The sequence below is a fragment of the Neolamprologus multifasciatus genome, chromosome 3 (genome assembly GCF_963576455.1).
Source record: "Neolamprologus multifasciatus chromosome 3, fNeoMul1.2, whole genome shotgun sequence".
Lineage (NCBI taxonomy): Eukaryota > Metazoa > Chordata > Actinopteri > Cichliformes > Cichlidae > Neolamprologus > Neolamprologus multifasciatus.
In genome coordinates, this window is record NC_140441.1 from 1,870,411 (window position 1) to 2,158,768 (window position 288,358).

The 288,358-nt window shown below is 40.3% G+C and overlaps 10 protein-coding genes and 2 long non-coding RNA genes across 30 annotated transcripts in view; 6 read left to right on the plus strand and 6 right to left on the minus strand.

Moving 5' to 3' along the window:
* Positions 1-3,320: 3,320 nt before the first annotated feature.
* On the minus strand, positions 3,321-14,315 carry LOC146521012 (uncharacterized). The gene is made up of 5 exons (XM_085154405.1): positions 13,449-14,315; positions 12,366-12,539; positions 9,598-9,771; positions 5,522-5,568; positions 3,321-5,346 (listed from the first exon to the last, which is right to left on the minus strand). The coding sequence occupies exons 1-5, from the start codon at positions 14,207-14,209 to the stop codon at positions 4,805-4,807; spliced, it is 1,698 nt and encodes a 565-aa protein (XP_085010531.1). The 5' UTR covers positions 14,210-14,315; the 3' UTR covers positions 3,321-4,804.
* Positions 14,211-21,429, minus strand: LOC146521013 (uncharacterized). 3 transcript variants are annotated; one of them, XM_085154471.1, is made up of 7 exons: positions 21,321-21,429; positions 20,167-20,286; positions 19,981-20,082; positions 19,503-19,619; positions 16,329-16,407; positions 15,015-15,240; positions 14,211-14,878 (listed from the first exon to the last, which is right to left on the minus strand). In XM_085154471.1, the coding sequence occupies exons 2-7, from the start codon at positions 20,241-20,243 to the stop codon at positions 14,256-14,258; spliced, it is 1,224 nt and encodes a 407-aa protein (XP_085010597.1). In that variant the 5' UTR covers positions 20,244-20,286; positions 21,321-21,429; the 3' UTR covers positions 14,211-14,255. The 3 variants fall into 3 exon arrangements, with proteins under 3 accessions (XP_085010597.1, XP_085010598.1, XP_085010596.1); XM_085154472.1 differs by lacking the exon at positions 21,321-21,429 and having other exon boundaries at positions 19,981-19,997; positions 20,055-20,082; positions 20,167-20,379; XM_085154470.1 differs by lacking the exon at positions 21,321-21,429 and having other exon boundaries at positions 20,167-20,381.
* Positions 21,430-25,130: 3,701 nt separating this feature from the next.
* LOC146521014 (uncharacterized) lies at positions 25,131-25,758 on the minus strand. Its single transcript, XR_014873252.1, has 3 exons — positions 25,650-25,758; positions 25,335-25,405; positions 25,131-25,211 (listed from the first exon to the last, which is right to left on the minus strand). It is a non-coding gene; the product is annotated as an uncharacterized LOC146521014 (long non-coding RNA).
* A 7,981-nt stretch (positions 25,759-33,739) lies between these two features.
* On the plus strand, positions 33,740-35,827 carry LOC146521015 (paraneoplastic antigen Ma3 homolog). Its single transcript, XM_085154415.1, has one exon. It carries the CDS (start codon positions 34,205-34,207, stop codon positions 35,825-35,827), a length of 1,623 nt encoding a protein of 540 aa, XP_085010541.1. The 5' UTR covers positions 33,740-34,204.
* A 6,848-nt stretch (positions 35,828-42,675) lies between these two features.
* Positions 42,676-76,977, plus strand: LOC146521016 (protein NLRC3-like). Of its 4 annotated transcripts, none has more exons than XM_085154259.1 (10): positions 42,676-43,197; positions 48,287-48,418; positions 48,503-48,604; positions 51,295-51,373; positions 60,672-60,900; positions 61,041-62,841; positions 63,438-63,611; positions 69,240-69,413; positions 70,108-70,154; positions 70,330-71,753. In XM_085154259.1, the coding sequence occupies exons 2-10, from the start codon at positions 48,330-48,332 to the stop codon at positions 70,854-70,856; spliced, it is 3,222 nt and encodes a 1,073-aa protein (XP_085010385.1). In that variant the 5' UTR covers positions 42,676-43,197; positions 48,287-48,329; the 3' UTR covers positions 70,857-71,753. The 4 variants fall into 4 exon arrangements, 3 of the variants coding, with proteins under 3 accessions (XP_085010385.1, XP_085010384.1, XP_085010386.1); XM_085154258.1 differs by having other exon boundaries at positions 42,677-43,193; XR_014873130.1 differs by lacking the exons at positions 42,676-43,197; positions 70,108-70,154; positions 70,330-71,753 and adding exons at positions 75,392-75,939; positions 76,490-76,977 and having other exon boundaries at positions 43,205-48,418.
* Positions 76,978-94,548: 17,571 nt separating this feature from the next.
* Positions 94,549-149,838, plus strand: LOC146521017 (NACHT, LRR and PYD domains-containing protein 3-like). Its single transcript, XM_085154228.1, has 27 exons — positions 94,549-94,682; positions 96,961-97,058; positions 99,587-99,712; positions 99,797-99,916; positions 100,655-100,774; positions 103,566-103,685; positions 106,105-106,224; positions 109,018-109,137; positions 109,897-109,975; positions 110,139-110,343; positions 111,792-113,595; positions 117,184-117,357; positions 117,717-117,890; positions 120,207-120,380; positions 120,605-120,778; positions 120,994-121,164; positions 121,421-121,594; positions 123,643-123,816; positions 126,074-126,120; positions 126,296-134,143; positions 134,897-135,002; positions 136,329-147,545; positions 147,651-147,680; positions 147,806-147,835; positions 147,923-148,182; positions 148,466-148,507; positions 149,709-149,838. The coding sequence occupies exons 3-20, from the start codon at positions 99,636-99,638 to the stop codon at positions 126,856-126,858; spliced, it is 4,590 nt and encodes a 1,529-aa protein (XP_085010354.1). The 5' UTR covers positions 94,549-94,682; positions 96,961-97,058; positions 99,587-99,635; the 3' UTR covers positions 126,859-134,143; positions 134,897-135,002; positions 136,329-147,545; positions 147,651-147,680; positions 147,806-147,835; positions 147,923-148,182; positions 148,466-148,507; positions 149,709-149,838.
* LOC146521018 (NLR family CARD domain-containing protein 3-like) lies at positions 148,485-217,991 on the plus strand. 2 transcript variants are annotated; one of them, XM_085154240.1, is made up of 13 exons: positions 148,485-148,542; positions 205,906-206,037; positions 206,808-206,921; positions 207,623-207,727; positions 208,024-208,149; positions 208,596-208,721; positions 210,135-210,213; positions 210,376-210,595; positions 210,761-212,558; positions 212,660-212,833; positions 213,003-213,176; positions 214,016-214,062; positions 214,238-217,991. In XM_085154240.1, exons 2-13 carry the CDS (start codon positions 205,949-205,951, stop codon positions 214,774-214,776), a joined length of 3,591 nt encoding a protein of 1,196 aa, XP_085010366.1. In that variant the 5' UTR covers positions 148,485-148,542; positions 205,906-205,948; the 3' UTR covers positions 214,777-217,991. The 2 variants fall into 2 exon arrangements, with proteins under 2 accessions (XP_085010366.1, XP_085010367.1); XM_085154241.1 differs by lacking the exons at positions 148,485-148,542; positions 205,906-206,037; positions 206,808-206,921; ... (1 more) ...; positions 208,024-208,149; positions 210,135-210,213 and having other exon boundaries at positions 208,604-208,721.
* On the plus strand, positions 149,736-174,307 carry LOC146521019 (protein NLRC3-like). 2 transcript variants are annotated; one of them, XM_085154245.1, is made up of 11 exons: positions 149,736-149,837; positions 149,922-150,039; positions 153,344-153,465; positions 161,261-161,339; positions 161,548-161,749; positions 161,906-163,697; positions 165,597-165,770; positions 166,014-166,187; positions 166,840-167,013; positions 171,679-171,725; positions 171,850-174,307. In XM_085154245.1, exons 1-11 carry the CDS (start codon positions 149,749-149,751, stop codon positions 172,374-172,376), a joined length of 3,498 nt encoding a protein of 1,165 aa, XP_085010371.1. In that variant the 5' UTR covers positions 149,736-149,748; the 3' UTR covers positions 172,377-174,307. The 2 variants fall into 2 exon arrangements, with proteins under 2 accessions (XP_085010371.1, XP_085010372.1); XM_085154246.1 differs by lacking the exons at positions 171,679-171,725; positions 171,850-174,307 and adding an exon at positions 168,382-168,484.
* On the minus strand, positions 168,345-202,575 carry LOC146521020 (uncharacterized). 8 transcript variants are annotated; one of them, XM_085154218.1, is made up of 20 exons: positions 202,376-202,575; positions 201,708-201,816; positions 198,471-198,883; positions 196,726-198,349; positions 192,776-193,033; positions 192,091-192,525; positions 191,074-191,475; positions 188,514-188,948; positions 186,003-186,449; positions 183,017-183,460; positions 180,884-181,348; positions 180,019-180,465; positions 179,680-179,943; positions 179,317-179,571; positions 178,986-179,234; positions 178,605-178,862; positions 176,578-176,889; positions 176,213-176,482; positions 176,008-176,091; positions 168,345-175,865 (listed from the first exon to the last, which is right to left on the minus strand). In XM_085154218.1, exons 3-20 carry the CDS (start codon positions 198,853-198,855, stop codon positions 175,799-175,801), a joined length of 7,101 nt encoding a protein of 2,366 aa, XP_085010344.1. In that variant the 5' UTR covers positions 198,856-198,883; positions 201,708-201,816; positions 202,376-202,575; the 3' UTR covers positions 168,345-175,798. The 8 variants fall into 8 exon arrangements, with proteins under 8 accessions (XP_085010344.1, XP_085010343.1, XP_085010346.1 ...); XM_085154217.1 differs by having other exon boundaries at positions 201,708-201,839; XM_085154220.1 differs by lacking the exon at positions 201,708-201,816 and having other exon boundaries at positions 191,074-191,278; positions 192,299-192,525.
* A 13,197-nt stretch (positions 217,992-231,188) lies between the features above and the next one.
* Positions 231,189-252,284, minus strand: LOC146521021 (protein NLRC3-like). Of its 4 annotated transcripts, XM_085154266.1 has the most exons (10): positions 251,781-252,281; positions 250,879-250,933; positions 247,610-247,731; positions 243,696-243,774; positions 243,332-243,533; positions 241,353-243,174; positions 238,896-239,069; positions 236,575-236,748; positions 234,554-234,600; positions 231,191-234,405 (listed from the first exon to the last, which is right to left on the minus strand). In XM_085154266.1, the coding sequence occupies exons 3-10, from the start codon at positions 247,696-247,698 to the stop codon at positions 233,864-233,866; spliced, it is 3,129 nt and encodes a 1,042-aa protein (XP_085010392.1). In that variant the 5' UTR covers positions 247,699-247,731; positions 250,879-250,933; positions 251,781-252,281; the 3' UTR covers positions 231,191-233,863. The 4 variants fall into 4 exon arrangements, with proteins under 4 accessions (XP_085010393.1, XP_085010392.1, XP_085010390.1 ...); XM_085154267.1 differs by having other exon boundaries at positions 231,189-234,017; positions 234,197-234,405; positions 247,610-252,284; XM_085154264.1 differs by having other exon boundaries at positions 247,610-250,963.
* A 7,762-nt stretch (positions 252,285-260,046) lies between these two features.
* LOC146521022 (caspase recruitment domain-containing protein 18-like) lies at positions 260,047-265,996 on the plus strand. Its single transcript, XM_085154569.1, has 3 exons — positions 260,047-260,353; positions 264,700-264,904; positions 265,205-265,996. The coding sequence occupies exons 2-3, from the start codon at positions 264,709-264,711 to the stop codon at positions 265,510-265,512; spliced, it is 504 nt and encodes a 167-aa protein (XP_085010695.1). The 5' UTR covers positions 260,047-260,353; positions 264,700-264,708; the 3' UTR covers positions 265,513-265,996.
* A 20,691-nt stretch (positions 265,997-286,687) lies between these two features.
* The window catches only part of LOC146521023 (uncharacterized), a 5,137-nt gene continuing 3,466 nt past the window's right edge, over positions 286,688-288,358 (minus strand). Inside the window, exons 2-3 of one of the 2 annotated variants that reach the window (XR_014873245.1) lie at positions 288,209-288,358; positions 286,688-288,019 (exon numbers count right to left, since the gene is read on the minus strand). The exon at positions 288,209-288,358 is cut by the window's right edge and continues 3,332 nt beyond it. This is a non-coding gene — a long non-coding RNA (uncharacterized LOC146521023). The other variant, XR_014873244.1, reaches the window with a different exon arrangement.

The following is a 288,358-nucleotide window of genomic DNA, read 5'->3' on the forward strand; positions in this document are numbered from 1 at the left end:
TATTTACAGTATTACAGAGTCTGGCAGTCTTTGCATGATGTCCACGTCACTGTAAGTTTCTAGCTGACTCTCAGGTGTGACAGGTGTGCCAGCAGGAAAGAGTAATAATAACCTGCATCCTGAGGTGTGTCATGCAGGATTAAAGGAGCCAGGCTTTGTTCACCCAGCTAGGATTGTATTTTACACTGACCCTGGGTCAGTATAAGTATCATACAGTTTAAACGAAGCACTGAAACTTATTACAGATGCACTGAAGCTAATCGAGATATTTGCTGTCAATCTGTGGCTGCGATTAAACACTTTACTGGAAACTTTATTAACTAGTAACTTCATCAGTCATGACAGAAGCTAATATTTCTGTGCTAACATCGTTTAAACAGTAACAGCTTTACTCCAATATAAGCTAACGTTTACACCGTAACTTTAATATAAGCTAACCGTAACACCGTAACTTTAATATAAGCTAACCGTAACACCGTAACTTTAAGCTAGCACCATAAAGACGGTAAAACACGTAATAATATCTACAAATGCATCTTAAAGCTGTTATATTAGCACTCGGTGTGTTACTAACATAACCACATTAACATTATTGACACTCGCTGACTTTTAATAGTCATTCTATAAATGCTGTCCGTTTAAACGGTCTTACCTGTAAACACTGCTGTATCCACCGGATTCCTGCCAGAGTGGATTCTGGAGTCTTCCACGCTCCTGTTAGTGATCCTCCATCTGGATGGATGATAACAACCTTCTGAACAATCTAGCAGGAGATGGCCCATATCTATGGGACTGATTTGTGCTAATAACGCCCATTGTATGGACTGATAACAGCCGAAGTGGGTGAATAAAGTCACCCAGTTGATAGCTGTGCCATTACCCAGCATACACCACTCCCTCCATAAATGCAATTAACGATACAAAAGTAATAGCCTATAATTAATGTATCTGCTGTATCTGCTGTTTCTCAGGTAGTTGCTTACATTGTATAATTTATTGTGTTCTGTATACGTCACTACAATGTATTTTGGAAATATACAAATATACGGACAACAGGCTCTTCCGCAGCAGTCTCTTGTCGTCAACAAATAACGTTTAGGGAGCTCTATAGTATTCAATGAGAGGGCCCTGCACGTCAGTTCTCGACGCGAGGGGGTACCCTGAGCGTCAATAAGTGAGGCAGAGGGAGCCTGACCATGCGTCACACATTTGACGAGTTGGGAGTGAGAACGTGTTGGATATTTACTATTGGTTCTTATAGCTGCTTTATTGAACATGGAGTTTCCTCTCAGTGCGTCACATTTTTATTGGACTTGAAACTCATTCTGAATATTTTGCCTCATGGATGTCTTTTTGCTCTCTACATAATTTGGACTGTTTGAAGCTCGAGCAGCTCATTAAATTGAAGTGTTTTTAATTTGATGAAGAGTGAGTCAGACGCTTGATTGAAGCTGGTGTTATTAATAATTCTTATTACTATTTGTTGGAATATATATTTTGGTTGGAAATGCTCTACATTAAGGACGGCACCTGTCACTGGTTTAATATCATGCAGTTCATCACTGTGACCACCTGAGGGCAGTAAGCTGTCATCAGAAAGTATCTCTCTGCTGACAGTGTCAGTGTTGCTATCTGTTTAATAATATCTGTGTTCACATATAGAGCGTCATTATCACACTAATGAACACTAGTGCTGAAACGCTGCAGTGAATGGGTCCTAATGTCAGTATTATTGTATGTGGACAGTTGTAGTTACTGACAGTGACCACTGGAGGGCAGTGACCCTGATAGTTTCTCTGGAACAGTCCAGAAGCCTGTCAGTGAAGCAGGATTAGATGTTCAGTGACGGAACATCAGCAGCAGGAAGTGTATTTTCTCTGTGAAGACAAAACAAGTGTAAATGTGTGTGTTGGTAACTCACTGTCAGTGTTGTTCTCCTCTTTTCTCTCCGTGGCCTCAGAAATGCTGACTCTGTTTGTACATCACTTATTTTCAAATGATAACGCTGTTAAACTGCTTTCATTGAAAATATTAATTTAAATGGAGATAAAATGACATCATGAGGGATTTTTTACCACCCTGTCAATCAAAAAGACGATAAGGAGAAAATGTGAGGCGACCTCTCAGTAAAAGTGAGTGCAGCAGTGAAAAAGTGAATGAAAAGGTGAAAGCAGCTCAAACATTACAGACTGCTTTCAACAGCTTCACATGGAGGATCACACAGATGATGATCGGGAAACACCAAGTTCAGAAAAGAGGAACTTTGAGAAGTCACAAATGGTTTATTTTGCGTCTTTATTGTGATTTTTGTGTTGTAAATATAAAGTCAGTTTTCTGCAGGCCAGATTTATTCCTGCTTTCCAGCCGTCAGAGGAGGCTTGGACTTCCCTCTCTCCCCCTTTGCATGTGTGCTGAGACACACTCACACACACACGAGACATCGGATGGCAGCCTGACCAACGAGACTGACCTCAGCAGGATTGTGGATTTGAACTGATCACAATGACACAGAACTGAACTGAAGATGTGATTATTTGGACTGTTGACTGATGTTATGTGCTGATGATATTTTCTTGTTTTGAGCCAAACTGGATTTCTCTGTAGGAACTCCGTGTTAAAGGGCCAATGCACCAAACTGGCTTTGAGAACAATTTATTGCTCATGCAAGGAAAGACAGAAACGCTCAGAGTAATTAGTATTGGCTCAAGTTCACTGAGCTCATAGCATTAAGTTGGCTTTATTAGGCCTGCATGGCAGACTGGTCTGAGACCCTCAGACTCTCAGATTGCCTTAAATAAGACCATTGTTAAACTGAAGGTTTTACATCAAATCTGTGTGGCGGAGGTCCCGGGCGCGGCTGCAGGGGAGGACTGGTGCAGTGAGCTCAACGGGGCGGTGCTGGAGAGGCAGGTGAGAACACAGCTGATGGAGTTTGGGCTGATGATGGTTTCCTTCCCCTTTTTAGTGAGATGGGAGAGGAGCGGAGGGAAGGCTGTGATCAGCTGAGACGGAAGCTGACCAGATGGTGGACTGTCAAAACTAATAAAAACTCAGAACAAACGTGGCATCTGGCAATAACAAACTGTGTGTGTGTGCGTGTGTACGTGGGTGAAGTGCATTTCAAAATCTAATTCCTAAATCAAGAACTAAAGCTTAACGAATAACCTGTCTTACAGTTACCTGTTATATCTGTCTTACAGTACTGCAGGTACTCCCAGCATGCACACGCGCACGCACATAATCTTGAAAGTAGAGATAGTGTCTGTCTCCTGAATCCAAACTAGAAGCTGGTTCCACAGAAGAGGGGCCTGAAAACTGAAGGCTCTGCCTCCCATTCTACTTTTAGAATAGAATAGAATTCAATTTTATTGTCATTGCACATGTCACAGGGCAACGAAATGCAGTTTGAATCCATCCAGAAGTGCTTTAGCCATGATATAGATATATTACAATATATATTAGCAATAGTATAGATATGTAAGTATATTACATAATGGGTCTATTATGATATGTAATATGTACACGGTATGAAGTATGTTATGAATATGCTATAAGTATGTACAGGCTATGAACAGGATATAAATATGGAAAAAAAAACTATACAGAATATGAAATAAAGAACTTTACAGAAATATGAGATATACAGCTATAGAGAAATATTCTAGAAACAACAAGTAGGCCTGCAGAGCGAGAGCGAAGTGCTCTAATAGGGTGATATGGTACTACAAGGTCATTAAGATAAGATGGGGCCTGATTATTTAAGACCTTGTATGTGAGGAGCAGGATTTTGAATTCAATCCGGGATTTAACAGGATTTAACCTGGTCATTGTGTCCTTGGGCAAGACACTTTACCCTACTGCCTACTGGTGTTGGCCAGAGGGGCCGATGGCACGATATGGCAGCCTCGCTTCTGTCAGTCTGCTGCTGTGGCTACAACCGTAGCTTGCCATTATTATTATTATTTGTCAGTACTCTTGCTGCAGCATTTTTGGATTAACTGAAGACTAACTATTTCTAAGTCACTGTGGAAACTCTGATCAAAGTTAAAGTCCTGATGAAATTCTGATTAACTACATGGGCTCACATGAAAAACTACAGGCTGACATTAATGTACAGTTAGAGCTTAATGCATTCCACTCAGTTTTCCCGAAGTCCACATCTCACAGTGCACTTTTTACAGCCTGGAACAAGCATTTCAACAATTTGACTTTAAATCTGACATTTCAAACACATTTGATTGTTTTGAAATATTGTAATATTATAAGATGATGAAACAAAAAAGGTTCATTTCCTAAAAATCACTTTGTACTTTACTACAATATCTACATGTTAATGTTTGTTTGCTCCCAATTGTTCATTTTTCCTCTTTCACACTGAAAAACACAGAGACTGAAAACATCTGGAACATCTGTACTTTGACTCAAATCAAATCTGTTTTGTACAGTCACAAGTCAACAGCTTTGATTTAGTATTATAATCATAATCATATATATATCATAAATGACTGTACAAATCACTCATTATATATATTATTATTTAAAAGTGATCTTCATAAGATTCAGAGAAACACAACATAGTGATATTCACTGTGAAGCTTTGAGTGGAAAAAGACAAAAACAACATGTGAATAATGGGAGCTTCCATCTTTAAAGGACTGAAGAGGAAGAAGTTTACAAGGAATCGTTTAGAACAGTTTAAAACATCAACTGACTGAATCCATGAATCTGAAAACGTGTTTGAAAGAGACATGTACAGACTGAATCTGTTCAACAGTCAGAGTGTTTCTCTAACAGGATGAAACACTTATGCCTCAACTACACACACTTTCAAAGAACAACCAGGATAGACTCTAAACCCCGGATAAAGAGTTTCAGTGAATGTGGTGTTGAAGGTGTGGAGGTGGATAAGAGTGTCAGAGGAGACTCTGTAGAAGGACAGAGTGCCAGCAGGACAGTCCACATACACTGCTACTCTGTTAGAGACAGAGGAGGAGGAGGCGATGATGGATGTTCCTTTGTTATTGTGCCTGACGGAATCAGGACCATCATCAGAGCAGTAGAGACACCAGGACTGATCATTCCACCCAAACACAACATCTTTACTGTTTCCTTTCCTTCTGATTCCTCTGTAACTCACTGATATGAGAACCCCTCCTCTCCACTCAACCTCCCAGTAACAGCGACCAGTCAGACCATTTCTGCACAGCAGCTGTGGAAGTTGATCAAATCTGCCTGGATGATCAGGATATGACTGAATCTCGTCCACATGTGTCAGAGTTCTGTTGTTGTCAGATAGTTTGAGGTTTGTGTGAACTGTGTTTGTGTCGATTGTGAGTTGACAGGAATCTGATGGAGAGAACAAACACAATCCAGCTGCAGTTATTGATCCATCATCTGTTCATTGATGGACACACTGATGATTACTCCTGACATCAGAGATGTGAATGAGTGATGTGACAGTTTGAAGATGGTTGAATGTGTGCTGCTTTGTTTTCATGAATCACATTAAAAACACACTTACACTTCCTCAGACTTGGTTCTAACCATCGGACTCCAGCAGGCTCCACCCTGAAAGGAGGAGGGGGGTCAGACCAGCACAGTCTCTTTCAGCATGCACACATGGACATTACATGGCTCTCATACACATACTGTTAGACACTGATAAAGGAACAGTCCAACATTTTCACAAATACACTTCAATCCATACGTGGATCAAACTGCTGATGATTTGGACTGATCCTGGATCTGTCAGTTCTTTGAATAGTTATTGCGTGGTCATCATTATCTTTTATGTCCTCTTACAGATTACCTACAGAAAGATGCTGCTTTAGTCAGCAAGGAATAGTCTACATTATTTATGAGCACCGCATAATTGACAAATGTGGGATTTTGGATAATTTCATGCTGCCAACATTGTAAGAAAAGTTTAGGGGAAGCCCCCTTCTCGTTCCAACATGACTGTGCACTAGTGCACAAAGGAAAGGTCCAGTAGCCTGGGCTATGATAGTCACCTATCACCCCACTTTCAGCCACACTCCCGCTGGAGATAGACAGGGCTCACCACATCTACTCTCCTAGATCCTCCAAAGCCAGTACGATGATCCTTCGACTCCTCAAGTACACAGATCGACAGGCCATTCTACAAGGAGCCAGAAAAGCTAAACCATCTCATTCTGATGGCCCTTGGCTGGACTTTTTTGCAGACTACAGTATAGGTACCACGCAGTAGAGGAGCACCTACAAAGATTATGGGTGCAACGATACACAAAATTCACGGTTCGGTTCAATACTTTGGTGTCACGGTTCAATATTTTTTTGATACAAAAAAAGTTCATGCATTTTTAATTTGTCATTTATTAAAATTATTTATTAAAATTAGAAATATATATTTTAACTCAAAAGTACAGTTTTTAAATTTAATGTTGCTGAAACAACAAATAATAATAATAAAAAAATCTATCCGATCGAGGAATCACTCATCTTTGGAAAAGAGAGTTTATTACAGAGAAATGTCTCTTTCCAAAATAAAAGCTCTACTATACGCTTCTTCTGGGCTATATTCTCAGCAGCATATTAAACATATCAGGTCCCCATAAGGAGAATCATGTGCTAACGGCTGTCTAAATGACTCGGGTAAAGTTTGTAGCATGCGTGCTTTTTGTTTTTGTCTGCTTCCACTTGTCTTTGCACTAGGATGATGTCGGAGTAAATGTGCAGTCATATTCGTTGTGTTCCCACTAGTGCTGTCAGAGTTAATCCCGTTAAAATGACATTAACGCCATAACGCAGCAAATCTCCATTAATGAGTTACCGCGGATCGCCCCGTGTGTGGGGCTGGACGGTGTCAACACATTAACGAGCTAACTGCGCTAACGCACTAGTTCCCACCAATTGAACATTGCGTGGCACATCCGACATACTGTTTTACTTTTGTCCATCAGGGTCATACTTCACATGAAAACCAAATTAGTTCCAAACGCCAGATCTGAATGAGGGTGGGGGAGGTTCAATTTCGGCTAGCGTTGAGGCAGTTGCCATGTTGCAATGAGCTTAGCTTCTGTCTCGCTAGCTTGCGCTGCGCTCAGTGGATCTGTGCTCGACAGTGCAGCCTAGGCACAGTAGTCAAACGCAGATCCACTGAGCGCTCAACACAAAGAGCATCGTCAGAAGAAAAATTGATCAAATAAATTTAAAAAATTGTATTGTTCGATACATATGCGTACCAAACTGAAAGTACTGTATCGAACGGTTCAATACCAATACGAGTATTGTTGCACCCCTAACAAAGATGTAAGAGCCTGCTTTTGACAGAAAGGAATCCTCAACTTCTTGATTTACCCTAAAAAAATGCAGAAACTGCAATTCTTAATGCATATAACTTAACACAAATATTACTCAGAAGGTTGCAAGCCTGGGGCAGGGATAGCTTAGTAGGTAGAGTGTTTGCTCCATGATTGGAAGGTCAGGGGTTTAAATTCACCAAAACGGCTACCCTGAGGTACCCCTGAGTAAGGTAACATCTCTACACTGTTCCCCGGGTGCTGGAATGGCGGCTGCCCACTGCTTCACATGCTTCATACGAATCATTTCCTACGGGACTAATTCCCATAGGAAATTAACAGGATTAATAAAGTGTACCAAAAAAAGCCAAGCAGACTTTTAACTATCACAAGAAAATTATTGCAACATCCCTGCTTTTTAAGGAGCACAGAAAAAATACTGACCTCATCCACAGAGATCACAGATACCTTTAGAACTTTCTCGGCCCGACTATATTCGTCTGAATGCTCACCATCTGAGGAAGAACTAGGAGATTTCCTTGACTACATTCACCTGCCTACTCTCCCTCTAGAAGAAGCACTTGATGCTCTCAAACTTACTAACAAAGGCCGCTCACCAGGTATCGATGGTATACCCTCCAGGATGTATGTTATTCATTTTGGGAAACACTGGGACCACTCTAGCTAGAGGCAGGGAATTATGGTATTGATAAGGATGCATTTTTAATTAATAACCCTTAATACAGCCCTAAAAACAGTCTTGCTAAAGCCAGGTAAGGATCCCCTGGAGTGTGGTAACTATCGGCCCATTTCCTTAATAAATGCAGATATTAAATTACATGCCAAGATACTAGCTGCACGCCTTAAGAAATAGGTGACTTCTTGATGTTATTGATGAATCCAGTTGGTCCCAATCTCAGACTGGACTTTCTTTGTGGATACGGAAAATGCGTTTGACTGAGTGGAGGATTTTATGGGAAGTATTACAAAATTTAACTTTGGGCCAAAGTTGATAAATTTCCTCATCTACATCTACACCTCATACTCCACAGAACAAGACAGGGAACAAGACACTCCTCTTTAACCTTTCCATAGAACTCTTAGCATAGTCTATATGTCAAAACTGTTGACCCACTACTACATCTTCTACTTCAGTGGTTCCCAAACTTTTTTTTGCTAGGCCCACCCTCCCCGGCACAAACACATCCTCCAACCACACATACATATTTTGTTTTCAAACTCCACTGCAGTTTATTTCACACCTTAAACCTTTTGTAAACAATTAAACAAATAAATTGCAATAAATTACAGGTTGCAATAAAATAAATTATTACCTCTTTTAAATAACAGAAAAACAAACCATCTTTATGGTATAATTATTTTATCTGTAGTTGTTTTTTCCCTGTGTAAGAATATAGAACATTCTTATCGATACATTTTTCAAAAAAAATGCCTCTCTGTGCAAAATGTGTTTAAAAACATAAACAACTCCCTGAGAGGAAAAATAAAAATAATAAATTAAAGGTTTGTTGTGCAAAAATAACACATTTAATTCTCACATCTTTTCAGTGACTGGTGTGAGCCTGTTTGTTGCTGCAGATCGTCTCAAACCTGGGTTGCAGTTTCGAGACTGCCACTTTGACTTCATTTTCAAATGTCCAGCTTTGATCTGTATTTTGTCTTGATTTTGTCTCAAGTTTTCTGACAAGTGATGTGAGTTTATCTGCCAGATGTGGGAAGTGAGTGTTTGTGCCCTGAACTAGTCTCACCATTCTCCTAGAACTATTGTCAGCTAGAGTTAATCATGCAAAACCCTCAGAGACTTGTAGGGTTTGGATTTGGGGTAATGTTCTTGTTAACCTACAGGTTAAATTTCTCTACATTTATGTCATATATTATACTACTTATGTATAAATATCTGTTAAAGCACAGCTCTTGTTTTGCACTCTAATAATTTATACTAATAGGTAGTTCTGACTATTTTATGTTCCATTTTTACATCTTTATGGCCGGTGATGTGTAGAATGCAACAAGTTTGCAACTTTGCACCTTGTAATCGTTCTAAATTATGGAAAGGAATAGTAATGGAGATGGAAGATAAGATCTGGGAAGGATACCCAGAAAGTTATGCAAGTCATGGGTTGTACTTCATCGACGAGGGGTTGTTACAGGCTCCTAACTCAATAAAAGTTTTTGGTGTCTCAATTTATAAGTATCTTTCACTTTTCTTGATAAACTGGACTAATGTTTCTTCTGTGAGCACAGGAACAATTGAAAGAAATGTTTCCAGCTCTTCTATCAGACATTCTCTCCATACCTGAGAGTGTCTAGTCTCCAGGATGGATCCATCAATCCTGCCGACAGCAGTTTTAGTCCCAAGGCCCCGGGTTGATTGTAGCTGAGGTCCAGCTCTTTCAGATGAGAGGGATTGGAACTCAGAGCTGAAGCCAGAAAAGTACAGCCTTCCTCTGTGATCAGACAGCCTGACAGACTGCAAACACACCACACAACAATTCATCTATAAACAGTTGACTTATATTTTCTTCATTTTTTCAGTTTAATTCTGCTTTATTTATAGTAGTTCAATTTTCTTTTGTTTTCTTTTGTAATAGTCCACATCTATTTTCGAAAATTCTGGGAACTAGATGTAGGGTGTGCAAAATTGTAAATTTTGGTATCGATCTGATATGAAGTAAACAAAGGGCTTGTGTTCCCTGAACCGATACCAATAACAATACATATACTTTTAACTTGATTTATAAGTGCACCTTATATGTCGATCAGGCACAATATTAGGACCACCTGCCTAACATTGGGTTGTTTCAAGCATACTGCTTGATGTCATCCACGTAGAAGAGGTGGTTAATAATTGCGTCTACGATGACCTGGATGACTGAGAACCTTCACAGACATATTTAAACTGAGGGTATTGTCAAGTGTCATGGTCCTGGGTTATTCTACCCAGTGTTTTTTAGTTTTATTGTATTTTCTGTCATTTTGTATTATATTTAAGTCATGTTGTTATTCTATGGGTTTATTCTATTGTCCCTAGGTTATTCTGCTTAGTTTGGTTTATTAGATTCCCCCTTGTGTCTTTGCCCTCAGTGTCTCCCCCTGGGTGTCTGTGTTTATACAGTGGTGTGAGTCCTTGTGCCTTTTTTCTCTCCTTGTGTTTTATTCCATGTTGTTTCTCCAGCCCATCATGTCTGCCTCTCTCCTTCGTTCCCTCTCATCTGTCTCTCCTCCACTCGTATCTCGTTACCTGTTTTATTGTGAAGGTCTTGTGTTTCCATGTACGTTCTGTCTCGCTATGATTATCCATGTCAGCTGTGTTCCCCGTGTGCTCCCACATCCCCTTTTATCTTTCTGTGTATTTATGTCAGCGTCTCCCTCAGTTCCGTGTCACAGTCTCCCTCATACCAATCTGTCTGTTCTGCCTGCTAAGCCTGCCAAGTTTATTTTGCATATTCAAGTTTAGTTTTTTCTCGTGTCCAGCAATAAAGCTGCCTTTTTGAGTTTAAGTTTCATCGCCGCGAATAAGTCAGAATTTTGAGTCCTTTCCTGCCTGCCTGCACAGCAGAATATTGGAAAGAAGACTTCGAGGACCTCCTTAATCCCACTGACATGTCTTTCATAGAGGAAGCAGAGTCTGGGGATAAGGGGGACGACTCCTCCATCACGAGGTGTTAGGTCACTGAGGCAGTTAAACAAATCTTTGATGGCCAAGCCCCTGTACTGGATGAGATTTGCCCTCTACAATTTGCTTCTACAATGTTGCATGCAGATCAGGGTTGGTACCTTTGGATTGGCAGCCTGGGGTACTGAACAAGTGGGACCGGAGGGTGTGCTCCAATTATAGAGGGATCACACTCCTCAGTCTCACTGGAAAAATCTATGCCAAGGGGCTGGAAAGGAGAGTCCATCTGGTAGTCGATTTCGAATACTGGAGTAACAATGTGGTTTTCTTCCTAGTTACGGAACACTGGATCAGCTTTTTACCCTTTTAAGGATACTTGATGATGGATGGGAAAAGCATGGCTGTTTATCTATCTGTCTATCTATCATGATGATGATCAAGCAGGCAGGTATGAACAAAAGATTAAAGTTCATAAAGATAAGTAGCAAACTAAATCGACAAAGCATAAACTAGCATACATACTGTAAATGTGGCACCAGGGGACATGGATGAAACGGGAAGGAGAATAGAAGAATACAATCACCTAGGATGACATCTGTTATGCAGAACCTCAGGGCATGCAGTTCGTGCTCCAAGCTATGTATGACATGCTACCCTGTCCAGCAAGCCTGCCTCTCTGTGACAAGAGAAAGCATCCAACATGCCTCCTCCAAACCAGGTGAGGGTACACTGCATATCTACAACAGCTACCCAAAAGCCCTTAGGGACAGTAAACAGGTCTGCAGTCAAAGAAAAATCTCATTTTAATGGCTTACTGATGCCAGATATTCCTCTCTAAGACCTACAACTCTCTTGGCATCAGAGGAGCTGCAAAGAGGAAGGCCATCAAATCTGTCACTGAGGCTGCAAAAAGAGCCTTCAGGTGGATTTGCATTAATAGGTCCAAATCGTGGGCCAGTGCAGCTGGGACATAAGTCAAGGTCTCCTCAGGCCTGACTGAGTCACCTAATCAAGGCTGTCTTAATGTTGCAAGGCCCAAAACATGTGATGACCTCAAGAAAAATCAATGACAATATATCTCAGCATATCTATGGATGTCTGTACAATATACTTTTTTTGGTATTCTAACTAAATGCAAAATGTAGCTTTTCTCTTAATTTTTCTGTAGTCCTAAATCTAACTCCTAATGCTACAGTTCATAACAATGAAAGGAAATTGGTATGCTATGAACATAGATCTCTAAATGATCATTGCATAAATTTGATTCATTCAAACAAATCTAAAACAAAATTCGCATATCAAACATTTTTAGATAGCAAGTCAGAATCTGATAATACATGTAAAAGGTTAATAAAAGGTCGTTTTAAATTTCTATAAGGGTTAGCTGTCTATGCAAAAATAATTATTCAGAAATTCAGATTTTTTTTAAAGTGAAAAAGTTTACTTACCGGAGAGTTTCCAGTGTACAACACAAACTCTTCAGTCCAGTAGAGAGAATCTTCACTCCTGAGTCCTGTAGGTTGTTGTTACTCAGATCCAGCTCTCTCAGATTAGAGGACTGAGAGCTGAGAACTGAGGACAGAGCTTTACAACTTCTTTCTGAGAGGTTACAGCCACTCAGTCTGAAACACAATGACATTTGTGATTAAAAAAAACAAAGCACTGTATGGTATACCTATGACCTATTGTCTGTGTGTTCAACTTGGCTATATGCAATGTATTAAGATTTATGGCTCAAAACACTTTGGATATCAAGGAGAAGGTGAGATATGCTACTATTGAAGATAAAACAATGGTCTCATATCATGTTGCATCACCATTTACCTGCCCTTACCTTCAGTTACCTCCAGTAACTTAAGTAGTGAAGGTAGTTTGAAAGAGATTACAGGATGACTCCACCTTAACAACAGGAACACTCTAACAGTAGCCTGCTGAGTGTGTCTGCTCTTGTAGCGATCTTCGGGTCACATATTATGCATACCATGTGTGACTGCAACCATTCCCCAACTTTCTGTGAATTGTACTAATTACTTATTGATAAATGGTCATGAAAATTTCTATATTAATGGTCACGAAATTGACCTCATAACCCATTGTTAGTCCACTGTGATCATTTTGCTCATGATGGAAAAGTACTGTTTATAAAATTGTGGAAACGTGTCAACTGAAACTGAGGTGGTCACTTGACTGACAAAACGTCCCTTCCATGGAGAATTTTACATTCAAATGAACAGAATCAGCTTGACAAGATTATAAGTTTAATTCAATTGTTCTTTTTTCCATTGTGCATACATGCTTTCCATGTGAGTGTGAATGGTTGTCTGTCTCTCTGTGCTAGCCCTGTGTTAGATTGGTGAAAACCAAAGGGTGTACCCTGCCTCTCGCACTAAGCTAGATAGGGTAGGCCTAGAACATACCCCCCCATGACCCCAGTAAGGATAAGCAGAAGAAAATGGATGGATGGATGAATGGTTTTCTATTAAGTGGAATCAACATTTTAAAATTAAAGGGATGGTCACATATTTACTTACAGAGCTTGGTTGGAGGCTTTGACCACTGGCAGCAGCCTCAGAAGAGCCTCCTCTGAAGCAGAGTATTTCTTCAGGTCAAACACATCCAGATCTTCTTCTGATGACAGTAAGATGAAGACCAGAGCTGACCACTGAGCAGGAGACAGTTTATTTGTGGAGAGGCGTTCTGCTTTCAAGGACTGTTGGATCTCCTCCACTAGAGAACAATCATTCAGTTCATTCAGACAGTGGAACAGATTGATGCTCTTTTCTGCAGGCAGATTCTCACTGAGCTTCTCCTTGATGTACTGGACTGTTTTCTTATTGGTCTGTGAGCTACTTCCTGTCAGAGTCAGCAGGCCTCGAAGGAGACTCTGATTGATCTGCACTGACAGACCCAGGAGGAAGCGGAGGAACAAGTCCAAATGTCCATTTGGACTCTGTAAGGCCTTGTCCACTGCACTCTGGTAGAAGAATGTAGGATCTCTTGTTCCAGACTTCTGGGAGTCTGTCTGTTGTTCTTCCAGCAGATTGAGTCCAGAGTTGATGAAGGTCAGATGGACATGGAGAGCAGCCAGAAACTCCTGAACACTCAGATGGATGAAGCAGAACACCTTGTCCTGGTACAGTCCTCTCTCCTCTTTAAAGATCTGTGTGAACACTCCTGAGTACACTGAGGCTGCTCTGATATCGATGCCACACTCTGTCAGGTCTGATTCATAGAAGATCAGGTTTCCTTTCTGCAGATGATCAAAAGCCAGTTTTCCCAGAGACTCAATCATCTTCCTGCTCTCTGGACTCCAGTGTGGATCTGTCTCAGCTCCCCCATCATACTTGACCTTCTTCACTTTGGCCTGAACCACCAGGAAGTGGATGTATAGTTTTGTGGAAGTTCAGAGGAAGTCGACACTCATCCAGACCATCAAAGATGAACACAACCTGGAAGTCTTCAAAGCTGCAGATTCCTGCTTCTTTGGTTTCAGTAAAGAAGTGATGAACAAGTCCCACCAAGCTGAACTTTTCCTCTTTCAGCACATTCAGCTCTCTGAAAGTGAATGGAAATATGAACTGGATGTCCTGGTTGGCTTTGTCTTCAGCCCAGTCCAGGGTGTATTTCTGTGTTAAGACTGTTTTCCCAATGCCAGCCACTCCCTTTGTCAGCACTGTTCTGATTGGTTCATCTCTTCCAGGTGAGGCTTTAAAGATGTCTTCATGTCTGACTGTACACTCTAGATTGTCTGGCTTCTTGGATGCTGTTTCAATCTGTCTGACCTCATGTTCATCATTGACCTCTGCAGTCCCTCCCTCTGTGATGTAGAGCTCTGTGTAGATCTGATTCAGAAGGGTTGGGTTTCCTGCTTTAGCGATGCCCTCAAACACACACTGGAACTTCTTCTTTAGAATAGACTTAAGTTCATGCTGACTCCATTCAACGTCCCTAATTAAAGTTCCTAAAAGAGTCAATAGACAAAAGCATCACTATGGATTATTAAATGCACATATTTTGAATATATATGTGCATTCATTGAAACAATAGTAAAGGTTCTATTCATCCAGCAGCTTAAATTTTTGAAGAAATCCTCTTACTGCTCTGTAATTCGTCAGCCAGCTCCTCCTGCTTTATTCTCCTCAGGAAATGCAGTGTGATCTTCACAAATGATTCTCTGATGCTATTCGGCTCTTCATCCTCACCCGCTAATGCACAATTATTGTCCGTCTGACTCGCTAAGCATTCTGGGTAATCTGGACACAGAACCTTCTGGATCTTCTTAAGTTCTTTCTTCACAAAAGTCACCATTTTGTCCTCCAAGAGCTGCAATGGAATACTTTATGAATGAGGGCGGAGTGGGAGGGTGAGGTTGCTGTACCATAGATACTGAGAAAAAACAGAACAAAATGCAAGCAACAAGAGAGAGGAAACAGAGACATGCAATATTGTATGTGTCCATAACAGAAGAGAACTTTAGAGCATATCATCAGAAGTCTCACCCCTGACCCTAACAACAAGTAAAAAGGAAAGTTGGAAGCCTAGTCTTAAAAGTCAGTCATCTTGCTATTAAAAACTGGTATCTGATTTTAGAGGAGACGATCTTGACAGCTATTCCTCCCATTCTACGGTTAGAAACTTGAGGAACCACAAGTAAACCTGCAGTTTGACAGCGAAGTAACTGGTTGATATAATAAGGCAGTATGACCTCTGTAACAAAAGATATGATTTTCAGCTAATGTCAAGGGTATATGACATCTCATCTCTGCAGCATTTTAATAACTCCCCAGTGCAAACACTGTGTTGAACATTTTTACATCACTAAAATTGTCCGCAGTAAACGGTTAATTCATAGAAATCAATTCAGTGATGTGCAATACCAAGAGTCCTAATGAAATCCAAACCCTGACCTGTCTTTAACAAAAAAAAAAAAAAAAAAGAATCAGACGTATTTTCGATCAGACCTGCACTGTTCAAAATGCCATAGATGCCATATTTCATGACAAGACCAAGTTTTTTCTATAATGTTTTCCAATTATCTATCTAGGCAGATAGTTTACCGGACACTACCATTAGAGCCAGCAGTTGAAGGATGACATGTAACTGTTCAGGTCAAATTAGTCAGTGGTCAACAACACCACAGTTTTACATTGTTTAGGTTTTCCCAGCTTCCAGTGTTTATGCTTTCATTTAAAGAGTGTTGAGTTGTGCTTCTAATACACTGCCTTGCCTCCAGTAATTAGAAAAAAGTATGTTATATGGACAATTATAGCTAAGAGGGAAGAGGAATAACTACAGATCTCAAAAATTATGTCATGCAGTTTAAAGGAGGCAGAGGTCTGTCAAGGACAATTGGATCTACCTTCTGAACTAAAACCCTTGCATGTAAAAGTAGTTGTTGTACATATACAGACCGTAAATATGGAGTCCAGGTGTCTTTGATGCTGCTGGGAAGACTGACCACTGGGAACCTCTGAGCTCTCCTGGTCCACTCTGTGGAGGAATCATGAAGATCAAGAATAATACAAAAGATAACCAAGTAATTAAGATGCTGGTGCTTCCCATCCCTAATAATAATAATAATAATAATAATAATAATAATAATACTTTTGTCTGATACCTTGTTAGTATCTTGCTCTTGACTACTCTTATTGTCTTTTGCTTGTATTTCTTCTTTTTCTCTTATTTATTGCTGCTCTTTTTGGTAAACTACAAGCACAGTCTATCTCAAAATTAATATGTTTGTATATTATTATTAAATTTACTCAGGTATTTTCTTGTGATGTAGCTGAAGCTGCTGGACCTGCAGGGGTGTTGATGTGATCAGATCTAGTGTATGACTGGCTCAGGTCGACTGCACAAAGCTGAGTGTCAAACTTTGTCTTCTTCCTGTAGCTCTTCTACACTATTACATGTGACACAGTGACAGGAAGTTCATTCATACATGAGTGGATCGAGATCTGGCAGGAAAACGTGGAACCTCCTCTGCAGAACAGCTGTCTGAAGATTATACACATCAGCCAGCTGGATCATTGCTTCATGTTTTAAAGGAGGTTTCTTTATCAGTCAGTTCAATATTCGAACAAGAACCTCATCAGATCATGTCACTGTTACACTGAAGGTGAAATTACATTAAAACTGAAAAATGATGGAGACGAGTTTCAGAGAAAATCAAAGTCCAAACGTCTTTCTTCTGGCTTCAGATGGAAAGTTCAGTGTTCACAGTTCATGCTCTTCATTTTATCACTGTGAGAATCCAAAAAACCTCCATGAAGACAAACTTCTCAGCCAGAAATCAAAGCAGCGCTTACATGGAGTCACACTCATTAAACTATTCGTCCCCCTCCATCCAGCAACACCTAAAACACCCGAGTGGAAGTTCCTCCCTACACTGTTGTTTGTGGAAACACTCCAACACACACCGCTTCACATATAAACATAGAAATGTGTGTGAAACAGAGCTGAGCTGACATTCAACATGATGGAGGATTTATTCACAAACACTGAGTCATAACATCATTTAGACACACATTACCTCTGCAGGAGGACACACGTCTGATTTAAATGTTATAATAAAATCTTTCGATTGGTCACTCTTGAAGGACACACAGCTGGTGCAAGGTTCATGGGAATCAAATAATAATAATAATAATGGATTGCATTTATATAGCGCTTTTCGGGACCCCTCAAAGCGCTTTACAATGCCACTATTCATTCACTCTCACTCTCACACACTGGTGGAGGCAGCTACAGTTGTAGCCACAGCTGCCCTGGGGCAGACTGACAGAAGCGAGGCTGCCATATCACGCCATCGCCATCTCTGGCCAACACCAGTAGGCGGTAGGTGAAGTGTCTTGCCCAAGGACACACGACCGAGATTGTCCGAGCCGGGGCTCGAACCAGCAACCTTCCGATTACAAGACGAACGCCCAACTCTTGAGCCACGATCGCCCCAAATATCTGATTGATCCTGATAGGAAAATAAAATAAATAAAATAAAATAAAATAAAAAAAATACTTGAAATTCATTATCTTGATTTTAAAATGCAAATCCATCCATCCATTCTCTTCAGCTTATCATTGCCAGGGTTGTGGGGGGACTGTAACCTATCCCAGCGGGAGAAACACTGGACAGGTTGCCAGTCATTCGCAGAGTTTAAAATGCAAATGGTTTAATAATTTTAATAATGTTTTAATAATAGTATAATATTTATTTATAAAATTAATAATAGTTTTAATAATGGTTTAATAAAATCTATAAATATCTTTTTAAAATCACAAACAAACAAACCAAATTAAATTAGAATAACATTTCCCCATCAAAAATTATTCAACTAACAATAAATTAGTTTATAAAATCTAGCCTAACCCTGATTAATTTTTGAGTATTACTCTATGTTAGATAAGTTATTTGATTCTACAGTATATTAAATATTTTGTGTTCCTATTCTGCACATGTTACAGGTCAGCTGTAATATTAATATTAATTATTCCTTGGATGAACAGATGTCCAAAGTAGGGATACCTGAACAGGCAATGAAGTACAATACTGAAATTCAGAAAATGTAACAATGTTATCAACATCTTTTTCAGCACTGTTGGTATAGGGCCAGACAAGAAAAAAAAAGACAATCTTATACTGAAATAACTTTTCCAATGCAATATGAGACATGATCAATATAAAGCTGATATGCCTAATTCTGTCCATGTTTTGACAGACAACATAGGAGAACATCAGAAAAGAGCTTCTCCGAACCAGTCATGGTTGGAACAGAGTTAAAGCCATGTCAGTTTACGCTGACTCACTCAGCATAGGAGGAACAGCCCGCAGCCACACATCTGCTAACCTCTGGGCTGCTCCAGCCACATACAGCACTATGTTATGAGTAACATACTGAGCAACAGCATCACCGAATGTGACACCAAAATGCACAAGCCTAAGGCTCAAATAATGAGATAACATAAACAGTAGTATAAAATAAAGTTGTTTGTTTGAAACGTTTTTTTTGATTTTGTTCATATTCATCTGCAACACCTCAAGCTTTTTTATAGTCAGCATTAAAATGGACAGGAAACAGTGCATAAATAAAGGCCAATTTATACCATGGAGCCCTAATACTGTCTGTGAAGCTGGATTTAAGAAATAAGCCTTTAAAGTCAAAGTATATATAGCATGTTTAGCACTATCTTGCGCCGGTACAGAACATGATGTCACCTGTTTTTTGGTTCCTGCTAATAGACTCATCTTACTTTATATTTGCTGACAGTTAGGTGTGGGGGTGAGTGGTGGTGTACCCAGTACCCGCTGTCATCAAGACAAGAAGTTCCTTACCCTGCATTGAGTGTTGCACCTTAAATCCAGCACCCTCAGAGTGTACACTAAACATAAGGAAGGTGGCCGAGGACTAGTGAGTGTCAGAACTATTGGAGGAAAACATGAGCACGAGCATGACTTCCTGTTTGCTGAAGTGGATTTTCAGTAAACCAAAAGGTTGTTTTTAAAAGACAGTTTAAATGGGATTGAGGGAATGACGTGTTTGCACTGCAGTTTATATCCAACAACATCAAACAGTTAAATCAAAGCTCACCTCTCTGCAGCAGACAGAGGCTGGGATTTAAAATCAATGGGACGATCTGCAGAACGGTCACTCTTTAAGGACACACAGCTGGGTTCAGGTTCAGGTCCAGCAGCTCTCTCATAAATCCTGTTAGAAGAAAAATGTGTTTTTAATTTACAACCACAGAAGCTGATGAAGACTAAGAATATCTTCATCATCCCAAAAGAGAAACAGGTTTTCAGGATGAGCATGAGCAGAAGGAAACTCCAAACTAGTGTTGGCAGTGTGAGAACAGAGCGCCACTCAGAGGTAAACACAGTCATTTACAGTGTGCAGGACTATTGATGGTCCTACTGTGAGCAGCAGGAGTTTAAATGTACATGTTGGACATGTTTTACAGAATAAAGGAACTCCTCACTCAGTGACTTCCTTTGACCAGGAAACAACATCAAGAAGTTTATTTAAATCAAACTGACATCAGAGAAATCAAATGTTACTAACAGCTCACCTCTCTGCAGCAGACAACTGCTGGCTTTTAAAATCAATGAGACGATCTGCAGACCCGTCACTCTGTAAGGACACAGAGCTGGGTGGAGGTCCAGGCTGGTTCCTGTGAATAATGATGGAGCAGTGATGTGAGTGCTGAGCTGTGACATGGAGAAGAGTCATGTACAGTTAGAGATGGTCATCTCACCTCTCAGCTTTGGTCTGGCTCTCTCTGGCTCTTTTAGAGGGAGGGACTCCCTCCTCTCTGTCCTCACACTGATCCATGCTGCTCAATTCACATCAGCTCACACACACTTTCTACCTTCACCTGCAGAGGAAACACAAATCATTCATGTGCACATCAACTGAGAGCTGCAGAGGTCATATCTGATGTGTTGGACTAACATCCACTCCATCTGAAACACAGCTTTCATCATTCAGCCCTGTGTATAGATGTGAATTTTTTTTTATTCAGAAAGATGAAGTTTGTGTTTCAGTCATGTAGTGACTCTTGCTGCTTAACTGTACGAGGTTAGTTAAACACTGTGAAACAGATCATACAGACCCCGCCATCTTAGAAGAAATTATTAAAGACAGGGGGGCATCCTTTACAGCAATTGCTACAGTTATTGATTGTTCCATGTTTATTTCAGTATAGTAGTGTTCAATTCTTTACAGTTTTTAATGTCCTCTTAAAAGTATTCTGGTGTAAATCAATGAACAAATCAGTCCATGCAATCTTTCTGAATGATTTCACAATGATGGTTCTTTTATACCCAAGCATTTTGCTAAAACACTTGAAAATACTTTTTTACTAATATTTTTTTTAAAGAACTCGAGTAATTGGGCATATCATGAACAAATTCCATCATAAATGTTAATCATTGCAATTAACGGGAGATGGTAACAAAAACACTGGAGCTGAGCTTAGCTGTGACGCCATCCCGTACACCGCCTTTACTGCTGAACTACCGCGTTGTGTCCGCGGAAGTCTGCACTCCCGAGCGAACTTGTAAGAACTAGAATTAGGGAAGTATGAACTTCTGTGTTGAGATTAGACTTGGTCAAACGTTCCGCACCAGCTGTAAACATAAATAATGTCATGTAAGTTATGACGCCTCTCTGCATTTTTACACGGTGCTGAGCTACCAGCCAGGCTAAAGTCAGACCATTTGTCACAGGTCTCCTTACTGCAGTCAGCCGCCATCGCTATGCAAGAGATAACATCATCAGTCTGAGTCAGTCTCACACATTAAATGGTCCAGCTGTGAATCTGTTACTATTGAGCGGCAGATTTGTGCTGGAACTAAGCTGCACACCGTTGTTGTTAGCAAGGAAAACATTACAAACTGCTAACACTACCTTCACAACGAAACGACCAGCATCATTCACAAACACAAAGTCAAGGAAGGAGGAGCCGTAGAAAGAAGGAAACACGCAGAGAAGTTAGCGTCATCTCGGGCCAGCTGGAGCCCCGCCCCTTCTAATGACGTTAGTCAGCCTATGCAGAGACTACACATGAAAAACCATTATCACTCTGAATTTACAGCTCATTTTCACAGGTTTGATTTTTTCAAACTGTAGTTATGATACGGGATATTTAATTTTAGTTTTTGAAAGTTCAAATGCTTAGAAAAAACTACAAAGTGACAATTTTGATTGTATATTATATTTAAATTAAATAATAATATTAAAAATAGACGCAATACAGTCATTGCAGGACTGTGACTTTGTTTTTTTTAAAGAGCAGACATTATATTTTAAGGATCTGAATGTTTTTTGTTTTGTTTTTTAGTTACAGGAAAAGGACTCCAAGGCAGCCAGGAATAATACAAGGTGTGTCTTTTTAATGCCAAGTCCACAACTGTAAAATATTCCAACAAGCCACAAACCAGGCAGGAACACATGAGAGAAGGTTACCAGACAGTGACAGACATGACAGGTGACAAAGGGAACAAACCCAAAGCTTTATTTACAAAAAGGATAATTAAGGAAATATTGAACAGCTGGTTGGGACTATTCAGGGATACCAAAATGCAAGGTCCATACATAATTCCAGAAAAGTTGGGATGTTCTTTAAATTTGAACAAAATGAAAACTAAGACTTTCATATCATAAGAGCCAATATTTTATTCAGCCGTACTTTGGTCAAAACTTGTTGTTTTTTTAAAAAGTGCTATATAAATAAACAGGAACTTGGTGTAGCATTGGTGTTTCTGGAGTTTTGGTGTTGGAATTAAGTCCCATTTATTTTGCCTGGTTTCCAGGTTTCCGGTTGCTGAACAGTTTGCTGCCGTCTTTGACATATTTTTCTTTTAATGATGCGCCAAATAGGAGAAGATCTGGACTGCAGACTGACCAGTTCAGCACCTGGACTCTCCTCCGATGAAGCCATGCTGTTGTAATAGATGCAGTATGTGGTTTTGCATTGTCCTGCTGAAATATGCAGGGACTTCCCTGAAATAGACATTGCATATGTTGTACATATATGTTGCTCTAAAGCATAAGTGTCAAACTCTGGCCCGTGGGCCAAATTTGGCCCGCAGCCTAATTACATTTGGCCCGCGAAGCCATACCAAATTACTATCAGAGCTGGCCTACTGGTATTATACAGCTAATATATATTGTTTAGTATTAAGCTTTGCTTGTTCCATATTCAGTTTTTCAGCAAAACATGTTTGAGTCCATAAGAAGAGATTCCTTCTTATATCTGGAGGAATAAATATATTTCAATAAATATTAACGTTAGCCCGAGACTTTGTTCCAGTTTTGAATTTTGGCCCACTGTGTATTTGAGTTTGACACCCCTGCTCTAAAGCCTGTATATGCCTTATCATAGTTCTTTTCAAAACATTTTTGATATATAGTTGTTTATTAATAAGCATTCAAATCTCTCAGTTAATACAGAAGAAAAAAAACATGATATAAGGCTAATCAAAAGGTATTGGCGAAAGCACATGCTTGTTATGCTTATGTTGTTACCCTTTGAACAAAAGATCAATGCCCGTTCAGCAAACAGCTCATTTACAAGGCTTGGAACAAAATAGCAAAACAAAATAAGAAATAAACACCTTCCATCTTAGATAAGTAAATACATTTCATAAATTTTATAACAATAATCTAAGCCAAACAACCACGAGTTTCAGTATTGTCATTATTACTATTCTTCATTTTTTATTTATATATTTTTTTAAATGAGGGAAATGAACTGGACCTTTTTAAATCACTGTCATAACTATTCCACAAAGCATATATAATGATTTCTTATTTTTTTATTTCTTATTTAAGACATCATTTGTTTTAGGGAGAATAGCAATAGTTCTTAACATTTTTGTTTACAAATCAAATCAAATCACTTTTATAGTCACATCACATGTGCAGGTACACTGGTACAGTACATGTGAGTGAAATTCTTGTGTGCGAGCTTCACAAGCAACAGAGGTGTGCAAAAATACATTAACGTAAAACAAGCAAAATATAAGAATGGCTAAATCTGAGACTACTAAATGTATGTACAATATCTAATAGTATATGCGTTTCTGGATGTGTGTACTAGATATGTTTTTCTACGTGTGTGTATGTGTGTGTGTGTACATATTTTACAAACTAAATAGAGTAAGCAATAAAATAAAATAAATATATAAAATATACAGAGGTTGGTAGTTGGACATGTGCAAAACAGTGGCATTAATGTACAGTCTGTAGTGCATAATGTTGAAGTTCCAGTAGTGGAGGTGAGGTGTCTATGACGTGTTCAGCAGTCTGATGGCCTGGTGGAAAAAGCTTCTCTCAGTCTGCTGGTTCAGGACCGGATGCTGCAGAACCTCCTTCCTGATGGAAGCAGTCTGAACAGTTTATGGCTGGGGTGACTGGAGTCCTTGATGATGCTTCCTGCTTTCCTCAGGCACCGCTTCCTGTAGATGTCCTGGAGGGAGGGAAGCTCACCTCCAATTATCCATTCAGAGCACCACACTACTCTCTGGAGAGCTTTTTGGTTGTAAGCGGTGCTGTTGCCGTACCAGGTGGTGATGCATCCAGTGAGGATGCTCTCAATGGCACAGCGATAGAAGGTCCTGAGGATGCGGGGGCTCATGCCGAATCTGTTCAGTCTCCTGAGAAAGAAGAGGCACCACTGCGCCTTCTTCACTGTTTTGTTTATGTGTCCTGACCACGTAAGATCCTCAGCCAGATGTACACCAAGGAAGCGGAAGCTGCTCACTCTCTCCACAACAGCGCCGTTGATGGTGATGGGGGTGTGTACTTCTCTGCACCTCCGGAAGTCCACTATCAACTCCTTTGTCTTTGCGACGTTGAGGGTGAGATGGTTGTCTTGACACCAGCGGGTCAGGGCGCTGACCTCCTCCCTGTAGGCCGTCTCATCACTGTTGGTGATAAGACCCACCACTGTAGTGTCGTCCGCAAACTTCACAATGATGTTGGAGTTGTTAGTGGCCGTGCAGTCGTAGGTGTAGAGTGAGTACAGGAGAGGGCTCAGTACACACCCCTGTGGAGCACCAGTGTTCAGTGTGATGGGGGATGAGGTGATGCTGCCCAGTCTGACCACTTGGCGTCTGTCAGACAGGAACTATCACAGTATCAGCTTAAAGCACTTGTTGCAGCTGCTGAGTTTGCATCTTTTGCTGTGAAGTACAGCAAGACTTTTGACCGCTTTGCCTTGGGCATTTTTAATCTGTAGCTCTGCTCTAAAAGAACGTACGTACCTGGACCCGCCTACTATCCTCGGAAACATAAAATGATTGGCTAGAATTCAAAGTGTGTGACATCTCAGGAAAAAAAAGCACCGAAATAAAGCACCGAAATGTGCGCTGCTTTTCGGTCTGGTTACTACCGTTTATGTCAGATACCGGTACCCATCCCTACTCGTTACTGAAAAAAGTAACAGTTACTTGTAACGCTGTCATTCCCATCACTGATGATCACTGAAGAAATAAAAAAATTGAACAAACAGCGAATCACAGGCCAAATCACACTATTAAAACGTGCTTCCTGCTGGGATTTATTTAGGTAACATGTTCAGATGGCCAAATCACACTATTAAAACGTGCTTCCTGCACACAATCATCTAATGTTGACAAAGAATGCAAAGAGACATGGAGGGGGAAAGACAGCTGTTTATATTTGAAGTTGTTATGTGTTATTTTCCTTACATTTCTTGCATTTATATTCTTGGTTGCTCTCTTTATATTTTGCACATGCAAAATGTGCCCATCTTTGGCAAGATTCACACTGCACCTGGAAAGGAAAAATAAATAGCTCATATTATGTTTGGTGAATACTATTATTCAACATTTTAAACATGATTAGCAAGTAATGATACTAAGACTTATGTGTTTCTTTTGTTTTGTTTTGTTTTACCATTTCAATCATGCTGCGGTCAGCGTCAGCATCTAACATAGAGCAAACAATGCAGTAGTCCTCAGTGTTCCCTGAAACACATTCATCGTTAGGTTTTAATCAAACATTATTTATTGATTAATTAAAAAATAATAGTACATTTTTTCCCACAAATACTTCATGGCAAATTAGTCCCCTGAATTTTTTTTAATTAGACTTAAAGAAGGGTCTTATCTGAAAGTGTTTGAAAAGCACTATTTGTACTGTGCTGTTTAAAAAGCACTATTTAAATTGGAAGTACGCACTCTAACGTGATAAGGACTTTACTGGACTTACCTTGATGTTCAAGTAGGGTGCAAGCTATCTGCATTCGCTCCAGCACAACTGCTTCTGTAGTGGTTAATTCTTCACTGACCTCTCCAAAAGCAAGATAGTGTTCTGCAAACTGTGAGATTTCTCATTATGATAATGTAAAGTCCTAATTGTAGCTAACAATAAATGGAATTATTTGAATAAGAGTTACCTTTGACAGCAAAACTCTTCAACTGCTGGAATCCTGTTGCTTGTTGTGTTGCATAGTCTGTAACTGCCACTCCATGGTGTCTTCATGCCCTCTCATCCTCAGAAAATTCCTAGTTGAACAAAAATGTTTGTAATGAAACAAGAAATGTTTTAACTAAGAATAATACCTCAGTATCATGCATAACTCCAGTTGCGCAGAATTTTCCTTTCATAAACACCTTCATTCCCCATGGGGTCTATGAGCAGTATTTTCTGTGCAGAAATGTTGACAATCTAAAGAAAAAGTTAATCAATTAAAAATTACAATAGTTTTTGCCACTGAAAACCTATTTAAGAATAACAGTTTGAGCAAGAAACTGCTTCACAACAAATTACACAAATTAATAACTAAATGAACACATACCACAAGAATCCAGTGTGTACCAAAGTTCACAGGGCACAGCCACGTCTTCAACTGGGAACTTCATCTGTGGGATTGGAAGTGCAGAGTAATTTCGATTTACTTAGGTACCATGCGTCTCAGGGTGTTTTCAAATATAGTGTTGTTTAAAGGAACTGAACTCTGTCCTCAGAAATAGAAATGAGTCAACTTTTTGGACCACTTCTTAACTTTCAACTTACCTTGGTGAGGCATCTGAACTGCCCAGAAAACAACGAGCTTGCAACTACTGAACAGAGCAGGTGTGCAGCATTCTGTATAAGTATACAAAAATGTTATAGAACAGTAAATACATTTTTTTTACTTCAAAATAAGTGGGCAAAGGACATTTCTTACTTACCTTTTGTCTCTCAATGACACGGTGCAGGTATGCATCAATGACCTGTTTTGAAAAGTCAGAGATTTCAGAGTCAGAGTCAGACACCAGCAGCAACAAGTTCTGAAGTAACTGCTTGAGTGCTGTATAGAAAATCTTGGAAAGGAATATAATTGCTGATAAAGGTTCTCTCTGCATGTACTGGAACAGATGCTTCAGAAGGAGCAGCACTTCAAAATCAGAATTAATAATGATAAGTTCTCTTACCTCATCAGAAAGCCACCGTGACCCCTGCAGTGTTCAAAAAGAGGAATCAAATAACTTGTATGGTCCAACAGCTGCCTCCAAGCGCCCAGTATCCTTTGCACGCCATAGCCTCTTTACTAAAAGAAAAATATGATAAGTTATGATAAGTTTAGTGGAAAAGCCGGGTAAAGGCCAATGGGCCACAACAGGAAAAAAGTCAACACAATAAACATGCATTTACACGCAGAGAAATAGGAAAGGTACAGCGGGTGGGCAAAAGAGAAAATTACTGACAGGCAGATCCATTTCCAGACTTCCACAAGCTCAGTGCACGTTGCATGTTTCTTTACATCCAATATGAGTTGAAGACTGCAAAATGCAAACAAAGTCATGCAATGATCAATCATGTTGCAACGCCAAACTGGCAACAAATGACCAACGGGCCAAAAAGAGTTGTTCACTATGCCACCTTCATTTTCTAAGCTTTGTTTCTGGGATGGAAGTTCTCGTTCACGCGTTTCTGGTCCTGGAACACAATTAAACTCCTTGTGGGAGCAACAACTTTTGTCAGCCATTTTGGGTGCAAAATGAATAATAGAGGGTCTGGTATCCTCTGGACTTTGCTGGCACTGAGGGTTAGCAGTAGGGTGGCAGGGGGGCATCTTCAGGTCTGTGCTGTTGTTCACTGTCTGAGTGTGAGTTGGGTATTTTTCATTGTTTCATTTCATTTTTCATTTACATGGTGGCTTCTTCTGTACGGCTTGATATGGTCAATGCTGTAGTGATTTTTTAAAGTTGCTCCTTCCGTGTTTTTTAATCTCACACATTTGCCAGCGATGTCTTGAATGGTGTAGGGTCCTGAAAAATCTGGATCAAGTCTTCCTCCCTTCCTTCCACGTTTCCTCATGTTCAAGAGAAGAACTTCATCTCCAAAGTTTCTGTACTTCTTCTGGACTCGTCTGGCATAGGCTTCCTTTTGTAAGTCTTGGGACTTGCTATGCCATATTTTCCTCTACAGTTTTTTTAACTTGCTCTTGTGCGTCTCTTGTAGAAGATACAAAGTCATCGTAACTCAACTCCTCAGGGAGAATGATGGAGGACAGCTAAAATTTTAAAATTTTAAATTACAATTAAAATCATAAAGACAAATAATGCATGTGAAACATGAACTGAAAATTCTAACTATAATAACTAATGTTTAAAAGTAAATATACTATTATAAAGCTTTGAGCACAGAAAGCCACAAAGATAGACTCATATCATTTTTTGTATAGTCATTTCCCCCCTTGATACACTTCCATAGGTGAACACATTATACTTAAAGGGCTCCTCAACATTTATTACTTTACATAAAGATACAAACATAAAGAAGTAACTAGTCACTTACTTTATCTTTTAAATGTATCTTGCATATAGAAGTTAAGCAGAGAAGATTAAAGCTGCAGCCAATATCAATATGCACAATTTCCAATTAAGATTACATTTAATTCATGCATTATCATAGTTGTTGCATAAATAGAATTCCTTAATAACACTTACTGGGACTTCAACAGGAACTTCAGAAGGATATGTAGCTTCTACATTAAATGGAATGTTGTGTATTTGGTTGTGGTGTGGACCTTGGACCTCAAAGAAAACAGTGTAGCATCCAGATACACATCCCAGTCATTCTGTTGACTGTTGACTAATTTTCTCAGGGCTCTAAATGTGGACATAAAAAAAAACACAATAGTGACAGTGTCTTAAAAGCAAATGAAATGTTACATACAAATAAAACATATCTTTTTATGTTGTCATTTGTCTTTTCGTCTAGGCCATTTGTCTGAGGGTGATACGCTGCTGTGACACTTCTTTCTATTTTCCTTAAGCTGCAAAGTCTTGAGTTGAGCTTCAAAGAAAAAAGAAAATTGTTTTTTTTTTAAAACAATCACACAAAACCTTTGCCCTGGCAGCTACTTGGCACACTGTGGCCAAGTATTTACCTAAAGAGGTATGGAAAGTAAACTTAACACTTACCTCATTAACAAATTCTCTTCCTTGGTCAGATAAAATTTGTTTTGGGCAGCCATGTCTATATATGATTGAGCACAACTGATGAGCTACCTCAGCAGCACTTTTGCTTTTTAATGGAAAAGCCTCGACCCATTTTGAAAAATAGTCTGTTGCAGTCATAATGTACTGGAAGCTACTAGACGTTTTTGGAAGAGGTCCAGTTAGATCTATTCTGATTAGCTCCCAGACATGTGACACCTGTCAATGATAAAAGAATCACATTAATACATAATGTACATGATAACATTACTATTTTCTACTAAAATGCTACTGATATTTACCTTTATACATTGCAGTGGTTGCACAGCAGCCAATGGTTCTTGGTTTGGTTCTTGAGCTGGTAAACCATAGTCTGATGTCAGGCGTTGTCCCTAAAGATTTTAAACATGCAGTAGTCAAACCCCTGATTAAAAAACCTGCTCTTGATCCTACGGTTCTTGCAAATTACAGGCCTATCTCCAAACTACCTTTTCTTTCCAAAATTCTGGAAAAGGTAGTTTACAGCCAAATAATGGCCTTCCTGGAAAAGCAAAATGTTTTAGAGGTTTTCCAATCTGGTTTTAAACCCTTTCATAGCACTGAATCGGCCCTTTTAAAAGTTTTTAATGACATATTTTTAGCGACTGATGCTGGGGACTGTGTTGTTCTTGTGCTTTTAGATTTGACAGCTGCGTTTGATGCCGTGGATTATGCTATTTTATTCTCTCGTTTGGAGCACTGGGTGGGCATTAGGGGAACAGCACTGGAGTGGTTCAGGACCTACTTGGCGGGGCGAACTTTTTGTGTCAGCCTTGGTGACTATGTGTCATCCTCCGCTCCCCTCTTGTGTGGTGTCCCACAGGGCTCAGTTCTAGGCCCCCTCCTCTTCTCTTTATATCTGCTTCCTCTTGGTTCTGTACTGAGAAAGCACCGTATTCCTTTCCACTTTTATGCTGATGACTGTCAGATCTATGTCCCTCTAAAGAAAAAAGGCAGATACCTCACACAGCCATTACTTCAGTGTCTCGATGACATTAAGGCTTGGATGTCTGTTAACTTTTTAAGATTCAATGATAAAAAGACAGAGGTGATGGTTTTTGGTAGCCCCACTGAGACCCCCAATGTGTATGTAGATTCCCTGGCACAGTATGTTAAGCCAACTGTCACAAACCTGGGGGTCAAAGTGGACTGTGATCTGAAGTTTGATAATCAGATAAAAGCAGTGGTAAAATCTAGCTTCTTTCACCTCAGGCAGCTGCAAAAATAAAGCCAATTCTTTCACGGCAGCACTTTGAGACAGTGATCCACGTCTTTGTTAGCACTCGGCTGGATTACTGTAATGCACTTTATATTGGGGTCAGCGCGTCATATATTAGTCATCTACAGAGGGTGCAAAATGCCGCAGCTCGTCTTTTAACTGGCACTCGAAAGTTTGAGCACATTTCCCCTGTTTTAGCTTCACTGGCTGCCCATTTCTTTTAGGATTCATTTTAAAATTATTTTATTTGCTTTTAAAGCTCTCCATGGCCTCGCTCCATCTCATCTCTCTGAGCTGCTGCAGCCTTATACACCCACCCGCTCTCTCAGGTCAGCTGATCAGCTGCTCCTGCATGTACCCAGGACTGGGCGTAAACTTTGTGATCGTGCTTTTGCTGTAGCAGCTCCAAAACTGTGGAACGAGCTTCCTTTAGAGATCAGACAGGCCAGTTCTTTATCTGTTTTTAAGTCACTCTTGAAAACCCACCTCTTTACCCTGGCCTTTGACACCATGTGAGATGTTGGTTTTTATTTTTATTTTTTATTTTAGTTGTTTTTAGGTGATTCGATGCTGTTTTATCTTGTTTTTGTTTTAATATAGGGTTGTTTTAATTTTATGTTATATGTGTTTTATTTATTTATTTTGCTGTTTTCTGTTATTCTATTGTTTTAACTTATTTTCTGTACAGCACTTTGTTCCTGTGCTGGGTATTTTAAAGTGCTTTATAAATAAAATTGGATTGGGATTGTAATGGTTTTCCCATTTTTTGACACTGATCACAAGCCAGGACCTTAAACATATTGAATGATCTTTATGTTATCCAACAATCGCAATTAATTAAACAACAAAATTGCAAATGTTCTATAAAAAATACTCAATCAAGTGGCGTGTTAATTACTGTACATCATCCTGAAATCTGGTATGGGTCTGCAGGATAACTATGCATTCTATTGGAGCACTGTTAACATACTATACATAAATGACAACTTTAAAAATACCTACCCAATTCCCACTGTCAACCGACATGCCATACCAGTAAAATCTGGAACAAATTGCAGTTCGAGTTTTGAGTAAACCAGTGTGTCCACCGATGGGACTTGAATGAAACTATTGGAATAGTCCCATGCCTTCTTCTTTTGTTTTTATCACTCTCCTGTTTCCAAACAAGACGTTTTGTCAGAACACTGGACTCCGCAATACAACTACCGGTGTTCTGACAAAACGTCCTACCCATCAAGCTGCCCTACTTGTTGTTACTGCGCATGCGCACAATTCAAAACGGCCATGTTTCCAGTGTAAATAGTACATGCCTATGGAGTTATAAGGTTAATGGGCATCCAGTCAGTTAGCTAATTAGTATCCATTTAAAACAGGACAATGGTAACAACAGCAGGCTACGGACAATTTTAAGTTTTAGATTTTAAATAGGCTGTATAAATTTCAATGGGAGCAACAGGACAGTCAAATGTCGCTGAATTTACAACAGAACAGGACAGATTGTAGGATAGCAAACATCATCGGAAAACACGTTTTCAACACTGCAGGTTAGCTGGGTGTAATGTTTTTCATGGTCTGACTCCTACCTAACTATATAAAGAGTAACTGAAGGTTAAATGTAGCTAATATGTCCTGTTTTAAGCCAGGCACTTACACCAGCCACCATTGCTCTGGCAGAAAGGGCGCTAGAGTCAGAGTAGGGGCGAGGCGAGCTGAAACAAACCATTTTGGGAGGGGTATCTATACTTTTGTTGTTAAAATGTTACATCTCAACCAAGTACTGTATGTTTTTTATATATTTAGTAGTGTGTCACACAAACAGCAAATATTGTCAAAAAAGTAAGAAATCTTTAGGAGTGCTTTCATTCATTTTGGGGGTGCTTCAGCACCCCCAAAAATGGGCTAAAATCTCCCCTGATATATATATATATATATATATATATATATATATATATATATATCTATATATATATATATATTTTTTTTTTTAATAATCTGACAATAAATATAATATTGACCATATTATATGTACATTACCAAAGTGAGATGACTTTAGTCTCATAAACAACATTCGCTAATTGTTATTTACTAACTAATCTTGAAATGACTGTTCAGTACAAAAATGAAGCCCAACAATCATGTTTTTACAGTCCTGTGGTCTCAGCCTCAGATACTCAACTAATTAAAGTGATGTCATAAAAAAATGAATGAACAAAAAACATTTTTCTCCTTCATTTCTGTCAAACAAAGCTGTATGAAACGTTTCTCGCAGTTAGTATCATGGTTGCTAGGTAACCTGAGCAGCACGACGAAGACTAGACCGTCCCATTTCACAAGCCTTCCGCACTTCTTGTACTTCCAGTACACGCCACATGTACTGCCAAGCGTGCTGACGCGGTAGTGATGGGATTTCTGGCTCTTTTTAGAGATCCAACTCTTTCAGCCCACCTCACTAAAGAGAGTCGGCTCTTTCGACTCCCAACTTGTTTTGTTGCTTTAATTAATGTATTATTAACAACAATATAAAATTATGCACAAAAGGAATTACTAATGTAAAAAAAGTGTTTTTATTTATATAAATTTATATATAAATATATATGGTGGCCCCTAGAGACGAAGCACGTACAAACTCCAAAGCATGTACAAACTCCAGAACACATTTCTAGCGTCAACTGAACTTCCAAAACAGAGCTATGTAACCACGGTGACTTCTGTTCCCACTTCCGCTAGTCCCTTTATTGTGGCGGGAATGAACCCCATATAACTTCCGGGTCAATCAGCTGCATCTTCCCTGCTTCCCCGGCTGCTGTTGTCCCTGTGGTTGGCGTACTTGTCAGATATTGACAAAGTTTACATTGCATACTAGTTGACAGCGTGCAATAACCCGGCCGATTCATTCATCTTTACACTACCTCACAATCGACTCAACGGTGAGTTATTTGTTTGTTTTGTTCGGTCGCAATCACTGTAAATGCGGAGCGGCGGTCGCACATCCTAAAATGCCGGTAAGCTGATGCTAGGCTAGCGACAGTAAGTTGACTTACTGGTTTTATTCATTGAATATTGTTGTCTTTGTTTATTCTACTATGGCCGAATTTTGAATTAACGAATCTAGAGCTGAACGAGTGATTTGATTTCTGTAGTTTTGTCCGTTTTGGATGTTTTTTGTTACTTTTCTGATGAAATGCCAAAACGGCCTATGAGATTTTACATTGAGTTAAAATCCATTCAGATTATTGAATCTGTTGCGCAACATCTGTGAGTAAATGAGTTTTGTAAAGATATTTGATAATGTTATGTTAATATTGGATAGTGTTTATTAGCTTTATTGCTGATATACTTTGATGGGACCCATGATAATGTTTTTCTATAATAATATTTTGAATGAGATTCATCATAAGAGAAGATGGTTTATTGATTGTTGTATGACACATGGCATTAATTACTTGACTTTGTTATTTATGGAGTTATGTATTTATTTTGTCACAGCAGTAGAATGCTGTTTCATTTTCTTCTGTGAATGATAATTTATGTTTTTGACCTTGTTTAGGTCAGGGTTTTTTTCCCCGCGATCAGCCCTGATCAGCGCGGGATGGCGAGCCACCCGACCACCGCTATGTTGCGGTAGGAATCATAATCCTATGGACTGAATTACAAAAACTGTTGTCACGTGACCTATCACAGGTCCATGGAACTGAACCAAATCTCATGCTGGACTAAACCTCGTCCCACCTCCTTGTGGAACATGATAAGCTGTTTTGTATTGTCAGCATTATTTTGTTTGTGATATATTATACATATATATATTTTTTGTATATCTGTCTCTATATTTATCATAACAAACACAATATATATATTTTTGAGCTCTACTTTTGGTTTCCTGTGTTTTCTTCACACACTCAGGCTCCATAGTCGAGACTACTTCTGAGAGCTCATTGGCTATGTAGCTGCAGTCAGGCGCCCTGGTCCTTCAACCGCGTTACAAGTGGCGAGCCAGCCAGGAGCCTTTGTGTGTGAATATTTTGGGGTCACGAACACAACTTTTCTTTACTTAATTGCTTCGTTTTAGTTGACGATCAGAAATGGATTCAGTTGCACTTTCCGGCATAAATATATCACAGTCTGTGATGATCTCCGGTGTGTCTAACACAAAAGCTGATACCGAAATACTTGATTACTTGCGTACTTATGGTAATCTTAAGCGTCATTTTTACGTAAGTGATCCTGCGAGTACTTTCTTTAAAAACCTGATCGCTGAGTTTGTGGATACCTCTGCTTTTACAACTCTAGAGCCGTTTCTGCCTTACACCCACTGTTCTAAAATTGTTGCCGACCTTGTCTTCCGCGTCACAGCTTTGGCCTGTGAGTACGCCGCCACAGAGGACAGCAGCAGTCCCCCTCCCAATTACCTCAAGGAGCTCAAGCATATTGCTGATCGCAGCGGGGACCGGTTTGAAGATGTCTTGAAGACAGTAATGGGGCAGATCGGTCAACATTTGCATGAAGCAGGAGCAGGTGATGATGGAAAAAGTGAATATGATGAGGAAAATGGAGCAGACGAGGACATTGGCGTAGAGGAAGAAGAAAGGGAACTGGAGCGGCAGAAACTGTCTTCACCTCCTGCCAGACAGGTTTCCACTGACCAGCAGGGGGCACGACCTCGTCAGAGCCAGACTGGACCAGCTCCAAGAGTATCACTCACAGCACATGATCTCAACCCACCACAAATACAAAGGGTTGTTGTTGAGCATGTGGTCCGAAACCCAGACATAAGCGCCACAACTTCACTACGTCTCCGTGCTTTTTCAGGAAGGATTCCTAAGCCAAGTAGTGAAGCAGATTTTGAATCATGGCGTTCCCAAATTGATCTACTGCTCGCCGACCCCAGTTTGTCAGCTCTATACGTCACCAGACGTATCATAGAGAGCCTGTTGTCACCTGCTGCTGATTTGGTTAAGGGTCTAAGTCCCAACACATTGCCTGCAGTCATACTCAGTGTACTTGACTCAGCTTTTGGAACAGTGCAAGATGGTGAAGAATTGTATGCTCAATATTTAAATATTCTCCAAAATCCAGGTGAACGACCATCCGCTTACCTCCAAAGACTGCAGCTAACCCTCAGCACTGTTGTAAAGCAAGGTGGACTAGCAGCTGCTGACATGGATAAACATCTGCTGAAGCAGTTTTGTCGTGGGTGTTGGGATAACACTATACTAACCAAATTACAATTAGAACAGCAAAAGGACAACCCACCACCTTTCTCTGACTTATTGTTGTCGTTACGGACAGAAGAAGACAGACAAATTGCTAAGGAGTCACTTATGAAAAAATACATCGGTTCATCAAAACAAAAAGCAAACATCCAATCCCAAAGTACCTGTTCTTGTGGGCACTCTACAGCCAATGAAGAGCTAAAAGAAATGAAAAAACAACTCCAAACCCTCCAACAGCAAATGTCCCAACTTTTGTCCCGAAAAAGTCCAACCGAGTCAAAGTTTAAGCCACAACAAAACAAGACCTGTCATTCTTCACCTCAGTCAAATACCAAACCCAAGCCATGGTACTGTTTTAACTGTGGAGAAGATGGCCATGTTTCTTCCACCTGCAACAACAGAGCAAACCCCAGTCTCGTTGAACAGAAAAAGAAACAATTAAGGAAAAAACAGCAAGAATGGGATGCTAGAAATACTTCATCTTTAAACTAGAAGGAGCTTCTGCGGTGGGACACACAGGAGCTGCGTGCACTAACAGTCCCAGAAACCACAAGAAAGTTCCATTGCTGCCAAAAGGGCTTGTGGGGACCAAAAGCACAGGACAAATTCAAATCAAGGGCGACCATTTCAGCTGTCTTCTTGATTCTGGCTCTCAGGTTACTACCATTCCTTATTCCTTCTATAATGCTCATCTTTCAGACCATCCAATCAAACCATTAAATGATCTGTTGGAAGTAGAAGGAGCAAATGGACAAGCCGTACCTTACCTGGGATACATTGAGATTAACATGACGTTCCCAGCTGATTTTCTTGGTTCATCCATTAATGTTGATACACTTGCTCTTGTCGTGCCTGACGTCCAGCAATCACACCCAATGATACTTGTTGGTACCAACACTCTTGACGTTGCGTACAGCAAACACTGTGATACCCACTCTGAGCAGTCATTCCTGCCAACTGGTTCCGGTTACATTGCAGTTTATAAAATCCTCCAGTGTCGCCATGTCCAGAATTCAAATGACCAGTATGCTCCTGTGATCTTGAAGTCAGACCAACCACATACCATTACTGCCGGCCAAACCACTGTCCTTGAGGGATCCCTGGTCACAAGGCTATTCCAAGGCGAGAAAGCGGTTATTCTGGAATACCCCACCTCCAGTTCTCTGCCTGGTGGACTCCTAGTAAAAACCTGCCTTGTGGACTTACCTAAATGTCGGCCATGTTTTCTGCCTGTTGTAGTAAGTAATGAGTCTGACCATGAAATCCATATTCCAGCTCGAGCTATTATTGCAGAAATCAGCGCCCTCCAGGAAGTCATCTCCAAAGAGCAACACGTGCATTATTCAGATCCATCTACAGAGTCATTACCTCCATCTCAACCAAAGTACAACTTTGGAGATTCCCCTTTAACGCCAGACTGGAAAGAACGCATTGTTCATAAACTCAACAGTATTCCTGAAGTATTTGCCAAACACGATCTGGATTTCGGCAGGACCGACAAAGTTAAACACCAAATCAAATTGTCTGACCCAACTCCTTTCAAGCAAAGACCACGACCAATTCACCCTCAAGATCTTGATGCCGTAAGGAAACACCTGCAGGAACTTCTTGACTCTGGCGTTATCAGAGAATCAGACTCCCCATTTGCCTCTCCAATTGTGGTTGCACGTAAAAAGAACGGCAGTGTACGTCTTTGTATTGACTACCGCAAACTCAATCTGCAAACAATCAAAGATGCTTATGCTCTGCCCAAATTGGAAGACACCTTCTCCGCACTTGCAGGATCAAAGTGGTTCACGGTGCTAGACCTCAAGTCGGGATACTACCAAATTGAAATGGAGGAGAAGGATAAAGCAAAGACTGCCTTTGTCTGCCCATTAGGATTTTGGGAATTTAATCGGATGCCACAGGGGATTACTAATGCACCAAGCACATTCCAACGGCTAATGGAAAAATGCATGGGAGAATTGAATCTAAAAGAAGTCCTGGTTTTCATTGACGATCTCATTGTTTTTGCACCAACTCTTGAGGAACATGAAGCTCGCCTGATGAACGTTCTCACCAGACTGAAAGATTTTGGCTTGAAGCTTTCACTTGAGAAATGCATGTTTTTCCAGACATCTGTGAAGTATCTGGGCCATGTAGTGTCCCAGGCTGGTGTTGAAACTGATCCGGACAAGATTTCCACACTCACTTCTTGGCCAGTGCCGAAAAACTTGAAGGAATTAAGATCTTTCCTTGGTTTTGCTGGGTACTACAGACGTTTTGTCCAGGGGTATTCAGCCATTGTCAAGCCGTTGCATGATCTCACTGCTGGTTATCCACCTTCCCAGAGGAAACTGAGACGAACAGTAAAGCCAGAGAATTACCTCAACCCCAAAGAGCCATTTGGGGGACGATGGACGCAAATGTGTCAACAAGCTTTTGAGTCCATTATTGACAACCTAACTTCTGCCCCAGTTCTGGCATTTGCTGATCCCAGAAAACCATACACACTCCACACTGATGCCAGTGCCACAGGTCTTGGTGCGGTGCTGTATCAAGAGCAGGATGGAAAAAACAGAGTTGTAGCATATGCCAGCAGAGGTCTTTCCCAGAGTGAGTCAAAGTATCCCGCCCACAAATTGGAGTTTCTTGCTTTGAAATGGGCGGTGACTGAAAAATTCCACGACTATCTTTATGGTGCTCAGTTTACAGTTGTGACCGACAGCAACCCATTAACATACCTCTTATCATCAGCAAAACTTGACGCTACCGGTTACAGATGGCTTTCAGCTTTGTCCACTTTCACCTTCAAATTAATCTACAGAGCAGGAAAGCAGAACTCGGATGCTGATGGGCTGTCTCGCCGACCTCATGGTGGATTGTCTGATGATCCTCTGTCACAGAAAGAACGTGAGCGAATCTGGAGATTCGCATGGCAATATCTCAGTGAACCAGATCATGTCTCTATTGACCAGCATACCATCAACGCAGTTTGTGACCGTCATCTGGTGTACAGTTCAAGCACTAATCCTGGTCTTGGTCTGGTGTTATCCATGTCTGTCGATGTCAACAGTCTGCCTGACAGTTTCACGGACGACATCCAGTTCACCTCCATGGTACTCCCCCAAATCTCAACAGCTGACCTTGCAGCCAAACAACGCCTTGACCCTGTCATTCGGCATGTCATAGCTCAGGTTGAGCGAGGAGAGTCACCACCGCCATTCCTGAGGGAAGAACTTCCCGAACTACCTCTATTACTGCGAGAAGTAAAGAAACTGGAGCTCCATAACACCCTTCTCGTCAGGAAGAGACAAGTGGGAAGTGACTTCACATACCAGCTAGTGCTACCCGAGGAATATCGACCAGTTGTACTACACCACCTACATGATCAAATGGGTCACATGGGAATTGACAGAACGCTGGACTTGGTCCGTTCCCGATTTTATTGGCCTAAGATGACTAGTGATGTGGTCAATAAAATAAGACACTGCGAAAGATGCGTGAGACGCAAATCCCCATCTGAACGAGCCGCACCTCTGGTCAATATCAAAACCTCTCATCCCATGGAACTGGTGTGTATGGATTTTCTCTCTGTGGAACCAGATCGTGGAGTCAAAGACATACTTGTCATAACTGACCATTTCACAAAATATGCCATTGCTGTGCCAACACCAAACCAGAAAGCCAGGACTGTTGCCAAATGTTTATGGGACAACTTTCTTGTGCATTATGGTATCCCAGAACGCTTGCACAGTGACCAAGGCCCTGACTTTGAATCCAGAATCATCCGAGAGCTTTGTGAAATGGCTGGGATCCACAAAATAAGAACCACTCCATACCATCCAAGAAGCAATCCTGTTGAACGGTTTAACCGAACATTACTGGATATGCTAGGAACACTGACAGCTCAACAGAAATCTCATTGGAAATATTTCGTAAAACCCCTGGTGCATGCATACAATTGCACAAGAAATGATGTTACAGGTTTCTCACCATATGAGCTTATGTTTGGCCGCCAACCTCGCTTACCGGTGGACTTGGCCTTTGGACTACCCCATGCCAAAGAAGGAACAACATCCCACACACAATATGTGGAAAAACTAAAGTCCCACCTGGAAGAAAGTTACAAGCTGGCCATCGAAAACTCCGAAAAGGTGATGAAACGTAACAAAAACAGATTTGATAAAAATGTCACTGCGTCACAGCTGAATGTTGGAGACAGAGTTCTTGTAAGGAATGTGCGGCTAAGAGGCAAACACAAGCTTGCAGATAAATGGGAGTCATCTGTGTACATTGTAGTGAAGAAAGCCGGCACTCTTCCTGTGTATACAGTTCGACCCGAAGGCCAAGACAAGCCCCTGCGAACTTTACATCGAGACCTCCTACTGCCCTGTGGGTATTTACCACCTTCTGAAAAGGACATGCTTACTAAGCAGAAGAGAAAATTGCCTGCCTTACCTGTGTCTCCTGTACATGCTGATGATGACAATGACGAAGAAGAACCCATCTCATACCTACCTGTTCCTGTCTGTGCTGAACCTGTTACCTTCACAACAACCATTGACTTACCCAATACTCCGCAACCTGTTCCAGTTATCAACCAGCCAGACGTCCCTGTAGTATTGGCTACAGAGGAAGAGAACGCTATTCTCTCAGAGGAACCTATACTTGTACCTGGAGAGGAACAAGTCATTGATAACGAAACATTGGAAGCTGGCTCTGTGCCAGTTACTCTTGCTGAAACTTCTCCCGATGAAGAAAGTCTGTCTGCCGATTCAGAAGCATCCAGAAATAACTTGTCACAACACTCACCTACTGAATCAGAACCTCTCAGTCCTGAGGCAGAACCACCCTTGAGGCACTCAACCCGCGCCAGGAATCCTCCTGATCGGCTGCAGTACATCAAGCCTGGTAAGCCTCTGTTAAAGAGCGTTCAGACCTTTCTGCATGGGTTAAGTTCTGTCTTCTCCTTCGCTCTTCAAGACGATGAAGAAGAGGAGACGATGCCTTCGCACCCCAGCCAACCAGTCATTCGCTGCCAGCCTAGTCCATGTACGAGGACGTCCATGAGATTAGGAGGGGAGAGTGTAACCACGGTGACTTCTGTTCCCACTTCCGCTAGTCCCTTTATTGTGGCGGGAATGAACCCCATATAACTTCCGGGTCAATCAGCTGCATCTTCCCTGCTTCCCCGGCTGCTGTTGTCCCTGTGGTTGGCGTACTTGTCAGATATTGACAAAGTTTACATTGCATACTAGTTGACAGCGTGCAATAACCCGGCCGATTCATTCATCTTTACACTACCTCACAATCGACTCAACGGTGAGTTATTTGTTTGTTTTGTTCGGTCGCAATCACTGTAAATGCGGAGCGGCGGTCGCACATCCTAAAATGCCGGTAAGCTGATGCTAGGCTAGCGACAGTAAGTTGACTTACTGGTTTTATTCATTGAATATTGTTGTCTTTGTTTATTCTACTATGGCCGAATTTTGAATTAATGAATCTAGAGCTGAACGAGTGATTTGATTTCTGTAGTTTTGTCCGTTTTGGATGTTTTTTGTTACTTTTCTGATGAAATGCCAAAACGGCCTATGAGATTTTGCATTGAGTTAAAATCCATTCAGATTATTGAATCTGTTGCGCAACATCTGTGAGTAAATGAGTTTTGTAAAGATATTTGATAATGTTATGTTAATATTGGATAGTGTTTATTAGCTTTATTGCTGATATACTTTGATGGGACCCATGATAATGTTTTTCTATAATAATATTTTGAATGAGATTCATCATAAGAGAAGATGGTTTATTGATTGTTGTATGACACATGGCATTAATTACTTGACTTTGTTATTTATGGAGTTATGTATTTATTTTGTCACAGCAGTAGAATGCTGTTTCATTTTCTTCTGTGAATGATAATTTATGTTTTTGACCTTGTTTAGGTCAGGTTTTTTTTCCCCGCGATCAGCCCTGATCAGCGCGGGATGGCGAGCCACCCGACCACCGCTATGTTGCGGTAGGAATCATAATCCTATGGACTGAATTACAAAAACTGTTGTCACGTGACCTATCACAGGTCCATGGAACTGAACCAAATCTCATGCTGGACTAAACCTCGTCCCACCTCCTTGTGGAACATGATAAGCTGTTTTGTATTGTCAGCATTATTTTGTTTGTGATATATTATACATATATATATTTTTTGTATATCTGTCTCTATATTTATCATAACAAACACAATATATATATTTTTGAGCTCTACTTTTGGTTTCCTGTGTTTTCTTCACACACTCAGGCTCCATAGTCGAGACTACTTCTGAGAGCTCATTGGCTATGTAGCTGCAGTCAGGCGCCCTGGTCCTTCAACCGCGTTACAGCTACCTAATTCACTTAAATTACACAATTGAAATCATACGTGTATTGTTTGTGTTTTTATACACAGGCACTCATATATATTCAAATAATTCAAAAAATTTTAATTTACCTGTTACTACCACACACCAAATCCGGTCCTTGGTACTTCCTGGCATGTGTAGCCATTAGGTAACAAAAGCTCAACACTGCGCGTTTTGGAGTTTGTATGTGCTTCGGAGTTTTTATGTGTTTTGGGGTTTGTACGTGCTTCGGAGTTTGTACGTGCTATGGAGTTTTTGCGTGTTTTTCTTCTATTTAATCTCAAAAAGCTCCTAAAACCAGTCAGTGATCACTGTTGGCCTCCCTCTCCCGCTAATCATTTATTTAAGCTCAGTTTTTAAAACCTTACTATGTAACAACAGTCCAGCCCATGCAGCAGTATATGAATAACTAACCTCGTATTGTGGATGGATTATCTCAGTTGTTCTCCTGGCTGAAGTTTGGTCCATTTACAGCATCCTGCCATGCGATTACATTTGTTCCTGACCACCGAGAACACTCACGTTAACTTTTATAGAGTGGAAAAAAGTTAGCTTGTTTATATTATGCTCACATAGTGGTGTCGCTAGTGGTCACGTAGCACATCATTATATACCAGCTAGCCAAACTTCAGTAACCCTACAAACGTCACTGCTGTTTAGTTTTCTGTCTTCATTTATATCAGAAGTGATAACAGAGCTGTACGTTTTAATTTGTTTCCAAAACCCCGCAGTCAGGAAATTATATATTGTAATTAGATGGAAGCTAGTGAGCTAACTTCCTGCTAATTTCTAACTTCGTAAGATGTTATAAATTCTGTTTTCATGGATGCCTGGATGTTAAGCTCAACTGTTACACCTGGTAGAGCAGAACGCTGATCATTTTATTACAAATGAAAGACTTTAGACAGTTTTTCAACTCTCAGTGATGCCACAGTAATTGTTTGATTTATGGACCTGCAGTAGAGTTTGAGCCCAGACACGGCTAGTGACGTCAGACTTAAATACCGAATTCTCTGTCATATGGGCTTGCGTGAATAAACTTTCTGAATCCTTTATCATCCGCAACTGAGAGCCGTTTCGTTCGCGACCGATACATCACTAGTCGCTTGTTTGGGATACAGCCCAGCTGACTGGATCTATAGACTGGAAACAGAGAAACATGCTGAACATTTGAAGCTTTGCAGCAGAAATGTTCATGTTACAAACACAGCAGAGCTGATCTGGGATCAGTGTGTTCACACCTGCAGCTACAACAAGGTTTTCACACGTCAGCATGTGAACTTTACTCTGACTCAGTCTGAGCAGTCAGACGCATATTTTTAAAGTTAACACATCAGCACACACAGAGCTGAGCCCCTCCCACCTGTGCTGAGTTTCAGGTGAAGTCCCGCCTCCTTCCAGGAAGCAGCTCACCTGTGTGTCCGTGTTTAGTGTCCAGGTGTGGAGTGGAGCTTGTTGTTGGTGTATTTGAAGAAACTGTAAGTTTGCTTTGTTTCCTTCTTTAACAGTTTGTCTTTAGGAACTTTACTTTTTGTTCAGCTCATGTTTTATTTCTTCATACAACAAACTGTGTGTGTTTGTATTTCCGGTCTCTCCTTTAAAGTCAGTCTGTAGTGTTTTCTGACGAGGCCGAGCGTGTCCACCATTTTCTGTTACTGTGTTACTTTGGTAATCAGACAAAACACACAGAATGTGTTCTGAGCTCGACTGGAGACACTCCTGTTTATATTCACAGGAACAGCAGGAGACGGAGAGCGGACTTTGTAAATGAATATTTTGTATAAATTTGTGTTAGATGCAGATTCAACATGTCGGTCTTAAAAAAAACTGCGCCACAAACTGTTGGCTCCTCTCCAACAGGAAGAACACACAAAAGTTATTGTAGTTCACTAAAACTGAAATCACAACTGAAACTAGATCCAAAGAAAGCTAAAATAGAAGTTAAAAACTACACGAAAGAATTACAACTACATTATTTATCAGGGCTGTAGACTAACTTTATGTCATGGTTGCACCGGTGGACTTAAATTTTTCAACCGCATCGCTTTACACGCAGTTTTACATGTGCACTTTTTGGGGGGGATAACAGTCCAAATAGACAATATTCATTTCTAAATGATCACGTGAGACTTCATCAGAATTGTGAACATCACAGCAGATGTAAGTAACTGAGAATAAAACACAAAAAAACATGAAGGAGATTTTTCTGGTCTGGCTTTTTATAGCAGATAACCTTAAAAATATTCTGCAATTTTGCATAATTTTTATAAGTTTAAATTTCTTTAGTATTGAACAGCAGAAATTAGGTGTTCTTGTCCGAGGTCATTTAAGTGACAAAAAAGAAAGAAAAAGACAGCGGCTGACAGCACTGCAAACAACGGTACACTGGTTGGAAATAAGCAAATGAATAATGCAAAAAACAGAGATTTGCGACAGGAAACTGTTCTTCAAGTACACAGAAAGAGAGCGAGAGTTGTGCATGAAGTGTGATTTATTTATTTTTTATTGTGGTGGAAGCAAAACAGCAAAAGTCATTGTTCATGTTAGTATCTTAAGAATTGATGGAGAAAGCACTGATTCATGGGAACAAGTGGAGTATTTCTGGCAGTAGCTCAGGTGGCAGAGCATGTCAGCCACTAATCAGAATGTCGGTGGTTCGATCCCAGGCTGCATGCCAAATATCCTAAAATACTAATCCCATGTTTGCCTACTGGTGGCGCCAGTGTCAGTCTGTCTGTCAGTGCGCCCCAGAGCAGCTGTGGCTACAATGTAGCTTGCCATCACCAGTGTGTGAATGTGACTGAATGTAGTGTAAAGCGCTTTGGGGTCTAAGTAAAGCGCTATACAAATGCAGGCCGTTTCCCAAACAGATATATCCTGCTGTGATCTTTGTTCTGTGGGTTAAATGAGAGGATAGAGAGGCTTGTTTTAAAATTATAAAATGATTCCTGTAGTCCCAGAATAAAAATAGGTTTTTAACATTTGGATGTCACAACATATCTGAATTGAAAAACTCAACTCAAAGTTTGTTTCTCTAGCATATTTAAAACAGCTCAATCGACCAACGATATCCTGCTCAACTAAAGCCAATAAGCAGATTTTTAGAGTGTTTAACAAGATCAGGCCGCTCTTCCGTTATTAAGATGTTAATATATTTTTATTATAGGTTCAAAATTAGGAGCCACCACTGAAAATGCTTTATCACCTCTGCTCTCCTGCTCACTAACAGCAGCTTGAGCTTGGCCACTGTTTCACAGTAACTGCTGTCAAATTGAAACATCTGTTTGACCATAAGCCAGTGGTTCTTAAACTTGTTGGAGGTACCGAACACCACCAGTTCCATATGCGCATTCACCGAATCCCTCTTTAGTGAAAAATAAAATACATAGATGTGTTTTTTACTGGTGTACGAAATGACCCGTGCATGAACATCACCTTGTTCAAAGAACAAAACCAACACAATGCAGGAACTTAAAACACATTACATACAAATCGTGTGACTTTTGCTGTTGCTTTTGAAAGACCAGTTCAGATGTGGCTTCACCTTGGCAAGTGACAGTCTCATGTCATTTTCACAGCAAAGTCTGTTGCTTTTCTTTGTTTTTATGTCCAGCATCGTCGGAAAGGATTGCTCGCAAAGATATGTTGTAACAAATTGTATAAAAAAAATCCACGGCTTTCTTAGCAATAATGGAATACTTGTCCATTTGTCGACAGCAAAACGTTGAGAGCGTTGTTGTTCTGAAGAGTTGCTGTTGAACCTGGCTCTGACATCTGCTGTGTTAACAGCAAATGTGAACGGCTGTCTCACCCATGCTGGATATGACTCTCTTGTAGGAAAATATCTGTGGAGACTTTGCAAGCTCATCTAAGTGCGTTGCAATTGTTTGCTTCACTTCCGTGGATATAAATATCTCAGATTCCAGACACATCTTCGACCTTACTTACACAGTTGTCCAGAAGGGGGAAGTTTGCGAAGTTGTTGTTCTCTGTTCATCGTTTCCATAACGTTAGGTTTTTTTGAAAAGCCTTCAGATGTTCTTCCGCTTCTATGATATTGACTCCACCACCCTGCATCTGCTGATTGAGAGCTGTGAATATATCAGCCATGTACGCTAAAATGAGAATGAACTCGGGATTTTTGAAGGTTTTTGTTGCCAATGCATGCCTGTGCAAAATACAATGCGTCACCATGATGTGTGGTGCATCGGCTTTTACTAGCGCACCAAAACCAGAGTTTCTTCCCAGCATGACTGGAGCTCCATCTGTACAAACTGCAACCATATCCAATGAAAGATTGTGGTCTCTGAAGAAGTCATCCAAAAGCTTCTTCACATCGGCTGCCTTAGTTGTTGTTGTAAGAGGCTTACAAAATAAAAAATCTTCTTTTATCATGTCATCTTTCACATAGCGCACAAAAACAGTAAGCTGGCTTAGATTAGCAACGTCTGTGCTCTCATCGAGCTGAAGGCTGAATTTTGCCGGGCTTGAAATCAGATCCGCAACTACTTGAGCCAAGATATTTTTACTCATGTCTTCTATTCTGTCGCTGACAGTCTCATTTGAAAGAGGAATTTGGGATAATTTACCTTCGGCGACTGTTCCGAGTGTCAGATTCGCCATCTTTAACGCAGCTGGTTTCACGAGTGTTTCACCAATGGTGTGTGGCTTGCCTTGCTTTGCGATCAGGTAAGCAACTTCATACGATGCTGTGAGGATCGGTTTGTTAACGGGTAAAAATCCAAGAGCAGGCAGAGTGGGCCTTTCATCGAATCTGGCTCTCTCCACCTTGAATTCAGCAAGTGTTGAGTTCTTGTATTCCCCGTCTCCATGCAGCTTCAAGAAGTGTTCCTTTAGTTTTGCCGGTGCGAGACTAGAGTTGCTCAAGTTGGCATTGCAAATCATGCAGATAGGACGCTCACTCCCATCACGTTCCGTGATACATGTGAATCCATATTGTACATATTCGTCCAACCACTTTCTTCCTTTGCCCGAGATACTTAGTATGGATTAAAATATTAACAAAAAAATCACACAAAGTACTACCACGACATTCACACTTTGACTACTGCGTGCGCTACATTCCCTGCAGCACTGATTGGCCAAGCAGAGTAGCATGATCATCTGCAGCCAGTGATGGCCAAAAGGGGGCGTGTCATCACAAATTTACACGATGATTTGGGTATGTCTGAACCTCCGTGACCTCCGCGGTGGAGGCTCTGCCAAACCCCTGAGACCGACTCACCGAACCCCTAGGGTTCGATCGAACCCAGGTTAAGAACCACTGCCATAAGCAGGTATAGTGTAAACAACTGTTAGAGGTCAGAGGCCTTTATAATTACAGTGGAGGTGGATGTATAGATGTGGTAAAGAATTGAATTAAACCCAATGGCTTCTGTCTGTTTAAAAATCCTTTGTTACAAATATTGAATCTACTTCAACAGGAAGTAATTACAACAACAACAACACAAAAGCTTTTGCATTGTTTATTCACCGTGACTTCATTAGACCAAATAAAATTATTATATTAAATTAGTGAAAACATTAACAGATAATTAGACATTAGTTATCAGGTATGTCCCAGGCAAAGTGAGATGTTGAGACAGAAGAATCGTGTTCGAAATAAATAAAACATTGATGAATGTAGTATTTATTTTCATTATGTTTTAATCAGATTTAATATAAATAGTCATAATTACTTGTACTGTAAAATGCTATGTTCCTATAAAATAATACCAAGTAATAGTTATCAATTTCTGTTTGTACACAGACATGATTTAACTCAAAGAGCATATGTCAGTCTCACTGTCTGTGCCCAAAGTGTTTGACCTCAGCTGTCCCAGTAATATACTCATTTCTAATGGTGTCCCTGTTGGTCATTCTTAATAAGAATCTTAGGATTTTTAACCGTGTTACCGCCAGCTTTTAGGGCAGAGATTACTTAACACAGAGCTGTAACTCTTAAAATGCTCCTCCTTTTTAAATTAAACTTCACAGTTAGGAAAGAAATAACAAACAACAGAAAATCAAAACAAACTTCTTGTGTTGTTAAAATCTGCCTCGTCCACCTTCCTTTTGTTTTCTGTCCACATTAACTCACTTAGAGAGACAAACTCTCACTTCTTATTTTTCTTATCACAGTGTGTGTCAGTGAATCCATCGTGTGTGCTTCACGGCTCCATCTAGTGGACTGATGGTAGATGGTAAATGGCCTGTATTTGTATAGCGCTTTACTCAGTCCTTAAGGACCCCAAAGCGTTTTACACTACATTCAGTCATTCACCCATTCACACACCCATTCACACACGCATTCACACACGCATTCACACACTGGCAATGGCAAGCTACGTTGTAGCCACAGCTGCCCTGGGGTGCACTGACAGAGGCGCTGACTGAAAGAGGATGGTAGAGCAGCTGATGGCAGTGTCCTCTGCCTCACACTGCTGTCTGACTGCATTCAGCTGACACTGAGATGAAGCAGGAAAGAAGCAGCTGATATTTGGACAGCACACATGATGGAAAGGAGGATTTCAGTTGATGTGCACATGAATGATTTGTGTTTCCTCTGCAGGTGAAGGTAGAAAGTGTGTGTGAGCTGATGTGAATTGAGCAGCATGGATCAGTGTGAGGACAGAGAGGAGGGAGTCCCTCCCTCTAAAAGCACTCTGTGTGGGGAACATGAGAGCCAGACCAAAGCTCAGAGGTGAGATGACCATCTCTAACTGTCCATGACTCTTCTCCATGTCACAGCTCAGCAATCACATCACTGCTCCATCATTATTCACAGGAACCAACCTGGACCTCCACCCAGCTCTGTGTCCTTACAGAGTGATGAGTCTAAACATTTCATCATTGATTTTAAATCCCAGAGTCTGTCTGCTGCAGAGAGGTGAGCTGTTAGTAACATGAACTCTTTCTTTTAACTGTTTGATTTTGTTGATTATAAACTGCAGTGCAAACACGTCATTCCCTCAATCCATTTAAACTGTGTCTTTAAAACAAGCCCTTGGTTTCTAAAAAACTGAAAATCCACTTCAGCAAACAGTTACAATAACTTGTACTGCGTGCTAGCTATGACAGCATGACAGAGTTTCTATACAGCTGAGTGGGTGCTATGATGTTACTGGTAGCAAACTTTATTTTATTCATAAGGTTAATTATTAGAGTTGCCAACCGTCCCGTAAAAAATGGAATCGCCTCATATTCAGAGAAAATATTATGCCTTTTGTATTGAGGCGAAAAGGAACACAGTTTGTCCCGTACTTCAGCTAGAATGGAAAAAGACACAAAGCTGGAGTTATTCTGTCGTTATGCAGCGCAGCTGTTTCTTCTTCTCTCATTCTCTCCCCTCCCTCTTCTGTTGCTACTTCAATCATGAAACTGATCAATGATCAGCTGATCGGCTTTTCTCTTGTTTGTTTATCGCCCACAAAGAAGAAACCAGCGGATGTCGCGCTAAACAACAGCAGCACGTTTAAGCTTGATCAGCTATTGTTAGAATTTATTTAACATTAATTTCTAGTATCAGCTGATGTTTGCTGGAGCCACAGCTGTAAAGCTGCTGGTCATGATGTTGGTTTGGATATGTGGTGAGAGGGAAACATGAAGATGAAACCAGGAGATGTCCTTACTGAATCATCAGAGCTGAACAGGTGATGGAGAAACAGGTTTACCTTTTAGGTGACATGAATGAGCTGAAGTTATGAACTGTTTCTGAGAGACAAATAACACCAGGATCCTTTTCTAAGTAGCTGACAGCTGGTAACTGTGCAGGGGCGGGTCTAGCAAAGTGTTGCCAGGGGGGCAGGTAGGGCATTAACAGGGAGAGGGGGGCACAAAGAAGTACTTTTCTTTATTATTCTCATTTAAAATGTCTCGCTTTCAACAAATAATTATCCATATCTTACAACCAAAGTTTTCATCTGATGTCAAATGTATAGAAATCATACATATACCAACAAGACTGTCCATCACTGTCACAACAGCATTTGTTTTCATTCAAAGGCTTTATGGCTTTTCCTATAATACCTGGTGGGCCGGTCTCTAGTCAAAATGCCCGGGCCCATTTTTTTTGTCCCAGTCCAGCCCTGGTGGAGGGGGTGATTATAAATGTCAAGAGTGATTTGTGACAGGATTGCAGGAAGAGTGAAAGGGAAACTTTACAATATGATAGTGAGACCATGTTATAGGGCTTGGATGTGGTGGCACTGAGTTGACGATGGACAAGATTTCAAATGAGTATATCAGGAGGACAGCTGAAAGAGCAGCCAAAAAGGGAAGAAGCAGGATTTTTTGTTCTCAAGAACTCCCCAGTATTTAAAAACTCTCTCATCTATTACAGCTTCATTATCCAACAAATATCCCTAAACTAAATACGTCCATCCCTTCATTCATCCATCCATTCTTTTTTACTTGTCTGCTCTTCCAATTCAGGGTCACTTTATCAAGCCTACCCTGATATGGATTTCTGCTTTCAGTTTCCACGTAATAAAAATTAAGTTTACAAGATCTTCTCTAGGAGTAAACTCCTAGAGAAAATAAATAATTGCAAAACAGTCATCAGAATAAAATAGAATAGAATAGCTTTTTATTGTCGCTGTTACAAGAACAATGAAAGGCAGTTTGGCATTTCTCCATGTGTGTGAAGTACACAATAGCGTAAATATTCACACAATAACACAGACAAATTTACACTTACACAAGAAAGATATGTACATAAGCTGCTGCTTTACAGAATTCAGTGTATAATAAAAGTCTTGGATCAAGTTTTGATCATTTTAGTACTTAGCCCACTATAATAAAAAAAACAAAAACCTAATCAAAACTTAGTCAGTGTGTGCTCTCACACAACTGCAGTACAGCTCTGAGAATACATGCTGAGGTTTATTTGATTAAGGGGACCTGGAGGACTGTCCACTTTTATACGTGCTGTGCAGACTATGTTACAACTGATAAGTCAATTCAAACATTTGCACCCGTCCTGGTTGACAATCAAGGTTCAAAGATTCCGTAATATTTGTAATATCTTCATTGGATTCACAGATGACACAAGGAGAGGCATTAAGAAGAAAAAGTAAATTTAAAAAAAATCTAGGGCCATCTGACAGGAAATGATCAATCTTCATGCTGGGCTGTAAAAAACAGTTTGTTCACAGAGAGCAGCAGGGACCAAAATCCCTGTTTCTTGGAAGTGCACACAATGTCTCAGCTCTCTTTCATTAAGAGGTCTGTGTTTATTTTTTTTTTTTTACTCCTGCACAGTTGTGCTCCACTTAAACAGGTATGGAGCACAATAATTTTGTTGTATATTTATAATAACAAAAAAGGATTATTCTATATCCTTTGTTAAAAGTATTTTTAACGAAGATAAATATTGCTAGTGAACTATGTTCTGGAGTTGTATATTGTTAATGTTCAAATAGTGTCAGCTCCCACTTATTAACAAGTGGGAGCTGGGTTTTTTGTTGTTGTCTTGTTTGTTTGTTTGTTTTTTGTATAATGTGGAGGACCACCAGCATCTTAGGTTGCGTTTCGATTACAATATTTTGTTGTATTGTTCTGACTCCAATTCCTCCACAGAGTGGACCAGGAGAGCTCAGAGGTTCCCAGTGGTCAGTCTGCCCAGCAGCATCAAACACACCTGGACTCCTTATTTAAGGTACATATACAACAACTACATTTACATCTATTCTATTCACAGTTATTTCCATGTTGTGAGGTGAATACATCATAAAATTATAAATATTAAGCACAAATCAGAATACGCAGGTTTAAAAAAAAATGTTTTAAGGCTGGCTTTAGAGCTGGGGTGAGAATGCATGTTGTGAATGTGGTGCAGCAGATAGTTCTAAACACAAGTGTCCACTCAGCTGAAGGCGCCAAAACCCATGATGTGAGCAAATGGTAACAGTAGCAGTGAAGTAGGATCTTAGAGTAAAATTAATGTCATACTTTACAGGAATCCAGTGAAGTGGTTGAAGGACAGGAGCAATTAGCTAAATAGAAGGTATTCTGGCAATGACACAGGTAGCTGCGTTTTGCACTGGGTGAAGTCTATGGAGAAGTTTGAGTGGTAATCTAGAAAGGATAGAATTACATTAATTAACATAGGAGAATGAACCAGAGAATGAACAAGAATAGTCGTATTGTTAGCTCTAGAAGGGTTGTTATGAAAGTTTTCAATGAACTGTAAACACTTGGTGAGCGCCTTTTTAAAGTGGAGTTTATTATATACATTGCAGTGGAGAGAGCATTCAGGTCCGATGCCAAAATGCTGTGTCACGATGGCTACCGCCCTTATATCTTATACACACACAGAAAAACAGAGACAAAAGGCATTTGACAGCACATCATGTGGTTTTATACCTTCAACTCAAAGTATCCTTGAAACCTTTCCTTCGAGAGAGAGAGAGAGACACCTTTGTTTTTCACTTATCCATCACCTGGAGATTTACCTCTCGAATCCTTGCTACGGCCTGATAAGGGAGGCACCTTCGTTTTTCACCATCTGTTTAACATCTCCCATGAACTTACACACACACAGTAGGGCATTATATGGTATAATAGAGCATAAAGACATATTTGTGGTGCTATCTGACATGTATATAACTAAGTGACAAAGTGATGTTATAATTATTACTAATGTGATCAATACATAAAATAAAGAAATTTCCATTACAGGGTGTACCCAGCTGCTGTTGTGTAGGTGGCCTTGCCGCATTGGTCAATTTGATCGACCTTTGTTGTTATTTTTTATTTTATTTTATTTTCAGTTGTTACAGACGGGAAAGACATGACTGGGGGATAGGAAAGGGAGAAAGAAAGATGAAGGAAAAGAAAAACAGAAGGGGAGAGGGACAGTGAGAAAGGGCACTTAAAAAGAAAAAATTCTCCTGGATCACCTGTTGAGAGAAAAAGAAGAGAAAACAAGCAAACAGTAAATACTAAATATTGAATGTTGTGGTGCAGCACGCAGGACCAACAGCGCACAATGTGTTTGGAAGTAGCAGCCAATAAAGGTGTAGTTTATGTCTATGAATAGTGAACACCCGTGTGCACACCCGTGTGCACACCTGTGTGGATCAGCGCGCTTGTATTCAAAATTTTTCCCCATGTAATGGTCTGCTAGAAGATGTAGAGAGCCATAGCCCCGTCCCCCAGGGTATGAAGCAGGCATGGAGGAGATCCAGGCTCCAGACATTCAGAGGCCCCAGAGTGCAAGAGCCCAAAGAGGAGCACCGGAGGGGCATCTGTGCCACCCTCCTGGGAAGAGCTGAGGAGAGCCCCAGATGAGGGGTCACCCAGTAGCCACGGAGAAGAAGCCAGAGGGGTCAGCCAGCTGTGCCAGAGTGAACCGAGCCGCAGGCCCGGAGGCCCGAGGGTCCCCCAACGCCCTGGAAGAGGTCTGACCGAGCAACAGGAGCCATCCCCCGCCAACTAGCCACCGGGAGTGAGCTGGTATATACCTGAGCACCCAGCCCCGGACACCAAGAACCACCAACGCACCGACCCCTGAGGGCATTAGTCAGGGTATTAGTAGGGGAGATAGGCCTCCATACTTTGGAGGGCCTGGGAGTTGCCTGGGAGGCACACACAGACACAAACATGCATTCCCACCCTCATGCAAACATATACTCAGCACTCACCCAACGTAAGGATAGACACAAATGGACATTGTACGCACAATCACACTCCCCAAACATACTCTATAACCCGGGTCCAGGTACCCTCGCGCCCAGAGGGGGAAACTGCACCTAGACCCAGGAGATGTTACCCTTTCCACTGGGGTGGAGGCAAGCAGACTGCCCGTGCTCTCGTCCACTCCCCGCAAAAAAATTAGCAGCTGTGCGGTGTCTGTGGCATTGGTGCTCTCATCGCATGCGATGGAGTAAAAATCAAAAGCACAGCTTTATCAGACAGTTGCAGTTTAATGTTGGCAAGACAAGTCAGAAAGTTTTAAGCCTAATCTTAAAAGTAGAGATAGTGTCTGTCTCCTGAATCCAAACTGGAAGCTGGTTCTACAGAAGAGGGGCCTGAAAACTGAAGGCTCTGCCTCCAATTCTACTTTTAAATACTCTAGGAACAACAAGTAGGCCTGCAGTGTGAGAGCAAAGTGCTCTAATAGGGTGATATGGCACTACAAGGTCATTAAGATAAGATGGGGCCTGATTATTTAAGACCTTGTATGTGAGGAGCAGGATTTTGAATTCAATTCTGGATTTAAGAGGAAGCCAATTAAAGGAAGCCAAAATAGGAGAAATCTGCTCTCTCTTTCTAGTCCCTGTCAGGACTCTTGCTGCAACATTTTGGATTAACTGAAGACTTTTCAGCGAGTTTTTAGGACATCCTGATAATAATGAATTACAGTTGTCCAGCCTGGAAGTAATAAATGCATGAACTAGTTTTTCAGCGTCACTCTGAGACAGGATATTTCTAATTTTAGAGATGTTGCGCAAATGGAAGAACGCAGTCTTACATATTTGTTTAACATGTGCGTTGAAGGACATATCCTGGTCAAAAATGACTCCAAGGTTCCTCACAGTGTTACTGGAGGCCAAGGTAATGCCATCCAGAGTAAGAATCTGGTTAGATACCATATTTCTAAGCTTTTCAGCGCCGAGTACAATAACCTCAGTTTGATCTTAATTAACAAGCAGAAAGTTAGCGGCCATCCAGGTCTTTATGCCTTTAAGACATTCCTGCAGTTTAACTAATTGGTGTGTGTTATCTGGCTACATGGATAGATAGAGTTGGGTGTCATCTGCATAGCAGTGTAAATGTATGCTATGTCTTCTAATGATGCTGCCTAAGGGAAGCATGTATAATGTAAACAGAATTGGTCCTAGCACTGAACCCTGTGAAACTCCATAATTAACCTCAGTGTATGAACAGGACTCTCCATTTACATGCACAAATTGGAGTCTATTAGATAGATATGATACAAACCACTGCAGCACAGTACCTGTAATACCTACAGCATGTTCTATTCGCTCTAATAGGATATTATGGTCAACAGTATCGAACGCTGCACTAAGGTCTAGCAGGACAAGCACAGAGATGAGTCCACTGTCAGAGGCCATAAGAAGATAATTTGTAACCTTCACTAAAGCTGTTTCTGTGCTGTGATGAGCTCTGAAACCTGACTGAAACTCTTCAAATAAGCCATTCTTCTGCAGATGATCTGTTAGCTGTTTGACAACTACTCTTTCAAGGATTTTTGATATGAAAGGAAGGTTGGAGATTGGCCTATAATTAGCTAAGACTGCTGGGTCTAGAGATGCTTTTTAAGTAAAGGTTTAACTACAGCCAGCTTGAAGGCTTGTGGTACATAGCTGATTATTAGAGATAGGTTGATCATATTTAAGATCAAAGAATTAATTAATGGCAGGACTTCTTTGAGCAGTTTTGTAGGAATGGGGTCTAAAAGACATGTTGATGGTTTGGAGGAAGTAATTATTGAAGTTAACTCAGAAAGATCAATTGGAGAAAAAGAGTCTAACTTAACATCAATGTTACTAAGAGTAGCTGTAGATAATATTACATCTGTGGGATGAATATTGGTAATTTTTTCTCTAATGATTAAAATTTTATTTGTGAAGAAGTTCACGAAGTCATTACTAGTTAACGTTAAAGGGATGGTTGGCTCAAAAGAGCTCTGACTTTTTGTCAGCCTGGCTACAGTGCTGAAGAGAAACCTGGGGTTGTTCTTATTTTCTTCAATCAGTGACGAAAGATGTTCTGGCTTTGCGGAGGGCTTTCTTATAAAGCAGCAAACAATTTCTCCAGGCTAAATGATGATCTTCTAAATTTGTGACACGCCATTTCCTCTCCAGCTTACGAGTCATCTGCTTTAGGCTACATGTTTGAGAATTATACCACGGAGTCAGGTACTTCTGATTTGAGACCTTAGTTTTCACAGGAGCTACAGTATCCAGAGTCGTACGTAGTGAGGAGGTAAAATTATTAACAAGATAATCGACCTCTGTTGGGGTAACGTTCAGATAGCTGCTCTGCTCTGTGTTGGTACAGGGCATTGACGATGATAACAGTGGGTGGATTATATTCTTAAACTTAGTTACATCACTTTCAGAAAGACATCTACTTTGATAAAGTCCACTCTCCACTGCTGCGTAATCAATTATTGTAAATGTAAATGTTATCAAGAAATGATCAGACAGGAGAGGGTTTTCAGGAAACACAGTTAAATGTTCAGTTTCTATGCCATATGTTAAAACAAGATCTAGAGTGTGATTAAAGTGGTGGGTGGGTTCTTTTACATTTTGAGAGAAACCAATTGAGTCTAATGACAGATTTAATGCTATGTTGAGGCTGTCATTTTTAGCATCTACATGGATGTTAAAATCACCCACAATAATTATTTTATCTGAGCTCAGAACTAAATCAGATAAAAAGTCTGAGAAATCAGACAGAAACTCTGTGTAAGGCCCAGGTGGACGATACACGATAACAAGTCAGACTGGTTTCTGAGTTTCACAGCTGGGGTGGACAATGTTAAGCATCAGGCTTTCAAATGAATTAAAAGTCTGTCTTGGTCTTTCATTAATTAATAGACTGGTGTGAAAAATTGCTGCCACACTGCCCCCTCGGCCTGTGCTTCGGGATTTCTGGTAGTTAGAATGACTCGGGGGTCTTGATTCATTTAAACTAACATAATCCTCCTGCTTCAACCAGGTTTCTGTAAGGCAGAGTAAATTGATTTGTTGATCAATTATTAAGTCATGTACTAACAGAGACTTGGAGAGAGACCTAATATTTAATAATCCACATTTCACTGTTTTACTCTGTGGTTCAGATGTGGATACTGTATTGTTCTTTCTTTGTGATTTTTATATGTTTAAGTTGTTTATTGCTGGTTTTTAGTTTGTTTTTTGTCTGTTTGGGAGCTGACACAGTCTCTATGGAGATGGGTTTTTGGGGGGGTAGCAGGAAGAGAGAAGCTGCAGAGAGGCGTGTAAGACTGCAACTCTGCTTCCTGGTCGCAACTCTGGATAGTCATATTTTGGGGGGTTTAATAAATTTGTCCATATTTCTAGAAATGAGAGCTGCTCCATCCAAAGTGGGATGGATGCCGTCTCTCCTAACAAGACAAGGTTTCCTCCAGAAGGTTTGCCAATTATCTATGAAGCCCACATCGTTTCTGGGACACCACTCAGACAGCCAGCAATTTAAGGAGAACATGCGGCTAAACATGCCACTCCTGGTCTGATTGGGGAGGGGACCAGAGAAAACTACAGTCCGACATTGTTTTGGCAAAGTTAGACACCGATTTGATATTGATTTTAGTGACCTCCGATTGGCGTAACCGGGTGTCATTACTGCCGACGTGAATTATGATTTTACTGAATTTACGTTTACCCTTAGCCAGCAGTTTTAAATTTCCTTCAATGTTGCCTGCCCTGGAAGACAATTGATTATGGTTGCCGGTGTCTCTAGCTTCACGTCTGAGAACAGAATCACCAATTACCAGAGTTTGACCCCCGGCGGGTCTGTCGCCGAGTGGGGAAAAATGGTTAGACACATGAACGGGTTGGTGGTGTACCTGGGGCTTCTGTTTAGGACTATGCTTCCTCCTCACCGTCACCCAGCCGCCCTCTTTCCCCAGCTGCTTGGGGTCTGCCGGGAAACAGCTAGCGGGGCCTATGCTATCTTCGGCTGCACCAGCTACAGGGGCCTGGCTAGCTACAGGTGAATGAAGGGTGCGAAGCCGAGTCTCCAATTCAGTAATCCTGGCCTCCAGAGCTTCAAATATGTTATATTTCTTACAGATATCATTACTGCTAAAGGAGGCCGAGGAGTAGCTAAACATCTGACACAATGAGCAGGAAAGTGCAGGAGGGACAGGTGAAGTAGCCATGGTGCTAACGAGTCGGCTACGAGCTAACCTAAGCTAGCAAAACAGTACAGAGACAGTGAGTGAATACTTTGGCTATAAATTAGGTAGTCAGTACACAGAAAGTTTGCTTCGGATGAAGCACGTGAAGATTATACTATGAAAAAAATAATGTATTTAAAAGTTTTTAATTAAATTGCTAAGCAGATGAGCTACTCAGAAACACCACTGTGTTTGAGCAGGAACAGGAAGCGATTAGGGCTGGGCGATATGACCCAAAATTCATATCTCAATATTTTTTAGCTGGATGGCGATATAAGATATATATCTCAATATTTTTTTAAAGCCATAAAGTAAGAACAAAAAGAGTTCTTAGTCAAAGCTGTGTCCCAGATGTCACACAGGCACTTTTGTTAACATACAGCATAGATGTACATGAAAAAAACTACTCAAAAATAAATTATCAGCATTTATTAAATACTAATGTGCCATAAATAAAACTATGTTGTTTTTGTGCATAACAAAGAGCTCACAATTGTGCAGTCAAAATATAAACTAAAAGACGCCGAGCATAATAACAAAGACAGATTTCACAGCTGCTCTGTTCCCAAGCTCTACTGCGTGACTGACAGCCTGGAGTTTGAAATCCCCCTATGTAACCGTGTCTCTTAAAATGTGCCATTTATGGTCCTTATACACACACAATACGATAATATTACGTTGAAGCAAAGTACGTATTACTACGCGAAACTCCTCGGTAGCCGTAATGCTCCGACAATCCATCAAGCGGTGCAACTCCGTAACTTACCAAAGTCGTACTAAAAATTTTTTTGACAGATTGCTGAGCGCAGTGTACCACATAAAATCGTTTCGCAGTCATCGAGCACAACCAGAATTCATACAAAAGGCACGCTGTCAACTTTTGAAAGAATGAAAGGATTTTAGGCTGTGCAGGCCCTGTGGGCTGCATGGCGTTACCGTGGTTAGCATAGTTAGCTCATTAACACGTTGATGCCGTCCAGCCCCACCACGGGGCGATGCGCAGTACCTCGTTAACAGAGATTTGCCGTGTCAATCTTGTCGCTGCCTGCAGGTGAAGCAATGGGGGAGGAGGGGGAGTTGTGTTCAGTTAAGGAGAGGCGAGGCCGAGTAATGTTGCGTAAAGACAAAAGTGGACGAAAGAGAGGCAAACTTGTGGCTCCACAACTATAATTATAACGTAACATAGACTATATCGATATAAACGATATTGTCACATCGTATATCTTGTATAAAAATATATAGATATTTTTTATATCGATATATCGCCCAGCCCTAGAAGCGATACTCTACCACAGAGTGAGCGAACACCAAGTGACAGCGCCATCAAGAGTCAGGCAAATATTCACTCTCCCACCGTATCTGAAATTTTCTGCACTCACTTTCTACCTTTCGCTTCTTTGGTTCTGCCATGTTTAGTAACTTTGGGTAAATTTCTTCTGTGATTGTCCTTTTTGGTGGCGCAACTGCCTTGATCAACAGTAGCTCCCCCTGGTGTTAAAACTAAGAAGTGCAATACACTCAAGCAAAAGTTGAAGTGCGGCCCATATGCTATTCTATTTATAAAATTACTTGCGGGCCAGTGAAAATGGGCCTGCGGGCCAGAGTTTGGACACCCCTGTACTAAACCTACTTGATGTTTTTAATGTTTTGCAGTCTGTCACTGGTCCCACACATAAACGTTGACATACTCTAGATCTGTTTGTTTTTTCACATGGTTTGCCTGTTTATAACCTTAAAATTTATGATGACGTCTTTTCTGATCATATACCTGTTTTGTTTGAAACTTCTTTTCCCTGTATTATCGCTACGTGTGGTTTTATCTCTTTTTGTTTTACATGCATTTGTGACAGGGGCACACAAACATGAGCACATTACCCCTGTCCTTACCTCTTTACGCTGGTTGCCTGTCCATCTTAGAATTCAGTTTACATTTTTATTGTTTGCTTTTAAAGTTTTAAATGGCCTGGCTCCTTCTTACCTGTCAGACCTTCTACACCGATACACTCCACAAAGGTCTCTCAGAACAACTGACAAGTCACTCTTTCCTGTTCCCATGTCAAGATTGAAACACTGGGGAGACTGGGCGTTCACTGTTGTGGCCCCAAATTATGGAATAAGATACCCCCCCCCATATTAGGCTGGCCCCAAAACTTGAAATCTTCAAATCACTTTTAGAAACACGCCTTTTTTCCAAGGATTTTTAGAAGTAGTATCAGAGTCAGTTTTACTCAGTTTCTGGTTGCTCTTAATCTTTTTTACTTGTTTTTTTTTTAATATGCTTTTTAACTTTTACTTTTTACTTTTAATATTTAATAGTTACTGATTTTTTTTCCCCATTTATGTATTTATTTTATTATTGTTGTTGTTGTTGTTGTTGTTGTTGTTGTTATTATTATTATTATTATTATTATTATTATTATTATTATTGTTGTTGTTGTTGTTGTTGTTGTTGTTATCTTTGTCTGTTTAATGTATGGTTTTTAACTTTTATCTCTGTATTTTTTTTTTTTTATTGGAAAGCACTTTAGTCAACCATGTTGTTCTTAAAGTGCTCTGTGTTTGTGCGACCCAATTTTTATTCTTTTATTCAATGATTCAGCATATCATTGATATAAATTGAGCAGATTTAGACTGATTGGCTGACATAGAAAAACACAGAACACTCCATGCTCTCTGTGTGTTTCTTTGTATGTCCGTGTGTGTGTATTTTTGTATGTCTGTGTTTATGTTTTGGTGTGTGTCTGTCTTTTTATGTCCTTGTGTGTGTATTTTTGTATATCTGTGTTTGTTTTCTTCACCTCTTTTTAGCAGAAGTTTCAGCTTCTTCACCTGTATTAAACTCAAAAATTAGCTTTCTTTACACATTCAAGTACTATGAAAGACACTTAATCTATAGTGTCACATCATATTTTAGAAGGATCTCATGTGTTTCTATCATTTCTGCTTTGTTTGACCCATTTAGCAGAAGTCAGCCTGTTATCTACTTTGTGTGACTTAAAGCTTTTGTGATACAACTGCCTTTGTTGTGGTGTGATTTGGTCATTCCTTAAGTATTCTCTTCCAGCTGCTGGAGGATAACATCGTCACGTTTGTGAAGAGTGAGTTGAAGAAGATCCAGGAGGTTCTGACTCCAGATGACCTAAAAGGCTTAATGAGTCAATGCAAGGATGGCAATTTATTGCAGGGTGAACATGAGGAGCCTAGTGAAAGCAGCAGAGAAGCATTTGTGAAGATCACATTGGATTTCCTGAAGATAATGAAGCAGAAGGAGTTTGCTGAGTGTCTGCTGAGAAGTGAGAATATTTCTCTAAATATTTATGGTGCTCCGTAAAGGAAAATTTTATTCTGTCTGAAGGAACAGACAAAATTACATTTACAGTATGTGCAATTAATAAATCCTTGATTGTGGTATTTTGTCTATTGGTTCATTTAGGAACCTCGCCTAGAAACTTCCAATGGTGTCAACGTGAATTTAAATCTACACTGAAGAAGAAGTGCCAGTGTGTGTTTGAGGGCATTGCTAAAGCAGGAAATCCAACCCTTCTGAATCAGATCTACACAGAGCTCTACATGACAGAGGGAGGGACTGCAGAGTTCGTCAGTGAACATGAGGTTAGACAGATTGAAACGGCATCCAAGAAACTAGATAGTCTAGAAGCAATAATCACAAAAGAAGACATCTTTAAAGCCTCACCTGGAAGAGATGAACCAATCAGAACAGTGCTGACAAAGGGAGTGGCTGGCATTGGAAAAACAGTCTTAACACAGAAATACACCCTGGACTGGGTTGAAGACAAAGCCAACCAGGACATCCAGTTCATATTTCCATTCACTTTCAGAGAGCTGAATGTGCTGAAAGAGGAAAAGTTCAGCTTGGTGGAACTGGTTCATCGCTTCTTTACTGAAGCCAAAGAAGCAGGAATCTGCAGATTTGAAGACTTCCAGGTTGTGTTCATCTTTGATGGTCTGGATGAGTGTCGACTTCCTCTGGACTTCCACAAAACTACAATCCTGACTGACCCTAGAAGGTCCACCTCAGTGGATGTGCTGCTGATAAACCTCATCAGGGGGAAACTGCTTCCCTCTGCTCGCCTCTGGATAACCACACGACCTGCAGCAGCCAATCAGATCCCTCGTGACTGTGTTGGCAGGGTGACAGAGATCAGAGGGTTCACTGACCCACAGAAGGAGGAGTACTTCAGGAAGAGATTCAGAGATAAGAAGGAGATCAGCAGGATCATCTCCCACATCAAGACATCACGAAGCCTCCACATCATGTGCCACATCCCAGTCTTCTGCTGGATCACTGCTACAGTTCTGGAGGATGTGCTGAAAACCAGAGAGGGAGGACAGCTGCCCAAGACCCTGACTGAGATGTACATCCACTTCCTGGTGGTTCAGGCCAAAGTGAAGAAGGTCAAGTATGATGGGGGAGCTGAGACAGATCCACACTGGAGTCCAGAGAGCAGGAAGATGATTGAGTCTCTGGGAAAACTGGCTTTTGATCATCTGCAGAAAGGAAACCTGATCTTCTATGAATCAGACCTGACAGAGTGTGGCATCGATATCAGAGCAGCCTCAGTGTACTCAGGAGTGTTCACACAGATGTTTAAAGAGGTGAGAGGACTGTACCAGGACAAGGTGTTCTGCTTCATCCATCTGAGTGTTCAGGAGTTTCTGGCTGCTCTTCATGTCCATCTGACCTTCATCAACTTTGGACTCAATCTCCTGGAAGAACTACAAACAACCTCCCAGAAGTCTGAAACAAGAGATCCTACATTCTTCTACCAGAGTGCTGTGGACAAGGCCTTACAGAGTCCAAATGGACACCTGGACTTGTTCCTCGGCTTCCTCCTGGGTCTTTTACTGCAGACCAATCAGACTCTCTTACAAGGCCTGCTGACACAGACACCAAGTAGTTACCAGACCAATCAGGAAACAGTCCAGTACATCAAGATGAAGCTCAGTGAGAATCTGTCTGCAGAGAAAAGCATCAATCTGTTCCACTGTCTGAGTGAACTGAAGGATCATTCTCTAGAGGAGGAGATCCAACAGTCACTGAGATCAGGAAGTCTCTCCACAGATGAACTGTCTCCTGCTCAGTGGTCAGCTCTGGTCTTCATCTTACTGTCATCAGAAAAAGATGTGGATGTGTTTGACCTGAAAAAATACTCTGCTTCTGAGGAAGCTCTTTTGAAGCTGCTGCCAGTGGTCAAAGCCTCCAACAAAGCTCTGTAAGTAAATATTTACTCATATTTTTTTTGTTATCAGCGCAATGTATTGTTTATAGTAGCATAAATTGTTAGCGATTCTGAAACTTTTTTGAGTGTAGTCTTTATAAAAGTACTTTCCAGACCTGTTCTACAGTGGACCTTCAGCTTTTCATTAACTACTCAAAAATGAATACAAACCAGAGCTAAAACAACCTGTTTCAAACAGAAGATGAATGTGGGGTCTTATCAAGGTTGAGAATGGGATAAGTAAGGATTATTTTTGAAGTCTATCTGGCAACAACAATCATATATATATATATATATATATATATATATATATATATATATATATATATATATATATTTATATTGTAATTTGAAAATTATGTATACCTGTGGCAGAGGATACTGGTCTTTTACTAAATGTTGCACATCTAGATATAGAGGTATAATTGTTTTGTTAAGCAAATTAAAAAATGTCATCTATATATTATTTCCAGACTTGAATTTGAAGGTGTATTTATATTAATTACGTCCACATGGAAATATTTGTTTATCCCGTAGTAGGTTGAAACAAAAGGTAATTTATTTTAATCACAAATATAATTGATTTTCAGATTGTCTGGCTGTAATCTCTCAGAGAGAAGCTGTGATGCTCTGTGCCCTTTTCTCATCTCCCATACCTCTACTGTGATGGAACTGGACCTAAGTAACAATGACCTGCACGATGCAGGAGTACAACTTCTGTCTGCTGGATTAAAGAGTCCAGATTGTCCTGTCAAAAAACTGAGGTCAGGATTCAGCCTTTTTCATGGATGTAAATTTAAAATCTGTATTATATCATGGCATAAACAAAAACCTTATTGAATTCTAAATTCTAAATTTTTCAATTTATTCTTGCATATTGGTGACTCTGTTTTTAAAAATGCGAATTTGGACACTCCAGCAATCATAGTTTATTATATTCCTGGGTCAAGATCAGGTGACAATGAAACAAATTTGAAACTGCTACAGGGGCCGCAGGTGCACATTCGCTGTCAAAATAAAAGACGCGCACCAGATAAGAAGTTGCAACGTGCATTTGCGTACATATACCGCTTCTTTTGCATTTCAGACTCCTTCTGACATTTCTTTAGAGTTGGAGGAACACCAAAGTAATTTCTTAAAGGAGCTTGCTTTTTCGACATCTTTAAAAGTTCTAAACAAATGTCTGTCCTCCTCCATAAAATTGTATGTACACAAACAGCGTTGCAACTTCTTATCTGGTGCGCGTCTTTTATTTTGACAGCGAATGCGCACCTGTGGACCACTTATGTGCAGCCCTGTTAATAGATATTTGATAGAGTTTCTGGGAAACCTGGTCTCGTTACGAGACCAGGTTTCCACCCCACCTTGAAGCTCTTAGTTCAAGAAATATGGTTGAATTCATTAACACTCCAATATATGACTATGCAGAGTTGGGATGCAGAAGCAGAGTTGTAATATTATACCTCTCTGCAGTTTTTGTCCTCCTGTTACACTCGCCTCCAATTAAATGTGGAGTGTTATACACTGTCTCTCTTCTACGTCTCTTTTAATAAATTATTTTATATTTAATCAACACACTTATTCTGGCTTCAGTTCATCTTCAGTTAATTCTGTATCAAATCTACCATTAATGAGGCGTCCTTAAAGTGACCACTTTTTAAAATAATATTTTAGTGTTACTATCCATACAGGTGAAGAGAGAGGCAGAAACATGCTGGGATTTGTAGATATTTAATAATTAGTTCTGCACAGTAACTGATAAAGAGTCCGACTGGTTGCTCTTACAGTATAAAACCCATAATAAAAATAAAGTAGTAGTAGATGTTATATGCTTTTCTGTCGTATCTGAGTATCGGTGCCCCTGGGCGAGGTTTATTGAATTGCTTTGAAGCACTCCTGTTTCAAAAGACCTGCTCATCAAAGGATTTTTATACCCATCGTTTTTACATCAGTAAGACAAAGAAATTCTTCATCCCCATTCTATGAAGAAGTAGAATGTATTTTTTATGCATTTTGTTATTTTTTTTTCTTAATTTTTAAATAACACAGGACACTAAGAATTATCTTTTACTGCATGTCAAACATGTTAATATTATGTAAGCCGAGGCAATAAAACACGCAGCATGCTGAACTGTAGACTGTAAACCTTTCCCATATCCATGAAAAAAACTATAACTTTGTGTTTACTGTGTTAGTGGTGTAACTTGATAGTATGTGGCATAAGTTAATAACTACAAGAGACATGATCCTAAATATAACTTTAGGAATAAAAAAAAAGATTTTACTTACCTTACAGTTATTAAATCCAGATTCTGCTCTGTTCCCAAGTTCTACTGCTTGACTGACAGCCTGGAGTTTGAAATCTGCTTCGTAACCGTGTCTCTTAACATGTGCTATTTATGGTCCTTATACACACAATACGGTAATATTATGTTGAAGCACAGTACGTATTACTCCGTGAGGCTCCTGACTATGGTAGCCGTAATGCTCCGACAATCCATCAAGCGGTGCAGCTTTACATCCATCGTATACATCCATCCATCCATTCGCTTCCGCTTATCCTTTTCAGGGTCGCGGGGGGCGCTGGAGCCTATCCCAGCTGTCATAGGGCGAGAGGCAGGGTACACCCTGGACAGGTCGCCAGTCTGTCGCAGGGCCAACACACAGAGACAGACAACCATTCGCACTCACTTTCACTCGCACATTCACACCTAGTGACAATTTGGATTATCCAATTGACCTCTCCCCACAAGCTGCATGTCTTTGGACGGTGGGAGGAAGCCGGAGTACCCGGAGGGAACCCACGCAAACACGGGGAGAACATGCAAACTCCACACAGAAAGACCCCGGCCTGATAGTGGAATTGAATTCAGGACCTTCTTGCTGTGCAGCAACAGTGCTAACCACTGTGCCACCGTGCTGCCCTCCATAGTCCATCGTATACAATGCACTAATAAAAAAACAAATAGCAAAATACCCTGTGGGCTGCTTGTCATTAAAAGAAGTTCATCATCAATATCTACATTACATTTTTTTATTATATTTATTTACATTACATTTACATCACCTTAGTTTGCACTAGTTTCAGACATTGAAAGCTTTCAACTTTGAATACAACATATCAGAGCACTACGGGAGACAAAATTTAACTCATTACAAATCAACCAGTTTGCAACATATAAAATAAATAAATAAATAACATTTTATTTATATAGCACCTTTCTAGACAGAATCACAAAGTGCTGCACATAAGATAAAAAATAATAAAAGGGTAAAACCAGCAGAAATTTAACCAAAGACAGTTTTAGAAAGGTGAGTTTAGAGTTGTTTTTTAAAAACAACTACCGAGTCTTAATGTATTCTTAATGTATGAGAGTTCCACAGTCTCGGGGCCACAGTGGCAAAAGCTCTGTCACCCTTACTTCTTATCTTAGTCTTTTTTATAGCAAGTAAGCCCTGATCAGATGACCTCAGGGACCTGCTGTAGCAGATCGGAGATGTAGGGTGGTGCCAGTCCATGCAAGGCTCTTAATGTCAAGACCAGGATCTTAAAATGTACTCTAAATTCAACAGGAAGCATTTGTGGATATTGATCATTAAATACTGTCACTAGTTTATGAGTAGCAGAAATGCAAATAATCGTGTCATTATGAGTGATGGAAATAACGGCCGTTACTTTTTTCAGTAACTAGTGATCTCAATAATCTCTATTTCTATAGTTACATCGCCGTTACTAACAAGGAAATGTGGTGTGGACTCATTGCCCTTTTTCAAATCACAGATGGTTGAAGCTGCCTTCAGCTTAACGGGAGCTGGGGGGTCGGGCGCAATCACACAAGTGTTCCTGATTGGCTGAGGAAGAATAAAGTAAACCAATTTCATGACCAATTTAAGATGACATAAAAACAAGATGTTATGTCAACCCAAGACAACCTGAGTCTCCCTTTTTATGTTAAAAGTGTGGACTTCAAACTATATAGCAGTTTTTAAATTTTGTTGATAGGCTACGTAAACCCAGAGTTATGATTAAAAAAAATATATGTGGTGCTTTTTCCTGAGACATTTTTATGTTTACCATGGGCAGAGATGGTAAATGTGGCGTTTTATAAGGAAAGCGCTCCAAAGCACTCTCCACTCAGGATTTTGTCAACATCCTAGCTGCAGCGTTTTGCACAACCTGCAGACGATCCAGAGAACCTTTGCTTAGACACATAAACAGCGAGTTATAATAATCCAAGCGCGACGAAATAAATGCATGTATAGCAATCTCCAGTTCAGAGCGAGATAAAATAGGGCTTAACTTAGCCACATTTCTTAAATGATAAAAACAAGACCAAACCAGCGATTTCTCATGCCCATCCAATGTGAGAGTCAAGTCAAAAGTGACACCTAAATTCCTGATAGAGGATTTAACATGCAAAGAAAGAGGACCAAGGGCTTTCACTATCTGAGATACAAATCTGTCCGGAGCGCACATGAGGACTTCAGTTTTCCCCTCGTTGAGTTGGAGGAAATTTACAGCCATCCAACATTTGATGAAATCCAAGCAGTCATTTAAAAGCTGAAGCTTAGATGAATCCTGGGGCTTAAAAGAGATGTACAACTGAATATCATCAGCATAACAGTGATAAGAAATGTCCTCAAAAGAGCCCATTATATGCTGGAGGGGGAGAAGATATATTAAAAACAATAAAGGCCCCAAAAACAAACCCTCAGGGACACCACAAGTAAGGGAGGTAGAGGATGACCTAAAATCGGAGACCACCACAGAAAAAGATCAGTTATGTAGAGAAAATGAGAACCACTCCAAGGCAGTACCCGATACACCAACCCAATGTTTAGGACTTTCAAGGAGGATGTGATGGTCAACAGTGTCAAAAGCCGATGTGAGGTCCAACATAAGTAGGACCGAGCATTTTCCTGCATCATTATTCATCAAAATGTCACTTGAGACCCTAAGAAGGGCTGTATCTGTGGAGTGAGGTCTGCAAAAGCCAGACTGAAACTTATCACAAATTCTATGTTTGTCTAGAGATGCTATAAGTTGCTTAGCCACAACCTTTTCTAGAAGCTTAGCAATTAACAGTAATTTAGAGATAGGTCTGTAGCTGCTCCAGTGCATCACATAAAAGCATAAAATGCTTCACATTGTTAGTTAACCCTGCCTCAATGCTTAAAGTGGAAAAAGAAAAAAGAATAATAAATTTAGTGCTGTGAATTTATAGTTTGTTTTATAAATATGGAAAAGGTTTACAGTTGACAGTTTAGCTGGCTCTGTGTTTTATTGCCTGTCTTATATATAATTAACATGTTTGACTTGTAGTAAAAGACCATGCCCTCTGTCATTTAAAACTTGTGATTTAATTTAAGGAAAAGATAGAAAAATTATGAAAAATACACATTCCTGCTTTCTTTGGCCTCAGAGTCGTGGCTTTCATCCTGAAAGTTTTGTTCAAACTGTAAAGTTCATCTAATTCACAGAATGTAAAAAATAAAAAGACCAATTAAAGTATTAAGACTAATGATAAGCAGGTCTTTTGAAACAGGAGTGCTGCATCGCAGCTCATTACTCACTTGCCCTGGGGAACTGATACACAGAGAGATGTTTCAGGCTATCTGGAGAGCAGTGTGATGGAGGTTGTGGACTAATGCTGACCATATTCTCTAGCTATTCAGCCCATAAAACAAAAACACACAGCCATTCATTCATTTACACTTAAAAGTCTGTAATTTAAGTATTTTAAAGCAGTTTACCCTCTGATACTCTGATTAAAAATCTTTATTTCAGCAGCTCTTCCACCTGAATCTTCAGGTTTGATTCCTGACTGTATTCTGAAGGGTTTTTTCCAGAGCTGTTTGTTTGATTTATAAATCATTTTACGAGCTTAATATGTACAAATGCACTGTCTCTAGCTGAAAATATGAAATAACCATTTTGACTTCATTTAACTGGTTCAGTGAATTTGAGACCATAGGAGAGTGACAAAACCTGCAGAATCTGTGAGATGTCAACTTTCAGCACCCAAAAGCATGTAGGTGTATGTCCCGTTAGGTGAACAGGGGAGATCATTGCTTTGTGTTTACATCTTTTTGTGGAATCTTTGCTTTTTGATAAAGCTTATAGTTAGAGCTGGATCAGGTGACCCTGGACCATCCCTTAGTTATGCTCCCCTCTTTTCACTCCTGATGCGTTTATGTGCCATGCTTTCTCTCTAATATTGTAGGCTGTTACCTTACATTGTTAAACAGCTTGAGATGACTGTTGTTGTCTGTTGGGAATTGTCCTTAATAAATAAAGTTAAATTGAATGGATGTAAATGGATAGATGTTATTATATGTGACAAAGAGAAGATGATTGTTGACAGATGGATTGTTGTTTTGTGTGTCTGCAGTCTGTCAGGCTGTCTGATCACAGAGGAAGGCTGTACTTCTCTGGCCTCAGCTCTGAGCTCCAACCCTTCCCATCTGAGAGAGCTGGACCTGCGATACAATCATCCAGGAGACTCAGGAATTAAGCTGCTGTCGGCTGGACTGAAGGATCCAGGCTGGAGACTGGACACTCTCAGGTATGGAGATTATGTCTGATAGAGGAGGGAGAGCTGGAAACATTTCCTGTGTCCTTCACTCACTATCTGTTGATTCATGTGACATGATTCATGTTTAAGGTCTCTAGGGAGAACATCTCCAGGTAAAATTTAGTTATCTTAGCACTGTTCCCTCTACGCTGCGAGCCTGCGCAAATACGTACTGCTGGCACAGAAAAGCTGCTGAAATTTAAATATATACATAAGGATTCATTTGGTGTTATTTTGCAGTGTGAGTCAAAGAGTGACTGGTGACTGGCTGCTCCAGTGTATATATGTGTGTGTATATATATATATATATATATATATATATATATATATATATATATATATATATATATATATATATATATATATATATATATATATATATATATATATATATATGAAAGCTGGCAGGGAGGTGTCCTTTCCAGCTTAACAGAAGAGGAATATATAGATAATGAATGTGACAGTTTGAATCAGTCACGTTTCATTCATCACAGTGGTGTACCGATAGATCCAGGATCAGTCCAAATCATCAGCAGTTTGACCCACGTAGGGATTGAAGTGTATATGTGAAAATGTTGGAATGTTCCTTTATCAGTGTCTAACAGTACGTGTATGAGAGCCATGTAATGTCCATGTATGCCTGCTGAAGGAGACTGTGCTGGTCTGACCCCCCTCCTCCTTTCAGGGTGGAGCCTGCTGGAGACCGATGGATGACACCAGGTCTGAGGAAGTGTAAGTGTGTTTTTAATGTGATTCATGAAAACAAAGCAGCACACATTCAACCATCTTCAAACTGTCACATCACTCATTCACATCTCTGATGTCAGGAGTCATCATCAAGGTGTCAATCAATGAACAGATGATGGATCAATAACTGCAGCTGGTTTGTTTTTGTTCTCTCCATCAGATTCCTGTCAACTCACAATCGACACAAACACAGTTCACACAAACCTCCAACTGTCTCACAACAACAGGAAGGTGACACGTGCGGACGTTCAGTCATATCCTGATCATCCAGACAGATTTGATGCTCATCCTCAGCTGCTGTGTAGAAATGGTCTGACTGGTCGCTGTTACTGGGAGGTTGAGTGGAGTGGAAAGGTTTATATATCAGTGAGTTACAGAAGAATCAGAAGGAAAGGAGACAGTGATGACTGTATGTTTGGATGGAATGATCAGTCCTGGAGTGTGAGGTGCTGCAATGGTGGTGCTCATTCTGTCTGGCACAATAGTAAAAAACAATCCATCTCCTCCTCTGTCTCTAACAGAATAGCAGTGTATGTGGACTGTCCTGCTGGCACTCTGTCCTTCTACAGAGTCTCCTCTGACACTCTGATCCACCTCCACACCTTCAACACCACATTCACTCAAACTCTTTATCCTGGGTTTTCAATATGGTCTGATCCTCCTGGATCCTCAGTGTCCCTGTGCTGAGTGGGGTGTAAAGAGTGTCTCCTGTTAGAGAAACACTCTGACTGTTGAACAGAGTTCAGTCTGTTCATGTCTGTCTCTTTCACTCACAAACACATTTTCAGATTCATGGATTCAATCAGTAGATGTTTTAAACTATTCTAAATGATTCCTTGTAAACTTCTTCCTCTTCAGTCCTTTAAAGATGTAAACTCCCATTATTCCAGGATCCACGTGTTGTTTTTCTGTCTTGTTCCACTCAAAGCTTCACAGTGAATATCAGTATGTTGTGTTTCTCTCAAGCTCAGTTCACAACCAGCTCTTCTGCATTTTCAACAAGTCTGAGCTCATTAAAATAAATCCAAATATTTCATTTCTCTTTCTTAATGGGATGTTTCCATCATGGCTGAATAAATGGACATCCAATAGTACTCAGTTTATCAAATATTAAAAACATTTAGAGCCATACAGAGGTAAAGGGATGGGGGGATGGTGGGAGGGATTCATATGACGTGTTCTGTGTTTTGTTTTGCTCACTTTTTTGAGTTTTTGGTTTGTTTGTTTTTGTTTTTTTGTTGTTTTTTGGGGGGTTTTCCTTGTCCAAATTCTTTCTGTAATTACCAATGTCATTATGTTGTTGTTGTTGCTGTTGTTGTTATTATTATTATTATTATTATTATTATTATTATTATTATGTTATTACTTTGTGTGTTTGGTTTTTGGATGTCTGAGGTTATCCTTGAAAGGCATGGATACAAGAGTGTGCACCTGGGAGTGCTTCTGTGGTCACAATGGCCTGCCATGTCATCGTTAGTTGTAGATGTTTGCTCTGTGCCATGGTTGTAAGTTTTTTGTTTGTTTTGTCTGTTTCCCAATTTAAATGAAAATGAAATGAAATGAAAATAAAGCTTATAAAAAAGACATTCAGCATCTCTCATGTTTCTGTTATTATATAAAAACAGCTGGTGTTAAAAGTTGATCCAATTAAAGAAACATGAACTTCCATATTGATCAGATCAATACGTACAGCTCTGATGTCACTAACATCTCCTTGAACTCTTCATTGATGGTGATTTGTGGTCCTCTGCTGGTGAGAAGATGAACTGCATTATGTCGGTTTAAAACACCTCCAGTCCCAGAGAGCAGCCATTTGGCTTTTCTATCTTTAAAACCTGCCTTCCAGCCAAATGGCTTGTAGGCTTTTAGCTAATATCCTTAATCACCTGTGAACTGCTGCTTTTGTTATGTAAATAAGGTGGGGCCATGCTGAGCCACTTGGAGTGGTTAGTTTCATGGGCCACAAGGAAACTTTCAGTTTGCCATCTTAGGGAGAAATCAACACACATAGGTGTATTTCCTTTGTTGCTGAGATTTTTTGATAAAAACAGTACATAAAAAACAACAACAGCAACCATTTGTACACATATTTACAAATAATAATAAAAAGTGAGTGAGTACATTTCAACATTTTCAGCAATCACTCACAATCCTGGCACTGCCATGGTATCTGTAGTCTGCATGTACCACATGTGTATCTGTAGCAGTGAACACATCGCACAGTGGCATGATTGTTCTTGCATTTGTGTTTGACCTGACACATGGCTCTTTTTCCAGGGCTAGGTGTGGAGGGTTGTGTCCAAAGCAACTGTTCTTTTCTTGCCTTCTTCCCAGCCATATGAGAGTTAGCTAACTCTCTTGCAAGCTCCACCAGGAAGTCCACCCGTCTTTCCTTCGTCCCGGTGCATGCTTGATACAGCACATGTGCATTCAGTGCTGCCATGTCAATCATGTTATAGAACACGGCAACTGGCCAGCGTCGTGTTCCTCTGCGGACAGTGTACTCCCGCACCATCTGGTCCATCACATCCACGCCACACTTTGTGGTGTTGTAAAGGGTGACAGTGTTCGGCTTCCTTTTGGTTGTGTTATCAGTCTGAACCATGCTGTGCATGCTGCTAAGAATATAGACTGTCTTGTTCCGTTTGGTCGCATTCGCCGTCAGCGTGGCAGATATGTTGACTGTGCCGAGGATGGTGGTTTTCCGTCTAAGAAATTTTTGCGCAAGTGAAAGCGATGTGAAGAAATTGTCCGTGGTAACATTTCTGCCCTTGTCTAGGAATGGTTCCATCAGCCTCATCACTACATTTTCAGACAGTCTCTCCCCACTGGGACGATTGGGGTCCTTGCCAAGATATGGGAAGACATTGCAAATGTACTTGGATTTTAGTTCGCAAGCCACCCAAAACTTGATCCCAAACTTGTCAGGTTTACTTGCAATATACTGAAGGAAACAGCACCGAGTCTTTGATGGGAAAAGCTTTTCATCAACGGTGATATGTAGACCAGGGTTGTAGCACGTGATGCAGTTGGTGACAAATGATCCCCACACACTGGAAATTGCAGCGAACTTATCAGTCTTTGTACGATCACTGCGGGTGGACCTGTCATCAAAGCGTAGGTGTTGCATGATGTCTTGGAAGCGGTTTCGCAGCATAGTTCCAATAATCTGTGGGTTTCCCAGGTTTGCTGACCAGCAGTCATGTAGTGATGGAACCCTAGTAATCCCCCGCAAGATGACAATTGCATCCACCTCAACACAAAAAGAAGTTCACAGCTTATAGCAGCTCCCCCCCCCCCCACACACACACACACACACACAAACAAAGAGGCAGTTGGCAGTTAGAAATCAGCAATCATTCACACACCCCCACTCCCCCACTTCTCAGGTAACAACCTAATTTACATATGAATTGATGCTAAAAGACTAGCCAATTTAGCTTCCACTTGGCTCACAGAGGGTTAGAAAAGCCTGGGACTTCGAGCACAGATGAGATGAAGTGTTTTAAAATCTGCTTTTTCTAATTGTTCAGGGTCCTGCTCCAGGAAACAGCTTCAACAAACTCTGGCTTTCAAAATAAGACCTCAGTCTCAGTTTTTAAAAAAGCTCTTATTTTGGAGGGAGCTGAAATTTAATATTCATGTTATCAGTCCATCAATGGGCTTTATTAGCAGTTATCAGCCCCATAACTGTGGCTCAGATTGGCCCTCCTGCACCTGCTAGCAGGCTCAGTAGGTCGTTTTCTCCAATCGGTGAGCAGGATCGCTGCGTCTCTGTTGGAGGGATGATGATGAATCCAGATCCAGTACAGACAGACTCCAGTTCACTTCACAATGAGATGGGCGCATAGCAGCTAAATACTGAAAAATGTCTATTTAATCAGTTTTAATATGATTTCTTCATGAACAGAAACAGGTTTCATAATGAAAAGGCTTCTGAAAGTTACTCTTTTGCCACGAGCATCATCTGTATGATGGAAGCCTTGAAATAGTTTTTTGCTAGTATATTACTTTAGCTGACACTATCTTCAAAGCACGCCATGAGAGTGTTAATAACGTTATTAATGTTCAGTTACACTTTACTAGGTCACATCTGTGACACACATCACTTAAATAAAGAAGGAAATATTGGCTCTGTTTTATCTGCTGGGCCCAAAAGTGACTCCCTGTATTTAAACTGCTATTAATAACTTGTTGGTCTATAATATGTGAAACATGTGTCAAATGTATCCATCATGAAAGATATCAGGTCATCTTGAGCCACAAAAACATTCCTATCATGAGGTAGAAGCTGGAATCAGTTTGTTGCAGACGTTTATATATCTGATATTTATCCAGTTAAAAGTTGAAATTCAAAAATGTCTTTTCAAGAATCGTCTGTCCAAGAGGAGTAGAAACTGCAACAAATATAACAACAGTTATTTAAGGCTGTTTTAAATGGCCACAAAGGAGCAGATTGGTTATAATGCAGCTGCTTCAGAGGAATAAAGATATTTGAAAAACTGTTTTTATTTTATGTATAACACCTTTCAATAATGTGTTGACTAAAGTCTATTGACCAGTATAAGTAAAGACATCACACACACAAACACATGGAAACACTGAAACCTGTTTTTGGTGCAGCAGCGGTCCCAAGTTTTGTTCTCAGTGTTTGTGTGTTGCTTCGTATAGGATCTCCCAGCATCATCACTGTGCTGTCCAATCATTGTGTGCTAGGTTACCCTTATAGTGCAATGTGTTTTTGCACAAAGAGAAGCATGTGTGTCAAATATAAATAAGCACAGAACAGAAAAAGCTGCTCGTTTCTTCTATTTAGAGTCAAGTTAGTGTTTTGTGTCTTTGTTTGAGGCCTAATGTCAAGCAGAGGTGTGTGTAACTGGACTGGTCTGTTATATGTGTGAAATGTGTGCTTCTCTTCAGCATCATCTTTGTCACTGCTGACTCCTTTGTGTCATCATTTGTTGAGAAGAGAGAACAGTTATAACGGAGGAGCAAAAGGAAGCCCTGAAATCTGCATCCAACAAGGAAGTGTTGGCTCACCAGTGATCCCAGCAGAGGCCACTGGTTTGGCTCCAGTTGTTATAGATTCAGTGATGTTGTTGCTACAGATACATGTTAGCATCTTTATTGTAGTAAAGTCTTGTAATGTGAAGATAGAAACAAGGCAGCAAACAGCCCCATGATCTGATCTTAATGATGTTGTTTTTATTTCTGTCTTTCAGAACTGGATTGGAAACTATCAAAGGTCTAAAAACAGCCTCAACCCTCCCAAAGAGCAAACTTTACACACGTCATCTTTCAGCTACAATCTTTGTTGCAGGGATCTTCTGCCAAACAAGGCTGAGAGAAGATTTCTTACAGCTGTCATGTTGATGCTGTTTCAATCTTTGGGCAAACACACTCATATATTAGGGCTGATATCAGGGCTGCACAAGTTCTTTGTGTTTGTGATCATGAATAATAGAAGTGTGCCTGTTGAAGATCATGTTTGCTACATGATTATATGTCCTGTTATTGTTCTGTATTATATTCAGCTTTCAGCATCCTTTCCCAGCCCCCTGTTACACCATCCATACAAAGCCAATCTGACTGTGAGCCAATGTGTTTGATAGTTTGTGTTGGATCAATAGATTTGACAGACTTGGTTCTCATCCAGAGGGAAAAAGTCCAAATTCAGATCTAATGAAATGATGGAGGCTGTTTCCTACCACGGTGCTAATGTGTGACTAACAAGGCTCATGGTCTCCAGCAGACAAGCGCCTGGAATGAGGTGAGCTGAGTGTTGCTTTGGTGGGTCTATGCCCACGTCATGCATCAGGATTCATATTGGCAATAGTTCATATCTCTGTTCTTTAGCCTTCATCACAAAGCTGTGAAGGAAAAACAATCCAGACATCTAACAGGATTTGATGGATGCAAAGTCCACTGAGCTCTTTGTCATTTAGAAACTTGTCCAACCAACAAGAGCACAGATGAAAAACACAGTGACAGTTAAAGGATTTTGCCATATATGAGCATAGATTACTTTCATATAGATTTTCAATGCAGGCTTTCATCTCAACATTTTACAATAAAATAGCTCTTTATTAGCTCTTCATTTATTGTTATTGGACATGAAACAAGGAAGCTGTGTTTCTCATTGGATGTTAGTTTCATGTTCATCGTGATCATTTTCTAAAGAGCTGATATTTAGACCATTTACTGCACTGGCTGCACATCCTGTCTACATTTCTCTGTATGTACTGTGTTTGTCTTTTCATATTTATCCATATTTACACAAACAGTGAACAGCAGTAGATCTACTCTTAATCTGTTTGTAGGCCCAGTGAAAGATATGAAGCAGAAATGGTGTCATTAGGAGAAGAAGAACAAGTCCGGCGAGGAGGCAGCAGCTCTTAAAGATGAAACACAGCAACTTAGCCCTGAGCTCAGAGAGCTTCACATGAAAAAGTTCCTCAAGCAGATCATGTCAGAGGTTTGTCATCAACAGGAGGAACTGTTAATATCATAGGATGAAGGATGCTGTCAGCTGGATGAAGAAGGTTATTTAATGGCAAACGTTCACATTGAAGTCAAATTGTTGTCGTGTTGAACAGATTCATGTACTGATCGTCTCCAGAATGTTAGAAGAGCTTCAATGAATCATTAGAAACAACTTACAGCTGCACAGTTGTGTCAAAACAATCTTTGTGTCATTGTGGGATTTTTGTGTTTCTACATGTGACACACGTCTAAAACATGCACACAATTTGAACACAAACAGAGACTCATTTGTTCCCACAGCCAGATGCTGAGAGCCATTTCCTTGTAGTGCTGTGTCTATATATATGTACCATTAGATGTTATTGGAATGATTGTCAGCTTTGATAGTTTAATGTGTGTTTAGCTGGACGGCTGTTTGATCCTCGACATGTTTAAAGGTGTCCAGTCCTGAGACACTGGGGGTGGAAACAGCTGTGATGTCATTGGACTGTCACAAAGACAGAAGTGCATGAAGTGAGCAGCCAAGGAGCCGCTGATGTTTTGGATTCAACAGCATTTGAAAGGTTGACACAGACACATTTGCACACAGAAAGCTGAATTTGTCATATGCCACAGTGAACTCACTGTTCAGTGTTTTTCAGGAAGCTTCTTAACTGCCTCTGCTGCCAAACAAGCAGCTCATGTCCTTGAGAAGAAGCTGAAGAAGTCTTCAACAACAAATACAGGAAGTGGACTTTCAAACACTAGATTCACTTTAGACTCACACAAGAAATGACTCAACTAGCTGTGTTTGATTGACTCCTTTGACTATATGAAAGGTCAGTGTGTGTCTGTACACAGACTGTTGTGTTGGACTATTATTCAATTGTCTGTTGTGTGCTGAATGTTTTCAAATGTCTGCATCTCAGCGTAGATGAGGCTGGGGGTCATGGGAGGCCACCATAGCAGTCTCTTCAAAATCATGACATCATCATAAATGCTGCTGGACTGTCTGATGGGCTGACGGTGAAAAAGCCGTCGGGAAGGAAACAGAAGACATTTCAGAGGCTGCAGGCAGATTTCTTTGATTTGGGGCCTTTTTCAGCTTTATTGGACAGAGCAGTGAAGATAAGTGACAGCAAAGCAGAGGGAGAGAGAAAGGGGACGTGGTCAGAATCAGACCCAGGCCAGCTGCTCTCCACCTCGTGGCACATGGTCACCTGCTCATCCTAGTGAGCTCCACCAGCAGCCCTTTCACACAGTTTACACTGTCAAACACTGTGTGTGGACCTCAGCTAACAATAGGCTACATTTAAGTCTGGACTACATGCTTTTATATTGAGGAGATTTTTCACTGTTTTTATTCCATCAGCAGCTCAACATCATGAGCAGCTTTGACATAAAGACATCAAACTCAAGCTGACTTTAAACTGGATCTACTTTTAATACAGGGGCTCAAAAACAACTAACATCTTTATTATATATCAGTAGAGAAAGTCATTTCATCTCAAATGAAAAACAGCTTCATTTGAAATAACTGCTGATCAGCACTATCAACTGATTTGGGATCTACACCAGTTTCATATTTTTACAGCTTCTCCAACAAAGTTCCTGCAAAATCAGCATTTTTGTCTTTATTGGTTTGATAGTGATTGATTATTCAGTCCCAATCTGCTGTCATCTAAAGAACAAAATGATGTTTATATAGCCCAAATTTTAATAATATGTCTGCATTAAGCGCATAGTAATTACATAAATTGCAAAAAAGTGCAATAAACTACAAAAAAAATTGAAAATCGTTTTTTTTGTTTTATACATATATTTCTAGTTAGAGAAATGTCCCTCCCTCAAAACTGTAAATACAAAAAAGTTGCACAAAATAGTTTCCCACCACAGGGAATTTATTTTGAGTGTCTTCATAGTTTTATTTTTGAAATACACCAATTTTTATATACTGCAGGAAAAACGAAAATAAATATTATAATGTAAATTTGCAAAAAAAAACAAAACAGCATATGCATCAAAATAAACTATTTCCAGCAGTGCAATTTGAGTTCTAAGCATCCCAGAGACGACACAGAAAGTCAAACATAACTTTTAAAAACACCAGTATAGGCTGATGAGGCCCTGAAGGTTAAAAAAAACTACATTTCTGCGAAATGACGTCACTTCCGGTTTCGGGCAGGTAATGGCGGACATGCGATAGTTTGCGCTGATGATCTATTCCAACATAGGAAGTGTTATGAACAGCTGATCGGATCGGCAAAGCAGGTTTATATATTATTTGTCCCTGCAAGTGCTTTTTATGCAATTTTTGCAAAGCTATATGTGGAAGGAAGCCGTGACCGAGGACAAGCTGATGGCATAACATGTAAGTACTTCTCCTCCGGTTTCATATGCAAAAAAAATTATTGCGCTAGCTTACGTGGTTGCAGAACTACCGGAATTTAAAAATAGTTACGCAAAATAGCGTTTCCGCTACGACCAGCTTTAAAGGGTTAACCAAACTTTAAGAATGCCAAAAGTTTTAAATAGGCAGGTTTTAAAGGGTTAAGATTCTCTGGCCACACTGTAGGATTTCCCTTTGATTCACAGCGGGGGCATTTTGGAGTCGGTCACTGAAACTCTTCATATTTGTGTTTGACACCATTTTATAGAAACAGAGAAATGTGTCATGCTTTTGTTCGGCCTCCACAAATACACAAATTTGTTCATTGGTTGAACTTTTTGTAAGGAGACACATTGAAAACCATGCTAATAAGATCTTGTTGTTTCCTGTGGATCCGACACAGAGAGTGGACTTCAGACAGAAACCGTGGAAGAGATTTTAGAGGCCGTGTGTGGCAACAGGAAGTTTCTGTATGTTTGCTGATCTTACATGTGGAAAACAACACGTGATGTTTCTGAAGTCCTACAATGATCATTGTTCTCACAGCATTTTGAGTGGGAACAGTTCAAAATGAGAGTAGTGGGAGTTATTTACTGATTGAAACAAGCTGAATGTTTCTGTGCACGATGAAGATCAGCAGCAGCAGCTCAGCTGATCAATGAATTGACATCTATCAGTCATTTCATGAGATGAAGTCATCAGTAGACATTTGTTCTAACTGTGTGATAAATGTCAGAACGTCAGGGCTCTGCTTTATTCACTACTTGATGATCATTGGCTCATTGTTGAATACAGTGGCCCAGGTGGAGTCTGACCTCTGACCCTTTGCTGCATGTCTTGTGTGTTTCACTTTCATGTCTGATCTTCTGCTGTATCGTCCAAAATAAACATCTGAATCATTTCCAACACTTCAGCAGATCTTTAGTTTGGGCAGTACAGTACAAAATAACACATATTGTACTATACTGCCCACTTCCTGATCTTATTGGATCTGTGTGTGAGGTTGGTGAAGGAAACACATGTTTACTGAGTGAATCGCTGCCTTTAGGAACTAGTTCTTCATATCACAGCCTAGAAATCACACAGGACCATTTCTGCAAGTGAAAAGTCCTAATTGGAGGAAAATAATAGTATAGTTTGTGCGACTGTTGTTTGTTAATGAAGAATTGTCCCAACTACATGTGCTGCTGACCTTTGACCTTTTCTTTAGGTGCACAGAGCCCAGAGGAGTCTGTGGAAACATCCAGAACAGAAAGAAAAGAAAATTAAGAAAATGTTCTACCAGGATGTTACTTTCCTAAACGTGTTCTCCAAATGTTCCCAAAGACTTTGTTCTAAGTAGTTCTACATGATGAAACATTCACACTGAGTTTAAGAAGGACACACAAACACCATCTGTCCTTTCATCATGTGTACAAATGTGTTCAGATGTCAAATGTACCAGGAATGGATGCAAATGTGGATCGTTCCAATAAAATGAGACAGTTTTGTGAGTGGATCACAGTTTGAAGTTCATTGAAACCTATAAGAACATGTTCCAAACCAACTTTATCCAACAGGAAGAAGCATCAGGGGAACAGGAAACATTCAAACATGTTTACTGTATGAACTGCACAAAGGAAGGAAACACAATCCTACACACGAGCACTTTAAAATGGACATTTAGCTTTTCAAACATCAGGGAGCTGCAATAACAACTCTGTGCCCATTCTGATCAGACTGAAAGATTTATAGAGATTTATCCATGTGCTGGAAAAGGATTTGATATCAACATATATGCAGATTAGTAGGAGCATTTTCTTCATATTGATTTAGAGTTCAGTACCAGGAATATGTAGAATTAACATCTGTGTACATGACGAGTGATGAAAATTCAAAGTCAGGCTTTCAAAGGACGTCAGAATTGGTGTCTCTATCTGTGACTGTCCCAGAGGAACCTACCTGAGGGATTATTAAAGATCTGTCTATCTAGAAAGACTTGCATTGATTCACAGTGTACAATTCTTTCTAATCTATTAACATCTTCCTCCAAATCCTGTTTCTGCTGCATCAGAAGGGCTCAAACCTCCTGCTGTTTCTACTGGACCATCAATTCTACTTTATGATGATCTTCAAAGATAAAAACGTGAGTTTATTTGTGAACTCTGTGAAATGCGTCTGAAACAATCCTGTGTCAGCTTCAGCCACATCATTGTCACACATACAAATGGGTGCGTTCCATTTCTGTTTAGACCTGCTGGCTGTCAATGGGCTTCATTCCATTTCAGACTGCTGGTGGTCGGCTGTGATCTAAACTCAACATGGCTCCTGTGTTAGAAGAGCCTCTGATTTTAAACTATGGATTTGCACATTTAATAGTTTCTTTCCAACACTATGGAGCTACCAGCCCAGTATATGTAGCCACAGTAGATGGAGTTATCAAGCTGACTGACAGACATTTCTCATGGCTCATGTCCACAAATGTTTGGCTGCATATTTGTATCATCTATGTTTTCCAGTCTTCATTCAGCCTATATTTCATGTAAACTCCAATCTGCCAGCTGCCATCACGTTTTCAGGGTTCATTCAGTGTTGAAAATGTAGGACAAACAGCAGCACATGTTCTCTAAATGTTTGCAGTCATTTTAAATGAAGCTGATACTACATGAGACATTTTCCACATTTACTGTCTTTGAACAGAGAATAATGAAGCCATCAAACATATACAGGCTTGTGCAAATACAAACTTCTGTAGTGCATTTGATGACCTGCAGAGGAGAACAAGTCGGGCTTTTCAGCCCTAACACAACCTCTTTGTTCTCAATACTCAAAAGGCTGATATGCAAGTTTGCATGAATCACCAACACAGTTGTGTTTGTTTCTAGTATAGTTATAAATAAGGTGATCAAATATCTGCTGACTGATTAAATCCAGTATCTATTACAGATGAACTGGATATCACAGCATGTTGTTAATCTGTCATATCAAACTAAACAGTGTTGCTGGTGTAAATATCCTCCAATAAAGTCAGATGAGGGCTTCTGTTGCCAGGTAACGATGATGTCACACTGGATCTTCTGATCTTTACCATCGTAGCGCTCAGAGTCTGATGTTGGCTCATGTGTTGTCACCAACATGACGTTCTACTAGTCAAGGCCTCACCTTAACCCACTGATGCTGATCACACAGACCCACTAATAGAACTGTTTTATCAGGTTTATGCAGCATCACCATTAATGTCACATTTAATCAGACCACATTTACATTACAAGCCCACTACAACCATTATCAACATTTAAATTACATTATACATCTTCAGTCATTTAAAGTACCACTATTTTAACCTGATTCATTTTTCCACCTTAACAGTTCATTCCTCAAATCAAGCTTAAAGATATTTGACCCTCAAAAAATGTACCAACAATTAATTTTGCAATAAAATAATTATTTTTTAACTTTTCCAAGTGAAACCAAACAAGTGTGTTTAACAGTGAAACCAGAGTGGAAGCTGTTCATATAGAGTCCAACCCAGGCTAAAAGTAAGTTGAGTAGACCAGCATCATCATCATCAAAGTGTCAGCTCTCTGAACATGGTGCAAGATCGCCATCTGCAGGACAAAACTAGTTTTTCTCGCCCTCCTCGTCAACGTTATGATGATGTCATCGTACAGCAAAATATGCAGATCAGGTGACACGACTGTCTGAGAGGTGGAGTTAAACTCTGGCAGATAAGCATGTGGAGGAGGAGCAACAACTGCAACATGACGCTCGAACATTGTTATTGCATTATACAGTTTCCTCTCTAACTGGATAATGCTGTGAAGAAGAACAGCTGTGGAACCAGGGTCCTGAGTGTCATCTATTGATGAATGCAGGTCAGTGTGTTGCTGGTGATGAATCACAGCGTCCATCTCACGTTGAAGTCAGAGCTTTTCTTCAGTTGCTCTGGTCTTCAAATTTAAGGCATCGACGGCTCTCCTTTACAGGTCCGTTGGAATATCAACTTCTTCTGTCTGAGAAATATTCATGAAACAAACCTGAGAAAACAAAAACAGCAGCAGTAACAGTAAATTGCACTTATAAATTCACTGAAAAGCCACATTTGAACTCTACCTACTTGTTCATCAAGGCATGAGTACAAGGGCAAGGAGACTTCACAGACATGTTGAAATTGTCCTTGTGATGTGAAGACGGTGGACTGTGGTGGCCACTGCAGACTGTTGGACTCCGTTACAATCTTCTTCAGTCTCTGTTACAGTCGTGGATTTGCTTGGACAGCCTGATAGTGACTCCATGTCTGTCTGGAACAAAGCATTTATATTAAAAATACATTTACAGAAAATACAAACAACAACAACACATGTCAACATCACATTTGATCATTTATTATATTATATATTATTATCATTTATTCATATTTATTTTTCAATGAAGATGACAACCAACTGTGGCTTGAATCACTGAATTTACACCAAGCACTGCAGATATACAGTGGGGCAAAAAAGTATTTAGTCAGCCACCGATTGTGCAAGTTCCCCCACTTAAAATGATGACAGAGGTCAGTAATTTGCACCAGAGGTACACTTCAACTGTGAGAGACAGAATGTGAAAAAAAAATCCATGAATTCACATGGTAGGATTTGTAAAGAATTTATTCGTAAATCAGGGTGGAAAATAAGTATTTGGTCAATAACAAAAATACAACTCAATACTTTGTAACATAACCTTTGTTGGCAATAACAGAGGTCAAACGTTTACTATAGGTCTTTACCAGGTTTGCACACACAGTAGCTGGTATTTTGGCCCATTCCTCCATGCAGATCTTCTCAAGAGCAGTGATGTTTTGGGGCTGTCGCCGAGCAACACGGACTTTCAACTCCCGCCACAGATTTTCTATGGGTTTGAGGTCTGGAGACTGGCTAGGCCACTCCAGGACTTTCAAATGCTTCTTACGGAGCCACTCCTTTGTTGCCCGGGCGGTGTGTTTTGGATCATTGTCATGTTGGAAGACCCAGCCTCGTTTCATCTTCAAAGTTCTCACTGATGGAAGGAGGTTTTGGCTCAAAATCTCACGATACTTGGCCCCATTCATTCTGTCCTTAACACGGATCAGTCGTCCTGTCCCCTTGGCAGAAAAACAGCCCCATAGCATGATGTTTCCACCCCCATGCTTCACAGTAGGTATGGTGTTCTTGGGATGCAACTCAGTATTCTTCTTCCTCCAAACACGACGAGTTGAGTTTATACCAAAAAGTTCTACTTTGGTTTCATCTGACCACATGACATTCTCCCAATCCTCTGCTGTATCATCCATGTGCTCTCTGGCAAACTTCAGACGGGCCTGGACATGCACTGGCTTCAGCAGCGGAACACGTCTGGCACTGCGGGATTTGATTCCCTGCCGTTGTAGTGTGTTACTGATGGTGACCTTTGTTACTTTGGTCCCAGCTCTCTGCAGGTCATTCACCAGGTCCCCCCGTGTGGTTCTGGGATCTTTGCTCACCGTTCTCATGATCATTTTGACCCCACGGGATGAGATCTTGCGTGGAGCCCCAGATCGAGGGAGATTATCAGTGGTCTTGTATGTCTTCCATTTTCTGATGATTGCTCCCACAGTTGATTTTTTCACACCAAGCTGCTTGCCTATTGTAGATTCACTCTTCCCAGTCTGGTGCAGGTCTACAATTCTTTTCCTGGTGTCCTTCGAAAGCTCTTTGGTCTTGGCCATGGCGGAGTTTGGAGTCTGACTGGTTGAGGCTGTGGACAGGTGTCTTTTATACAGATGATGAGGTCAAACAGGTGCCATTCATACATGTAACGAGTGGGGGACAGAAAAGCTTCTTACAGAAGACGTTACAGGTCTGTGAGAGCCAGGGATTTTCCTTGTTTGAGGTGACCAAATACTTATTTTCCACCCTGATTTACGAATAAATTCTTTACAAATCCTACCATGTGAATTCATGGATTTTTTTTTCACATTCTGTCTCTCACAGTTGAAGTGTACCTCTGGTGCAAATTACTGACCTCTGTCATCATTTTAAGTGGGGGAACTTGCACAATCGGTGGCTGACTAAATACTTTTTTGCCCCACTGTATTTTAAGACTTCTATGTTTTATAAATAATGAAATAATGAAAATGCTTTGGGTTGTCAATAGAGACACATTAAACCAAACTTTGCTAGATGACAATAAGCACAGTTAAATCAGTACAATAAGTGTGGAGCCCTTCCTTCAGAACGTGTCTGTGTAGGTTCTCAGTCATCCAGATCATGGTAGTCTAAGAAGCAACCACACCATCATCAGTTTTTCAGCAGTTATGATATCAGGGGAAATCTAGACACGTGTGACAAAACTGAACATGTCACATGACACACCTTAATAAGCATGTGATCCACTTTCAATCTGCACTTTCATTCATTACTTCAACATGTTAAATGAGCTTTGAAGAAATGTTCAGTGAAATAAAGCTTTCATCACAGGATTCATGTGAGCACCAGATGAACTGTACAAAGATTCAGTGGATTTATCTTCTGTTTCAGATCAACTTTGATCACTTAGCGCCATCTAAAGTCCATTTTGTTTTTCTAACTTCTCACTCACTAACATCTCATATGATTTCAGATCCCTGCTGTTCCCCACCTGAAAACCTGAGGTGGCCTCAGTGTGCCTCAAACCATTTACAGATGATTACGTGTCATTCACAGTTCATATTTAAATAGAAGACGTGGGACGTTGATGTTGAAGCAGTTTAAACACGTCCATCCATCCATGAACATGTAAGAAATCCAAATAAAGGTTTGCTTCATGTCTGAAATATGTAGAAAGTATTCTGGCTATAACAGTTTGGGTCAAAGTGCAGATGTTCCAGATGTTCTGCAGTCTCTCTGTATTTCATGTTAACATGTAGATGTTGCACCAAAGTGAAGTTTTTTGATGTGACTGCAGGAATGTGAAGTGTAACTTCACAGCTTTAGAAAATGAAGCTTTAGAAAATGAAACTAAACTGACTTTCTCTCCTTAATTTATAGGAAAGTGTAGGAGAGCAACAGATGAACAAGTGTTACTGTAACAGGAAACACAAACATGTCATCAGAGGATCTTTATGTTCATCATTATCACTGTTTCCTTGTTCTGTCCATCACAAACACACAACACTTCCTGCTCTCTCTCTGATGGCTCTGATTGGCTGTTTCATTCACAGGGGGTCAGGGCATCGCACAAACAGCTTTAACTGCACAACGACACACTTTAAATCATCTACAGACAAACTTGTGTGTTTGATTTATGAAGAAATAATAAAGAAGTGTCTACAGCTGTCCATAAAGCAGCTTCTCACACAAACTCTGACACTTCAGTCACTTTAATTCCTGCAAAGCTGCGTAATAAAAAGCTGTGACTGCTATGAACTGCTTATGATGACTGCATTTAGATTGGTTATTTATGGTTGGTTCACACAGCTTGAGTATGTTTGTGTATGTATGTGTATGCATGTATAGCAGTATATATCCACATGCATGTGTGTGTGTGTGTGGGTGAATTGGGTTGCTTACATTGTTGAGATGTACATTGCTGTGCTTGAGAGTCACCATCTACAGGAACCAAATTCCTTGTATGTGTCTGTGCATATACATGGCCAATAAACGTGATTCCGATTCTGATTAAGCTCTCAGCTGAAGTTTCATTCATTTATTTTAATGTTAATGTCACCTTTTTAAGTCTGTGTGACGATTTTAATGAGAGACACTAAAGGAGGTTCTTTGATGATAACCAAATTCATGTTGATTTTCAGCCTGAAATGATAAAAACATTAATAATTTTGTTTATAATCATCAACCTGGAGACTAATGAAAAGTATAATAGTAATAAAAATCCTTTATTATTTGAGTAATGCCTGAATCTGCTCAGAGACAGAGACAACAAAGAGCTGTTGATGACAGTTTGATATTAACTAAATTAAAAACAAAGTGCTCTTATTGTGAAAATCTCCCTCCTACTTGCTTAAAATCATTTTTATTTATTTTTTAATGTCACAGTGAAACATTGAGACATTAATCTGACAGAGTTTCATCAGCAGCTGTGTTTTCACAGACATTTCACTTTGATTTGTTCAGATTGAGCAGAGAGAAGTGGCTCTCTGTGTGCGCACTGCTGATAAAAAGAAGCTCATTTCTGCTCTGTTTCATGAAAACAGTGTGATGGAGGAACAAGAAGTTCAGCCTCTAAACTCTCAGCGTGAGGACTGAGTGAAGAGTTTCAGAGCAGAGAGTTTTGGCTCACAGCTTTTAGCGTCACACAAAGAGACGATTACGCACTTGATCTGAGAACATCTCCATCTCCTAAAAACAAACTAGCAGCTTTCACAACCACAACAGGCAGAAGACTGGATTTTGTCAGGTCAGATTTCATGCAATTTGCAGCAAATTGTGTGTCACAGACTTTGTAGTTCACATTTGTGTGACTCTTTTAAATCTTCTCCTCCTGAAAGTGAAACTCTTAAAAACACATAAGGCCACAACCTGCTTCAGGTGATTGATCTAAAGACAGCTGACCTTTAAAGCAGTTTGCCTTTAATTCCTGAAGCACAGATAAATGAACACCATTGGACTTTATCAGAAATGAATGAAATTTACTGGGATCCAGTGTAAAATGACACGTGGAAGAATGGGTTTGTTTTATAATATTTAAAACACGGTTATCAAATGGAAACACAGCAGAAGCCCAAATGTTGCACTTGAATACAGAGAGTACAGAAATGATGTCGGAATCATTTAGTTCCACTCAGAAATATGAGTTTAAGTTAGTCAGACAGAAACTATTTTCATATAGAAACACTGTTTGTTCTTCTTAATCATTCACTCAAAAAAGAGAAACTGGATGCTTATTACATTTACAAGAGTTTGAACAATAATGTTTCTAACGTGAACATCATTAAATCATATACGATCTGCAGGAAATTCAACTACTTAACACATCTCAGTTCTTGTTGAGATGATGTGACACAATGTAGTAACAGTGGTTAGTTGCCTTAAAAGCTGATACACTCGCAATATCACAAGACCAGGTGAGACTTCAGACCAAGGGAAAATCACTGGGGTTATCTGTGAAGAGGCAGAAAAGCATAGGCGTGGTGTCACAGTTTGAAAAGGTAAGAATAATGTCTTTTGATTCACCTACGTGGAAATATAGAACCAAAAACCAAACAAATAATACAACCAAATCACTCCCAGTTTATTTACAACATTTGAAACATACAGTGTAGCTCAGTCAAAACACCCCAAGGCCACGTGAATGTGCAGAGAGGGAAAAGATCATGATTAATGATGTATTTAAACTCATAACTGGGTGCAGCGGCTGAGCTTTAACCTGTGAGCTGCAGCTTAAAACTCTTTTATAGTTCTGTGTTTAATGTTTAAACTGTTTATGGTTGCAGAGATGCCCACAGTCAGGCTGTATACTGTTGAAATATTATATACAGTGTGGCAGCTGACCTTTGACCTTTAACCTGCGAGCTTCAGACTCATTGCTGGTGTGAGGTGTTTAATACTATTGAAGCTTGCAGACACACCCACATCATCTGATTTGTTCTCAGCGTTGTTCAGAGTGTTGGAGGTTGCTGCAGGTTAATTAATGATCAAATTAATATCACACAAGGTGTAGCAGCTGACCTTTGACCTGTGAGCTTCAGACTCTTTGCTGGTGTGAAGTGTTTAATGTGACACAGCCTGCAGACACAGAGGACTGATGACGGAGGAGAAGCAGAGGATTTTCTCTGTTTCTACACAGACCTGGTCCAGGCAGCAGAGAGCTGCAGAGTGAAGACGTTCATGGGAAGAAGAAGCTGAGTAAGTGCAACGTCCTCTTTTATTCCTGGATCAAGAAGTGACGCCGGTGAATATTTGCTGTTTAAATAAGGTTTCTGTCTTTGACTCAGTCTGCTGTCACTTTGTTTCAGAGAGAGAAAGAGATTTCAGATTTACTGAACAGATTCCTCCTGCTGCAGCACTAAAGGACAGTATAGGTGACCGCGCTGATGCCTGTTCATAATTTACCAAAGTTAATAAACTGTTGGCTAAATGTTCTTGTTGTCAGAGGTAAACAGAGGTGACAGGAGCAGATAATAAGGATTAAATATATGCTGAGTAACTAAATGCTGCTAGTCTGTAACCTCATTTCTTTACTCTGACCTGTACCGTGAGCTAACTTAGCTAGCAGAGCAGCTAGCAGTTAGAGTATGAACTCTGTGTAAGCAGTCAGCTTGGTCCTGGTGGTCACCTGGTTTCATGTTTGCTGATGCTCCAGATAGTGATGGCGCTCTTGAAGCTGACGCTGTGGTGCGTGTGTCAAAATAATGAACACACGCTTCAGAAGCACTGTGTCGAAGCTTGATTCGTTTAGCCAAAGTCACGTAATCAGTGACGTCCAAAGCTTCATTTAGAACATAGGTATCAAACTCTGGCCCGCGGGCAAAATTTGGCCCACAGCCTAATTACATTTGGCCCGCGAAGCCACACCAAATTACTATTAGAGCTGGCCTACTGGTATTATACAGCTAATATATATATTATTTAGTATTAAGCTTTGCTTGTTCCATATTCAGTTTTTCAGCAAAACGTGTTTGAGTCCATAAGAAAAGATTCATTCTTATATCTGGAGGAAGATTTTTTTTTTCAATAGATATTAACGTTAGCCCACGACTTTGTTCCAGTTTTGAATTTTGGCCCACTTTGTATTTGAGTTTGACGCCCCTGATTTAGAACCTAACTGCTTCGGTATCTGATTCCATGGTTTATAAGGAAGCGAATCATTCGCGGGATTTGTGGAGTGTTTTGATCGTGACAGATAGCGAACCACTTATCATTCTATTGAGAGATTTAGAGCCAGCGAGGAATAGAGGAGTTTCTGTTGTGTGGGAGTATTTTGAGTTGATTTTGGTCAATCGGGTGGGTTTTCCAGCTTTGTGTTCTTGCTGTTTGCTTTTGTTTTGTGCGTTTATTTTATCTGACAACGGGAAAAACTTAAAATGTCAAAAATCTGCTTTTCATAATATAAATATCATTAAATAACTTTAGAAAGACTTCTATTTGACTCTTTACATTTAATGTTATAAAAAGATATATTTTATTTTTTAAATAATCTTAAACTGTTATTTAATTTATTTATTCTCTTTAGCTGATAGTTTGTGGGGCCCAGGTAGATTGTATAACTGCATCTCTACCAGTTTCTGTGCACTCCAGCCTCCTCTGTGCCATGTGAAGGGATTTTTCTTAAGGCAGGAGAAATTATCTCCACGAAAAGGAACAGGTTCAGCCATCACAGAGTGGAACAAATTCTCTTCTTAAATACAAATGGAAAAGGGTTACCTTAAATGCATCATGTTTTTCATTTGCAAGTTCACAAGCATTTTCCTTTTCCATTTAACAATCAATTCTACCCCCAGGTCAAAAATATGTATAGGAAAATTTCTCTAATGTAATATTATTTATAAAAATACCCGTCTAGCGATTAACTGCACAAGTGCATGGAGGCGGGACCTCACAGCAGAAACATACTCTATAATGTTTTGTACATTATCATATGTATATTATATGTAACGTGGTATTTTTCAATTATTGTATTTACCAACATCAAGAAGTCACAAGCAAAGAAAGACCACACAATGGTGCATGTTTAAACAAGGAGAGTTTACTGGTCAAAATTATTTATTAAAGTAATAAACAACATTTTTGTCACCCCAAAAAATACACGTTTAAAGCAACACAACAGCAGCCCAATATCAGACAGAATTCCACTCTGCAATCATTATGAAGCATTTGGTTTTATTTTGTGGATTCAAGCTGCTCTTCATATTTTTGACCACCAGATGTCACCAGAGAGGACGGTATTGAAAAGCTTCCAGTAATGAACCATTTTTCAATACAAGCTTCAGAAAGCTTCCTTTGGCCATCACTAGCTCCAGATGTGTCCACATAATTATTAATGTGTGTAAGTTAGAGATAAAGACTTTACAGATAAACAACAGCAGCCCCCTGGCTGGACTCTAACTTGTGAGTTTCCTGTGATTTAAATCACAAGCTGACATTTTCCTTCTGAAGCACCGAGCAGCTGAATGGATGTTTGAGTTTACCTGCACACCTGGCGCCAATAAACCCGCTTTGGATGGTTTGGAGGCGGAGCCAAAAGCAAGACAGGATTCTAATGTGATTGGTCACTTTGATGAGGCGGCTGTAGCTCAGGTGGTTGAGCAGATCACCTGCTAACCAGAAAGTTGGTGGTTCAATGCCCGTCTGCATGAAGCAAGATGCTAACCCAAGGGCGTAGATTTGGTTTTGGCATTGGTGGGGACGGATGATTCAACCACCGAACCCTGCCCTGTTTCTTTTTTTTCCTTTTCGTCTTTGGACGAGGAGGAGAAATATACTTGCCTACATATGCTACTCTACATGCTTTTAAACCATTTAAAATTACAATTCATAGTTTTATATGTGAATTATATAATGTTAAATTACTATTAAACAAATGACTGACTAAGTATTTTAGACTTTAGTTTACTTCAGCCATATTCCATATAAATCAGATATACAAAAATAAAAAATAGCTTCAAATACAGTCATGACAATATAAGAATATGACTTTAAGGACTTAACATTACTTCAGTTACACCAACATCTCTGACACATTAGCACTAAGGGAACACTGAATGACCTGGTGGTTTTTGCCCATAAAACTACTCGTCTAAGATTACCACAAAGTAAAAGATCTCTTAGCAAAATTATGCAACATTTTAGGCACTACTGCCCCGATCAAGTCAGTGAGCTGGGATGTTTTACTCTAAACATGAACTACTGTTACAGCAACAGACATGGACTACTGGTGCCCCACACAACAACTCAATGTCCACTATGTGAAGCAGCCAAACACATGCCTGCTCCTCTCGTTAACTGAGATAAACTGCTGACATATTTGTTTTACATCTATACTGTCCAGTCTCTCCTGGTGGACATACAGCAGTACGTCATTCATGGTTACGTACAATTTTAGACTAATGTGGGCCAAAGCCTAAAACGATGTGGCGGGAGTTTGCTGTTCTCCCCAGTTCAGATATTTGAAGTTTGCACAGCTACATTCTCGCCTGAATTTTTAAAAAAAAGTTTATTTTGCAACCCAGAAAGAGTAATAAGAGGGGCACTGAAATTTGGGATTGTCCGAGAAAAAACGGGAAGGTTGGCATGTATTGCCTTGCATAGCCTGTAACGTTATTATGATGGACAGGTTTTATGAGTGAACTTGACTTTAAGTTCTTTCTTATATCCAGGTTCTTTTTTGCTGCCGTCCTCCTCTCCTCCTCGCAGCGCAGGTTTGCCGCTCCTAAAACTAAACAGAGCTCTCTGAAAGGCTCAGCCAATCACATTGGCCATATTTGTCACGTGATATAGGACTCCAGTAGAGAACGTAATTTAACTCTTTCTGCACCGCTGGGTGAATGAGACGTTGACAGGTCGCTTTTTTTTTCCATCGGTTTTGTTTTTCTTTACTCGCAGAGATCAAATTATTGGTGGGGACGATTCAATAATTGCTGGATATTGGTGGGGACACGTCCCTTCCGTCCATGCCAAATCTACGCCCTTGTGCTAACCCCATGTTGATCCCCGATGCATGCATCAGAGTGTGAATGTTCTACAGGAAGCACTTAGAAACAAGACGGAAAAAGTGCTTGTGTGAATGTGCAAGTTGTGTAAAGCTCGTGTTTGACAAATAACATTTATTATTAATTTTATAATAAAGTTATTTGCTGTGCAGCAGTTGAAATACCGACAACTATAGCTGGATTATTTCTTTTAACTATTTTAAACCAGAGGCTTCAGAGGCAGGTTCAGCAGCCTCTGCACTGCTGTGCCATCAGTCTGTTGGACAGTATTTGATAGATTTCATCAGGGAAAAATGAAGGAATGTCAACAACTGGTCAGAAACACTTATACTTTGTACAGCATGCTTTTCTTATGCAATATCCTCAAATGAATCATGAAACTTGGACAACATTTAAAGTATCGTAGCTCTGTTGCTACATTTACTGACTGTTGTTTTAATGGTAATAGTCAATGTGTGATTGGTGATTTGTGAACAGCAGAAAGGAGGAAAGCACTAATGCTGCCACAGGGGGGCCACATGCCAGTGTACTCCAAGTGCCAGCCTGGGTAAATCAGACTGAAGATGGACTCGTGGGATACTTACTGAATATGATTTTGAAATATCATAGAATCACTACAGAATAATTACCAAACTCAACAAAATATTTGTATGTATGCAGCAGCAGCAGCTATTGACTTGTTAATAAACCTTACTACCCCGTTGGGTAGGAAATAGATATTCTGGAGTGTCGTGAATGAGACCAGAATATAACACCTGCTGGCTCTTATCATTCTTGACTGAGTCCTTGACACATTTACTGCCACTTTATTAGGTACAGCTTGCTAACACAGGCTCAGACCTGCTTTGCCTTCAGCTGCCTTAAATCTTCATGGCTCAGATTCAGCAAGGTGCTGGAAACATCCCTGATCCCATGACTCCCCTGAGTCATGGGATCAGTGACATGTGCTTCAGCACTGACAGATAGAAAACTGCCTCCACATAAACAGTATATATAATAATAATAATCAAATGCTGATTTTCAGCTTTCAGCCCTTTGTCTGGGTGCTAATCCAGCTGTGTGTGTTTGTGATGACAGTAAATAAATGTCAGACTTACAGCTCCTTTTTACTGCATTAAAGTGATAAGATGATTTCAGCACTTTGACATGGATGGCAGTGAAAGCAGGAAATGACAAATGTAGCACAGCAGCAGCGTTTAACACGTCTGAGCTGGAAACAGAAACTCTGGTATGAACATCATTCATAGAACAGCTTCCAGCGTCTTTTGCTCTGCTATAGTTTAGATGGATTTGCATTAAAGAGGCAAAGAGACTAAAATCGTTAGGGTTAGGAGGTCAAAAGTAAGAACTGATGTGGGTCTGAGGGCAGCTTCATGCTGGAGAAGGATGAAGGAGTCTGACCTGAGCCATTGTTTGACATTAACACATCAGCATTGCTATCAGTGAGCCCAACGACAGCCGTTAGCATCATTTCAGTGTTTCAGTCATTTAAAAACACTTCCTGTCTCTGTGGTGGTTACACTGACATCATGCAGTTTGTGCTTTGACCTCCAGAGGGCGACAAATCAGCACAGACAGAGAGCTCCATTCAAACTTTGCTGCCATCAGTAATAATTCTTCAAATATAATCATCAGTGTTTGAGCAGTTATGATATCAGGGACAATCTAGACATGTGTGACAATACTGAACATGTCACATGACACACCTTAAACTGCACTTTCATTCATGACTTCAACATGTTGAAATGAGCTTGAAGAAACGTCAGTTTGCTGCTGAAATATTAAACCGCTGCAGGAAAAAGAACAACAAAGTCATGACAGATGTTTGTGTTTCAAACAGGAAAACCAAAAGAAAAAAAATCACAACCTGTCAGAGATTTGGGAGTTTCCGAGGTTCACCTGAACGCAGCATACAGGGGTTCGTTGGACCCGAGTGTCCTCAAACGCCTCTTTGGGTGTTTCTCCCTCTTCCCAAGATTCGTCTTTCCTGAAATTCGTGGAGTGGAGCTTGTTGTTGGTGTGTGTGTTTGAAGAAACTGTAAGTTTGCTTTGTTTCCTCCTTTAACAGTTTATCTTTAGGAACTTTACTGTTTGTTCAGCTCACGTTTGGTTTCTTCACACAACAAACTGTGTGTGTTTTTATTTCTGTTATCTCCATTAAAGTCAGTGTGTAACGGTTTCCTGGCTAACGGGGACACACCAGACGAGCAACAGCTAACGGAGAGTCTGAGCTCCGCTTTTTTATATTCACAGAGACAGCGGGAGATAGTGAACTTATTATTATTATTATTATTTTATATCGTTATAGCTTATATTTAGATCACTGACCTTAAAAAAAAAAAAAAAAGATCACTGACCTTACTCACTCACTGGCTACTGCGTCATAAACTGTTGGCTCTGTTCCAACAGTCTATTCACTCCAAAGCAAAGACAGGACTGTGGAACAGGTTTTACATTTCAAATGTGACTGACTGGACTATGCTGGGTTCACACTGGGCGATTTTTGACTCCTTTTGAGCCGATTTTTTAGTCGTGCGACCGTTTTGGTGATCGGCCCGAGTTTCGCCTCCATCGTGTGTCGTGCATCGTGTAGTATACATGGGGTAGCGAGAAGATGAGATTAACACCTCACGACCAGCTCCCGATCATCAATCGCTTGGTCGTAAAAAATTAAACCTGTTTAAAATCCTGTCGGCCGTGATGAGGGTGTCACCGCAGCATCTCACACTGCGCACGCGCAAAAACAGAAATGAAAGTGAAAAGACGGAGCAGCACGGCAGGTGCAGCGTGTGATCTGGACACAAGCGATGGAGGCACTTGTAGAACTTTGGCTCATCCGAGCCTTTTCGATGTGGCCTCACAAAATGATCACGACCACAACAACCGTGAAAATAATTTGATGGACATCGCTGCTCAATCACAGCTGCCTGATCATGTTTTTCATTAGTAATTTAGCAAAGTTGATGGTGGTGGTGTGTGTCTGTGTGAGTGAAAGACAGAGAGGGAGAGCGAGCGACAGAATTTCTGTTATAACCTTCATGTTATGGACGCACAGTGTGAGCACTCGGGTCGCATCAGAGCATCGGGTCGTATAATGTGACACCCTGCATCGTGACCTATGAACTTCTAACCCCTGCGAGTCAATCGTACAGTTCGAGCAGAAGCTGAATACTGAAAAAATCGCACAGTGTTTGCCCAGCTTTAGACAAAACAAAAGTTGCTATATTTGACTTAATGTGTTTGGTTAATCACTCAAACTATTTAGAAATGATATGCATATCAGTAATCAATTTTAATTTTAATAGACGTCACAATAAAATTTAGCATTTTTTCTTAAGGAGAATTGTATTTAGAAAATATTTTTACTTTTAAAGATTACATTGTAGGGATGTAAAAGCATTGACTTGTAGAATAACGTTGTGGCATCTATTTGAATAGTAAGACTCACCAATAAAAGACACTTATATCTGTACAAATTAGATATAATTTGGGCCAAATTACAGATGTTATTCAGTCTGTGTATTTCAGTGTAAAATAACATTTGTTAACATGTAGATTTTTTTGTAAGTTTTTCTTTATTAAAATTTGGGGAATTAAACTGAATTGAGTTCTGTCCTTTTTTCATAGGACAGATATATTTTTGTTGAAACAGATTAACAACAGTTACTGTAACCGAAAAATAAAAGAAATGCAAACAATTGATTTGGGGATTATATTTTGTTTTTTTCACCTCTTATGGTCTTGCATTTACTTAATTCAGAATAGATCCATTGTTTCTAATGAATGTTAAAAAATACCAACGCAAGCTCTGTTTGCATGGCGGAGTGACTCAGATGGTTGGATCAAGTTGTGCTGAACGTTCTTTATCCACTGCGTGATAATGCTGACAGTATGGACAAACATGTATATCTCTGTATTTTTACAATTATTAATTATAATTATTATTAAATATTAAGCTCTAAGCTGCATTTCAATGTTAATATCACCCAGTAGTTTCCCATGTGAGTACATGTAGTTAATAGTAGTTTAAAATAAGGACTTGACTTAAAAAGACTTTGATCAGTGTTTCTACAGCAGCTCTGAGAACCTTTTTTTTCTAAATCCTCTAAATTCCAGATCTCAATCATCTTTATGTAGGCCTGTTGTACCGTTCATGGTCTCAGTAAAGTTTATTTGAAAATAAAAGAGACTGAAGTCATGCAGAAAACTGAAGAGGCGAAAGTCCCTCTGTGTGCTGTATTCAGGAGCAACACTCCTAGATTCATTCAGAAATGAATCTAATCTAAAATCTCCTCCTCCCACCTGTCCTGCTTCAGGTGGAGTCCCGCCTCCTTCCAGGAAGCCGCTCACCTGTGTGTCCGTGTTTAGTGTCCAGGAGTGGAGCTTGTTGTTGGTGTGCGTGTTTGAAGAAACTGTAAGTTTGTGTTGTTTCCTCCTTTAACAGTTTTACTGTTTGTCTCTGCTCTGTGATGTTTGGACCAAATGTTCAGCTCTTTTTTCAGGACAAACTTTGATCACTCTTGTGTTTGAAGACAAATCCACATGATTATAGATTATTGATTGATGGAATCAGACAATTTGATGAACAGCTTGTGTGTGGGGCTGTTCAGCAATATACACAATCTCACCGTAAGAGCAGGTCCTCAGTCTTGGTGGAGACACCCAGTGGTTGATAGTCTCTTGGGGTCTCTGGGCAGAGCAACAGTGTCTTGGAAAGCAAGCACAGGTCTACAACTTGCAGTCTGTGAGTCAGCTGGCTCAGGAACACAACAAGAGGTTTCTGGGACCCAACCAAAAGACAAAACGTTATGCAGGCCCAGACACAGGATCTAGCTGCAGTGTGTAAAACCGACAACACGAGCCCCACTTTCACCTGGAAGAGATAGCTTGGGGCCCAGTGGTGGCAGGCTCTATATTCTCAGTCCACATCTCCACCAAAAACTAAGCTGTTGAGGAGCACACTGGGGAGCTGGAGAGTTGGACATCTAAGGCTGGTGAAGAGCCAGCAGGCTAAGGGAATGAAGGAGGGGAGTGGCTAGTGAAAAGCTTAGCAAACCCACACAATCATGGAGGGCTCAGATGAAGACAATCAGGCTCACAGGAGGAAAAAAGGGTCCTAGTAAACTTCAAATCAAATCTGCTGAAAATAAGTCAACATTTATTCAATACGTGGGAAGTTACAAAATGTTTTTTAACACGTCTGTGCTTGTGTTATTTTATAAACAATTTTCCAAATGCTTTGTGGGACAAAAAAACAAAACAAAAAACATAAACACCCCCAAAGTGTTTTTGGAGGTAGAAAAACACACGCCAAGGCAGAAACCCTCTGTTGTGGATTGTGGATGTGTGGCAGACAGAGAGTGGACCCAGAATGCAGGACTCACAGATAAAAGTAAACCCAAAATCAAAGTTTTGTTGGCTGGCAAAAGGTAGAACAAACAAAACCTTAATAATAACAAGGCGAGGCAGTGCATGTCAAAACTAACTTGCAAACAGATGGATGGATGCTCTCACACCATAAAGGAGGACGAAACAAAACACAGAGGGAGACGCAGACCTTATATAAAGGGGGGGGGGGACTTGGCACACTTGGGGAAACATAGAGACGTGACTGACTGTGGAAACAAGATGAACTATAGAGGCGGGCACAAAAGTAACCAGACAAACCATGTAGGTAGGTAACAACACATGGAGGAAAGGTTGACGTCCACAGGAGACTGACAACAAGTCACAACGATACGATGAGGACAAACTAGACACAAAAGGGAACCAAGACCATAAGAGCATGGAGAACAAAACTCAGAAGTAGCAGGGAACAATATAAACTTTGTGTGTGATCAGAGTCCGGGACTGAGAGCAGCAGCAGAGTTAGTTGATGGTGAGCAGTTGAACTCTGTGGATTACTGTGGATCCACTTCCTGATGACTAAAGGCAGCTTTTCCTGCCTCCATCAGTCTGTGGAGGAGGCGGAGTGGAGCTGCTGCTCTCCCCTCACTGACACAACAACAGCCGCTCGAGAGACTCAGAGGTCCACTTGTGTTAAGGAGAAAGCAGGAGATATTATTATTATTGTTATTGTTATTATTAATGTTATTATAGATGTAGCTTAGATATAGATTAAACATGTAGGCCTGGTTTAAAATACTGCGTCACAAACTAACTTAGTCTAAATAGAAACTCGTGTCAGAAAACACGGTTGTTGCTACACTTGTTGCATGTTGTTAATAAAACTGACTGGATAACACTGGTTTTAAAACAGTTTGTTTTGTGAAATGTTATATGATAAACCACATTGCTTGGCTGAATGTTTCGGTGTGGAGCAGACAGGATGATTTGCGTTTACATGGGACTTTATGAAGTAATATTTAAAACAGATGTAGCACTGATTGAGCATGCATCAAAAAGCCATTGCCTGTGCTCCAACAAAGGGTTTTCACAAGGAAAGGTGGCTGGTGCATTAGGTGTTGCATTTCTTATGTAATATTCACTGCATGAGACTGAAGAAAACTTATGTTCAGCCTCTAATCCTTAAACCTTTTAAAAATGGCTACATATCACAAACAACTGAATTAAAATAAGTCAGATGTTAAACTGCAACATGCAAAAACTAATTTTTCAGCTTTTTTTGATGACCAGGTACTTTGAAAATACTATTTGTATTAAAATAATACTGATGATGTTGATGCACAATAAAGTATTTATACAATAATATGCAGCATCAATTTCTATCTGATAAAAAAAGAAATTCACTTCAGTCAAACTGTAGATTTTATAGATGTTTTTTAGCTCTCAGTATTTCAGTTTGAAAAAAGGAAAAATTGGGGAAAATGCACCGAAATACAAATTACAAATTAAGCTCACAAAGAAATAAAGTTGCTGATATTTGAAGAAAATGAGGATTTCAGTTGATGTGCACATGAATGATTTGTGTTTCCTCTGCAGGTGAAGGTAGAAAGTGTGTGTAAGCTGATGTGGGTGTGAATTAAGCATCATGGATCAGTGTGAGGACAGAGAGGAGGGAGCCCCTCCCTCTAAAAGAGCCAGAGAGAGCCAGACCAAAGCTCAGAGGTGAGATGACCATCTCTAACTGTCCATGACTCTTCTCCATGTCACAGCTCAGCACTCACATCACTGCTCCATCATTATTCACAGGAAGAAACAAGGAAGTAAACGCAAACATGAACCTGAACCCAGCTGTGGGTCCGTAAAGAGTGACGGTTCTATGAAGGCAGTAGTTGATTTTAAAGTCCAGCCTCTGTCTGCTGCAGAGAGGTGAGCTGTTAATAACATGAACTCTTTGAAGCTGATTTAACTGCTTGATGGTGTTTGGTTGTTAAACAAAAAGGAAAAAAAGTGGGAGTGGTTTTAAGCAGGAATAAGATTTCATTATTCATCCAAAAATGTGTTACTTGTTAGAAGGACAAAATGTTTTTCCCACTCAAAATGTAACTGTGACTTTAATTGTGAGATGAGTTTTTTTTTACATGGAATAAATCCATTACTGTTTTTAAGAAATCCCTCAAATAGCTGCTACTCATCAAACTGTTTAATTTCAGTTAAACCTTTAGTGATAGGGTTTAAATAGTTTAAATAGTTTCTTGGGAAAGGCTGATGAGCTCTACTCTTAAAGGCCAGTCCCACCAAATCGTAGAGCCAGATTGAGGCAGGATTTGTATATATAGACTGAGGTCCAGAGGGGGAGTCTATGAGATGTGTCCCACTCCTGAAATGCAGATCAATTATCTCCACTCAAAGGAAGTCACTGAGAGAGGAATTTATTTATTCTATAAAACATATCCAACATGTACATTCATCAATAGTCCTGCACAGTGTAAATGACTGTGTTTACCTCTGGGTGGCGCTCTGTTCTTACACTGCCAACACTAGTTTGGAGTTTCCTTCTGCTCATGCTCATCCTGAAAACCTGTTTCTCTTTGGGATGATGAAGATATTCTAATTCTTCATCAGCTTCTCTGGCTGCAAATGAAAAACACAATTTTTCCTCTCCAGCAGGATCAAGGAGAGACCTGCTGGACTTGAACCTGGACCCAGCTGTGTGTCCTTAAAGAGTAACCAGTCTAAATATGACCCTATTGATTTCAAAGGACTGCAGTCGTCTGCTACAGAGAGGTGAGCTGTTAGTAACATAAACAATTTGAGAGGTGATTAACTGCTTGATGTAGTTGGAAATGTTGGATGTTGTCTTTGCTGGAGAGACTTTCCTATTTCTGATGTAAGTATAAGATGCCAAGTTTTCAGCTAATAACCCTTTGGGATCACCTTGTTGGCACGAAAATACCATTTTATATGTTTTTGTGTTTTATGTGTATTTAAATCAGGGTGCTAGTAACAAAATTCTCAGAGATACAAGTTAAAATTGGTTCTTTGTGTAGGCACAACACTTGTTCATCCATTGAGTTTGGTGCCTTTTTTAATAGGTCAGTGTTAAGTAGCTTAACCACCCCAGATGGTTCAAGGACTGAACAGAAACTTAAAAAGAAAAGTCAGAAAGGCCTTCTAAAAGCCAAAGTTATAATAAAGAAGAAAAATAAAAGCTTCCATATCTACTTCCATATCAAGCATCTTGTTACACACATGTACCTACACTGACTGTGAGCTGTGCTAAAACACAGGTGACCTACACTAAATGGTGCACTTGAATGCATTCTTTGTGAACCACAGTTCTGCACTGCCCAGTACAGAGCTACTAATGTAGAGCTTTGTGTTAATTGATAGTTTTATGAATATTTCCAGATTCGGCAAAGAAAACAAACTAAACAAAAAAAACAATTGACATGGCTCTTTCTCACTCACAGTTCCTTGTAAAAGTAGTCATACCCTTGAACCTTTCCATATTGTACAAACACAAACTTAAGTATATTTTCACTGGGATTTTATGTTGTAGATCAACAGAAATGAATGCGTAAATTAAAATCCATTTTTATACAAATACAAATCTAAAAAGTGTAGAATGCATACAGGATGTCTGTGAAGGTTCTCAGTCATCCAGGACATCGTAGTCAAAGGAGCTTGCAAAGAAAAGCGTCTGGACTTCTTTAAGTTACTTGAAGTAACTTAAAGAAGTTTCACCTCGTTTCACCTTCATCTGAGAAGCTTCTTCAGTTCTAAGGTCAAATGGTGGAGAGTCCCAGATATAAACCTAGTGGGAGTTTCCCCCCACAGAGGGACAAAAGGAGGATCATCAGGGGGTCCTTTTGTCCCTCTGTGGGGGGAAACTCCCACTAGGTTTATATCTGGGACTCTCCGTCATTTGACCTTAGAACTGAAGAAGCTTCTCAGATGAAGGTGAAACGTCTTCAAGTAACTTAAAGAAGTCCAGATGCTTTTCTTTGCAAGCTCCAATGCATACAGGATGTATGCAGCCCCCCATCCCCGAATCAGTACTTTTATTGAACCACCCTTGATTTGCAGTTAAAGCAAATCAAAGCTACAAAAGTTGTTGTGATAAATCTCTACAAGCTTTGCACACCTGGAGACCATCCATTCTCTCCCGCTTAATCTTATCAGAGCCTTATCCTTTTTAATGTGTTTTTGTTGTCTGTCAATAACACTAAAAAGTTTGAGCATACTTTTTACTGTTATTGACAGAAACTGATACTAGGTTGTTTTAATTTCACATTTAGGATGTTAAGTTTTACTGACATCCCTGGTGTAGTTTATGAGGTAACTTATTTAATTAAAGGTAATATCCCATAAGGAGGAGAAACACCTGGCTCATACCTGAGGAGAAAGGATTTACTTCAATACACTTTAAATACCCAAACAAACCATCACAACAGTGCAAACTGACAAAACAAGAACTGAAAACTATGAGAGCATAAAAAATTTTAAGCAAGCACTGACAGTTCTTAATTGTCAGTACAGTTTCGCTGCAGGTAACTGAAAGTGACAAAATAAAAGGGCTTCTTCAGTTAGTGAGTTAAAATTACAAACTTATTTTGATGCAAAAAATCATGGGTACAAGATTAGCCTGATAACAAAATGTACGTAAAAATGACACTTGAGATATCTTCTAACCTGTTTTGAGCATCAACTTGTCCCACGTAGTGGTATGGCCAGTTTTAAAGTTTACCCAGAATGCATTTCATGAAGTTTTTTTTCAGTTAATTATCAGAAAAACAGGTCAAACATCCAGGATACCAATGCATGTTTCTGCTCCTCTTCATCTTAGACATTAAATTGGTGGAGTTTATTGGAACTGTAGTATACTACTGAATACTAATACTGGATAAAAATAAGTGTTCAGTCCAGGTTTAAATAATTCTTTGACAATGTTTTATTAGATATATGGCTAGTACGTTGAATGTTTTAGTGACTATTGTATACAATGCAGGTTGGAAAGTGACTTTAATTGTGAGATGAGTTATTTCTTACATGGAATAAATCCATTACTGTTTTTAAGAAATCCCTCAAATAGCTGCTACTCATGAAACTGTTTAATTTCAGTTAAACCTTTAGTGATAGGGTTTAAATAGTTTAAATAGTTTCTTGGGAAAGGCTGATGAGCTCTACTCTTAAAGGCCAGTCCCACCAAATCGTAGAGCCAGATTGAGGCAGGATTTGTATATATAGACTGAGGACCAGAGGGGGAGTCTATGAGATGTGTCCCACTCCTGAAATGCAGATCAATTATCTCCACTCAAAGGAAGTCACTGAGAGAGGAATTTATTTAGTCTATAAAACGTATCCAACATGTACATTCATCAGTAGTCCTGCACAGTGTAAATGACTGTGTTTACCTCTGGGTGGCGCTCTGTTCTTACACTGCCAACACTAGTTTGGAGTTTCCTTCTGCTCATGCTCATCCTGAAAACCTGTTTCTCTTTGGGATGATGAAGATATTCTAATTCTTCATCAGCTTCTCTGGCTGCAAATGAAAAACACAATTTTTCCTCTCCAGCAGGATCAAGGAGAGACCTGCTGGACTTGAACCTGGACCCAGCTGTGTGTCCTTAAAGAGTAACCAGTCTAAATATGACCCTATTGATTTCAAAGGACTGCAGTCGTCTGCTACAGAGAGGTGAGCTGTTAGTAACATAAACAATTTGAGAGGTGATTAACTGCTTGATGTAGTTGGAAATGTTGGATGTTGTCTTTGCTGGAGAGACTTTCCTATTTCTGATGTAAGTATAAGATGCCAAGTTTTCAGCTAATAACCCTTTGGGATCACCTTGTTGGCACGAAAATACCATTTTATATGTTTTTGTGTTTTATGTGTATTTAAATCAGGGTGCTAGTAACAAAATTCTCAGAGATACAAGTTAAAATTGGTTCTTTGTGTAGGCACAACACTTGTTCATCCATTGAGTTTGGCGCCTTTTTTAATAGGTCAGTGTTAAGTAGCTTAACCACCCCAGAGGGCTCAAGGACTGAACAGAAACTTAAAAAGAAAAGTCAGAAAGGCCTTCTAAAAGCCAAAGTTATAATAAAGAAGAAAAATAAAAGCTTCCATATCTACTTCCATATCAAGCATCTTGTTACACACATGTACCTACACTGACTGTGAGCTGTGCTAAAACACAGGTGACCTACACTAAATGGTGCACTTTAATGTGTTCTTTGTGAACTACAGTTCTGCACTGCCCAGTACACAGCTACTAATGTAGAGCTTTGTGTTAATTGATAGTTTTATGAATATTTCCAGATTAGACAAAGGAAAACAAACTAAACAAAAAAAACAATTGTCCTGGCTCTTTCTCACTCACAGTTCCTTGTAAAAGTAGTCATACCCTTGAACCTTTCCATATTGTACAAACACAAACTTAAGTATATTTTCACTGGGATTTTATGTTGTAGATCAACAGAAATGAATGCGTAAATTAAAATCCATTTTTATACAAATACAAATCTAATAAGTGTAGAATGCATACAGGATGTATGCAGCCCCCCATCCCTGAATCAGTACTTTCATTGAACCACCCTTGATTTGCAGTTAAAGCAAATCAAAGCTACAAAAGTTGTTGCGATAAATCTCTACAAGCTTTGCACACCTGGAGACCATCCATTCTCTCCCGCTTAACCTTCTCAGAGCCTTATCCTTTTTAATGTGTTTTTGTTGTCTGTCAATAACACTAAAAATTTTGAGCATACTTTTTAGTGTTATTGACAGAAACTGATACTAGGTTGTTTTAATTTCACATTTAGGATGTTAAGTTTTACTTCCATCCCTGGTGTAGTTTATGAGGTAACTTGTTTAATTAAAGGTAATATCCCATAAGGAGGAGAAACACCTGGCTCATACCTGAGGAGAAAGGATTTACTTTAATAAACTTTAAATACCCAAACAAACCATCACAACAGTGCAAACTGACAAAACAAGAACTGAAAACTATGAGAGCATAAAAATTCTTAAGCAAGCACTGACAGTTCTTAATTGTCAGTCCAATTTCGCTGCAGGTAACTGCAAGTGACAAAATAAAAGGGCTTCTTCAATTAGTGAGTTAAAATTACAAACTTATTTTGATGCAAAAAATCATGGGTACAAGATGAGCCTGATATCAAAATGTATGTAAAAATGACACTTGAGATATCTTCTAACCTGTTTTGAGCATCAACTTGTCCCACGTAGTGGTATGGCCAGTTTTAAAGTTTACCCAGAATGCATTTCATGAAGGGTTTTTTTTTTTTTCAGTTAATTATCAGAAAAACAGGTCAAACATCCAGGATACCAATGCATGTTTCTGCTCCTCTTCATCTTAGACATTAAATTGGTGGAGTTTATTGGAACTGTAGTATACTACTAATGTTGTATAGTATACTAATACTGGATAAAAATAAGTGTTCAGTCCAGGTTTAAATAATTCTTTGACAATGTTTTATCACATATATGGCTAGTACGTTGAATGTTTTAGTGACTATTGTTTACAATGCAGGTTGGAAAGTGACTTTAATTGTTAGATGAGTTATTTCTTACATGGAATAAATCCATTATTGTTTTTAAGAAATCCCTCAAATAGCTGCTACTCATGAAACTGTTTAATTTCAGTTAAACCTTTAGTGATAGGGTTTAAATAGTTTAAATAGTTTCTTGGGAAAGGCTGATGAGCTCTACTCTTAAAGGCCAGTCCCACCAAATCGTAGAGCCAGATTGAGGCAGGATTTGTATATATAGACTGAGGTCCAGAGGGGGAGTCTATGAGATGTGTCCCACTCCTGAAATGCAGATCAATTATCTCCACTCAAAGGAAGTCACTGAGAGAGGAATTTATTTATTCTATAAAACGTATCCAACATGTACATTCATCAATAGTCCTGCACAGTGTAAATGACTGTGTTTACCTCTGGGTGGCGCTCTGTTCTTACACTGCCAACACTAGTTTGGAGTTTCCTTCTGCTCATGCTCATCCTGAAAACCTGTTTCTCTTTGGGATGATGAAGATATTCTAATTCTTCATCAGCTTCTCTGGCTGCAAATGAAAAACACAATTTTTCCTCTCCAGCAGGATCAAGGAGAGACCTGCTGGACTTGAACCTGGACCCAGCTGTGTGTCCTTAAAGAGTGACCAGTCTAAATATGACCCTATTGATTTCAAAGGACTGCAGTCGTCTGCTACAGAGAGGTGAGCTGTTAGTAACATAAACAATTTGAGAGGTGATTAACTGCTTGATATAGTTGGAAATGTTGGATGTTGTCTTTGCTGGAGAGACTTTCCTATTTCTGATGTAAGTATAAGATGCCAAGTTTTCAGCTAATAACCCTTTGGGATCACCTTGTTGGCACGAAAATACCATTTTATATGTTTTTGTGTTTTATGTGTATTTAAATCAGGGTGCTAGTAACAAAATTCTCAGAGATACAAGTTAAAATTGGTTCTTTGTGTAGGCACAACACTTGTTCATCCATTGAGTTTGGCGCCTTTTTTAATAGGTCAGTGTTAAGTAGCTTAACCACCCCAGATGGTTCAAGGACTGAACAGAAACTTAAAAAGAAAAGTCAGAAAGGCCTTCTAAAAGCCAAAGTTATAATAAAGAAGAAAAATAAAAGCTTCCATATCTACTTCCATATCAAGCATCTTGTTACACACATGTACCTACACTGACTGTGAGCTGTGCTAAAACACAGGTGACCTACACTAAATGGTGCACTTGAATGCATTCTTTGTGAACCACAGTTCTGCACTGCCCAGTACAGAGCTACTAATGTAGAGCTTTGTGTTAATTGATAGTTTTATGAATATTTCCAGATTCGGCAAAGAAAACAAACTAAACAAAAAAAAACAATTGACATGGCTCTTTCTCACTCACAGTTCCTTGTAAAAGTAGTCATACCCTTGAACCTTTCCATATTCTACAAACACAAACTTAAGTATATTTTCACTGGGAGTTTATGTTGTAGATCAACAGAAATGAATGCGTAAATTAAAATCCATTTTATACAAATACAAATCTAAAAAGTGTAGAATGCATACAGGATGTCTGTGAAGGTTCTCAGTCATCCAGGACATCGTAGTCAAAGGAGCTTGCAAAGAAAAGCGTCTGGACTTCTTTAAGTTACTTGAAGTAACTTAAAGAAGTTTCACCTCGTTTCACCTTCATCTGAGAAGCTTCTTCAGTTCTAAGGTCAAATGGTGGAGTTTCACAGATATAAACCTAGTGGGAGTTTCCCCCCACAGAGGGACAAAAGGAGGATAATCAGGGGGTCCTTTTGTCCCTCTGTGGGGGGAAACTCCCACTAGGTTTATATCTGGGACTCTCCATCATTTGACCTTAGAACTGAAGAAGCTTCTCAGATGAAGGTGAAACGTCTTCAAGTAACTTAAAGAAGTCCAGATGCTTTTCTTTGCAAGCTCCTATGCATACAGAATGTATGCAGCCCCCCATCCCCGAATCAGTACTTTTATTGAACCACCCTTGATTTGCAGTTAAAGCAAATCAAAGCTACAAAAGTTGTTGCGATAAATCTCTACAAGCTTTGCACACCTGGAGACCATCCATTCTCTCCCGCTTAATCTTATCAGAGCCTTATCCTTTTTAATGTGTTTTTGTTGTCTGTCAATAACACTAAAAAGTTTGAGCATACTTTTTAGTGTTATTGACAGAAACTGATACTAGGTTGTTTTAATTTCACATTTAGGATGTTAAGTTTTACTTACATCCCTAGTGTAGTTTATGAGGTAACTTATTTAATTAAAGGTAATATCCCATAAGGAGGAGAAACACCTGGCTCATACCTGAGGAGAAAGGATTTACTTCAATAAACTTTAAATACCCAAACAAACCATCACAACAGTGCAAACTGACAAAACAAGAACTGAAAACTATGAGAGCATAAAAAATTTTAAGCAAGCACTGACAGTTCTTAATTGTCAGTCCAATTTCACTGCAGGTAACTGAAAGTGACAAAATAAGAGGGCTTCTTCAATTAGTGAGTTAAAATTACAAACTTATTTTGATGCAAAAAATCATGGGTACAAGATTAGCCTGATATCAAAATGTACGTAAAAATGACACTTGAGATATCTTCTAACCTGTTTTGAGCATCAACTTGTCCCACGTAGTGGTATGGCCAGTTTTAAAGTTTACCCAGAATGCATTTCATGAAGTTTTTTTTTCCAGTTAATTATCAGAAAAACAGGTCAAACATCCAGGATACCAATGCATGTTTCTGCTCCTCTTCATCTTAGACATTAAATTGGTGGAGTTTATTGGAACTGTAGTATACTACTGAATACTAATACTGGATAAAAATAAGTGTTCAGTCCAGGTTTAAATAATTCTTTGACAATGTTTTATCAGATATATGGCTAGTACCTTGAATGTTTTAGTGACTGTTGTATACAATGCAGGTTTTAAAGTGACTTTAATTGTGAGATTAGTTACTCCTTACGTAAAATAAATCCATTATTGTTTTTAAGAAATCCCTCAAATAGCTGCTACTCATCAAACTGTTTAATTTCAGTTAAACCTTTAGTGATAGGGTTTAAATAGTTTAAATAGTTTCTTGGGAAAGGCTGATGAGCTCTACTCTTAAAGGCCAGTCCCACCAAATCGTAGAGCCAGATTGAGGCAGGATTTGTATATATAGACTGAGGTCCAGAGGGGGAGTCTATGAGATGTGTCCCACTCCTGAAATGCAGATCAATTATCTCCACTCAAAGGAAGTCACTGAGCGAGGAATTTATTTATTCTATAAAACATATCCAACATGTACATTCATCAATAGTCCTGCACAGTGTAAATGACTGTGTTTACCTCTGGGTGGCGCTCTGTTCTTACACTGCCAACACTAGTTTGGAGTTTCCTTCTGCTCATGCTCATCCTGAAAACCTGTTTCTCTTTGGGATGATGAAGATATTCTAATTTTTCATCAGCTTCTCTGGCTGCAAATGAAAAACACAATTTTTCCTCTCCAGCAGGATCAAGGAGAGACCTGCTGGACTTGAACCTGGACCCAGCTGTGTGTCCTTAAAGAGTGACCAGTCTAAATATGACCCTATTGATTTCAAAGGACTGCAGTCGTCTGCTACAGAGAGGTGAGCTGTTAGTTAGCTAATAACCCTTTGGGATCACCTTGTTGGCTTGAAAATACAATTTTATATGTTTTTGTGTATTATGTGTATTTAAATCAGGGTGCTAGTAACAAAATTCTCAGAGATACAAGTTAAAATTGGTTCTTTGTGTAGGCACAACACTTGTTCATCCATTGAGTTTGGTGCCTTTTTTAATAGGTCAGTGTTAAGTAGCTTAACCACCCCAGAGGGCTCAAGGACTGAACTGAAACTTAAAAAGAAAAGTCAGAAAGGCCTTCTAAAAGCAAAAGTTATAATAAAGAAGAAAAATAAAAGCTTCCATATCTACTTCTATATCAAGCATCTTGTTACACACATGTGAATGTTTTAGTGACTACTGTATACAATGCAGGTTGGTTAGTGAAAGCTGGAAACCTAAAACACTCCTGGAATCCATTTTTGTCCGTGAACACTGACCAGACAGGAAAATATACTTTCCATTCAAGGAAGTGTCAGCCTATTGGACATAAGTAAGGAATTCAAACACCCTGAATAAAGCTATCTGATTTTTTAAAAGTGAGATTCAGTTTAAATCCTAAAATACTTCCACTGACTTAGATTAATTTCTCCGAGTTCTGACCCTAAAACTCAAAACTGCAGCCATTCAGTCTCACAGAAAAACACTAAGTTGAGCTGTTAATTCAGTTAATTGGCAGGACCATTAAATTTTGCCATCTCCAGGGAAATTCAGGCTTGACCTAATTCTTCATGATTCCTCCACAGAGTGGACCAGCAGAGCTCAGAGGTTCCCAGTGGTCTGTCTGCCCAGCAGCATCAAACACATCTGGACTCCATATTTATGGTCTGTACATTTACAACAACTACTTTTTACATCTATTCTGTTCATAGTCATCTCCATGCGGCTCTTTGTAGACCAGTGGATTGTCAGTGTGTCCAACATGATTCTGATGTTTGGCTCCATGATTTTAGTCTGTTTGGGTCATTCACAAAGCATTCTGTTCCAGCTGCTGGAGGACAACATCATCACTTTTGTGAAGAACGAGCTGAAGAAGATCCAGAAGGTTCTGAGTCCAGATTACCCAGAATGGTTACAGAGTCAGACAGAGGATGATGAGCAGAGGAAGAGCAACAGAGAGGCATTTGTGAAGATCACACTTAACTTCCTGAGGAGAATGAAGCAGGAGGAGCTGGCTGATCGTCTTCAGAGCAGTAAGAAGATTGCTCTAAAGATTTGGTGCCAGATTTGCTAAATGGGGCAAAATAGTACATGAGTGCAGTCCCCAAACAGTGATGGTGTAGTTAGTTTTGCAGTATAGTGTCTAGTGACATTCTGATGGCAGCAGACACTGAAGAGTACACCGTTCTGGTTATGTTGGATTTCAGCTCTGCTTTTGATACTGTTGATCACAGCATCATGATAAATAGGCTGAAGGACTTGTTTGGTGTTGTTTTAAAATGGTTTATGTCGTATCTATCTGAGAGATCCTTTACTGTCTGTATGAATCATGTGTCTGTCTGTAACATCAGTTCTGCCTTCTGAGGTACCTCAAGGATCTGTTTTAGGTCCTATTCTCTTTTTGCTGTATATACTCCCTCTAGGTCAAATTATCAGACGTTACAATAATATTTCTTATCATCTCTATGCTGATGACATTCAGTTATACTGTTCTTTCAAAGCTTCTGAGTTTTATAAATTGTCTTGTTTAAATAATTGTCTGTCATAAATCAAACAATGGTTAAATGACAATTTCCTTCAGTTAAATGCAGATAAAATAGAAATTTTGATTATTGCGCCTGATCACATGCTCTCAGAAATTAGGCAGCATATCAGTTTTTTAGACCCTTCATTTCAGTCGAGTCTCAGAAACTTAGGTGTTATATTTGACAGTTCAATGTCTCTTGAGAAACACTCTAAACAACTTGTCCGGAACTGTTTTTATCATTTAAGAAACATTTCTAAACTCAGACTACTGGTGTCAAAGGCAGAACTTGAGATGATTCTTCATGCTTTTATCTCTTCTCGTTTGGATTATTATAACGGTCGTTTTACGTGTCTCAACAAATCAGCTCTGGATCGCCTTCAGTCTGTGTAGAATGCAGCGACAAGACTTTTAACTGGTACAAACAAGAGGTCACACATTACTCCAGTTTTGGCTTCTCTTCATTGGTTGCCAGTAAATTTTAGGGTTCATTTTAAAATTTTGGTTGTAACTTTTAGAGCTCTGCACGGTGAAGCTCCCCAGTATATCTCTGACCTGTTGAAACCTTGTGCTTCATCCCGAGCACTTAGGTCTTCAGGTCAGAGGCTACTGGTGGTCCCACGTACTAGGTTCAAAACACGTGGGGATCGGGCTTTTCAGGCACTGGCACCGAGGCTGTGGAACTCTCTGCCGTTGTCTTTACGCTGTCTAGACTCTACTGACTTCTATAAAAAGCAGCTGAACACATTTTTATACAAACGGGCTTTTAATTAATTTTAACTTGTATGTCTGATCTTATTGTGAAGCACTTTGTGATTTTTATCTGTGAAAATGTGCTATATAAATAAATTTTACTTACTTGCTTACTTAGATGACCAAGATGTATTCAGTCTTTCTTGACAGAAATCAAATTATCATGTGCACTTCATTGATATTTTTATTTCTTTATTCTTTTAGGAACTTTGAGTGGAATTTGTCAATCTACACTTAAATCTAATCTGAAGAAGAAGTTCCAGTGTGTGTTTGAGGGGATCGCTAAAGCAGGAAACTCAACCCTTCTGAATCAGATCTACACAGAGCTCTACATGACAGAGGGAGGGACTGTAGAAATCAATGATGAACATGAGGTCAGACAGATTGAAAAAGCATTCAGGAAACCACACAGACCAGAAACAACAATCAGACAAGAAGACATCTTTAAATCCTCACCTGGAAGAGATGAACCAATCAGAACAGTGCTGACAAAGGGAGTGGCTGGCATTGGGAAAACAGTCTTAACACAGAAATACACCCTGGACTGGGCTGAAGACAAAGCCAATGGGCACATCCAGTTCATATTTCCATTCACTTTCAGAGAGCTGAATGTGCTGAAAGAGGAAAAGTTCAGCTTGGTGGAACTTGTTCATCACTTCTTTACTGAAACCAAAGAAGCAGGAATCTGCAGCTTTGAAGACTTCCAGGTTGTGTTCATCTTTGATGGTCTGGATGAGTGTCGACTTCCTCTGGACTTCCACAAAACTACAATCCTAACTGACCCTAGAAAGTCCACATCAGTGGATTTGCTGCTGATAAACATCATCAGGGGGAACCTGCTTCCCTCTGCTCGTCTCTGGATAACCACACGACCTGCAGCAGCCAATCAGATCCCTCTTGCATATATTGACAGAGTAACAGAGGTCAGAGGGTTCACTGACCCACAGATGGAGGAGTACTTCCTGAAGAGATTCAGCAATGAGATGAAGGCCAGCAGAGTCATCTCCCACATCAAGACATCACGAAGCCTCCACATCATGTGTCGAATCCCAGTCTTCTGCTGGATCACGGCTACAGTTCTGGAGGATGTGCTGAAAACCAAAGAGGGTGGAAATTTTACCCTGACCTTGACTGACATGTACAGCCACTTCCTGGCGGTTCAGGCCAAAGTGAAGAAGGTCAAGTATGATGGAGGCGCTGAGACAGATCCACACTGGAGTCCAGAGAGCAGGAAGATGATTGAGTCACTGGGAAAACTGGCTTTTGATCAGCTGCAGAAAGGAAACCTGATCTTCTATGAATCAGACCTGACAGAGTGTGGCATCGATATCAGAGCAGCCTCAATGTACTCAGGAGTGTTCACACAGATCTTTAAAGAGGAGAGAGGATTGTATCAGGACAAGGTGTTCTGCTTCATCCATTTGAGTGTTCAGGAGTTTCTGGCTGCTCTTCATGTCCATCTGACCTTCATCAACTCTGGCCTCAATCTGCTGGAAGAGAAACAACAAACAACGTCCAAGAAGTTCAAAAGAAATAAATCTTTCGAAATGCTATTTTTTTTCCAGAGTGCTGTGAACAAGGCCTTACAGAGCCCAAATGGACACCTGGACTTGTTCCTCCGCTTCCTCCTGGGTCTTTCACTGCAGACCAATCAGACTCTCCTACAAGGCCTGCTGATACAGACAGGAAGTAGCTCACAGACCAATCAGGAAACAGTCCAGTACATCAAGAATAAGCTCAGTGAGAATCTGTCCGCAGAGAAAAGCATCAATTTGTTCCACTGCCTGAATGAACTGAATGATCATTCTCTAGTGGAGGAGATCCAACAGTCCCTAAGATCAGGAAGTCTCTCCACAGATGAACTGTCTCCTGCTCAATGGTCAGCTCTGGTCTTCATATTACTGTCATCAGAAAAAGATCTGGATGAGTTTGACCTGAAGAAATACTCTGCTTCCGAGGAGGCTCTTCTGAGGCTGCTGCCAGTGGTCAAAGCCTCCAACAAAGCTCTGTAATTAAATGTGTACCTATACCTTTCTATATATATAAATAAGGATTTAACTGGCAATTGAACTTGGAGAGATCCATTGATTAATTGAATCAGCGATTTTATTCAGCCATAGGGCTATATCTTCACACATTAATCCATTTTGATTTGTCAGGTGATATAAAATGTAACCAGTATGCACAATTTTGGTATGATTTTATCTCGGTCATTGTCAACCACCCTTGGGTGCAATTTGGATTTCAGCCTTGGAAATTCTAGGCTCTATTCCCGACAGGTTTTCCTGTATACTATGCTGGCCACTTGGTTATGGCTTCCCATGTATGGTAAACACTTATGTTTTTGTCACTTTATACGGAATCAAACTCAAAGTAAAGTCAGTATTTCGACTCTTTAAACACTGCACAGTCATATGCTCTCCTGCACTTGATATATTATCCATTGTTGATCTGCACACAGCTTTTGCCACAAACGTCGCACTCGCTTACGTCATTGTCATGAGAAGTAACAGTAATCACCTTTATTGCAATAGTAATCCCTTACTTTACTCGTTACTTGAAAAAAGTAATTGGGTTACAGTAACACGTTACATGTAACGTTACTTGTAACACGTTACTTGTAATGTTACTTGTAATGCGTTACTTCCCATCTCTGGTCAGTAGGGATGGGTATCGTTTAGGTTTTATCCGATACCAGTACCAAACCAGTACTTTTGAAACGGTGCCGGTGCTTAAACGGTGCTTGAACCGGTGCTTAAAGAATGAAGAACAAGAACTTTGTCCAAAAACCTCTCATGTTTAGCTGTTTTTTAAAAAAAAGATAACAATGTTAGCCTTTTCTGCAGCTATAGGGAATTTCTGATATCACTCTTGGCTGGAAGCAGTGCTTAAGCAATGAAAAAAACACAAACTTTATCCAAAAACCTCTCATGTTTAGCTGTTTCCCACTTTTTCTTTGGTCATTTTAGCGTTTTAGCCAGGGTGAAGGGAGTATCTGCCATCAAACAAGAAGACAGCCGCATGTAACTACGAAGGTGTTTGCTAATTCACCTTATATACATTCATTTAATAACGTGGTTAGCCCACTCAGCGATAAATTACACACGAACAACATTAAGCTACTGATCCAGAGAAGAACAGCTGCTGCCATCATCATCCGTCATCATTTCTGCTACACTGGCAGGGCTAGGGGCCAGGACTCTGCTCTTCAGGTTTTTGGGGGATGTTGCTAACTCCGGGACCGATAACAGGCACCACCTGTTATCGGTCCCGCAGTAGATGTGCTCGATGTGAGGTCTCACAGCAAGCTATCAAGTACGGTGCATTTCTCGGCTTTTAAAAAAATGCTATGCGTCGCCAGGTGTTTCATTAGATTCGAGGTGTTACCTCCTTTGCACAGTATCACCTTAAAGCACTTGTTGCAGGTTGCTGAGTTTGCATCTTTTGCTGTGAAGTACAGCCAGACTTTTGACCGCTTTGCCTTGGGTGTGTTTAATCTGTATTTCTGCTCTAAAAGAACGTATGTACCTGGGCCCGCCTACTACGCTTGCAAACTTAAAATGATTGGCTAGAATCCAAAGTGTATGATATCTCAGTAAAAAAAAAAGCACCAAAATGAAGCACCAAAATGAAGCACCGAAATGTGCGCTGCTTTTCGGTCTGGTTACTACCATTTATGTCAGAACTGGTGCCATAATGGCACCAGATACTGGTACCCATCCCTACTGGTCAGGATGATCATTTTTGTTGTAGTATACAACTGCTGGTTGGTTTCAGTGATGGTCACTGTAGGGATTGTCCCTGATGCTGCATTCACATCTTCTAGTAGACTTTAAGATGATATTTCACACATTGTCCTTTTTCATTAGTATGTACTCGGCTCGACTCAATGCAACTTGACTTGACACAGTTTTAGTTGTTTTCCATTACAAATAAGTATTACTTCATGTGCTTGGGTTGATATAGCAACGCGGCTGAAAGTCCTGTACCATTATTGGTATCAGACACAAATAATACAACAAAGGAGGATGTTGAGGGCATGGTGTGCCTGCTACTCGATTTTTGCCATTTCGTCAGACTCTAGGATCACGATGTTAGTTTTTTTTGCAAACATTTCACTTGTTATCAGGTTTCAAAAATGTCGGTTTTGATTTTTGTGAAGGAGACACTCTTATGACTCATCGAGTGATGCCACTCACTGGCCACTGTGTGGCATGCAGTCTGTTCCATCCAGCCGTGGTTCGGGCATCCTTGTCAGATGCCTGAACCACTTCAACTGGCTCCTCTCGATGTGGAGGAGCAGCGGCTCTACTTTGAGCCCCTCCCGGATGGTTGAACTTCTCACTCTATCTCTAAGGGAGAGGCCAGCCACCATTCGGTGGAAGTTCATTTCCGCCACTTGTATGCGCGATCTCGTTCCTTCCGTCACTACCCACAGCTCAAGACCATAGGTGAGGGTAGGAACATAGATTGACCGGTAAATTGAGAACTTCACTTTTACACTCAGCTCTCTCTATACCACGATGGACCGGTACAGCGTCCGCATCACAGCAGCCACAGCACCAATCCGTCTGTCGATCTCTGGCTCCCTTCTCCCGTCACTCGTGAACAAGACCCCAAGATTCTTAAACTTCTCCACTTGGGGAAGGAACTCCTCCCCGACCCCGAGTGGGCACTCCACCCTTTTCCGGCTGAGAACCATGGCTTCAGATTTGGAGGTGCTGATCCTCATTCCCGCCGCTTTACACTCGGCTGTGAATCATTCCAGTGCAAGCTGGAGGCCATCACCCGATGAAGCCAACAGATCCCCATCATCCGCAAAAAGCAGAGATGAGATTCTGAGACCACCCAAGTTAAAGCCCTCCGCCACTTGGCTATGCTTAGAAATCCTGTCCATAAAAGTTATGAACAGAATCAGTGACAAAGGGCAGTCCTGGCGGAGCCCATTACCCACCGAGAACGAGTTTGACTTATGTGTACCAAGCTCTTGCAATGGTTGTATAGGGATCGAATGGCCCGTAGCAATAGGCCAGAAACCCTATACTCCCGCAGCACTTCCCACAGGACACTCCGAGGGACACGGTCGAATGCCTTCTCCAAGTCCACAAAACACATGTAGACTGGATGGGAAAACTCCCATGTGCCCTCAAGTATCCTTGAGAGGATAAAGAGCTGGTCCAGTGTTCCACAACAGGACGAAAACCGCATTGTTCCTCCTGTATCTAAGGTTTGACTAGCGGATGGACTCTCCTCTCCAGCACCCTGGCATAGACTTTCCTAGGGAGGCTGAGGAGTGTGAGCCGCCTGTAGTTGGAACACACCCTCCAGTCCCCCTTCTTAAAAATGGGGACCACCACCCCGGTCTGCCAGTCCAGGGGTACTGCCCCTGATCTCCACGAAACATTGCAGAGGCGTGTCAGCCAGGACAGCCCTACCACATCCAGAGCCTTCAGGAACTCAGGGCAGACCTCATGCACACCTGGGAATATCTTCCAGTCTATATTTATATTTAACCTATGATTACTGTTGACTAGTAACAGAATAAGTAAGTGACCAGTAGTAATATCGTTGTTTTGTTTTGGGGTTTCTTTTTCAGATTGAGTGGCTGTAACCTTTCCGAGAGAAGCTGTGAAGCTCTGTCCTCAGTTCTCAGATCCCAGTCCTCTAATGTGAGAGAGCTGAACCTGAACAATAATAACCTGCAAGATTCAGGAGTGAAGTTTCTGTCTCTTGGAGTGGAGATTCCACATTGTAAACTGGAATCTCTCAGGTCAGATCAAGTCTTTTTTTTTTTTTCAACAAGCAACAACAATAAACAGTAATAATTGTTGCTAATTAAATGTGCTAATTAAATTGACTTCTTCCACAAAATGCTACCTTTGAATTTTCAACAATTGCAGTGTTTGTGTTTTCTAACTCAGGTGTCTTAGCTGAAGAACTACGGGGTGATTTAAAGAAATCCCCTGTCAGTAATGGAGTAAAAGTCACTTTTTAATATTATATCTGTAAGAATTCCAGCCAGTATTGCTATTAGAAATACTGGCTAATCTCAGATCTTGTCTCATGAATATACTTTATCACCAGGTGTTTTTTTTGTCTTCTTGTTTATGTTTGTTTGTTTTTCCTTAGACTTAGAGGTTGTAACCTTTCAGAACGAAGTTGTGAAGCTTTGTCCCCAGTTCTCATATCCGACTGCTACAGTCTCAAAGAACTGGACCTGAGTGACAACAATCTGCAGGACACAGGTGTGAAGCTTCTGTCGCTTGCAGCAAAGAGTCCACACTGTAAACTACAGACTCTAAGGTCAGATCAAGTGTTTTTTTCTCTCTTAAAAAAGTAAAAAGATATAACCAATAAGAACTGCCAATAGTTAAGTGAACATCACCCACATGTTGTTTTGTCTTTGAATTCTTATATTTTAGTATAAATTACAGTAAACTACTACATTTGTCATGTTGTGAGGTCTAGGTATGAGCCACCAATGTACACTCAGAAGGTGATTTGCACAAAGAAATATTAGTTTTTTTTTAGGTTGGATAAACAATCTAAGAAAATCTAAGATCAGTCAAAATCTAAAACATTAAACTCTAGCCCATCTATCCATAGGGAAAATAGCAAAAGTCTAACATACTGTAGAAAGGGTAGAGCTAAAAAAACAAAGTAAGATATTCAACAGTGGTGAACACATGAGTCTAAAAAGACAGCTGAAACCAAGGATAAATACTAAATGCAAGACACGGGAAATGAAGTAATTGAGCTGTAGCGGTCTGGAAAACTCTATAAAGTCATTTTTAAAGCTGTGCGACTCCTGCGAACCACAGTGAGAACCATTATCCACAAATGGGAAAAACATGGAAAAGTTCACCACTGTTCCATGCAATGACTCATCCAAGAGGTCACAAAGGACCCCAGAATAACATCCAAAGAACTACAGGCCTCACTTGCCTCAGTTAATGCCCATGTTCATGACTCCACCATAAGAAACAGACTGGGCAAAAATGGCTTACATGGCAGAGTTCCAAGCTGCAAACCATAAAGGAACATAAAAGCTTGTCTCCGTTATGCCAGCATGCAGTTTGATGATCCCCAATACTGTGAAAATACTCTGTGGACTGATGAGACAAAAGTTGAACTTTTTGGACAGTGTGTATTCCATTACATCTGGTGTAAAAGTAACACAGCATTTCATAAAAGAAACATCACACCAGCAGTTAAATAGGGTGGTGGTAGTGTGATGATCTGAGGCTGCTTTGCTGCCACAGGACCTGGAAGACTTGCTGTGGTAAATGGAACCATGAATTCTGCTGTGTACCAAAACATCTTGAAGGAGAAGGTCCAGCCATCTGTTAGTGATCTCTTGCTGAAGCGCTTTTGAGTTCTGTAACAGGACAATAATCCAAAACGCAGCAACTCCGCCTTTAAATGGCTTAAGAAAAACAAAATGAAGACTTTGGAGTGACCTAGTCCAAGTCCTGACCTGAATCTGTTTGAGATGCTGTGGCATGACCTTAAAAAGGTAGTTCATGTTTGGAAGCCTACCAATATTGTTTAATTAAAACAATTGAGGAAAGATGAGTGGGCCACAGTTCCTCCACAGTGCTGTTAAGGACTCATTGCCAGTTTTTGCAAATGTTTGATTGCATTTGTTGCTGCTAAGGGTGGTAAAACCTGCATTTAGAAACTGCTTTTTGTGTTTACTTATGTCATCTTTTTCTAATATTTAAATTTGTTTGACGATCTGAAACATTTAAGTACAAATGTACAAAAAATCTCTAATCTTTGGATTTCTTTAGGTCCTGTTTTATTTTAGTGCTCTTTTGTCTCCTGTGTCTTGCATTTAGTCATTACCCTCCAGCTTTACATTAAAGGAAACGACAAGGACTGCAAAAGCATTCATGACACCACTTTATATCTTTATTTTTATGATATAAACCATAGTACAAGACAGAGTGGCAGGTTCTGTACAATCTTGCATTGTGTGTGCTTTGCACAGGTTATCACTTCCGATGATGCAAAACGATTGGTATTACCTGGAACATGCTTTTTACACAGTTGAAGTTTGTTATTATGCTTCTTTGTTGGGTTTTAATTCCTCAGATGACTCCTTTCAACAATGTCCTTTTCTTTTAAAGCCATAGAATATATACATTGGCATGTCGTCTTAGGTAACGCCGCTTGACATATCCATTTTTGAATTTGTCTTTTGTCTTGCTCATAGTCCTAACATGCTGGTCCGTATAGCTACAGTAGCTAAAAAATGTTGATATCTGCTGCCCACTGCTACTCCTGCTTGTTTTTCAACCCTAATATGATATTGCTCTAGCACTATTCAAACCACATGATTCATTTGCTGCTGGGCTCTTCTAAATGTGACAGTTTTTGTTTTAGTCTGTCAAAACATTGATGGAATGAGTTCTATGAATGGTAAAGCTTTAAGGTCTCCAGTCGGTCGTAAAATAGAATAAATATTGCCAAAACTAACTAACAAAAGTAACTCTTCAATGAAGCATAAAAACTCTTGAACTCTAGTGTTTTTTGTTTTCTTAAAAATTTCGAGTGCAGCTGTTGTGGTATTAAAAAGATGGAATTTAACTGAATTATTGTTTATAATTTTTTTAGAGTGAGTCATGGTAATCTCACAGAGAGAAGTTGTGAAGCTCTGTCCTCTGTTCTCAACTGCCAGTCCTCTAGTCTGAGAGTGTTGAACCTGAGTAACAACAACCTGCAGGATTCAGGCGTAAAGCTTCTGTCTGCTGGACTGAAGAGTCCACACTGTAAACTAGAAGTTCTTGTGTGAGTTGAAGTGGTAATGTGTTTATATGTTTACATAAATATTTATGTCCTATATTTAATATTTTAATGTTTTACACATTAAACATTTTTTTTGATGAGTTTAAGACAATGGTGAGCTCTATTTCTAAATTTATATTTAATTAAATATTGCAAAATCTAGTAGCTCCCTTAGTAAGCATGATTTAGCTTTAACACCTGTGTTATTTGTCTTCCTAATTTTTCAGACTGAGTGACTGTGACCTCTCAGAAAGAAGTTGTGAAGATCTGTCCACACTTTTCAGTTTGGACTCATCTAGTCTGACTGAGCTGGACATGAGTAGCAATAACTTTCAAGATACAGGAGTGAAGCATCTCTGTATTGCACTGCACAGTCCACACTGTACACTCAAAATTCTCAGGTCAGACGAACTGATATTGCTTATTTATTTATTTTTGTTTTTGTGTTTCTATCAATTGAAAAAAAAAATACATTACAAAATATTGCTAAGTTGATTTCATTCACACTTTGTTTTATATTTGTATTTTAAGCATTTGAATTTAATTTTTGATTTGTTTAACATAAAATAGAGGATTCAGTCAGTAATTAAACAAGATTACTTATTTACAAATCTAGATTAAGGAGCTGTAATCTCTCAGAGAGAAGCTGTGAAGATTTTTCCTCAGTTTTTAGCTCCCGGTCCTCTAGTCTGAGAGAGGTAGATCTCAGTAACAACAACCTACAGGATTCAGGAGTGAAGCTTCTTTCTGTTGGCGTGAAGAGTTCAAATGAGATGAAAACTCTCAGGTAAGATAAAGTGATATACTTTTGATAAAATTACAAAAATATATTTTAACTATTTTAGTTAATTTTATAAACTATACGAATGCTATTATTGTTTCTCTGTATTTCTTTCTAAGTCAAAGTAAACGGCACCATTTCTGACTTATTTAACACAAGGGACTGCTTTTGTTATTTCCAAATCAAGTAATCTCTCACTTAGGTAGGAATACTCATTAACACCAGTATTTCTTTTTCCTTTCTTCTTCCTAATAAAATTTAGACTAAGTGGCTGTAAACTCTCTGAGATAAGCTGTGAAGCTCTGTCCTCAGTTCTCACCTCCCAGCCCTCTAGTCTGAGAGAGCTGGACCTAAGTGACAATGACCTGCGGGATTCAGGAGTTAAGCTGCTGTCTTCCGGAGTGGAGAGTACACTCTGTAAACTGGAAATTCTCACGTAAGGATTTAACTTTTCAATAAAGATAATTTATTGCATGAATAAATGGTCATTTAGATTATAACTCATTTAGAATTGAATCTGTAAATATGTATTGGCACGTTACCATTTCTCTAAATCTTCCAAATTCTACCCATTTAAAACATATTAATGCTAGTGGCTAGTATCATACGTTAATAATAACTGGTCCACAAAGTCTAGTGTGCACCAAATCTACTGCTGCACACTGAACTTGGCAGTGAAACTCTGCAGTAATGACTTGGAATTTGTCTGTGAGTTCAGTTATAGGGGGAAATGCTTATGCAGTTCTAGGATACCCAAAACTTGGCACTGAAGCTGTGACAACTGTCAAGAGAGGTTGGACTGAAAGAGATTAAGTCCGTCACTTCACATTACAGCTAAACAATGGTGCAAGGTCTCAAAATCCAGCCTTTTGTTTTTAAAATGTTAGAGTTTGATTAGTGAACTTGTTCCAATATCTGACTTGTGACTGATTCAGTTTGTATGTGTGTGCCTCTGTACTGGGATTCTTAAATAAGCAGAAATATAAGCATGGCACACAGCCAAGAGCTTGTCTGCCTTGTCTATAGTGCTTGGACAGAGTGACTAAATATACATTTATAGAACATTTTATCTAACCATTACATACTTAATAAAATAAACTATCCTGAAGTATATTGTGATTGGTGAGCTAAGAGTCTCTAGAGGAAAAATTGAGAGAAAATATTCCTATGTTTTTGAATTAAACATGGATGTATGATGATGATAGCTGGATAACAGGTGATTACGCCAGAGTAGCAAACACTACCCAAAATCTTTGGACCCAAAAATTGTTTAGTTTTTTTCTGTTCATCTTTGCTAGATTATAAATTCAGGAAAATTTGTCACAAGTGAGTCACTGTGGTTGTGTTGGTTATTCTGTCACAAACAACATGCTGATCCCACAAGTGTTCAACAGGGTTGAGGTCTGGAGTGCAGCCAAGCTATTCCATCCCCCCCACTCAGAAATTCTGAAAGTAGTCTCTAGAGAGACTACCTCCTTGTTTTTCCAGTGACTGCGAGGCCCCTCAACACAAGTCACATTACCTCTACCAAATGCAATTACTCTATCAGAGCACCAATCAGGATAGTGTTCCCCATAGCTTCTTCACAGTTTATCCTATGATCAAATTGGCTTAGGAAAAATCTGAACTTCTTACTCAGTAGCACTAATCTGGTGCCAATCAGGCATCTGAATGTCAGCACCTAGTGTACCAGAAGCTCAAAACAAGAGTGAAAAGGAGAATAAGCATTTTGGAACTGGCAGAAATGATTTGAGAAGTTTGGTTTGTTTGGTTGGTTGTTTTTTTTGTTTTTGTTTTTTAAATTATGGGCAGCACTGTGGCACGGTGGTTAGCACTGTTGCCGCACAGCAAGAAGGTCCTGAGTTCAATTCCACCATCAGGCCGGGGTCTTTCTGTGTGGAGTTTGCATGTTCTCCCCGTGTTAAGTTTAATTGGTTAATCCAAATTGCCCATAGGTGTGAATGCGAGAGTGAATGTGAGTGCGAATGGTTGTCTGTCCCTGTGTGTTAACCCTGAGACAGACTGGCGACCTGTCCTGTGTGTACCCCGCCTCTCGCCCTATGGCAGCTGGGATAGGCTCCAGCATCCCCCGTGACCATAAAAAGGATAAGCTGAAGCGAATGGATGGATGGATTATGGGCACAACCGACTCTGATGCTCAATCCAAAGAAGTATTCTCCTTAGCACTATTTAGTGATTCAAAACTCCCTAGATCCACCAGCAGAGAACATTTCGACGCTGTCCTGAAAAGTAGAACAGTCAAAGTTTATCACATTCACATCTGCCTCTGATCATCCAACACCCACCGTGTCTGCAGCTTCACCTCCTCGGCTCTCCTGGTCAGGCCTGAAACCTGTCCAATTAAACTCTGGATTCTCTTTATTTGCTCTGCTTAATTCTCCACACTCTGGAATCTCTGTTCAATTCAGTTACTATTCCCATGCTGCTCTAAACCAGTTGGATTGCTATTTTGTGTGTCTGCAGACTGTCAGGATGTCTGATCACAGATCAGGGCTGTGATTCTCTGGCTTCAGCTCTGGAGTCCAACCCCTCCCATCTTAGAGAGCTGGACCTGAGCTACAATCATCCAGGAGACCCGGGAATGAAGCTGTTCTTGGCTGGACTGAAGGATCCAGGCTGGAGACTGGACACTCTCAGGTATGGAGAGAATGGCTGATAGAGGAGGAAGAGCTGAGCCCTCTACTACAAAGCGAGGGCAATATAAATGAATTTTCTTTTACTGACCTGGTTACATTCACATTAACATCAGAAATGGGGACAAGCAGTCTCACGAAGCTAGTTATCAAACTGATAAGTAAGCCTATTAGTGTACTAGTGTACCTATAAGTGTACTAGTAGCAGAGCAAAGATTTTACAAAAGATTAAAAATATATATAAACACTATGGGAAACTTGGAAGAAGTTGAACATAGACTGCAAAGGCCCTTTCACATAGAAGGTGGTGGTATACTCTGTGCTGACAGCTAACTAGAACACAGGACACAACATTTGTGCTGCGCTGGCCACTCTGTTGTGCTTGTACATAATGTTTTTGTTTTGTTTTGTTTTCTGTTTTTTGTTTTTCTTTGGGGGGGGGGTTACGATACTGACAGACTATATGCGCCTGCTCCTTGTCATTTCAAAATTTTTCTCTCTGACTTTGTATCCTCTACGAGAGTTTGTGTTGTATTATGTTCACAGCTTATGTTTTTCGTTTTCTATTATAGAAATCTTTTTTTTTAAATTACTAGTTAAAGAAACTAACAAATAACCACGACAACAACAACAACAAATAAAAAGACAGTCTGGGCCATAAGCTACCAGAACTACGGGAACTACACATTTATTTCTTACAATTTAATTCCAAAGAGTCATGCTGACAGATCTTTCTTTGTTACAGCAGCTTTATCTTTAACATGCAGAAAAAGAGTTAAATATTTGACTTCTCTACACTGACAGAAAGGGGAGTTTCAGTGGTTTAGCCTGCTTAAGATCAAAGTGGGCTGTATGTGGCCCACAGTGTAAAATGAGTTTGATAACCCTGGTCTAGATTAACGGATGAATAGAATACATTTTCTGGGATTTCCTTTTCTGCATGAGTGATGATGCATTAAGACATATTTATATGGAACTGAGACTGGTATGAAACAAGATTTTACCTCTTTATACATACAACTATACTGTACCTATGTTATTGATTTAATTTCATAATGTTTTTCAGTGCTTTTTAACCCTTTAGTACCTACCATAGAACCAAGTCCGCCAGAGCTTACTTTATATTTTTACATGCTGTAGTGCCATTTGTGGGAGCATTTCAAGTTGCTATACATCATTACAACTGTTATAGCCCAAATTATAATAATATGTATGCATTAAGTCCATAGTAACTACATAAATTGCAAAAAAGTGCAATAAATTACAAAAAAATTGAAAATCGTTTTTGGGTTTTTTAACATATATTTCTACTTAGAGAAATTTAAGAGGTTTATCCCTCAAAACTTTAAAAACAAAAAAGTTGCAAAAAATAGTTGACGACAACCGGAAATTTATTTTGAGTGTCTTCAAAATTTTATTTTTGAGATAAACCAATTTTATATACTGCAGAAAAAACGAAAATAAATATTATAATGCAAATTTGCAAAGAAAACCGCATGTGCATCAAAATAAACTATTTAAAGCTGTGCAATTTGAGTTCTAAGCATCCCAGAAACAATTCAGAAAAGCATGAAGTCAAACGTGATTTTTAAAAACACCAGTATAGGCTTGTAAGGCCTATATGTAAAAAAAAAAACTACAATCCCGCGAAAATGACATCACTTCCGGTTTCGAAGCGGTAATGGCGGACATAAGATAGTTCGCACTGACGTATATTCCAACATAGGAAGTATTACGAACAGCTGATTTTATCTGCAAAGCATATTTCTGGAATATTACGTTTTTGTTCCTGCAAGTGGTTTTTATGCAAGTTTTGCAAAGCTATATGTGGAAGGAAACCGTGACCTAGGACAGGCTGATGGCATAAGTTTTAAGTACAACTCCTCTGGTTTCATATGCAGAAAAAATTATTGCACAAGCTTACGTGGTTCCAGTTCTACAGGGATTTAAAAATAGTTACGCAAAACGGAGCGTGCCTGCTCCGACCGGCTTTAAAGGGTTAAATTCAACATCTATCTTACCATCTCACTCAGCAAAAAAAAGGAACCATTTAAATATGACAGAAATACTAATTTTATTTATATAAAATTGTATTTAAAATATACAAATATGTTCCCATATTGCCCAGCTTGAAGTGTATTTGTGAAAATGTTGGACTGTTCCTTTATCAGTGTCTAACAGTATGTGTATGAAAAGCCAGTAATGTCCATGTGTGCCTGCTGAAAGAGACTGTGCTGGTCTGACCCCCATCCTCCTTTCAGGATGGAGCCTAATGGAGTCCGATGGTTGACACCAGGTCTGAGGAAGTGTAAGTGTGTTTTTAATGTGATTCATGAAAACAAAGCAGCACACATTCAACCATCTTCAAACTGTCACATCACTCATTCACATCTCTGATGTCAGGAGTCATCATCAAAGTGTCAATCAATGAACAGATGATGGATCAATAACTGCCGCTGGATTGTGTTTGTTCTCTCCATCAGATTCCTGTCAACTCACAATTGACACAAACACGGTGAACAGAGAACTCAAACTGTCTGACGACAACAGGAAGGTGACACGTGCGGAGGAGTATCAGTCATATCCTGATCATCCAGACAGATTTGATTGGTATCAGCTACTGTGTAGAAATGGTCTGACTGGTCGCTGTTACTGGGAGGTCGAGTGGAGAGGAAAAGTTGATATATCAGTGAGTTACAAAAGAATCAGAAGGAAAGGAGAGCTACTAGATATTAATTACTGTTTGTTTGGGTGTAATGATCAGTCCTGGAGTCTGGAATGCTCTGCTGGTGGTCCTCATTGTGTCTGGCACAATAACAAGCAAATTCTTATTCCCATCTCCTCCTCATCCTCTGTCTCTAACAGAGTAGCAGTGTATGTGGACTGTCCTGCTGGCACTCTGTCCTTCTACAGTGTCTCCTCTGACACTCTGATCCACCTCCACACCTTCAACACCACATTCACTGAACCTCTTTATCCTGGGTTTCGATTAGGGTACAGCTACACTGGTTACCTCTTTTCTGGTTCGTCAGTGTCCCTGTGCTGAGTTGAGTGTAAAGAGTGTCCTCCTGTTAGAGAAACAGTGTGACTGTTGAACAGATAGTTCAGTCTGTTCATGTCTGTCTCTTTCACTCAGAAACACGTTTTCAGATTCATGAATTCAATCAGTTGATGTTTTAAACTGTTCTAAATGATTACTTGTAAACTTCTTCCTCTTCAGTCCTTTAAAGATTGAAGCTAACATTATTCCAGGATCCACATGTTGTTTTTCTGTCTTTTTCCACTCAAAGCTTCACAGTGAATATCAGTATGTTGTGTTTCACTGAAGCTCAGTTCACAACCCTGCATTTTCAACAAGTCTAAGCTCACTATCATGTAATGATTTTTCTTGATTATACTAGGTATGGGTTAATTGGCTTTAAGACATGCTGCTTTATTCAATTTATACACATATCAACGTTTTAACTGAAAGTAGGTCTGAGAGGGTTGATTTTCTGCATGTCAAAGTTGCCCATCAGTTTTGGTCAAGTTACTTGAAAAATGTAATTAGTTACTAATTACTTGTCCAAGAAAGAGAAACAGTCTGACTGTTGACTGTTGAACTGACTGTTGACTGTTAATCACAGAAGAAATTTGCTTAACATTTAAATCTATTTTCTGCATATTCCAGCATATAAAATAAAATAATGTTTTGTTTTTACACTCACTGCTTCAAATAGATGTAAGTAAAACACAGCAAAAAATAAATAAAATCAAAGATTCAGCTGCACTAAGTCCTGTTGCTCTTAAATCTATTTTCACATGTTTAGCAGGAGTGGGGCTGGTGGAGGGCTGGTGGGCCCGGTGCTGCAGCAGTCATTTCAGTGGGGGGATCCAGGGGTTTCTCTGTGAATTTCATATTCCTGTAGCAGCGTGCTAGCGTGCTTGCTCAGATTTGAAGTTAAATTTTTTGCTGTAGAAAAAACAGTGTACAGCAGATGCTAATGTGGAAGCCACCCGTAGGTAATTGTGTTATGAGACTTTGAGATATTTGTAGGCATGTGAAAGCCGAAGGTGTGGTTTAGAAATAAAAATAAAAGACCAACAACGTCTGGAGGACGTCTGTCAGGTGTGCACCTGTAAAGAGTCGATTCACTCTAATCAGCCCAAGGTGGACTCTTGGTTGTTTGTTAGTCCAGAAGGCTGCTGCAAGGCTCTTCACTAAGACACGAAAAAGAGAGCAGATTACACCAGTGTTACGTTCATTACACTGGCTTCCAGTACATTTTAGAATTCATTTTAAAAACTTGGTACTGACTTTTAAAGCTTTGGATTGTGATGCCACTGCCTACATTTCTGATCTTCTAGAACCCCACGCTCCCTCTTGCAGCCTGAGATCATCTAATCAAAGGCTGTTGGTAGTTCCATGAACTCGTTTTAAGACCAGAGGACATAGATCTTTTAGAGCGGCGGCCCCCAGGTTGTGGAATGCTCTCCCTCCATCATTACGTTGCCTGGATTGTATTTATTCTTTTAAAAAGCAGCTTAAGACTCATTTTAGTTAGATTGGCTTTTAATTAGATTTGTGCTGTATGTTTAATTATTAATGTATTTTATGCATTTCTGTTTTTATATTACTGTGAAGCACTTTGTGGTTTTTATCCTGTGAAAAGTGCTATATAAATAAATTGATTTGATTTGATCTTTAGAAAGTGACTGCTGTTTGAATGGTCATGTCGCATTAAATCTGTCTTCTACATCACTTACACAAGACAGACGCCAATTATCAGCACCGGAGAAGTGCCCGATAAGACATCGCGAACGCTTCCTGGCCATCGAGTGAAACTGTTTGGAAGACAACGTTGGAGAAACATGAACATTTTATTTGTACTGTATAATCTGCAGATTCTGACAGAAATCTGCAACTATCCTTTGAAGCACCACTCCTCTCTAAATCAGCAAATAAGGATAATTATTAGGCCATATGTAAATAACAAAATAACTTTATAACTTAAAGCAAAATTGGGAAACGTAAAGTCCGAAACAAGTCTTTATATTAACGGCCATCAGTCAAACAATACTGTTTGGTCTGGGTCTAAACAGAGCGCGTTGTGTGTGACGTCTTCTTTTGCACATGCGGCCGCTTTGAGGGTTCACACTAGAGCACGTTTGCTGTCACATTTTATTTGTAGTGTGAACAAGCAGACAAAAAAAAAATCAGATTTGACAGAAAAATCTGTATTGAGCATTAAGACCTGCAGTGTAAATGTAGCCTTAGTGGCTTGATTCTACTCGTGACATGCAAAATTTCTGATTAAATGACTTGTATAAATACAAAAAATAACAGGGAAAACTTGGAATCAGGGTTTGAAATGCCTTTGTGTAACCTGCTCTAACTCTTATATTTGTACATAATACATTATCATGGGGTCACAAGACAGCAAATTACGGGGGGGGTGAAGAACAAAAGAAAGAACTCTAAAGAGTTCTCTTTCACACAATCGCAATCACTCAGACAGATGCACATAGAAGTGGCCACATGCCTATGTACTCATGCAGACTGCTGTTTATGTACATGTATTATTGTCTTGTTTCTATTTCTAATGATAGTTCATTTTTGACAAGGGATGCCAGGAGTGAACAAATGTTAAGTAAAGCACGAAAAAAAATGTATGCAAATTAATACAATTTTATATGTTGAAATCCTCTTTGTGGATAAAGTCATGGAATCATTTTGTCAGAGATCAAACTTGTAAACGGGTCAAAATTTGACCAGAACACAACATGAGGGTGAAAATGAATCAAAATGTTTGACACAATACAAACACATTTGACAGAGTGAATACTTCATGCGTGAAGAAGTGGATATCCAAGAGTACTCATGGTATAAAATATTAAAAACATTGAGCATCATGAAGTGTTTTTAAATCTGATTTTTTTTTCTCTAATTATTCAAGGTCATGCTCCAAGAAACAGTTTTAACAAACTGAGTTTCTAAATGAAATAATGTTATCTCAATTGGAGTTTTTGAAAAAGCTCTTATTTTGGAGGGAGCTGACATTTAATAATCACATATGAGTGTGGACACAGTATCTGAGCAGTGATAGGAATACATTTACAGAGCTATAAATTCCTCAAATGATTCAGCAGCAGCAGAAATGTTCAGCTTGAACAACCCTGCTTGTTTTACCAGTCTATCAATAATTCTGATCAACACGTTTTGGAGAAATTCCCGTAAAAACCAGGGAAGAAAAATGTTGAGTCTGTTAAAGACAGTGAGCTGTGTTTTTGTAGTAAAGGGTCCAGTGCGTTCTCAGTGCTGCTGTTTATTTCTAAGGTGATGGCTGTTACATCCCCTGGCTAGCCTAGGGGATAGGAGGGACTAACATAAAGTTAAAATAGTGAATGAGGAGTCAAGATGGCAGTTTTTAAAGGTGTATTTCTTGCTAGTTTTAAAGCTCAGAATTAAGCATTCTGGCACTCTGGTAGCTGACATCAGAGTTTGGGCCCATCTTCATCTAAACCCAGCCTCAGTCCTGAAGAAGAGCTTAACAAGAGAGATTCTGGAGATGAAATTTGTTCTGATGAAGATGCAGCAGACTTATCTGCAGGGCCACAGAGAGAATCAGTTCTAGAATTAAAAGATTTGAGCATATTGAGATGGCACAAGCGTAATCTATGCTTCCTGTCTGGTGTTTTAATCACATAGTCAGTGTCATTTACCCTCTTATCCACCAGGTATGGTCCACAGAAACGGGCAAACAATGCTAGCAGTTGGCAGAAGAATAAAATCTTTGTCACCTGGATTGAAAGATCGAGGAACAGCTTTCTTATTTCTTAACTCTTCATTTTCTCCTGAGCAGAGGAGAGGGCTTCTGCTGCTGCCAATCAGGCCTTATGGAAGCGCTCGCTGAAATGTGAAACATAATCCAGAACATTAGTTTCACTACATTGTCTGTTGACAGGAACTGTTCTTTAAGCAACTTCAAAGGTCCCCAAACACAATGACCAAACACTAGTTCATTTGAGCTGAACCCAAATGATTCTTGCTTAGCTTCACGAATAGCAAACACCACCAGTGGTACTCCGTCACCCCACTCTTTTCCAGTATCTAAGTAGTATTTCTGCAACATTGCCTTGAATGTCTGGTGCCAGCGCTTTAATTCTCCTTGAGATTCAGGATGGTATGTACTTGACACAACATGCTTAATCCCAAGAGTCTGCATGACCTGTTTGAAAAGTTTAGACAGAAAGTTGGTTCCTTGGTCTGTCTGAACTACTTTTGGCAAACCAAAAGTGGTGAAAAACTTTTTAACACTTTAATCACCAGAGGTGCAGATATTCTTCTGAGTGGAACAGCTTCTAGAAAACAAATCGAAGTGCACATTGCAGTCAGCAAAATCCGATTACCATTTTTTGTCTTGAGCAATGGACCAACACAGTCCACAACGACATGCTCAAAAGGCTCACCAAGTGCTGCTATAGGATGGAGAGGGGCTTTAGGAACAATCTGGTTTGGCTTCCCTGCAATCTGACATGCTTTACAAGTATGACAAAACTTCACCACATCAGCCTTTAATGGCCAAAAGAAATGGTTGAGTATCTTATGGTACACTTTTGTAACTCCCAAATGACCGGACAGGGGGTGCTCATGTGCAAGGGACACTACATAGTGACAATAGCCAAGAGCCATAACAATCAAAGTAGTCATCAGTCACAGTCATCAGATCACTGTCCTTCTACATCTGATTGAAATCTTGGGTGTGCAGTCCATTTGCGCATCCTCCAAAAAAAATAAGCCTTATCTCATGTTTCAGAAAGAGAAGCAAAGCATTGATTCAATGAGGGATCAGCTTTCTGAGCTGCAATAAGGCTTTCACGTGTGACTGGCAAGTCCAACAGAGAGATGGAGATCCTTCCACTTCTCAGTAGTATCCTTTGAGTTGCCTTTAAGTTCAGTCAGGGTTTGCAAGTCATCTGCAGCCAAAGTCTGAGCCAACAAGGAATCTGCCAGATCAATCTCTGCAGCTCTACGCTGTGTTTGAGCCCTGGTGAGAACACAAGTAGGAAGTGCCACCCCAGTTTTCCATATTACAGTGTTGTTTATTACAATGAGATAGCATTAACAGTTTGAGCGTAGTTACAGTCAACAGTGAATAGAAATGCTAAAACTGAATATATTGCATAGTGTCCCCCCCCCCCTCCACCATTAACAAATGGCTCAGCCCATTGCAGGACCAGCTTTTTTCTTGTTTTCAGTAGCAAGCGATGTTTATGATTGTGCCAGAGCACACTTTCAACAACACCATGGGAAATTTGCTTTTTACACAGGTGGTTGGATGTTACACTCTGGAAATGGAAGGAAGGTGAGTGTTATTAACCCTCTGTGGTCCACGGACATGCTGCACCTCCAAATCACATGACTGATGTAAGATGACATAGAAATAAGCTGTAGCCACGCCAAGTCTCTATTTCAGCCCACATTTAAAGTTTGGACTTCAAAGCTTTTAAATTTTAATTCCAGGCCAGTAAATCCAGAGTTATGATATATAAGCCACACTTTTTTCTAAGTACTGTCGTCACGTTTGTGTGTGTGTTTTAAGCATTTTCTAAGGAAAGCGCGAAAACAGTAAAGAAAGGAAAAAAGCCACGTTTCCTATCGGTGGAAAAAGGTACCATGTCGACCAATTACTGTTGTGTAGTTGTTTTGTTTTGTGTGTCAGTGAGGGCACTAATGAATGTCACAGAGGCACATTTGCAACATAAACACTGTCACTAAGTAGAAAACCAGCGGAGTGATACACCTCCTGTTGTCAGGCCTGCAGGTTTATCCCTGTGCTGTTCTCATCTGTCTTTTGGTGTACAAGCTTTTTTTTTTTTTTTTACTGGCACACATCATTTGTTGGGCATCTTATTGTGACACCTGCTTGTTCTCTCATTTTAGTTTTAGTAATATTTTTTAATTCTTATACAAATGAAAAAAATACAACAGGAGTATTGGCTGCATTTTTAGATAAATAGTTGTTGTTTACAAAATGTACATTTTATATTTGCATTTCAAGTTATAAAAATTTACTCAACATGTCCGTGTTTTTTTTACAGTAATAAAATTCAACTAGGATTTTAAGTTCTTTGTGTGATTTCAGATCAGTAATACTAATGCAGTATGTCAGTGAAAAACAACTAAATTCAGTTGAGCTGAAAAGATACCAAACAAGGCAAGGGGAAAAAAACTAAATGAAACAATTTGAGGGTGAAATACAAACGTGAACTCAAAAGGAATCAAAAATGTCCGGTTGTATTTCAGACCTCAGTGGTCAGAACTCCAACAAATCATGAAAAATTAGGTTTCAATTTTTGTTTATGACAGTGCAGATTTCTAACATTTTGTGTAATTTAAGCTGTAACAATGTGATTGTTTTCTAACAAAAAACAGTCTGAAACTTAAGTTAGACTTGTGTTTGTAAATAAAGTGCCCCATGTTGTGTAGCTTTCTGGATTTTATAGTTATTGGGCTACATATTTATTTATTATACAGGCTATACAGTACATAAGATCAAAACTCACATGTTCTATGTAACTAAAGTATGTAATTATGTGGGCTACAGACAATAATTAAGTTATAGACTATATTTATATGAAAACGTGTATACTTACTGCATTTGAATTATTTTAACCATATGTAACCACCTGCATATGTGTTTGAAAAAAAAAGGCTTTGATTTTGCCACCCCATTTGATTTCTCTGCCACCCTCATGCCACCTTAAGAAAATTTCTCTAGATCCGCCCCTGCCTCTGTGTTCTCTCTCCCCCTCCAGTCTGCGTCTCTGTTTACTACCTGTTTTACTTTGATAGTCTCTCGTAAGTGTAGCTCATGTTGTGTTTGCGCCTGCCCTGTCTCGTTATGATTATTGGTGTCAGCTGTGTTCCCCGTGTGCTCCCACGTCCCTTGTTATCTTTCTGTGTATTTATGTCGGCGTCTCCCTCAGTTCTGTGCCCCGTCCTCCCTCATGGTTGTGTACCTCTCCGTGTTTCCCAGAGTTGATTATTATTAGGATTTTTTCCAGTTTAGTTTTTGTACCGCCTTCTCTCAGCCAATAAATCTGTATTTTGAGTTTACGTCTTCACATCTGTGAGTTTGCATTTGGGTCCTCTCCTGCCTGCACACAGCCAATTTATGACAGAGGAGGTGTGAAGATACACACAGAGAGAAGGTGGAGACCAAACTCCAGCTGAATGACATCAGAGATGTGTGGAGAGAGATGGAGCTCATCACTGGCCTCCATCAGAGACTTCAGCAGGAGGAGGAGGAGGAGGGCAGCCTGGACGGAGACGATGAGCTGATGAGCAGGTTTAACACTGAACCATCACAGCACCAACCTTACACCTCATCAGCCATCCAACAACCTTCCTGAAGTTTCACATCACTGAGCCTTTGTTATAAATGTTAGATCTGTGTTCAGTTTTTTTAAACTCACTGCCTGATTATAACACACGTGGGTCAGTACTTCACCCATAGACTCACCCATAAACTTTAATGTTTATGGGTGAGTCTCTTTGTGGAGCAACATTTCATGTCCACATATTTTACTTACCCTCACTTTTTCAACAAAATAATTAAATCACGTGTTTAAGTGTTTGCCATTATTTAAACATAAAATAATGCATTTCAAATATATATATATTTTATTTTACACATGGGGACAAACGCTTAATTTTCATTGTGTGTCATTGTGTCCCACAGTGCCGTAATCAACCCCCTCCAGAAGTATATGTCATAACATTTTATGACATATGACATATAAATTACATATTTATGATATATATAATTTATAGTTTATATATATATATATATATGTATATTGTGTGTCATTGTGTCCCACAGTGCCGTAATCAACCCCCACCAGAAGTATACGTCATAAAACTATATATATATATATATATATGTATATATATATATATATATATATATATGTATGTATGTATGTATGTATATATGCATGTATATATATATGTCTTTTAATTTTCACATATTCATTAAGGATATTCATTCTTTTAGAATAAATCATGTTGAAAAAAATAATTAGTCATGTTTTATCCTCAGGCTCCGCCCCCTGGAAAGGTTCTGGAGGAAAAATCTGCTGCACTGTCCGCCATTTTTGTCTTTCGCTTTGGAAAATCTACTACCATCTGGAGTTTTACACTTGAAGGTAAATAAGATTTTAAAGCTAAAACACCAGTGAGAAAGAGTGTAGACCCTTTATATATGTGGACTTTTACTGGGGTGTTGTTATTTTACAGGTATGTGGGCTATTTATTGAAAAACATGAAAGGCCAATGTTAGGCTCCAGTTAGCTAATGGTAACTGAAATGATGTGATAAGCAAATTAGTAATTAACATATATAATGTGAGTTAATATTGTTTGTATATTCTTTCAGTCTAAATTAACAGACTATTACAAACCTGCATCGGTGTCTATAGTAAGTAGTGGTACCTGCAGTGTCTTAACCATTAAGCTGGAAGACTCAACACAGACCCTAGATTCAGTGTAACAGTTATCTAAATGTTGTGTGTCCTGTTTGTGAGCCCAGAAAAAGAAATTAAATAAAATGACGACCTTGAGCTTCAAGCTAATATAAGTGTATAAGTGTAATGCTATTGCATTAAGCTAATGCAGTGGTGAGGTTGTTAAATTAGTAAAAATGCAGTACATATATCCTACATGAATAATTTATATTTTTGGTCTAAACATAATTAAGTCTCACAGCTTTTACTTGTTTTAGAAGCATGTTCAGTCTCTAATTAGTCATATCAAAATAATAGAAATTAGTTGTTTTTTGTCGAAACTCCACACCTATGAAGGGCCTGCAGTACTCATTAGGAGAGAAAGTGCATGAGGTGGGGTTTTATTTCATTTTCTGGGGCAGTGAATGTAATGTAACATAAATTATGACAACTTCTTGCAGAGACGTTCAACAGCTTACACTATGTTAAACACACACAAAAACCTAACAAATTAGAGATTTATAGAGAGACTGAGAGGGTAAAGAGATAAAAACATGACAACATAAATATGTAAAATGTATTTTTTCTGTATCGATATATGTTGCTTATACCTGCTGAAGGGCAGATCGGTGTTGCTTCAGAGCAATTCTCTAGTGCTGTTATGTAGAGGTGTTACAGTTAAGGTTTTAATCACATTATTTAATTTATTAGTGAAGATTTGCATATGTTATCTCACATTCTGTAAATTACATTTTCTGGAAAGGTCAAATTAACTAATGTAACTAAGTATTAATGAAAGACCTTGATGTGTATATGACTATAATAGATTTACTTTCTGGAGGCAGCAACTCCTGTGGTTGCAAACAGGCTTTGGGTGGTATGGAAGTCCGGGCAACTGTGGAACTGCTCAGCAACATGGGATCCATAGCTATTAAATAGTAATATGAGAAAAAATAACAACTTTGTGTGAATATAACCTTGTGAGATTTGAGATTTTGACAGCATTTTTTATGACAACTTCTCTTTTTAGATAAATGCATAGTTTAAGTGCGTTACCACCATGCCACTGCAGTCCAGATTACTCTCGCAGATAGATGTGCTATCAGACAAACTAATAAAGGTCTTCAAAAAGTGAGGACAGATAGGAAGAAGACTGCAGAATATTCTGGAGCCCATCATCCAGGTAAGAAAGAATTTTAATTTTTTGTATACGCTTTGGGGAAAATAATAATTTTAACAAAATGCTGCTTGTTACTCTATGCCAGGAGTATGGTGAAAATCACCTGGGATTTTCAAAATTTACCATTGGTGCGTTTTGTTTTTTTTTTTCTTTTAGATGCATTAGGACTTTTAGATGCAACTATGATGAGTTCATAGTTGAACACCTCTCCATGCTCTGACAGTATTCTGCTTCTTTGCCTGGAGATCTCACTTCAAAAATTCATTACCTTTTTGAGCATTCAGAGGACTCAAATCACATGCTGTAATGAATCCATTTTTGTTCACCTAATGTAATGTAAACATTTTTTGGAATAGTGACACAGATTAAAAGAAAATTTGGTATAATGTTCTTTGACCAGTGTTCTGTTTAATTAAATTTTGAAATTCTGCATTTTCCAGGCCACAGATGAAGCCATTATCCAACGATTTATTAAGGAAACAACCATGGGAATCTACATCATAAAGTCAAGAGATGCCAGGGGCAGCACTGAGGACATCCGGATAGTCCTTGAAGGTCAGAGAGTCTTGCAGGATTTGGATAACTATACCCTAGCAGCTGCAATGCTGTTTGGACTAATGTACACTGATGAACCTGACCTACCCACTGGAACTGAAGTATACCTTCGAGGTATTACAGAAACTGGTTATGGAGCTCGAAAGGAACAACCTTTCAGAGAAGGCCCAGGTTCTCAGGAACAGACTGTACGATTGAACAGTCTTCCAGTTGTGATGTGGGAACAACATGTTTACCTCTTCGAATATGTACAATCCTTTCTTTTAAGTCAGCACTGGTAAAGTTGCAGTACATAGTGAAAATTATTTTTCTGGCACTTTTCAACTTGGGGCCTTTATTACTGCAGTATTCAGTGTTCACTTTTCAAGCCATGGCTCTTCTGAAAAAAAAAAAATTCAAACTTTGAATGTCCATTTTTCTCAACGGAACTGGTGCCTTGGACCAATTTCACAAGTTTGCATTTTTTTTCCCAAGGTGCACCACTACAAACAGATTGCATGGTCTAGTATTAGTTATTGTGATGTTTAGTGATAGAAGCAAACCAATACTAATCAGTTTAGGTCTCTTGGTTTTGTGGCTGTGGGTTAAAATGTTATTTTAAGGCTCTTCTTTGTGTCATTTTAATAATTACACCCCTGTTGCCATTGTACCGTATGGCTCTTACATTTAAAAAACAATTTTTTACATAAGCATGATGTCATAAGGCCCTGAATTCAGGTTCCAGCAGATAATTTTCAGGAATGTTGTAGAATGTTTTCAAGAGATGCATTGTAAAAAGATGACTTGTGTATATTTTGGAAGCCTGAATTGAAAGTCCATTGTTACAACTGTGTAGTATTTTCAAAAAATAAAGGTCATTGTTCAAAAATGTTTTGCTTATTGCTTTGATTGAAGAGAAAGTGTACAGTACATACAGTAAGATCAACCTTAATTTAGTTTTATTTATTAAACACTAAATTATAAATTATATTATATATTATATATTTGAAATTTGTTTTAAAATAAAACAAGCTTACCATAAAATAACCTTGTCAATATAACACATAGTAGTCAAATACAATTAACATAAAAAGTTAACGTCTGATAAACAAGTGGTTTCTATAAATATTTGACAGGAATAAAAAACATAACAACAACATAAAAAGTCATGTTTATGTTACCAAAAAATGTGTGCAGTTATAACATAAAAAACTAAGGTTGACCAAACATAACTTAATTTTGTGCAACCGATGTACATATTTTTTTTATGTTTATCCCACTGATTATTTTTTCAGTGTGGGTTGGGTGGAAGCTGGAAACAGATTTTGAGGGCTCACCCTGACCCCCTGCTGTCTAACATTGGACTGTTAAACTGACAGATCACAGTCATTTAACTTGTACAGATTCTGACATTAGAATGTTTGTGATTTAAACCTTTTGCTGTGTTTTGGTTTCACCTTGAACACCAACACTATAGAAGTTTAACTGGTTATAAATGAAGAAAACACTGCAGAAGATGTTTGAGTAACCAAGACTGAGCCTGAACCAACAACACATTACAGACTCTCTAAGGTTAACCAGACATGTGGGGGCAGTTTTCAACTAAAACTGAAAGAGGTCCAGTCAGAGAAAATTTACTGAAGCAAAGATCAGAATGATCATGATAATATCTAATCATTCAGTGATCATTCTAAGTGCTGCACTTAATAAAAATTGAAACAAAGGGAGTTAAATCTTGAATTTCTCCTCTTCTGTTTCTCATCCTGACTGAAAGTCTGAACCAACTCCACAGATAATAAATTTCATCACAGCCTGACAGTTTCAGGAGCTCTCTGTGTCCCTCTTTTACTTATGGAGAGAAATGTGTCTCCAAAGAGCTGCTGATGTGTCCGATATGATCCACAAGCATAAACTAGGATTTATAAATGTGTGCAGTGATGTGTGTGAAATCTTTGAGGACTCACATGTGTGTGCTTCAGCCCACACACACGTATGAAGCACTATGACCTCACACAGAACTATTGTACACATGTGTACATCCAACCTGAATACATCCTGATCATTTATACACAGTTTATTAAGTTCAGTTTCACCTGAACATCAGCGATGAAGTTGCTCTGACTCCATCACAGCTGTTGGAATGACTGAAACAAAAAAGAAGGTTCAGAGGTTCACAGTTCAAGTCCACTGAGGACGACTGAGTGACGACCCCTCAGGTGACCTTTGTGTGCTCGTTTCACTCAAATCTGACTAATACTGTGGGCGGGGTCACTGCTGTGGGCGGGCTGAAACTTCCTGTAGTTATTAGTGATGTGTCGGTTGCAAACGAAACGGCTCTTAGAGCTGGATCTTTGATGTGAACGACGCGAGCCGGCTCCTTATCGCGAGCTGTGGTTTTTTTTTCTTTCTCTCACCCTCTCTCTCGCTCTTTTTTTCCGCTTCACTCCACATACGAGCCTTGTGCTTTGCGCTGGGAAGAGGGGGGAGGGGCGGTAGTTACACGCAGTAGCACAGGAACAGAGCAGGAGTGAGAAAGAGAGCCAGGGACAACAACGTCACATTAGAAAGGTATAGTAATCATCCACAACTATTTTCAGTTGCGGATGATAAAGGATTGAGAAAGTTTATTAATGCAGGCTTATATGACAGAGATTATGCATGTTGTTTTTGTTTTCATATTTTAATTTATATTTAATTGTGTTGTTTTGTGTTTGTTTAAAAGGAAAAAGCTGAAAATTTAAATAGTTAAAAGTTGAAACGTGAATAGTTGGTTTTTGTATTATATGATTTATTTATTACATTTTATGTGGAGGGAATAAATAAAAGTATATTTACGGTGGCCCCTAGAGACAAAGCATGTACAAACCCCGAAGCACGTAAAAACTCCAAAACACGTACAAAAGACAACAGAAGTGCTCCAGAATGCTAGGGTGCAGTGTTGAGCTTTGGTTACCTAGTGGCTACACAAGCCAGGAAGTACCAATGACCGGATTTGGTGTGTGGCAGTAACAGGTAAATGAACATTTGTTTTTTTAAATTATTTGAATATATATGAGTGCTTGTGTATAAATACACAAACAATACACACATGCTTTCATGCTTTCAATTGTGTAATTTAAGTGATCTAAGTTCAGTTAACGCTAGAAATGTGTTTTGGAGTTTGTACGTGCTTTGGAGTTTGTATGTGCTTTTTGGAGTTTGTACGTGCTTTTTCTCTAGGGGCCACCGCATATATTTATATATAAACATATATAAATAAAACCACTTTTTTTTTACATTAGTAATTCCTTTTGTGCATAATTTTATATTATTGTTAATAATAAATTAATTAAAGCAACAAAACAACCTGAAGAGCTGGTTGGGAGCCAAAAGAGCCGGCTCTTTTTAGTGAGCTGAGCCGAAAGAGCCAGTTCTCTAAAAAGAGCCAGTTCTCTAAAAAGAGCCGGTTCTCTAAAAAGAGCCGGAAATCCCATCACTAGTAGAGACGAGCTGTTAACATTTTTACATGAACTCTACCGTCATTAACCAGACTAGCTGTTAGCTTATAGCTCACGCTAGCTAGCCAGCGAGCAGTTAAAAGGACAGCCAAAGCTGCACAAAACACCCACAAACTTATCTCACTACAACGTAGCGCCGAAAATATGACTCGCAGCTCGAGCGCGACAAAGGTGCTGTAACATAAGACTGACATCCAGCTAACCACAGCTAAAAAGATATTTGGAGAAAACGTACCATTTCCTCAGGTTACACGAGCTTTTTCATGCTGAAAAGTTGGTTTGTTTTGGCTCACACTGAAGACACCGACACTGAAGACATAGCGGTTCTTTTGTACTGCTTTTAAGCGAAACATCCTTCGGTCCTCGTCGGTGTGTCGCCGAGGTTGTGGGCGGGTGGGTGCACGGGGGCTCAGTCCTGGCGCAGGGGGCCTCTTGTGCATCGGCCTAACTGGGGGGCTCTTCAACTGGCAGGGAGGTTGTTCCATCCTTGCAGGAGTCCACTCTGCAGGTGGGGGAGAGACATAGGAGAGGTGGAGAATATACTTAACCTGGGTGTCTGTTGTCTTGTGTAGTCTGGGAGAAGATTGAATGTTGGGGTGGGTACAGTTTCCTCTGCGGTGGGGTAGGGTGGGCTGCCCCGGGTCCTGTGGGGCTTGGCGGTGCTGCTGCCGTAGGCTGGATGGGCCTGGGCTCCCTTGCCTTGGTGGGTACCAGAGGACAGGGGTGCCTACTGGGGTCAGCGGGGGGCCCTAGGGAGGGGCATCCTCCCCATCCCCAGCTACCTCCCTCTTCCTGCTCCACCACACCCACCCACACAGGTAGGGCCTTGGGGTGCGGGTGTGTCACCAGGGTGCAGGGGAGACATCCCCCCGTCCCCGTCCCCTTCTGGCCACCTGTGCCTCAATTTTATCTCACAACTTAGACATCCACATTACTTGCACTCTCATAACACACACATATATATAGGGCCTTGAGGGTGGGCACGTTAACGACGGTCTGTGTATTCAAACCTACCTCTGGCGCCGGTGCCCACCTCTCAATTTTAAATCCATGTAGACATTGAGGGTTCTCGGGAGGGGCCGTGCTAACACCTGCTGCTCTCTGGCAGCAGCACTATGCTCTCCCTTGTTTTAAATGCACTTTAGAGCAACACGCAGCAACACTACACATGAGCGGGAGGAAGGAGGTAAGGGGTCTTCACACCCCACAAATGTAGTGGAGTAAAAGTACCGTTTCTTCTTCACAAATGTACTCAAGTAAAAGTAAAAAGTATCGTGCAAAAAAGGTACTTTAAAAGTACATTTTTTTTCAAAAACTTACTCAAGTAAATGTAACGGAGTAAATGTAACTCGTTACTACCCACCTCTGTCAGTGAGTTACTACAACCATACGTAATATCTGGCTCTCTGAGGTCAGCTGATCAGTGCTTGTTGGCTGTCAAAGCTGTGGATCTCACTTCAATTAGACCCACGATCTGTGGTTTGAATGAATAATATACTGATGATGGGATTTCTATTTGTTATAAAGTGATAAAGCTTTATTACATTTAGTAAACACATGTGAAGAGTGAAAGGATGGTATCAATATGTATCAATATGGATATATTAATAGGGTCATTTTATCCTTTTAACCCTTAAAAACCGGTCGGAGCGGGCACACTCTGTTTTGCATAACTATTTTTAAATCTCTGTAGAACTGGAACCACGTGAGCTAGCGCAATAATTTTTTTGGCATATGAAACCAGAGGAGTTGTATTGACATCTTATTCATTCAGCTTGTCTTAGGCCACGGTTTCCTTCCACATATAGCTTTGCAAAAATTGCATAAATAGCACTTGCAGCAACAAAAACATAATATTCCAGAAACACGCTTTGCCGATCTGATCAGCTGTTCATAACACTTCCTACGTTGGAATATATGTCAGCACGAACTATTGCATGTCCGCCATTACCTGCCCGAAATCGGAAGTGACGTCATTTCGCAGAAAATGTAGGGTTTTTTTTACATATGGGCCTTATAAGCTTTATAAGCCTATACTGGTGTTTTTAAAACTCATGTTTGACTTCATGCTTTTCTGAATCGTTTCTGGGATGCTTAGAACTCAAATTGCATGAGAAGCTCATCTGTAACCGAAAGGTTGCCGGTTCGATCCCCAGCTCTCTCTGTCCTGGTGGTTGTGTCCTTGGGCAAGACACTTTACCCTACCGCATACTGGTGTTGGCCAGAGGGGCCGATGGCTCGTTATTGCAGCCTCGCTTCTGTTAGTCTGCCCCAGGGCAGCTGTGGCTGCAACTGTGGTTTGCCTGCACCAGTGTGTGAATGTGAGAGTGAATGAATAGTGAAATTGTAATTGCAATCCATTATTATTTTGATGCACATGCTGTTTTTTTTTTGTTTCAAATTTTGCATTGTGCTATTTATTTTCTTTTTTCCTGCTGTATATAAAAATTGGTGTACCTCAAAATTAAAACTATGAAGACACTCAAAACAAATTTCCTGTTGTTGGAAAATATTTTGTGCAATTTTTTTGTATTTACAGTTTTGAGGGATAAACCTCTTACATTTCTCTAACTATAAATATATGTAAAAAAAAACCGATTTTTTATTTTTTTTGTAGTTTATTGCACTTTTTTGCAATTTATGTAGTTATTAGAGCAGGGCGATATGAACAAAAGTATTTATCACGATATACATTTGAAAATTTGCGATAACGGATGATATAATTGACACTAGACAAAATATTTTACAACTTTATTAGTGTAAAACAAAAAAAAACGATCAATATATTTTCACTTAAACAAGCAGCTGTTTTTTTTAATGTGCATTAAAAGTTATATAATATATAATAATATAATAAAAATTTAACAGTGCAAATGCAAATTCCTTGCTGACAGTTTAACCAAAAGGCATTTCCAGTGGAAACTGGCCGACAGATCCTGAGCATAATCATGTATAATATCTACAAAACTTAAAAAGAGGTTATACACACACAATACGGTAATATTATGTTGAAGCACAGTACGTATCACTCCGCGGCGCTCCTGCGTACGACAGCCGTAATGCTCTGACAATCCATCAAGCTGTGCAGGTTCGTAGCTTAGCAAAGTCGTACTAAAACACTTGACAGATTTTCGAGCTGAATGCATGCATATTATTAAAATTTGAGCTATAACGGTTGTATTGATATATAGGAACTTAAAATGCTCCCAAAAGTGGCACTACAGCATGCAAAAATATAAAGATAAGTCAGCGCCCTGACCCACTGGTGTCAAGACAACCATCTTACTCTTATATATATATATATACACACACACACAAACACGTAGATATGCATATTTAGTATACACATTCAGTAATGCACATTCACTCTTATGTTGTATATTTATTCATATATTTCTCAGATTTACCCATTCTTATATTTTTCTTCTTCTTATGTTATTGTATTTTTACACACCTTTGTTGCTTGTGCAGTTTACACACAAGAATTTCACTCGCAATTTCACAGTGTACCTGCACACGTGATGTGACAATAAAAGTGATTTGATTTTGATTCGATTTGATAAGCTCTGGTGGACTTGGTTCTATGGCAGGCCTTAAAGGGTTAAATAAAATATCTGGTTGTTGCAAACGACATCAAATTAAAACTCATTTGACCTTTTTTCTTTGCAACTGTTACATTTTTTTCAAACAGGGGCGTACCTACAGGGGGACTGTCTCCCTGCTGTACAGCCCGCAAAGGGGGGGGGGGGGGTCATAAAATTACTAAACAGCTGATACATGAACAAAATGACTCACAAACTTTTTGATTTGGACTTGAAATCAGTTCAGTCAGTGTTTTCTTCAAACAGGACACCTGACAAACAGCAAATGTGATATTGAACAATATTGTCACTTTTAACAATGTCCAGAGTAACTAAAGTTAGAATCAGTGCTGTGCTCAGCCAAACAGTTAAATGTGCTTCACATCCACGATACAGTACACACATGTAGTCAGTTAGAGCTAAAAAGCCACCTCTGATTACTGAATGACATTCACTTCATCAATGAATCCCAGTGAGAACTCTTTGGGCTCTTTACCTTACAATATAACGAGCTTTGAGACTAAACATGTTTGTTAACTGGTGCTGTATGAATAAAGCTGAACACATCTAAAGAAGGTGTTCCTGAAATGTATCTTTATTAGAACAGGATGGATGGATTAGCACAGCACTTTCAGCACAGGGCTGACAGGATGTTTTTACACCAAACTTCAAGATCAAAGTACATTCACTGGATTTGTTGCTTTTCAAAGACTGTTAAGAGCAAAGTCAAAGTTCCACTAATGTAACCTTATTGTTTTATTGACATATTGGATTTGTATATGGTGTGTTTGGATAAATGATGTATCACACTGTGAGATGTCCTGCAAAACAAACTAACACACTAACTTTGTGTTCTTCAAATACTGAGGAGTTTTTATTGGGTTACCAGGTTAGCTTGTGTTGGCTTTTTTATATGAGAGAGAAGACAAATATGCTCCAATGATGTGTTTTCACACTTTATGATCAAACAGAATTTCAGATGAGTTGTCCACGGCTCCACTGACCTCCATCTCTCTGGCTCAGAGACAAAGGCTGCCTCACCCAGGCAGGAAACACTTTTATTGCATGTGGTAAAAACTGATCGTTAATGTGATCGCTCAACAGCTGGAGGAAAGCCTTTAGACCCATGTACGGCTCACGTGTCATCTCCTGCACCTTTCCCACATCTCCCTACATGGAGATGTTGCTTCTCACATCACCATGGCAACCGTCTCTGGTTCTCTGGTCAGGCCTGTAGTGTTAGAGAAGGGGCCGTGTCCTAACAACAAAATTTATAGGCCTGTTTTTCTCTGGGAGAGTCAGTCTCAAAGGTTTGGACCTTCAGGTGTCATCACGAATCCAGGCAGACCATCTTCAGAGAAGACAGCTTCTCTTTGTTTCTGTCTGTTAGTAAACTTGTAGTCAAGACCGCCTAAACCAAGACCAGAGGGTATCGATACCAAGACAAGACCAAGACAAAGTCGAAAAAAGACCGAGACCGAGACAAAAAAGCCATTAAACTGCAGCCGGACGCTGCTTTGTTTACGGATGTCAGGCATATTTATGTGTTTTTGCAATGTACTCACACAGCCTTCTCACTGCTGTCTACTGTCTCACTCACTTACTGAAAGGAGAGACGCACGCTCCACTTGACTGTTGCGTCTCTCACCCTCTGTTTTTCACATAATTATATTATCCTATATCCTCGCATGAGATTGGCCACCATATTGAGGGATAGGAGCATAGCTCAGCCACTGTGTGAGAGCTGAGCAGCGAAAGGAAATTAAGTGAGGAGCCAGCTCTCACTCAATGGGAGTTGACTCTTCTGATTCACTACAAAGCGCTCTCTAAGCACGGCTCTTAGAGCTGATGCTTTCGCGCATGACACATTACTGCGCGAAAGCACAGTATCCATAGTGTGTCGTGGATACTGTTGACTCCAAATCTCCCGACCACTACGTCGATTTGAGACCGCAAGACCAAGGGATCTGAGACTAAGACAAGACCAAGACCACGTAAAAGTGAGACCAAGACTGGTCTCGACACATCCAACTCTATCTGTTCGTATCTGAGTGTAGCAGTCGAAATCCGAAACTATACTACGATGCACATCTGTGGGCAACAAAACACAAATATGTGACACAAACCACAAGGCAGCTGTGCAATATAAAATAATGGGGCTACATGAGCCTTAAAGTGTTTAGTAAAGCTCTGTGTTGGACTGGTGCTCATGGCCAGAGTTAAGTTACATCAAGTGTGGCAGAAATTTGTTGCATTTCAGCTGATAATGCTTAGATTGTAAGAGGTGTATTTTCTTGTACAAAAGGCATTCAGCCCCGGTATTTACACTCTCCAACATGGATATATGAAGAATGTGAAGGAGGAATGGAGAGCTGAACATCCGAGTGTGTGCGTGTGGACAGCCCGACCACCCAACTGTAAATGATTGCTGTAATAGGTGTAGGCTGCTGGGGGATTCCCATGATACACTGGGAGTTTCTTCTTCATCAATATGTGTTAATAGACCTCTCTACACTGAATCATACTTGTTATTAATCTCTGTCTCTCTTCCACAACATGTCTTTATCCCGTCTTCCTTTTCTCACCCGAACCGGTCGCAGCAGATGGCCTCGCCCCTCCGTGGTTCTGCCGGAGGTTTCTTCCTGTTAAAAGGGAGTTTTTCCTTCCCACTGTCACCAAAGTGTTTGTTCACAGGGGTCATATGATTGTTGGGTTTTTCTCTGTATGTATTATTGTAGGGTCTACCTTAAAATAAAGCGCCTTGAAGCGACTATTGTGATTTGGTGCTATATAAATAAAAGTGAATTGAATTGTTGAAAGTAATGTGCTAACAATGGTAGCATTACTGCGTGTAGCCCCAACCAGCACTCATTAAAGATCATGTTAGTGTATGAAAATATTACGTCCCATGACAATATTTAGTCTCTATAATTGTGGAGACAAAATTTGAGGAAGAAAAATGAGAAGGCAAAAGATCCTTTCTTATTTTGATATCTGATAGTTTGAGATTCACTAACATAGACATCTACCTGGGTGTAGGCAGCCATTAACATTCAGTTTTATTGAGCTGACATGTTACAGAACAATACGCACAAACAAACACAGAAATCGTGTTCGAATGAAAACATGAAGCGGAGGACACAACACAGTGAAATACATGTATTAAGGTGAATCTAGTTCTTGTTTTTGCTGCCATGCACATGCTGCTAACAACAAGAGCTGTCTCACAAATACTGCACTTAACATGACCTGTAATAACTCTGCCTGTTTGGCTGTTTTTGACCAGCAGGGGGATTTGTGTAGACATGAAGCCTCCACATATGAACCTCTGTGAGGCAGTTAGCTGGAAGGCTTCAAAGCCTGATGAAACTTTATCTCACCATCACAGGTGGAAACACAAACTCACACACAATGAACACAGTGTTTCCAGACCCATGTAATCTGATTACTTTTCTGTGAGTATTATTATTATTATTATTATTATTATTATTATTATTTATTTTTTTCCCCCTTTTTATTTATGCAAGTTTAATTTTTTTTTTTCACACGGTCACAAACAGCAGGACAGAGGAACACAGACAATAAAGACAGTGAGTATTATTATTATTATTATTATTATTATTATTATTATTATTATTATTATTATTATTATTTATTTTTTCCCCCTTTTTATTTATGCAAGTTTAATTTTTTTTTTTCACATGGTCACAAACAGCAGGACAGAGGAACACAGACAATAAAGACAGTGAGTATTATTATTATTATTATTTTATTTTATTTTATTTTTTTCCCTTTTTATTTATGCAAGTTTCAATTTTTTTTTTTTACACAGTCACAAACAGCAGGACAGAGGAACACAGAAAATAAAGACAGTATTATTATTTTTGAGTCTGCTAAATGTCTTTAATAAAATCTCCTGCAGTTAAATTGTGGACGTTCCCTTTTGAACCCTTTGTGAAACAGTAAAGGGATGAATGTGAGTATTAATGAGTTTTAGTGTAAATGGCTCTTACAGGTGACTCCAGCCTTTCAAAGTAAGAGTCCATCGGGGCGACTGTCCAGGCCTCTAAAACCATCCCAGGTAACAAGTTGGTAAGTCCATTTAAAGCTTTGAATGACAGCCATTAAAAGGAGCTTCTTTGATCATCACCAGATCCTGTTGATTTTCAGAATAAAATGATAAATCCTTTAATACGATGGTTGATAATTACCAGTTTGATTATTTCAGTCAAAGCTGAATCTGCTCAGAGAAACAGGAAAGAAGACCCCAAGTTACTTTAATTCTGTCAACACAAAGTTAAACAGTCACAAACCGTCAGTGTGACGTTACATTAGTGATAGAGTGCTCTTATTGTGAAAATCTGCCTCCGCTCAGATGAAGCCCTGGCTTTCCAGGAAGCAGATGAACTATAATGAAGTAAGTGGAGCTCGTTGTTGGTGTGTGAAGAAACTGTAAGTTTGCTTTGTTTCCTCCTTTAACAGTTTGTCTTTAGGAACTTTACTGTTTGTTCAGCTCATGTTTGATTTCCTCACACACAAACTGTGTTTTCATTTCCGTTCTCGCCATTAAAGTCAGTGTGTAATGTTTTCCTGGCTAACATCAGCTGTGTGCAGCTTAGTTCCAGCACAAACAAATCAGCCGCTCCATAGTTCACGGTAACGGACTCACAGCTGGAACAACGAGGCCGAGTGTGTCCGCCACTCTGAGCTACGTTCGTGTTTGTGTATAGTTTGTACTTTGTGAGTTCACTCAGAGTCCACAGAGGACGCAGCATCCGTGATAACGTTATAGGCCTTTACCTCCTTTACTGTCACAGTAATTAACGATTAATTAATCACCTGCCAGAGCTCTAACGCTAAGCTAGCCACACGGCATGCTAACGCTAACGCTAAGACACAAGTTAAAAATGTGTTTGAGCACTCCGTGAATGAGAGCAGCAGCAGCACAGAGTTAGTTGATGGTCATATGGTTACAGAGAGAGCAGCAGACTTTGCAAATGATTATTTATTCTAACTGTAACTTCAGGAACAGTTCAGGAAATTTAGTTGCAGCTGTGAAATCAGGCCAACTGTGAGGAGGAAGTGTAATATGAAACAGGAACAGTGTAAAAGCTGAAGTCACACTGTCAACATGTCAGCAGAAAATCTCACCCATAACTGCTTCATCAGCATAGACAGTGTGAGTGTTTTTTAAAGGATCATTTTGTGAAAGACGCTCTAACACAGCTGACTGCAGCCTTTAGCTGTGAGCACACAGTGTCTCATGTTCACATTCACTTTACTGTCAAACACACTCAGTAACTTTAAACAGCTGCTGTTATCAAGTGAAAACAGCAAAGATTTCAGGGCTGAGCCCCAGTGTTTCTACATCCTAGTAACACCTCAGAGAGTCACAACTCATCAAAGCTTCTCATTATCATCAGGACAGATTTAGGTCAATACCATTTCACATTTCTGTGTCATCATCCATCAAATGTTGACACATAGTGGGTTTGTCATTCTCTCAGCTGACACTGAGATGAAGCAGGAAAGAAGCAGCTGATATTTGGAAAGTACAAGTGATGGAAAGGAGGATTTCAGTTGATGTGCACATGAATGATTTGTGTTTCCTTTTGCAGGTGAAGGTGTGTGTGTGTGAGCTGATGTGAATTGAGCAGCATGGATCAGTGTGAGGACAGAGAGGAGGGAGTCCCTCCCTCTAAAATCACTCTGTGTGGGGAACATGAGAGCCAGACCAAAGCTCAGAGGTGAGATGACCATCTCTAACTGGCCATGACTCTTCTCCATGTCACAGCTCAGCACTCACATCACTGCTCCATCATTATTCACAGGAATAAACGAGGAACAAAACGTAAATATGAACCTAAATCCAGCTGTGTGTCCTTGAAGAGTGATTGGTCTGCAGATCGTCCCATTAATTTTAAAGTCCAGCCTGTGTCTGCTGCAGAGAGTAGTGATGGGTCGTTCGCGAACGAAATGGCTCTTAGAGCCGGCTCTTTGAAGTGAACGATGCGAGCCGGCTCCTTATTGGGAGCCGTGAGGTTTTTTGTTTTTTTTCTCACCCTCTCTCTCGCCCTTTTTTCCGCTAAACTCCGCATGCGCGGCCTGTACTTTGCGCTGGGCAGAGGGGGGAGGGGCGTTAGTTACACTGGCAGTAGCACAGGAACAGAGCCAGAGAGAAAGAGAGCGAGGGACAACAATGTCACATTAGAAAGGTATAGTAATCATCCACTATTTTCAGTTGCAGATGATAAAGGATTCAGAAATCATGCAGGCCCATATGACAGAGAATGTGCATCTTCTTTTTGTTTTAATATTTTAATCTATATTTAATTGTGTTGTGGTTTGCAGTGTTTTGTGTTGTTTCACGTTAAATTTGTTTAAAAGGAAAAAGCTGAAAATTGAAATAGTTAAAAGTTTAAAATGTAAATTGTTGTTTTTTGTATTATATGATTTATTTATTACATTTTATGTGGAGTGAATAAATAAACTATATTTATGGTGGACCTTAGAGATAAAGCATGTACAAACTCCAAAACGCGTAAAAACTCCAAAACACGTAAAAACTCAGAAGCACGTACAAACTCCAAAACACGTAAAAACTCAGAAGCACGTACAAACTCCAAAACACGTACAAAAGACAACAGAAGTGCTCCAGGTTTCTAGGGCGCAGTGTTGAGCTTTTGTTACCTAGTGGCTACACAAGCCAGGAAGTATCAACAACCGGATTTGGTGTGTGGTAGTAACAGGTAAATGAACTTTTTTTTTAAATTATTTGAATAAATATGAGTGCTTGTCTATAAATACACAAACAATACACACATGTTTTCAATTGTGTAATTTAAGTGATCTGGGTAGCTCTGTTTTGGAAGTTCAGTAAACGCTAGAAATGTGTTTTGGAGTTTGTACGTGCTTTTTGGAGTTTGTATATGCTTTAGAGTTTGTACGTGCTTTGTCTCTAGGGGCCATATATAAACACATAAATAAAACCACTTTTTTTACATTAGTAATTCCTTTTCTGCATAATTTTATATTATTGTTAATGATTAAATAATTAAAGCAACAAACAACCTGAAGACCCGGTTCGGAGCCGAAAGAGCCGGCTCTTTTTAGTGAGCCGAGCCGAAAGAGCCGGATCTCTAAAAAGAGCCGGAAATCCCATCACTAGCAGAGAGGTGAGCTGTTAGTAACATGAACTCTTTGATTTAACTGCTTGATGTTTTTGGATACAATTTGCAATGCAAACACGTCATTCCCTCAATTCCATTTAAACTCTCTTAAAAACAATCTTTTGGTTTCTAAACAACTGAAAATCCACTTCAGCAAACAGGAAGTGATGCTTGTGCTCATGTTTTCTTCCATCAGTCATGTTGTGCTGTATGTTGTAGGAAGGTAGAGGAGGTAACACTAAGTTTGCTGCACAGATTTCACTTTCACTCATAAAACTCATCCATCCATCCATCCATCCATCCATCCATCCATCTATCCATCTTCTTCTGCTTATCTGGGGCCGGGTCTTGGGGTCAGCAGCCTATGCAGAGAAGCCCAGACCTCCCTCTCCCCAGCCACCTCCTCCAGCTTGTCCGGGGGAATACCAAGGCTTGGGTTTTCTCCCGGTGGGACATGCCCGGAACACCACACCCAGGAGGCATCCTTGAAATGTCAGTTAAATATATCATATAGGAGACACACACACAGTGATATCTGAGAAGTGAAATGAAGTTTATTGAATTTACAGAAAGTGTGCAATAATTGTTTAAACAAAATCAGGCAGGTGCATAAATTTGGGCACCACAAAAAAAGAAATGAAATCAATATTTAGTATATCCGCCTTTTGCAGAAATTACAGCCTCTAAATGCTTCCTGTAGGTTCCAATGAGAGTCTGGATCGTGGTTGAAGGTATTTTGGACCATTCCTCTTTAAAAAAAACAAAAACATCTTTAGTTCATTCAGGTTTGATGGCTTCTGAGCATGGACAGCTCTCTTTAACTCACACCACAGATTTTCAATAACATTCAGGTCTGGGGACTGAGATGGCCGTTCCAGAACGTTGTACTTGTTAAGGCATTCACACAGCCCCACAGCATGATAGAACCACCACCATATATAACTGTAGGTAGTAGGTGTTTTTCTTGGACTGCTGTGTTCTTTTTCCTCCATGACATAGCGCTCCTTGTTATGCCCAAATAACTCAATTTTAGTTTCATTAGTCCACAGCACCTTATTCCAGAATGAAGCTGGCTTGTCCAAATCTGCTTTAGCAAATCTCAAGCGTCTCTGTTTGTTCTGTGGACGGAGAAATGGCTTCCTCTGCATCACTCTCGCATACAGCATCTCCTCGTGTAAAGTGCGCCGAATGGTTGAACGATGCACAGCGACTCCATCTGCTGCAAGATGATGTTGTAGGTCTTTGGTGCTGGTCTGTGGGTTGACTCTGACTGTTCTCACTATTCGTCTGTCTCTCCGAGATTTTTCTTGGTCTGCCACTTCGAGCCTTAACTTGAACTGAGCCTGTGGTCTTCCATTTTCTCAATATGTTCCTAACTTTGGAAACAGACAGCTTAAATCTCTGAGACAGCTTTCTGCATCCTTCCCCTAAACCATGATGGTGAACAATCTTTGCCTTCAGGTCATTTGAGAGTAGTTTTGAGGCCCCGATGTTGCTACTCTAAAGAGAAAATTAAAAGAGGAGGGAAACTTACAATGAACCCCCTTAAATACTCTTTCTCATTATTGTATTCACTTCACTGAGGTTACCAAGCCAATTTGAGTTCCAATAATTAGTTCTAAAGGTTTTGGAATCAATAAAATGAAACAGATTTATGCACCTGCCTGATTTTGTTTAAACAACAACAGCACACTTTTTGTAAATCCAATAAACTTCATTTCACTTCTCAAATATCACTGTGTGTGTGTCTCCTATATGATATATTTAACTGACATTTTTTTATTGGAACAACCAACAATTTATACAGGAAAATAATGACTATTAACAAGGTTGCCCAGACTTTAGCATCCCACTGTAATATAGTTTCATACTGAAGTTGGACTTTGCAGTGAGCTGACATGATATGACATGATCATACTCACAGGTGTTCCTATTATTTTGTCCTGTTTCAAACATGAGAGTCTTTCTTGCTTTTTTTGTTTTTATTATTGAAAGGTCTTAAATTTCAGAGTCAGCAACTAAGATCAGGTTTTCCTTGAATCCCCGATGTGGATCGCTCACTGAGTGTTTGTGGTTTACCTCTCAGAATGACTGAAGTCCACAACAAGATGATGATCGAGGAAGAGGAAGTCAGGTCTAGATTCCCATCTGTGAGGAGTGACTGGTCCAAAGATAGCAATCCAAACTTCAGTAATGAACCAGTGAGGTAAGAGAACCATTATGAGCTGTTTTAATTTAATTCAATTCAATTCAATTCATACAACAACGGTCGCCTCAAGGTGCTTTATATTGTACAGTAGATACAGAGAAAAACCCAACAATCATATGACCCCCTATGAGCAAGCACTTTGGCAACAGTGGGAAGGAAAAACTCCCTTTTAACAGGAAGAAACCTCCGGCAGAACCAGGCTCAGGGAGGGGCGGGGTCATCTGCTGTGATTGGTTGGGGTGAGAGAAGGAAGACAGGACAAAGACATGCTGTGGAAGAGAGACAGAGGTTAATAACAGATATGATTCAATACAGAGAGGTCTGTTAATACATAGTGAGTGAGAAAGGTGACTGGAAAGGAAAAACTCAATGCATCATGGGAATCCCCCGGCAGCCTACATCTATTGCAGCATAACTAAGGGAGGATTCAGGGTCACCTGGTCCAGCCCTAACTATATGCTTTAGCAAAAAGGAAAGTTTGAAGCCTAATCTTAAAAGTAGAGATAGTGTCTGTCTCCTGAATCCAAACTGGAAGCTGGTTCCACAGAAGAGGGGCCTGAAAACTGAAGGCTCTGCCTCCCATTCTACTTTTAAATACTCTAGTATTTCAGCGTCACTCTGAGACACGATATTTCTAACTTTAGAGATGTTGCGCAAATGGAAGAAAGCAGTGTTACATCCCCCCCACCATGGTGGAGGCAAAGGCAGGAAGGAGACAGCAGCACTGGACAATCACAATCAATTGTTAGGTTGAAATAGTTAAATGTTGTCATTGTGTTATTAATTAATTAATTAATTATTAAATTTGTAATAATTAGTTCAAACTGTAGGATCAAAGACATTCTTCTGTTTCTGTTCCCCTCCCCAGCCTGTTGAGGGGGGGAAATAGTGTAACTGTAGGCACATCCTGTGTGAGGGTTCTGCTTCTTTTTTAGTGAGAAAGTTTTACTTGCCATTTTCGACCTCATCTGTGTTTGTGTATGGTGAGACCGTTAGAGGGGTTAAGCCATATACAGGATGGGGGAGATGACCCTTTTGTGATCAGCAGGAAGTCACACAAACTCACACACACTCACTCACGTGCAACTACACACACACACACACACACACACACACACACACACACACACACACACACACACACAGTGTTTTAACCTTTTGTGACCATGGGGGTGGTTTACAATGGGTGTTGGTGTAAACTGTGTGTCACAGAATAAAAAGGCTGCAAGCGGGGGCTGGTCTTTGGTGTGGTCTGAGATCCTTCCCTTGCTAGCAAGTAAAACCGATCGATCGGTGGTCTGGCTTGTTTTAGAGATGGGAATAAGTCTCTAAACCAGCGCAAACCCAACACAAATGTTTGTCATAAGACAGAAGCCAGCAGCCACCAGCTGGCCAGGGGGCTGCTCATTTGTAGTGATCCCCAGAGAGTGATTGGCCAACTGTGCCCAGACCAGCCAATAGACACATGCCAATCAACTTTGAACTGGCCACTGGTGGAGGCTTGTAAATAGTAAATGGACTGGTTCTTATATAGCGCTTTTCTACTCTTCTGAGCACTCAAAGCGCTTTATACTTGGCTTTCAGGCTTGACACCTGAAAGATAAAAAGTTAAAAAGAACACAAAAGCAAAGCCACATCTCTTGGCACGTAACAGCAGTCTTACATATTTGTTTAATATGTGCATTGAAGGACATGTCCTGGTCCAAAATGACTCCAAGGTTCCTCACAGTGTTACTGGAGGCCAAGGTAATGCCATCCAGAGTAAGAATCTGCTTAGATACCATATTTCTAAGCTTTTCAGGGCATAATATATAGTATATATATAGTATAATATATAGAGTATAATAACCTCAGTTTGATCTGAATTAAGAAGCAGAAAGTTAGCAGCCATCGAGGTCTTTATGTCTTTAAGACATTCCTGCAATTTAACTAATTTTCTTCAATCAGTGATGAGTAGTAAGCTGTTCTGGCTTTGCGGAGGGCTTTCTTATAAAACAACAAACTATTTCTCAAGGCTAAATGATGATCTTCTAAACTTGTGACAAGCCATTTACTATCCAGCTTACGAGTTATCTGCTTTAGGCTACGTGTTTGAGAATTATACCACGGAGTCAGGTACTTCTGATTTGAGTCCTTAGTTTTCACTGAGCTACAGTATCCAGAGTCGTACGTAGTGAGGAGGTGAAATTATTAACAAGATAATCGACCTCTGTTGGGGTAGCGTTCAGATAGCTGCTCTGCTCTGTGTTGGTACAGGGCATTGACGATGATAACAGTGGGTGGATTATATTCTTAAACTTAGTTACATCACTTTCAGAAAGACATCTACCATGATAAAGTCTACTCTCCACTGCTGCGTAATCAATTATTGTAAATGTAAATGTTATCAGGAAATGATCAGACAGGAGAGAGTTTCCAGGAAACACTGTTAAATGTTCAGTTTCTATGCCATATGTTAAAACAAGATCTAGAGTTTCCTGCCAGTGGCCATCTCTCTGTACAACCCATCCACTTAACACACTGGTTACTGCTACAACTACACGTTTCCTTTCCAGCTATTTATTAATAAGTGACTTATATATGTGTGTGTGTGTGTGTGTGTGTATTGTACTATTCTTAGTTAGTGTATTGTCTGTCTTGTTAATGTTGGTTTATAATGGCAAAATGTTTTTTTTAATGTAACAAAAAAATAATTTCCCCCAGAGATCAATAAAGTATTCTGATTCTGATTCTGAGTGTGATTAAAGTGGTGGGTGGGTTCTTTTACACTTTGAGAGAAACCAATTGAGTCTAATAACAGATTAAATGCCATGTCGAGGCTGTCATTCTTAGCATCTGCATGGATGTTAAAATCACCCACAATAATTATTTTATCTGAGCTCAGAACTAAATTAGATATAAAGTCTGAGAAATCAGACAGAAACTCTGTGTAAGGCCCAGGTGGACGATAGATGATAACAAGTAAGACTGGTTTCTGAGTTTCACAGCTGGGGTGAACGAGGCTAAGCATCAGGCTTTCAAATGAATTAAAAGTCTGTCTTGGTCTTTCGTTAATTAATAGGCTGGTGTGAAAAATTGCTGCCACACCGCCCCCTCGACCTGTGCTTCGAGATTTCTGGTAGTTAGAATGACTCGGGGGGTGTTGATTCATTTAAGCTAACATAATCATCCTGCTGCAACCAGGTTTCTGTAAGGCAGAGTAAATCAATTTGTTGATCAATTATTAAGTCATGTACTAACAGAGACTTGGAAGAGAGAGACCTAATATTTAATAATCCACATTTCACTGTTTTACTCTTTGGTTCAGATGTGGATACAGTATTTTTCTTTCTTTGTAATTGTTTATGTTTAACCCTCTCAAGGCAGACGTTGCCAATTTGCAACAGTTAAAAACTAACAACCTGATTACCCCACATACATATTTTATGAGTTTTTTTTTTTACTCAGAAGTAACACTGCAGGACTTGGTTTGCATTAGCAACAAAAAACTTAATTTCAGCCTGAGAGGGTTAAGTTGTTTGTTGCTGGTTTTTAGTTTGTTTTTTGTCTTTTTGGGAGCTGACACAGTCTCTATGGAGATGGGTTTTTGGGGGGGTAGCAGGAGGAGAGAAGCTGCAGAGAGGCGTGTAAGACTGCAACTCTGCTTCCTGGTCCCAACTCTGGATAGTCATATTTTGGGGGGTTTAATAAATGTGTCCATATTTCTAGAAATGAGAGCTGCTCCATCCAAAGTGGGATGGATGCCATCTCTCCTAACAAGACCAGGTTTCCTCCAGAAGGTTTGCCAATTATCTATGAAGCCCACATCATTTCTGGGACACCACTCAGACAGCCAGCAATTTAAGGAGAACATGCGGCTAAACATGTCACTCCTGGTCTGATTGGGGAGGGGACCAGAGAAAACTACAGAGTCCGACATTGTTTTGACAAAGTTGCACACCGATTCAATATTGATTTTAGTGACCTCCGATTGGCGTAACCAGGTGTCACTACTGCCGACGTAAATTATGATTTTACTGAATTTATGTTTACCCTTAGCCAGCAGTTTTAAATTTCCTTCAATGTCGCCTGCTCTGGCCCCTGGAAGACAATTGACTATGGTTGCCGGTGTCTCTAGCTTCACATGTCTGAGAACAGAATCACCAATTACCAGAGTTTGACCCCCGGCGGGTGTGTCGCCGAGTGGGAAAAAACGGTTAGACACATGAACAGGTTGGTGGTGTACCTGGGGCTTCTGTTTAAGACTATGCTTCCTCCTCACAGTAACCCAGCCGCCCTCTTTCCCCAGCTGCTTGGGATCTGCCGGGGAACAGCTAGCGGTGCCTACGCGATCTTTGGCTGCACCAGCTACAGGGGCCTGGCTAGCTACAGGTGAATGAAGGGTGTGAAGCTGAATCTCCAATTCAGTAATCCTGGCCTCCAGAGCTGCAAATATGATACATTTGTTATAATTATCATTACTGCTAAAGGAGGCCGAGGAGTAACTAAACATCTGACACAATGAGCAGGAAAGTGCAGGAGGGACAGGTGAAGTAGCCATGGTGCTAACGAGTCAGCTACGAGCTAAGCTAAGCTAGCGAAACAGTAAAGACACAGTGAGTAAATACTTTGGCTGTAAATTAGGTAGCTAGTACACAGAGAGTGTGCTTCGGATGAAGCACATGAAGATTATAATATGAAGAAGAAGTTATCTAAAAGTTTTTAATTAAATTGCTATTCAGATAAGCTACTCAAAAACACCACTGTGTGTTGGAACAGAAACAGGAAGTGATACTCTACTGCAGAGAGAGCGAACACCAAGTGACAGCTCCACCCTAAGGTCCAAATGCATTTAGATGTTTGTGTTTTCCTGGATAAATATAAGCTGAATGATCCTCAGAATTTTACAAAGGTTAACACAAAAGAGAACAGTTAAACAAGACATCTTATATTTTCCAACCTGTACAGTCTGGGGTCTACCAGTGAGGAAGTCCAGGATCCAGTTGTAGGTGTAGGTGCTGAGTCTGAGGTCCACCTTGCTAATCAGCTCATGGGGGATGACAGTGTTGAAAGCTGAGCTGAAATAAATGAACAGCATTCTTATGTGGGCGTTACGTTGATCCAAGTGTATAGGGCTGAGCGGACTGCCAATGAGATCGCATTGTCAGTTGATCGGTGTGGAATGCAAACTGTAGTGGGTCCAGTTTGGGGGGAAACTGGTTCTTGATGTAAAACAGGACTAGCTGCTCAAAGCATTTCATGATATTTGGAGTAAGTGCTACTGGGCTGTAGTCTTTTAGCTTTGAGGCTGTAGCTGTCCTTGGTACAGGTCTCATGGTGGTAATTTTAAAGCACTGGGGCACAACAGCTTGGATCAGGGAAAATTTAGGATAATAATTTGTATACTTAAAGATAAAAACTCTAGAATCAGTTTTCGATAAATATTTATTGAACACATTAGAACAATGTTTTTAAAACATAAATATGAATAAAAACAGACAGGAATATTATTCCAGAAAAAAAATTATCTTTAACTTTAAATATTTTGCTCTCCATAAAAATATATCCTGTCAAAATTATGCAAGTTAGAAATATGAACATGCTGCCAAAAACCCCAGAAAAAATAAATGAAAATTGTGTTTTTAAGTAAACGCTAAAATAACAAAAAATCAAAACAATGAGATTTTCTTGCTTTTGAGATTTTGTTATTCCATTGTTATTCCATTTTATAAAAAATAAAATAAACTTAAAATATTTTGCTCTTCATAAAAATATCTCCTGTCAAAATGATACAAATTCAAAATATGAAGATGATGCAAAAAAACAAAACACAACTGGAAATATAAATAAAATTTCTACTTTTCAGCAAAAGTTAAAATAACAACAAATCATAAGATTCAGTTTTCTTTGCTCTTATGTCATTTTGTTAGAGCTTGATGCTTAGCATCTTTTTTGGCAACAAGTTCATTTAGGTTTGGTGTGAGGTCTTGCTGTAGAGATCCTCGGGATGGACTGCAGGTGTTCATCAGTGAGATGACTCCTGTGTGCTGTTTTGTTAATCTTCATCACTGAAAACAGCGTCTCACACAGATATGTGCCAACAAACATACACAAGGTTCGAGTCGCATGTAGACGGAGCTGGGGCATTGCTTCGGAAATGGAACGAATAAACTGTGCGGGCCCTTCACTGTCGCACTTTGCCTTGAGTGTCCCATTACGCTGCAGCTCAATCAGCTCCATCTGAATCTGCACAGGTTCAGTTTCCACCTCAACTGTAAATGGGTTGCGAAGCAGCTTGAAATTCTCTTTTTGTGCTTCAAAGTCACCAAAGCGCCAACGGACCTCTGTATGATAAGGAATGTCGGCAAACTCTGAATCTATTTCCCGCATAAAAGACTGAAATTGACGGTGATTTAAACCTTTACCTCAGATAAAATTTACGGTTTGCGTTACAGTGATCATTACATGCTTCATTTTTAGGACTTTACCACACAGCCTTTCCTGGTGATATGTTGTTAACTCACCAGTACAGTTCTCCTCCTGCATCTTTACTCACATCCTGCCAACTAGTCCACTTTTTTCATCTGTTGTAAGTCAGTAAGGCAGTTTCATGTCAGTTTAACTTTGACATACATTTTTAAAAATGTCTTATCCTGTTGTTGTCCCGTGCATTGATTTAATGTCCAATATTTCCTCTGTAACGCGCAAATTGGAGTGTAATCCACAGATGAAGATGGCCAGCTGTGCAATGTCCATCATGTCTGTAATTTCATCCACAGCAAGAGAGTATTTAATAACGTTTTTGCTTCTTTCACACAACTGTGTTCTTAAATCAGTGGCCATCTCACAAACCCGATCAGCAATCGTATTTCTCCTCAGCCTGCCAAAATCTGCGTTTTGTCTGGACACAAGACGTCGCACACCTTCATCATGCAGCTCTTCAGAAACTCTCCCTCGGTAAATGGCTGGGCTGATTTGGCTATCTCCTCTGCTACAGTAAAACTTACAGTAAAACAACAGCTTCACTTTGTCGTTTTGCTCTGGTGAAAAATGTCTGCTGAAATGTCAGATTCTTCTTTAGCTCTTCTACTTTCTGTATTTTCTGCCCTGCATTTAGGTTTTTCAGCTTATCCTGATATTTTGTCTCGTAGTGCCGTCTTAAATAAAATTCCTTAATTACAGCCACATTAGCTCCACAAATAAGACACACAAGTTTACCAGCAATGTCTGTAAACATATATTCAGTCACCCACCGGTGCTGAAAGGCTCTGCTTTCAGAATCAACTTTTCTCTTCGCCATTGTGAGGGGCTAGCTTCGCAATAACAGAACTTTGACTTGATTGGCGCGGGAATGTTCCCAGGTAGCCTAGCATTCGGCATGGAGGCTGTAGTGCTGCCTTATCGGGTCTGTAGTTTGTGTGTTAATAGCACCTCATATGGCCAAGCCATGCATAACAATATAATAAATCTATATAAAATGATCTTGCAGGCGGGATATAAATGTACGCTATGTGTGATATAAAAGAGACAGATTGGAGAGAGGAGAGCCGGAAAGGTGGCTCCTGATCTGGCATCCCACACCTCCCCACCGGATCAGGTTGGAAGCTCTACCTGGCTGCTGCATCCCAGAAAAGGGAAAAAAGAACAGAGGGTAGAAGAGCGGAGCATTTTTACAGTCCTCTGTTAGGTTTCTCTACCAAGAGGTTAACTGCACAGCCCCAGAGAGGACCTGAGATAGCTGTATCAGTTAAAGTGGGTAAAAGTACTGCTAGGTCGTTATCCTGTGAACTAATTCTTCATGATTCCTCCACAGAGCAGACCAGGAGAGCTCAGAGGTTCCCAGTGGTCAGTCTGCCCAGCAGCATCAAACACACCTGGACTCAATATTTATGGTCTGTACATGTACAACAACTACTTTTATATAAGCGCCTTGAGGCGACTTTTGTTGTGATTTTGCGCTATATAAATAAAATTGAATTGAATTGAATTGAATATATCTATTCTGTGCACAGTCATCTCCATGCTGCTCTTTGTAGAGATCTGATGTTTGGCTCCATGATTTCAGTCTGATTGGCTCATTCATAAAGTATTCTGTTCCAGCTGCTGGAGAACAACATTATCACTTTTGTGAAGGACGAGCTGAAGAAGATCCAGAAGGTTCTGAGTCCAGATTACCCAGAATGCTTTGAGAGTCAGCGGGAGGATGAGTGGAAGAAGAGCAGCAGAGAAGCATTTGTGAAGATAACACTGGACTTTCTGAGAAGAATGAAGCAGGAGGAGCTAGCTGAATGTCTGCAGAGCAGTGAGAGGATTTTTTTTTTAAATTTAAGCTGCTGGATGAATCAAACATTTAGTAATGTTTTAAGAGATGGACCAACATGTATTCAGTCAGTTATTGGGGACATTTTGTAAAACATGAAGTGATTGTTGACAATGTCTTTTTACTATTGTTATTCAGAGCTTCAAGCTGCAGTTTGTCATCGTAACCTTAAATCTGCACTGAGGAAGAAGTTCCAGTGTGTGTTTGAGGGGATCGCTAAAGCAGGAAACCCAACCCTTCTGAATCAGATCTACACAGAGCTCTACATGACAGAGGGAGGGACTGCAGAGGTCAATGATGAACATGAGGTCAGACAGATTGAAACAGCATCCAGGAAATCAGACAGACCAGAAACAAAAATCAGACAAGAAGACATCTTTAAAGCCTCACCTGGAAGAGATGAACCAATCAGAACAGTGCTGACAAGGGGAGTGGCTGGCATTGGGAAAACAGTCTTAACACAGAAATACACCCTGGACTGGGCTGAAGACAAAGCCAACCAGGACATCCAGTTCATATTTCCATTCACTTTCAGAGAGTTGAATGTGCTGAAAGAGGAAAGGTTCAGCTTGGTGGAACTTGTTCATCGCTTCTTTACTGAAACCAAAGAAGCAGGAAGCAGCTTTGAAGACTTCCAGGTTGTGTTCATCTTTGATGGTCTGGATGAGTGTCGACTTCCTCTGGACTTCCACAAAACTACAATCCTGACTGACCCTAGAAAGTCCACCTCAGTGGATGTGCTGCTGATAAACCTTGTCAGTGGGAACCTGCTTCCCTCTGCTCGCCTCTGGATAACCACACGACCTGCAGCAGCCAATCAGATCCCTCCTGACTGTGTTGACATGGTAACAGAGGTCAGAGGGTTCACTGACCCACAGAAGGAGGAGTACTTCAGGAAGAGATTCAGAGATGAGGAGCAGGCCAGCAGGATCATCTCCCACATCAAGACATCACGAAGCCTCCACATCATGTGCCACATCCCAGTCTTCTGCTGGATCACTGCTACAGTTCTGGAGGATGTGCTGGAAACCAGAGAGGGAGGGCAGCTTCCCAAGACCCTGACTGAGATGTACATCCACTTCCTGGTGGTTCAGGCCAAAGTGAAGAAGGTCAAGTATGATGGAGGAGCTGAAACTGATCCACACTGGAGTCCAGAGAGTAGGAAGATGATGGAGTCTCTGGGAAAACTGGCTTTTGATCAGCTGCAGAAAGGAAACCTGATCTTCTATGAACCAGACCTGACAGAGTGTGGCATCGATATCAGAGCAGCCTCAGTGTACTCAGGAGTGTTCACACAGATCTTTAAAGAGGAGAGAGGACTGTACCAGGACAAGGTGTTCTGCTTCATCCACCTGAGTGTTCAGGAGTTTCTGGCTGCTCTCCATGTCCATCTGACCTTCATCAACTCTGGACTCAATCTCCTGGAAGAACAACAGACATACTCCCAGAAGTCTGAAACAGGAGTATCTGCAGAGAATTTCTACCAATGTGCTGTGAACAAGGCTTTACAGAGTCCAAATGGACACCTGGACTTGTTCCTCCGCTTCCTCCTTGGTCTTTCACTGCAGACCAGTCAGACTCTCCTACGAGGTCTGCTGAAACAGAAAGGAAGTAGCTCACAGACCAATCAGGAAACAGTTCAGTACATCAAGAAGAAGCTCAGTGAGAATCTATATGCAGAGAAAAGCATCAATTTGTTCCACTGTTTGAATGAACTGAATGATTGTTCTCTAGTAGAGGAGATCCAACAGTCCCTGAGATCAGGAAGTCTCTCCACAGATAAACTGTCTCCTGCTCACTGGTCAGCTCTGGTCTTCATCTTACTGTCATCAGAAAAAGATCTGGATGTGTTTGACCTGAAGAAATACTCTGCTTCAGAGGAGGCTCTTCTGAGGCTGCTGCCAGTGGTCAAAGCCTCCAACAAAGCCATGTAAGTAAATATATACTTATCCCTTTACTTTTAAAATGTTTATTTTTGGTGGGTGGAACCAAAGATCTCCAATGTGGACTTATCAGACTAAAGCACAGATTTCCACTGGTCTAATGTCCATTCCTTGTGTTTTTTGGTCCAAACAAATATCAGTTTTTTAGACCGTTCATTTCAGTCGAGTCTCCCCAGTATATCTCTGACCTGTTGAAACCTCATGCTTCATCCCGAGCACTTAAGTCGTCAGGTCAGAGGTTACTTGGTGGTCCCACGTACTAGGTGTAAAACACGTGGGGATCGGGTTTTTCAGGCACTGGCACCAAGGCTGTGAAACTCCCTGCCATGGTCTTTATGTTGTCTAGACTCCATTGTCTCCTTTAAAAAGCAGCTGAAGACATTTTTATACAAATGAGCTTTTAATTATTTTTTTCACTCTTTTATATTATTTTATTTGTATCTCTGATTTTATTGTGAAGCATCTTGTGATTTTTATCTGTGAAATGTGCTATATAAATAAATTTTACTTACTTACTAATAGGGGTGGGTGATATAAACGATATACAATAGAAACGATATAAATTTGGCCAACGATAGAGATTTTGACTATACCGCTCTATCGCGATAGCGCATGTTGATGATGTCATCAAGCTGCGCCTGTTTTGGTCGAAACATCGCAGCGGCTACAACCATTATCGTCTGCAAATTATGCCGGGTAACAGTCATAGCAAAGAGATGAAACACTTTTGAAATATGGGGAAAGCCAAAAACTGCACTTCTTCCACTTCCGTAACATTGATTCATTAATGTTGAATTCTCTCGCAGCTGTACTATTCCCATTTTGTTGCAGTGTATTAATAACTAACCTCGTATTGTGGATGAATAATCTCAGTTTCCTGACGTTTGTCCCGTCTATAGCATCCTGCTATACGATTGCATTTGTCCCTAACCACCAGAATCCCTCACGTTACCTTTTATCAATTGGAAAAAAAAGTTGGTGTTCATCCTCCAGCTTCACTGTGCTAATGTTATGCTAGCATAGCTGTGTCGCTAGCAATCACGTAGCACAACATTATATACCAGGTAGTCCAACTTCAGTAACCCTACAAACGCCACTGCTGTTTAATTTTCTGTCTTCATTTATGTTGGAAGTGGTAGCTTGTGGTAGTACAGCTGGAGCTGTACGTTTTAATTAGTTTCAAAAATCTGCATGGTATGTCATGTTTAGGTGGAAACTAGCGGGCTAACTTCCTGTTAACTTCTAACTCCGTTAAATTTAATAAATTCTGTTTTCATGGATGCATGGATGTTAAACTTAATTGTTACACCTGATAAAGCAGCAACCCTGATGATTTTATTAAAGATGAAATAATTTAGACCGTTTTTAACTCTTAGTGTTCGTTTGACTTTGGGACCTGAAACGGACGGAGTTTTGGACCCAGATTGCTCCGCGAAGCTCCTCACTACGGCAGCCGTAATGCTCTGACAATCCATCAAGCAGTGCGACTTACCAAAGTTGTACTAAAACATTTTTAACAGATTTCTGCACGCCAAAATTGGTTCGAGGTCAGTAAGCACAACCAGAATTCATACATAAGGCACACTCTCGATTTTTGAGAAAATTAAAGGATTTTAAGTGTGCCTAATAGTGTGGAAAATACGTTACACAGAAGAAAAGAATATATCGCGATATATATCGTTACTGCACATGCTTCAAATTATATTGCGATAGGAATTTTAGGCCATATCGCCCAGCCCTACTTACTAATTAATTGTACTAGTTGCTCAGTTGCTTTTCCGTTTAGAGGTATAATGGTGATTTTATGATCAATTTTTTTCTGACATTTTAGATTTTTTGTTAACAAGGACTTCCCTTGTACTGATTTTTATTTCTTTTCTCTTTAGACTGAGTGGCTGTTTCCTCTCTAAGAGAAGCTGTGAAGCTTTGTCCTCAATTCTCAGCTCCCCGTCCTGTAGTCTGAGAGAGTTAGACCTGAGTAACAACAGTCTGCAGGATTCAGGAGTGAAGCTTCTTAATGCTGCTCTGGAGAGTCCACATTGTACACTAGAAGTTCTGAGGTCAGATTAGTGAATATTTTATTTATTTATGTTGAATTATTTTAGTTTAAAAGTAAAGATCTTCTTTTTTTGTAGCTTAGCATTTTTAATATTCCTTAGTAACAGTAACCTGCCACATTTCTGTTTAAAACAAGGCAAAATTTTCAACCATTTCTGAAATATTAAATGTTGACAGTGGTAACTGCTGATTGCATCATCAATTGTTATAAAGTCAGTGTTTTTTTTTTTGTTTTTTTTTGTCAGACTGAATTTCTGTAACCTCTCAGGAAAAAGCTGTGAAGCTCTTTCCTTAGTTCTAAGCTGCCCATCCTCCTGTCTAAGAGAGCTGGACCTGAGTGACAATGACCTTCAGGATTCAGGAGCCAAATTTCTTTCTGCAGAACTGCAGAGTCTACATTGTACTCTGAAAACTCTGAGGTCAGAGTTTAGTCATTTTCACTCCATATAATTTGTAATTTGTATCATATTCTTACTTAAAAAGCTAAGGCTTATACAATTTTAGACTCTGAATTGCTGTTTATAAATATTTTTGTAAAAGTTTGTAAAAATTAGACTTGGAGTTTGTTTTTTTTTCCAGATTATGTCCTGTAATGAGCATACTAAAGATTAATATAGTACTAACTTCCTGTGATTAGTATTATTACAATTTAAATGGAGAGAACATATTTCTCCCATATTAGCTTGTCTCCATATGTCTTCATATCTGATACACCTACATTACCCTATTGCGGCACTTCACTGTCAGACAGCTGGTCGACCTCTGGTTCATTGAGTTTCTGAAAGTAAAATGGGAGGTGCTCCCTTCAGATATCAACCTCCTCGCTGGTGGAACCAGCTCACAGTTTTGAATGAAAAGATAGACATTCTCTCTACTTATAAGATTAGACAGAAGACATTGGTTTATGATAAAGCAAGTGAGGGAAAAGTCAACCCTCCCTAACCCTGGAGGTCTTTTCCTGGGAAAAATGAGTTCCTCCTTCCAGCTGTAGCCAAGTACTGCTCAGTAGGATGAGTGTGATTGTTCATATATGTGTGTTCATTGATTGATGTTTGTTTTGTGTGTCTGCAGTCTGTCAGGCTGTCTGATCACAGAGGAAGGCTGTACTTCTCTGGCCTCAGCTCTGAGCTCCAACCCGTCCCACCTGAGAGAGCTGGACCTGAGCTACAATTACCCAGGAGACTCAATAGTGAAACTGCTGGCAGCTGGTCTGAAGGATCCACAGTGGAAACTGGACACTCTCAGGTATGGAGAGAATGTCTGATAGAGGAAGAAGAGCTGGAAACATTTCCCATGTCCTTCTCGTATTTCCTGTTTGTTTCGTGCAGATGTGAAATGAACAATCATTTATAATACATTTTATAAATGTAATATATAGTACATATATAATAAGTTTTTCCTTTGCACACAACAAAAACACTCTTGTAACTGATCAAGTAGGGATAGTAATGTTGGAGGCCTCCAGCGAGAGCTTCTCCATTAACAAGCTGTATATATCTTAGTATATTTAACAGTACAGTACTATGGTCAAAAAGTCTTCTTTTTTTTTTCAGTTACCCCAATTCAGGTTAGACTAATTTCTGTACAGATAGGTGTAGGACATATTTATCCTAGGTCAGTACAAACACTGGAAACAGGATAAATTGTTACACTTAAAAGAGATAAAAACCACTGAACAAAAAAATTCGGTATAAACTGACAACTACAGGGAGGTGTCAACTAAAACTAATTCCACAAATAAAGGAATTTAGAGAAGACGGTAGTGGAGGTACTAAACAACAGCCTGTATAGTTCCACGTGCCTGTTTCTGGAAGCTTCTGACAAAGAAACCAGCCAGTGCTTGTGACCTGTTAGAACTGGATGTGAGGGTGCAGAAAGTGTTGCTGCCTTCTGGAAAGTGCGTCTAACAACCTGAAGAAGAAAGTGAAGAAAACATCAAACACTGAGGAGAAGAAACTGGCAGAGGCAGTTTTTCACATGTTATCTGTTTTCAGGAAACGTGATTTACGCCAAGATTAGATTTAGTTGTACATGGGTATAGTGATATATGATAGGCTTGATGTTGCTGTTGGAGCACCTGGAAATAGGAATATGGTTAGGTAGGGAAGCTCTCACTGTAATAAACCATGAGAATCCTCGCAAAAAACCCTACAAGTTCACTGTTTTAAAAACATCAAAATGCCTCAAGAGTAAGAAGATAATGCTGTGTGGACACTTAAGTGCTCACATTGTACTCTGGGGAGGACAAAGAACACATGGAAATGGTGAGGTGATTGGGCAGCTCATAGATGAGAAGAAATTAGTCAGTCTGAATGAACAGGGACTCTGGTCACTGTCAGCTTAGGGAAAGAGTCTTTGCTGGATTTAAAATCAGGATCAAGAAACACAGCAGGTTTAATATTTAGTATTTACTGTTATATTCCCATAGATCATTGTGATGTTGTTTATTGTGTTGCTCTTTTTTCTGCTTGTTTTCTCTTTTTTCTTTCTCAACAGGTGATCCAGGTGATTCATATATGTATTTTTTGTCTGCTTATTTTGTTGGTTTTTGTTTTTTTACCCTTTATCCCCCTCCCTCTTTCCCTCTTTCTTTCTCCCCTTTCTTTTCCCTAGTAATTCTGATGGCAAAAGACCCAAACGGGACAGGCCAAAAAAAAAAAAAAAAGACAGAGCACAGCAGGAATTTAGAGCTGGGAAGTTTACCAGGAAGCAATAGTGGCAATTGATCACAATTCCATTACTTGTAAAATAGGACTTAGAGCTGATTAAGAAAGAGTGAGGGGAATAGAAAGGTGGAAGTTTGATGAGGCTTAGTGGAGAATAATTAAGTCTAAAGTTAAGCATGGGTTAGATAATGTTAGGCTGGAGGAGGACAGAGATGATATCCAAGAAAGCTGACTAAGCACAGGATAAATGCAGTTCAGGAACCTGCTCCAATGAGTAGCTAAAGAGTACAGAGTACAGAGGATGATGGTGCCATAGTGAGATCAAGAACGTAACACAGCAGTACTGGACAGAAACAGCTTTCAGGCAGCTTAAAAGAAGCACAATATAAAAAGCTCAGTAGTAGAGAGGAAACCGTTAGGAAAACTAAAAGTACATTCTTGCAGGTACTTGCTACAGTACTTTAGGAAGAACTACACCAATTCAGAATGCATGGAGTACAGTTAAGAACATATATGTCGGGAAACAACAACACTATCCAATATTAGTAGATCAAGGAGCTACAGGAAGTAAGCAGCTACAAGAAAAAGCAGAGATCCTGGTTAAAGAATTTTATCAGTAATTTAAGTAATGAAGAGACATTTGAGGAAAAAAATAAAGGAATAAAAATGAAATGTTAAACCAGGAAATTCCTGGAGAAGAGGATTGTTCTAATAATCAGTTTTCAGTGTGTAAATTAAATGCATGAAAATGACTTCCCCTGAGAAGGATCAGGTGTGTTAGAGGATGGACTGAATGCTCTGCTGCTCGTTTACAATAGAATATGACAGGAAGCTGGAAAGAAGCTCTAATAATTCCAATGGTGAAACCAAGGAAAGACCTCACTAAGACCACAGGTTATAAGCCTGTAGCTCTAATTTCTCATCTAGGGAAAGTCATGGAAAGAATGGCAGTGGACAGACTGATGTATGTGACTGAAAGAAGGCACCCGAAAGAAGGGTTTTCACCTTTTCAGGAGGAGGAGGAACACCATGCACCCAGCAGCCTGCTTAGAATCAGAGATAAGGAAAGCTCGGGGAAATAATGAATTAGTGGGGGCAGTTTTTGGATATAGGATGTAGACTATAGACCTTAAGAGTGGAGAAGTCTGTTTTTTAGAGGAGACATGTCAGATACACCTGTGTAGACTTGGACAGGTAAATGCATTAGGAGATGAGGTGTTGCTTTTATTAGCCAGCTTAAATGATGGAAAATAAATCAGTTGTTCCTGGTTAATATTTTGTGTTTGCAAACAGTATCACATACCCAGGCCTAATCTGTACATACATCCAAAATATACTGATTTTATTGGAGGATAATCCACTAACATGTTTTAATGCACAAGTTCATGTGATTTCTGTGCTGGACTATTGCCGGACTCGGTCTGTGGCTTGCTGCTGATAATAAAAAGTTAAATTTAATGCAATTCAATTTTATTTATACAATGCTAAATCTGTAAGGTAGACCCTAAAATGATCAGAATCAGGATACTTTATTAATCCCTAACGAAATTATGTGGCTCCAGTTGCTCCAAGACAACAATAGTAACAGACTGAGCTAATTAAATAACAGAATATATTACAAAACACTTACAAAATATAAGAAATGGCTCTAATATGTAAACATTTTTGACATTTGATAAATAAAGTGGAAACAAAGTATAATCTTATGTAAAACATTAGGAGCTACATATAGGCGGTGCAAAATTTTGTTCTGGGTTTCTAGCAGGGGGTTGCAAGTGAAAGTAGACCTAATTATATTAATGGCTTCTTTCCAATCCTCCTCTGTGTATTGATTATTAAGATCTTCCCATTTTTGAATAGCACGACTGTACAGCTACTATGATCATACAGTAATGAGTAAAAAGTAGAAATAAAATGAGTTTGGTCCTTTATCATTTCTTTTTGTTGCAGACAACTAAACTCCACAGTGGAGATGGTTGTTTTGTTTTTGTTTTTACCTGTCCTGTCTGGCACTGGAACTGGAAGGGACAACAGTATTAGCATTAGCAGTTAATGCTAATTCACATCAAAGTACCATTAGCTGCTAATGGCAGCTTACTTAGCATTAGCTAGTCACACTTTTATAACACAAGGGAAAAGGGTATTAGCGTTAGCTATTCACATTGTTAAAAAGGAAGGGAAAACAGTATTAGCATCAGTGGATAATGTTAATTTATTTCAAATTTGCATTAGCTGCTAACAGTGGCCTACTTAGCATTAGCTGCTGACATTGTTAATAAGCAAGGGAAAACAGTATTAGCATTACCGACTAATACTAATTCACCTCAAATTGGCATTAGCCGCTAACAGCAGCCTACTTAGCATTAGCTGCTAAGATTGTTAGAAAGCCAGGGAAAAAGGTGTCTGAAGGTTCTCACTCATCCAGGTCATCATAGTCTAAGGAGCTTGGAAAGAAAAGCGTCTGGACTTCTTTAGGTTGCTTGAAAGGGAAGGTATTATCATTAGCTGTTTTTTTTCACCTTAAATTAGCATTAGCTGCTAACAGCAGCCTACTTAGCATTAGCTGCTCACATTGTTATAAAAAAAGGAAAAAAGGGGGTATACACATTAGCTGCTAATGCTTATTCACCTCAAATTAGCTTTAGCCACTAATGACAGACTACTTATCGTTAGCTACTCACATTCATATAAAGCAAGGAAAACTGTCTTGTCATTAGTTACTAATGCTAATTCACCTCAAATTAGCAATAGCAGCTAACAACGCTAATCAGAGCAGTTAACCCTGCTAATCAGATGATAATATTCACATTACTCAACTCCTTAACTGTCATTGGTTGCGTCAGACGAGCTGTTCAGTTACCATGGTTGCATGAGCTCTGCTTTATGTTGTCAGTGTGTACAGTACTGTATAGATGTACAGTAACAACACTGACACCAAAAGGAAAAAAACAGCTGGCAGCAAAGGCAGGGAGGTGTCCTTTCCAGCTTAACAGAAGAAGAATATAAAGATAGTGAAGGTGACCGTGTGAATCAGTCATATTTCATTTAATACAGTAGTGCACTGACAGATCCAGGATCAGTCCAGTCATCAGCAGTTTGATCCACATATGGATTGAAGTGTATTTGTGAAAATGTTGGACTGTTCCTTTATCAGTGTCTAACAGTATGTGTATGAGAGCCATGTAATGTCCATGTGTGCATGCTGAAAGAGACTGTGCTGGTCTGACCCCCCTCCTCCTTTCAGGGTGGAGCCTGCTGGAGTCCAATGGTTGAGACCAGGTCTGAGGAAGTGTAAGTGTGTTTTTATTGTGATTCATTCACATCTTTGATGTGAGGAGTCATCATCAAATTGTCAATCAATGAACAGATGATGGATCAATAACTGCAGCTGGATTGTGTTTGTTCTCTTCATCAGATTCCTGTCAACTCACAATCGACACAAACACGGTGAACACAAAGCTCCAACTGTCTGACAACAACAGGAAGGTGACACGTGTGGAGGAGGTTCAGTCATATCCTGATCATCCAGATAGATTTGATGTTTATCCTCAGTTTCTGTGTAGAGATGGTCTGACTGGTCGCTGTTACTGGGAAGTCGAGTGGAGAGGAAACATTTATATATCAGTGAGTTACAGACAAATCGGAAGAAAAGGAAACAGTGAAGACTGTTTGTTTGGACACAATGATCAGTCCTGGAGTTTGCACTGCGCTGGTGATGGTCCTCGTTGTGTCTGGCAAAATAAAAGATACACATCCATCTCCTCCTCCTCCTCTGTCTCTAACAGAGTAGCAGTGTATGTGGACTGTCCTGCTGGCACTCTGTCCTTCTACAGAGTCTCCTCTGACACTCTGATCCACCTCCACACCTTCAAAACCACATTCACTGAACTTCTTTATCCTGGATTTAGGTTAAATCCTGGTTCCTCAGTGTCCCTGTACTGAGTGGAGTGTAAAGAGTGTCTGCTGTCAGAGAAACACTGACTGTTGAACAGGTAGTTCAATCTGTACATGTCTGTCTCTTTCACTCAGAAACATATTTTCAGATTCAGATTCATGGATTCAATCAGTTGATGTTTTAAACTGTTCTGAATGATTCCTTGTAAACTTCTTCCTCTCCAGTCCTTTAAAGATGTAAACTCCCATTATTCCAGGATCCACATGCTGTTTTTCTGTCTTTTTCCACTCAACGCTGCACAGTGAATACCAGTATGTTGTGTTTCTCTGAAGCTCAGTTCACAACCAGCTCCTCTGCATTTTCATCCCATTAAGAAAGAGAAATCAAACATTTGGATTCATTTTAATGAGCTCAGACTTAAAAACCGATCCAATCAAAGAAACATGAACTTCCATATTGATCAGATCAATACGTACAGCTCTGATGTCACTAACATCTCCTTGAACTCTTCATTGATGGTGATTTGTGGTCCTCTGCTGGTGAGAAGATGAACTGTATGATGTCAGTTTAATGAGCACAGATGAGATGAAGTGTTTTTAAATCTGCTTTTTCTAATTGTTCAGGGTCCTCCTCCAGGAAACAGCTTCAACAAAATCTGGCTTTCAAAATAAGACCTTAGTCTGAGTTTTTAAAAAAGCTCTTACTTTGATAGGAATTGACATTTAATATTCATGTTATCAGTCCATCAATGGGTGTTATTAGCAGTTATCAGCTTCATAGCTGTGGCTGAGATTGGCCCTCCTGCACCTGCTAGCAGGCTCAGTAGGTCATTATCACCAATTGGTTAGCCGGATCGCTGTTGGAGGGACGATGATGAATCCAGATCCAGTACAGACAGACTCCACTTCACACTGAGATGGGCGCATAGCAGCTAATGTTACACCCCTGAAAACGGGGAAAGAATCACGAGAGTGATTTTGACTTGCATCTCTCATGCAGTTCTTTATTGCAATCAAAATGAACATAAATGTTTCACATTCTGTATTGCTTAATGTCACATGGTGGAAGGAAAAGCTAAATAATAAACCAAAATGATAAAGTGTTTACTATACATATACCTGAACAAATTTCCTGACAAAATGGTTGACAATAGCAACGTTTCTAGCTCCTGCCGTTAGCTCAATGGACATTATACAGTACCAAACTGAGGCTCAAAACCACCGTGTCTCTGTGCACAAAACGACTGTGATATAATGCTTCTAAAGCTTACAAAACAATGAAGGGTTAAATATCTTAACAATGTACAGATTGCCTATATATGAACTTTTAAACACCTTTACCTGAAAACGGGGAAAAGAATCACAAGAGTGATTTTGACTTGCGTCTCTCATGCAGTTGTTTATTGCAATGAGGAGAGCGCGCGAAAGCCCCCTGGTGGAGAATAGTGACACTACTAATCAATCCCAGAAAAGGCTTTCTAACCGATCAGTGATGTATAGGTCACAGTTCTCTTAAATAAAATGAAAGCCATTAATATAACATGAAAAATAATAACCTCTTAACCATTTTCTTACCATATTTACATAATTTTTTCTGTATATCAACTAATATGAATTAGTATTAACTGAACCCTTTTATATTCAGTAATCCTTTAACATGTCACACTAACTACTGAAAAATGTCTATTTAATCAGTTTGAATATGATTTCCTCATGAACAGAAACAGATTTCATAATGAAAAGGCTTCTGAACGTCACTCTTATGCCACAACCATCATCTGTATGATGGAAGTTGAGCCTGGAAATAGTTTTTTGCTAGTATATTACTTTAGCTGACGCTAACTTCAAAGCATGCCATGAGAGTGTTAATAACGTTACTAATGTTCAGCTACACTTTACTAGGTCACATCTGTGACACACGTCACTTAAATAAAGAAGGAAATATTGGCTCTGTTTTATCTGCTGGGCCCAAAAGTGACTCCCCGTATTTAAACTGCTATGAATAACTTGTTGGTCTATAATATGTGAAACATATCAAATGTATCCATCATGAAAGATATCAGGTCATCTTGAGCCACAAAAACATTCCTATCATGAGGTAGAAGCTGGAATCAGTTTGTTGCAGACGTTTATATATCCGATATTTATCCAGTTAAAGTCACATTGAAATTCAAAAATCTCTTTTCAAGAGTCGTCTGTCCAAGAGGAGCAGAAACTGCAACAAATAAAACAACAGTTATTTAAGGCTGTTTTAAATGGCCACAAAATACCAAATTGGTTATAATGCAGCTGCTTCAGAGGAATAAAGATACTTGAAAAACTGTTTTTATTTTATGTGTAACACCTTTCAATAATGTGTTCACTAAAGTCTATTGACCAGTATAAGTAAAGACATCACACACACACATGGAAACACTGAAACCTGTTTTTGGTGCAGCAGCGGTCCCAGCTGCTCGCCTTTATCCAGACTGGGTCGGCTGCTTATCTCAATATAATCAATGTTTAAAGTTTTGTTCTCAGTGTTTCTGTGTTGCTTCGTATAGGATCTCCCAGCATCATCAGCTGTGCTGTCCAGTCATTGTGTGCTAGGTTACCCTTATAGTGCAATGTGTGTTTGCACAAAGAGAAGCATGTGTGTCAAATATAAATAAGCACAGAACAGAAAAAGCTGCTCGTTTCTTCTATTTAGAGTCAAGTTAGTGTTTTGTGTCTTTGTTTGAGGCCTAATGTCAAGCAGAGGTGTGTGTAACTGGACTGGTCTGTTATATGTGTGAAATGTGTGCTTCTCTTCAGCATCATCTTTGTCACTGCTGATTCCTTTGTGTCATCATTTGTTGAGAAGAGAGAACAGTTATAACGGAGGAGCAAAAGGAAGCCCTGAAATCTGCATCCAACAAGGAAGTGTTGGCTCACCAGTGATACCAGCACACACATATATATACACACATATACACGTATATATATATATATATATACACGTATATATATACACACACACACACACATATATGTGATATATGTTATTACTGATATATGACATTCCATCAGAAAGAGATGATTGTGAGAACTTGTTCATTATTTGTTCAATAAACAATTCAGCTGTTACACTTTTCAGTATCTGTTTGTATTTCATGGAATCAACATTTTTGTGCGAGTACACAAAAATCAGTACAGTTATTGCAAAAGTACCAATAATAAACAAAGCCGACTCACAACTGTACAATAAAACTGTTACAGCCTCATTTTGTTTTTTCACTAATTGAAAATATTTTAATCACAATAATACAACCTGATGTGTAAGTATTGGGATGACCACTAGATGGCTTCAGATCTCCATAAAATAAAAATCAGCAGAAACATGAGACGCGCTTAGTATGAAGCAATTGCGAGAGTTTTTACTGAGACCATAAAACTACATCTCCCTGATGATGACGACCATGACGATGATGTTAAAGATGATGACGAGTGCTTCACCAGATCTCAAACTGCATGTGCTCTTTGAAGGCTGCTCTGTGCACGATGTTGTTGCTGAAGAGTCTAGAAAGAGACCAAAGCAGAGAGAGCAGACGTCATTCACACAGGACAACATGAATCCACGTGAGCTCAGGCTGTGAATGATTTCTCTGAGAGTCTGAGAAGAAACTCCTTCACTCATGGTGACTGATTCATGTTGGCTCACCGCACACAGTTGATGGAGGGGTTGATGGAGAGCAGCTGGAGTAACACATCAGTCGAAGCATCAGTGATCTGATTGTGACTCAGACTGTAACACAAACACAACATGTGGCTCTAACTGATCGCTGCACATTATATAACTGTAGTGTGTGTGAACAGGCTGATGGTTGTTGGTGCCTCCCAGAGGAGGATCAGTGTGTGACACTCACTCTAGGACTTGGACTTTGTGCAGATGTGTGACGAGAGGGAGCAGCAGCTGGTCAGTGAGCTGACAGTGACTGAGGTCCAGCTCTGTCAGCCCTTCACACGAGTCCAGCATCTGGACCAAAGCCCCGCAGACCCTCTGATCCAGCGTGCTGTGACTGAGATCCAGCTCTCCACCCAGGGCTGTACACAGGGACACCGCCCGCCTCACTGTGTCCCTCTCATTGTTCACAGGAACCAGAGACAGCAGCTGGAGGAGGACAGCTTTACTGACTCTAAACAGGACAAACAGAGAGAAACTGTCAGGATGCATCAACACCAGCGTGAACAAGGTTCTCTCTGGTTCAGACTCTTCGGTGGTCTTTCCCACCTGAGGCGAACCCTGTGGAGGACAGGAAACAGCAGGTCCAACACGCTGTCCTCCACCTCACAGTCTCGCAGGTCGAGCTGTGTGTCCCGGCTGCCGTGTGTCAGGATGGTGGAGACGGCCCTGCAGTCATCAGCAGTCAGACTCAGAGGCTCAGTCTGATCCTCCTCTGGTAGCTCCACACAGGAGGAGCAGGACAGATCCAAGCTGTGCTGCAGAGTCCTCAGCAGGCCTGACGCTGCCTCCTGCTGGACGTCACAGGCAGCACAGGCAGCACAGCAGTGGATGAACCTCAGCAGCTGGTTCCTGTCAACACTGGAAAGAAACGCATGGAGACAGAAAAACTAAAATTATAGATGCTGCAAACAAACTGCTAGCTTCAATAAGATGTGTTGATCTTTAAAACTAAAGGATTTTAAGAACAGCATCTATGAACTAGCATCAGATACATTATTGTAATTAGATGTTGGATTTATGCACAGCTCTCTCATGTTATTAAGACAAAGTCACACTGAGCCCAGTTTCACTGCTTGGGCTGATTGTGCAGGTGGATGTTAACAGATAACATCTTTAAATGAATAAGGACTCGGTTTATCTGGTAACTGTGTTGTTCATAATTTACTGCATTTATCAGATTAAAGGCATCATTTGTCAGCAGTGATGAAGAGTAAATGTCTCCTTTGTGCCCAGGAAGCCACAGAAACACAGCATGTCGCAGATTATTTTAATGGGTTCAGTTCAAATGTGTCTGCAGACGAGCTTATGATTTCCAGCTTTCAGCTTATTGTTCGAGCAACTGATAAAAGTAGCCCAGGAGTAATGACAACACATGATAATAACTATAATTAATACAATCTAAATTGTTAATTAGACCAATTTTAATTCACTAAGATTAAAATGACACTAATGCTGATGATACCAACTGATACCATTTGGTAAAACCACAAATGAGACACACAAATCAGAACAAGTCAGAGGCTGCAGTTTGGGAAACACTGACGATCACCAGAAATGTTTGGGCCTCATTTGTAAACTTCACCGAAATTATTTCCAATAATATATTTTTAAACAATTATCTGTATAATTAATGAGAAATTGCAAAGCTGACATTTGTAAACTTTGTAAATAATTCATGAATATTGTGTATGACATCTAAAAACAGGACGGCTAATGCTAAGCTGCAGTGTGTTCAGTGATAAGTCAGCCATTGGGTGTAAATAAAAAAATATAAAACTTTTGATTAGTCTGAATTTCTTTTGTTGCTTAGTAAAGTTTGTGTTGGAGTAAAATACAACAAACTGCTCTCACTGTTGCCATGACAGCGGGCTAATGCTAAAGAACAGCTTGTGTGAATCTCTGAGACTAAACAACAGTCGGGGACGGGGCATCTGTGATGAAACCCTCGATGATAAATAGTGAAATAAACATCTGGTCATCATTAAAGAACACATACTATAGTGATAACATGTTGTCTGTGTCATCAGAGTGTATTTATTTATTTATTATTGTGTATTTATCGTCTCTTTCCAACTATGAGATATAAGATAGGAAGCTTTAACTTCACCACATTGTTGTTCATACATGTCGCCACTATGAGCACCACTATCAGCGGCTCTGGAATTCTTTTCCTCCGGATATCAGGAAAACTGAACTCAAAGCCATCTGCTCAAACCAGCTTACTGTCTGTAAACATCAACACGAACGACGACTCCAGTTACTGTTTAATCCTGTTTACTGTTGCGTGTTTGTTACGGTGACCCTGGGTTGTTAGACAGGCGCCCACTAATAAAATGTGTTATTATTATTATTGCTGTTGTTGTTATTATTACTGGTCTGCCTTTAAATTATGTTCACTCTGCCTGCTGTTTGAAAATTTCCTTATAGTTTCTTGTTCAACTGTTCATATAATCTTTTCCACACTAACAGTAAAATGTTAGCTTGTTTTTGAAGCAATGTAATTATGTTACAATAAAGTGTGTTGTTCAGCAATCGCACAGTGCAGCGCAGAGAAACGAGCTCTAATATCTGACCTGAGATGAGAAACGCTGTCCAGCATGAGGAGGATGGACTCTACTCCCCCTGCTGGTATGGAGGTCCACAGCAGGTTCAGTCTGACTCCGTCTCCGTGTTTGAGGATGAAGATCAGAGCAGCACAGTCCACTGAGTCCAGCTGTCTGCAGCTCAGGTTGATCACATGACCGAGTGACCTCAGCAAACTGGGCACAGCGTGACTGTCGTGAGCTCTGTAGAGCTCTCTGATGGAGCTCATCACAAAGCTGGGACTGGGCCTGAAAACAAAGAGTTTATTTCCAACTTTGTTTAAAGGATCCATGAAGTGCTGATTAAAGATGAGACAGCATTTCAAATCCTCCTGATTAAACAGCAGAAACTGATCAAACTGCATTCAGCACCTTTTAAACACAATCCCGTCCAGAAAGGGAAGCAGACGTGTGGTTTCCTCCTGTAATACCAGGTTCTTCCTCAGGTTCACAGTGATGGTCTGAGCTGACGGCTGCTGCAGCAGATAGTGAAGAAGCTCCCAGCTCAGGCAGCAGGAGGTCAGGTCTCCACCAACCTTACTCAAGAAGGACAACGTCAAGTCCTTGTCCTGGGTTTCATGGAGGAGAGACAGAAGCTGCTGGAAGCTCTCTTCACTCAGTCTGCAGAGATCATGAATATAAAATAAGCTTAAATCAAAAATCTACATTTTATTTGTCCTGTGATGTTCAGAAAGACATTTACTTGACTGTCAGAGGACCATCATGGAGCAGCAGAGCAATGAGACCCTGAGCAGGGATGCAGCTCTCAGTCAGGTCTAACCGTCCGACTGTCCAGTATCTCAGCAGGGAAGCCAAACTACTGACAGCCCTCAACAATACTCTGTGTGATGGTGGGGCTTTCTTAGACATAAGAGAAAGCTCTTCAACAGCCAGCCGAGAGGCCGTTCTGCCTCTTCTCACCCACTGAGACAGCAGCAAGGACATGTCGATGGAAAGCCTGAAGAACGAAGAGACAAAAGAGCAGAAATGATGAACACCAAGAGCTAAAGATTCAAATATAAATGGTGTTAGAAGAGAAAGAGAGAGTCATGGTTTCACTTCCTGCCTCAGACTGTGTAGTTGTGTTGTGTGTCTGAAGAGCAGAGCGCCTCCTCTGGCAGACATCTTGCTGGGTGTGAGGATGAGATCCACTTTAGAGCCACACAGTTGGAGAGCTCTCCCCACAGACCAGCAGCTTTTCCTGTGTAACGCTCCTGTTAGCAGCAGCTGGAAGCCCAGCAGCTGCAGCAGAGACTCCAGCTGCTGGGCCTCCTCTCTGGATCTTACAGACATGGATGTGCAAACACTCTGGAAGAACTCTGGATCACAGCTGGAACACAGTGAAGATGAGATCAGAGAACATGCTGGAAACGTTCTGCAAATGAAATCATCATGACTTATTTACCTGAGCTGTGAGATATAAGGCAGACACTGCAGCAAACTCCTCACTTCACTCTCTTCATGTGAGCAGCCTGTCAGCTCCACTTGTTTCTTCTCTGGTTGGAGTTTCAGCAGCTCCAGGAGGATGGAGGTCTTTCTCTCTGAGAGCTTTATGGACCAGACTGCAGGAGCTGACTGGAAAACTGACTGTAATGATGGAAGGACACTCAGACCTGTTTTAGTCTCACAGTCCTTCACATGGGAGTACAGATCCAACAGGAAGTCACTCTGATATTGCTTCAGATCATCATCATCATCCATGTATCTCTCATGAAAAGGGAATGTTTGATATCTGCACACTGATGCTAACAGCTCCAGGATCTTCTCTCCTGTCTGCTGCTCTCTCTCTGCTGCTGCACAGAACAGACTCATGAAGAACATCACTGCTTCATGACGATTCCAAACATCAAAACTATAACAATAAGAAGGAAACATTTAGTGATGATTTGATGAGCTGCATAAAAACAGCCACACACTGCTGATGGACTCAGTCTGGTCCATGTTTCCTGTACATAATGACGCTCCATGTTAAATATATCATAAAAGAGGGAAACATCATCTCAGTTACAGCACAGAACTAATTTATTAATCCTCATAAAAACGAGAAAACACAAATATTTTAGAAATTTGTCAAAATTCCACTTTTAGAAGCTTCTTTAAATCAAGAAGAGACTGTAAAAACCTTATTTTAATTTAAGATTAAATTAATAGAAAAAGTTGATTTCTGCTTTCTTTGTAAAGTAACTATATACTATGTGTATACTGCATGTGGTGAACACATGTTCTCCATCAAAACTCTTCACTAAGGTTCTGAATACAATCTGACTTACCTGAGCTGTGAGATATAAGGCAGACACTGCAGCAAACTCCTCACTTCACTCTCTTCATGTGAGCAGCCTGTCAGCTCCACTTGTTTCTTCTCTGGTTGGAGTTTCAGCAGCTCCAGGAGGATGGAGGTCTTTCTCTCTGAGAGGTTTATGGACCAGACTGCAGGAGCTGACTGGAAAACTGACTGTAATGATGGAAGGACACTCAGACCTGTTTTAGTCTGATAGTCCTTCACATGGGAGCACAGATCCAACAGGAAGTTAATCTGATATTGCTTCAGATCATCATCATCCTCATCATCATCATCATCCATGTGTCTCTCATGAAGAGGGAATGTCTGATATGTGCACACTGATGCTAACAGCTCCAGGATCTTCTCTCCTGTCCTCTGCTCTCTCTCTGCTGCTGCACAGAACAGACTCACAAAGATCCTCGTTCTGTCTTCATCTGATGTCTCATCATCAACTCTGGAACAATAAGAAGGAAACATTCAGTGATGATTTGATGTGAGCTGCGTTAAAACAACCACACACTGCTGACACACTTTGCAATGTTTGTGAGTTTAATCTGGATCTTTGTTGATTTTCTGTTTTCAGTAAAATAAAACTTTGATAAAAGTCTGTTTATTTCTTTGGAAGTCAGCAAACTCTTAAGTTGAGCAGAGGATCAAATAATGATGTCACTGCTGTAAAAAGGTAGAACACTGTGTGAGAACAGCTGTAACACAGTGTAGTATTATTCATGTACGTCGGAGTATTTGGAGAGTTTAGATTTTGCTGTGGTCACTGAATCCTGGTATTTCTTGGTTTAATGCAGTAACGTGTCTGTTTTCTACAATGTTGATATGACAGGAAATGCTGTTTGCGTTGGATTCTCTATGATGAAGGAGATGGCGAGCCACCTCTGAACCTGATCACCTCCTTAGCCTGAGCAGCTGCTCTGAGTTTTCACTGTGCCAGACGAGGAGGCCACGCCCCCTTTTTCAGCCTTCACCTGAGTTCACCTGTGTGAAACATTCACTAGTGTTTTGTGATCATTCACATTTGATTTGAAAGAATCTCTGAGTGGCTCCAGCTGCTCAGTGAGTCTCTTCCTCTCTTAAAGCCTCAAACAAACTCACACTCTGGCCCTGCTCATTTAATATTCTGCAAACCTTCAGTGAGTTATGTTTGCACTGTGTGATCAATATCTGTATGTTCTGTATCACTTGTGATGATTTGATGAGCTGCATAAAAACAGCCACACACTGCTGATGGACTCCATGTTGTATATAATGAAAGTTCATCTTAAAGCCATCTTCCATCAGAGCAGCTGAACAATGTTTTAGACAGTTACTGACTCACAACACAAACACTCATCCTGTGTGTGAAATCACTGCGTTCTGAACTGTAACTGTTATTTTATTCTCTGTCTGACTTTAGAGAGTAAAACACTAAATATCAACAACACAGAAACACACAGAGGGGAACAACAACATCTACAACAGCAGCTTCACCTGCTGCTCACATCACACACCTCTGCTGTCTGAAATCTTCATCTGCTCACTATAGAGCTGCTACCACCATCATCATCATCATGCTCAGTAAAACAAAGTCAGAGATAAAGTCCAGCTTCATGTAACTCATTCATTTACTGAGTTACTTCACTGAAGGACTCGTTGAGTTTGCTTTCATGTAGTTTCCATGGCGATGATGGATTCAGGTGTAAATGTTTCTGGCATGTGTGCTCTCCAACACTCTCTGCTGCATGAGCTCAGTCACATGATCCTATCAAATATAAATCTAACCTTTCTGATGAGAACGTCTTTATTCTAGATCCTGTTGTCCTGATGAGCAGTAAAAGTCATCTGATATTTATAGAAAAGATGAAACTTCATAGCAACAAAGAGCTGAACAAGTCAGTGAAGCACAGTGATGTGCTGAGAACGTTTCCCTCTGAAATATGACAGAGTCTGAATACATTTATAACATGATCCATGTAGATAAAGTCAAACATATGATGCTGATGACAAACAAGCAGCACAAGACAAAATCATCACTTTACAATTCATGGAGCTTCAAATATTTCCATCACTTATGTTCACAGCACATCTTTTCTTACAGATATTTGACTCGTGTGAAGAGCATGTTATTTACCTGAGCTGTGAGATATAAGGCAGACACTGCAGCAAACTCCTCACTTCACTCTCTTCATGTGAGCAGCCTGTCAGCTCCACTTGCTTCTTCTCTGGTTGGAGTTTCAGCAGCTCCAGGAGGATGGAGGTCTTTCTCTCTGAGAGGTCTATGGACCAGACTGCAGGAGCTGAAAATACTGACTGTAATGATGGAAGGACACTCAGACCTGTTTTAGTCTCACAGTCCTTCACATGGGAGCACAGATCCAACAGGAAGTCACTCTGATATTGCTTCAGATCATCATCATCATCCATGTGTCTCTCATGAAGAGGGAATGTCTGATATCTGCACACTGATGCTAACAGCTCCAGGATCTTCTCTCCTGTCTGCTGCTCTCTCTCTGCTGCTGCACAGAACAGACTCAAAGAGATCCTTCTGTCTTCATCAAATGTCTCAGCATCAACTCTGGAACAATAAGAAGGAAACATTTAGTGATGATTTGATGTGAGCTGCATAAAAACAGCCACACACTGCTGATGCACTTGTCCATGTGTGTCCTGTATATAATGAAACAGCCAGTGTTGGGAAGGTTACTTTTAAAATGTATTCCACTACAGATTACAGATTACATGCCCCAACATGTATTTTGTAATGTATTTCGTTACAAAATACTCAATGAGTAACGTATTCTGAATACTATGGATTACTTAATATATTATCAAGATTTTACAACTATTATTGCTGTGTGATTTATTACTATTACTGAAGGTTACTCACCATACCAATACAAACTCGATTTGAAATTTATTTCAAACCTCAAACCTTTAGTAAACAATTAAACAAATAAGAGTAAAACTGCAATAATTTACTTGTAGCAATAAAATAATCTACTAACTCTTTTACGCTCCGTTCACACCTATACAGCTTTTTTCTATGTGTATGGGCCTTTCGTTCACACGTAAACGGCATTTTGAATAATCTAAAACTGAGATCCTTAAAAACAAAATTTTGCGTTCACATGGACGAGGAATACAGAGTTCCTTACGCAATGTCAAAGGTGTGCGCCTTTTTCACGTCACGCTGTGTGAAACGTTATTGTTTACATGAGATTAATTTCTACAATGGTGGATAGAGACAAAATACAGTTGCTGTTAATCTTGCTATCTGCAGTTTTTACACACTTACACACACAGTTACTGTCCTCCCATTTAAAGGCAGAGGTGTCATTATTTTCTGTGTACAGTGGTCCATTGTTTATCGCAGGCGTTACAGTCTAAAAATATCCCGCGATAGGTGTAATCTGTACAGTAGTCAGCTTCATTTTTTAAAGGTATTATAGATGTTTGAAGGCTGTAAATAACCTCGCTACAAGCTGTAGACACTTTTCTCAGACAGGTATGAACATTTTCACTCTTTTCTCGCTTGTTTAAACACAAAGTTCAAACCTTGTTAGAAAAATCAGTCCAGTATTATAGAATGAAACCAAAGATCAAACCCTGTTGTCAGAACATGGGAACAGAGCAGCTGCAGAGAATTCAACATTAATGAATCAATGGTACAGAAGTAGACGAAGCAAGAAGAATGAGTCAAGTTTGACTTCTCTGTTTGGTTTTGCCTAACGTGCCTTATGATCCAACTTTTGGTGCCATAGTTAGCGTCTTCCTCAGCCTTTTGGGAGCTACCGCAGGAGCCTCTGACGGTGCAAAATGTTTCGTCGACATTGTTGTGTTTTGTTATGATCCAATGTTGTCAGTGTTTCTTTTATGTGTGACTCCTCCCACCAGAGGATGGCTGTGGCCTAGACTAAGAACATAACAGTTTGTTGGGGAGAAAACTTACAAACATACAGTACAGCAGAGTCACACCGCTAGCAAGTGAAGAGTTATGTAAATTTGGCAAGCTGAACTCGTTCTGTACTGGACAGGAGACACAAGATTGATTGTTAATGGTCTACAGCCAATCAGGACGCAGAACACAATGCGCTGTTAAAAAAAGAAGAAAGAAAAATGTGCAGAATTGCACGGACCACACAGCCCATGACGGTACAGTCTTCAGGGCTGTGCCTGCAACACTGCTCATATTGCCTTACTATTAAAATATTTTTTCAATAATAATTTATAAAAATATTTCTTACACCTCGCAGTCCGAGGTGACGAGGGACCCAAGGTGCTTGAATTGTGCAACTTTTGACGGAGATGAAGATGCTGCGGTGGCCTCTGGGTCTCACACGACTAGACCGAGTGAGGAACGAAGATGTCAGGAAACGGTGGGAGTGACACTGATCACAAACAAGATGCAAGAGGCGAGGCGCCAATGGTACGGCCATGTTGCCCGTAGTGATAAGAACTCCATCGCAAAGAAAGCCCAGCAATTAGATCTGGGTGACAACAGACCACGAGGAAGACCAACAAAGCGCTGGATGGACCAAATCAAAGATGATATGAAGGTTGCAAATGTTACACCAGAAGACGCCCTGGATAGGAAGAAGTGGAGGGAGGAATGCAAAACAGCAGACCCAGCATCGCGGGATAAGAACCGCTAGGAAGAAGAAGATTTCTTACAGCTCTAATGTGCAGCTGTCAGCTTACAAATAAACCGCAGCACAGAGCGCTCACACAAATATATTCATTAAGTTCTTCATAGATGTTTATCATCCATTCATGTGCTCATGTTTGAGACTGATGAAGGCGTCATTTGATTGGTCCATTTTGTGTGGAAGAAGAGAGAACAAATCAAAGGCCCCCTTTTCTGTGAGTGTGGACAGAGACTGAAGCTGAGTGAACACAAAGTTTTCCCCACATTGTCACAGCTGTCATCTCTGACTGCAGGTTTAGCTTTCATCAAGCCAGCTAACACAAAGAAAGCCTGCTTATGATCAAGCTGCTTCACTCTTCAGCCGTCTGTACAATTATATTAAAATTAATATACTGAAAAATGTTTCCACTGCTGACTTCAGGGAGCATCTCCTCTTCTGGAGAATTAATCATGTAAAGAAGAATTCATGTACCTGAGCTGTGAGATATAAGGCAGACACTGCAGCAAACTCCTCACTTCACTCTCTTCATGTGAGCAGCCTGTCAGCTCCACTTGTTTCTTCTCTGGTTGGAGTTTCAGCAGCTCCAGGAGGATGGAGGTCTTTCTCTCTGAGAGGTCTATGGACCAGACTGCAGGAGCTGACTGGAAAACTGACTGTAATGATGGAAGGACACTCAGACCTGTTTTAGTCTCACAGTCCTTCACATGGGAGCACAGATCCAACAGGAAGTTAATCTGATATTGCTTCAGATCATCATCATCCTCCATGTATCTCTCATGAAAAGGGAATGTCTGATATGTGCACACTGATGCTAACAGCTCCAGGATCTTCTCTCCTGTCTGCTGCTCTCTCTCTGCTGCTGCACAGAACAGACTCAAAGAGATCCTTCTGTCTTCATCAAATGTCTCAGCATCAACTCTGGAACAATAAGAAGGAAACATTTAGTGATGATTTGATGTGAGCTGCATAAAAACAGCCACACACTGCTGATGCACTTGTCCATGTGTGTCCTGTATATAATGAAACAGCCAGTGTTGGGAAGGTTACTTTTAAAATGTATTCCACTACAGATTACAGATTACATGCCCCAACATGTATTTTGTAATGTATTTCGTTACAAAATACTCAATGAGTAACGTATTCTGAATACTATGGATTACTTAATATATTATCAAGATTTTACACCTATTATTGCTGTGTGATTTATTACTATTACTGAAGGTTACGCACCATACCAAAACCAACTCGATTTGAAATTTATTTCAAACCTCAAACCTTTAGTAAACAATTAAACAAATAAGAGTAAAACTGCAATAATTTACTTGTAGCAATAAAATAATCTACTAACTCTTTTACGCTCCGTTCACACCTATACAGCTTTTTTCTATGTGTATGGGCCTTTCGTTCACACGTAAACGGCATTTTGAATAATCTAAAACTGAGATCCTTAAAAACAAAATTTTGCGTTCACATGGACGAGGAATACAGAGTTCCTTACGCAATGTCAAAGGTGTGCGCCTTTTTCACGTCACGCTGTGTGAAACGTTATTGTTTACATGAGATTAATTTCTACAATGGTGGATAGAGACAAAATACAGTTGCTGTTAATCTTGCTATCTGCAGTTTTTACACACTTACACACACAGTTACTGTCCTCCCATTTAAAGGCAGAGGTGTCATTATTTTCTGTGTACAGTGGTCCATTGTTTATCGCAGGCGTTACAGTCTAAAAATATCCCGCGATAGGTGTAATCTGTACAGTAGTCAGCTTCATTTTTTAAAGGTATTATAGATGTTTGAAGGCTGTAAATAACCTCGCTACAAGCTGTAGACACTTTTCTCAGACAGGTATGAACATTTTCACTCTTTTCTCGCTTGTTTAAACACAAAGTTCAAACCTTGTTAGAAAAATCAGTCCAGTATTATAGAATGAAACCAAAGATCAAACCCTGTTGTCAGAACATGGGAACAGAGCAGCTGCAGAGAATTCAACATTAATGAATCAATGGTACAGAAGTAGACGAAGCAAGAAGAATGAGTCAAGTTTGACTTCTCTGTTTGTTTGGCTTTGTTTAATGCGTCTTATAATCTAAAAATGCAGTAACTTCTACCTTCCTTTAGCATGTCCAGAAGTCAAACTTTTGGTGCCATACTTAGCGTCTTCCTCAGCCTTTTGGGAGCTACCACAGGAACCTTTGACGGTGCAAAACGTTTCGTCGACATTGTTGTGTTTGTGGGGGAGAAAACTTACAAACCTACAGCACTGCTAGCAATCGAGGATTAATGTAAATTTGACAAGCTGAACTCGTTCTGTACTGGACAGGAGACACGGCTCAAGGTTGATTGATAATGGTCTGCAGCAAATCAGGATGCACAACACAATGCGTTGTAAGAAAACAAACAAAAAAAAGTGCATAATTGCACAGACCACACTGCCCATGAGGCTCCCGTCTTTAGGGCTATGCATGTAACACTGCTCATATTGCCTTACTATTAAAATATTTTTTCAATAATAATTTTTACAAATATTTCTTACAGCTCTAATGTGCAGCTGTCAGCTTACAAATAAACCGCAGCACAGAGCGCTCACACAAATATATTCATTAAGTTCTTCATAGATGTTTATAATCCATTCATGTGCTCATGTTTGTGACTGATGAAGGCGTCATTCGATTGGTCCATTTTGTGTGGAAGAAGAGAGAACAAATCAAAGGCCCCCTTTTCTGTGAGTGTGGACAGAGACTGAAGCTGAGTGAACACAAAGTTTTCCCCACATTGTCACAGCTGTCATCTCTGACTGCAGGTTTAGCTTTCATCAAGCCAGCTAACACAAAGAAAGCCTGCTTATGATCAAGCTGCTTCACTCTTCAGCCGTCTGTACAATTATATTAAAATTAATATACTGAAAAATGTTTCCACTGCTGACTTCAGGGAGCATCTCCTCTTCTGAAGAATTAATCATGTAAAGAAGAATTCATGTACCTGAGCTGTGAGATATAAGGCAGACACTGCAGCAAACTCCTCACTTCACTCTCTTCATGTGAGCAGCCTGTCAGCTCCACTTGTTTCTTCTCTGGTTGGAGTTTCAGCAGCTCCAGGAGGATGGAGGTCTTTCTCTCTGAGAGGTCTATGGACCAGACTGCAGGAGCTGACTGGAAAACTGACTGTAATGATGGAAGGACACTCAGACCTGTTTTAGTCTCACAGTCCTTCACATGGGAGCACAGATCCAACAGGAAGTCCAGACGATAATAACCATACATGTATCTCTCATGAACAGGGAATGTCTGATATGTGCACACTGATGCTAACAGCTCCAGGATCTTCTCTCCTGTCTGCTGCTCTCTCTCTGCTGCTGCACAGAACAGACTCACAAAGATCCTCGTTCTGTCTTCATCTGATGTCTCATCATCAACTCTGGAACAATAAGAAGGAAACATTCAGTGATGATTTGATGTGAGCTGCGTTAAAACAACCACACACTGCTGACACACTTTGCAATGTTTGTGAGTTTAATCTGGATCTTTGTTGATTTTCTGTCTTCAGTAAAATAAAACTTTGATAAAAATCAGAGTCTGTTTATTTCTTTGGAAGTCAGCAAACTCTTAAATTGAGCAGAGGATCAAATAATGATGTCACTGCTGTAAAAAGGTAGAACACTCTGTGAGAACAGCTGTAACACAGTGTAGTATTATTCATGTACGTCGGAGTATTTGGAGAGTTTAGATTTTGCTGTGGTCACTGAATCCTGGTATTTCTTGGTTTAATGCAGTAACGCGTCTGTTTTCTACAATGTTGATATGACAGGAAATGCTGTTTGCGTTGGATTCTCTATGATGAAGGAGATGGCGAGCCACCTCTGAACCTGATCACCTCCTTAGCCTGAGCAGCTGCTCTGAGTTTTCACTGTGCCTGACGAGGAGGCCACGCCCCCTTTTCCCAGACGTTTACACTCGTCTGTGACGCTGTGTGAAATATTCACTAGTGTTTTGTGATCATTCACATTTGATTTGAAAGAAGAAGTTTCAATACATTGAAGTTAAAGCTCTGAGTGGCTCCAGCTGCTCAGTGAGTCTCTTCCTCTCTTAAAGCCTCAAACAAACTCAGACTCTGGTCCTGCTCATTTAATATTCTGCAAACCTTCAGTGAGTTATGTTTGCACTGTGTGATCAATATCTGTATGTTCTGTATCACTTTGTGCGTTTTCCTTTTCCTGTCATGAAGACAGCTCAGACCTGCTGGAGTCTCCAGGTCCTGCTGAGCTTTCAGTTTATGTGATAAATGCTTTGGAAGTCATGGATGGGCCTCACTTTAGACCAGCTCACACAACATACTTCACTAACAACCAGCAGCTGCCTGAATTAACTCAGGAATATCTGTAACACATGTACAACTTTATAAAGTGTTCGTCCATCATTGAGAAAGTATCAAACTGCTGTCATTAAACATGTTATATTTGAGCCTCTTCAGCAAAACTTCATCATGTGTATCCATGTTTATGAACGACATACTGAGGAGGAGCAATGCTTTATTAATGATGAAATAAGTATTAGCTAACACTAATGCTGAAGAGTGTGCAGCTGTTATAAAGTGTTAGCAGAAAAACACTAAACATCAACAACACAGAAACACACAGAGGGGAACAACAACATCTACAACAGCAGCTTCACCTGCTGCTCACATCACACACGTGGAAATCACAAATTTACTAACATTAACTGTTGAAGGTAAACGTTACAAATTTGTGGACTCATTTCTAGTTCTAGAGTTCAATCAAGCAGCAACTAAATTGTCAAATAGAGCTAAAATATTTTCATGAATTATTTTCAGCACTCTTTTATTTATTTATTTCTATGCTGTGGTGTGCTGGGGGAGCAGCACAGCAAAGAAGGACTCATCCAGGCTGGAGAAACTGATCAGGAAGGCTGGCTCTGTGGTCGGCATGAAGCTGGACACTCTGGTGTCAGTGGCAGAGAAAAGGACACTAAAGAAACTGCTGGACATTATGGACAATGCTGGGCATCCTCTGCACACGGCCATAAACAACCAGAGGAGTCTGTTCAGTGACAGGTTGCTTCTCCCAAAGACAAGAACCAACAGACTTAAAAACTCTTTTGTCCCACACGCCATCAGACTGTTTAACTCCTCTCTGGAGGGGAGAGGGAGGAGAAACAGGAGGGGGGAACAACTAAGCTGTAGTGCCTCTTCACTTCACTGTGCAATACCTTTTGTGCAATACTTTTTTTAATAGTCAATGGTGCAATAGACCTCAATACTTGAAATGTGCAATTCACTTGTATTTTTATTTTTATTCCTATTTATTCTATTTATCCCCTTTGTATATTTTATCTATATATGTCTCTGTATTTATATATATGTGTGTGTGTATATATATATATAATATTCTGTAACTCTGTAGCTTCTGTCGGTGCTGTGCTTTTGGAAACCGAATTTCCCAGAGGAACCCACCCGAGGGATTAATAAAGTTTTATCTTATCTTATTGATAGACAGACTTTGTTGTGTGAAGAACATGTCGTGTACCTGAGCTGTGAGATATAAGGCAGACACTGCAGCAAACTCCTCACTTCACTCTCTTCATGTGAGCAGCCTGTCAGCTCCACTTGTTTCTTCTCTGGTTGGAGTTTCAGCAGCTCCAGGAGGATGGAGGTCTTTCTCTCTGAGAGGTCTATGATCCAGACTGCAGGAGCTGAAAATACTGACTGTAATGATGGAAGGACACTCAGACCTGTTTCAGTCTGATAAGAGTACAGGTCCAGGAGGAAGTCACACCATTTCTGTTTAAGAGGACTGTTTTTGTATCTGCACACTGATGCTAACAGCTCCAGGATCTTCTGTCCTGTCTGCTGCTCTCTCTCTGCTGCTGCACAGAACAGACTCACAAAGATCCTCGTTCGGTCTTCATCTGATGTCTCAGCATCAACTCTGGAACAATAAGAAGGAAACATTCAGTGAGGATTTGATGGGAGCTGCATTAAAACAACCACACACTGCTGACACACTTTGTAATGTTTGTGAGTTTAATCTGGATCTTTGTTGATTTTCTGTCTTCAGTAAAATAAAACTTTGATTAAAATCAGAGTCTATTTATTTCTTTGGAAGTCATGGATGGGCCTCACTTTAGACCAGCTCACACAACATACTTCACTAACAAGCAGCAGCTGCCTGAATTAACTCAGGAATATCTGTAACACATGTACAACTTTATAAAGTGTTCATCCATCATTGAAAAAGTATCAAACTGCTGTCATTAAACATGTTATATTTGAGCCTCTTCAGGCCTCACAGGCTGAAGCTGAACATCCTGAATAACTCAAACTGTTTCACTCACTAAGTGCAGTTTTATTCTCACAGACAAACTGTCACATGCTAAAAAACTGTTGAAGGTAAACGTTACAAATTTGTGGACTCATTTCTATAAATTGAGTTCAATAAACCAGCAACTAAATTGTCAAATAGAGCTAAAATATTTTCATGAATTATTTTCAGCTCTCATTTATTGATAGACAGACTTTATTGTGTGAAGAACATGTCATTTACCTGAGCTGTGAGATGTAAGGCAGACACTGCAGGAAACTCCTCACTTCACTCTCTTCATGTGAGCAGCCTGTCAGCTCCACTTGTTTCTTCTCTGGTTGGAGTTTCAGCAGCTCCAGGAGGATGGAGGTCTTTCTCTCTGAGAGCTTTATGGACCAGACTGCAGGAGCTGACTGGAAAACTGACTGTAATGATGGAAGGACACTCAGACCTGTTTTAGTCTCACGGTCCTTCACATGGGAGTACAGATCAAACAGGAAGTCACTCTGATATTTGTAATTGGAATTAGAACGAAGAGGAAATGTCTGATAAGAGCAAACTGATGATAACATGTTGAGGATCTTCTCTCCTGTCCTCTGGTCTCTATCTGCTGCTACAATGAAGAGATTCATCAACAACTCAGTTTGATCTGAGAGATTTCCTGATGACTGACAGAAACTGGAAGTAAGAAAAGGAAACATGATGTGATGATTTGATCTGAGCACAACAAACAGAAAAAAGCAGCACTGATACCGTCCTAGGTATGTCTCAGATAAATATCTCCAGCATTTAAAATACATTAAAGACATAAGGTCAGTATTAGAGTTGGTTCAATTATTTCTATAAAGTAACTCAACTGGATTTTAAACCACAATTGAAGAGCACATGAACACATTGAGTGTTTAATAAGTAAAACTAAAGAGCATACCTGAGTGAGTGGATGTGGGGTAAATGGTGTAAGAGGAACAAGCTCGCACTTTGACAGACTCTGTGATCACAGTGAAGGCAGACTTTCACCTTCCTCTTCCTCTTCTGCAGGACTCTCACAGCTCTGTCATACAGTTGTGTTTTACTGTTGACTGGGAGGTGCAGCTGATTCTCAGTGAAGTCAAGTAAACTCACGTAATCCACGTCCCCATCAGACAGGAGAGAAATGCTCCACAGCTGGCATGACAAGGGGTCACTCCTACAGTTGGAAGGTTGGTAGAGAACTTCATTAGTTCACATGTAATCAGCTGCTGAGAACAAAGTCTATTTGTGTAGATTCATGCTGAAACTGAAGACCCATGTTCGCCTTTTTCATGCAAAACTCCTAATTTGTGAAAAGCTGCAAGAGGCTTAGGAGGATTGACTCTGCATACGATATAAACCAGAGACTGGTGAGCTCATGTGAGTTTGCAGCCTTCAAGGTTTAGAAAGTAAATCTTAAACAAGTGTAAAATGTACATTCAAAATACGAACAGATATAGTCAGCAGAGTCACTGCAGTTTGAACAGGATGTAAGAATCATTCTGTCTACAGAAATAACACCATATAAGACACATGTGGAGCTTCAAATGTTAGAGATCTTGCAACTGGCTTTTGGGGCTGTGCAGGGCTCTCTCTTCTGGAAGATGATTGAATAAAAAGAAATATAAAATGTTTTGACCACCTATGAGTCGGGTTTTCTCTGTTCTATGATGGGGACAGAAGAATCGGGGTTTAATACTAATTTACCTCTTGTAGCAGTTTTTGTCTCTGGTTATAAGGACAAGTTTAACCTCCTAGGATGTGGCGTCCACATATGGGGACATCCCATTTTGGTTGCCTACTAGGGCTGCCACGATTATTCGACTAGTCACGATTACGTCGACTATCAAAATCATCGACGACTGATTTAATAGTCGACGCGTCGTTTGAAGCTTTGTAAGATCCCAAAAGACGCAGGAATAAGTAGTAGGATTTAAGAGTGTAATAACGGACTGAAACAGAAGATGGCAGCACTGCATGTACAAGGATGCCAGCTGCCGTTAAACCCCGAAGAAGCAGAAGCTGTGTCCCAGAATTCATTGCGCGGTGTCGCTACCCGATCCGTACCGGAAACCCGATCGGTACCCCGCATGCGCGAAAGGTGTCTACTTCCGGTCGTAGCGTTTTACGATAGTTATGGGTCAGCGTATCAGTTAAGATGTTAAGAATAATAAGTATATCTTAAAATGTTTGCAATAATGAAGCATTTCAGTACAATGTAGACAAAAACGAAAAATAAAAAGATAGTTACGGATTGGTACTCCCCGATCCTTACTGCGCATGTGCAAAGTCCGACCGTACAAATCGGGTCTACCCGATCCGTACCGCGCATGTGCAGATGTTTTCTTCTTCTTCTGTTCGTTTAATGGCAGTTTACTCCCCAGTGTACGAGGATACTGCCACCTGCTGACCGAGCGAATGAACCGTGTTGTAAACTGAATTAGCGTCATTACAAACGTGTGTTACATTTGATTTAGTGATAGTCGAGTGTGTTTATGCTTGTCTGTGAGGAGAGGATTGACTGGAATAGTGATGATGATGTCCGCTATCACTGTCAATTGTCAGTAAACACTTAATCTGGCTGATGAATCTTCACGTGACACATTGCTAAGTCAATATTATTAAGTCTGTAATTAGGCGCCATTTTTCTTATTTTACGGCGCTGTTGTTCAATCGGGGAACGCTCTCTGTTGAGGAGAAAAGCATGAATTTGTTTGTATACGGATTATCCATCGTTTAAATGTCCCGGTAGTCGAAAAGGAGGCAGAGCTGTTGAGAAATGCTAGGAGCTAACTGGGCGCTAACCGTATCATTCAAATATATTGAGTGTCGCAATGTTGGCAAATAGAGGAAGTGACGTAAGATTTGCACATGCGGGGTACCGATCGGGTTTCCGGTACGGATCGGGTAGTGACACGCGGCCCTGCTCAGTTTCCAACAATGGCGGCAGCTAGTTAGTTTTAATATTACTCCTATTATTCTTTCTGGGTCACAAAATAAACGTTTAACATATTTTCAGGCGAGAATGTAGCTGTGTAAACCTCAAATATCTGCTCAGTTTATCAAGACACCACATATTTTCAAAAGCGCTCCGACGTTTTCGGAGACGTCTGTTACCCACTAGCTCGATAGCTAGCCGGGGGCTAGGCTCACTAGAGCCGTGAGAACACCGGACTCCCGGCTAATCGTTTTCAAACCCACCGCCGTCTTTCGCTACTCAGGTTAAACATGATATATAAGTCACTTAGATAACTTAAAAATGTTATTGTTTGGCTTTTTTAGTATTTTATAAATAATCGGTGACTAGTCGACTATCAAAATAATCGTTTGTGGCAGCCCTATTGCCTAGACAACAATACTAAGTTTTGCTCTTTCAAATGAACCATGTGGCTCAAAGGGGCAGAATTGTTGTTTCTCATTTTGTTTTTGTACTCAGGAAAAATGCTGCTGTGTTCAGACACCAAATAAAGAGTTTTGTACATCATTACTCAATTGTGACTGTATAGTGTTCTACTATAAAGTCACAAGAGCAAAGAGAAATTTAAAATGCATGAAAGAGTTCGGGTGTTAGGAGTTTAATGGACTGATCATTGCTGACGTGTTTGGGTCTTGCTGTTTGAAAAAACAAAACAAAACAAAGATACTTCTCTTAAATCTTAGCACGATCTGATATCGTCGTTTTGGTGTTGTTCCCAGATCATCATACTAAATGTTGTTCCAGGATCAACATTGCAAGTGACCAATCAGAATGTTGTGATGTCATACTTTTGCAACTTCGGGAAAAACCGCCGTAAAACAAAAAACTGTTTTTAAGCTGCGAGAAACTGCCTCTGTCCGCCGATCAACGGACCCTAACCCTGACCCTTTAATAAACGCTAAGCAGAATTGATATTGTCCTTGCAACATTGGAATTTCATAAATGCAGGAATGGGTTTGTGCGCAAAAGAATAACGTCACAATAATGTGATTGGTCACTTGCAATGTTGAACCTGGAACAACATTTTCATGATGATCTGGGAACACAACACCAACACGACGATATCAGATCATCCTAAATGTTAAAGGTTTCGACTCGCTGTCACCTTGTTTGTTGTGTTCAGAAGATGAGCTAATATTTAGAATTCATTGTACTTTAATGAGAAAAATTTATTGAACTAGCAGACTAACAACATGAAAATTTATCTAAACACATTTTTGTAGAGGAAATTCTTATATTTATGTTTATATGTGAACTAGAGGGTGAGGCATTTTGACTTAGTGGATTTTAACTGAACACAAGGTAACAAAGGCAGTATGTTTCTCAATGGAGAATGAAAGCTATACGTGTCTGCCTGATAACTCAGGAGTAACAGCTACAAATGAACACAGCATTAATCTGGGAGATAAGTCTGTTACTCTAACCTTACTTTGGGTTGTCTTTAGCATTGCTCATGGCCTCTGATCATGAAATTAACTTCACAATAATTATGAGACCATGGGTCAGTGTGATGCAGTGGTGCTAGTTTACAAGCTAAATGTGCTTCAGTTGAGACTGAAAACGTCTTAAATAAGTAATAAAATCTCTCATTCAAATGACAAACATCAAGGTAAAAGTTAGTTAGCTTTCTGGGATCCCCTCACCTGGATTATTATGCATGTATCAAGACTAAAGAATAATGTTACCAAATACCTAAAGACTACGTACAAACTTTCTGCTGTCTACAACTCACTGGAAACATGATGAAACAAAGCTGAAACCATTCTCACTACTATGTTTTCATTTTTCACTTTAAGAAAAATACATACTGCTCTAAATCACTGAATGCTTTACATTTAAAACAGAACACAAAACAAAACCCTTTAACTTCAGTTCTAAATGTTCTCACTTACCTTTGAAGTTTGCTGAGGCATCCCAGCAAAGGCCTCATTCCCTGTTTTGATACTGTTGTATCCTCCAGGTTCAGCTCTATTTTCCTCTCCTTACTCTGGCTGACTACATAGGCCAGAACACAACACTGCTGAGGATCAAGAGTCTCTCCACTCACATCAATAAAGTAGTCCAGTTTATCCAGGAGGCAGAGGCAGGCATCAGGTGACTGAGACTCATAGAGGCATTGACATAAGAACATTAAGTCCATTTCACAGTCTTCACTGTCACTACAACCTACAAAGGTGGTCACCAAGTGTTTGAAGAACCAATCAGACGTGTCTCTGAGCTCCTGAGAAGGAAGGAGACTTTCTAACAAATCAGTGTTCTTCTCATTCAACAGTCCACACAGGAAAGGGACCAAATGTTTCATGTGTTTGCTGCCCTGAACCAGACACTGCTGTAGAACACACCTGGTCTTCTCTGGATCCTTTAAGACCCACAGAGCTGCAAAAAACTCCTGAACCGTGTAGTGGAGAAAGGCACAAAAGGGTTTCTTTACAGTTGGGCTGACTTGAATTACATTCCTGCTCAAAATGGCCAAATTAGCACAGCTGTCTAGTTTAGGCAGTGATGTTAGGTTCACATTTTTCCCTTCTGTTGCACAAAAAGCTGCCTGAGATAAAGACATTATTGCATCCCATTTAGTGCTTTCATTTTCAGGTGTCTTGGAAACATTCCTCTGATTGCAGAAATGGAGGATATGGAGGTATATTTCGGTAACTGTGCAGGGATGTGGAGAGAAATCAGAGCCCTCAAAGCTAAAGCACGCGACCACCATCAAGGCGTACATGGGGACATGGCAAAGAGAGAATAACTCCAGGTTACACAAAACTTTGTTGAAGTGATCCTCACTCAGATTCTTGGATAAGTATTCTCTGATGCCCTGCTCACTGAAGCCTTTCACTTCCACTCTGAGACAGTCCCAATCCAACAGGAAGTCTGCTGACTCCACCTCTGGTCTGCAGGTGATGATGATCTTTGCTTCGGGTAGAAGAGTCTTCTGTATGAGCTTAAACACCACAGATGTAGAGCCAACATCTGTAAATCCATCAAAAATGATGGTAACACTGTCAGCATTATCCTTTATGTCCTCTAAGACCTCATCTTTGCCTTCATCTGGTTCACAGAACACACTGAAGAGAAGATCCTCCAGTTTATGGAGCTCTGTGATGTTGGGTGTTTCTCTCATATCAAAGTAGAACATGTAATCCAGATCTCTGTTATCTTTCTCTGACCACAGTTTCAACATCTGATGGACCACAGCTGTTTTCCCAGTTCCAGGTTTTCCTACCAAAATGATTTTTCTTTCATATGTTTTCAGGAGTTCACTCGGAGAGGTTCCATGTTTGTCCTCAGGTATGTACGTTTTTAGTTTTTTAGGTCGAAGCTTCCTGCTTTTCTTGATCTTTGACTTTTTTATTTTGGATGGTGAAGCCTGTCCTGGTGTGTCTAACACAAGCGAGATGTATGACAGGGAGCTCTGCTTGTTTAACAAGACTGCTTTACTTTGAGTCCATGATCTTTCTGAAATCTTTTGAGCTTCTGACTTTAGCTTTTGTTGGTATCTGTGGCACGGGCTGGGGCCTGAAAGAAAGGAAAAAAAAGCAGAACAATTTAATGTCACTGTTGTGTCACTGGACAGCATCACAATATGGATGGATTAAAAATCATCAATACGTTAAAATCATTTCAGTTTAAAAAATACCTTGTAAAGATGTTACATCCATATTAATGTCCTCCCTGAAGGAAAAGCAGCTGATCCAGTAGTTGAGGTCAAACATGTTGGACAGAGAGGATGATGACTCTGGATTTTCTGCAAAAGACAGTGATCTCTCTCCAGAGGTTCTCCTTGTTGTGTCAATAATCCTGAGAAACTCATAGCAAGCTTCTTCCCCCATTTCTATAACATAGTCCACAATTCTTCTGGTTTTGTCAAATCCATCACTCTCTGACTTATTCACTTCTTCCTCTGAGAAAAATCCTCTCGTGGACAAGTTCTCCACAATCTCAGTAAACCCCTTTAATGTTCTCACCAGGTGGTCTCTGGCACTCCTGACGTAATCTAAGGCTGACTGAGATGCACAAGCCATGATCTTTACTTGCTGGATTTCAGAGGTCCTGTTCAGAGAAAAAAAATATCAGGGTGAACAACATGGATTTCAAACAGTGATTTATGCTTTGTGGCATGGAGTGTTCGGTTAAAGCAGGATAAAGCTCATCTCTCTTTTTAATTATCACTACTGTGCAAAAAGATGACACTGATTAGACTGCAACACAGGATTAGATTTCTGGCTGGAAAACAGGCAACATTTAGTTTGAGACTGTTGTCGTGTCCAAATTCATGGGCTGCTTCCTCCTGAGGCCGCATTTGTAGACCGATTATGTCACAGCGACGCGCCGAAGGCTGTCCAAATTTGTAGACTCCTCCGAATGCAGCCGACAAATGCGTCCTCCTTTTCCCCGAATTTGAAGGATGGGTCGGGTGTGTCCTTCGTGGCCTACCATATCCCAGAATTCATAGCGCGGCCCAGCCAAACTCCAGTTTCCAACAATGGCGGCAGCTACTAAGTTTTAAAATTACTCTTACTAATCTTTCTGGGTCACAAAATAAACTTTTAACATATTTTCAGGCGAGAAAGTAGCTGTGTAAACATCAAATATCTGCTCGTTTATCAAGATATCGCATATTTGCAAAAGTGCTTCGACATTTTCGGAGCATCTGCTACCCACCAGCTCGATAGCTGACCGGGAGCTCGAGGGTCACTGAAACCGCCGAGAACGGCACAACTCCCAGCACATCATTTTCAGATCACCGCGGACTTTCGCTGCTCAGGTTAAACGTAATATATAATGATACATAAGTCACTTAGACAACCTAAAAATGTTATTGTTGGGCTTTTTTCAGTGTTTTATTTGTTCGTGAGTAAATCGGTTTGGCTGAGATTAAAGTTATTAGATTAGATTAGATAAAATAAAACTTTATTAATTCCCCAGGTGGGTTCCTCCTTGGTTTTCACACAGCTGACTAAACGTCAAACAGAAAACTGATTAAACAGAAGTGTGAGACGGTCGAGAGTTTACGCCAGTGTCCTGTTATATTTTAGACAGCAAGGAGCAGACGGCCGAGTTTATTAAACTCCACCGAGACAGTGGTGACGCTAATCAGAAGGCTAGACCGTCCAATTTCCCCAGCCGTTTACTTCCGGCCTACCCGACCTTCTGAGGACCCGGCCCACGTAGGCCGCAAAGGCCGGGTCCTCAGGAGGATGCAGCCCATGAATTTGGATTCGACCTGTGTATTGGCCTTTGTTACGGCCCTAGCAGGGCCTCCTCCTGAAATTGCCTGTGTGGGTGTGTCCTCCTGAAGGTCCTGTCTTAGGTGCCACCATTTTCTTTTGTACAGCTGACTCCTAGCAGCAATTAAAGGTATTTAAGGCCAGAGAAAGATGAGCTCTGGTGCCAGAGAGCTGTTTTTGGTGGGTGCAGCTAATGAGCTGTGTTTGGTGATTGTTTACACCTGCTCCGCAAAGGAGGATTTGTTGACTAAACTTTTTTTACGTTTCAGTTTACTAACCGACACCTGAGTTTTGGGCTTGTTTCCTTTAATCGTCACCTCAATGCACTATATGGGTTCTGGAACCAGCCTCCAGGAGAGGGGATGAGGAGATTTAGGAGAAGTTCAGAGTTAATTTTTGTTTTTTAAATATAATTTAAAAGAAAAGGACAGGCAATATTATCTTAAGATTAGTTGCCATATCAACAACTTATCTTAAACTTTAAAGACATTTAAACACTTGGTTTTAACACTTGATAATCAAATTCTTTACATTTTGAACTCAGACTTGGTCATTTTTAAAATGATCTTGAGCCATAGCTCTCCAAGATTTCTAAAGCCAGTAGTGTGTGAGAATTAGACTGACCATGGACTGGAGGATCATCTTGACAGAGAACCAAATAAAAGGCAGCCAACATCCAAAGGAGGGCTTTGAAGAAGCCTGCAGAACTAGTCCTGGAGACTAAGGATATTAAAAAGAATGGGCTAACCAACTAGTCTAAAACCAACAGACACTAAGATACCAAGTTAAAGCTTAGCCTTGAATAATGTCAAACACACATTAGACATAGTCATTGGAGAAGATGAATAACATTCTTTAGTAATCAATCATGCTGCTTAACTGTACGGCAGCTCACATCATGCATTGCATATTATAATCCAGACAACAAAGAACAAAACTAAGTTAAAAACTAAGTTTGGTAACAGCAAAGATTAGCTGACTAGGTCACAGATGTTCGTCCTGAAGAGTAAAAGTTCAGACTATTGGAAAAAAATTAAGGTGGTCATACCAAATACTGACGTTCTTTATAAAGTCATTATTTAGACTATTCTGCACATTTCAATGAACCACTGTAACCGTTTTCCATTTAGCAAGAACATTTTAAAGAAACGAGGGCTGGCTCAAGACTTTTGACAAGTACTGTAATATTTCAAAGTATCAATTTGTTGAACCAACGTTATATCATTTTTTTTTCCTTTTTCCTTTTTAAATAGGTCTACTTTATTTCTAGAAAACGGCAGTTTCATTTATGTGTATAAACATATGGAGCCATATTCTTGCTACAGAACTACTACAAAAAACAGCAATGCAGTATTTACCATGAAAATAATTTTATACTGTGAAATAAGTAGCAAAGTATTTATGCCCTACATTTGCAATGTGTCTAAAAAGTATGACGTTAAACTGTACCACTGATGTTTTTGCCATCTATAAACCTGTAAATATTCCCGCAGCTTAACATTAGTAAAGCAAAAGTGAAGGTGGCTCCAGGATTCTATGTTTCAGATCAACACGGATCACTTTTTGCCTCAGTTTAAACAAAGATAACAAAGCCAGTCATTTTATTTTTAAAGAGCCCAAAAATATAAAGAGGAGGAAAAACAAACCTTGTAGATCTTCTCAGTTTTCCTCATCTGCAGACAGGCCCACTCAGAATGTGCACCTGCGCACTCTGATAACCACGTGGCCGCTGTTTTAAGGCACAATCTGCAGTTTCTGAGTGTGGAAAATAATCCGGTCTAAATGTATAACGACAGTGTACAGACCACAGAGTGAATTAAACCCAGTTTATTATAGCTGCTGTTACTTTGACATTTGTCTTTGTGTAAAGTAGAAATGGCAGTCTTCCTGGACTCACAAGTAAGAATGAGAATAGTTTTATTGATCACAGGGGGAAGTTTGAACATGAGCTGTATGCTTTCACTTAAACTTTTTAATCACATTAATCATGATGACGGCGTTAACGTTGACAGCCCTACAACAAACGCACAAAAATGATGATACAGACTTGTAATTTGCACCGATGTTTTTTTCTAAATTCGCAGCACTTGTTGACAGACATGTGACGTTCACAGAGCGACATTTTAGTCTAAAAACATATTAAAAAAGGATTCTCATATTCACGAGTCACCACCCGCGGCGTCCTTGAACACATCGGGCCGTTTTTAAACCGCACTTGAAACTTTCAAACGTAAATTAAAACCAACGAAAAATGAAAAGAAGTGAGCAATGAGCTGAGGTAAACAGGGTGGTGTCAGGAAGACACGCAACTGACCTGAACACTCAACATCCCGTGAATGTGACAAAGTTTCAGCCCATTAGGAAGCAGGAACAAAAGAGACTGAAGATAATCCGGGTTTGAACAGAATCACGTCCCACAAGAAACAAACACATTTCCTCCAACTTTTTCCTTCTTTTTCTTCTTCTTCTTCCTGATCGTTTTCTTCCTCTTCTTCTAAATTTTATTGGCGGTTGGCAAACAACAGAATTGGTGCAATACCGCCACCAACTGGTATGGAGTGTGGTCCAGAACGTCACTTCAGGATTAGATGCTATCATATAAATGTGTTTGTCTAAGAAATCTAAATATTACCTGATGATTTTTACTTCGTGAATTGTTTCTAAGTAAATCATTTAACTCTAGTTTCACTTTAATTTGAGGTTTTGAATCTTCTTTCTTCCACATAGTCTTGACACTGTAAGATAACATGCAATGTTACAGTGTTCCCCTAAAATGAACCCAGTGTGATCAAATCTGACATGTGAAATGTTTGTTTCTTCTCTCCTCCTCCTGTCTCCTTCTCATTTCTCCAGTTTTCTTTTGGATTAAAAAAACGCTGTCATTTCCTTTCTTTCTCATGAATTAGACATTTATGGCACACAATTTGCTGCAAACTGCATTAAATCCATGCCTGTTGAGGCTTTGCTATAGCTATATAAGTGGGATTTGTTATTTGAACGAGTGTTAATCGGCTACAAGCTGTGAGTGCAGTGCAGTGTAAAACTCTTCCTTCAGTCCTCACGCTGAGTGTTTATAGGCGAGCCCACTTGTTAGTCTTCAGTAATGAACTGAATTGATCTCCTTTTTCTCAGCACTTTTGACTTTGTTTTTGGCGTTTACATGTGGGCGGAGAGATTTTAAAAACGGAAAGTCCCGTTTTCATAAACACCGGTGTGCGTGAGGACGTAGAGGTGCGGCTCTCTCCGTGTAATATGAGACCGTCTCGGTGAACAGCAGCTGCTCGGGTGTTTCCGTGTTCATGACTTTTTTTCCCTAAACTTTGTGGCAGTGGACCGTCTCCGCGTGAAGCTCCGTGTTCAGGTAATGCAAGGAGTCTGTAATGTTTGTAATGTTTCCATTAGTTTGTAATGTAATGTTTGTAATGTTTCAACTTAGTTCACGGTAACGGACTCGCAGCTCAGACTGTGAATACGGCACCACAACGGTCCCGTGTTCGCCATATTGTGTTAGTTTGTGCGATCACGTTTGGCACAAACCAGAATGTAGACACTCTGAGCTCCGGACGGGAACTTTATCTTCACAGTGCTGCCAGAGGGAAAGACGGGCTCAATTATTACTTGTTATAAATAGGACTTATGTGGATTACACATAATGACCTGTGAGTAAAAATACTGCGTCACACCGGCTGTTCTCCTGTAACAGGAAGTCATCTTGACTGTAAGGACGGTTGTTACGACCAGTGTTGGGACTAACGCGTTATTAAGTAACGCGTTACAGTAACTACGTTATTATTGTGGCAACGAGCACGGTAACTAGTTATTATGCCAAAATCAGGAACGCGTTAGTCGTTACTGGGATTTAGATAGGGTCGTTACTCGTTACTTCGTGTGGTGGCTATCGCGGAGCTTCCACAGATTCAGTAACATTAGCAAGTGGTGGAGGCAGCAGGTGGATGAAGGAAAAGAGACCCGAGGCGGCCGCCGGTCCAAGTGTGAACTGAACTTCAGGTAAGAAGTTATGACCTGCAGTCTATCTGGGTCAGATATAAACCAAGTTTAGGTGGAGTTTATTTTCGTTATTCTGACTTTTTCCGTACTGCGTACTAGCTAGCATGACAGAGTTTCTATACAGCTGGGTGGGTGCTATGAAGTTAATGTTGAACTTTATTTTGTTCATAAGTTATTAGAGTTGCCAACTGTCCCGTCTGGTATTCAGAGAAAATATTACGCATTTCTTATTGAGGCGAAAAGGAACAGTTTGTCCCGTAATTCAGCTACAATGAAAAAGGCACAAAGCTGGAGTTATTCTGTGTCTTTACTGCACAGCTGCCTCTTCTTCTCTCATCCTCTCACCCTCCCTCTCCCGTTTCTACTTCAATCATGAAAACTGATCAATGATCAGCTGATCGGCTCTCTTGTTTGTTTATCGTCCACTTTGCGCCAGAAAGAGGAAACCAGCCGATGTCGCGCTAAACAACAGCAGCACGTTTAAGCTTGATCAGCTGTTGTTAGAATTTATTTAATATTAATTTCTAGTATCAGCTGATGTTTGCTGGAGCCACAGCTGTAAAGCTGCTGGTCATGATGGTTTGGATATGTGGTGAGAGGGAAACATGAAGATGAAACCAGGAGACGTCCTTACTGAATCATCAGAGCTGAACAGGTGATGGAGAAACAGGTTTACCTTTTAGGTGACATGAATGAGTTGAAGGGAAGTTATGAACTGTTTCTGAGAGACAGATAACCCCAGGATCCTTTTTTAAGCAGCTGACAGCTGGTAACTGTGCAGGGGCGAATCTACCAAAGTTTTGCCAGGGGGCCAGGTAGGGCATTAACAGGGAGAGGGGGACACAAAGAAATACTTTTCTTTCTTATTCTCATTTAAAATGTCTAGCTTTTAAAAAATAATTATCTGAATCTCACAACAAACGATTGATAGATTGATGCATATATACCATCAAAACAGTGAACATCACTGTCACAACAGCGTTTGTTTTCATTCAAAGGCTTTATGATTTTTCCTATAATGGCCGGTCTCTAGTCAAAATGCCTGGGCCGATTTTTTGTCCCAGTCCAGCCCTGTATGCAGCTCATCTGCAGTCTGGTATTACCTACATCTTCCTATTCGGAAGGCAGAATTTCAGAGTTCTGAGTACAATCAAAGCACCACGACTGCAGTTTTTGTGTTGGATGTAAAAGGCGCACATGACGCTGTGACGTAGGCTAGAATCATGGCAGCGGTCAATGACGGTCCAGGCGTGGGATTTCTCTCGTGGAAATATGCACATTATCTTTTCCTTTCTATTGGTAGGTGGCACAGTGCACTGTGGCAAGTAAGCAAGCTAGAAGACTGGCAAAGTTATGGAAGCAACACATTAACAAGAGAATTCTGAGTAAAACCAAAGTTACTTTCCCTAGTAACTAGTTACTTTGAAAGTAACGAGTAACTTGAAGTAACTGAGTTACTTTTGATAGAAGTAACTAGTAATGTAACTAAGTTACTATTTTAAAGTAACTTACCCAACACTGGTTACGACACTTGTAACGTTTGTAACTCGGACAGACTGAGTAAGACTGATAAATATAATATAAAATGTAATAGTCATCTAAAACTGGGAATAGAACTTTTCAAGAGATCAATAAACAGATATGATAATGGCACAGATATCAGTAAAACCTTTAAATAGAAGTAGAGCAGCTGATGGCAGCTTCCTCTGCCTCACACTGCTGTCTGACTGCATTCAGCTGACACTGAGATGAAGCAGCTGATATTTGGACAGCACACATGATGGAAAGGAGGATTTCAGTTGATGTGCACATGAATGATTTGTGTTTCCTCTGCAGGTGAAGGTAGAAAGTGTGTGTGAGCTGATGTGAATTGAGCAGCATGGATCAGTGTGAGGACAGAGAGGAGGGAGTCCCTCCCTCTAAAACCAGTCTGTGTGGGGAACATGAGAGCCAGACCAAAGCTCAGAGGTGAGATGACCATCTCTAACTGTCCATGACTCTTCTCCATGTCACAGCTCAGCACTCACATGGTCACACTCAAAGCTCCAATAAACACATGCTGGATCCATCTTGTAGTGTGTGGGAACATATAACGCAGTGAAACATGCAGGCTGTGATAAACACAGCCAGGCTCCACAAGAACATGAGAGGATAGTTTAGAGGTTTGATCTGGTTGTGAAATAAATCATTCAACCACAAATCAAAGCTGTAAATAATGAATCCCTTATTCTTCTTATTCTTATTCTATCCTGGTTATTTTTCTAGCATCAAACATCAACAAATACATTACAAGTCGACCAAACAAGTGGCTCAAAGAGCAAATTTAAAAAAAATAACGATAATTCTTAAACATTTAGGCCAATTTCTTAATATAACTTTTTTTTCTGAGTAATACATGCTGGAGGCTGGTGAGTGCTGCAGGTGAAGGAAAAAAGGGTAAAGTATATAAATGCTCATTATTTCTAACATTTGTTAGCAATTTTACATGAATCATAACACAAATGAGTTTTAGAATGAAAGAAATGTATATTTACTAATGTAACACCAGTTATCATATTTATCTCACTCATAAGGTAAGGTAAAGATGTTCAATATTAGAGAGAGGCGCCAATGATAATCATCTGTGAGCAGCTCTTGGTGAAAGTGGGGAGGAAGAACCTCCTACAGGTCAGATGTCCGTGGAGAGAGAATCTTCTGTGAGCAATGATTTAACATGATTTTCTCTCCATGTCTGTCAGAGTCAGTGGGAGAACCTGTTGGCCTCATGTCCTCCAGAGGTTTTCTGAATCCAGCTGTGTGTCTCTGAGGAGTAATCAGTCCATAGAGCCTCCACTGTTCTTTGCTCCAGACATGTAAGCTGGAACTGAGTCCTTAATGCCACATTCGTGTGTTCAGTGTTACTTTCCATTAGGTTTGTGTACCTACAGCATGTCAGCCTTATGTGTTCTTACATAAACATAAAGCTGTGCATCAGAATCAGTCAGCAGCTTCAGCCTGCAGATAAATGTGTGAACAAAATAACAAATATAATCACGACAGTTGATCAACTCCGTGTGATCCTGAGACATTGGAAGGAAAAACTTTCTTCATCAGTCTGACTGACAGCAAAGAGTTAGAGGATGAAGGGTTTAAATGAGGCTGCAGAAGAAAATAACTGTTTGTATTTATGTGAGATGATTTGAGGAGAAGTTCAGTAGGTGGAAATTCACACTGTATGTAACTTAGAGATAATTAACAAAGTTTAACAGAAAATGTGAGCATTGTATTTCCTATGACTTTGGAGAGAACAGTGAAAACAGTGTGTGGGTCCATCTGTAGGGCAGCGTCATGGTTCACAGTTTCAGAAACGAGAAGGATTAGTTTCTGTACCTGCTAATAACAGAGTAATGGGCAGAAATGACTCTAATATTTGTTGGTAAATCATCCAGAATTGTTGTTGTTTATAATGTGGTTATATGTTTTTCTGCATTTTCTGAACACAAAATATTTTTTAATTGAAATCTTAATCTTGATCCCGGGACTCGATCTTTCTGTCTGCTGCGATCCACCTCAGACCATCAGACTATCCTGAACCTGATCCCAGCTGTGTGTCCTTAAAGAGTAATCTGTCCATGGAGCCTCCACTGTTCTTCAAAAAGCAGATTATTTCAGAGACGGTGTAAGTAAACATCAGGTCATCTTCTTCCTCATGTGTCCTCATCTTCAGAATCATGTGAGAAGTCATGTGGCTTTTTAGTTCAGTCCAGCAGAAACAGCAGAGGACATTTTCATGTATGATGAACAATTATGTTATTATGTGTCTTCTGAATGAGTTAGTAAACTCTCTGTATGTATTATTGTAGGGTCTACCTTACAACATAAAGCACCTTGAGGCGACTGATTTGGCGCTATGTCAACAAAACTGAATTGAATTGAATAAACTTGTTCTTGGTGGTCTACTTCTTTATCTGGCAGACATGACAGACCAGGCTGCTGTGAACCTGATCACAGCTGTGTGTCTCTGAAGAGTGATACCTCCATGGAGCCACCGCTATTCTTCAAGAAACCACCATCAACCTTTAGATCAGGAAAACCAAAGAGGTGAGATCTCCTGGAACGTCCATTAGATCTGTCGCTATAATTACCTGGTTCCCTGTACTCGGGTTTAAGCTGATATTTAGACCTAAAATGGTTGTAAAGATTAATGTGAGTGTTAGTGGGACGTGCAACTTCACGTAGCAGTGAGACCTGAAATCAGACTTTGGAAGTTTGGTTTAACTAAGAGACTCATAAGTAACAGACACCAAAACAATGCTCAGAGGTGGTTAAAGCTCTGAGGCAGAATTCTTAATAATAATGGCAGCAGATGAGTTCATCTAGTAGATCTAGAAAAAATATTTTAGAGCAAAACTACAGAATGCCTTTTATGCATCTCGGTCTACTCTCAGCGTTCTGGATTGTTTTTAACATTTAATGGTTATTCATTTTTAAATTGTATACATTTATGATCTAATTTTCTCTGGGATGGCTCATTTTTTGCTTACCAGGATCTGTCAAAGAACTGTCTCCAAACAGACATATAGCTGTGAGTCTGTGAAGAGTGATGGATCCATGGAGCCACCGCTATTTTTCAAGAAAAACATTATACCTTCAAAACCAGGGAAACGAAGCAGGTACGTTTTCCATCAGTACCGTCTCATTAAGTGGCTGTTTGCTCTGTACTGAGGTGTAAGTAGGCATCTACAGTATACTAAAAACACCTTAGGGTAAAGAACAGTCTGAAGAGCAGTGTTAGTGTAGTGTGTGTGAATGTCTGTGTGAATGGGCTGAACTTGTAAAGCACTCTGGGGTCCTTGGGGACTAGTAAAGCGCTATACAAATCCAGGCCATTTTTACAGGCCATAGTGTATGTGTTATTTCACATAACAGCGAGACATGAAATCAGGTAGAGGAACTTCAGTTTGAGCAACACAGTCACAAGTTTGTTCTTCAGATACCAAACATTACACAAAGGTTCATAAAAGTCAGATATAACATATGAAAAGTAGTCATGACAGCCATGATCTTCTGGCAGAACTTCTCTAAAGTGTGAAAATATCAGTGCAGATGGAGCATTTACAACCATTAAACATAAAGTGGTAATTAGCTGAGTAAAATTTATTGTGCAAAGAACGAGATCTCTAAAACCCCAGATAAGCTTCTCAGTTTAAAATGAAACCCTTAGAGATGCCTTTAACACCAGTTTTAGTAACATACTCTGGGCTGCATACTTTTAAAAACAGGATAAAAAACAGTGAAATCTGAAAAATCTTTTGTGATTAATTTTATTAAAGGAAGAAACATATCATTGGCATTCATTCAGCAAGTTTCACAGAAGTTTCAAAACTGGTTTCAAGCAGGAAGCATGTGAGACTCAAACAGTACAACAGGACAAAGAACTTAGAAAAATGAGGGTTTAAATACACATGAGATAATTAGAGAAAGAGACAGCTGGGAAACAAGGTGCAGGTGAATGGAATCATCTAACGAGCAGGGGGTGGAGAAAACTGAACATAATGCACAAGAGACTATGAAAATAACACTCTGCAGTTTCATATAAACATGTTGTGGTTTTCCCTACATTCAGGTTGAGAGTGTTATAATATGATGGTGTTGCTTTGACTGCACAATCCCACAAATCGATATAGAAAATATGTAAAATATATCAGCTGTGAATAACCTCCTAATTGCATTGTATAAAAAAGAATGATTGTCTGTAGGTGTAGGGAGCGCTGTTTGCATAGTCATTAAGACAAGGTTAATTCTGTCCATTTGCAATTACAATTGCTTGACTAGCTAACTAAATAGATTCTGCACATGAGACAAGTGTCTGTATTTGCATTTGGACTGTCCCTTTCACACTGCAAATTTTTAAATTTAAACAAATCACAAGTGTTAAACTGAGTTTAGCCACAACTTGAGTAAGCAAGCATGACTAATTTATTTGAAAGCTTAAATGGCACATTAATAACCAGGTGACCATTTTACGTGGCTGGATGTGTATGTGGAAAGATAGTGTAATGTAATTGTTCATGATTCCTCCACAGAGTGGACCAGCAGAGCTCAGAGGTTCCCAGTGGTCTGTCTGCCCAGCAGCATCAAACACAGCTGGACTCCATATTTACGGTCTGTACATGTACAACAACTACTGTTACATCTATTCTGTTCACAATCATCTCCATGCTTCTCTTTGTAGACCAGTGGATTGTCAGTGTGTCCAACATGGATTGGATGTTTGGCTCCATGATTTCAGTCTGATTGGCTCATTCATAATGTATTCTGTTCCAGCTGCTGGAGGACAACATCATCACTTTTGTGAAGGACGAGCTGAAGAAGATCCAGAAGGTTTTGAGTCCAGATTATAAAGGCAGTGAGATGGAGGATGAAACAGTATTGCATTGTGAAGATGAAGAGCAATGGAGGAGCAACAGAGAGGCAGTTCTGAAAATCACAGTAAACTTCCTAAGGAGAATGAAGCACGAGGATCTGGTTGACCGTCTGAAGAACGGTGAGAATTTCTCTAAAGATTTTCTTTTGCTGAGTAACTGGAACATTTACTAATGTATCAAAAGAGAAACCCACATGTGTTGAAATGCTAAGGATTTAGGGCGTGAAATTGTTACCTGAACTTTCTAAACATTTAGTTGGTATATTTGGTCTGTTGTTCTTTTAGGAACTCCCAGCAGAGTTTGTCAGCAAAACCTTAAATCTGCACTGAAGAAGAAGTTCCAGCATGTGTTTGAGGGGATCGCTAAAGCAGAAAACCCAACCCTTCTGAATCAGATCTACACAGAGCTCTACATCACAGAGGGAGGGACTGCAGAGGTCAATGATGAACATGAGGTCAGACAGATTGAAACGGCATCCAGGAAATCAGACAGACCAGAAACAACAATCAGACAAGAAGACATCTTTAAAGCCTCACCTGGAAGAAATAAACCAATCAGAACAGTGCTGACAAAGGGAGTGGCTGGCATTGGGAAAACAGTCTTAACACAGAAATACACCCTGGACTGGGTTGAGGACAAAGCCAACCAGCACATCCAGTTCATATTTCCATTCACTTTCAGAGAGCTGAATGTGCTGAAAGAGGAAAAGTTCAGCTTGGTGGGACTTGTTCATCACTTCTTTACTGAAACCAAAGAAGCAGGAATCTGCAGCTTTGAAGACTTCCAGGTTGTGTTCATCTTTGATGGTCTGGATGAGTGTCGACTTCCTCTGGACTTCCACAAAACTACAATCCTAACTGACCCTAGAAAGTCCACCTCAGTGGATGTGCTGCTGATAAACCTCATCAGGGGGAAACTGCTTCCGTCTGCTCACCTCTGGATAACCACACGACCTGCAGCAGCCAATCAGATCCCTCCTGACTGTGTTTGCCTGGTGACAGAGGTCAGAGGGTTCACTGACCCACAGAAGGAGGAGTACTTCAGGAAGAGATTCAGAGATGAGGAGCAGGCCAGCAGGACTATCTCCCATATCAAGACATCACGGACCCTCCACATCATGTGCCACATCCCAGTCTTCTGCTGGATCACTGCTACAGTTCTGGAGGATGTGCTGAAAACCAGAAAAGGAGGACAGCTGCCCAAGACCCTGACTGAGATGTACATCCACTTCCTGGTGGTTCAGGCCAAAGTGAAGAAGGTCAAGTATGATGGAGGAGCTGAGACAGATCCACACTGGAGTCCAGAGAGCAGGAAGATGATTGAGTCTCTGGGAAAACTGGCATTTGATCAGCTGCAGAAAGGAAACCTGATCTTCTATGAATCAGACCTGACAGAGTGTGGCATCGATATCAGAGCAGCCTCAGTGTACTCAGGAGTGTTCACACAGATCTTTAAAGAGGAGAGAGGACTGTACCAGGACAAGGTGTTCTGCTTCATCCATCTGAGTGTTCAGGAGTTTCTGGCTGCTCTTCATGTCCACCTGAGCTTCATCAACTCTGGACTCAATCTGCTGGAAGGACAACAACCAACCTCCAAGAGGTCAAAACCAAGATACTTTACAGAGATGCATTTCCATCAAAGTGCTGTGAATAAGGCGTTACAGAGTCCAAATGGACACCTGGACTTATTCCTGCGCTTCCTCCTTGGTCTTTCACTGCAGACCAGTCAGTCTCTCCTTCAAGGTCTCCTGATACAGACAGGAAGTAGCTCACAGACCAATCAGGAAACAGTTCAGTACATCAAGGAGAAACTCAGTGAAAATCTGTCTGCAGAGAAAAGTATCAATCTTTTCCACTGTCTGAATGAACTGAATGACCGTTCTCTAGTGAAAGAGATCCAACAGTCCCTGAGCTCAGGAAGTCTCTCCACAGATAAACTGACTCCTGCTCAGTGGTCAGCTCTGGTCTTCATCTTACTGTCATCAGAAGAAGATCTGGATGTGTTTGACTTGAAAAAATACTCTGCTTCAGAGGAGGCTCTTCTGAATCTGTTGCCAGTTGTGAAAGCCTCTAAAAAAGCTCTGTAAGTACATAGATAGCATTTATTTATGAATGAAAATGATGCAAAGTAGCTTACAACTAAAGAAAAAGTAGAACACCTTTGTATTTTGTTTGTCTCTTTAGGCTAAGTTGCTGCAACCTTTCAGAAAGAACCTGTGAAGCTCTTTCCACAGTCCTCTGTTCCCAGTCTTGCAGTCTAAAAGAGCTGGACCTGAGTAACAACAATCTGCTGGATTCAGGCGTGATGCTTCTCTCAGTGGGGCTTGAAAGTCCTCAGTGCACACTGGAAACTCTCAGGTCAGATAAAGAGCTTTTTAAACTTACATTTAGATAGGAAAGACATGGTTATAGCTTACTCTCTTTCTCAGTTATTATAAGCATAGTATAATTATTTTTTCAAAAAACGTTAAAAACATTTGATCATATTTGAAAGTTCTGAGAACCTGCTAAATTTGTGGGACTCTAGTTTGTCAGGCTGTCTGATCACAGAAGAAGGCTGCACTTCTCTCGCATCAGCTATCAACGCCAACCCCTCCCATCTGAAAGAGCTGGATCTGAGTTACAATCACTCAAGAGGCTTCGGGATGCAACGGCTGTCGGCTGGAATGAGTGATCCATGCTGGAGACTGGAAACTCTGAGGTATGGAGAGTCTTGTGACAGCCACACATGAATAGATAGAGAACACGCATTAAGATTAAATTTTAAGTCAAGGGGATCAATTTTACTAAATAGTTTTGAAAAATAATTATTTTCATGAATACTTGGGCAAAGAAATACAGAAGTCTGGTGCATGGGCAGTGACAGTGCAGCCTTCCTGAAGCATTGCACAGAGGATTTTGGCCCACACATACCCCAGTCGGGGTTATCTTTGGAAAATTTAAATACAGTGAAGTGGATAAGGGTTTTTTTTTTCATAATCTTGACACACTCAATTTGCTGGTGGGATTGTAGCACGAGACAGGTTATTTTAACGTGTTTCAGGTGAGAGCGGTAGTTTGAGTTCATTAGTATAAGATGAAATATGAAAGCTAACTGAAGCTAGCTGCTATAAGTAATGTGGAAATGTTAACTTTGTAATTGTGTTCTTCCTGTCAGCTATCATGTCTGAAGGCAAATAGAAACATTTGTGTAACAAGCTATAAAACTAATGTTAGCCCAACCCCTTTAAATGTTAAGTTTTCTGGAGTACACAAATTTGAATACAGAAGACAGCCAAGGTACAGAAATAGCTGCAGAAATGCATCACCTACAGCATGTTCCAGATGGTGACCGCTGTAAAGATGCTGAAAGCTTTCTGACAACCAAAGAAATGCGGATTGTAAGAGTCAGAGTCCTGTTTGTAAGATGTGTGGTAGCAGGACCTTTCTATTCCCATTTTGTTAGCAAAGTCAGTGTCTAACAGTGTGTGAATGAGAGCCATGTAATGTCTATGCGTGCATGCTGAGACTGTGCAGGTCTGACCCCCCTCCTCCTTTCAGGGTGGAGCCTGCTGGAGTCCGATGGTTGAGACCAGGTCTGAGGAAGTGTAAGTGTATTTTTAATGTGATTCATGAAAACAAAAAAGCCCACACACAACCATCTTCAAACTGTCACATCACTCATTCACATCTCTGATGTCAGGAGTCATCATCAAAGTGTCAATCAATGAACAGATGATGGATCAATAACTGCAGCTGGATTGTGTTTGTTCTCTCCATCAGATTCCTGTCAACTCACAATCGACACAAACACAGTGAACACAAACCTCCAACTGTCTGACAACAACAGGAAGGTGACACATGTGGAGGAAGTTCTGTCATATCCTGATCATCCAGACAGATTTGATCAGTATCCTCAGCTCCTGTGCAGAGATGGTCTGACTGGTCGCTGTTACTGGGAGGTCGAGTGGAGAGGAATGGTTGATATATCAGTGAGTTACAGAAGAATCAGAAGGAAGGGAGACAGATATGACTGTGAACTTGGATTTAATGAACATTCGTGGAGTCTGAGCTGCTTTGATCATGGTCCTCATGCTGTCTGGCACAATAAGACTAGAACAACAATCTTCCCCTCCTCCTCCTCCTCTGTCTCTAACAGAGTAGCAGTGTATGTGGACTGTCCTGCTGGCACTCTGTCCTTCTACAGAGTCTCCTCTGAAACTCTGATCCACCTTCACACCTTCAAAACCACATTCACTGAATCTCTTTATCCTGGATTTGTTTTTGGGTCAAATTCTTCAGTCTTTCTGTGTGCAGTCTAAAGGCTGTCCTCCTTTTACAGAAACACTTCAGAAGTCAGCTTTTCAGCATTTTTAAACAGGCTGTTTGTTATTAATGGTTTATTTTATTGTTCAAGTGTGATGTAAGTATACAGTATAGTGTTGTTATAGAACTGGTGTTCCTTCTAATTAGTTTTGTTGCTCATATTTTTTGTTGTGTATTCTCTCCTGTTCCCTTCAGGCACTACAATATCAAAGATCAAACGGTACACAATTTTTAAATTCAATTCAGAATGTCTGTATGGTCTCCTGAACTTTCCTCTAGTATTGACTAAATATTCTTTAATCAGTAAGCATTCTTTCCACAATGTTCTCACTATCAAAATACTCTATAGTTATGTTTTATCAGTCTGGTTGCTAACTTTCACTAAGCTGACACTACAGACATCTACTGGATCCACTCTGACGTATGTAATCCTCTAACTTATAAGTAATTGCACAATATACCAACAGTTACATTGTTAGGGCCCTGAGTTAGTTAACTTAATTGGTTTTTATTGTCATTTTAACACATTGGATTTTAATATGGAACAGCAGTGTAATCTCAAACATAGCACTTTAACATCAGTGAGAGGGTGATTGAGAAACCAAAATCAAAGTTTTTAAAAATTATTTTGCAATCTGAAAGTTAATTTAATATTTAATCATTTAGTTTTAAATGCCGGGACACCGTCTATTATTTTAATTTGGTTCAGAATTGTATAAAATCTCTTTTTATGGTTTCAATTATATATGTTAGGTTCAGTTACTTGATTTTGTGCTGAGAAAACTGTGTATATAATGTAAAATAGAAGCTCAGCATTTCACGTTACAGACAACTTCTGATATTGATATTGCATATGGCATATTTTTAAGAATATTCATGGAATTGTACGATAAAAACTGTCCAACAATAAAATACAACAGAAAGCACAAATATTCAGATAGACCACGGATCACTTAGGGTTTACAAAATGCATGTAAAAAGAAAAATACACTCTATAGGGAATTCCTAAAACAACGAACAAAAGATGCTGAAAATAAATATAAAAAATACAAAAATAAGTTGACCAATATTATACGTGTATGTAGAAAGGAGTATTATAGTAAAATATTGAACAACAATAAACATAATATGAAGGGATTATGGGATGTTTTAAACTGTATCATTAAAAATAATTCTGGACAACAAAGTTATCCTCAATACTTTATCGACAATGGCAATATTATGGAAAACACTGCTGATAAGGTCAACAGCTTTAATCATTATTTTGTAAATATTGGACCAAAACTGGCAGAACAAATTCCTGAGTCACTGCCATCAGTAGACTGTAGTGAAAACCTGATTGATAGGAACCCTAACTCAATGTTCCTCACATCAGTGGAGGAAAAAGAAATAATTGACATTGTACACATGTGTAAATATAAAACATCTACTGATTGTAATGATATTGACATGAAAATCGTCAAGAAGGTCATTGAAAGAATTGTAGGACCTCTACTATATATTTGCAACTTATCATTTCATACGGGAAAAGTGCCAAACAAAATGAAAATAGCTAAAGTTGTGCCGCTGTATAAAACTGGGGATAGACGCCACTTCACAAATTACAGGCCTGTTTCTTTACTACCACAATTCTCCAAAATCCTAGAAAACCTGTTTAATAAACGATTAGACAAATTCTTAGATAAATATAAATTACTCTCTGACAGTCAATACGGATTCAGATCAAAAAGATCAACATCTCTGGCATTAATCGAATCAATTGAGGAGATTACGAATGCTATAGATCAGAAACAGTATGTAGCTGGAGTATTTCTGGATCTCAAGAAAGCATTCGACACAATCAATCATGACATATTAATTAATAAACTGGAACGGTACGGGATCAGGGGGGTTGTACTGCAATGGGTGAAAAATTATTTAAGTGACAGGAAACAATTTGTGAAGCTGGGTGTCCATTCCTCATCATGCTTGGACATTGCTTGTGGTGTTCCACAAGGCTCTGTACTGGGTCCAAAATTATTTATTATTTATATAAATGATATTTGTAAGGCATCTGATATATTAAAATTAGTATTATTTGCAGATGACACAAATATTTTTTGTTCTGGGGGGAATCTAAAGGCGCTGCTGGATACAATTACATCAGAAATGTGCAAAATTAAAAAATGGTTTAACAGGAACAAACTATCGCTAAATCTAAGTAAAACTAAAATAATCTTATTTGGGAATTCCCTTAGAAATGCACAAGTGCAGATTCATATAGATGGTGTGGAAATTGAAAGAGTACTTGAACATAAGTTTCTTGGTGTGATTATAGATGATAAATTAAACTGGAAGTCTCATATAAATCATATACATAACAAAATTTCAAGAAGTGTCTCAATCTTGAGTAAAGTAAAACACATTCTGGACCACAAATCACTCCACATTCTCTATTGTTCCCTGATTGCACCGTATTTGAATTACTGTGCAGAGGTGTGGGGCAATACTTACAAATGTTCGCTATCATCAATCTTTCTATTACAAAAAAGGGCCATAAGGATAATCCATAAAACTGGTCACAGAGATCATACAAATCCACTATTCTTAAAATCAAAAATTCTAAAATTCACAAATCTGGTTCATTTTCTCATTTCTTGCACAAATTATATATAAAGCAATAAATAACCTGCTTCCTGACAATATTCTAAAAATGTTTTCTAAAAGGGAACGGGGATACAATTTGAGGGGGGGAATTAAATTTAAAACATCCTCGTATCTGTACAATTCAATTCAATTTTATTTATATAGCGCCAAATCACAACAAATGTCGCCTCAAGGCGCTTCATAGATACAGAGAAAAGCCCAACAATCATATGACCCCCTATGAGCAAGCACTTTGGCGACAGTGGGAAGGAAAAACTCCCTTTTAACAGGAAGAAACCTCCGGCAGAACCAGGCTCAGGGAGGGGCGGGGCCATCTGCTGCGACCGGTTGGGGTGAGAGAAGGAAGACAGGATAAAAGACATGCTGTGGAAGAGAGACAGAGATTAATAACAGATATGATTCAATACAGAGAGGTCTGTTAATACATAGAGAGCGAGAAAGGTGACTGGAAAGAAAAAACTCAATGCATCATGGGAATCCCCCGGCAGCCTACATCTATTGCAGCATAACTAAGGGAGGATTCAGGGTCACCTGGTCCAGCCCTAACTATATGCCTTAGCAAAAAGGAAAGTTTGAAGCCTAATCTTAAAAGTAGAGATAGTGTCTGTCTCCCGAATCCAAACTGGAAGCTGGTTCCACAGAAGAGGGGCCTGAAAACTGAAGGCTCTCCCTCCCATTCTACTTTAAATACTCTAGGAACAACAAGTAGGCCTGCAGAGTGAGAGCGAAGTGCTCTAATAGGGTAATATGGTACTACAAGGTCATTAAGATAAGATGGGGCCTGATTATTTAAGACCTTGTATGTGAGGAGCAGGATTTTGAATTCAATTCTGGATTTAACAGGAAGCCAATGAAGGGAAGCCAAAACAGGAGAAATATGCTCTCTCTTTCTAGTCCCTGTCAGTACTCTTGCTGCAGCATTTTGGATTAACTGAAGGCTTTTCAGTGAGTTTTTTGGACATCCTGATAATAATGAATTGCAGTAGTCCAGCCTGGAAGTAATAAATGCATGCACAACATTAAAAAGTTTTTGTATCTCTGTGTGTGGAGTGAAGCTGTGGAAAAGACTAAGTAAAGATATAAAGCAATGTCCGAGCATGGCGCAGTTTAAAAAGCGGTTTAAGGAGATGCTTTTTACAGGGTACAGGGAAGAGGTAGAGATTTGATAGGGTGTTCTTGTCTAATATTTTCATGTGTGTGCGTGTGCACGGGTATGTTGGTGTGGGTGTATATATATTTGTAGGTTGTGTATCCTTTGAGGTGTTAATGGGGTTATTGAAAATGTGTATATGTGCGTATGTGTCGATAGAAACATATATATATATATATATATACATATATATATATATATATATATATATATATATATATATATATATATATATATATATAAAATAATAATAAAAAAATATACATGACATATATGTAATTGCAAGGAGGTATTTCTGTAGTCTATTGATTACTAGATAGTGGAAAAGGGGTGGGATTAAATAAGCTTATGCTTCTTCCTGCTCCTTTTTGAACATGACAGATATTTGTAGTTGTGGTTGCTCGTTTTCTTTTTGTTTTGCTTTGTTTATTTGTCTCTTTTAATTCTATGTTGTTGTACTTTTTTTTAACATGTTCAAAATAAAAATTCAATCAATCAATCAATATGAAAACTTTGGTACCTGTCAGAAAGCCCACTCTGTCCCTTCTAACAACAACAACATTACTGGATTACTTTTTGAAATGGAAGTAACTCTAATTAAATATATTGACATGGTTCTAATCAATGTTCCCTCTAAGCTGCGCGCGTGCACAATTGCACACTGAAAACACAGAAAACCTGCGTTGCGCACAAAAATAAAATCTAATCTGTGAACAAGTGAGAGTGTTCAATAATGATAAAGCACAACAAACCGAGTCATTAGATATGATCACCCCTCGTTATGTTTGTAATTATAACAATGGAGGTTTTCACTCTGGGTCTGCGTCAGCTTCACATGTCATCTGATCAGGTGTGCTCTGGTCTTGAGTTTGTGTGGCGGAGGTGTGGTCCCGGGCACTGCTGCGGGGGAGGAGTGGTGCAGTGAGCTCAACGGGGCGGTGCTGGAGACGCAGGTGAGAACAGCTGATGGCATTTGGACTGATGATGGTTTCCTTCCCCTTTTTTAGTGAGACGGGAGAGGAGCGGAGGGGAAGTTGGGAATCAGCTGAGACCGGAGCTGTCAGACTGTGGACTTTCATAACAAATGAAAACTAAAAAATAAATGTGGCGTCTGACGACAAACAACTGTGCGTGTGTACGTGTGTGAAGTGCATTTCACAGTTTGTTTTCATAATAAATATCTAAATAAATAAAAGACAACAAGTTTTTCTCTTAAAGGCTAACAGTCAGTGAGAATGAGGCTGGACTTAAACACAGAAAGGTGTTTTTGTCCAGATGAGCCCAGAGAAGAAACACAAGTGTTCACAGACATCAGAACCTCAGAGGTGAAACATGAGGTTGGAGTCCTCCTCAGCATTCAGAAGAGCTGCTGTGAAACCCTGAGTACTGATGACAGACTCTGATGGCACAAACACATCATGATTCAAACAGAAAGACAAACATGGAGCTCCTGATCCTCCTGCATGAGAACAAGCTGACATGACCGCTGTGTCTGAGAGTGTCTCCTTTTCACAGTGAGAATAACAGAGCTGCTGATCTGAGCTCACAGTCATTAAACTGACCTGAGGTCAGCTGCTAGGACATCTCTGTGCACCTTACATATGAACATAAACCATGTGACCTCACCTCAGTCCTGTGGATGACTGCAGTCATAGAAGAGTAGAGATGTAGCAGGTGGTGTGAGGCTAAGGAGGAAGAGGTGTATTCTAGTTAATGCAGTACTGAGAGGCTCCACCAGAGGGCGCTGTTAAGTCCTTATTGTAATACAGTTACTGTGTGCAGTTATACCTGATACAACATCTGCACTTATTTAAATCATACGCGTAAATGCTGTCAGTAAATGATTGATTCCTATTTATTCTACTTCCTGTTGACTAGTTTTATTAAAATGAAACATTTAAGCACAGCTGATCGAGTGACTGGATGTAAACAGGTGCTGGAGTTCATGTAACAGGTTCACACCTGAATCTGGGCCTGTGGTGCCAGAGTGTTCAGGGTCAGGTGGTCACATGCTTCAGGTGCACGAGTGCTTCAGGAGCTCAGCACAGCGTGGAACATCCCATCACTGCTGCTCTGGAGTCAGCCTGGATGAAACACCTGTGATGCTCCACAGTGACCGAGCACACCTGCACCTCACAGCTTCTCATCATGTCACTGTTGTTAAGTTAAACTGCTGTGCAGACTGTTAGCTTCACCAACAAGTTTGAACCTTCTTTTTACAGCAACATTACGCTGTGTCCATGAAGAATTTACAGATATGAATTCTGCATATTTCCTGATACGTTTTACACGCGTGCGTGTGTTTACACACATGTCACTGTGTCTGACATCAGTGCAGGCCTGATAACAACCTGGTTATAATATTGTTGGAAATACCTGAACGTGTCCATAGATCAGTGTGTGTTGTATTAAACATAAAAGCTTCACAGAAGCCCTGCTGATGTATTAAATAAAGACATGTAGGAATATTATGATTTAAATGGGTCTTCTTCTGAGATAAAAAACTTTCTAACCTGCTTTACATATATGATTCCAACTCTGCATTAAAAGGAACAACAAAGTGATCACAGACATGTTGATCTGTACAAAACAAAATGAACCCAGTTAAGTTAAATCAACCTTCTGTATGAGTACAGATTGCTGAACGTACAAGGTGAACCTGAAGGCAGCATGAATGACCCGTACATGAACATGTATGTGCTCAGGCTGAAACCTGCTGCTGCCCAGAGCCAAGCCGGTTTGTTCCACAGAATGATTTCTGATGTTTCTTTGATTTTATGTCTAACATATTTACTTTATTAGTAATTTGACTGCAGGGAGCAGGTATTTTTGTATTCATTTTCGATCTAGTTAAATTCTAGGTTGCTGTTTAGTCCTTATTTCTTAGTTGTTTCTGTCATCTCCCCCTGTACTCGGTCTCCCTGGTTCCTGCATCTATGTGTCATGTTTCAACTTATTTGTCATTTATTAAAATTATAAATATATATTTTAACTCAAAAGTACAGTTTTTAAATTTAATGTTGCTGAAACAACAAAGTAATAAAAAAAAATCGATCTGATCGAGAAATCACTCATCTTTGGAAAAGAGAGTTTATTACAGAGAAATGTCTCTTTCCAAAATAAAAGTTATACTATATGCTTCTTCTGGGCTATATTCTCAGCTGCATATTAAACATATCAGGTCCCCATAAGGAGAATCATGTGCTAACGGCTGTCTAAATGACTCGGGTAAAGTTCGTAGCATGCGTGCTTGTTGTTGTTGTCTGCTTCCACTTGTCTTTGTGGGGCGATCGTGGCTCAAGAGTTGGGAGCTCGCCTTGTAATCGGAAGGTTGCCGTTTCGAGCCCCGGCTTGGACAGTCTCGGTCGTTGTGTCCTTGGGCAAGACACTTCACCCGTTGCCTACTGGTGGTGGTCAGAGGGCCCGGTGGCGCCAGTGTCCGGCAGCCTCGCCTCTGTCAGTGCGCCCCAGGGTGGCTGTGAATGTGTGTGTAAACTGGTTGTATAAAGCGCTTTGGGGTCCTTAGGGACTAGTAAAGCGCTATAAAAATACAGGCCATTTACCACTTGTCTTTGCACTAGGATGATGTCGGATTAAATGTGCAGTCATATTCGTTGTGTTCCCGCTAGTGCTGTCAGCGTTATTCTGAAATGACGTTAATGCCACAACACAGTAAATCTCCATTAACAAGCTACCGCGGATCGCCCCGTGCGTGGGGCTGGATGGCGTCAACACGTTAACGAGCAAACTGCGCTAACACAGTAGTTCCCACCCATGTAATTGAGCACTGCGGGATCTACGCTGGACAGTGCAGCCTAGGCGGAGTAGTCGAACGCTGAACCACTGAGCTCTCAACACAGACAGCATCGTCAGAAGAAAAGTTGATAAAATAAATTAAAAACTTTGTATTGTTCGATACATATGCGTACCGAACCGAAACCACTGTATCGAACGGTTCAATATCGATACGAGTATTGTTGCACCCCTAATATATATATATATATATATATATTTTAGTTCACAGAAAGCTCATGAAGGCTGAAATTTCTCATACAGAAGAAATACCCATTTGTGCCGCTTTTTAAAATAAAATATTTGAGTCACTACATGCTGAGACATCAGAACCACAAAATTAGTGTGATTAAAACACAATCAGTGTGAAAGAACGATACTGGCTGCTTCGGGCAAAAGACGAGATCCTGTGCAAAGTGTTTTAGAAGTAGCACAATAGCATTTATTTTCTAAAGGGGCTGAGTGTTATTTTCGACCATCTACTGTGTTAAAAACTAGTAGATCTGCCTCCCTTTTGGATCAACATTCTGAAATTTTGAATTTTAAAAAAAATTATCACATAACCTCGTGAAAGAAATAAAAATAGTGAAATAATAAATAAAAATAATGAAAACCCTGTTATAAAACGCATGAACTCATATAACCCCGCTGACGTCCTGGGTGTTTCCCCACCTGATCTCACATAACCCCAAGCACACCTGAATGTGCACCCATACACACATGAAACCTGTCAAACAGGTTTGGTTGACCGCCACATTGGACTAGTGCATCTGTATTACTACTCACATTAAAGGAGCTTCTTTGATTAGAACCAAAGTCATGTTGATCTTCAGCCTGAAATGATGAAAACTTTAATAATTCTGTTTATAATCATCAACCTGGAGACTAATGAAAACTATAATAGTAATAAAAAGGCTTCATTATTTGAGTAATGCCCGAACCCGCTCCGAGACACAGACAACACAGAAGCTGTATCCCAAAATGTAGGCCACATCATTAGGAGGATCCGGCTGTCGCGGTCTGTGTGGGCCGGGTCCTTCGAAGACCGAGAAGGCCCAAAGTGCGAGGCTGTTGAATTGGACAGTCTAGCCTTCAGATTTTCATCTGTCTCGGTGGAGTTTAATAAACTCGGCCGTCTGCTCCTTGCTATCTAAAATATAACAGGAGACTGGCATAAATTCTACCCCGTCTCACACTTCTGTTTAATCAGTTTTCTGTTTGACTTCAGCTGTGTGAAAATCCCGGAGGAACCCACCCGATGGATTAATAAAGTTTTATTTAATCTAATAACTTTGATCTCAGCCAAACCGATTTACTCCCAAAGAAATAAAACACCAACAATACAAACAATTAAAATTTTAAGTTATTCGAATGACTTATATATCATGTTTAACCTGAGTAGCAAAAGACAGCGCGGTCTGAAATGATGAAGCCAGGAGTCCGCTGCTCTCGTCGGCTCGAATGACCATTGAACACCCCGGCTAGCTATCGAGCGGGTGGGTAACAGACGTCTCTTAAAACGTCGGAACACCTTTGCAAATATGCGATGTCTTGATAAGCCAAGCAGATATTTGAAGTTTACACAGCTTCTTTCTCACCTGAAAATATGATAAAAGTTTATTTTGTGACCCAGAAAGATTAACAAGAGTAAACAAGATTAAAACTTAGTAGTAGCTGCCATTGTTGGAAACTGGAATTGGCTGGGCCGCGCTATAAATTCTGGGATATGGTGGGCCACGAAGGACACACCGACCTATGCTTCAAATTCGGAAAAATGAAGGACACATTTGTCGGACGCATTTGAAGGAGTTTGTGTATGACTATCAGAGCATCAGTGAACACAGAACATAAAGTTGTGCTAATATTACAAAGTGACTTCCTGATAATGTGCTGATATTGCAAACACAGCTTGGAGCCTGGTGTCAGTAACAGTAAGAGGGTCAGTGGTGTGGTGGTGGTGTGTGGTGTGTCAGTCTCAGCTCACAGTCATGTATTTGTGGGTCCATAGTGAAAGTGCTAGTGCTCACAGTGCTGACAGTGATTGTATTTGTGTGGATTTATCTGAAGAAGGAAGCTTCTGTGAGGGTTACAGACATGGTGGGGCTGCTGTCTATGGAGAGAGCTGAGCTCATGTATGGCTGTTCTTTCATAGAGAAAAGAACAAAATCTCATTTCATGTGATCCAAAGCTATGAACGACACTAAATCCATGTGAAACAAAGACCTTGATACCTGCTAGCATGCTAAATCTCTGCACAGACAAACACATTGAAATAGTACTGGAAATGAAGTCAGCAGCTCCTGGTTTCAGCTGGGAAAACATCAAACACATGATGAACTCTCATGTTCTGAGGCTACTTTAAGCCAGCAGACAGGATTAATCATGGTATTTATCTCAAACAGACCAGTGAAACTGGGAGTAGGTTTCTTCAGACTCACATTCAGAGGGCAATGGTATATTCATACTAGATAATCAGATCCTCTGACCTGAGTGTAATGATAGTGCAGAGCTCTGATGGCAATCATCTTATGTCTTTAAGAGAGTCTGTTGGGTGGAGCTTCAGAGAGGGAGGCAACAATGAAGATAAGGGTGCACGGAGGGAACTGAGTGCTCACCTTCAACTTTGGGGAAGAGTGGAGGTTGATAACAGAGTGAAACTTGATTAAACTTCTGCAGGAAATCTGAACCCGACACCACAACCTTCCACGCCATTCAAGTCACCGTGTGTCCATCCAAGGCATAGTTACGTTTGTCAGGAAGTGCACGTCAGGTCACGTGGACGGTTGCGGTGTAAATTACTCAGATTACTCAAAAAAGTCTAAATCAAGCTTTGGTCTGAGTCGAGTCAGCCGAGGTTCAGAACAGTGGATCCTCACATTGCTCATTCAGAGATTTACTCAAGTGTTTGTGTGAATACAGAGAGACGCAGCTCTGCTTTATTCATAATTACTAGTCAATAAATTGATCTACAATCATTTTATAGCACAATCACATGAGTGTCATGTGACCTGGGGTAGAAAGATTGAAGTCCCCCTTGGCTGCCTCTACATCACAGCTCAGAGGTTCAAAGGTCTTAATATCCAGCTTTATGTGAATATGATCAGAGTGCTGAAACAGAACTTTTCTCTATTTCCTAATAATAAAGCATTTTTATTGTTAATGAAAAATAAATGAGTCTTCTGTGAGAGGAGCAGGTCAACAGGTTGGATCTAAGACAGGGGTGGGCAATTCCAGGCCCTGAGGGCCCGTGTCCTGCAGGTTTTAGATCTCACCCTGGGTCAACACACCTGAATCAAATGATTGGTTCGTTACCAGGCCTCTGGAGAACTTCAGCACATGTTGAGAAGGTAATTTAGCCATTTAAATCAGCTGTGTTGGTTCAAGGACACATCTAAAACCTGTAGGGACGCCGGCCCTCAAGGCCTGGAGTTGCCCACCCCTGATCTAAGAGGTTCATGTTGAAGACTCCACAACACATTTGTTGCCACATTTGGAGGACTCTTAAAGTTTGTACAGCCTTCATTGCGTCACTGTGACGCCGTTGCCTCCAAATATATCATTTGAAGCATCCTCTTCCTGAATTTGGACACAGCCTATGTCTCAGTGTCTACTCTGCGTCTTTGTGTATGTCTCTTATTTCCTGTTTTTCTTGGATAGACTTGCGTTCGGTGTTTTAAGTTTTGCTTCTCCTTTGTCTTGTCAGGTTTGATTACTTCCAGCTGTGTTTCCTTCCTGTTTTCCATTTCCTCATTACTCCCTTGTGTATTTTAGCTCTGTGTTTTCCTGTTCCCTTTTTCACGGTGTACATCGTCATGTGTTGTAAGCCTTTCTGTGTTTCTGGTTCCAGTTTAGTTCCGCGTTTCTAGTTTTCATGTGTTTTGTTCTTAGTTTTATACTAAAGGTTTTGGTTTGTTTTTCTGTGAGTTTATGTTATGAAAGATGTTTTCCAGGAAATACAGCATCCATTCTCAGTTTATTTTCAGTGCACAAGTGTCTGAATTTGAGTCCACTTCCTGCCTGCCACACAGCCTCACATGACAATCTTAGCCTCTATGATGTCTGACGGGAGTTACTGTGTGTTACGGAGGCAGATTATCGGCTGGTCCCTTCAGGGGATCCTTGGGGACATGACTGTCCAGCCTTCAGTCAGTCATTCCACATGTTTCTCATTCATTAGCGGCTGGTTCATTTGTTACTCTGACCTCTCACGTATATCTGCAGCACTGATCTGTGACCTTGAGTTGCACATGGATCTTTTTCTGATCTCATCCATATTTCCAGGTGGTGCAGGTGTAGTTTCCACTGTCAGAGACTGTAGGGTTCCTCAGAGTGAGGCTGAGGTCTCCAGCATCAACTCTCATCAATGTCCGGTTGGTGTAACGATGATTTTGTTCTCTAAGATCATCTCCGCTCTGCAGACGCAGGTGAACTGTTGGGTTGTTGAACTCATCATGCTTCCACACTGCTGCTGTTGCGTCACTGGAAACATTATATAGTACGTGACAGGGCAGCAGACAGACTCCATCCCCTCATACACCAGAGCCATGCTGGGAATCTGAGGAGAGAAACATGAGACATGTGATTCCAGAAAATTCTGTTCATCTGGACGTAGCATTTTCAGTGAAAGAAACGTTTCATTATCATCCAAGTGACTTCTTCAGTCTCAGCTGACTGCAGGTTTCCAACCTTATAAACAGTACATTTGTATAATGACTGAAACTAGCACCACTGAATGAACAATAGTCTCTTGATCGTTAATATGCAAATTGTTCATGTGGGAAGTGGGAATGGGGGAAACTTGCACCGGGAAAGATCTCTGGAAATGTTTCTGAAGGGCAGACACGTGTTCTTTCATACATCACTGTATGATGAATGATTTCAAATTATCAATTGAGTCCACGTTTCCATCTTTCACTCGCTGCTTCCACATTTCAAGTTTTCTAACAAATGATGTGACTTTATCTGCCAGATCTGCCCTGCATCTGTAAATTCAGTTCATTGAGTTTCAGGAACATGTCACTGAGGCATGCCAGTTTCAGGAGAAAGCCGTTAAAGTAAAATTTGTTGGTAAGATCACTGGCCTCTTCCTTAAAAAAGATGCCAAAAAGATGATCTCATCTCAGAGTTCAAAGGCCCTGGATAGCACCTTCCCAAGTGACAGCCATCGGGACTCGATGTAATACAAAATGGCTGTGTGGGTGGAGCCCATTTTTTCACACAGTGCCGAAAAAACAGGTCACAGGTCGTGTTCTGATATAGCTGACTGTGGCGATGACATCAGTCATTACATCACTCAGTTCAGGACTCAGCTGTTAAGACGCTAGTGCTTCGTGGTGTATCATACAGTGCGTCCACTGCACATTCAGGGAAATGCACTTGTTGAGCGCTTGCATTCCTCCTTGTTTCCCAGCCAAAACCTGCGCCCTGTCTCTGCAGATCCCCACACGGTCCTCCCATGTCAGCTCGGTAAGTAAGAGTCATTGATTTTAAACAGTTCTTCTGCAGTGTATGGGCTCAAAATGCGGTCATAAATATTTTGTACTTGTAAATCAGTTTTGTACTTGTAAATCAGGATTTGTATGTGTAAAAAAAAAATTGTGTGTGCGTAAAAAAGATTTGTATGTGTAAAAAGAATTTGTGTGTGCGTAAAAAAGATTTGTGTGTGGACTTAGCCAAAAAGAAAAACAAAACGTGTGAATCTCTGCAAGTTACAAGTACGAATTTTGACCCCATTTTTCTTCCTTTTAGCTCAATGTCATGTCAATCACAAATGTAACAATCCAATCAGAGAACAGATGGGTTTGGCTGTTGGAGGGGCACTTTTTTAAACTGCAGGTCCTTGAAGGGTAATACAGTTTGAAGCTGGAGGATCTCTATATAAATATCCGATAGCAGCTAGGTCCCCAAACTTTCAGCAGCTGTTGAAAGGATAAAGTTGTGGTATATCAGTGGTTAGAAATACCATTATTACTTTAGGATTAGTTTAACACAAAGTCAAGGCTGACCCAGGACCATTGCTGTGAGTCACAGTGCGCAGCATAAAGGTCCTTTCAAATCGGACGCAGGATGTGCTGCTAATGCTAACTAAAAGCAAAGGATCCAGAGTTTGTTGCGCTGGCTGCTGGGCTCTGTGGGTTTTTGCAGCAGCTCTACCTGTACTAGATGCACCTGCTCCTTGTCGTTTCTATCTCTGACTTTATGTCATTTCTGTTTTTTTGCTAATTCTTCAAATGTTCAATAAAAACGTGAGTGCTAATTTGTAACGAAGAGAGCTTTGTAGTGAAAACTGTCATTTCCAAAACAGTAACACAAATTCTTTTTACACATGCAAATCCTGATTTACAAGTACAAAACTGATTTACAAGTACACAATATTTATGACCACATTTTGAGCCCATACAGTGGCTCTGGCAGGAACTTGTTTGTAGAGAAGCAATTCCCCCCTCATCTCATCTCCATCAATAAATCTGACATACATTATCAGTGGCTGTCACGCACCTTATCATTAAGTTGCTCCTCTATGTCCTTTGACATATCATAAATATACCTGCCGATGGTATTATTGGACAAAGGAATAGCTTGTAGTTTGCTGGCTCTGTCGTCAATCATTGTTGAAGCCATATCCATAGCGCAGGGAAGTATTAATTCCTCCGCAATTATTTGTGGCTTTATACACTGAGCCACTATGTAGGGAACTTTATAGGAGCCGAGGAAAGCACTTGACGAATCAGATGCAGCTATAGTAAAGAAACACTGATGACCACGACAATTTAGAAGTTTTTTTCTGAAAAAGTCCACAGATTTGTCTTTGTGCTCTGGATGTTTTGTCTTTAGTAAGTGGCGTCTTATCTTGGTAGGCTTTAAACTGTCACAAGCTAGCACTTTAAGACAGACAACACATTGCAGCCTCTCCTCATTATCCACGGTTGAGAAGCCAAAGGCAATATATGCTTCATCATATTTTCTAGTCTTTGGCTTGGAAATGGGATTGAAAACATATTTGGGGATGCTTCTTCTTCTGCTTTCCGTTTGTGTGGGAGCTCCATCAAAAACCTGTCCATTACGCTAGCAGAAGTCTTTTTTTTTATTTTAAATTCATACCCCCACCCCCCCTATAGTTATTCCAAGATAGTCTATACAGAGTTTTGCTAATTGAAGAGAAATAGTCAGTTCACTTTGGGCATGTTATTTTCAAGTAAGAAGCAACCCAGAGCAACCCCTGGGGCTTAAAAGGTCGTCTCTTTGAGGATCTGTGATCTTTTTTTTTTGCCTTTCTTAGACAGCTCTTTCCTTTTCCTTTTAAGCTTAGAGGGGGAGGGGCAATAAGGTGTCCTTGCTCATGGCAGTAAAAACATTCTCGTGTTTCCCTAGCAGTGGTGGTACGAAGGGAGATTTTAGTAAAGCAATTTTTTTTAGCTAATTGAATCTAGTGTGTTACAGGAGCTGAGGGAACACTCTTATGTGTTGGAGCAAACTGACCTGCTTGTATAATAGCAGCACCTAGCACAGTAACATTTTGCCCTTTTAAATAAGTTAGTATCCTCTGTGTGAGTTGGTTTTTGAACTCCTTTAATAAAACGAGCTTATCCATTTGTATAATCCTAAAAAAAAGCACAAAGATCTCAAAATCAGATGCTCTTAATGCAACCTAAGTCTAGTCTGAAAACCAAAGGTGGTCGTGCCTTTGCTATTGCAGCACCTAGACTGTGGAACAATCTTCCTATTGCCATTCGCTCTTCTGAGTCTATTCAGTCTTTCAAATCTCGCTTAAAGACTCATCTTTTTACCCTGGGTCTGACTTAAGCGCACATAGCAAAATTGGTATGGTCCGGATCTGGTCAGATCTGGTTTGCTGAAGGTGGCCCACACATGGGCCAGCACAAGGCCAATTGCAGACACACTGGTGGTCCTTTGGTGGCCCATGTGTGGATTACCTCTGGCAAACCTAGTCTGGGCCACCAAAGGGCCCTCATTCTTTGCGGTATGTGGGTGTAAGTTGTGTGCAGCCACGGGCCAGTTGCAGACACACTGCTGGCCCTGTGCTGGCCCAGAACAGTTTCAGCTCAGGCCCCAGGTGTCAGCCTAATGTGTACCTGAATTAAGCCATGTAATAACAACATATGCATAATAGTGCAAAAGTAACATGACAAAATTCTGCTCAGACAATGAATGGACTGATTGTTATATAGAATTTTTCAACTCTCCCAGATTACGCAAAGTGCTCAATACAACATGCCACATTCACCCAACCACACACTTTCTCTTAACTGAGTGCTTCTTAACTACACTCATGCACATTCACATTCACAACATGCAGACTGGAGAAGCCAGGGATCAAACCACTAGCCTTCCGATCAATAGGAGACCTGCTCTACTGCCTGAGCTACAGCCACCCACTGGCAAAGATGGGTAAACTCTCACTAGGTTTTGGATAAAGTGTACACTCACAAACCTGTCAAACCTGCATTTGAAACGTTGGCTACCATAGCAGTATAGTATTGCAACATGGCATTTGGGTCTTCTAACTAAAATAGCAAAATAGGAACATAAATAGTGCCTCATTGCCAGACCTGGCCCATATCTGGTTGACATACACTCTGCCATGACACCAGTCAGTCAGAAGTGCCAGCTTGATGTCAGATCCGGGCCAGGCCTGTTTTCTATGAGCCTGGGCCACATAAACCAAACCACAATCGAGTCAGATATAGCATGCCATGACAGTCCCATCTATGCCAGGCCTGGCCCATATCTGGATGTCATACGTCTTATCATGCCAGAAGTCAGCCAGCAGTGCCGGGTCGATACCAGATCCGGGCCAGACTGCTATGTGGGAGTTAGTTTAACTATCATTTGGTTGGCTTCTAAGTTTGTCTTGTCTTGTGTTGCTGTTTCGTAAATTATTCTTATTTTATTTATTCCCTAATTTGTGAAGCAGTTTGAGTGACACTGTTGTTTTTAAATGTGCTATATAAATAAATTTTGATTTGATTTATTAGCCTGACACGATTTGTCAAAAAAATTCTTTCCCTCCTCGCAAACTCCACATGTGGCTGGTATGTTTTTTTTTCCCAAATTGAAACTTTTGCCTATACGCCTTCACCACTAACTCATACGCACACAGGACAGTGGCTTTCACAATATCATAATTTAAGCTGTCGTCAGTTGACAATGCTGTGCATACTTCTTGAGCTTTTCCCAATAGCCTATATAAGCTTGATCAGGTTACTTCGTACTCTTTCTTAGTCATCCTGCAATAGTCCTATGCTCCCATTGCACTGTTTCTCTAGCCAATTTCATCTCACCATTTTTATAAACAAATATGCATTTAATTATTATTGTTAATGTTATCATTGTTAATCTCTAATTCTCTTCCACAGCATGTCTTTGTCCAGTCTTTCTCCTACACCCCCGGCTTGTTGTGGAAGATGGCCAATGTCATGGTCCTGGGTCAATTTGACCCAGCGGTTTGAGTTTCCTGTGTGTTTGTCAGTTTTGTATTATGTTAAGTCTATTTGGTTGTGTTAAGAATTATTCTATAATACCTGAGTTATTCTGTTCAATATTGTTTATTAGATTTCCCCTTGTGTCTTTGCCCTCTGTGTCCATCTGTGGGTGTCTGTGTCCTTCTGCCTTGTTTCCCCTCCTTGAGAATTGACGTGTAAACTCAGAGATATATACACCAAAAGACAGAAGGTTGTTTCAAAAGCATTTTTGTGTAATTTTTTTAAGTTTTATTGACATAAATACATCTGACATCACTTCCTTAATGTTTTTCACACAACGTTTTATTAAATGTGAAGTTGAAATTATAACAGTGATTCAAATATTTCTATATTAAAAATTAATTTAATGTCTGTCACCAAATTCCACAAGATTCTTCACCAGGACCCTTTGTGATAGTTTAATTTTTATAGAAGCTGAAGTGATACACAATATGTATTTAGATATTTCTAAGAAAATTAGAAACGGTTACCACCATACTACACCATATTCTTATTCAAAATGTCTCTGAAAACACGATGCAAGTTTAAAATGTTTAATGCAGCCTTTGCTATGTATATAGTCACATGCATTATGATATCTCAATACAATCAGATTCTACTTAGAACTGCATTCAAAACTATTGAGCCAATATTTTCAGCTTATATGGCTGAAACATTTTCAAAGGATGAACTTCCAACAATGAGTGAAACAGTAAGAGCATGTGCAGAGTTTGAACACATCCCATTGAGAAAGAGAAATCAAACATTTGGATTCATTTTAATGAGCTCAGACTTGTTGAAAATGCAGAGGAGCTGGTTGTGAACTAAGCTTCAGAGAAACACAACATACTGATATTCACTGTGAAGCTTTGAGTGGAACAAGACAGAAAAACAACATGTGAAACCTGTAATAATGGGAGCTTCCATCTTTAACCCTTTAAGACCTACCATAGAACCAAGTCCGCCAGAGCTTATATTATATTTTTACATGCTGTAGTGCCATTTTTGGGAGCATTTCAAGTTGCTATACATCAATACAACCATTACAGCCTAGATTTTAATAATATATATGCATTAAGTGCATAGTGATTACATAAATTGCAAGAAAGTGCAATGAACTACAAATAAATTGAAAATCGTTTTTGTTTTTTTAACATATATTTCTAGTTAGAGAAATTTAAGAGGCTTATCCCTCAAAACTGTAAATACAAAAAAGTTGCACAAAATAGTTTCCCACCACAGGAAATTTATTTTGAGTGCCTTCATAGTTTTATTTTTGAAATACACCAATTTTTATACACTGCAGGAAAAACGAAAATAAATATTATAGGGCAAATTTGCAAAAAAGCAGCATATGCATCAAAATAAACTATTTCCAGCAGTGCAATATGAGTCCTAAGCATCCCAGAAACCACACAGAAAGTCATAAAGTCAAAGATAACTTTTAAAAACACCAGTATAGGCTCATTGAGGCCCGGACGGTAAAAAACTGCATTTCCGCGAAAATGACGTCACTTCCGGTTTCGGGCAGGTCATGGCGGACATGCGATAGTTCGCGCTGACGTCTAATCCAATGTAGGAAGTGTTATGAACAGCTGATCGGATCGGCAAAGCATGTTTCTGGAATATTATGTTTTTGTTCCTGCAAGTGCTTTTTATGCAGTTTTTGCAAAGCTATATGTGGAAGGAAACTGTGACCGAGGACAAGCTGATGGCATAAGATGTAAGTACAACTCCTCAGGTTTCATATGCAAAAAAAATTATTGCGCTAGCTCACGTGGTTGCAGAGCTACCGGGATTTAAAAATAGTTACGCAAAACAGAGCGTGCCCGCTCCGACCGGTTTTAAAGGGTTAAAGGACTGAAGAGGAACAAGAAATCATTTAGAACAGTTTAAAACATTAACTGATTGAATCCATGAATCTGAAAACGTGTTTCTGAGTGTAAGAGACAGACATGAACAGACTGAACTATCTGTTCAACAGCCAGTGTTTCTCTCACAGGATGACACTCTTTACAGATACACTGTCGAACGTGACCAGATAAAAAACCCAGGATAAAGTTTTAGAGTGAATGTGGTGTTGAAGGTGTGGAGGTGGATCAGATTGTCAGAGGAGACTCTGTAGAAGGACAGAGTGCCAGCAGGACAGTCCACATACACTGCTACTCTGTTAGAGACAGATGAGGAGGAGGAAGAGGGGGAGATGGAGGAAATAGGCGTGTTTTTGTTATTGTGCCACACAGAACGAGGACCATCATCAGTGCAGTACAGACTCCAGGACTTCTCGTTGTATCCAAACACACAGTCATCACTGTTTCCTTTCCTTCTGATTCTTCTGTAACTCACTGATATTTGGACCTCCCCTCTCCACTCGACCTCCCAGTAACAGCGACCAGTCAGACCATTTCTACACAGCAGTTGAGGTTCATAGTCAAATCTGTCTGGATGATAAGGATATGACTGAACCTCGATCACACGTGCCACCTTCCTGTTGTTGTCAGACAGTTTGAGGTTTGTGTGAACTGTGTTTGTGTCAATTGTGAGTTGACAGGAATCTGATGGAGAGAACAAACACAATCCAGCTGCAGTTATTGATCCATCATCTGTTCACTGATTGACACTTTGATGATGACTCCTGACATGATGAAGATGGTTGAATGTGTGCTGCTTTGTTTTCATGAATCACATTAAAAACACACTTACACTTCCTCAGACCTGGTCTCAACCATCGGACTCCAGCAGGCTCCACTCTGAAAGGAGGAGGGGGGTCAGACCAGCACAGTCTCTTTCAGCATGCACACATGGACATTACATCGCTCTCATACACATACTGTTAGACACTGATAAAGGAACAGTCCAACATTTTCAGAAATGCACTTCAGTCCATACATGGATCAAACTGCTGATGATTTGGACTTGTCCTGGGTCTGTCAGTCCTTTGAAGCAGTTGGTGGAATGGTTGTTGCAGCAATGAAATCTGGTTTGACATCCTTTGACTGTTCTCCACTTGAAATGTTCTCCTTACTGTCAATAAAGTGATTATTAATCTACCTCAGAATAACAAAATCCCCCAAGATTGATGTTTTTGAGTGGCCATGTCAAAGTTTAGAATTAATTCTTATTTAGATACTTTGGCATGACCATTATTGTAGTAATTTTTATTATTCTTTCTTTCTTTTTTTTTTTTACCTGTCCCATTTGATTCTTTTGCCATCAGAATTATTGTCTAAAGGCAAAGAAAGATGCCCAACGGATTTACTTTAACAAATGGACCATCCCCGCCTTGCTGTATTGGTCTATTTGATTCACCTTTGTTTTTATTGTTTATTTTATTTTAGCTTACTACACACTGGACAGATATGACTGGGGGAAAGATAAGGGAGAAAGAAAGAGGTAAGGAAAGAAAAACAGCGGGGAAGAGGAACGGTGATAAAGGGCAAAAAACAAAAACCAACAGACAAAAAATACATATATCAATCACCTGGATCACCTGTTTAAAAAAGAAAAAGAGAAAACAAGCAAAAAAAGAGAGCAACATAATAAACAACATCATCGTGATAATTTATGTGAATATAACAGTAAATACTAAATATTGAATATTAATGTGCAGCATGTAGGATTGAAAGAGCACAGTGTGCTTTGAGGTAGGAGCCAAAAAGGGTGCAGTTTGTGTCTGTAAGGCATGGAGGAGAGCCAGGCTCCAGACATCCAGAGACCCCAAGAGATTAACATACCAAGGAAGACCAAAGGAGGGGCAACCGTGCCACTCTCCTCGAAAGAGCTGAGGAGAGCCCCAGATGAGGGGTCACTCAGCAGCCGTGGAGCAGAAGGAGCGTTGCAGTAACGTGCCCGTGAGCTCCGCTGGCAGCCAGCTGTGCCAGAGTGACACATAAATATAATGTACCTAATGAAACCAACAGAACCACGCCGTCTACAAAAAGGATAGATGAGATTCTGAGGCCATCAAGTGGAAGCCTTCCACTACATAGGTACAACAGAATTTTTCTGTCCATAAAAATAAGGAACAGAATCAGCAAGAAAGGGCAGCCCTGTCGGAGTCCACAACACACCAGGAATGAATCCAATTTTTTCTGCTGGCAATTTGGCCCAAGCTTGACATGTAATTAGTGGGGTTAGATTAATTGGTAATTCTACATTGACCATAGGTGTGAATTTGAGTGCAAATGTTTACAACACACTGCCATTCTGTCCAGGATGTACCCCACCTCTTGTCCTGTTATAGTTGTGATAGGATCCAAGAAAGGGGAGAGGACAGTCTCTTGTCGTGCTCCAGTGCTGCTGATCACTTTGTCAGACTGCAGTCTCTTGGACTGCAGCCCACACCAGACATTCCCAGCACAACCTCACTATATGTTTAGGTTTGCCAGTCCTGTCCAGCATCCTGCAGTGCCAAATGATCCACTTGACAGTTGACCTCTCTTCACCCAAGTGTCCAATTATGGGATTACAAAATCAATCATTGATCTATGACCTAGGGTGCCCTGATCCCACATGTCACTTATTGACATACATAACTTGAAACAAACAACCCTCTCATCCACTGGGAAAAAGAACAGCCTAGAGCAAGCAAGATGAAGGTTTGCAGGACGATATGGCTGATGGCTGTCTCCCAGACAATCATGAATAAATTGTTAAATTTACAGTAATGAAACTTCTTTCTTCAGACTTCAGTACAATTAAACAAACAAAAATTCTCTCCATACCTGAGAGTGTCCAGTCTCCAACTTGGATCCTTCAGTCCAGCCAACAACAGCTTCAATCCTGAGCCTCCTGGATGATTGTAGCTCAAGTCCAGCTCTCTCAAATGGGAGGGGTTGGAGCTCAGAGCAGAGGCCAGAGAAATACAGCCTTTCTCTGTGATCAGACAGCCTGACAGACTGCAGAAACACAAAACAGTAATCCATCAGTGAAAACTTCCTGCAAAGCTTGTTTTTATTCATTTATTTTACTTTTTTCAATTAATTTAATAGACAGTCAATGCCAGATGAATGTATGAATTGCATCATTTTAAAATGCGGCAAATTTCCTACTGTGAACCACCTGTATTTTTTTAAATGTCCTCCTGTGCTCTGCACATCTCTGATAAATCGCTGCAGTCATTTTAATGCCAAACTCAACTTCACAAATTAGGTGATAATTCAAGAAGCTTTCAAACCCCCCACAGAAATCCAACAACTTCCAAATCCTGGCCTAGATATCCTGTCTATGCTGTTTTTAACACATGTTAACGGTATTCCAGGAATCATTGACAGAGAGTATTTACAGAACACTATTACCAAAAAAATACTTTTCTTTGTGTCTTTCCAAACTATTAAAAAGTTCAAATGAGGGATTTTCACTTGTTTCATTTTAGTGCTTGTTGGTCAGCTGCTGCTCTTCATTTGCATATTGTCACCTCTTAACGAAGAGCCCTCTACAGACAAGCAGCAACACACACACACACACACACACACACACGCGCATGAAGTAAGGGCAAAGGTAAAGAAGTTGTTTTGATCAAAACTGTGTATGACGTGTAAGTTGAACAAAGTACCAAAATAACAGGAGGAGTGGGGGCTAGGTGAGGAACGGTGAAATTATAAATGTAACAGATCCAAAGACGGCTATTCAGATCTTCCAATGCTTGCACTGGGCACATCTCTCTTCTGGAAGATAATATATTGAATAAAATGATTACAAATACGTTGACCAGTATGAGTCTGCGTCTTCTCTGTCCAGTAGAAGAATAAAAGAACTGGGTTCAATAACCATTAATAGTACCTCTCTTCTAGATTGGTGCACTTGGTAACTAACTGGGTGGAATGTAGTTGCTTAGACAACTAAAGCCTACATGCCTGTTACTTTTAAAGAGCTAGAGTAACCTGTAACAATTATTTATAGTAGTTGGAATTAATACTTTTTTACCTTTACTGTTTCCCAAAGGGTTAAAAAGGGTCCACATTGTAGTGATGGTAAATTTTATTCTTTTTACTGAATCGAGTTTTAATGAGTCACTCACCAAAGTGAATTGGGTTTTTTGAGTCATTTGATTCACTGAATCAGTTGACCAGAGAGTGCAAAAAATGTACATCCTACTGCTAAGATGAATGATTCTAAAAGAAAACAACAATTTTAAAGAGCAAAAAATAGCAAAAAAAATTCTAATGGGAACATTTATTTTGTTTGTTTTTATTTTATTAGTATTTTCTCCCTTCTCCCATCACTCATGAAAAAAACACCCAGAAACTTAAACTCCTCCACTTGAGGCAGGAACTCATCCCCAACCCGGAGTGGTCACTCCCCCCTTTTCAGATTTGGAGTTGCTGATTCTCATTCCCACCACTTCACACTCAGATGTGAGCCATTCCATTCCGAGCTGGAGGTCATCACCCGATTAAGCCAACAGAACCACATGATATGCAGATGCAAGACTCTGCAGAAAGAGTACTGACAGCAACTAGAAAGACAGCATATTTCTCCAATTTTGGCTTCTCTTCTTTTGCTCCCTTTTAAGCCCAGAATTTAATATAAAATCCTGCTCCTCACGCACAAGGTCTTGAATAATCAGGCTCCATCTTATCTTATCGACCTTATAGTACCATATCATCCCATTAGATCACTTCACTCTCACTTTCACCCTTTCCTGGGCCTGGTGTTTCCAAAGTGTGTGAATATAGGGGGACATATGATTGTTGATGAAAATGACTGCAGAGTCATTTTCATTAATGCCATGTATGCACCTAAAACATGCATTGTTTAATATTTTCTTTCTTCCAGTATGAAAAGAAAGTGAAAATAGGGTAAAAATTGTCCTAGATTTTTTAAATGAACAGCACATAAAAATCATTAGATAGAATGTTTTCTCCAGTGCCATGTTCATGATTCCTTTTAACAAATTTAAAACAAAAAAAATGTGAATATGGAGCGGTTTTCCAGGCAGAAATTGAGAGACAACTAATTCACAGATACTAGGGAATTCTGTGAAAGTTAGGATTTTTATGCAATAAGATTAACATGTCCATAAGTGGAAAGTCTGAATCCTGACCTGAGAGTTTCCAGTGTACAGTGTGGACTTTCCAGTCCAGCAGATAGAAGCTTCACTCCTGAATCCTGGAGATCACTGTTACTTAGGTCCAGCTCTCTGACACTAGAAGACTGGGAGCCTAGAACTGAGGACAGAGCTTCACAGCTTCTCTCTGAACGGTTGCAGATACTCATTCTGAAGAAAAAACAAAGATATTTGTGGTCAGATTAAATAACATGTAATGAAGAATGATTAGCAGTAATCTACTGCAATTTGTGACAACTGGTTGCCCAGTTGAAAACAAACCCGATGGCACAGGAACCTCTGTACCATTTTTTTCCTCTCTAATTCCAATGACGGCAGTCATAGCAGAGAAAAAAAAGACAAACTGAGTTGTGAGTGTTGACAACAGACAAAAAGTGCATTAGTGTATGTATTAGAAAGAAGAATAAAAGAAGAAGACTGAAGAATAAAACTCTTGGACATAGAGACAAGATCAACCTGAGGCTAGTAAACCCAGGGGCCTTAAGAATTAGACCTATGTTCTTATTTTAGTAAAATGGATACAGAGGTGATTGGTGATGACACCTAAATTATGTTGAAGGGAGTGCACTGGGTCAGGAAAGAAACAGAAAATAATGCTCCACCAACAAAACATTAATTATATATTTTTTCCAACCAGAGAGACAAACTAAAAGTTGTGGAGGAGTATTCATTTTTAGGGCTAAAGCCTGTCCATGACTGATTGATAATACTTTATTCATCCTGAGGGAAATTGTGTTATCCGGTCTTTAAGTCTGACGTCATTAGCCATTTCCGGGCCCTAACTCCGCTTCAGGTCCCAAAGTCAAGCGAACACTGCAGCATCCCTGAGAGTTAAAAACTGTCTAAATGATTTCATCTTTAATAAAATGATCACCGTGGCTGCTCTACCAGCTGTGATAATTAGGTTTAACATCCAGGCAAAACAGAATTTTAGTCAAGTTAGAAGTTAGCAGGGTTAAGTGCCATGCTGTTGCACTTGTCACTAACCCAATGGTTAGTGATAAGTGCAATGGCATGGCAGGAAGCTGAAAATGGACCACACTTCAGTCAGGAGAACGACTGAGATAATCCATCCACAATACGAGGTTAGTCATTAATATACTGCCGCATGAGCTGGGCTATGGTTACTGCGAACAAACTCCATCCAATTTTACAGTTGGTCTAATGTCCATCACTGGTCACCAGGTCTCTCAATTTCCCATTAAAGAGCCGTGAGCTTCCATCCATCCATTCGCTTCCGCTTATCCTTTTCAGGGTCGCGGGGGGCGCTGGAGCCTATCCCAGCTGTCATAGGGCGAGAGGCGGGTTACACCCTGGACAGGTCGCCAGTCTGTCGCAGGGCCAACACACAGAGACAGACAACCATTCGCACTCACATTCACTCGCACATTCACACCTAGTGGCAATTTGGATTATCCAATTAACCTATCCCCACAAGTTGCATGTCTTTGGACAGTGGGAGGAAGCCGGAGTACCCGGAGGGAACCCATGCAAACACGGGGAGAACATGCAAACTCCACACAGAAAGACCCCGGCCTGATGGTGGAATTGAACTCAGGACCTTCTTGCTGTGCGGCAACAGTGCTAACCACCGTGCCACCGTGCTGCCCGAGCCGTGAGCCGCGAGCTTCTCCAAGATATTATCCGTGTTGTGTTGAATGAGCACAGTCTGAATACTCACAGTCCGCCAGCTCCGATCAGCAAGAACACTGTTATCATGGTTCCGAACCGAGGTTTCTCGTCAAGAACATGGTTTCAATTGCATTAAGGGAAAAGTTGATTAAAACCATAATTCGTCTTTAGGTTTTAGAGAACAAGACTTAGAGACTCTATGAGGGTTTAGAGCTAGACGTGACTAGACAAAGACATAAGAAGCAAAGCAGGAAAGATAAGGGAGAGGAAGAAAGGTGAGACCGCCTCCATTGAGAGCCGAGAGAAAAATGCACTAGTGCTACTTTGATAAAAGTTGCATCCATATATTCTTCAGAAACACTGGCATTTTCAACTGTTGTAAAGCAAAATATACTTGATTCTGAGTGCTAGTAATCATTTACATTAATGTTTTTTATATTAACATTCTTAAACTTGTATGAGAGCCCACCGTCCACGTCTTTGCCTCAGGTGGTCACCTACTTATCGGAAGGTTGGTAGTTCGATCTCTGTCTGCTCCAGTAAGCATGTGTATGTTAGATTAAAAGCATTTAAAGAAAAGGAGCTTAGAAACAGTGCATGTGCAAAACGGTGTGAATGGGTGAAAGAGGCAAGTTTTATGAAGTGCTTCCAGTGCTCAGACATAGTAGAAAAGCACTATATAAGAACCAGTCCATTCACCATTACACTGTTCATGTTTTTTTAAATTATACATGGAAGCTTTTCAGTAAGTAGAATCAACATTAGGTAGAATAGAAAAAATAAAAGCACAAATATATTTACACAGCTTTGTGGGAGGCTTTGACCACTGGCAGCAGCCTCAGAAGAGCCTCCTCTGAAGCTGAGTATTTCTCCAGGTCAAACACATCCAGATCTTTTTCTGATGACAGTAAGATGAAGACAAGAGCTGACCACAGAGCAGGAGAAAGATTATCTGTGGAGAGACTTCCTGAACTCAAGTACTGTCGGATCTTCTGCACTAGAGAACGATCATTCAGTTCATTCAGACAGTGGAACAGATTGATGCTTTTCTCTACAGACAGAGTCTCATTGAGCTTCTCCTTGATGTACTGAACTGTTTTCTGATGAGAACTTGAGCTACTTCCTTTCTGTGTCAGCAGGCCTTGTAGAAGAGTCTGATTGGTTTGCAGTGAAAGACCCAGGAGGAAGCGGAGGAGCAAATCCAGGTGTCCATTTGGACTCTGTAAGGCTTTGTCCACAGCTTTCTGGTAGAAAAATGTCACTGCAGATTCCACTTCTCTTGACTCCTTTTTTGCAAAAAATTTAGACCATATAGCATTCTTCTGTTGTTCTTCCAGCAGATTGAGTCCAGAGTTGATGAAGGTCAGATGGACATGAAGAGCAGCCAGAAACTCCTGAACACTCAAATGGATGAAGCAGAACACCTTGTCCTGGTACAGTCCTCTCTCCTCTTTAAAGATCTGTGTGAACACTCCTGAGTACACTGTGGCTGCTCTGATATTGATGCCACACTCTGTCAGGTCTGATTCATAGAAGATCAGGTTTCCTTTCCGCAGCTGATCAAAAGCCAGTTTTCCCAGAGACTCGATCATCTTCCTGCTCTCTGGACTCCAGTGTGGATCTGTATCAGCTTCTCCATCACACTTGACCTTCTTCACTTTGGCCTGAACCACCAGGAAGTGGATGTACATCTCAGTCAGGGTCTTTGGCAGCTGTCCTTCCTCTCTGGTTTTCAGCACATCCTCTAGAACTGTAGCAGTGATCCAGCAGAAGACTGGGATGTGGCACATGATGTGGAGGCTTCGTGATGTCTTCATGTGGGAGGTGATGGTGCTGGCTAGGTTTTTTCCTCTGAATCTCTTCTTAAAGTACTTCTTCATCTGTCGGTCAGTGAACCCTCTGACCTCTGTCACCATGCCAACACAGACAGGAGGAATCTGATTGGCTGCTGCAGGTCGTGTGGTTATCCAGAGGCGAGCAGAGGGAAGCAGTTTCCCCCTGATGAGGTTTATCAGCAGCACATCCACTGAGGTGGACTTTCTAGGGTCAGTTAGGATTATAGTTTTGTGGAAGTCCAGAGGAAGTCGACACTCATCCAGACCATCAAAGATGAACACAACCTGGAAGTCTTCAAAGCTGCAGATTCCTGTTTCTTTGGTTTCACTAAAGAAGTGATGAACAAGTTCCACCAAGCTGAACTTTTCCTCTTTCAGCACATTCAGCTCTCTGAAAGTGAATGGAAATATGAGCTGGATGTGCTGGTTAGCTTTGTCTTCAGCCCAGTCCAGGGTGTATTTCTGTGTTAAGACTGTTTTCCCAATGCCAGCTACTCCCTTTGTCAGCACTGTTCTGATTGATTTATTTCTTCCAGGTGAGGTTTTAAAGATGTCTTCTTGTCTGATTGTTGTTTCTGGTCTGCCTGGTTTCCTGGATGCCGTTTCAATCTGTCTGACCTCATGTTCATCATTGACCTCTGCAGTCCCTCCCTCTGTGATGTAGAGCTCTGTGTAGATCTGATTCAGAAGGGTTGGATTTTCTGCTTTAGCGATCCCCTCAAACACACACTGGAACTTATTCTTCAGTGCAGATTTAAGTTCGCGTTGACAAACTGAAACAAGACATTCTGGAAAAAAAAAGCAGATTATCACGTTGCGTAAAGGAAGAGTTGAGTTTCTTTTCTGTAAGGTATGTCCATTTGACCACATGTTGGTCAATCTCTTGAGACATCAGTAAAATGTCCTATTTATACAGCAGCTTAAAGTTTAGATATATCCTCTTACTGTTCTTCAGACGGTCAGCCAGCTCCTCCTGCTTCATTCTCCTCAGGAAATTCAGTGTGATCTTTATAAATGCCTCTCTGGTGCTCCTCTTTTCATCATCCTCCCACTGACTCTCTACACATTCTGGGTAATCTGGACTCAAAACCTTCTGGATCTTCTTCAGCTCGTTCTTCACAAAAGTGATGATGTTGTCCTCCAGCAGCTGGAACAGAATACATTATGAATGAGCCAATTAGACTGAAATCATGGATCCAAACATCAGATCCATGTTGGGCACACTGACAATCCACTGGTCTACAAAGAGCAGCATGGAGATGACTGTGAACAGAATAGATGTGAAAGTAGTTGTTGTACATGTACAGACCATAAATATGGAGTCCAGGTGTGTTTGATGCTGCTGGGCAGAGTGATCACTGAGAACCTCTGAGCTCTCCTGGTCCACACTGTGGAGGAACCATGAAGAATTAGTTCAAGTACAGAGTAAAAATTCAAAAAGTGACCTTTTAAGATAGTGATTAAGATGATTCCCTATAGTTGTAAAAATTTACTAGTCCTTCTGAATCCACTGAGACTCAACAGCTTAGTGAATTGTATTGAGTTCAAGTACGAAAAGTGTTTTGTTGCGTATCACTGCTTCAGTAACATGTAAATAAGTAGAAGTTGGTAGAAAACCAGAAAAAATGTAGTTAACATTCAGTAACTGGCCAGTCTCTCTTCCAGCACCTTAACATCAGCCTTCCAAACCAGGCTGATTAGTATGTTAAAGCTGACAGGTAACTGGGGCGCCAGTCCATGAAAAATTTGTGAGTACCTCTCATCTGACAACCTCTGGATTTTTTTCATTTGTACAATAACTTATGAAATCAATTTTATACTAACTTTAACTGTCACAATCTAAAGCATAAAAAAAACTTTTTCAATAACCAACATTAACATTAGTATTGTGGGATATCTAATACTTTCCGTAAACTACTACATAGAGGAATGGGAATTAATATTGCTACACAGGGTGTTTGATCTGTTTTCTCCTAAGTCACTGAAGAAAAATTCAAAATACATATCCTGAGTAAACTTCAAAGCAGATGTCACAAACCCTGGCTCATGGAGAGTTGACAGAAGTGCTAAGTTTGTGTTCCATGTACGGCCAAACCAAAGGAAAAGATCCAGATCCAGCAATGGCTATGCACTGCATTAAACATCAACATGCACTGTGCAGAAAATGCTTGAAGTCATGTCTGTAATCCTGAAATGTGTAAATTACATCAGGTCCAGAGGTTTACAACACCACCAGTTCGGGGCATTTTTGAAGGAAATTGAAAGATTTTAAGGCACTTTACTGGTGTGCATTAGCATAGGAAGGGGTGTGTTGAGGAGATTCTTTGAGTTAAAAGCTAAATTCTAGATATTCATTGAAGTTTTAAATTGGATGTTCTTGAATTGGATGATTCAAAATGGATAATGGCATTCCTTGTAAACATTATACAGAAGCTAAACATTCTGAACTTAAAGCTGCCAGGTTTCGGACAGCTCATTATAGCGGCCTATGAGAGTGTGAAAGCCTTCTCCACAAAACTGAAACTATGCAAAACTCATCTGTCTGCTATTGAAATCCTGCAATGGCAGTTTGAAACGTGATTTGCTGACTTGGAGGCATGCGGTGACACTTGCAGCTGCTTGTAGACCTCTTCTCAGCTGATGTGGCGTGTCCCCACTGAACTCATTGAATTGCAGTGCAACAGTGAACTGAAAAATCAGTTCAGGGAAGCACAAGGAAAAGCAGACAAGATTGCTTGTTTCTAAGACATCTGCTTCTATTAAGAGTTTTCAGGTATTTAATGTCCCTTTGTGGAAGAAAATATCTGTGTCCCAAAATGTTGATTCGGTCATCTGGATGCAGTGTTTTAAATGGGAGAAACGTTTCATCACTCATCCAGGTGACTTCTTCAGTCTCAGCTGACTGCAGGTTTCCCCAATCTTATAAACATTACATTTGCACAATGACTGAAACCAGCCCACTGAATGAACAATGGGCTGTGAGGTCAGTTCTTTGACTCCTCGTTCAAACCAGCGTTCCTCCCTGTCCAGGATGTGTACATCCTCACCACCGTCCTGACGGGCGATCGTGGCTCAAGAGTTGGGAGTTTGCCTTGTAATCTGAAGGTTGCTGGTTCGAGCCCCGGCTTGAACAGTCTCGGTCGTTGTGTCCTTGGGCAAGACACTTCACCCGTTGCCTACTGGTGGTGGTCAGAGGGCCCGGTGGCACCAGTGTACGGCAGCCTCGCCTCTGTCAGTGCGCCCCAGGGTGGCTGTGGCTACAATGTAGCTTGCCATCACCAGTGTGTGTGAATGTGTGTGTGAATGGGTGGATGACTGGATATGTAAAGCGTTTTGGGGTCCTTAGGGACTAGTAAAGCGCTATATAAATAATGGCCATTTACCATTGAAAGAGTGTCCACTGGCCTGTAGGTGTAAATAGACTGTGGAGTGCTGATGTTGAGGATCAAAGCCAGACACTTGGTGTATATTCCTCTTGGTATAGCCTGTGGTATGAGGTCCGGTCAATAGCATTGTCTTGTTCTAACTGCTATCTATCACCCTCTTCCTGTAGCCACTTTCTGGGTCTCATGTTTGTCACTAAGCAGTGACAAAATTTTCTTATGATACTGTTTATGGTTTAGCAAAACCGTGTCCCTACCCTTGTCTGCTGGAAGGATGATAATGTTGTAGTCATCAATGAGTGATGTGAGTGCCTTCCTGTCCTCCATTGTGATGTAAGATTCAGGGGGCTTTGCATTGCTGAGACAGGCTGAAACTTTGGTCCATAGTTGCTCTGCTTCCACGTCTGCAATGTTGTCATTTCAAATTGCTGTTTCTGTGGCTGTGATCAGTTCCACTAGCAGGATTTGTCTCAGCGTCAAAGCAGAATTCAACCCTTTAGCAGAGATGTTTTTCTCAGATTGGGTGAGTCGTCTGTCAGACAAGTTCCTCGGTGTCGTATCCTTGTCTCTTCTGGCCACTGAGGACACTCTTGTATTTTGCTGTGGTTTCCAACGCAGAACAAGTGAGTCAAACTTCATATCTGTGTGAGAAACTGTTCTAAAAATTCAGATTTTCAGATTTTCCATTAGTCAGAGCCAAGGTTAACAACAACCGCCATCAATGCTGTTGCCAATAAGTTGGCAGTCAAAACTGTGATACTGCTGGATGAAGACAAAGGAATATCAGACAGGGGAGGCACGTTAGGAGGAAGTGAGAGAGAAGGAAAGGCTGGAGGGTGGACGTGAAAATGAGGACTTCAAATGTATTAACTATGACCGGTAAAAATATACAGATGGCTTAAATGATGGAGAGAATGAAGGGGAAAAAAAGCAAGGCCACGAGGAAATCTTGAGGGAGGAATTTGAAGTTAAAAATCCAAGGGGTGATAATGTCAGTGCATATGATTTAGAAAATAAAGACAAATTCTGGAGTATGCTCAATGAAATGGAAAAGAGTATGTCCAGGGTAAATAGAGTTGTGATTGGAACAGATTTAATGGACAAGTAGATGAAGACGAAACTGTCTTCTCAACATTTAACAGATTGGAGTTACATTTTTATTTGGTGGATTTTAAAATGGAGAGTAAAATGGAGAGTGCCTTGTTGGACTGGTTTTTGCTTCGTAATGTCTGGAAATGATGAAGAATCACTTCAGATAAAATCTGGATCACTGTTTTGCTTGAAGACCAATTTAAATGTTTATATTGACTATTGATTGAGTGGAACAGCTCACATTTGGTTTCCTCAGAAAACAAACCTCAATGTGTTTTTATTTCCTGAAAGAAAACCATTATCATTGAAGTCATACACAGCAGTGTGCTGCTGTTTTCTATCACAAACAGATTTAAAAATGTTGCCTGAGTTTACAGTATAATCAATCATGAGAAAAATGTTTTTTTTAAGAAGATTCAAAGAAAAAAAATACTAAAATGATGCTTTGGCTGTTTTATGAATAAAAATAATTTCTGTGCAGGAAACTTAGTTTTTTCTTTCGCTTGAATAGTTTGAATGTGATTGAGAGAATTACATGTTTGCACTGCAGTTTATATCCAACAACATCAAGCAGTTAATTTGCTGAGAGTTCCTAATACTTCACTTCTCTGCAGCAGAGAGTTGGTATGTTTTAAATTGATTTGATTCAGGTCCAGGTTGGTTCCTGTGAATAATGATGGAGCAGTGATGTGAGTGCTGAGCTGTGACATGGAGAAGAGTCATGGACAGTTAGAGATGGTCATCTCACCTCTGAGCTTTGGTCTGGCTCTCATGTTCCCCACATAGAGCGGTTTTAGAGGGAGGGACTCCCCTCTCTCTGTCCTCACACTGATCCATGCTGCTCAGCTCACACACACTTTCCACCTTCACCTGCAGAGGAAACACAAATCATTCATGTGCACATCGACTGAAATCCTGCTTTCCATCATGTGTGCTGTCCAAATATTAGCTGCGTCTTTCCTGCTTCATCTCAGTGTCAGCTGAATGCAGTCAGACAGCAGTGTGAGGCAAAGGAAGCTGCCATCAGCTGATATACTTCTACTATCAGCCCACTAGATGGAGCCATGAAGTTGTAGATCAGCACACACACAAACACACAAAATACATTTACTCACAGACAGTGATTCACTGTGACTGGAAGTTTCTGTTAATTAACATTAAGTAAATTCAACATGTCTGAACAACATTTTCAAACATTTTGGCTGATCCAGGATTCAAAGAGGATCCACCGTCTTAACATGTAGGAGGATTGAATGTGACTAAAGTAGAGAAACCAATCTTTTTTAATCTCTGCACAGATGCAGCATCAAGTGCTTTAAATGGCCATGCCCCTATTAAATAGAGATACAGTTTTAATAGGATGTTTTATTAAAATTAATGTTAAGAACCTCACATCATCTCTAACTATGGACTGAATGTTCGCTCATTACTAATACCAACTTGGTACATTTTTAATTTAAAGCACATTTTGGAAGATTCAGTTTCATAGAAGCTTTTTCCTGTATTGTGCGTGCTGTAGAAAGTAACAGACCAGACCACCCTGATTGAAACCCACAAAGACCCATTTGTACATACTTGCCTGTGTCAACACAAGAGGTGCATTCATCAAAATGGTGCACTTCCTGTGGTTACTGCCATGTTTCTATTAGCGGTTGTTTAGTTAGTGGTTTAGCATTTGTTCCATATGTGAGTTCGGAGAAGTGGAAATAACAGGAAGTGTGGTTGCTAAGCTGTTGCTATGTGCAATTAATGTAACAGACTAGAATAAAATGGAGTATTAAACAGAGGAACCTCAGACTGTTCTTCTTTCTTAGTTCATCTTTCTGTTATTTAATAGCTAATAGATTTATTTGGCTAAACAAGTCACTCCTGATCCAACTGAGGAGATGGCCAGAAAAAACCTACAGTCTGACATTCTTTTGGCAAAGTTACACACCAATTCAATATTAATTTTAGCAAACTCTAATTGACTTAACAATTACTGCCGATGTGAATTTTAACTTTACCAAATGCCGAATATTTTATCTTCTGGGTTGCACTCTCAGCAGTGACGGGGGACGCTGAGCATGACGTCAAGTGCCAAATTGGGAATGCATAGGCACCCTTTAAACGACTACGACCTATATGGATGAACACCGCACTGCCTTCACCAACCAAGTTCCAGCTTCTGAAGACTATTGTTATACCGATGGCACTGTACGCAGCGGAGACTTGGAAATCGACTGTTAAGATCAACCACAATCTCGACGTCTTCCAAGTCTCCAGCGTTGCCTTTGACGGCTGCTCAAGAGCACATATCCGGATCATGTTGCCAATGAGGAAGTATATCGCTGTGCAGGATTAGAGCTGTTCCACATCCAAGTCACCAAGCGTCGGTTCAGACACAAGACCCGCCCGTGTTGCAGTTCAGTGGAACCCAGGGAATGGAAAGAGACGGTGAGGAAGACCCCAAAAAACATGGAGGAGTACGTTCCTTGAAGACTTACGCTCAGTTGAACTGTCATGGGATGAAGCAGCAACTGCTGCGATGGACCGAGTCCGATGGCATTCTCTTGTGTTGTGTGTCAGAACAATTGTGTGATGTTGTGGTTGTGATGTTCTCCTTTATAGTGGACAGAAACTATTTTTTTGGACTGGCACAAATAAGTTGTGCGGCATCTTATTGAATGCAGAACAGCTGATTGTTATGTAAATAGTTTGAAGTGGTTATTTAAAAATTTAAAAAGGGGTAAAAGGTAAAACAAAGTTGTTTGCAAAACTTTTGCATAGGATTTTAAAATTGACAATTTATATTTGCATTTAAAGTTATGAAATATGATTCATTAAACATGTTGTTACAGTAAAAAATATAACTTTTTTCTACTCTGATTTTATGTTTTTTGACTGATTTTAGATCAATTGTGGTAATACAGTGTGTCAAAATGAAAACATAACTGTAAATTCAGACGTGAAGTTATGCAAAAAAGAATGATATCAAAAAAGGCAAAGTACATCGTTTTTAAAGGTGAAATGTAGAGGTAAAATCAGTAGTTAATAATGGCCAATTATGCCCTGGACCCCAGAGGGTTAAACATTTATTAAGTAATGCAATAGTTACTTTTCAAGTAATTAATTACTTTTAGAATCTTGTAACTCAGTTACTAACTCAGTTACTTTTTTTTGAAGAAGTAACTAATAACGCTGGTCATGATATCTGGCAAGTATCCCATCAAGGTAAAGTCTGAGTCTGTGCTGTAAATTGTCACCCAAAAAGCTGACACATTTATCTGCATAATACCCTACACGCTGAGCCACAAAAACCACCATGCACTGAAAGCTAAAAATGACCTTCATTGTTATTTCTTTACAAATTATCACTGAATACTTTCAGACTGAGTCTTGAAACTCTGTAAAACAGGGGTTTCAGGTCTGGGATCTACATTTTTCAGGGCTTTTTGTGGTTCAAATATTTTTAAGCATATTCCAAAATGCATTTTGACTATGTTGCAGGCAAATGTTTTCAGCCCCTTATAACTCTGCAAACCTCAGTTCAGTTAGGTACATTTTACAGTTTTACTTTCCAAAGCAACTGTTTTGAAGCTTTTTTAGTGTCTAAGGGTAATTCAGAATGGATAGCCAGATTTTCATTGAATGGATCTGTTTTAGTGTGGAGCTAACCTGAGGCAAGGCTCAGTTGCATTTGCCAGATTTTTCCAAAGAAAGTTAGAAAGAAAAAGCTAAAAGAAAAAGCACACAGCACAACCTCTTAACCACATGAGGACAGTCCACCAACTCATCAAGAAACTTAAGTAGCATTGTTCATGACAGACCACAAAAATCAGTCTGTCACTCAATGCACTTCCATACACCTGAGCAAGAAGCAAACTGGGGAGTTTTTTTTCAAATACCATCACCTCTATTTTAAATATAAGTATAAGTATCATGTACCCCAATTCAAGTTTGCAACCAAAATGCACACAAAGTATAGTGCATGCATGTAAATATTTATTTTTTGGCTTTCCACTTAACATTGCTCACCTGGCTTCCGGCTCTTGTAGAATCCGTTCTCCGTGTTCCTCGCTCTCTCTTTTAACTGGCAATTACATAAACATGTTGTTTCCAGCTAAAAAAAATATGGTATGATTTCACTTCAACAAATGAAGTAATTATAACATAAGTTATTGTACAAGGACGCTGGAGAAAATCCATATTCCATGACAGTATAACGCACTACTTGGTCATGTGAAACCCTCATCAGTGAATCATTTTACAGTTACCACATCATGTTGACTTATTTCTCTGTCTCTCTCCTCCTCTTTTAAACTTTGTGCTTTTTCCATAATAAAAATGTAAGAATTTTATGGATGAGAAATAACATCCACAACTTTTTGGACTCTTTCAAATGCTTCACTGATTTGCGTAATTCATTTACTTCTCCCTTGTCTCCCTGTCCTTGGTGTTATTGAAGCCTCATTTATTCATGACAAACCTGCGTTTGGACCGTTCACCGCCTTTGTGCATGCGCAGTAACATCCTGACATAAAGAAAACTGGAAATGTAAACCTGTTTTCTTTCTAATCTCTGCCATTTCCAGGAGACCATTCGTCACACCATAACGTTTAAGGATGATGAAAATAATAATTCAGTGCGCAGTTCTTACTGAAACTATACTGTAGATGAACTCAGCAATAACTAAACTTCCAGAAACTGACAATAGGATACTGAACTCCAGGCTTCAATATGGAAAAATTGTAATACCACAACTAGTTTGACTGTTCTACAGACATAAACACTAAAACGAGGAAGAGCGTTAAGCGCTCGGCCTCGTTGGTCCAGCTGTGAGTCCTTTACCGTGAACAGTGGAGCGGCAAATTTGTGCTGGATATAAGCTGTACACAGCTGATGTTAGCCATGAAAACATTACAGACTGCTAACATTACCTTCAGATGGAGCTTCACACTGACGCGATTACATGCAACATAAAGTTCACGAAACTTTGAGAAAGAAGGAAGCGCGAAGAGAGGGGTCCACAAACCACGGCCCTGTTACAAACACACTGCGGTCTCTACAGCTACACTTCAGAGAAAAAGACAGACGCTGCATTCAGGTGCACCTCGGAAATCCCCAAATCCCTCCTCGAACAGCTGGAAGGCTGCCCGATGGTTTATTTCTTCTAATTGCCCCGTTTAGTTGAAATACAAACATCTGCAATCACTCTGTTCTTCTTCTTCCAGCAGCGTTTGAACAATAGAACGCTGAGTGTCTTTTCAGAGTATAAATATATTTTTTATGACAGCCCAGTAAGTAACGTGTTAAAGTGAGGAAGAAGCAACTTAATGCAGCAATCAAAAATTCCTGATGAAAAAAACAAAACAAAAACTAGAGACCAAAGCGAGTCACAGCGGCCACTGACTTATTATAGATTATCTGCCTAATCATATGACCCTCGTAAGGGACAACTGCCATTAGGGCTTAAATCTGGGACTCTCCATCAATTGGTCTTAGAACAGAAGCAGCTTCTTGGATGGGAGGTGAGTTTAATTATGCTTAAGAGTCTTTCATATGTTCGACATCTAGCTAAAAAGGTCAAAACACAGTTTGAACAGTCTGCACTGTCAGACAGTTATGAAGTAGAGGCTATAATAGACATCCTTACAGTGGGAAAGAGCTGCCGGTCACTTGGAGCAGAGAAACACGGTGTATTAATGCAATTCTCTTTCACATAAGCAGGACCAGACTTACAAAAACCTTTTTGTCCAGGTAACAAATCTGTTATATGCACATGCTCACGTGCATAAATGAGCAGCTTTACCCCAAGAGGCGCACTGAGACCAATACCATTACACATACTGCATATATCGTCACGCTGGACACTGCGTGGTGATATTTATATTGCTCCGGCACAGCTATAACCTACCTTACATTAGTTTCAGGGTGAGTTTCCTTTTCATCAACTCTTCTTCCGAGTACATCAAAAGTATCTGCTCATTTGATTTCAGAGCCAAATTCTAACAGTTAAATTGTTTTACTTGCTCCCTCACTCTCTGTCTTTCCTCTGTTCCCTGGGTTTCGAGCATGCATGAGCAAAGATGCAGCTTTTATTCTTCTGATATGTTTTTTGGTTTGTTTTATTGAAGTCTATTTTTAATTAAAATCATGATAGACCTGTGATGTTCCTGTGGCTTTTGGGTTTGACCACTGATCTGATTTTAAAACTTTTGTTTTAAAGTCCTAAGACCTGAACTCTTCCATGGCATGCATTTTTAATTTCTCTTTGATATTTTGGCATATTTGGCATATTTTTTTGTTTTTAAGAAAAATAAGAGCCACATATGAGGATATTTGTTTAAAAGTTTGATAGAACAGTAGCAGTATAATGTCCTTGTAAGTGGATATCAGGCCCTTGTAGAGCAAAATTGTCACGTTTAGTTAACAGACTCAGGCACAGACCAGAAATCCTTGAAGAGAAGACAGTTTATTGATACAGACAACACCAGTTGATACTATATACAACGTGCTGGGGGGGGGGGGGGGGGGGGCTCCGGGGTCCGTGAGGGAAAGGAAGGGGATCAGACGTGCTCCAAAGAATCACTCTGCTCTCTCCACAACTGGGTTACACAAATCCCAACACTCCTCCATGAGATGACAGGCAGGTAGGGAAAGATCTGTACACAGAAACCTTAGTTATAGATGAACAGACGGAAACAACTCACAGATTCTGATTCTCAAACTACTGAGCGACTGACGCTGATAGCTCAACGATCCAGCGACGAGTAGCACAGTGCTGCCATCTTTAGTAGGGCTCGCGATTACGCAGAGAGAGAGAGAGAGAGAGAGAGAGAGAGAAACACATGTTGCCTAATATGGGATCAGCTGGTGAGGCACAGGGACCATGACAAAAATTAAGTATTTTGGTCTAAATAACCCAAAATGTGATGTCCATGTAATGGTGGATTAACAGGTGTTATTCTAAGGAGAGAAACTGTTGAGTATTGCAGCATCGACAGCGATCACTTCAAGGAAAATGACGACGGAGGCAAAAATTTCCTTAATATTTGGGGAACTTTATTCCACATCGACACACGGCAAAACTTTTCCTCCCTCCTTAGGGGCGTGATGATGCAGCATATGTGCCCTTACAATGAAACAGTGCCTCCTTGTGGTGACAGCTAATATACTGTCTCTCTGTTAAACAATAGTAACCATAATGCAGTTAAACACACTGTAAACACAATGAAGATCGTAACACCCCCTCTTGTACTCAGGTTGCTGGAATCTATAGAAAAGTTGTACAATAAACAATAAACAGTTGTACAATCTCTACCACACTTCCTTTTCCTTTTTTTCTCTCCCCCTTTTTTTTCTTCTTTCTTTTAAGCACCAAACATAAAGTCAGCAAACTTTGCAAGTTTTAGCTTAGAAACAGGTTTGGTCATAATATCTGCAACCATTGCTTCAGTAGTGCAATATAACAGACACATTTTCCCTTCATTTACAATGGACCTTACAAAATGATATTTAATGTCCACATGTTTGTACCTCTGGCGGCTCACAGGGTTTTTAGCCAGGGCAATTGTTCCCTGGTTGTCCTCGTACACTATTGTTTGAGTGTATCTGTAGTCATCTATACCTTTCAAAAGCTGTTCTAAATATATACACTCTTGCATTGTGGAAGCCAGAGCCATATACTCTGCTTCACAGGTAGAGAGTGCCACAGTGGGCTGTTTCTTGCTCTTCCATGAAACTAGAGAACTGTTCTTACATAGATGTACACAGTAACCAGTAGTGCTGCGTCTGTCGGCGGTGTCACCTGCCCAGTCAGCATCACTGTAGGCTACTAGACCCAAATTTTTATCTGTGTTTCTCCTAAAACACAACTTCTTATCTTTGGACCCTTTGAGATTTCTCAACACGTTTCACAGTTCCCCACTGTTCCTCTGTAGGCTCATGGAAATGTTGTGATAACTTGCTTACCACAAAACTCAGTTCAGGACAGGTACCTGATGCAAGGTATATAAGACTGCCCATAGCCTCTCTATACATCCTTGTTTTAACCCATACAAGGATTTTTGTCATCTACACACTAACCCTTCTCTTCATAACCTTCTGACTGATCAATGTAGATTTCATAATCAATGGGAGCATGTAAATACGCTGTCTTCACATCCATTTGATGGAGTAACATGTTCTCCTGCGCTGCTCTTATGCTGGTTAAGTTAGCTGTTGGTGAGAGTGTCTCTCCTAATCTATCCCCAACTGTTGGCTGTAACCCGTAACCCTTGGCTACGAACCTCGCCTTGTATTTGTTGTTTCCCTCAGTGTCACTCTTAATGGAATAAACCCACTTCCCCCCCCCACTGTTTTCTTTCCCTTTGGCAAAGTGGTTAGGGTGAAAGTGTCATTTTCCCGTGACGAGTGGACTTCTTCATCCATGGCTTTGATGCAGTTCTTTGAGTTAGCTGATTCTATGGCTTCCTTAAATGTGTTTGGGACACCACACACTGCCCTGTACCAGTAGTCTATGGTAGTGTGGATGTCATCGCTGCCACTGCTGGCAGCTACAAAGTCATTTAAATGTCCTGGTTTTCTTCTCTCCCTAATAGGATACCTTTTGTTGACAAATCCATCACTTGCCACACTTGATACTTTTCGTTCACGCTCATCAGGTATACCACTTTGTGGACTTTTGTGTCACAGGTGCCAAGGCGAACCGCCTGGTGTTGGAGGAAAAGGACCCAAAATGCAGGCAGCAGACTGATGAAGTGTAGTTTACTTACAAAGTGGCAGTGGCAAAAACAGGCAACGAAGCATGAGACATTACTGAAAGGAACCTAAAGTGGGAAAAACTAAAGAGAAAACTTGAAACCATCATGAAACGGGGTGAAAGGCAGAGAGCCGCAGACTAACGAACAGGACACCATGGAACACAGACAAGCCGACAACGAGCACAGACCGACACCCACTATATATACACACACAAGGTAATCAGGTAGTCACACACAGGAGGGAAGAACAGCTGATCCTAATACACAAAGACGACTGGAGGGTACAAGCTGAACACAATGACGACAGACACAGACCTTCAAAATAAAACAGGAAATCTAGAACACGAACAGGGCACAAGGGGAGGACACAGAATACCAAAATCAGAATAACTAGGACAGAGGACAATAATCATATTAAACACAAAATGCTGGGTCAATGATCCAGCACCACGACATTTTGTCCCTCACAATAAGTTCTGGAACCTCTTCATTGTCATTGTCACTTTTCTCTAAATGTCTGTTAGCCATAGGCTGTCTTACTCTGCTACAGTCATCATTTATTTCTCCCTCATCTGTCTGTGTTTGTCTTTCTACACTTACTTTGCTCACAAACTTAACAAGTCTATGTTTCTGAACTTTCTCAGTTTCGGGTGGTAAACTAAGTAGGCAGGACTGTTCTTATCATAACCTACAAAGAAACCTTGGTCACATTTTGAATCAAGTTTCCCCTTGTCCTGTTTGTATGCATAGCGCACAGACCCAAATTTCTGCATCTTTGACAAGTCTGGCTTTTTACCTGTCAGCATTTGGTAAGGTGTTTCCCCCGTTCACTTATTAAACCATCTTTTCCGTGTTACAGCAGCAGTTTGAATGGCATAGTTCCATACGCATTTCGGTAGCTGACTGTCAATTAGCATACATTTGCCCATCTCGAAAAGAGTACACCTCCCCTCTCGGCTGTACCGTTCTGATGGGGTGAGTACGGGGCTGATGTCTCATGCTTAATGCCATTTTTTCTTAACAGGGTTTGGAAATCTCTGCATGTGAACTCTGTCCCATTGTCTGATCTAATGCATTTTACTTTGCCATATGGTGCAACATCCGCTAGAAATTTCTCTGTTGCCTGCACTGTATCAGTTTTTGTCTTCAGGAAATATATAAACACTGAGTTTGAATAATCATCAGTGAATGACATATTCAGCACATATTTGTACCCATCAATAGATTCAGTGGCTATCGGACCTGCTAAATCTTTGTGTACCATTTATAAAGGAGCCTTTGCTCTTGTATCAGGATCTCTGTTTCGGGTTTGTGCAAACTTTCCCTGGATAAACACTTCACATTCCTGGTCAGGACTATCAGTTCTCCCCTTAATCTGCATAGCGTTAACCACACCTTGTAATCTTACTACATCTTCATAGTTGCAATGACCTAATATCTCATGCCATGCCTGTATGTCATGGCAGGTGTTACACTTATCATTACCCTCAACTTCAGTCTGCAAATAACACAACTTGCCATACACATGAATGTTAAAGTTAGTACCGTCTTTGTGGGTCAACATGTCTTGCCCTTGTTTAAAGGTGACTGTTGCACCTAATGCAGTGGCTAACTTTACAGAGAATATGTTCTGGGGGTATGATGGAATAAACAGTACATCTTTCAGCGTTGCTTTGCGTCGCTGGCCTGTATTGTCAATCAGGAACACCTCTGCGTCCCCCCTCTGTTGGGTGATGCCTCTGCACTGGGTACCGTCTGCCAGTTCCACGCTGTGTGACTCCGGTCTGAACGCGTGGTCGAAGCTCTTGAACTTGGCGATGTTGTTAATGATGTGTGAGGTAGCCCCAGTGTCCACCAACAGGCCTTTCTCCTCAATGCTGTATGCTGACTGCTCGACTTTGATGTCTGCGCCCTTAATCCGGCATTTCTGCTTTGGATCCGTTGGCGCTCTCATCTGTGACCTTCCGCGCGCCATCCTGTTTGTCTTTATGTCTACATGTGGTATCACTGTGTGTGTTGCTTTTGCAATGACTGCACCACGTCCTCCGTCTGCACACTTTTGCTCGGTGGCCTTTTAGTCCACACTTGAAACACACAATGTCCACATCGCTCTTGTATCTGCATCGTGCGCTGAATCTCGTGTGCTCACGCCCGGTTCTTACTCCTGTTCTGATTACGTTGTCGCTACACTCTGATGCGCTTGACTTTTCAGTGTCTTCGAAACTCCGTAGCTTTGTTTTGAACTCAGCAAATGTCATATCGTCTTTATTGTGATTGTGACTTTATGTATTGAAAATGGTTTAAAACTTTCAGGTAGTCCTTTTAAAACCATAGCAATCAGTAATCCATCACCTAAAGTCCCACCCGCATTGCGCAGCGCTGTCACCTGCCGCTCCTATTTCGCCATGTCTGCTGCCTGCTTTCCCCTGACCTGCCAGGCCCTCTTATTGGCCTCTGAGACACCCCAGATGTGTCAAGTTCATAATCAGGGAGGGGCGGAGTCTTTCCAGGACAAGTCAACAATAAATACAATAAAAACATGCAATAAACCCATAAGAACAAAACACTGTACAATATTAAAATATTAAAAATAGTAAAATACAGCAACTCATGCACAATAAAAAATGCTAATGGCCTGACAGTGAAAAAGCCGTCGGCCTCTGGAAGGAAACACAAGACATTTCAGAGGCTGCAGGCAGATTTCTTTGGTTTTGGGCCTTTTTCAGCTTTATTGGACAGAGCAGTGAAGATAAGTGACAGCAAAGCAGAGGGAGAGAGAAAGGGGACGTGGCCCAGGTCAGAATCAAACCCAGGCCAGCTGCTCTCCACCTCGTGGCACATGGTCACCTGCTCATCCTAGTGAGCTCCACCAGCAGCCCTTTCACACAGTTTACACTGTCAAACACTGTGTGTGGACCTCAGCTAACAATAGGCTACATTTAAGTCTGGACTACATGCTTTTATATTGAGGGATATTTTTCACTGTTTTTATTCCATCAGCAGCATCATGAGCAACTTTGACATAAAGACATCAAACTCAAGCTGACTTTAAACTGGATCTACTTTTAATACAGGGCTCAAAAACAACTAACATCTTTATTATATATCAGGACAGAAAGTCATTTCATCTCAAATGGAAAACAGCTTTATTTGGAATAACAGCTGATCAGCACTATCAACTGGTTTGGGATCTCCACCAGTTTCATGTCTTTACAGCTTCTCCAACAAAGTTCCTGTAAAATCAGCATTTTTGTCTGTATTGGTTTGATAGTGATTGATTATTCAGTCCCAATCTGCTGTCATCTTTTTCAACTTCTCCAAGTGAAATCCAACAAGTGTATTTAACAGTGAAACCAGAGTGGAAGCTGCTCATATATAGTTCAACCCAGGCTAAAAGTGAGTTGAGTAGACCAGCATCATCAAAGTGTCAGCTCTCTGAACATGTTGCAAGATCGCCATCTGCAGGACAAAACTAGTTTTTCTCGCCCTCCTCGTCAATGTCATGATGACGTCATCGTACAGCAAAACATGCAGATCAGGTGACATGACTGTCTAAGACACTGAGTTAAACTATGGCAGGTAAACATGTGGAGGAGGAGCAACAACTGCAACATGACGCTCGAACATTGTTATTGCATTATACAGTTTCCTCTCTAACTGAATAATGCTGTGAACAAGAACAGCTGTGGAACCAGGGTCCTGAGTGTCATCTATTGATGAATGCAGGTCAGTGTGTTGCTGGTGGAGGTGATGAATCACAGCGTACATCTCACGTTGGAGTCAGAGCTTTTCTTCAGCTGCTCTGGTCTTCAAATGTAAGGCATCGACGGCTCTCCTTTTCAGGTCCGTTGGAATATCAACTTCTTCTGTCTGAGAAATATTCATGAACAAAACCTGAGAAAACAAAAACAGCAGCAGTAACAGTAAATTGCACTTATAAAATCACTGAAAAGCCACATTTGAAATCTACCTAATGCCTTGTTCATCAAGGCATGAGTAGAACGGCAAGGAGACGTCACAGACATGTTGAAATTGTCCTTCTGATGTGAAGACGGTGGACTGTGGTGGCCACTGCAGACTGTTGGACTCCGTTACAATCTTCTTCAGTCTCTGTTACAGTCGTGGATTTGCTTGGACAGCCTGATAGTGACTCCATTTCTGTCTGGAACAAAGCATTTATATTAAAAATACATTTACAGAAAATACAAACACTAACAACATGTGTCAACATAACATCATATTTTATTATTTAGATTATATATATTATTATACTTTATTAATATTTATTTTTCAATAAAGATGACAACCAACTGCGGTTTGAATCACTGAATGCACACCAAGCACTGCAGATATATTTTAAGACTTCTACATTTTATAAATAGTGAAAAAATTACAATTAAAATTCTCAAAAAAACAAAACTGGGTGAAAATAATATGTAAACAACTTAACAACCCCCAAAGCGTGTAAGTCACGTCACGTGACAGCGCAACATCTAAACACAAGGGGGAGGGGAGCAAAGTGTGCCTGCTCTGCGCTGACACAGGAGCGGCGAGTCCAGCGACTTGGCTGTTTTGTCTTTGCCGAAAGCACAGCAAACAAGAGCGGAACTTAAAGGGGTCTCCACCCTGACTTCCAACCGGAGCGGCCCGCGGAGCTTACAGCGCCGGTGCACAGACGCCTGCCCACGGGTCCGAGTAACAGCTAACAACGGCTTCAACGAGGCGCCGTGACGTCACTAAGAATTAAGGTTTGGGTTTTTTGGATCAATCTTTATTCGAATTGAGACCAAAGAACAGGAGCAGCAGCTAACTCAGTAAAGAGATTACCGGAAGTGTGCTCGGACACGGAGGTCAGAAGTTAAATCAGCCTAAACAAACACACTGAAGCTTTTTGAATATTTACCCGAACAATGATGTCATAATTGTGTAAGGTTGGAGGAAAGTTTGATAGTGTGAGGCTTATGTCCTCAAATTGTGGTTATGCAGGTGTTGTGCCAAAAAGTGGTTGTCTGGCAAAAACTGATTTCCGGTATTTGCCAAAACCTGATTGCTTGTATTTAAACTGCTATAAATAACTTGTTGATCTACAATATGTGAAACATATGTCAAATATATCCCTCGTGAATTATATCAAGTCATGTTGACCAAAAAACAACATTCCTGTAGCAAGGTAGAAGCCGCAATCACTTTTTGGCACTGACCTTTGTATCCTTTATTTGTGCAGTTAAAGAAAATTCTTGTTTACTTTAAAAATGTCTCTTTTAAGAGTAATCTGGCCAAGAGGACAGCTGAAATTGCAACAAATGCAAAATTAGTTCTGTAAACATATTTTAAGTGGACAAAACGAAGCTGATTGATTATAATCAAGTACAATAACACAGCTACAAAGATAACTGAGAAACAGGTAATAACAGGTTCACTGAAGTCTATTTAGCAACATACGTAATGATGTTACACATGAAAAACACACGGAAACATTGGAAATCGTTTTTTGGCAGCCAATCACTTTTTGGCACAACACCCGCTTGTACATGTACACAAGAGACACGAGAGTTCTTTACTGATGTTTACTGTGCTCCTCTTAACGTACACAGGCACACCGTAGAACTGGTGAATTCAAATGTACAATAAAGTTATATTTCAACATTAAAACATATAAAATTTGAAAAATATAAACAAACATACCACTTTGGCCTGCAAGTGGACACACTGGTGTATTTGGAACTTAGGACTTATTATTTCTTATTTAGCTTGGCATTCGCATGTCAAGACCATCATCATGTGCAGCTTCTCTGACCTTTTTCCTAAACAGGAAGTGATCTCTCACCTTAAACCTTCTTAATTGATCGATGACTTTCGTGTGTCAAACTAGCAATATGCTGTATACAAATAAGAAAATGTTAACACGTTAAACATAAAAATAAAAACAGAGAAAATAAAATCCGTGAATGACATTATAATTACAAGAGCGCCGCTTAGCGGTACAACACTAGCGTTTCATCAGCTGTTACAGTGGCCATAAATATTTTGTACTTGTAAAACAAATGCGTATTTGTGAACAGATGGGTTTGGCTGTGGGAGGGGTGCACGAACAAAATTTTTAGATATTTTGGTTTACAATGTTAGAAAACTCAGTTCACAACTATGTATTTTATTTACAAGTATAAAATATTGATGGCCACAATTTTAGCCCTTAGAGGCTGTGAGGAAATTGGGATTTGTGTTCACACCCTCCCTTTAGTGAATATGGAAGTTGAAAGCAAAAAAAAGAGTTTAATGAATTAAAATACAGAAGAGTTGTAAATGACTTCGTGTTGGTGGGTTGGTGTGCAGAAAAGAGAACGCAGCGTGGGTCCGGTGCTGGGGGGAGGGGTCCGACTGGTTGAGGCTGGTCAATGAGGAGGTCTTTGAATCTGGAGCACGGGGATGGGGTTATGGCGCTGAGCTGCAGTCCTCATGGAGCTCTTCCTTTTCTCTACATGGCTCTGTGCTCTGTGAATGGTGATGATGATGGCATTCTCCTCCAGGGTCAGAATGGTGCAGTGAGTCAGGGAGAGTTTGATTGCCCAGTGACGATGCTGTCAGCCTGCAGAAGACTGCATGTGGTTGGAAACAGGATCCTCTTGGAGCAGATCTCTGATCTGTTTATTGCAGGAGTTAAAACAGACTTCACCTACAGCAGAGTGTGTCGGTGTAAAAGCAGGAGGGTGGTGCTGATCCAGTCCCCAGACCTTTGCATGCTCCAAAGAGTTACGGGAAGGTTAAAATGTGTTCATTAATTATTTATCATGAAACAATAGTTGGTCTACCAGGAGGACTGTTTCTGAACCAGGAGTCACACAATTAGGATTTTTGCTTGTACAGATGAAATAGTGATGAGGAGTTCTGTTTTGAATAGAGATGGACTGATCCAATATTGTGTATCGGTATCAGTCCTATGCTGACCTAAGTTACTGGATCGGATATCGGAGAGAAAAAAAAATGTAATCTGATCCATTAAATATCACAAAAGCACCGCACAAAACTTGCGACATGGCGTAACCCAGCTCATGACATTAGCAGTCACAGCAGTTATTATGTGTCACATGATAGAGCGGCTGTGGCATGCGAGACCTGTCGGCAGTCTGGTGGAGCATTTGGAGCCTCGCTACGTACTTGCAAATGCATTTCATTCAGCTATCCCAGAGAAGTGAAGCAAGTGTGTGAGTTCATCTCTGAATGTTTGTAAAGCATTCTCGCGTTAAGCTTAACAACCGATATATGGAGCGACTGCCTCTTCTCTCCCCCCCTCTCCTGTTGCTACTTCAATTAGGGATGGGTTTTGATAATCGATTTATTGATTAAAATCGATTCTGGCTTGGATAACGTGATATCGATTCATTAAAATCCTGAATCGATTTTTTAAATATTAATTCATTTTGCCCAAAATGCCAGAATGTCAGGTTAAACCTCACAAAATTTCAAGAACCACCAAACAGTTAAAACAGTAAATGAGAGCAGGAACACAGATTCAGCACAAAGTCGTAAACACACAGCGCGGACCTGCGGATCAGAATCAGTGAGGTGTCGCCTTTCTCACCCGACGGCACGGACACGGTCGGGGCTGAAAGCCGACAGCTCGCTGATTCTGATCCATCGGCGGGTCCGCGCTTTGTGTTTACGTCCTTTTTGCACTGATTCTAAAGCTGTTAGTTTGATCTCTCTCCAAACAATATTGACCAAACCAGCAGCAAAAGAAGATCCAAACTACGCTTCACATAAACATTGTCATGAATTCACTCTGACTTTTGCTGTTTTGCTTCCACCACAATAAAATCACACTTCATGCACAGCTCTCTCTCTCTCTGAGGCAAAATCGAATCATGGATCGAATCGATTCGGGATCTTGTGAATCTAAATCGAATCAATTCTAGAAATCAGTGACAATACCCAGCCCTAACTTCAATCATGAAACTGATCAATGATCAGCTGCTTTTCTGTCACGAGTCCCATCTCTCTTTTTTTATTAATCTCCCACTTTGCACCAGAAAATGGAAACCAGCGGATAATCAAGGCATAAATGAGGCGGAGGGTGGGTTTGGTTCATTTATTTTTTATTTTTTGTTGGGAGTTGGCAACCCTATTAGTTTGTTTAATATTTCCACTAACTACTCTTTAAAATACCAGAATAGGGAGGATGGTGTAGGTTCAGGTTTATTAGATTGATCAGTGTTGCTGAACTGTAAAATATTTTGGGTGCAGTGTATTTTTTTGCATAAAGGTAGAACAGAATAGCTTTAATGTTTTGTTTTTATAACTTGAGTATAGACTTATACAAAATGCAGCAAGATATTTAAAAAACAGTTTCTGATTATAAAATTCACTATCTCGGATTCATATTCATATCGGTATCTGCAGATATCTAAATTTATGATATCAGTATCGGACATAAAAAAGTGGTATTGTGCCGTCTGTAGTTTTTAATGAGCGACCAGGATGAGAAGGCCTGATGAGGCTCTCAAATGTGTTGTTTGCTGGAAACAAGTTAATAGCAGCATTCTCATAAGACTTCATTATTGAAAGTTTCTTTTTGAATGAGTTTGTCTTCCAAAGCAGAAGAGTCAATAATCCATTCCCAAATCAAAAAACTGTTCCATAACAACCTTTAATTTCCATTAAGTATAATTGCAATTATAAATAAAATGGCTCTGGTCTTTGGAGTGATGTCAGGAGTAGAGCCAGTCTGAGCTGACTGAAGTCATTCCACCTTAAATCAGCTGCAGTTACAATGCTGAGTAGCAGCAGGAAGGCAGCATGTGTTCAGTTTAACTGGCACAGACTCAAGTGTGTTGTCACTTCATTGTTTGTTACCTGCACAGGTACCGCCGGTGCCCTGATGGGAACTTTTATGTCAAGGAAATGAAATACTGATGTACATATTCTAATGTCATTGGTCACAGCCGCAACCGGGTCATCGCTGTGTCCCACTCTGTCCCCCTACAGACGCTGTGTCACAGTCTTTTCACCCACAAACACTGGGTGGTGCAGTCGCCTTACAGCTGTGCGCTGCCCTGAATGATGTGATCATTAAGTTTGTCCTCTGTGCCGCCTGTAGGTTTTCCAGATGATCGTTGATGGTCACAGGAGGGAGGAGAGGAGGATGAAGGAGGTGGGCTGTCAGTGGGAGAGCCCCGTGGAGGACAGGAAGGAGGTGGGCTGTCAGTGGGAGAGCCCCGTGGAGGACAGGAAGGAGGTGGGCTGTCAGAGTGAGGCAGTGCAGGTGGATGTGCTGAATCAGCAGCTCAGCTGGAGACACTCAGGTGAGACTCATGCGTGATCTATGACCGTTATATGAGAAACACGGAGCTTCAAACTCAGGTCCAGTGTAACATTGAATAGAATAGAATATCTCTGTTTATTGTCACTGTTACAAGAAAAACGGAACACAGTGTGGCATCTTTCCATTGTGTGTAATACACAACAACATAAGTATCTATGCCATAACACCGAGTGACCTCAGTCCTGCTTACAGCAAACACATCCACACACTGCCTGTGGCTCTTGTGGTCGGAGCTCACATCTGCGCTCAGCATAAATCCGTCCTTCCCTCTCTCTCGCAGGTCTTCCGGGTCCTGATACGTCAAAGCCCCCTGCTGACTGCACGGCAGAGGAGATGCTGATGGCTGTTCGCTCTCGGTTTATGGACAGAGTGTCCGAAGCTGTCCTGAGCAGGCTGCTGGATAAACTCCTGGAGCACCGCATCATCATCGATGATGAAATTGATTTAGGCAGAGCGGATGGAAGGGTGAATAACGCCCGACGGGTGATCGACATGGTGCGGAGAAAAGGATCCCAGGCCTGCTCGGCTCTGATCGCCGCTCTCTGCAAGGTGGATCCGTTTCTTTCAAAGGAGCTGCAGCTTATGTGACGCACTGCCAGATGTTTTCCATCAGACACACAGATCAGCACTCACAGGAGGGCAAATCATGACTCATCTGTAACACTCAGAAGCAGCTAATACCTTTCAGTATTCAATCGTCCAATCCACTTACAGAGTGGAAACTTGAGCGCTGGCTCGTCTATTTGTTTTGGTTTTCACATCAAAGGTTTTCACAGAGACGATTTTCTATGCGTCTTTATTGCTTTATACAAACAAAGATGTTCCAAACAGCAGAACATGGCAGAGTTTCAGCAGGTTTCAGGACTGAAGTGTTCCAGAAATTAGATCTTGAGTCAAACCTGAACAGTGAGCTCTGTGAAAAAGTCCAACAGAAACCAACAGATTAATGAAGATTTTGGCTGTTTTCATGATGTTGAATTGAAACGTGTCAGAGAGCAGAGGATCGGACTGTTTTGTGTGTTTCTTTCTGTATCTCTGATCAACGTGAAAATAAAAGATGAGTTTCCTGTCACCGTGTCTGGTTCAGTCCGGATTTGTAAAATAACCTTGAACATATTTAGTAACTGACAGTCATAAGTATCAATCATTGTAGGTTTTCACAAATATTCAGAGATGTTGTGGTGAGTCAAGAAGCTAATAACCATCCACACCTGGACCCTAGTGTACTGTGACCTGCAGTGAGCGGGGGTGGAGGTGACGGGGAGTGATGGTGAGCAGGTGCTCTGACTTCATGATCTGAACAGGACTCTGTGATGGATTTGTTACAGGCAGGGAGCTCTAATCTGTCCATCTTCATCTTCTACGGCAGAGAATAAAGAGAAGCCAAAGATTCAGTTACGGATATCCCGACAGTGCCCCAGTGAAAGGTTCAAGTAAACTAAACCTCCTGAAGGAGGGCAGTAGGGGTTGTTCAGATCTTCGGTTTGGGCCAATCCTGTGGGCTAAGATCCAGCTACCGGGCATTTGACTTCTCTACCCACACCCACTCCAGAGTGGGACTTCTGATTTATTTCCTTTAATAGGAGTCATCTGAATTGCTCTTTGTCTGGCCACCCTGGGCTCATCTGCCTCGGGAGACCAGGAGCAGGGGATGACTTATGGTCAAGATTGACAACTCAATGCTAAATAAATGTTTAATCAAAGTTAAAAAACTGATCAAACCTTATGGTCTAAAAGTAATGACATTTGAATGACATTGATTCATAGTGTCCTGTTATCATCGATTGTTCTCACCTGGTCAAGTATAAATAGATCAGCAATCACATTGAAAAATCATCTATTTATTGTTAGCTGGGAAATTAAAGCTGCTACTATTTGGATTATTCCATTTCAACCCTCTCACAGTGGTGCAACCCATCAGACCACAATTTAAAAAGTCACTGATTTATAGTTGTGAGGGAAATTATACTGAGTTATAATTATATCTCTGGGTGCAGAGATGGAGCAGCTGGAGATGGAGTCTCTGAGGCTGTTTTCTGTTTGAGTCTGGCTTCAGTTCAGTCTAATTTAGCAGCTTTGACATCAGATATTGTAGGGGACGAACAGACACACCCACAGGTGAGTTTCCCACCCAGAAACAGAGCGTGAACATCACCTCTGTCTGCGCTGTGTTGGTCCCAAGGTTTGTTCTGGGCTTTTAAGTGGAGGGCTGGAGCTTGTGAGTGATGGAAGCTGAGAGCTGTGTTTGCACATGCTCAGTGTGACAGGATGTTGGCTGCTGTGAAAGCTGAATGCTCTCTGGTAGTGATGTCACACATTAGGATAACTGTGCTAGCTCTCTGTCAGAGTACCAGGGCCTCGCTTTGACCACATGACTCTCAGTACACAGCATGATGTGTGCGCTGTAAACAGGAAGCAGAGGAGCAGGACTGAGGTAAACCTCCGAGGGATCAAACTGAGACTGGGCTCCAGATGTTTCCACATGTTTCTACTCTGCCGTGTGTTTGGTGATTATTTCAGGTATAGATTGTGGAATATGACCAGTCTGATGTGAACCTGCTTCTCTGATGGCTCAGATTCAGTGAGATGCTGGAAACATCCCTCAGAGTCATGTGATCAGTGACGTCTGCTTCAGCACTGACAGATAGAAAGCTTTTCAGACCTTTGTCTGGGTGCTAATCCAGCTGTGTGTGTGTTTGTGATGACAGTAAATAAATGTCAGACTTACAGCTCCTGCTTGACTGCATTAAAGTGATAAGATGACTTTAGCACTTGGATGGTAGTGAAAGCAGGAAATGACAAATGTAGCACAGCAGCAGCGTTTAACACGTCTGAGCTGGAAACAAGAAGTCTGGTATGAACATCATTCATAGAACAGCTTCCAGCGTCTTTTGCTCTGCTATAGTTTAGATGGATTTGCATTAAAGATGTAAAGAGACTAAAATGGTGAGGATCAGGAGGTCAAAGGTCAGAGCTCCTGTGGGTCTGAGGGCAGCCTCACGCTGGAGAAGGATGATGGAGTCTGACCTGAGCCATTGTTTGACATGAACACATCAGCATTGCTATCAGTGAGCCTAACGACAGCCGTTAGCATCATTTCAGTGTTTCAGTCATTTAAAAACACTTCCTGTCTCTGTGGTGGTTACAGTGACATCATGAAGTTTGTGTTTTGACCTCCAGAGGGCGACAAATCAGCACAGACAGAGAGCTCCATTCAAACTTTGCTGCCATCAGTAATAATTCTTCAAATATAATCATCAGTGTTTGAGCAGTTATGATATCAGGGACAATCTAGACATGTGTGACAATACTGAACATGTCACATGACACACCTTAAAAATCATGTTTTTTTCTAACTTCTCACTCACCAAAATCTCATGATTTCAGATTCTTGCTGTTCCCCACCTGCCCTGTAGGTGGCCTCAGAGTGGTCCCACCGTTTCCAGTAATCTGACACATCACATCCTCAATCAGCACACCTGTTCAATGACCAGATCCATGATTGGATATTTACATCATTCAATCATTTCATTCACACAACAACATCTTCAGTCAGTTACTTAGTTACTTTTTAAAAACACAATTTACAACCTGAACAGGTGATAAAGTGATAGATCTTTCAGCCCAATTCTACTTTTTCTGCATAATCCATCATCCAAAATGTAATCAAATGGAAAAGTCTCTTTTTAAAACTTGTTTTATTAGTTTTAATCTTTTCTCAAGCAAAAATTAAATTGCAACATTCTCTCACTGGAAGAAATTTGTTTAACATTTAAACCTATTTTCTGCACATTCCAGCTCATAAAATAAAATGTTTTTTGTGTTTACACTCACTCTTTCAAATAGATGCAAGTAAAACACAGCAGAAAATAAATAAAGTCAAAGACTAGCAGTCCTTTTGCTATATTTTCACCTGTAAAGCAGGAGTGGGGTAGGCGGAGGGTTACCCTGGTGCAGGTGTGCAGCGGTCAGTGGAAGAATCCGCGAGTTTCTCTGTGAGTTTCCCATTACGTCGTAGCTACTCGGTGCTTGCTCGGAAGTTTAGGGTTTTTTTTGCTGTAAAAAGAAGTTTTCTTCCCACGCACAACGGACACTAATGTTTTTGTCACTTTTTATGGAATCAAACTCAAAGTAAGGTCAGTACTTCCACGCTTTAAACGCTGCACGCTCATACTCTCTCTGCACTCGATATATTATCCATTGTTCTCCAAAAGTTGATTCTGTTCATCTGGACGTAGCGTTTTGTGGGAGAAACGTTTCGTCACTCATCCAAGTGACTTCTTCAGTCTCAGCTGACTGCAGGTTTCCCCAAACTTATAAACAGTACATTTGCATAATGACTGAAACCAGCCCACTGAAGGAACAATGGACTGGGAGGTCAGTTCCTTAATCATAATTATGCAAATTCTCATGACCATTGATCAACAACCACTGACCAAAACCCACTTATCAATGGCCATGAGTCCCATTCACAGAGAGTTGGGGAATGGCTGCAATCACAGCATTGTAAGATGGCGACAGATGTACCCTTAGGCCCCCTCCTTGATTCAGAGATGGTCTTTCCCTTTTCACGTAAATGGCCTCCTTGACTCCGCGCTCAAACCAGCGTCCCTCCCTGTCCAGGATGTTACATCCTCATCCTTGAAAGAGTGTCCACTGGCCTGTAGGTGTAAATAGACTGCAGAGTCCTGGCCACAAAGAACCTTCCCTTGTTCTTTGTGGAGGTCATCCTCAGGGTTGTCACAGGAGCCAGGGGAAGCAAATCATCCTCTACTTTGAAAAAAGCTCTTCTGACACAGGAAGGGCAGAGGCCTTGAAAAACTGAGTGTGAGCACTAATGTGTATGGCATAAGGGGGACCTTTACCTCCTAACTCATTCCCCCTAATTATACATGACAACTCCTGCTGCACTTTTGATGCAAACTCCTCAAACAATGTCACTTTGACCACCATCTCCCCATCAGATATGGCTGCCACCGTATTACATTTTGTAATTACAGCTCACTCTTTCACATCCCAACTTATCACCCTCAGCTGGCCACAAAGTTTTAAGACGCAGACATACAAGGGCGGTGACCAGAAATAAGGCGCCTTGGGCTGGTTGATAATGAGTCACAAAAATGAGATTCTGGAAAACAAAAAAACAACACAAACACATTAACAAGTTAATGCATTTCTGCTACACTTCTGATATCACATAGTAACACCTGTTACTTTCACATAGTCTCTTTGTATTTTCATATAAAACAAATTATTCACCTCTTAAACCCTAAGTGTGCTTCTGAAGTTCCTGCACAAAAACTACACCCCCCAAGTTATTACAGTATTTCTCTAAAAATACAAATTATCTGTACAAAATGTAGATCTTAAAATAAACTTCAAACTTACCAGCCTTAATCAAACACCTCCAAAAATTACCGTAGTTTTCGGACAATAGGGCGCACTGGATTATAAGATACATTAATAAACAGCAAGTCCGGGATTGTGGAATTTATCACTGTGAGTTATTATTTTGAACAACAGAAATGCTTTTACTTTCAATGTTTACATACCTCTAAATGTTACTGCTACTTCAATATTGTTTCAAAGATCACACAATGCAATACACACATAATAAACCTTGGAAATGGCCAAAATACCATTTCTGCTTTGCTACTTTTCACATTCATTAACTTCATCTTCTATTCCCTTTCTCATCATTAAAAAAAACTCCCGTTCGCAGACGTGACTTTGCTGCACTATTTCATTATTAAAGTGAATACAAAATGAATCAAGAGAAACATGTAGGAAATATTGTGGACCGTCAGAGATGGGCAGTAATGCGTAACTTGCAACACAGTTGGGGAAACCTGCAGTCAGCTGAGACTGAAGAAGTCACTTGGATGAGTGAAACGTTTCTCCCACTGAAAACGCTACGTCCAGATGAACAGACATGACTGTGTGATAGGACAGGGAGAAAAATGAAAGAAAGAGAGGGAGAGAAAGAAAAATAGAGGGGAGAAGAGATGGTGAGAAAGAGGGGAAGAAGAAAAAAAGAAAAACAAACAAAACACCTGGATAACCTGTATGGAGATAAAAAAAAAAAAAACAGAAGAGAAAACAAACAAAAAAGAACAACATAATAAATACAACACCATCACAAGCGCGCACATGCTCACAGGTGTACACACGGGTGCTCACTCACACAAACTACATCCTTTTTGGCTCCTAACCTCAAAGCACACTGTGCGCTGTTGATTCTACATGCTGCACAATAAAAAAAAAAAAATTTAGTATCTACTGTTATCTACTGTTAGCTAGTTTATTCAAAAGGTTCCTTCATGTAATGATCTGTTAGAGGGTGTGGGGGGCCATAGCCCCATCTTCCAGGGCATGAAGCAGGTATGGAGGAGATCCAGGCTCCAGACATCCAGAGACCCTCAGAGCACAAGAGACCAAGGAAGACCAATGGAGGGGCAACTGTGTCACTCTCCCGGAAAGAGCTGAGGAGAGCCCCAGATGAGGGGTCATTTATTTATTTTTTCTCTCTTGGCTCTTGACAGAGGCAGTCGCATTTTTCTCCTTCTACCTCTCCCTTATCTTTTGTGCTTGACTTCTCATGTCTTTTGTATAGTCTCGCTTATTATCTAACTCTCAAAGAGTTTCTCAGTCTTGTTCTCTAAAACCTAAAGAATTATGGATTTGAACATCTGGTCTTGTGCTGGAATTGACACCTTCCTGGGCTTGGGAGAGCCCGATTGTCCTGTGGAGACATTTGCTGCTGGATACTCGATGGTCGGTTGCGTTGTGTGTCTGGCGACACTCTCGATGGAGGACATTGAATGACATCTACCGATTCGAGACCACAATAACAGAGTTCTGGCTGATTGAAGCTGGCTCGGACCTGGCTTATCGAAGTACAAGAAGCAGCTACAACTGTTCAAATCCCACAAGGCTGGCCGACATGATAGACGATTGGCAGGGCTGTGAGTACTCAGACTGTGTTTAGAACTTAATATGGAAAACATCTTGGAGAAGAACAATGGGAATTGAGAGAATTGGTGACCAGTGATCGACATTAGACCATCTGTAAAACTGGATGCAGTTGTTCGCACTAAACCTAAACATTCACCATCTTCACTCATGCGGCTATCCCACTGGCGCCAGCTGAAGGCCTGCCAAGGTTGAAGATGACTAGAATGGTAAATGGTAAATGGCCTGTATTTGTATAGCGCTTTATTTAGTCACAACAAATATTCTTCCATGATAACAGGATTGTTGTCAGAACTCTTTGTCCCTCCTACTAGGCCATGTGCGTTGATCGAAGATTGTTGACTTTTGTTTAACAGGGTGAAGGGACACTTTCTCTCGGTTGAACACGGAACACACAAACGCACACATACGCATGTACACTGACACAGACCTGCACTCACTCCCCCACCCCCTCTAAATGCCTTTGAAGCTTATGTCTTCTACGTTGTGAGATGTGATGATTCATGTGCTATGTGCTGAGGTGTTTTTTTTTTTTGTTCTCAAACTGATCTCCCTGTTGGAGATCAGTCTGGGGGGGGTTCTGTTTTCTCCTCATTTTTCCTCATGTTGTGCATTTTCCATTGAATACCTCTCTGACCTGTCAACCCCATATGATGTTTGTGTTATGTATGTCGGGATGAATAAAATATTATCAATCAATCAATCAATCAATCAATCAATCAAACATCCATTCCCACCCTCATGCTCTCATATGCAAATACTCAGCACTCACCCAACAGGAGACAGACATAAATAGACACTGTACACACAATCCCACTCCCCAATAGACTCTATACCGCAGGTCTAGGTACCCTTGCCCTTGGCCTTTTTTTGTTTTTAAATTGATAACTAAACTGCCACGGCAGACCCGATGGCATTTTCATGCTTCGCAGCATCATTTATTCTTACAATAATCACACGGTTGCTGTAACAGTACATTCAACGGCTGCAGCTCTCCCACTGCCAGCCGTACTTATCACCACCGACAACAACAGAGAACAGAGTACAGGTTTTAAGTCGGCGAGGCGTGATTGTAAGGATAAATTAGAAAATATATTCCTTTTTTTTAAAAATTTTTTACAGTTCAGTAAGTTACTTTTTTAAAAAATGTTTAAGCAGGATTTTAAACATAAATCACAGTACCACCGTACACAAACTAGTCAGTTAATATCACAAACCAAGAACATATATAACTGCACAAAAGTGTAACATAACTGATGCCTAGTTCTGAGTTTTATGTAATGAATAATGCAAAGGTTTTGGGCTGTTCACATTTATAAGTGAGCCTAATAAAGTGACACTAAAAACAGCCTGATGCATTATAATTATTATTAGCTAAAAAAGTCTTAATGTACAAATACTTTTATTTATTGAAAAGTATCGGTATTGATATCAGCGATACTGGCCCGTATTTACTTGGTATCAGATCGATACCAAAATATGCAGTATTGCACACCACTACTGCTAGCTGCTCCTTCCTCGCCAGACTGCTGTTACACAGACATGGGGAGAACTTCAGCTTACTTGTAACGAGGCTGTTTTTCAGCTGGAGGTGGGGGTCGTTGACTGATTGGGTGGTTGACTAGCAAATTTATTGTCCAACCTCTGAGTCTGAGGTTCCGAAGCAGGAGACAGGAGAGGGGGAAGGAACGGGAGGTGAAGGGAATCCAAATCTTGGTGGTGCAGTTCTGCAAGAGGAGAGATTTTCCAGCAGGAAGTTGCTTGACAGGCTAAGTGATGTGACAAAATTGTAAACAGGGAGGAGGAGACAAGGACAAGTGAGGAAACAGAGAAACATTTGTAGCTTTGATATTCCAAGTGATGCAAACAGTACGTCAGAGTTGATCTGGGATCTGTGTGTTCACACCTGAAGCTGCAACAAGGTTTCATGTCTACACATGTCAGGATATGAACGTTACTCTGAGTCAGACTCAGTCTGAGCAGTCAGAAGGCATATTTCTGCCGATGCTTTCTGGACACATTTGTCACTTTGAGCTTTTTGACCTGAAGTCTCTGTGTAGTCTGGATCTGTTCCAGCATCTGCTCGGAGAATGAAAGTCATGATCCGACTGGCTGTGAGCAGCACGTGGGAGCAAAGCTGGAACACCTGAGGACAGCTTTGAAGAAGCAGAAAGCCTCAGAGATTCGAAGGAGAGGCTGCGGGAGCCCAGAGCATTGACTGGATATCACAGATGACCTGTTTGGAGTGAGTGTATTTGGAGCGGATGGTGGAGCGCTCAGGTTCTCAGTGGATTCATGTTTTAGTCCTAGCCCGATCCCCACGTGTTTTAAACCCAGTACGTGGGACCACCAGTAGCCTCTGACCTGAAGACATAAGTACTCGGAATGAAGCACAAGGTTTCAACAGGTCAGAGATATACTGGGGAGCTTCACTGTTCAGACCTCTAAAAGTTACAACTAAAATTTTAAAATGAACCCTAAAATTAACAGGCAACCAATGAAGAGAAGCCAAAACTGGAGTGATGTGTGACCTCTTGTTTGTACCAGTTAAAAGTCTTGCCGCTGCATTCTACACAGACTGAAGCCGATCCAGAGCTGATTTGTTGAGACACGTAAAAAGACCGTTACAATAATCCAAATGAGAAGATATAAAAGCATGAAGAATCATCTCAAGTTCTGCCTTTGACACCAGTAGTTTGAATTTAGAAATGTTTCTTAGATGATAAAAACAGTTCTGGACAAGTTGTTTAGAGTGTTTCTCATGAGACATTGAACTGTCAAATATAACACCAAAGTTTCTGAGACTCGACTGAAATGAAGGGTCTAAAAAACTGATATGCTGCTGAATTTCTGAGAGCATGTGATCAGGTGCAATAATCAAAGTTTCTGTTTTATCTGCATTTAACTGAAGGAAATTGTCATTTAACCATTGTTTGATTTCTGACAGACAATTATTTAAACAAGACAATTTATAAAACTCAGAAGCTTTGAAAGAACAGTATAACTGAATGTCATCAGCATAGAGATAATAAGAAATATTATTGTAACGTCTGATAATGTGGCCTAGAGGGAGTGTATACAGCAAAAAGAGAATAGGACCTAAAACAGATCCTTGAGGTAACCCAGAAGGCAGAATTGATGTTTCCGTCAACACACGATTCATACAGACAGTAAAGGATCTCTCAGATAGATACGACATAAACCATTTTAAAACAACACCAGTAATCCCAAACAAGTCCTTCAGCCTATTTATCAGGATGCTGTGATCAACAGTATCAAAAGCAGCGCTGAGATCCAACATAACCAAACTGTACTCTCCAGTGCCTGCTGCCATCAGAATGTCACTAGACACTTTAAGCAAAGCGGTTTCAGTAGAGTGCAATTTGCGGAAACCAGACTGAAAAATGTCAAGAAAATTGTTCTTCTCCAAAAAGTTGTTAAGTTGTTCTACAACTGTTTTTCCCAAGATCTTTGACACCAATGGTAATTTTGATATTGGCCTGCAACTGCTTGGAAGAGATGGGTCCAAATTTGGTTTCTTTAATATTGGTTTAACAATAGCTTGTTTAAAATAGCTGGGAACTGAGCCAGTATAAAGAGAAGTATTATTTTATTTCCAGAATACAGGGGCCAATAGAGTCAAACACACTAATGAAAAATGATGGAGGAAGTACATCAAGGTGGCTTGAAGTCAGTTTCATTCGACCAAGCAGAGCACTGATGTCCTGTAAGGTAACAGGAGTAAAAGAGGACCAGATATAAGCAACATGTCAGTGTGATACTGAGAGGATGATGGAGAAATATTAGACCTGACGGCAGCAACCTTATTAACAAAAGAGTTTAAAAAGTCATTACAATCAGATTTAGTATAGACTGGTACATGAGGAATATCAGGAGAGACACTGTTTTTAATTGTATCAAACAATACTGTGGGATTTTTCTTTGTTGAAGCTGTTAGATTAGCAAAATATTCAGTTCTGGCATTTTTTATCATGTCGTTAAGTGAGAAAATTGATTCCTTGAGATGTACCCTATGGACCTCAAGCTTGGATGCCTTCCATAAACGTTCTAATTTCCTACAATATCTCCTAAAATTTCGAATATTTTCATTTATCCAAGGACAGAAATTTGAAGGATGGACAACATTTAGTTTCAGAGGTGCCACCGTATCTAAAATAGATTTACATTGATTGTTAAAAGACAAAATAAGTGAATCCATATCATTTTGAGCCATGCAAGGGACAAACATGGCAGAGAACCTTCTAGCAGCATCCTGGTTTATAATCTGTCTTTGGATCATCAATTTAGGCGGTGAAGGATCCATGTAAAATGACAAATTAAAGAATATACAACTATGGTCACTCACATGGACATCTTCCACGCATACATCATGTATATTTAAACCCAGGGAGAAAACAAGATCCAGAGTGTGGCCCTTTGTATGTGTGGGGCCAGAAACATGCTGCTTAAAGTTAAAAGACTCAGTCATAGTGATGAGCTCAGCAGCAGTGTTACAGGAAGTGTCATCAATATGAAGGTTTAAGTCTCCCAATATAACAACCTTCTCCAGTTTAACCCTTTAAGACCTACCATAGAACCAAGTTTGCCAGAGCTTATATTATATTTTTACATGTTGTAGAGCCATTTCTGGGAGCATTTCAAGTTGATATACATCAATAAAACCATTATAGCCCAAATTTTAATAATATGTATGCATTAAGTGCATAGTAATTACATAAATTGCAAAAAAGTGCAAAAAATCGTTTTTTTTTTTTTTTTTAACATATAGAGATATTTAAGAGGCTTATCCCTCAAAACTGTAAATACAAAAAAGTTGCACAAAATAGTTTCCCACCACAGTAAAATTATTTTGAGTGCCTTCATAGTTTTATTTTTGAAATACACCAATTTTTATATACTGCAGGAAAAACAAAAATAAATATTATAATGTAAATTTGAAAAAAAATAGCATATGCATCAAAATAAACTATTTCCAGCAGTGCAATATGAGTCCTAAGCATCCCAGAAACGACACAGAAAGTCATAAAGTCAAACATAACTTTTATAAACACCAGTATAGGCTCATAAGTCCTTAATGGTAAAAAAAAACTACATTTCCGCAGAATGACGTCACTTCCGGTTTCGGGCAGGTCAGGGCCCGAAATAGTGCTGTAGAAGATGGATAGTTCGCGCTGATGGACGTAGGAAGTGTTACAAACAGCTGATCGGATTGGCAAAGCGTGTTTCAGGAATATTATGTTTTTGTTGCTGCAAGTGCTTTTTATGCAGTTTTTGCAGAGCTATATGTGGAAGGAAACTGTGACCGAGGACAAGCTGATGGCATAAGATGTAAGTACAACTTCTCCGGTTTCATATGCAAAAAAAAAAATATTGCGCTAGCTTACGTGGTTGGAGTGCTACCGGGATTTTTAAAAAGTTACGTAAAAAGGGAGCGTGCCCACTCCGACCGGCTTTAAAGGGTTAATGATCGATGTCAGAAGGTCGTTAAATTCAGTTAGAAAGACCCCAGCAGGTCCAGAGGTCGATAGATTAAAATGCAGTAAAAGGTTTTCAGAGAACCGACCTTCATCATCCGTGACTCAAATGAAGAAAAGAAGTCCGAGGTCATCATTTTGCATATGAGTCTGTCCTGGTAAACAACAGCAAGTCCTCCACCACGTCCTAAAAGACGTGGAGTTCCAATGACAGAACAGCCAGACGGGCAGATTTCATTCTAGTGGCCATGATCCTTATTTTGCTGCCACGTCTCAGTCAGACACATAAAATCTAGAGACTCTTTAATAAAAAAAATCATTTTGAATAAATGATTTGTTCATTATAGATCAAACGTTAAGCAGGGTGAACCGAATTGATGACGGTTTATCTGCGGAATCTACAGCTGACTGCAGCGGTACTTGAATTAAACACCTGTGCAAACCTGTGGACCTGCTGGGCAGGGCGGCGACTCCAGAGTTGGGAAAAACCTTGATCGATGAGCAGACGTAGCTGTCACCAGTAAAACGGAAAATGGATGACGGACACAGAGTGAGCAAACTGCTTTCGAGCAATGGGGCTCGGGTCCCAGGCGGCGGCGTAACATCCCCAGCAAACGACAGGAGAGAAACTGGTCGCAGGCACCGAGAGTCACCCCACAGCCAAGCAGCTAGCCTCCGGTACGCCGGCCCTCGTTCCCCTTTTTCATTTCTTGAGGGTGGAAATGCCGCAGGTTGTGCATAGTAGCACGCGCTCAGGTGAGGAACACACCAGAGGAGGAGGAAAAGTTTTTCTGTAGCTGTCCCAGCTGTCACAGTAGATCTCCATTGTGTCTTTGATCTTTAACAGTGTATCCCGATCATAAGTTAAAGCAGCAGAAGCAAAGTCAGAATACAAAAGAGCAAATATTATATTGCAAACAACAAGTGCCACTGTCGCCTCCAACGAGCTGTAGCAGCGGCGGCAAAGCCAAACACAGGTGCCATTGCTGCTCCACTTACTGTTACTTTGGACTGATTTCACTCACACTTTGTTTCCATGGTTTCTTTGCACCACACTGACAGCACGTGAAAAACATGACATGTTTGATCTCAGGCTGTCAGGCTCTGTTTCTCCATCTTCTACAACACCTGATTCATTACAGTTTCTCTGCTTTCACTTTGATTCATGTCCACATGAAGGCTGAACGTCTGTGATGAACACAATATCAGCATCACTGACATATTTCATCATTTAAAAACACTTCTTGTCACTGTGGTAGTTACAGTGACATAATGCCGTTTGTGTTTTGACCTCCAGAGGGCAACAAATTAGCCAGACAGACAGAGAGCTCCATTCAAACTTTGCTGTCATCAGTAATAATTCTTCAGATATAATCATCAGTGTTTGAGCAGCTATGATATCAGGGACAATCTAGACACATGTGACAATGCTGAACATGTCACATGGCACACCTTAATAATCATGTGATCCACTCTCAGTTTGCACTTTCATTCATGACTTCAACATGTTGAAATGAGCTTTGAAGAAACATTCAGTGAAATAAAGCTGCTCCCGGTCTGTTTATTTTACAACTGTAATAGATTACAAGAAGTCTCTGGGAGTGTTGCTGAATTTGCTAAAGCAAGATCAGACATGGATGGGATGCTGCAACTGAGACCTGCAATTCGTCTTTTCTGGTCGGCAAGTGGAGAATCACCCAGCGTGGTATGCAAAGAGAGCTTTTTCTCCCACTGTCCACTGCATCATCCATCCACAGGATGCTATATTACTACTAGTATAATACTTGCAACTGTTGTAGCAGACAACAGATTGATAAAGTGCTATATAAAAAAAGAAACCAAAAGATTAGATTCTAAATGTTTCAAAGACATTTAGTATATATTTTATATAATACAGTAAATGTGTACGAATGACCGGCAATCATTCAGTCACTGAAATTATCCATGAAACTAGCTAAGTACTTCCTAAATGTGTGTAGATTAACGACAATTATTTTACGTGGATATGATTGTCTCTGACGAGCCTAAGGTACCAAACATGCCGGAGACGTAGATTTGGACAAAGCCAAATCCTGAACACTCTGTGGAAAAAGGCCGGGTCCTCATTGGCTGAACTGCCCAGGAAGCTTGAAAATAACCCTGACACTACCAGATCCATGTTTGAATACTTACATCATTTCACTCCTTTCATTCACCCAATCCCAAAAAGGTTGTTCATCTGGATGTAGCGTTTTCAGTGGGTGAAGCATTTCATCACTCATCCAAGTGACTTCTTCAGTCTCAGCTGACTGCAGGTTTCCCCAATTTGTTCCCAAGCGCTGTGGACCTCTATGTGAACCAGCAGTTGTGCGGGCTGTACAACATTATATAGTGAGCCAAAACATCTTCCTCCTGCATGGACATGACAGTCTTGGTGTCTGCTCCGAAGCATCCTCGTATCTATCCCTACTCTGTAAGAGACAGAAAAGAAAAAAGGTCAGGATAATCTAATGCTATTATCCATTGTTCTTCTAGTGATTGAAAGTTGGTTTAGAATATCATGTTCGGAACTCTTTGACCCAGGGACCTATTTTACTTATTATCTATGTGTGCAAGTGTGTTTTCAATTACCCCTCTGCACTCTAGGTCATGTCTTACAAGATATCAGTCTGGACAGTCACGCCGAACAAAGCTTCTGACCTTCAAAAGACGGAGTGCCAACTCAAATGAGCACATTTGCAATGTGTGTATGAAAATAATTATAACTGCTTATTTTAGTAAGAGAAATCAAACATTTTCAGTCTCAACACTCCCTCCTTTCACACGTTTTAACGTGTGACCAAAAAACATGTGTTTTGTTCAGCCTGCTGTCCCACAAGTTCCCCTCCAGTGTGATACTCAGCCTTTCAGCTTTTCCCTCTTAACTGGGGTGGGGTCTTTTAGTCGAGTCAGTGCTAAATCAGCTGTTGTCCCCATTCAGTTGGTCAGATACTGGGTCTTCCAGACCATCAGCCTGCCTCCTCATGGGAATGCACTGATATATCACCAAGCCCAACCGACACTGGCATCTGATAGGGTGGCACTGCATGTTCTTCCCTTAGTGTCGCTGTTTTCAGTCTGTTAATTAGAGTTCTCAAACTTGGGATAGACAATATCCACACGAGTCAATACAGCTGTGATCATGGCCAATTATCAGTCAAGTACCAATTAATCATAAAATGATAACTTTTATTTTCTGAATGTTTCAGTCACCCAGAGGATCTTCAATCCCAGAAAATTCCTTCTCCTCATTTGATAATGTCTGTCGTCTTTCCATGCCCTGGTAACTGGCCCATCTGCAGCTGTATCACTTGAAATATACATACAACAACCAAACCACACCTTGGTCACACCAACCCCTTTTCCACCCTGAGAATGTCCAATGCTATCCTACTCTGGACTGTTAAAAGTGACTTTAACACAGACTGATCTGTCAGTAATGTTTATTGCATTCCCTGGTCAGGTTAGCCAATCTCTGCACATTGTAATGAACATAATCAACCTGGTCAACATTTTATTGGATGTTATTTCAAACACAACAACAATTAATGAATAACAGAAACTGATGGAGCTGAACATTTATTTACCTGAAATTAAGTCAATCTTATGTACGGGTTGAATTAAAGTGTGACTCAAAATCTTGGGGTGTGATAAAAAGTGCCTTGAGGCGACTTTTGTTGTGATTTGGCGCTATATAAATAAAATTGAAGTGAATTGTTAATGACAATCAAGACGAACATCTTTTACTTGCTAGCAAGGGATGCCCGCTTGGTGTCTCAGGAAAGCACTCTGAATCCAACCACAGACGACCTCGACTCAACTTGCCGCCTTTCATTGAAAATAGTTACAACACACACAAGCACCTCCCACTGTAAAATGTATGTTTGTTTTTGTGGGTGTGTTTCTGTGACCTCCTGCCCACTGTTGTGGAAGTTTTTCCACTTAAATAAAGCCTGCAGACGAGCGGTGAGCGGTAGCTAACATTCTTTTATTTCCAAGCACACACAAAGAACATACAACCAAGCTTGTGGAGCCCCATGGCCGTGGGACCGACGGTCAGCAGAGTCTCACTGAGCCAAAGTCAACCTCTCAGTTAAATACCTTCTCCAGGAACAAAAGGCAGTACACAGCTGTTTCACACCTTAAGGTTCACACTCCCTTGCTACTTCCCAGAGTCCTCAAGAGACAAAAGACTGGTCCTCTGGAGTTCCTGTTTCCCCAACATCTTTGCTACACCCCCTACCATTTTGTCTCAAGTATGAGTGTCAGACATGTTAAAACAATGAAATAATGTGATTAATACCTTAGTGAAAGAAATTCCTCTACAATCCCACCCTTTGATTCTAAAATCAAGAATCACATTAAAACCAGAATTTCTTTCCTGACATTCTGTATATCACATCAACATTATTGTACACTTAAAGGAGTTTCACACTGTGTATCCTCACTTCACTGTTCTCCCACCACCCTTTGTTCATCTTTAATCTTCCCCACAATCTAAGCTCTCACATGCAAATGGAAACACCAATGATACAGAGGAAAGGTCTTCTCCAGAGTGTCAAAATGAAACAGCATTAGGTGGTCAGTCTCAGTCACAGTCATGGCTCCTGGTGTCTGTGCCATTTACAGAGTCATAACTCCAACGCTGATCTTCCTTGCGCTGTCACTTTTGGAGCTTAGCACGCTCTCTCCATCCCTCGATTTCTGTTCCAACGCAGCTGTAGATTTAAGGCAGAGCACGTCGTACACCTTAGTTGTCTTCCTCAGCGTCAACGTCGAAACTCTTTCATTTTATTTTTAAGATTTTGCTGTTCAAAATCTCCTCGTGATAATCCTTTGGAAGCCCACTGTCGTTTGTCTGTTGTCCTGCAGATGGTCCCTGCTTCTCAGTGGTCCTCTTGAAGCGTTGTCTCCCAGGCATGGTCTGCATCTGCGCCTCAGTCAATCCTTCCATATCCCTCATGTCACGGTTCCTGCAATTTAAAAATGAAAACTTCCCCGGAAAAAACCCTCTTTTGCCCTCTGTCAGCTTAACACAATTAGACATGCACAATAAAGTTGTGCACTGTCTCTTAAAAATTCTCAGGGCTTCTCCCCTGAAGTAGCTTCACTCCAGGCCCTGTTGTAAGAAAAAACATTAGCCAGTGGTGTGTCCTGCTGTAAATCATGTGATTAGATCATATGATTAACCCTCTGCTGTGGAAAAAGTGATATAGATGTTAGCGCAGCGCGTCTGTATGCACACTTTCTCACAGTGACCTCTGCACTGTAAACAATACAAGGTCATGAATAACACACCGCTGGTAAATTCACAAAGACACAGAAAGTGGCAATTAAAAGGTTAAGTCAGCACGGCTCAAAAGCCCATGCAACCCATTGCTGTCACCTTTCTGCTCCTGTAACAAAGAAACATACATATATACATCCACCCTTTTGTCTCTCTGGGTGGAGGTGCAATCTTGCATATTGGTGTCAAGTCAGTCAAGTTTTTGTCAGTCCAGTCAATCCCCGTGTTTATTGCTGATAGCAGAACCTCTTGTGTCGCAATAAGTTTCTACTGCCAGCAATGACGTCATTTCAAAAAAGGAAAAAAAAGAATTTAGACTGGATTACCTCGCTGAATCCTTTTTGCCAGGGACTTGTTTTCTGATTGTCCCAAATAAGTGGGTTTCTCCCGAGCCCATTTTAATTTTGGAGAAGCTCACTTGCGATTGATCAACATGTTGTGTAGCGCTTTCGATTCCGATCTTGCAGGCCTGCTTGAAAAAGAGAAAATTGCCAAACAAAAATCTCAGTGCACTGTTAAAAATCATAAAAATATGAAGGCCTCTTTTAGAAGTTGTCTAAGCGTACTCTCTTAGAATGATAAAAAAAAAACTAATTGCCAGGTTCAAAGTGGTACCAAAAGAAAATGCATCAGTAAATCTCCAAAACTTTCATCCACCAGTCACACACCTCACACAACAGCAATATTCTATTAGATAATGAGTTTTGTTTTCCCCATGTACCCAGATGTGTGTCATGATAAGACCTCCCTCACACATCAGAAACCAGAAACTCAATAATCTATTAGTCCCCACTCATCTGACCCTCCCGCAGCATTCTGTTCACCGCTGATTCAATCATCCTTCCCCAAAAAATAATACTAGTTCACTAGTCTATGTATCACTTCTTAACCTACTAAGTGAACCGGACAAGATGATGGTAACAGAAATGCTTAAAATGCTATTTGGTCTTCATGAGCTTCATTGCATGTGTGTATGTGTTAGTAGGATTAATGCATTTTCTGTTTGTGTAATTTTTTGTGTACCTCTCCTTTTTGCAGTGCTCCAGACACTTTTCAATTCTCCACGCAAGGCAGTCGTTTTTTCCTTCCCAGTTTTCCTAAACCCAAATTTTATTCCCACACTACAACAGCACTCCTCCATGTTGTCCCCTTCTCCTTTGACTGTGGTCTCATCTCATCTCTCCCCCTTGCAGCAGTCCAGTGAGAGTCAGTTGTCTTTCAGCTTTGTCCTGTTTTCCACGGTCTCATTTTGCCATTTTTGCGCTGAAAGTGGCAAATGTCCAACTCAGGCAGTCTTTTCAAAAGTCCATTCACACACAGTGAAGGTGCAGCTCGTTGGAAATGCACATCCATCCATCCAGTCATGATGATGCCATTTTTCTCCTTGCTGTCGCTGTCTTGCACAGCTGCTGCTGCTGGACCTTTTCTTCACTGCTCAGGATGCTGCTGTGAGCTCTCGAGATCCATCTCGTTGTTCTGAAACTGCATTTCTTGTCTTCAGGGAGAGATTCTTGGAGCTTGTGTTCTCAGGGTGACAAACACGTGGAAGTTAAGCTGTAAAACAATTCAGCCAAAAACTTGGCTTGAGTGTTTCTAATGGTGTTAACCTATAATTTTCTTCCGACTGCTGCACGTGGAAAATTGATCCAGGTCTGCTCTTCACCTGCAAGTGACACACTGAGACATTTTGATCATTCTTCTCATTGCTTAAAACAACACGTCTCCCCTCTCTGGTTCTGAATTCCCCTTTCTTAAAAACCCAGAGAGATTGTAGTTGTTCTACGTTGAAAAACACCAAACCCTCTTCCTATTTGCTTATTTTATCAACAATTCTGCTAAAAAAAATTTTTCGTGTGTGTCCACTGTGGGATTATGATATTATTTTATGCCATGTTAGACCCCTAATTAAAGATTGTGAATTATTATGTAGTTTTAGTTTGCATTATGCTCCTGAACTAGAAGAAGGTGATAATTATTACATTTGGTAAACTGATCTGCATTACGTTAGACTGTTGATTTATTGTGAATGAATGATATTGTTTTATGATGCATTATACTGCTGAGTTATAAGAAAATATTGTTCACAGAAAGTCATCGTCTCATTTGTCTGGTTAGAAGAGAACAGAGCATACTGCCCCATCTCAGCAGGAGCAGATAAACAGGGAGCCAAGGTTGTAGCTTAGGCGCTGTGTGAGAAAGGATGTGAATGTTTAGGCTCTGATGATTAGGTGGGGGCCACTAGAGGCTATAAGAGTTTGATCAAGGCTCCACCATTTTGAGATCTGATGCTGTCTGTGTATGGTGTCCATCTCCCACGCGTGTGTTCATTAAATCATCGTTTGACTTGACCCGGCCGGACCAGTGTGGTTATTTTGGTTTTCCTCTTGTATCCATTCCCAATATTTGAATCCGTAACAGTTTTGGGGGCTCGTCCTGTGGTATTGGGATGGAAGTTTTGGAGGTTTGGACGGTCCGAGGTGGTTGAACGGGCAGGCACGAGCCAGTGGTCTGACGTGAGTGGGCAAGCCGGCACATTTAAAGGTGAGGCACAACCTGTTGAATGTAAATCCAAACTGTGCCAAATTGGACTGTATAAATTAAAAGTCTACTCACTGAAATTACTGGTGAAGGCCTGTTTTGATTTTGATGAAAAAATCTCATGAGTGTTGAAACTTGAAATAAGCTTAAAAGTAATAATACTGGGTTAGAGGCCCAAGGTAAAGGAAAATAATACTGAGTTAAAGTCTCAGGTAGTTTGATAGGGAATTGGTCATTTTGTGAGTTAGAGTCTCCATTGGTCTAAAGGATTGCATCTGTGTTGGCCATGTTGAGAGTTAGAGGCTCCATTGTCCATAACGTTGCATCTGCGTCAGTCATACTCTTGTTTTAGAGGGTTGACGGCGGTTTAAAAGTATTATAAATTTTGTTAGAACGGTGGTTAGAGTCCACTAAGAGGCGCAGTGCTCAGAGGTAACGCTTGCCAAGGCCAGGGACGCCTAGGCCTTGTCCTCTTTGAGGGATAGTCAGTTGGTCACTGTGGAGCTTGGGGCACTCCAGAATAACTAGGAGTTAGAGTCTCCTTACCGTGTTGAACGGTATCTGCGCTTTTTTGGGCACTGTAAATTGACTTAGGGACTTTAGAGATGAGGCCAGATACAGTTAGAGTCTGATACTGGTTAATTGATTACAAAAAAGTTGGACTTTCTTCGGTTGGACCCGTTATCTTAAATTTGTCAAAATTGTGTAGGCGCTAAAACTTTCAGGCCTGAGAGTGATTGTAAATATAAGACGTCTTTGTAATATAATAGAGAGTTGAGTGTGAAACGAGGCTGTGTGTGACGACAGCGCGCTGCAGCGCTGCGAGCTATTTTTAGATAGTTTGTGAACATGCAAATGAGGTGGCTGCTGTGAAGCCCACAGAGGACTTCCTGTTTAGCGTGTTATTGAGTTTTATATAAGTATGATTTGCAAACAATGATACATGCCTGTAATTAAAATGCTGATTTTGCTGATTATAATATTACAAATAAAGTTTTGAATGACTACGGTGAATGTTTAATGTTTGGCTGGGTTTTGATATGGGAGAGACGGCTTCGCAGCTGCTGGGGGTAAGTGACCGGAAACTTGCATGCCCATAAAAGGCAACTGCCTGACTGTGTGAACTATGCACCAAGAGAGAGAGTAAAATCTAGGTAGATGAATTAAATGGATGTTGTAAGAAAAATAGTAAATGAATGTTTTAGTCTCTTAATACAGGTGGATTTCTCTCAACCAGGAGACCTGAGTACAGCAGCAAAAGGATAGATTAATAAAATTGGGACGACACACATGCCAAGCTCTGGCTCAAGATTTTACAGTTTGACCTCTCACTTTGTCCCCACCCGAAAAAGAAGCTTAAAGGACATCTTCTCCTCCAGTTATCGGTTACCGTCATTGGAAATTTTCAGGCAAGTTTTTCACTGAATTGTTTTTGGCACCATGTGTCCCTGAATCTCACAAGCAAGCTCTAATTCCTGGCTGAAGACATGGAATGCTGTTATTTAAGGTGGGAAATCAAAATTTGGGAAACAAAATTAAAAACACACACAATTAGAGAAATGCCTTGTTTGAGAAAAAAGTTAAAATAACCCACCCACAAACGCACATACACGCAATGAAGAAACAGCTTACACTCATGAACACGTGAAAATTTTCAAGCAAGGTTAAAGCAGCGAAACTTAACATACACCTGATGTTAAATGATAAAGTCTATCCACTACTAACAAATAAACTCTCTGGGTTGCAGGACAACAACTTGACTTCAAAAAGACAGACACTGGTAAATCATAAACCAGTGATGAAACAACAAATTTAGTGGTTGAAAGAGTCAAATTGTGACATGTTTTCCTCTGATTGATTAATACAAGTGATTATTGAATGAAATAAAAATTCCTTTTTTGAATTATTAAACATGATCTTAAGAATTTTAACGTGTACCTGTGTTGTCCTGTCAACTTGGTGGGTTAGGAGTTGATTATATAGTGAGAAAAAACAAAAAAAAGGGGGGGGAGAAGACTGACACAGGGCCTGGCCCCTCTCTGAATAACACAGCCAAAACAACATTATTTTCCTGTTCGTCTGTTTTTGTTTTGTTTTTGTTTTTTCTCTTTATGCTTAATTACAGGCTGCTTTGTCGGCCCGGAAAGCCGAGGCTGACCTGGACTCCTGCTCTCCCCTCTACCATCTTTGCTCTCCCTTCTACCATCTTTGATGTGACCCTGACCAAATGCTACAGCAGCTGGACTCACAACAACAACCTGAGAATGTCAACAGTGCTGCAGGAATAAGATCTCATGCAGCAGAGACGGAGAACGTTAAATCCAAGGCTCGTTTCACGACACGGGGGAGATTTCCAGACAGCTTCAGCTGACAGAGCTGTGACGAGACGCCTATTAAGCCCGGATGAAAAGTGAGGCCGAGCAAAAGAATGCTGACCTTAACAACTCTGCATTAAAACTGTGCAGGACAGTGACGGACCAACACGGAGGATCGGGCAGCAAAAAGGGCGTGCCAGAGACACGAGGAGTAACTGAGGTCAGGAGGCACCTCAGATTGGACAAAAGCAGCAGAAGAACATAAGCTGAAGGCACAGGTGTCGGGGCTCGGTCAGGAGCTGACCTCTGAGAAGAGCCGGACAGCAGAGCTGCAGAAGGCCGTGGAGCAAAGCAAGGAGAACATCAATAAACTTCAATCTGACGTGTACGGAAAAGACTCTGAGGTTTCTGCCCTCAGTGAGAGCTCGAGACATCAGAGCAGAAACTGAGCATGGCTCAGGAGGAGCTGGCTGCTAATCGAACCTATCAGTCAGGCTTGGAGTCCCAGATACAGGACTTTAAATCAGGCCGGAGCTTGCTGGAGCAGGAGGTTGCCAAACCTGACGAGAAGCTCCAACACGAGGAGCAAACCCTGAAGGAGATGCAGAAGCAAAAAGGGTCAAGTTAAGGAGGAGCTGGACAAGGAGAAGATGCAGGACACTGGAGAAAAGGACTGCCTCAATTGGGGCCAGAACTAGTATGGAGAGAACTTTGGGCAGCAGCACCAATGGACGCAAACGGACTGAAAAGGGGGAGGGCAGGACCCCAGAGCACGCTTCAGGCCGTGGTTTACCCAGAACACCAGAACA

Coding starts and splice junctions, on each gene's coding strand:
- LOC146521012 (XM_085154405.1), bottom strand. CDS start 14,209: ATGATTGAGTCTCTGGGAAAACTGGCTTTTGATCATCTGCAGAAAGGA. Junction 9,772..12,365: donor TGTACACTGGAAACTCTCCG/GTAAGTAAACTT, acceptor GTGTGTTTGCAG/TCTGTCAGGCTGTCTGATCA. Junction 5,569..9,597: donor TGGAGACTAGACACTCTCAG/GTATGGAGAGAA, acceptor TCCTCCTTTCAG/GGTGGAGCCTGCTGGAGTCC.
- LOC146521013 (XM_085154471.1), bottom strand. CDS start 20,243: ATGGATCAGTGTGAGGACAGAGAGGAGGGAGTCCCTCCCTCTAAAAGA. Junction 16,408..19,502: donor CCTCTGTCTGCTGCAGAGAG/GTGAGCTTTGAT, acceptor ATTCCTCCACAG/AGTGGACCAGGAGAGCTCAG. Junction 15,241..16,328: donor ACCTGGACTCCATATTTACG/GTCTGTATATGT, acceptor ATTCCATTGCAG/CTCTTGGAGGACAAAATGGT.
- LOC146521015 (XM_085154415.1), top strand. CDS start 34,205: ATGGATTCAGTTGCACTTTCCGGCATAAATATATCACAGTCTGTGATG.
- LOC146521016 (XM_085154259.1), top strand. CDS start 48,330: ATGGATCAGTGTGAGGACAGAGAGGAGGGAGTCCCTCCCTCTAAAAGC. Junction 48,419..48,502: donor AGCCAGACCAAAGCTCAGAG/GTGAGATGACCA, acceptor CATTATTCACAG/GAACCAACCTGGACCTCCAC. Junction 51,374..60,671: donor ACCTGGACTCCTTATTTAAG/GTACATATACAA, acceptor ATTCTCTTCCAG/CTGCTGGAGGATAACATCGT.
- LOC146521017 (XM_085154228.1), top strand. CDS start 99,636: ATGGATCAGTGTGAGGACAGAGAGGAGGGAGCCCCTCCCTCTAAAAGA. Junction 109,138..109,896: donor CAGTCGTCTGCTACAGAGAG/GTGAGCTGTTAG, acceptor ATTCCTCCACAG/AGTGGACCAGCAGAGCTCAG. Junction 117,358..117,716: donor TGTAAACTGGAATCTCTCAG/GTCAGATCAAGT, acceptor GTTTTTCCTTAG/ACTTAGAGGTTGTAACCTTT.
- LOC146521019 (XM_085154245.1), top strand. CDS start 149,749: ATGGATCAGTGTGAGGACAGAGAGGAGGGAGTCCCTCCCTCTAAAATC. Junction 166,188..166,839: donor TGTACTCTGAAAACTCTGAG/GTCAGAGTTTAG, acceptor GTGTGTCTGCAG/TCTGTCAGGCTGTCTGATCA. Junction 167,014..171,678: donor TGGAAACTGGACACTCTCAG/GTATGGAGAGAA, acceptor TCCTCCTTTCAG/GGTGGAGCCTGCTGGAGTCC.
- LOC146521020 (XM_085154218.1), bottom strand. CDS start 198,855: ATGGCTTGTGCATCTCAGTCAGCCTTAGATTACGTCAGGAGTGCCAGA. Junction 198,350..198,470: donor GGATGTAACATCTTTACAAG/GTATTTTTTAAA, acceptor CCTTTCTTTCAG/GCCCCAGCCCGTGCCACAGA. Junction 178,863..178,985: donor GACGGGATTGTGTTTAAAAG/GTGCTGAATGCA, acceptor CTTTGTTTTCAG/GCCCAGTCCCAGCTTTGTGA.
- LOC146521018 (XM_085154240.1), top strand. CDS start 205,949: ATGGATCAGTGTGAGGACAGAGAGGAGGGAGTCCCTCCCTCTAAAACC. Junction 210,596..210,760: donor GGTTGACCGTCTGAAGAACG/GTGAGAATTTCT, acceptor TTGTTCTTTTAG/GAACTCCCAGCAGAGTTTGT. Junction 213,177..214,015: donor TGGAGACTGGAAACTCTGAG/GTATGGAGAGTC, acceptor TCCTCCTTTCAG/GGTGGAGCCTGCTGGAGTCC.
- LOC146521021 (XM_085154266.1), bottom strand. CDS start 247,698: ATGGATCAGTGTGAGGACAGAGAGAGGGGAGTCCCTCCCTCTAAAACC. Junction 243,534..243,695: donor ACCTGGACTCCATATTTATG/GTCTGTACATGT, acceptor ATTCTGTTCCAG/CTGCTGGAGGACAACATCAT. Junction 239,070..241,352: donor AAAGCCTCCCACAAAGCTGT/GTAAATATATTT, acceptor TTTTTTCTTCAG/AATGAGTATCTGCAACCGTT.
- LOC146521022 (XM_085154569.1), top strand. CDS start 264,709: ATGATCGTTGATGGTCACAGGAGGGAGGAGAGGAGGATGAAGGAGGTG. Junction 264,905..265,204: donor GCTCAGCTGGAGACACTCAG/GTGAGACTCATG, acceptor TCTCTCTCGCAG/GTCTTCCGGGTCCTGATACG.